This window comes from Cydia fagiglandana, chromosome 13 (genome assembly GCF_963556715.1).
Source record: "Cydia fagiglandana chromosome 13, ilCydFagi1.1, whole genome shotgun sequence".
Classification (NCBI taxonomy): Eukaryota; Metazoa; Arthropoda; class Insecta; order Lepidoptera; family Tortricidae; genus Cydia; species Cydia fagiglandana.
Genome location: NC_085944.1, coordinates 1 through 233,351, shown reverse-complemented (window position 1 = coordinate 233,351; position 233,351 = coordinate 1). Strand labels below are relative to the sequence as shown.

The 233,351-nt window shown below is 38.3% G+C and overlaps 3 protein-coding genes and 4 long non-coding RNA genes across 8 annotated transcripts; 3 read left to right on the top strand and 4 right to left on the bottom strand.

Annotated features, from left to right (window-relative positions):
• Positions 1-56,470: 56,470 nt before the first annotated feature.
• Positions 56,471-58,034, top strand: LOC134669762 (uncharacterized). Its single transcript, XR_010098974.1, has 3 exons — positions 56,471-56,515; positions 56,613-56,845; positions 57,765-58,034. It is a non-coding gene; the product is annotated as an uncharacterized LOC134669762 (long non-coding RNA).
• LOC134669761 (uncharacterized) lies at positions 57,718-59,864 on the bottom strand. Its single transcript, XR_010098973.1, has 3 exons — positions 59,425-59,864; positions 58,799-58,927; positions 57,718-57,916 (listed from the first exon to the last, which is right to left on the bottom strand). It is a non-coding gene; the product is annotated as an uncharacterized LOC134669761 (long non-coding RNA).
• An 18,670-nt stretch (positions 59,865-78,534) lies between these two features.
• On the top strand, positions 78,535-205,825 carry LOC134669760 (uncharacterized). Its single transcript, XR_010098972.1, has 4 exons — positions 78,535-78,717; positions 102,689-102,716; positions 168,530-168,613; positions 205,724-205,825. It is a non-coding gene; the product is annotated as an uncharacterized LOC134669760 (long non-coding RNA).
• Positions 173,240-175,906, bottom strand: LOC134669932 (uncharacterized). The gene is made up of 2 exons (XR_010098992.1): positions 175,247-175,906; positions 173,240-175,043 (listed from the first exon to the last, which is right to left on the bottom strand). It is a non-coding gene; the product is annotated as an uncharacterized LOC134669932 (long non-coding RNA).
• A 7,509-nt stretch (positions 205,826-213,334) lies between the features above and the next one.
• Positions 213,335-218,117, top strand: LOC134669930 (calcitonin gene-related peptide type 1 receptor). 2 transcript variants are annotated; one of them, XM_063527547.1, is made up of 6 exons: positions 213,335-213,512; positions 214,000-214,110; positions 216,605-216,705; positions 216,778-216,869; positions 217,090-217,867; positions 217,940-218,117. In XM_063527547.1, the coding sequence occupies exons 1-6, from the start codon at positions 213,437-213,439 to the stop codon at positions 217,982-217,984; spliced, it is 1,203 nt and encodes a 400-aa protein (XP_063383617.1). In that variant the 5' UTR covers positions 213,335-213,436; the 3' UTR covers positions 217,985-218,117. The 2 variants fall into 2 exon arrangements, with proteins under 2 accessions (XP_063383617.1, XP_063383616.1); XM_063527546.1 differs by having other exon boundaries at positions 217,090-218,117.
• A 1,915-nt stretch (positions 218,118-220,032) lies between these two features.
• Positions 220,033-222,177, bottom strand: LOC134669929 (actin, muscle-type A2). Its single transcript, XM_063527545.1, has 2 exons — positions 222,040-222,177; positions 220,033-221,395 (listed from the first exon to the last, which is right to left on the bottom strand). The coding sequence occupies exon 2, from the start codon at positions 221,338-221,340 to the stop codon at positions 220,210-220,212; it is 1,131 nt and encodes a 376-aa protein (XP_063383615.1). The 5' UTR covers positions 221,341-221,395; positions 222,040-222,177; the 3' UTR covers positions 220,033-220,209.
• Positions 222,178-226,362: 4,185 nt separating this feature from the next.
• LOC134669928 (actin, muscle-type A2-like) lies at positions 226,363-227,594 on the bottom strand. The gene has a single exon (XM_063527544.1). The coding sequence runs from the start codon at positions 227,524-227,526 to the stop codon at positions 226,396-226,398; it is 1,131 nt and encodes a 376-aa protein (XP_063383614.1). The 5' UTR covers positions 227,527-227,594; the 3' UTR covers positions 226,363-226,395.
• Between the last annotated feature and the right edge of the window lie 5,757 nt (positions 227,595-233,351).

Sequence of the window (233,351 nt, the reverse complement as noted above, 5' to 3'; positions counted from 1 at the left end):
AGGCTTATGTTTATCGCTCTTGCAATAATATTTGAGTGACTAAAGACAATACACTATTTTCGTTGTTTGCGATATTTTCGCGAATCAATTTTTACTCGTAGATACCGAATATCACATCATCATATATTTAAGAGTATGGCGGTCCATGTTTGGCGGTCCTCTGCCTTCTCTTTGAAAGCCTGATACGACACGACGTTGATCTTTTCCTTTATTTGATTCATGTACCTATGCTCCGAATCTTACACCGGAGCTAATGGCTTGCACCGCCCGCACTACTCTGTAGGACGCGACTCACTTGAAGGGCCAAATTGAGTTATTTATCCACGAAATTCCTTCCCTTCCCCCTTCTCACTTGCCCCGGTACCCCGGTACCCTGGTTTCCCGGTACGGTAGCAATTCACGGCGGACCTAATTGACTGGGACTTGCGGCCACGTCAAATAATGCGAATTTTAATTCGTTTGTGCTGAGCGTTCCGACGGAACATCTAGCGGGCTTCACCAAGGAGGAATTTTGGCCGAAGGGTGTCAAGTTTCGGCGGTTCCGCGGCCGGCTCCCTGACACTGCGGGGTTGCGTAATGCATCGCAGCCATAATGTGTTTTGTAGTGTTTAGTTTTAAAATATATTTTTATAATATGTATGCTAGTTTTAAGGTATTTATGTATGGGCCACTAGTTGCCTGAAATAAAGATTTTCATTTTCATTTTCAAATATACGATTGAAGTTTTAATCCTCTATCTCAGTTAGCTTAAAACTACAAAAAATATTCACGGAGTGAATCAAAATAATGTCGTTCCATCTCTTCATCGCTCAAGACACTTGAAAGTCCATTACATTACATTAAGCACCACTTTAATGGCTCAAGAGGCAGACAATTACTTATTCCAGGGACTCCATTAGCCTGTTTTGCTATCGACTAAGATATTTATTCTACAGATGTCGATTGATTTGAATTACGGATTCTTTTTAAGTATTCAGTCCATCAGTCAGACATGTCACGTCCGGCGTCCATTTATGTAATAAGCTGACATTCATCATATATCATATATTGTTCTTAGCACCTTCATTACAACTACTGAAAATATTATCACCAGATATATGTAGCTAGCTACTAGCATTAGGTACTAGCCTTGTACACTGTACTAGAGTACACTCTCTCCGTATGTTCGCGACGAGAAGGTAAAACGGTAACAGAATTGTCCTCGTTGCTTTCAAAGCGAAATCCATCAAACCCATCAGCTTTGTGGGAAGTGTGTGTGTGTTTCGGTGGCAGACTGCTATAAACGGTGTGGAATGATCACACGGTTTGTCCTGTGTGCTGTGGGATACGTAGCGTAACGGGTACTCGACTGTACTGAACAATTATGCTTATTATGCTTGTAAATTTTTTATCGTTCTCGTGGAATATCTTATTTACTGTATGTTACTGTTAAATCCAACTTCTAAATTCAAAATACCTAATTGTATTTTTTTAGGAGCAAAGGAATTTTGTATTAGCTATAAGTGTAAACTGTTTTGGCTTAGGTAATATGTTCTATTATTGTCCTCCCAGACGTATCCGTCGACGGCGGATACATACATTATAATGTCTTTTACCTTTTTGTATTATTATCTGCTGTATGTTTCCCAAATAGCTAATAAACATAAATAAAATATTACTAAGCCAATGGTCTAAAATTATATTTAGACGCCTCTAAGACATTAAAATATAAAAATATATTGTTTTGGAGCGTTGGCTTGTAAAGATGTTTGCAAATCTGACTGACCGTGCATATGACATTTGCACGGTATCGCTACATTTTTTATAAACTAATAGAATATTCACTCCAGAATCTGTCTCTAGATGTTATGTTAAAATAAGTGATAAATTGAATACAAATAGAACGATAGGCGACCGGTCTAAGTCCCTCACGGACCCGGGCACGGACCGTGACTATAAGCGGTCCGTGACGTGACGAACTTTCCGTCGCTAAGTGTGGGCAAGTGCCTCGGTTATTCAATTATTTGCAAACAGAATTTTAACTATTGAGAGTGTTTCTTGTTAATGTTTCGTTTCACGACGCTTCGGGAACTTTTGCCAAAGGTATAAATAATATTGAGATAACAGTTGGGAAGGGAATACATGCCATCCCGTATAAATATGCTATTTTGCTTCGAGAGGATAATTTTGAAAGAAGTTTAATGCTTATAAATATTTACCTTAATGGCTTAATTTTTAAATACTGATCTAATTACACATAAGTGGGTAGTTTTAAGGGAAGCAACTTGCGGAAATATACCTAAGTATTTTATAACTTTTTTCTCATTTTCTTGTTCCACAATATGCTTTATAATATTGAATCTATCTTTTTTTATGAAGTTTACTGTATAAGAATCTTTTTTAATGATTCATATAATTTACACAGTATTACAGTGGACTAATAACACTGAAATTTATAATAGACAGTATTTAATACAAACAAGGTACATGACACATGACACAGTCTAGAAAGGACAAACAGAAGAAATATGAGGAAGAAAAACGAATAGAAGACGGAATTTTAATGTGTTCGCAAGTGAAAGCATTTTATTTCTGTTAAATTTTAATGTTTTTAGATGTCAGTTGTTTCTACAAACGTGTAAATGCCGAAACTGGTCGCTTTTGTACAAAGGCGCGAAATTAATGAAGCCCACAAAAAGCACAAAAGGCTCAGCGGAGGCGAGAACAAAAGATAGCACCTTGTGAAACAACATGTTACTCTTTCTTTTACACCCGTCTAAGGTTTTCTAGTTTTTGTTACGAATACCGAAATAAACTGAGGTCTATTCTAATTTATCAATTTGTTATGGTTTTGATACGACCTTATTGATGATCGTCTTGGTGATTGACGCACAGCTCACGCAGGACTTCACTTGATTTGAATGCACCAATCAATGTGAGCGATGTTAAAGATCGTATCAAAATAAAATCAGTTTATATTTTAATGTCCACAGGAAAGTGGGATATCCTTAACTCATACTAAAACAGTCGTTGACTACTTAAAAGCTGTATTTTAAGAACACGAATAAAATGTACCCATATCGTTTTACAACTATGAATACTCCTATTATCTAGAGAAATGACGTCCGTAACGTCCGTTTTCTATTTATAAAGTTGACCCTAGCAAATACCAAAGTAAATAAGCGCCAACACTTGGGTCTATCTTTGGACTCCGCGGTCAACTCCGCGCGGTCAGTTCCATTAAATATGCAAACTCGCATAATATACCTATGCATAAAAAAGTGGCCTCCTATTTGCACCCGGAGCAAAACACGGTTTACATCACAAGGGTGAAAAACGTGCTTTTTAGCTGTCCATTTGTTGGTCTTATTCAATTTGCTGGGAGTAATCAGAAGGCGGATTCCGATTTTGAAGAAATGATAGCAATTTCTGCTTAAACCTCAAACCCCCATGACGCTCGATTTTCCTAATGAAATCCAGATTCTCCTGACGGTAGGAAAAGTAGCGTCAAAAGTTAAATGCGAATCAAATGAAGGTTAAGCAGGTAATCATAAGTCAGGAAAGACTGGATATTTGGTGGAAATAAAATACAGTAGAGTCAATTGTTATGTAGTTGTAGTAGTATTGTTATGTAGTATTACAAATTATTTATAAGTGACATGCAGTTTTACCGACTCGGAAGATTATTTTGAGGGGTCTGAAATAATGTGTTTAAATATAATATTTAACTAAATAAGTGGCTACATTTCCCTCTGTAATCTAACTACCACCAAATATATCTTCCATGTGTTAGGATACTGTGTGGTTTATATAGATTTTTAGTACTTATAATACATTTTTATAGATTAAATAAGTTAAGTGACTATACTTTAAAAAGTATTTGTAATGATCGATCACGTGAATGGTCACGTGATCGATCCCTCCATCTTGAATATTGAACGATCATTCGTAGTCAGTCGTGGGGTGACGTTCGACGATGACGGTCGATCAATATTAAAAATGTTAAGGTATTTGAATTGTGAGCAGGTCAGTTCGTTTTGTTTTGTGAGAACCCGAGATAATAATTAAATTATAGTATGTGTCTGAATTGTGGTTAGTCAAGTTCAGAGAGGTTATATTCATTGTGCCAAATAAATGTATTTTGATTACACATATCGTTGTTTTAATAAAATGATTAGATCCTTATATCTCAGAAGTGAGGATGGGCGAGTATTTTTACAAATCACTCGTTTATCCCGCCTGCAAAAGTTAATTAATCGGCCTTGGCACAATGAATACAATAATGACACATACTCGTAACAATTAAATGATAATCATTGTTTTTGTTGACCACTTATTTTGACTAGTCATTTTTTTTTAAAGTGTGAGGTTCGTGCTCACACTTAAATGATGATAGCTTAATACAACTAGGGATGTAAACGAAATAATAAAATAATGTAATTTAATAACATCATAAGAGTCGTTCTGACTTCGTGATCTCAAACTTGTTTAATGTGAGAAATATACTACGAAACGAGTGCATGCATACGTTAAAACGTATGCTTGTCTGAGCTGTTTTGACAAAAATAAAAACAACAGTTACAAGTTTTATACTACAAAGGTAGGTAACTATAATTTCCAATACCTAAGGTTGAGTGTTGCTTTCTATTAAATACCTATTTACTTTATTACCTATACGATGAATTTCAACTGCGACGGTCAGATTTAATAATGTTTTGATTGGTTCGCAACTAAGTGTTTATTGTTATCTTAGTGTAGGTACTTGTAAATATATATTATATTTCCACGATTTGCCTAAAACTAGATGCGTGATGATGTGCTAATAAGGTAATGCAATACAACTTCCCGTTTTCGTTTTTCTTTTATTCTTTGAATTACATTGAGTTTGAGTTTGCTCGTGTTACATTCATGTGAACAAGTCTAAGGGCCCGATTCGGATTTTGAAATAGACATCTATTAGATATCTTTTAGACATCACCAAGATACAATAGCGATATGTCTAAGATCTAACCTGTCAAATTTGACATTTGCGCGATTCTGGAGATACTCTTGAACGATTTCCACAGGATGTGACTTGGAGATCCAATTCACATCTAATATATATCTTACGTGGTAATATATATCTCTATCTAACGTGGGAGTGACATTGGTTGCCCGAATTGCACTGCAAAAGAGAACTAGTTGTAGTATCTAAACTATAATGTATCTGGAATGGATCGAGTACGTGTTGTCGTCTCTTGTGAATATCTTGAAGTTCGAATACGGCAGTATATTCATAATCAGGTATGAATACCTGATACTGATTTATCCGGGTGTCGCCGTCGACGGATACGTCTCGACGGATACGATCATTATCATCATCATCATCATATTCATAATAGTTGTTTATTCAAATAATGACCAAATTACTAGTATAAAGAAACTAAACGATTTGGTAAATGAAGAAATAAATCCTTAAATACTTCGTAAATCATATGGTTAATGAAATTTTAATGTAACCATGATGATGGTGTTTTGTGATTTAAAAACATTTTTTTATAAAATAAATAATGAAACCGTTTAGACGCGCCCTGCGACGTTACTTCAGGCTGCTGAAAGCGACTGAAACTTGTGAAAATTTCAAATGTTTTGATATTGAGTAGAGCTTCATTAGAAACGACCTGAAACGATATTTCAGGCTACTGAAAGCAGCTGAAACATGTTATAACTTCAAATCTTTTGATATTGTGTAGAGCCTCATGAGAACCGACATGTAAAGATATTTTAGGCCCCTGACAACTCCCTGAACTTAGTGAAATTTAATAAATTGCCAGGGATGATAATATTCCGGGTTGTTAGAACCTGTTGGAAATGCTAATATTACGGGGTTAAATCGTGTAAGAACGTTAATAATAAAAACTTAACTGATTAAGATGCTATATCAGCTGTTAGAGCTCTTTTAAAATAACAACGTGTAACTATTCTAATCATATTTAACCATATAGTGAAAGGTGACGCTACAACATTCGAAATGTTTGTAAGGACGGTTAAAAATTGGAATGAGCGGCAATAATTAACCGCACAAATATAATTTTGGCTTATTATTAAACAGGAACTTTCATTTTATTTTAATAGTTTAGAGCCAATAAATTTATATTAGTCTCAAATATAACCATGATAATTATTTAAAAAAAATGGCAGCAAAATCGATCCAACAAAAAAAATATAGGGAACTCTAAGTGATAGGTTGGCGTCTAAAATAATAGCTAAAATATTGTAAAGCGATATACTTATAGTCGAAATCCCTAATCATGAAACACCTAACGTCCATTGTACCATTAGGTCTTTCAATTTTTAATTACTTATTTCAATAGTTACCACTGTATTCTGCCAGAATCAGAAAATAGGTGCGACGACGAGCGAAGCGAGGAGGAGCATGTTAGGTTGACTGTGTATCCAGTGTAAAGGTAGTAACCAAACAAAATATTTCTAACGAACTTCATTTTTGAATTAATACATAGCCATTTTCTTTTCTTTTTTAAATGTGCTACATAAATGGTCTCCAATATAGTAGTGTGCTTCACAAAATGGTCTCCAGTTGCCAAATAAATATTTGATACCTGCCTAAAAGTAAACTAAAAGCTGTAACAGCATTAAAATACAGCTCATATTAATATATTTTAAGGCCCCCTTTTGTCGCCAATGTATTAAATTTAGTACCCATTTCTATTTTTTAAACTACCCATATTCAATTAATTAGATGACCGGTTAAATACGTGCCTAAAAGTTCCAGTGATGGACGTAATCATAATCATAATCGTTTATTGTAGCCATGGTATTACAAAATGTTCTTATTTAGTCAGTACGTACATGGACAGTAAATGACGATAAGGTCAGCGATGGTGGGTGCAGAGAGAATCAACGCACAGATCTTAATGTCACAGAAGTGGACGTCAACGAATGTGAGATTCGGGAACGTCCAACGCGTAAATCATCTGCCATGCCAAGTGAGAGAGCGGAAGGGAGCCTGAAAGTAGGCAAAGCCGCAAACACTTGCTGCATGATGAAGAATATGATCGCGATTTCACGCGCACGAGAAATCTGTTAGAGATTACCACGGTGCTGGGCCGTCGAGCCACATTCCGCGCAGTAGAAGCACGTCACCAATGTCACCATATGTGGACGCACGAGCCCGACGGAAATTGCGGAGGTCGCGGAGTTCCTCTTATGAAGACAATGAGGATAATTATAAGCATCCACGACATCATGCCCTACTAAATCTTCGTACCGAGGTCTCAGCACTGTCCTCTACACGTGGTCGGAGTAGAAAGATAAACTTGTAGAATCATTCCCATGTTGTGAACTTTTAACAACTATGCTCTCCAAGAAAGCTATAAGCAATATCCATTCACTTGAGCACTATTACTATGACAAAGTTAATTTACTAAACAGATGTAGTATTCAGGGTTGGAAAGCTGTTGTTGACTGCTTGTTAGATGGTATAGATGACCGTGCTGTACAAGTAGGTGCCCAAGCTGCTGGCTTTTGTGAACCTGAAGAGATTCATACGTATTTAGAAACAGTTAAGGTGGGGTTTAACAGAGAAATAAGTGAGAAATCTGATAAGCAGGGACAAGATAGGAAATAGTTAGATGACCATACTATAAAACCACGGAAGAAAGAATGAGCGCGCCGCGCTCTTATAAAACAATCGGAGTAATCCTCTAATAAAATTGTTTGTCATAATTGTAAAAAAAAAAGACAGTGGACCTGCGGCAAGCTAGGTCACCTTCCAGTGTTCTGTAGCAGTAGAGAAGCAATTCCAAATATAACTATTATCAATATCCTGAAAAAAAAAATACATACAAATCTTTTGTGTTCTGTCAGTATGGGTATTGGGTAGTGCGTTAACTCTAAATAGAAAACCGGTGCGAATAAATTAAATTTAACTTATGACACTAGCAACCTGCCTGTAAAAGGTAGGTGTAACTGGCTGCGTAAAGCAATAATTAGGTAAGATTTTTTAAAGTTAACGTGACTGTACAGGAATAAAATAAGTTGATGTAATGATAGTAGAAGATCACGTTACAAGATATCCGTTCTGCTAGACGCTGCTAATAAGACTGACGACAAGTTAACTAAAAAAAAAAAAGATGAACCTAGACAACTGAAATTGCTCTTGACATGTTGTTCTTGAAAGTTCAAACACACGTAACAATAGCTCCTCGTGAAATTATACATGTACAGGTGATTACGGGTAATAAGTGCAGCGGCAGTTTGTGTATAGATGGGTCACTAAAGAGTTAGAAGCTTAATTAAGACAAGCCAAGATAAGATGAGGTAAAATTTATTACATTGAAAACTATTAAAAAAAATTATAACGATCTTAATACGCTTGAATAGTACTCAAACACTGTAGATAGACAAAAATGGTTAAAAAAAAAAGTTAAAATAAAACATCAAATCTTGCAAGCTAAAAATTGTAACTGGCTTTTTAATATATTTTATATCAATACCTAAACCAAGTAACTCGATACTTGTATCTTAGGTAGGTATCTCGTGTTAGTAGGTTAATGTAGTGCAAGTTCATTCATGCTCATTGAGCAAAAACAATAAAGATAACCTATAAGGGGAATAGGATCTTTATTGAAGAAATTATAATTATAAGCACTGAGGTCACACAAAAAAAAAATTAAGATTGAATACAAGGAAATTATGGATACTGTTGCTGAAATCTTACTTCAAAAAAGTGATGAAGACCCTTTTAAGCCAGTCTCGTATACTTTAGCCGAAAAACTACACCAGATAAGCAACGTTCGCATTCATTTGAACTAGAGACCCTCACGGTGATTATCTCCTTGTTATAATGAACAGCTTTACTAAATTCGTTAACATCAAGTATGTTCGAAATATAAAGACCTCAACAACGGTGAAGGTCTTCCGCGACCACATGAGCTATTTTGGAGCACCCGTTAGATTAATCACAGACCTAGTGAGCGTTAGGAGAGAAATGCCGAGTGGTGGTAAATCAAAATTGGGTAGCAAATACCAGGGACCGTATAGGATTATTAGATGCCTTCCGAACGATTAGATATCTTTGACTACTTAGCAGTCGAAGATACACCACTAACACGGAAAAGGGCAACCATCGTTATGAAAACATAATTGCGATAAATAAATTAAAATCTTGGTTGTGTTTGATAACAATCATGGTAAGTAAGTAGTTCTGAATTTGGCAGTGTCGAGACCGAAAGTCCAAATGGGTCTGAGTAATCGTCATGGCTACTTCACATGGCTGTTAGTCTATGATCTAGAATATAGTTAATTTAGATAAATTGTTAATTTTTAGTTAATATTGTACTATCGTAAGTTTGAATCTTTAATTAGGTGTACTGTACTAATAGAAATCCTAAAATGTCCTAACTATGTTGTTAGATTATTTTAAGTTATTAATAAGTGCTATTGATTAGGCTTTGATGACGTTGTTCAATGAGTTAATTAAAAATAATTAAATGAATGATAATAAATAAAGTGACCATATAAATTCGTATAGCTTAGTTAATATATACTTTAATTAGTAATATACTGTTATAAAACCAGTAAATCTAACATTTAACCGAATGGTAATTGTAGATGAGCAAAGGGACTTGCTCTAGCAGGATGGCCGAGCTGTTAGGATACTGTGTGGTTTATATAGATTTTTAGTACTTATAATACATTTTTATAGATTAAATAAGTTAAGTGACTATACTTTAAAAAGTATTTGTAATGATCGATCACGTGAATGGTCACGTGATCGATCCCTCCATCTTGAATATTGAACGATCATTCGTAGTCAGTCGTGGGGTGACGTTCGACGATGACGGTCGATCAATATTAAAAATGTTAAGGTATTTGAATTGTGAGCAGGTCAGTTCGTTTTGTTTTGTGAGAACCCGAGATAATAATTAAATTATAGTATGTGTCTGAATTGTGGTTAGTCAAGTTCAGAGAGGTTATATTCATTGTGCCAAATAAATGTATTTTGATTACACATATCGTTGTTTTAATAAAATGATTAGATCCTTATACATGAATTGATACAAGAGGGATAGAATGAAAAAAAATGTATTGTACCTATCATATTTTTAATATCGGAATACATCCATGGCTCCTAATGTTCTGAATAATGTATGACCGTTACACAGCTGGGAGTCGTTCGTTTTATGCCGAACTATCAATTTTAATACGCGCCATTTTGTGGTAGCTTGTAGTCAGCTTTTGCGTAAACATGCAATATTATGTCTTGGCAGGTTTTACTGATTTGTCATAACTATAGATTGACCACCTATTTTTGTTACCACAAATAATTGAGAAGTCTACAAAATCTAGATGTTATCTTCAGACCTAGCTTCATTGTATTTTATGTCGAATATTTTAATTCATTTCTTTCATATTGAATTTGGATTTAAGTAACTAGTAAGCATTTAAAACACAGGCTCTCTCCTGGATTGTAATTTTCATCATTTTCAACATGTTGTAACTTTGAACAGGTTTTGTCGCGCCCTTGACGAACGGCTTGGTGATTGGCGCGCATCTCACGCACGACTACTTCATTTGACATTGCACCAATCAGCAGAGCGATCAGAGTTGCATCAAAATGAGATCAAAACGGTAACAAATCGTTAAATCTGAATCAGGCTCCTCTACTCTTGCAAATTATAATAAACTAAAACACCCTAAGATTAACTTAAGAGCAGCGCCGCGGTCCAAGGCACGTGTTTTGCACTCAGTTCTTGGGCAAACTTTCTTCAGTCAACTTCTGCAGCATTATCTTTTTTAAAGGAGCCTTGATATAATTATAAGATTAATATTTGAGAATAAAGTCCCATGGCAAGTACCAATAAAGTAAAATGGGACCAATTTTCATCTTAGTGCAAAATACTCTCTCCCATTTTGACTCTCAAAAATGTTTATATATCTTACAATAAAAGGACAATAAAAAGAAAGAAGGGCAATAACAAGATAGAAGTAGGAATATTAGGAATAAAACACGGTCAGGTTCAAAATCGGATCTTGTGTATTTATGTTACCTACCTATCACTAAAAAAGCTGCAACTTAGACTCCGACCAAAGATCTATCAAGGAATTGCATTACCTATAGTAAAAAGAAATTCACATAGCCTAAGCAAATTAGAAAAATCTGCGGAAATAATTCGTGTAGTTTTGAAAATTGGTACAGGTATACCTTGTGGTGTCCAGATAAACATACTAAAAGTCCTCGAGGGTAGGGGGTGTGCTGGGGGTGTAGAGGGGGGTTGAAGGTACTTTTTTTCATATTTTTGCTCATATCTCGAATATCTGTACGAATAGCATTATAATTACTTAAGACAAAAGTTTTAACATAAAATTTACTACAAATTTGGTTATGTTTATTTTTACTCTGCGATCAATACTTTAGGGGCTACAGGCTGTTAAAGTTAAATAAGTAATAAAAAATAGACGGTTTAAGAAAACGTCGTTTTTTTGTAATTGTTCATCACAAATAAAAAAATTAGCTTAGAGTAAGCAAGCTAAGCAACCTGCTGATAAAATATAAAAAAATAGGCCATATGCATGTCGGGCCATGCTCAGTGTAGGGTTCCGTAGTTACCCGTCTGTCAAAATAGACTATTTGCCATAACTCAAAAACAGCTGTACCGATTAGGTTCGCTATATTTTTCCTTGAAAGTATTTACTAAGTTATATTTTCACGATTTTTTTTATATTTTTTGGACCCACGGTTCAAAAGTTAGGGTAACTAAGGGGTAAATCACAACTTTTTTTCTTTCAGATCGATTATTTCCGAAAATATTAAGTTGATCAAAAAATGGTACTTGAAGACCCTTATTCGTTTTAAAAGACCTATCCAACGACACCCCACACTATAGGGTGGAAGTGAAAAAAAATTTCATCCCCACTTTAATGTAGGGCAACCACTATAAAAAATTTTTTTTCTAGTTTTCATGTTTAAATTTGACACGAATATATAAATCAGTTACGCTGACAAAGTTGTAAAATATAAATTAGAAAAAATATTTTTTTAGGGTGGCTGCCGTACATTAAAAAGGGGATGAAATTTTTTTTCGCTTCCACCCTATAATGTGGGGTGTCGTTGGATAGGTCTTTTAAAACGAATACAGGTCTTCGAGAACCATTTTTTGATCTGCTTAATATTTTCGGAAATAATCGATCTGAAAGAAAAAAAGTTGTGTTTTCTACTTTAGTTCCCCTAACATTTGAACCATGGGTCCAAAAAATATGAAAAAAATCGTGGAAGTAAAGCTTAGTAAAGACTTTCAGAGAAAAATATAGCGAACCTAATCGATTAAGCAGTTTTTGAGTTTTTGCAAATAGTCTATTTTGACGGACGGGTAACTACGGAACCCTACACTGAGCATGACCCGACATGCTCTTGGCCGGTTTTTTTATATTTTATCAGCAGGTCATTTAGCTTGCTTATTCTCAATTAAAATTTTTATTTATGATGAACAATTATGAAAATACGACGTTTTTTTAAACCGTCTATTTTTTATCTCTTATTTAACTTTAACAGCCTGTAGCTCCTAAAGTATTGATCGCAAAGTAAAAATAAACATAACCAAATTTGTAGTAAATTTTATGTTAAAACTTTGGTCCGAAGTAATTATAATGCAATTCGTACACATTTTCGAGATATGAGCAAAAATATGAAAAAAGGTACCTTCAACCCCCCTCTACACCCCCAGCACACCCCCTACCCTCGAGGACTTTTAGTATGTTTATCTAGACACCACAAGGTATGCCTGTACCAATTTTCAAAACTACACGAATTATTTCCGCAGCTTGCCCAAATTCGGCTTAATTTGACGTGGCTAACATTCTTATTCTTATTCTAAGGTTAAAAAAAGAATGAAGATCCGTCTTTTACGCCTACTAAATATCAAAATACGCAAAGAGATACAGATTTTCTGGCTCGTTTTTTCAGCATCCTTGTATTAAAAATACAGGGTGCATTCTATACGCTCGAAAATCATGATGAACTAAAACACCCTAAGATTAACTTAAGAGCAGCCCCTCGGTCCAAGGCACGTCTTGTTCTTCAGCAAACTTTGTTCAGTCAACTTCTGAAGCGTTATCTTTTTTAATGGCCCTGCACTCGGGCTTTGATTAATAAGATTAATATTCGCGAAAGTATTTGACGAATAAAATAGACACTGCGAAGCTTGAAACTTGACTGCACGTTATACCAATTTAATTTTCATCTTGATGAATTTCCATAATTCTTTTAAAGCCCCGTAAAGCCTTTCGTTATTCTTTAAAAACTGATGAAAAAGTTGCATTTGATCCACAAGAGGGGCAGAGTAATTTGAAAGAAATTTGAATTGTATCCTTATTTTGGCTTGTGAAATTGACTTGTGATATTGAATAATACATTTTAGGTGATAGCGTTCATTTGGATTACATTTGTACAATGTTTTACAGTACCAAAGTATTTACCATGTACCATAGTACCATGTTCAATCGCGATGGTGTGGCAAAAAAAAAATTGTGTTATTGCCTGTATCCTTATGATCCTTGAAACTAAATACAATAGTAAACTTAATAGACAAGAATAGTACATTATTGTCGAGGCTCGGAAGTAGCTACTTGCAGGCTGAGGATTCGTTTTAAACGGACGACCTTGGGAGTCCGTTTAATTGAATCCGAAGCCAGCAAGTAGCCTTCCAGCCGAGTCATATATAGTGCTTTTCTCAAAAATGGCGCTAGAAACATAAATATCATAGAAACATTTTACAAAAGCAACGTTCTTACGTATATATTTTCACAGAGAAAAGCCCTTGCCGCCTTTTTATTTTTTTAATAAAAAAATAGAAGTGTATTTTTCTGCCGAAAATACGCCAACCTATTTGAGACAACTAAATAGTCGCGGTACTAATCATCTGTTTGGCTGTTTAATGGGCCTGTGCCTTCATTTGATATGGCCATTTGAACTTTTAAAAAGTTTGGAACTCGACAAATAATGGAATTTGTATGCAACATTGCAATCCCAAAATCGAGACTGCAATGTTTTTAACTTTTTAATTTTTGACTGACCATAAACTCCGCGCTTCGCGACCTATTTTTTAGACGGCAAAGTCGACTTTGCCGTCCATTTTTGAGAAAAATCCTATTTCCTACTCATCGAACCTGCTCACAAAATTCTACGAGAAGCGGTTGCGAATTGCGACCTGTAGAGGAGAACATCCGGACATACGAAAGCATTATTGCCTTAAGCTGAAACGGAGACCTATGCTAACGCTCGGTCAAATATACCTCATTTAACCTGAAAGCTATTATCATCTCTATTTTGAAAGTATTATCACCCGTTTTTAAACAGAAGACTGCAGAACAGATTTTATTGACTAAAGGTATATTGATTGGCGTGAATAGGGTCAGATTACAGTAGTTATAATATACATAAAGTATCTCCTAATTCAACGGATACGATACGAGAGTATTGGAACTGGAGCCGCGTTTTCGGATGAACCGGACGTGTCGAACAGCGTCGACGCCCCGCTTTTCGTTGAACGTGGACGCCCCGGGGTGTCCGTGTCGCTCGAGTCTGGCTGTTTCGTAAACAAGCTCAATAGCGACACAATCTTGGCAGCAAATTCACCGCGACATAGCAATAATATTTATCGCCAAAATACCATCCCTAAAGAGTAATTTTTACCAGACGTTGGAACAAAGTACTGAATATAAACCTAAAACACCAGCGTAGTAATCATATGAGGATTTAGGTAATGGATGAGTTTAAAAGACCCGGGAAAGTGTCGTCATAAAAAGAGGCCTCCTGCGTAACATCCAGCAATACGTGATGCATATAGATAGACTCAGAAATAGATTGCATCCCCCAGATTCTTCTTCATGGTCACCAGCGCTACACTCTACATCAGAATAGTGGTCTAAAAAATATATAATTATTTTTATGTATTATAAAGTCATACAAACAAAAACATTGAAAAAACAAAACATTAAATTTCTTCACTTGAACCTACCTCCATATTATGTATTACGATACCTTGAAGATGTTTCGCGCACGTAAACTTTGTGTAAGTTGTGAGGAGTCACTCAGGAGGAGGTGTGTGCTTACCCGGACGCGTAAGCGTAAGTGGGAAAACGGAATACCTGTACCTATTTCCGCAAATTTATGTGTAAATATAAATATGTGATGACCACGATTGGTCATTGTCATTGCACCATCCAGTGGGTGCGATTATACTCCTGCCGTCATACATATTTAACCCGGCAACGGGAATAAATCAAAATCTCTAGCAGAGTGAGGCTTAAAGCTGGGATTTATTTTCCTCATGCCCTCTCAAGATAACCAGTGTAAATAAGACCCTGATATCTGAATATTTTCAATAGTTAGTTCATATAAAGTCTAGCCACCGAACTAGAACGATTTTTTCTGCCTACGATTGCGTAAAACAAGTACTTCCATAGGTACATTTGCATTTATAATATTAGTAGAGATTTAAAAAAAACAGGAGCCCGATACTAATTAAACAACTTGTCATGATTTTTGAAATGGTTTTGATACGACCTTGCCGATCGTCTTGATGATTGTCGCGCATCTCACGCACGACTTCACTTCATTTCGCATACACCAATCAGCGTAAGCGATCTTCAAGATCATGATCATGTCAAAAAGGGATCAAAACCGTAACAAGTTCGTAAACCTGAGTCGAGCTCCTATATACTGAAATAAATTATAGTTAATTAAAATGTATTGATCAACAGTCAAGTTGAAATGTTAAAGCTCGAATGTGCCTCCCAGGGCACGTGTACATGTGTGTGTATCTCCGGGATTACTCTGTTATGATGAACGCTGTTACGCTTGAGATCTTTTGAACATTTTAAATGAGTGTGGTTTGCCTTTTTAGGAGAATATGGAATTAATTGAGCAAATACTGTTTTACTGCTGGCTGTAAAAGAGAAAGGAGAGTTCAGAAGTTATAAATGTCTGTTTATATTTTTATATATCGCTAGGCTTTTAATGCTTAGGAATAAAATAAATATATAGAATTCGGTTTCAAGTTTTAATATGATTTTTTTTATGGTATCCTGTTATCCCTCATCAGGGGAATATATATAAATTTTAAGTATTAATATGTCGTTTTATTTTGTTAATGCAATCTGTCGCTATTAGAATTGATTTACATTCGATTTTAATCTATTTTATAACAATTTATGTAACTTTCTCAACAAAACTCAAGCGAAAAAAATTATTAAAATAAGGCTATAAGTCTTATTTTACAAAAGTACTTCGATAATTTAGTATCCAGATTTTCTAGAAAAGTTCTTTGAATAAATCCAGTTCCCGTTCAGCTTCGCTTGGCGAAGCTATTAAAAACTCTTTAAAACTTACACAATCTTCTTAACAATTTAAAATTGCGTCTCTGTTTCTGAGAGCGGGTAACATCGATTAGAGGTAAAAGAAAAAGATTGTTAAAGTCTTATTATGGTGCATGGAGGTTATTCTGTAAACGGGATAATTATGTCATTCTTACTATAATGTTATACATGCGAAAATAACTCTGTTTGTCTGTTAGTCTGTATTTTACCTCTTCACGCTTGAACCGAACTTGAACCACTTAAACAAAATTTTGTATGCAGATATTTTGTGGCCCGGGGAAGGACATGATAGTTTTATCAATCATCATCATACCACGCATACAAAGTTGCATGAATAAGCAAGTTTAGCAAAGGTACTGAGGCCTGTACCTGCCTGTAGTAGTAAAGACTGTGTCAGGTGCTGTTTTTTTATATTTATTGTCCCAAGTTATATCAGATTATTCCGGTTATAAAAAAAAACAAATTCAAGTTCTTAACCTAAAATATATTGTAAGGTCAGTAATTTAATATTCTTTCTTCTTTCATACATGAATTTAGAAATTTTGAAAAACCTTTTGAAATAACCCCAACACCTCATATCTCAGATTCTATGGCCGTCGCAACTATTACGATATTATGGCTCTTAGCTCCTTCACATTAAATTTACGACTCCTTAAAGACCATTTTATGTTGAAACGCGGACAAATTATATGGTTTATCACATGAAAAGTTACCATAAGACAGCTACATAAAGCACGTTTTTGCGTGGAAAGCCAAATATAAGATCTATAAGCGACTAAGTGTCCTTTTACATGACTTTCGCGAGAAAATTGAATGTAGGTATTTGCTCACGAGGATTCGATTTAAGCTCACTCACCTTTTACAAGATATAGCGTTTGTTGACCTGGACACAGATTACAGTGTACCTACCTACACATAGGCAGATGTGCCATGTCTAATAACCGTCAGCCCAGATTACTAAGGAATAGTTCTTTTTTTCTTGATTTGTGTTTTTAAAATTAAATAATCACATTACTATATTATATAAATTATAAACCAATTACCTACCATCGGCTCGAAAGCCTAATTTTCTTGTGGGTACTTTTAGGCAAGTGCCAACCTTTTCTACTTCCTAAAAACTGCATGAGTGCAAGCCTCAGTAAAATCCTTAAGTTTTAAGTGTTTTAACCTTCGGTACCCACAAGGAGGAGGTTCTGTATTCGGCTGTAGCTATGTTTTATAAATTTTTAAACGAATTGAGTATTTCAGTTTTAAGTTTTTCTAAGCGTTTTCGAGCCACTTAGTAGGTAGTATTAATTGTGGCTTATCTGATAGTATATAATCTGCAGCAGGTGGCACCCGGGCTGAGAACAAAGTAATATCCCAGTAATATTGTACTGCATTAACTGCAAAGGCCAGAGTTCACAGAGACATCGTCCCGGCTATACTTAGTAGCTACCTTATAAAGCCGCTTTGTATGAAACTGTAATTTAATGCAACGCCGCTAGCGACGGCCGAGAAATAAAATTTGAATTTTAAATAAAATTCGTGGATATTTCCTATATAAGTATAATTAGGTAAGTTGGAATAGAATGTAATTTTTTACCTCAAAAAGAAAACTTAGTATTATGAATATTATAATACCTTAGTGCCTTATTATGAATTACTGATATCGGTTTAATGTCAGTGCACGTTCGAATTGGCCTAACACACCAATAACCAAGACGATCGCCAAGATCGTATCAAAACCAATTTAAAACCGTAATAAGTTGTTCAATCCCAATCGGATTCCGTTAATTTTGTTTTTGCGATTTCAGATTCAGGTATGCGCCTAAGGACAATAATTTAAAAGTTGTTCAATTATAATTGATCCAGATTCCATTGGGCTAAATATTAAAATAACAACTTGTATAACAACTAAATTACTTACAATAACTAGGTTGTTGTTTACCAAAACAGATTGAAACTGTTTTCTCGATACAAGTACCTAGTAAAGTTTTCGTTTCATCAGACATCACACAAAACTGTCACGTCCTGTTTATCGATAAATCAGTGGAAAACTTTCCCGAACTCTCACAGATTCGAGCAAAACACCCGCAGTTCCCATTTATAGCAACGGGACTTTTGAGTATGATTCACACGCCTGCCCTATAAACTTACAAATATCGTATTTTATTAAGATGTTCAAAGCACATACGACTTTTTAGAACTAAGGGTTTAGAACTTGGTCCTATAAACGTAAAACGAAGCCTTTGAAAACTCCTGTAGCCGATAAAGTGTATGCATTATAATTTAATTTCAACCGTAAAAGTATTAGACAAAGGTTTAAATTTGCATAACACGGAATACAGATCTCTGAAAACTCCTATGGCCGCGAAGAATGCCCAAGTCCTTATTTAATTTCGACCATAAAACTATCAGGCAAAGGTTTGAATTAGTTTGACACGCATATTAAAATCAAGTTGCTCACTAAATTTGAGCTGAAAGATAATGGGAGTAAGGTTGATTGTTGTATGGTATAGTGAAGAGGGATAGTATAACAGTTACTGTAATGATTGCACTGAAGAGCACTCTCAGCCTCTAAGGCCAGTTCCAGCGAGGAATTCTTACCGCTTAACAAACCGTAGACGTACCTATAAGTGGGGTTTGAACTTTAAACTCAATTGGCATAGAGCTATAATGAGGGAAGCTAGAAAAAAAAAGATAAAAATCGGCACCGAGATAGTACAGGCTTTCCTGCATTTTTAAATAGACAGAGAGTGATATTTGCCGCCGCAAAACTGTTATATTTCGAATGTTCAATCCGTCACTCATAGTCATCAGGGAAAATTTTATTTTGTTTAAATTACATAAGATTAGAAGTTGACAGCAGTGATAGCGTCCGCAGCAGTAGGTAATGTTGAAACAGTAATGTAAAATTGATATCCGACATAAGAGACCCCCACACTGGCCTTTTTGTGCCGTCCACGTTAAATTAGCGCTATGGAGAATGGTGTCGCTGCGCAGTTGCGCCAAAGTTGCGCCGAGCAGCAGCCACAGACAGTTGACTAGACACCGACGTTCGGGAGACACTAGTGTAGGGCCTCGTTTCTCTTGAACTGGGTTCGCCCTCCCTCGCTCATTAATGGGAACATACGGGAGTTATTACGGAGCATCATGCACTTTTAATGAGACACAGCGCGTTTGCCACGAGCACCTTTTTTACCTGACTTTATGCAAAGTACCGCCTAAAGGTTATTTGTTTTGAAGAACTGTTTTATGTAGATTACGCATTATTGTAATAGGTATCATTTTGGGGATACAATAACTGAAATTTGAATATTAGGGCAGCAAATTACCGCTGTCTAAGCCAACTTTACATCGACTCTGGATAGAACATAGTTATGCATATTTAAACCTATCAATAATGATATTTTAACACTGCACATAGAGCGGATACAAAAATAAAAATAAATAGTGTCAAAAGATTGCAAAGTAAGTACAAATTGTATTATTCGCGTGATTCGATATGGGACGGACAGACGGATAGACCGACATGATGAAACTATATGGGTAACTTTTTTGCCATTGGCTACTGAACCCTGAAAAATACAAATAGATACCTGCCTGAAACTGTTTTGTCAGTCGTAAAAGAAGGATTTATTACTTTACATTTTCGGAAGGTAAGTTGTTGTACTCTTTACTATGTGGGGCTCGTCTCCTGGGCCCTAATTCAATTGCGTTACCTCAGTGCAGCTCCGTAGAGTGGGAAAACGGCACTAAACGGGGGACGTGCCCAGGGAACTAATTGTGGGGACAAATGCTGGGGAAATGCCGAGCAATGACACCTAGGTTAGTAATAAACACTTTATTGCACAAAACAAGATAATTACAACTTAATTATATCAATAAAGTACAAAGGCAAACACGCATAACTTTTCCTCATGCAGCTTAGTTTTATATGAACTACCAGTCTATTACTAACTATAACTACATCTTAGTTCCCTAATTTCGAGTTAAACTACAACTTGTAGTAAATATTCCATCAGCACTAGTTTCCAGCTCCAAGTTCTACATTAATTATGATAATCCAACGTTATGCGAGTTTAATCTTGGATAACTAAGAGTAGTATTCAGATTATACAATTTGCTAAAGTTTTAATATTGTTTCGATGCGATCATGATTCAGATTTTATAAACTGGTTGAAGTTGCACCAGGAGCCGTATTCTGAATTAACATTAAATAATGGTTTCGCTCTTGTTATGATACGATTTATTTGATATATTAGAGCGAGTCTCTCACGCTTTTTCATCAAAAATTGCATCACATTTCGCTTTAAAACGAAAGCACGCGTTGGCGGATGTCTGCGACGACGGCCCGATTTAAAATGTTTCTCTCTTGGGAGTTTTGTTAAGATTCGACCTTACAACCATATTTTTATGCATATGAAGCACTGTGAATCGTATTATTACGCTTGCATTTATTGGTGCTCGTTTCGTGCACTGCGAGTTGTGTCAACTTGTGTCGTTGAGAACAAGATTGAAATTACAATTGTTAAACCAGAATCGGTCTCGTGCTCGAGCGATTGTATTATACCTATTTATATCACAACCATAACAGTTTTAAATCAGAATACCGCTTTAAGTTTCAACTCGCTTGAAAGCGCCTAATTGTATGAATTGTATCCGTCTCAGCGCGGACCCATTTCTTGCATTTAAATTCCTTGGCGTAGGTGGATGAATATTCATAGTGATATTATGATGCAGATGGGTGAAAGAGTAAAGAGTTGGATGGACAAAGGTATAGATCACTTACTAGACTCCGACATTAAAATGTAAATGGAACAATATCGCTCACTCAGTTAAATTCATAAATAGTGTGACATCTCATGAAAGCGATATAAAATAATTCGAAGCTGAAGTCTTTATCAGTTAAAGAAAGATTAATATAGCAAAATGTTATCAAAAACTTAACACTTACAAATTAACTGATCTTTTTAAACGCAAGAGTTACCTATGTTTTAATTAAATAAGGTAACAAAAAACTTCTCAATGAATAATTTTAACGCAAAGTTTACGTTTACCTAAGTCTACTTAAGTGCTTAATTTTGAGTAATGGTTTATAATTAATGTCTTTAACTTGATTGGATTATAATAATCTAATGACTGTAAAACTACATTGTTTTATGCTGTAAACACTCGCTGCGAAAGAGCATTGTCATTTTCCTACCTTCCGCTGGTCGCATGCGTTCAACGCTGCGTTTATCGCATAAAACAACTGCGCGCTTAAAACGGAGTCTATATGAAGAGATCTACGGACGAAGGTGACTGCGTGCGTCACGGACGGCAACTAAGAGTAGTGGCGCGTGGATAAGGCGAAGAAAATGAGAAAGTAATCGTCTGTGGATTGATGCAGCTTAACCGGTGTTGACCAGCGAGATCCAACTCAAAAATAAAGCAAACTTCTAGGTACCGTTCAAATTCAGACCACACCAGCATCACCGCTGCAGTACTGTAGGTCAAAAAGCCGGTAAGCAACATCAATTTTTTTTTCTATTTATTGACTTGGCTTTGCCATCAGGTATTTTGTTAAGATACGACCTATGACCGACCGACCAGAAACTATGTATTTATTTATTGCAAATAATAATTAAAATACTTTCGTTCAAGCTACGAATATAATTCATTTGTTTTTAGACGTCATTCTTATTTTCTCTTACTTGTAAGTTTACTAAAGGCGAAGTTTATTCACACGCCTAATATTTAAAAAAAATCTTTAATGTCTGACTAAATCTTTAAACTTATTAAATTATCAATCATCTGTACTATGATGGGCGACGACAAGTAGGCAACTGTCACACTACCATCGCCCAATCAGCATGTGCGAGTCAATTACTCAAACTTATTGTTTAAGATGTCCAAAGGTCATTCGCTAATCATGTCCCATTACCCATACCCATTTAACAATTTATTCTGAATTAGAACTGGTTTAGATACGATCTTGACGATCGTCTTGGTGATTGGCGCGCCTCTCACACGACATTCACTTTATTCACCGCTGCGTCCACGCCGCAGCAGTAACGCCGCCACACATGGTAACATTCCATTTCTAACCGCAGCTGCTCTACCGGTACTGAACGCGTCGCTGTCATTGTCAATTTCCATAGTAAAATTAACAGTAATGCAGCTATCGTTGGAAATGGACTGTCACGTTTACACAGCTGCAGCTACAATATGAATGTCACCTTAATAGCAATTACTCTTTAAAGATCTGTGAAAGATAAAATCTTTCTAATAATTGCTTGCCCTCTAATGCATGGCAACTCAACTGTATTCAGCACTTGTGTTAAATTTATTAGCACGCAGTTATATATCTTGGGTTTGGCGCTAGTTAATGGAACGTAAATATAGTAAACTGCTGAAGTGGCGTCTGGAATGTGATGTCGAAAAAATATTACGTGAATAAATCAACCACTTGATAAAATATTACATTCGTAACGCACTGGTTAAAATTCTTCATATATCATAAAAAGTACAGGCTGTATTTATATGCCACTAACCGACAGCTTATATATCATGTTTTTTGGTAGGTACTTAAAGGAGGAGGAGGTACTTTATATAAAAGCAGGAATCAACTCTACAAAGAACCAAAAGCCTGGTTAAGAACAAACCCACGACGTTTCGCGCCATTGTGGAGTTGGTCAGAACTAACTTCATTTGTACTCACTTAGTGGAGAATCCCGAAGGACTCAAACTGCTTCCACCTTTCCGACCACCATGGCGTATGTGTGGTCTTGCAACAAATAGGGTACATGCGAGCGAGCGTCCCCTTAGGGGTTCCCAAATCAAATGTGCATGTCATATTGGAATGACGTCCTCATACGTGGAAGGCCTAAACAAAGGTAGGGTGGCAATCACCTGATGACACAATTCCTTCGAAAATCTGACTGATTTATTTAAACAACTCACTCTTGAGCCTAAGAAATATATTTTTATCATCAAATCTAAAATGTTTCATACCAGAGCCCCTTTAGAAGTATGTAATTCATATGTTTTGTTTTATCTAAATTCTCTTTTACCTAAAAATCAATACCTAAATCATCCAAAGTTGTCCTGGAGTGATAACATAAATATATGTAGTTTTAATTATTTTTATTTATATGACAACCCGGATACGGATAAGCATCAAAAAGTGCATTGGAATGCAACAGATTATGCACAGAAGTACACCCAATAGAGTTTGTTTAGGTTGTTAAAATAATTGAAATAAGAAAAAGGTATTTTAAGTTTAACTGTGAATTATCCGAAAATATATAATTAAAATTTAAGAAACTGTACTACGTTACATTATCATCACAAAACATTATACATATACAATTACTTCTACTGAAAACGTTATTTAATATTTCGGGTATTGTCAGCGTATCAAACTGTCGGAAGCTCATCAGAACCTTCAATAGTGGATGACGAGGGCTTTCAATGAAATACGATATTCAACTCACAGTGTTTATTGGACAACACTGCACAACATACAACACACAAGACATAACTATATGTCGGAGAACGGCTGAATGGAGATTGAAAGTTTGAATGGTTATTTATCTCATCCGTCTGTAGACTGAATAGTCGGAATTCTTGAAAGGAAAATGTTTACTTATTCGTTTTGAAAAGCATTTGAGCCGAGGTCTAACCTTTTATGTACCTAATAGTGGCTACTCTTTTTCGGAATCATAAATAATGTTAAATACGAGTTTAAGGTATTAAAATTAATTAATTTTACATATTTATTTGATAATGGAGACCCTATCAAAGTTTACCTTATTTTGTTATTGTTGTGACGACCTTGATACCTTATACGATATAATTACCTTATTATGTAATTGAAATTTATCTCTAATAAAAAATATACGACTTGCAGTATAATGTACATCTCGCGCGCGCTTAGTGAGATGGCATGTGACATGAACCCAGCCACCCTAATCAATCAAATTTACTCTCTCATTTTAAAACGACATGCCGATATGAATTTAATGTTATATCGGAATTTCTTTTTAAAATGAGAGCGTAATTTCGTTTGTATGGAAGCGACTTTTTGGTTCGCGTGACTCTTATGAGCCTTATGATATGACTTGCAGAGTTGCAGTGCACTTCGCGCGCACCTATAAAGGTGATCTTAGTAGATCAATATCAAAACGGTAAGTATTAGTTTTGAATACTGCTCATTTTCTAATATTACCTACTCTCAGTGCACCTTCTCGGTTTTATATCAAATCAATACCAAATTTAAATGAAATTGTAAAATGTCTGTGCAGTCTGTGCTACCGCCGACGAGGCGCGCATTTTAAGCGGCTTTCAGCATCTGCAGAGGGGAATAATCGCGTCTCCAGATAATAACCGTATGTGTATGCCTAATAGTTTCTTTTTCATAATAATCATAATTCTGCACAAATGCGCCCCAAAATGACTATACCTATTATAAATATTAACGGTTTTTCAACGACTTCGATGTGCACTTAAGAAAAAATTACATGTACTTTCATTATAAACTTATACAAGGTACAAGATCGTCAAATATCTCATTTGTGTCTTATCAAATGTGTCTCTTTTTAGCCCAGCAGTTAAGTGACAGATACCTTAACGCTGTTATCTAGCCTTACATTTGTACTTTGTGCAATAAGGTTTAAATAAATTAAGTCCGCTGCATCCGCGGACGTGGTATTGTGTTAACTTGTTAAGGTACCTATATACCGTTTCAATTCAGGCCAGCATTACGAGTACCTACTACAGCGCTGGTTGAATCGCGATCCTATTATAGCGTCCAATTTTATGTCTGTATGCCTTTCTTTTTTTCATGTAGGTACTGAAATAAGAAAAAGAGGCGAAGAAGAAATACCACCAGACCACGTTACGCCAACGCCAGAACACGTTAAAATAAATGTATTTCTTTTTCTTCTTCTATATTACCTATTGTCAAAAGCAATAGCTGCCACAACCCGTTGCCGAATGGTGCCTTTCAGACCCAGATCATGTTACATTAAATACGAGTATGTTAATTAACGCCATACAACTGCGTTATAATCAGCGGCCGCAAGCCTTACAACATTACTTAGGCATGAGTAATCTATTTTGCTCACATCGCTGGTTTTGCTTCCTTTGAGGTGAAATCGCGCAACAAATCAAAATGTTTGCATGCGAGCTCGAGCAAAACACGGCGCGCTTTAATTTCAATGTTTTTTTTTTCTGTGCCGGAATTTTTCGGATTGCAGCGAACGAATATTAGTTTTTACAGGACTCGCAAAAAAGGAGTGTATTGTTTCCTGTGTATGTTTGTATGTATGTGGGTTTAGTTTTATTTTTGTATCAGTATCGAGAAGGCTGTCTATGTCTGGGTACTAGAAGACCAACTTGCAGCATGCAAGTTGCCTTTGTGTATGTACTGTAGGAGCAAATATTTCATCCAATATCCAAGTTGACAAAGCAAACTATTCTGGCTTTGTGGTGCAGCTCAGCCTCTCGTAACTTGTATTAGTCATAGACAGGCAACAGCAGGCAAACTATTGTTTACTGCTAGTGGCAACTGAGTATTATGCTATTATGCCTATTCCTACTGAGATGACTCTATCAATATCGAAATGTTGTCATGTTCTTATCAATTGCGTATGCATTTCCTTCGTGGCTTCTTCTGGTAATAAAATGTGCGTTTGAATATTCTCAATGGTTTTAAATCTAAATGAGATAGTGAGAGAAGAATTGAACCTACATTACCTATTAAGTAAGTATATAGAACAATACAATTCAAAATTACATCATAGACCATATACAACTAAACCTATTACAAATTAAAACTTATACCTAAACATGATATATGATTATTTTTCACTTAAAAAAAAAAGTATCTATTTTATATTATTAAAATAATGGACAAAAACAAAACCTCCGCTTTTAAAACGGCATGTCTAAAACCACTGTTGTTTACCTCGAGATGCATACGAATAAGTAATCAATTAATCAGTCAATTTGGTTTGTTGACAAGTTTGTATCTTTTCACAGTTTAATATGAAACCCGCTAGGCACCTCAAAACATTATCAACTGTGATAAGGTGCTTAGGGGCCCAGAAAACAAGTTGTTTGATTACCTATGCACCAACCTGAAAGCGACGAATGTGGTAAATAAGTACGTGGCCTAGCTATTTTATTTATTCTATTGCTCATCTATCACACGGCCCATTAAATGTCTCCCGTATCTCCCAGGCGGGCCCCCATACATGTCACTCACATGCCTAAATATCTTTATATATTTTTAATGTTTCTCAACATTCAAAATATTCTTTATTCAATCAGGCCTAGCAACAAGCGCTTTTGAACAATATTACAAATATATCATTTTAAGCTAATAAAGGCAGTTTATTGGTGTTCGCGTATAGGTTAGTAGGTAAGCCATTCAATTGGAAGTAGGATGCATCCCACTGCCAGTTGCCACCACACGTCTATCCGGATTACTGTCTAGTTGACTTGGAAACTACGTCCGTGCCGTGCATAGCAAACGCATTGCCATGCATTATTCATGACTCGATTTGATTTTACACGTTTGGTGAAGAATTTCCAGGTCGGTAATTTGAGATATTCTTTTTCATACAAGTTTTTTTTTTAAGTTCAGCCTAAATGCAAGGTGATATTCACTTTTACATACCATTCTACAAAACAACTTTAAGTATGGGAACGACATCGAAGTCACGGTAATGTAGAATAACTGACAAATATACGGGCACTATGGGCATGGTCTGAATTAAATAAATTGATTGATTGATTGAGATATAAAATTTGCTCAATGCTTTAATTAAAAGTCTTGATGGGTGTGTCAACAGTATATCCATATATTGTCCATAAAATATTTACGTTGTGAAGTCGAAGCTATGGCGAAATAAAATCAACCCGTGTACAGCTACAGATAACCTCTCATGTTTACCGTCCGGTGTCCTCACTGGTGACGCGTGAAATTGCAGATGAGTGGCCGAGCGTTGGGTCAGGCGGGAATTCTTCTACTCGACGCGAACGAACGCGAACGCAGCGAGTTCTTGAGACCCGTAACAAATAAGTGTGAGAACACTCTTGCCTATGTACCTAAATATTTACCTAGAAATATCTATGCGTCATAACAATTTGTTACTGTGATTAGAACTGCTAACTACTGCAAGCAAGGCAGGAGATCGACGGACATCGTGGAACACGATTCCAGCAAACTGTCGGCAAGCGGGATCAGGATAGCGACTTACTGGTTTTGAAAAGGCGTATGGTCAGCCAGGACAATGCAATTATGGATAAAATGCATCTACTGTAAAAAGAAGGAAGTCTAGACTTAGAGCCATTTATATCATGGAGGAACTCTATGACTGGTGAAAGTTTGCCTTGAACTCAAGTTTTTCAAGCACTAGACTGCTTGTATTTTTAGAGGGGTTGCATTTGCCCCATAGTTGCAAATGCCCTATTGGCCTTACTCGAACTTAACTTTTGTTGGGTAGTACTGTGTATTTATAACCCACTCACTGCCGTCGATCATACGTATAACTGTGGCAGGAGTATATATGTAAGCTAGAAGCAAATGTGTAGGTACCGGGATGGAAGCTGGTTTGCTCGTGCGATCGACTCAGCATTCGCTAAGCTAGTGATTGTGAATTAAGAGTAGGCGAGTACGGATAACGTCCTTCGCGCTTCGTCCGTTAGGGCGATGTGACAACAGCGCAGTTATTGTTTACTCTTCATGAAACACCATGAAACATCACCCTAAAAACCATCAATCGTTTGCATGCGTTAATCTCAACGTGTAGTTTTGCTTCGATTACAATTTCTTTATTCTAAGTTCGAGAATCAATCCTCAATCTCATAAAAAAATTACGTAAAATACAACGTTAAAACACCACAATCGTGTTTATTTTCATGTCATTATTGACGTCGTTTACCGGTCAGGTAACGTGATTTGGGTCAAGCGGCAGTCGATGGCGTTGCCGACCCAATTTGTGAGTGTTCGGACACTTCTGCTCGTAAAATATTTTACTGGCCGAGAGACAACATGTCCATTAACTCATACGAGTAAGTAAAAATAATACGATTCCATAATTATGTAGGTTGTTAGTTTATAAAAATTTCAATTATGGTTCCAATCGAATACATTCGTGAAAAACAAGTCGAGTGAATATTCTACTCCTCCTGCTATTGTGCTCGATATGCGTTTTCACTTTTAAATGTTAGGTTTGCTACGAAATTTACGATCACATTTATCATTACCCTTCCTTCAAGATACCCGTTCAATTAAATATTGTTAGCAGTTCCCAACTGAAACAATAAATTATTTATTTGAAGGTTAAAAATATAATACTGCTCGTACTTGAGCTAGAAAAATATTTCTTGAGAGTTTTGACGTAGACCACACACATTGTAATACAATGTTTTATAGCTATAGCTAGCTTTACGAAATATGTAAAGTTATTTATAAACTAATGTTAAAGTATTTAAAAATACATCATAACTAAGTAATATTAATGCGTTTTGTATGCTCCAAATAATATCAAGAAAACTAAAACGGGGTTTCAAAAAGAGATTAACTTTTTTTAAACGCACCTGCACTACGTTTACATCTAAATAATTAAATTAATTACAAGCAAATTACACAATAAATAAAACGAAAGTTTGTTTTATTGCCGTGCTTGTGTGCGTTGAGTCATAAGATTACTCTAAATCCGGTCATAGGTGCTCTGAAGAAATTCGTGTATGTTATAATTGGTTTATATTTTAAGGGATTACTCGATGCCGAGAAAAGCTTACATCTTCTCCGAAACTAAATTGCTCGGTAAACAAGATCTTATATATCTTTTTCAATCAATCTTTTTTTTTTATACCTGTATCAAGAGTTGAAGCAAACGATGTCCCGGAATTAATGCTATCCTGACGTCTGTCCAATAAACTTAGCCGATCGGTCCCCTGGCGTGGTCCTCCGTTATATGTTCCACAAAAAGGACAAATCCAATTATTTTATTGTGACATAGTGGTCTTAAGAGGGTATTGGGTTTTCTAAACGTTGGGTGTCTTGTGTTTCGGAGAAAGGTGGCTTTTCACTGCGGTGCGAGATAATTGCGAGAAATTTTAAAATAAAAAGCTTTTATGTAACTTCCAATGGATGTAAGTAACCATGTAGGTACGTAAATAGGCACCTACATTTGAGTTGTCTTTATAAAATGTAAACCATCTTAACTACTTAACCCTTTGCTTGTCAGATTTAGCTAAAATACCTACAATCGGCGCAAATAACATACCACAGTTATAGGGCGGTTGAACCGTTAATTCAGTGTCAAATTGTACTGGTAACCATGGTAACTCCGGGTTTGACTAGTTAACCCGGGTCAGTGGGATGGTGCAAGTGGCCCTAGAGTAGCAACGTGTCAAAGACAATTTTCAAAAATTGCAGTGTCCATGAAATGTTCTCTGTATCTAATTGGGGTTACAAAGTACTCTTTATTATTAAATATATGTTTAACACTTTGCCACACTTTGCCGTGTGGTGGCCGGCTTTAGAATAGCGCCAACCTTTACATAGGATAGGGTGTCGTACGAGGCGACTAAGTCCACAAACGAAGTAAAAAGCTATTTCGTCACAGGGGAGATGGTCCTCTTAGCATTGTTTTGCAATCCATCTAGGAGAAGGATACTCCAAAATAAAACCCGGAATGGAGTTTCCGTAAGGCGCGAGTAGGGTCCAACCTGAAATATGCGGCAAATTCCTGCAGCTGACCTGTCTCCACACGTATTGGCTCGCCTTTCCTGTGGCATAAGACAGTGAAGCCGAGAGGGTAATGCAGGTGCTGGGCATCCCTGCGTTTCCTTAATTCCGTCCCAGGCGGTGTAATGTACGTTACACCATAAATCGTCTGCAATAGAGGTAAAGGCCAATGATGTTTAACACTACTAATTTAATAATTTGAAATTAGTCGTCATCCGAATTTTAACCGTAATTGTGGTTGGCCAGTGCCTACAAGCTGGAAAACTGTTTTGGGTACTACGTCGGTGGACAGTGTGGACGAACCATTAGCGAATGACGTAGTGAGTGTTGTGTGCAACCCGTCATTTGACAATAATGCCATAAACGAGGGTAGTTTCTCGCTCCCCCTGCCGCCACCGGCGCCTGCGCCGAGTCATCGGGCGCGGAGAGCTGCGGCCCGCAGTCTGCGCCGGTCCGTCACCGTAAACGCAAGCTCCTGATGACACTCCTCGGTACGGAGTGAAACATGACGAGCGTTTTTCGACTTAAAATACGTGAGTGACCCGTTCTTAATATATTTAATATGTCTGTGTCTCACGGAAGTTTTGTTATTAAAATTACTCTTTATTTTCTTTATTTATCTTTTTTCTTAGGCTAGGTCATTTATAATATGAATATAAAAGTAAAATATGAAAACACTTACAAAACAATAAAAAATACATATAAACACATTATAAAAAACCTAACCTATTATTTTTATCTTTATTTATCTTTCTTCTTAGCCTAGGTCATTTATAATATGAATATAAAAATAAAATATAAAAACACTTACAAAACAATAAAAAATACATATAAACACATTATAAAAAACCTAACCTAGGGTGCCGCCGGCAGCGGGGCAGGGCCCAAGCTGCCGGTGGTCAGGGCCGCAGAGTGAGGAACCGACGTACTATACGCGCCGTGTCCAAAATTACCGCCTTCTGCATCTGACCCTTGATCCAGCCACCCAGCGAGAGTCTCTCTAGGTGTTGGTCGAGACTCTTCGCTATGAGACCGTTCGCTGACACGACTATCGGAACAATGATCGTCGAGTCAACATCCCACATGGCGGTAATCTCGTGAGCTAAGTCTAGGTACTTGCTGGACTTGTCCTTCTCGGCCTTCACGAGATTCTCATCATGGGGGATGGTGACGTCGGCGAGCACGGCCCGCGATCGGTCTATTATCAGCACGATGTCAGGCTTATTGGCAACAATAGTCCTGTCAGTGATAGATCGATCCCAATAGAGCGTGGCACGACCATTTTTGAGAACTGGCGCAGGTGTGTACTTGTAGTACGGCACTTCGCGGTCCACCTCTTTATTATATTTATCTGTCTTTCCATATCTCAGGACCATGGTGTCCCGGACCTTTGGGAGGCGTACGTGGGGCCGAAGCCAACAGCGCAGAGGTCTTTTAAGACAAAATAATCTAAAAGCAAGGGATACACGTGGCGGATACCATCTCCGAATGTATCACATTGTGCGTTCGGGGATGGTATCCGCCACGTGTATCCCTTGCTTGCCTCCACGTGCAAAGACTATTGCAGTGCAGCACTTTTGTGCTGTGATGGGAACTAAGGTCATAGGCTATAGATTTGAATGTTGGATGGACTAGACTGGCCGCCTTCCGAGCTACATCGATGATTTGGGTCTTGGAGCGTAGCATGGACAGAGCATGGTGTTCCGGACTCGATCCACCAATTTGACGCCTAATATGCTACGCTCCATGGCTCGGTGTGCAATGGAATTAAGCCGTTTTAAACAGTTTACAGTCACTATTCTGATGTCAGTGTACGTTCGAATTGATCAGTGTATGTTTAAATACGTGTGTTCTGTAATATTTGCACCCAAGGAAACAAAAAAAAATTGAGGGTTCTTTAACTTGTTTGTCGCTAATGTCCATTTCTGTTCAGCAAGCCTTTTTTACATTTCACCATTTCACACATGTCTCGAATATCCTTTTTTAGCTCGTGCGGAAAAACCCCCTAAACCCAACCAGCAATTCAAAAAATCCACTTGAAAACCAAATTGGTTTCTATTGAGAACCGTCTAAAAGGAAAGCCGTGTAAATTTTATTGGGTGGACGGTACGCAAATAAAGTCCGTCGCACGATCGGTTCAGAAAATGGAGTTTACCTTAAAATGTTCGATTTAGAGAGCCTCAAGCTTACAACTGAACCAAACATTCTGGTATAATATTTTTCACCTATTGGTATCATCAGTCAATAATTGACCGAGGCGTTAACGAAGATTTCATTTTCAGTTCGGCCAAAAATGCTTTCATTTGCCTGGACACAGATCACAATAAAATTCTCAACCGATTCTTGTGAAATTTTGTGATGATTAAATAATTTTTTTGTCGATTCAGTTTCTGAATATCTGATATTTTAAGCGAACTAAAACTTGGCACCCATATAGATCTCATTTCTTTTTCCGGTGATGTCAACAATTACGACGCATTTTCTTAATATTGAACGTGGCTCACATTTTTGTTTTTGATGGGATATTAAACCGGGCTATAAGGAACATCAATCACATCAATATTCCTAGCATGTGAGAAAGGGTAGGTATATAAATTTCACGATCAAAATTAATTTCAAACTTATATCGTATTTTTATCGGGTATTTTCCTGTAAAAGTTGCCCTTCGACCGTTACCTGTTCAATTATTGGTCCGGCGAGGGGTGGAAGATACAATATTTGTGTTAATTGATAATATTTGTCTTTCGAATCGGTTCTTCCAACATATTCCTACACCCTTTCAAGGTCGGGGTGACGTGAAATACCCAGTTCGTCCTTGTTTTTTATTGTCTCTACAGCTCCGAATTTCGGGTAGCAATCTGTGGGATTTAGATTGAGATCCGAGTAATCCCATATTTGTTGGATACCTACGGGTTTCAAACATTAACCACCACTCTTAGGAAACCAATCAAATCCACTGGCCACTCCGGCCTTATCTACCTTATTAGGCCGGAGTGGTGTTAATAATCCAGATCGAATTCATATACTATAATTATACGACTTCATATCCGTATTGGAATTGGTTAGTGCGATGTGAGTGGTAAATTTCCGATCCTGCTTGTCGCAAAGGGCGCTAGGGTCATTAACCCGTTATCAGGGAAGCGATGACGTTACTTACAGAAACAAATGGCTATCATTCACCACTCCGCCATTTAAGACATCCCTGTGGGGTTAAGGGTTAGGTAAGCACATTTAGTGGTTTTTCGCGAGGGATAACTTACCTTTACTGCCGAACCCATTATTATGAGAATAAATACAACACAAAATTATTTCTTATAATAACAGTTATAATAAACTTTGCAATGTATGTGTTAACGTCCTTACTACGCACATAGGTATACTCATAATCCACATTGTCCTCATAATGTTTTACGCGTCATATATATATATATATATATATATATATATATATATATATATATATATATATATATATATATATATATATATATAGGTATAACATTATGTAACACATATAACACCCGAGTAAAATACCCAAGTATGCCGTCATAGTACAGAGCTCTGATTCTTCATGGGTCAAGAATGTAGTTATTAGCTTTATGAGCAGTAAGCTGGTAACACCGCTATTTATGGTTTATTGCGGTCACGTTCTAACGCATAGCTACGTCTCATGTGCCAAAGGTGTACCAATCTATGCGACGTAGCTATGGTGGGCTTAATGGTGGTACGGTGATAATACTCGTAATATTGGTCGGCTCACACCAATCCACGTTTAGGCGTCTGGCTCACATTGGCTACATGATTACAAAAATACAACGAACTGAATCGATCCCGCGCCGAACTAGATGTAGAACTATGTACTACTGTTGGCCAACCAAACCAGTCTAATTGTGTTCATATAGATAGACATTTTTATTTTTCTAAAGCTTTTAGAGAATTGTAGTACGAGTATGTACATAAGTGTATACTGTTCCGCTCAGCCTGACGCGCTGCTTTTGATTTCGTACAATCAGTTTCACCACACAGAGTTTGGGCACAGGGTTGGAAAAAAAACGCTTGTAAAATTCTCACTGTATAATGCATTAAACTACTCGCCCTACATTCGCGCCCCGATTCGAACTTTAAGATACGTTAGTTAATAGATCTAGAAATTATATGGATTAGATATGTCATTGTCAAATGTGACGTTTCTTCAAACTAAACCGCCACACTGACACGTCTAATCCATATCGTTTCTAGATCCATTAATTGACGTATCTTAAAGTTCGAATCGGGCACACAGTGTTCCGTCTAGAACAAGCTAGGTGGACAAAATTCATTATCAAATTTCCACTAATGGGTAATTGGATTAGATAAATAACATTCTTAAACCCCCAAACCCATCAATAGATCATGCCTAACTTTCTAATTTTATGAGTTATAGGGCGCCGAAGTCAGCTAACGAGGAAAGTGCAATCGCACTATTAAATCAGTTGCAATTTTGTGATGCGTTCAACAACATCTCTTTCAATTAAAACATTATATTGTGGAAAGTTGTAGTAATGGATCTTATAGCTGAAGGTAAGCACTTTATATTTTTCATTTAAACATATTCATATCTCTCGTAATAGTGCAATATATGTATCATTAAAAATGTACTTTAAAAAGGTTGAATTTTTTCTTAGTTTTCGAACTTTGATAGACTGGCAAACACTTGACAACACTTGACAACAGTCTAGATTTTACATATAATGTACTTCCATTATCCTTCTTTATGATGGTGTAAATTTCATTTTTCACAAATTTTCACAACATTTTTTTTTCTTTTTTTTTGCAGAACACGTTTTCTCTATTTCAAGGAAGGGGTTTTTGAAGAATGTACAAATAAGGGGAAAAAAGACGGAAATTCCCACCTTTATCACTTTTATCAGTTTATATTGGTAAAATATGAGTTACGAGATTTCACGAAAGAGTCTGAGAGACGGTTGAAAAATATTTAAACCAGTTATTCATCAAAACTCAATACCAAGTGGAATAGTGCGTTAAGATTAAAGAAGCAATTTGTGGAAAAGTTTAAAAGGGGTCTGGATGGCCAAAATATAGAATTACGAGTGTGCACAACTAGATCAAGTACATCAACGTCGTCTGAAAATGTTAATCCTGCAGGAAGACCCAAATTAAACTTTAAAATTTCCTCTTTCAAAACGAAAAAACGCTGAATTAAAGATCTGGTACAATTACGTAGTGTTTTAACTGCTGCTTAAATCCCGATTGATTCGTGATCGGCAGGAAATAAAACACGGCAAAAATGTTAAAAAAATATTAGAGAAAAGCCAACGTAGTCTTGTTCTTACGACAACAGTAGGAACTTCAATGAATTCTAGGCAGCTAAGTGTTAATGAGGCATTAGCATATTATATTGAGTCAAAATCGAAATATACAAACTTACAAGCAGACCTAAAAAGTGGTCAATGAAGGCTGATCATCATAAGTATCCATTATATCATTATTTGCCCAATGCAATAGGTACATGCGTGTTATATCCTTCAGAAGAACTTCAAAAAACTTACGCAAAACAAGGAAAACAATTATTATTTTGATATAATACATGAGTTAGAACAGATTATTAGGTTATTAATCATTAACAGATTTAAAATAATTTATTATTAATAATAAGTTAAGTTTTAATTAATTTTTTATATATTTTTTGAATTTTTTGTATATTTTTAAGTAAATAATTTAAAAAATAATGTATCTAATGAACTGTAAAATTTTGTTTATTATTGGGTTAATCAATTATTTGTAAAAATATATATAATTAATTTAAATATATATTTTATTTTAATTTTTTTACTTTTTTTCATGGTATTTTAGAAAATGTAATAAATTATATTTAATTGAATAATATTAACCATAATACTACCCAAAAACATAAAATAGTACATTGTGTATTAAGGGCGGGAAATAAGAAATTACGAACGAGTGTCAATTTTAAGCCCGACGCGAAGCGAGGGCTTAAAATGTTCACGAGTTCGGAATTTCTTTACCGCCCGTGGCACACACAATGTTTTTCATCACACTTGTAAGGAAAAAAAGGAGAATTAATAAAAACAAACTTCTGTATAAAACACTTTTCCGCCCTAGGGCGAAAATTTCAATTTCCCGCCCGCAAGCCCTACGTGTAAATAAGTGTTTTTCATCACACTTGCTCGGAAAAGATTTTTTCCGCCCTAGGGCGAAAATTTCAATTTCCCGCCCGCAAGCCCTACGTGTAAATACATCTTTTCCGAGCAAGTGTGATGAAAAAATAATTTTGTCCACCTAGCTTGTTCTAGACGAAACACTGTGGGGCAGTCGGTGATTTCGGACACGCGTCGTTCGTGTAATCTCGAGTATCACGGCCGCGTTCGTTCGCGTCGAGGCAGTTACCGCTGTCGTTACGAGTATTGGAATTTCGCGGTGGATTATAAGGGCGCACTTATCACTTCGACGTGCCGACACGCGATTCGAACCGCGCAGTAAGCTCTTAAAATTTTATTGTCTGTTCGTAAGTTAGAGTTAGACCAAGAAAAGTATCTACAGTGATTTTGATAGCCCACGCAGAGCAAGTGTTATTTTAAAGGTCAAACTTCTATGAAATGACGTATAAATAACACTTGCACTGCGTGAGCTATCAAAATCGCTGCAAACTTTTTTGGTCTAACTCTATTTCATTTCTCATTCATACAGTAGGTCTGTTATGTGATAGTATTAAAATGAATTTTTTGCACAAACCTCTCAACTTCAAACTTCACCCGAAGGCTGCAAAAAGTCCCCCCTCAGAGAAATCGCTCTGTCCATTTCCCAAACATTTTGATGTAAACTGCAATAAAACTTTTAGCTAGAGTTTTTTCGTCCGCTTTGGATTTCTTTTTCTCATTACATTGCGCTTGACGCTGTCAGCATGAGTGGCTTGCAAAGGTCTATTATGTATATCATATTATAAATGCGAATGTGCGGAAGAGGCGTGAAGGCGCTTAAACCGTTGAACTGATTTAGATGGGTATGGAGATAGTTTGAGTCCCGAGAAAGGACATAAGGGCAGTTTACATCAATCATCATTCCACGTAGACGAAGTGTCGGGAAGATGATAGTTCACTATAAGCATTTTTAAGCAGTTTTTGGATTAAGTGTCGAGCGAATTTGCTCAGAACGTTTATCGCGGCTTTCTGTTAGTCTGATTTATGGCGAGTGGATGACGTCACTCGGTCATACACGTGTGTTAACGCGTTGACAAGTATGCGCAAACCTTCGAAGTAAAACTTTTATAGAACACCGTCACAATCACAATGAAACACGAGAGCTGTGAAGTCTGAATGGAGCTGAGATGTCGTTAGAGCTTGAATTGCAAATGCTGTTGTTATCCTCCCTTTGGAATACGAGTACAAAGCTATGTATTTGATTATTAGCATGCTCTGGATCTTGACTATTTTATTGTCAAACAGCAAACTTTACGAGTAAAGGTAGAATATAGATTGCATTGATAACTAGTCTGAATTTTTATGCTGAACTAGCTGTGCCCGCGGCTCCGCCCGCGTGGAATTCGGTCTGTGTTAATAAGCGGCTTATTTCTAAGCCTAATTTCTCTCCCTCTCCCCTGAAGATGGAACTTGAAGTTGACAGATGGATATGCTAGAGGACTGTAGTCCAGATAAAATATTTTACAATTAGGTACCACTAAATAAAACTACACTCCAAAATCAATTTTTTTTTCGCCCTTATTAAAATTTTACACGTAATTTAAACGACAGAGTAGTAGATGTATCTATATCAGACGATACAGTAAGGTATATGCGCACGAGCGAAAGCGAAGCGGCCTGCCTGGCTAGAGCGCCACCCACTCACCGTGGTCTTCTTCAGACTCCTGAGGAAGATCACGTGCCCCTTGTAGGTAACCTCAATGCGTTGCGAGACTTTCGCGAATGATTCGATTTTTTTCGGGAAGGCATGGTAATGCGTATAAAATGCGAGTCCCAAATCGTTTCACTCCGCAGACGACCAGTGCCGGATTAAGATATTTTGATGCCCTAAGCATTTCTAGACTATGGTGCCTTCTCTCCCTAGGGTCATCGAGATTACATTGAGTTTTTCTGGTAAGTTGAGTGACGTTCATTGCCGCATTACAGCTGAGAATGGAAAGCAGTCACATAATTTTATCACGAAAATTGACAGTGCTGCAGCAGTAACGTTGCAACAGAGTAATGCTGCTGCAGTCGTTATATCGTAGAAAGTAATAAATAACGCCAGCGAAGCGAGCGCGAAATTTTTTTTGATATAAAAACGCAATTTGATAGACAGTTGTACATTTTTACTTTTAGTATGAAAATCAGTCAAATAATTTTATCACGAAAATTGACAGTGCTGCAGCAGTAACTTTGCAACAGATTAATGCTACTGCAGTCGTCATATCTTATAAAGTTATTGAAAACGCGAGCGAAGCGAGCGCGAAAATTGTTCGATATAATAACGCAATTTGATAGACTGTTGTACATTTTTACTTGGGTCCATATTGGCTGATATACAATTTATTATTCGAATATTTCTAATAATACCGCTTTGTAGTCATAATCATCGTTTCTCCGAAAATTGTTACTCATATATTTTTTTTATAGTTTTTTGTGCTACTACACCTACATTATTTATAACAATACATATTCCGTTTTTTTTTACTCATAATATTGTCACTGAGAATGTATCTGTGCCCATAATGTTATTTGTAAGTATTTCTCGAAGACTAAGGCGGGAGCATTTGCTCTCGCTACGCTCGCTCACTGTGAGGGTCACAGGATTTCGGTTCTGTGAGGTTCGCAGTTCTAACCTAACCTAACCCACCATTCTGGCAGCATTTCGGTTCTGTGAGGGTCGCAGTTCTAACCTAACCTAACCCACCTTTCTGGCAGCATTTCGGTTCTGTGAGGGTCGCAGTTCTAACCTAACCTAACCCACCATTCTGGCAGCGTTTCGGTTCTGTGAGGGTCGCAGTTCTAACCTAACCTAACCCACCTTTCTGGCAGCATTTCGGTTCTGTGAGGGTCGCAGTTCTAACCTAACCTAACCCACCATTCTGGCAGCATTTCGGTTCTGTGAGAGTCGCAGTTCTAACCTAACCCACCTGTCTGGCAGCATTTCGGTTCTGTGAGGGTCACAGTTCTAACCTAACCTAACCCACCTTTCTGGCAGCATTTCGGTTCTGTGAAGGTCGCAGTTCTAACCTAACCTAACCCACCTGTCTGGCAGCATTTCGGTTCTGTGAGGGTTACAGTTCTAACCTAATCTAACCCACCTTTCTGGCAGCATTTCGGTTCTGTGGGGGTCGCAGTTCTAACCTAACCTAACCCACCTTTCTGGCAGCATTTCGATTCTGTGAGGGTCGCAGTTCTAACCTAACCTAACCCACCATTCTGGCAGCATTTCGGTTCTGTGAGGGTCGCAGTTCTAACCTAACCTAACCCACCTTTCTGGCAGCATTTCGGTTCTGTGAGGGTCGCAGTTCTAACCTAACCTAACCCACCATTCTGGCAGCGTTTCGGTTCTGTGAGGGTCGCAGTTCTAACCTAACCTAACCCACCATTCTGGCAGCGTTTCGGTTCTGTGAGGGTCGCAGTTCTAACCTAACCTAACCCACCTTTCTGGCAGCATTTCGGTTCTGTGAGGGTCGCAGTTCTAACCTAACCTAACCCACCATTCTGGCAGCATTTCGGTTCTGTGAGAGTCGCAGTTCTCACCTAACCCACCTGTCTGGCAGCATTTCGGTTCTGTGAGGGTCACAGTTCTAACCTAACCTAACCCACCTTTCTGGCAGCATTTCGGTTCTGTGAAGGTCGCAGTTCTAACCTAACCTAACCCACCTGTCTGGCAGCATTTCGGTTCTGTGAGGGTTACAGTTCTAACCTAACCTAACCCACCTTTCTGGCAGCATTTCGGTTCTGTGGGGGTCGCAGTTCTAACCTAACCTAACCCACCTTTCTGGCAGCATTTCGATTCTGTGAGGCTCGCAGTTCTAACCTAACGTAACCCACCTTTCTGGGAGCATTTCGGTTCTGTGAGGGTCGCAGTTCTAACCTAACCCACCTTTCTGGTAGGATTTTAACCTGACTTGACCTACAGGTGCATGCCGTTATAAATAAAATCAAATATGTCGAAATCGATATGTCGAGTAATAATAACTAACCACTAGACTAACTATTTTGGCTCAGCGATCCAAAGAGAATCTTGGCCTCCGAAACGAGAGCGTGCCACCTGTCCCGATCCTGTGCAACTTCCTGCCAGTTACTGACGCGAAGCTGAAGCAGTAATAATATATGAATAAATTTTAGTAATAGAGATATTTATATAGAATGTCATTATGAATATAATAAATTCGAAGTTCCAATGAGTATTCTTTAAAATGAAAATGTACAATGATCATTAGGATGTAAAATTATATGAGATACATTTTCGGAGTTTCAATAATCGAATTTGCAATTTTATATGAACTTTGGCGCACCCTTTTTACTTTTACTATGGAAATTAGTTACATAATTTTATCACGAAAATTGACAGTGCTGCAGCAGTAACGTTGTAGATGTAGATGTAGTGTAAGGACGCCCGGCCGGAAGCAGGCGGGCTATCGATCGCTTGTCGCGTTCATTTAGCCCGGTTCCCTGGAGTTGGAGCTGCAGGTTACTGTCCCGGCGGCATTCCCACACTATTCTCCTCAAATCTTCTTGTTTTCCTGCAGAACAGAAGGACATCTTTGAGTTCGACGTCCTTTAGTTCGTTTTCTTCTAGTGTGTCTCTACCGAATGTATTATATCGCGGTGCCGCGTACATAGTACATTCTGCTAGTAAATGTAAGCTGGTCTCCTCCTTACCACAATGTGGACAGGAGGCGTCTCTACTAATTTCCATTATCTTAAGGTGTCTATTGAGAGTATTGTGACCTGTAATGATACCTGTCAGTAGTCTCAGACTGCTCTTACCTAGTTTCAAAAGATACCTGGTTCTCCTGTGGTCTATACCTTTGATCATCATCTTCGACTGTCTGCATCCAGTCTCTTCTTCCCATTCTCTCTGTGCTTCCATCTCTTTTACCTTCTCTATGACTCCCTTCGTGACATCAGCTGACATAGGCAGAGCCGGTTCCGGACCTATGTATTCCGTCTCTGCCCCTATCCTCGCCAGCTCGTCTGCTTTCTCGTTTCCCGTTACTCCCTGGTGTCCTGGTACCCATGCCACCGTGACACTTCTTTGCTTGCCTATCAAGTTGAGCTCCTCTCGGCATTCTCTCACGAGCGAGGAGGTAACTGATATTTTCTTTAGTGCCTTTAGTGCTGCCTGGCTGTCTGTGTATATTACAACAGCTCCCTCTTGTTTTACGCTCTTTTTGATTATGCTTGCGCAGCGTGTTATAGCACATACCTCGGCTTGGAACACGCTTGCATATCTACCTAGTGGTACTGATACTTTCTCTCCCAGTTTGGGGATCACTATGCCCATCTGTTGTAGCAGTAACGTTACAACAGAGTAAAGCTGCTGCAGTCGCCACCCGAATGTCGCCTTTATTGTATCTTATAACGTAATTGTAAACGCAATTGTAATTGTAAAAATTTTTCGATATATAAAACGCAGTTTGATAGACAGTTGTACATTTTTACTTTTAGTCGCAACCAGGCGCGAATCCAGGATTTCATACAGAGAAGGGATGGGACAGTTTTCTATCAGCCTAGCTTCGCATGGGGCTCGATATTTAAGGGTCAAAGCGAGGTTGTTTTCATACAGAAAAAATGCAAGAAAGCCGAGCTTGGAATTGACCAAGTGAATGTGAAGTGTGAGCAAGGCAGAAAGAGGAAAGCTTGGATTTGAATCCACGCCCAAGTGTAAATAAGGCAGAAGATCAACTTTGTCATAAGGCAGAAGACCTCGCATAAGACCTTACGCCGAACTGCAAAAGAGTGGCTTGAAATCGAATCTATGCATGTAATCACGACTCTTCTACTGCTCGCTCTTTGGCTTCTCTCGAAAGCGCTACTTGATAGGATGCTTTTAGTTTTCGGCTTTCACGGGGCCCCTTATAACACTTTGACAGTTAGGTCTCAGGATCGCGGCTAAGGAGTAACTCGGCTTTGCCGACAAATCTGGCGTGCAAGAGAGCAAAATTCGCTATAAAATCGAAATAATCCTATGTAGAAAAAATCGGCTGGCCGCAAGCCCGAAAGCAAGATTTTTTTCCATGACTATAAGGGCCTCCGCGTAAGGTCAAATCGAAAGCCTACGTTGGAGATGTTCTTACGTACCCTCACTCTCTTACTTGATCCCTACGACCCTTCGTTATTAGATGGGTACTTGTACACGTATAAAAGTTTCATGTAGGTACCCACTTCACGACGACTGCAATGCTGATGCAGCCTGCGCGTTTTTTTGCCTATGATGGTTGGTTTTGGTGCCCCCTAGACGTGGTGCCCTTGCAAGTGCTTATTTTGCTTAAAAGGGTTAATCTGGCACTGCAAATGACAGAGGTCAATGGTTTTTTTTTCAAAGTACCCACCTTCGTGGCCATTATTGAGTGCGAGGCGATACCTCCGTATGAATATGGATTTGATATGGGTGCGATATAATTACGATTAGGTATAATTCATGATGGAGAAAAATTATAATTTTAAATAATTATGCAATTATACGCGTGTTGATATGTGTGTTTATTTTACCACTACGTAACTATGTAAACTCATTTTTAATTTTCTTGATTACTTAATGTTTACTCAGTTCCCCAAAAGATGTCACTGTACAATGAGGGGCAATTAATTTACTGTCGTTTAATTTTGTTGTATTATTAATTTATTAAATCAACATAATTATTCAATTATTTTTGTTGATATCCGTAACCCCTCTTCTAAACTTAGAGTTAAATTGGCAAAATCTTTTCTCGGTGGCTTATCCATGTCAAAACGTATTCAATTCAGCGCCATCTGTTAGTTTACCAGGGTACTCAATAGTGGTAGCACATATTTGAAAAAAGTTTGCCCCTCCTTCCTAAGTAGCGCCATAAGATTCAGGGGCAAACTTAAGTCAATCGAGTGTTGTGGCTACCCCCCCTTTTAGGGGTTGAATTTTTATAGCCTATAACCTGGCCGGGAATTTTCTCGACAGATCAGTAAAGTTTTTATCAAAATCTGTTCAGCCGTTTTCACGTGATGCGCGTTCAAATAAACAGACAAACAGATAAACAGACAAAAATTCTAAAAACTTTTGGAACGTGTTCTGTTATCGATTCTAAGTATCCCCAGCCAACTTTTTTTCAAATATCTTCCATGTACAGACTTTCGACCGTCTTCAGCTTTATTATATGTATAGATAGATAGATAAGCCGGTACATAACCGCATGGTTTGGAATATTGTTGAATGGATCTTCTAAGAGTATTATTGTAAACCATTTTACTCAAGTCAGATCAGGCATTTAGTTTAGGACTGTTTTACCTACTTATTTCGTAGAATTATATCAAAATCTGTCTGCCCTGAAAGTTTCAAAAGAAACGCGCTTTTATACGTTAAATATTTTCTTTTGGATATTTGAGTAAATTATACCTATTTTTATTGTTAAGTATTTAAAACAAAATGTAAAAGGTCGTCGAAAAATTTAAAACAAAATGTAAAAGGTCGTCGAAAAATTGCATACTTAGCTCATACCGCATACATACGTGAATAAGTATGTGTAAGTGAGCCCACGAAATGCGCTTAATTGACATGTAGTAACAATTTGCGACGGTAACTCTGTCTATCTATCATTGTGGTTGCGTTTTGGACAAATTGAAATTTCCAAGTCGCCTTTTGAAAGAAAATTTGATAAAACTAATATATTTAAACAAGTTTGTAATTTGGAAATCGCTCACCTGCAGTGCTGAGAAGCGGACAGCACACAGCACCACACCTAGCGAGAAAGGCTGCCATTCAACAGACGGAGATAACTGGATATGAGAGGAATCAACAAATAGCATTGGTTGTAATCCAGCAGAGTGGAGCGGACATTAGCGCAGCCGCTCGTCTCTACATCAGTGGAAAGGCAGCCTTAATTATTAGGGAATTATTACGTACCTATTCGACCGTTCAAGTAGTCCTACTACACATACTATGAAATAAAGTAAGACCAAGAAAAGTCACATAATTTCACAGAAGTTTGACGTTTAAAATAACACATGCACTGCGTGGGCTATCAAATCCGCTGCAGACTTTTCATGGACTGACTCTAATAAAATTGATGATTATCGTATCATACTTCAAATATATTGTGACTAGTTAGTTTCCGGTCAAGCTGCGCCGGAAGTAGCACATAACTCGTCTCTTTGAAGTCGGATTACGGCTCATCATTGTTTACGTTTTCCAACTTTTCTGCTTTAAAGATTGTTTATAGTTAACTACATTAGAAATCTTCTGGATGCTGGCTGCGCAGACGTATTTATTAATAGATAACGCATGTGTTCATGTGTTCAGTTCAGCCTATCTAATTTTGAAATATTTGCTTTTTTCGGAACACTAAGGTAGGACCGTTTATATTACCTACCTAACTAACTTATTTAAAGAACAGACGAGTGATCCTATAAGGTTTCTCTATTATATTTATTTTTACGGAACCCTTAAAGTAGTAAAAAGAGGCCACAAGAAAGATGATTGCTGGTAAGAAACGTGTTATATAGAGACTATTCGACTTGAATATTTTCTAGCCTCTAGCAGTAACAAGAGCTGAGCAATATCTTGAGCTTCGAGACATCAAACGCGATCTGAGCGATATCCCTCCGAAGCCGCCGCTAGCCGTGTGATCCCTCTGTCTCGCCGTGTCTAATGTCGTTCAGGGCTGATTGTGCACACAACACTCGTACACTTGATACGACCAACAATCTACGACGTAATGCCAGACAGACACAGACATGTAGGTGGCTTTATTATAAAATCACCAGCAATACGTTTGCGTGGTAGTATAATTTTAGAGGAGGGCAACGCAAAATTGTATGTATTATATTTATTTTTTACCCGTTTAAATCATAAATTTTTGACGGTCCGCAATATATCTCAAATCGCATGCGAGTTTGCGCGCAGTCTAAATCAGCCCTTGAATAAGGCCCTTTTTTAGCCTCTTAATTCTAGATTTTTGTTAATTGATAGTAATCTATTGATTGTAAATGTGGTAAAGAAGTACAGGGGCACTTCATTGGTTATTGCGCTAAAGGTACACAATAACATTTACAAACGAAACAAATTCTTTCCTAGCCCGACGGCTCGTATATTTCTCGTAGCGTAGCGTTAAGGCAGCATTCGAGCTCTTAGAATCTAAACTTGTTTCGATATTCCTTTAACTACCTACCGACTGCATTGCTGCTGCAAATATCGAAATTGATGATGTTGCCCGAATAGTTGACATTTGCGGTAGCAATGGTGCAGTCGGAGGTAATGACATAATTATTGTAGTCTGAATCCAAACTTTTAGGCGTAGCATTTTATAAATAAAATTGCTCCTGTGTTGTTGCCCTTTTGACTTGCTAAACATTTCATGATGTCGGTTTAGTCTGTAGTTATGTCAAATCAATATCAATTCTATTTGATATATTTAAAGCACAAATGCGGTATCTATAACTATATAACTTCGTATAAACCAGACATTTGCTCCGATTCCTTTGTGGTGAGCAAGAGGCTTAGCGGATCAACTAATGTTCCACGGAGATTTACTTGCAATGAAAGAGGTATATAGTAAATAAATAAGGTAAATAAGGCTTCTTACATTAAGAAATAAGACAAAAAGCCGACTCCGCGGTCTATTGTTACCGATATTATTTCGTAGTTTCGTACGTATCTTCCCAATGAATACCCCTGTGTCGTGTTATAATACAATATACCTACTCTAAGATATTACATGTAATGTATTCTCCTTAGCAACCGCGTGAGTAACAGATACTCCTTTAATTCCGCAAACCTACTGATTGAGGTAAAACGATTGTTTTTAGATACTTTTTAAAAAATGTTAAAGAACACGATACGGGGAGGGGGAGTATCTACACGCAGTCAATCTTCTTAAATGGGAAACGTGTGGCCCAGCGAGTCGACCGGATTATGAAAGGAGTAGGTAAGAGTTTGTCACTGAAAGTGAGCGTGGATTGGCTCGACTTGTTATGATACAATAAGGCTTGTGATATTGCGATCATTCAGAACACTGAAAGAAATGCTTACATAAATTTGGGCATTGGGAAATAGTTACAACAACAAAATATGTTTTGGGATATTGATCAAAATTTGTTTAGTTCCTATGGCCAGCTTCTATGTCCATTGTTAGATCAGCTCGATGGTACCATAATAATATATGTATTGTATGTATTGTCACGCTACTTACATATGTAGGTAGGTATGTGAAGTTTCAGTTCGATCAAATAATGGCATGTGCGTCAGCTTGTAAGGTTTAACCCTCTAACCTGAACATATAAACATAATAAATCAATAAATATAAGTATGACACCATATATTTAAGTGCTTTGTGTAAAGTGTAATAAAAAAAAAATAACACAAACTCACCAATATACTTTTAATACCACATACGAAAGCGAGTGGATTGTGATGTTAATACGCCAGGAAATACATTGTCGGAGCTCAGATCCACTCAACCCACTTGAAGGGTTTTGTTACAGAAGAATTTCCCGATAATTTGTGGTGAATGGGGCTTTAGTGAGTAATGAGTGCCTTCTCGTATTACTACAATAGAACAAAGAGCATCCACATTGTACAAACGCTACCAATAGTGTAAGATAGATGGATATAGACATTAACAATTAGTGTTTTACATCAATTTGCCTTCTAATATTGTCTTCGGAATGTAATCCATTTTACTCAAAACTCAAAGTCGCTCAACGAGCTATGGAGAGGGCTATGCTCAGAGTTTCTCTACGTGATCGAATCAGAATTGAGGAGATCCGTAGACGAACTAAAGTCACCGACATAGCCCACCGGATTAGCAAGCTGAAGTGGGAATGGACAGGCCACATTGCACGCAGAGAAGATGGCCGATGGGGTCGAAAAGTGCTCGAGTGGAGAACACGAACTAGCAAGCGCTGCGTAGGACGTCCACCCACAAGATGGACAGACGACCTTGTTAAGGTCGCCGGAAGACGCTGGATGCGGGTCGCTTCCAACCGGCACGTATGGAGATCCAAGGGGGAGGCCTATGTTCAGCAGTGGGCGTCTTATGGCTGAGATGATGATGATGAATCCATTTTAATAGTTTTATTTCAATTCACCTTCTATTGTACAATTGTTGAGGTAGCGAGTCAGCATGAAGTAGAGAATCAAAGCAATATTTAGTACTCATTCTAAGCTGCTTCTCATTTGAATTTCATTTCAATTTCTTCGACAAAAATGGGGTTAATATATTAATGTTTAACAAACCGAAGTCACCGAAAGCCAGAAACCACATTACAAAATTAGTCTGCTGTTTGAGGGAAGCTATTATGCGGGGGTGTCGGCGTGAATTATGCTTCGGTGGGCTCGTCTTAAGACGACACGGAGGGTTAATTCATACTTTACAATTTATTTTCGATCATGAGTTTGACCTTGACGATTCGTGAATTATGAGAAAAGTTGAGAGTCCGCGTGAGAAAAATTGAGAGTTTAATCAAGGTCGATTACGATAAGATTCAAAATTTGTCAAAAATCGATGAAAACCTCGGGTAGCCCCTTAACAAACTGTAAAATAAAGTTGATATTAGAATGTCACCTGCAGCTGCATTACTGTTGGACGCGCGACGGCGTTGTTTGATCTCAATTGGATTAGGCACATTTTGACATCAATCGTAATAAGAATACATAATCAAATTGTTTCAAAGAAAATTGGTGGCAAACTAGCTAGCTAGCCTTATGATACTTATATATGGACGACTGCAAGTCTACTTTAAAACCTCAACGCCTTTTGTGAAAAACAGTACCCCTATGACATGATATTCACAGTGGTAAGTTAAGCTCATCTGACCTCATCTGAGCTCGTCTGACTTTCACTTAATTTCGCATGCATAAATGAGCTCGAGCGGTGTTCAATGTCGTATCAATATAAGATCACAACCGTAACAAGTTGTTAAATTTGAATGAGGCTCCAGTATTGGAACAAGAGGTGACAAGCAGAAGTTACTTTGGTAGTTTTCAATTAAGGCTTGTTTGGAGAGTAGGTATTTGTTTCGTTTTATTTTATTTTGGCTCAGAGTCGATCTAAGGCATATGTATTTAAGTTTTAAAATTAATTCTAAAAACTGTAACAAGCAAAATTCAGTAATTCTATCATTGATTATTGTTATTAAATGCTCATTGGCAAGACAAATTATACCTCAATTTATAATATTTATATTATACTCTATAGTGCTTAAAGATTTAATGACATAAGGAAAATGTAAGTAGGTAATGATAGGTAGATCATAACCCAGAGCACGATTCAGATTTAACGGTTTTGATTTTATTTGACCTTGAAGCTCGCTAACTCTGATTGGTGCGTGGAGTGAATGTCGTGCGTGAGATGCACGCCCATTACCATGACGATCGTCAGGTCGTATTGAAACGAGTTCAAAGCGGTAATGAGTTGTAAAATCTGAATCGAGAGTCAGTTAATACAATCAGAATACACCTCTAGTTCGAGGTTCGTAGCGACGGCGCGGCCGCATCGTAGCTCGTAGCCGCGAGTCCTCTACGACTGTGCTACGGTCAATTGTAGAAACCCTCTTCTCAAGGAGGCTTTTTTGAGAATAACAACTTAATGACTGCCTTTTTGAGTTATAACTGGTTGTGAATTTGATCTGGACTTGTTATGAAACTTATGAATATAATCTGTCGGCTCTCAACAGTGACATTAATTTTGCCAGAAATAATTTTATTAGGGGACGAACGTAATAACCCGATGTCTTATGGTACGGTAACATTCCATTTCTAATCGCAACTGCCCTACCGGTACTGAACGCGTCGCTGTCATTGTCAATTTCTATAATAAAATTGACAGTAATGCAGCTGCGGTTAGAAATGGCATGTTACCATTATCCTCACGGATGATGATAGTACGAAAAAATTGAAAGGTAAAATTGAAATGAATTTTGATAATGAAATGGATAGAGTTTTTGGATAAGATTGTATACAATTTTTAAAGGTTCGGCAACGCGCATGTGGCACCCAGACGGGCCATATGGTTGTTTTGTATATGTATTAAAAACGTTAATGATGATACCAAGATTTAGATAGCTACTCTGGGGTACATATTTATAGGACCCAATCGTAAAGCAATAAACCATTTTCTATTCTGACGTAGGTTCCACACCGTGCACACAAATAATCCTTATCTGGCGGGGAGCACACAATAATACGAGTGGCCCGCCACATTAGCATTTAGACACATTATTGGGCTGCAGGCGGTATTCCGTATTAATATCGATGGCTCCTGACATGGGCAGCCTTTAGATAACATCATTATTACCTACTTAATGTTAGAGGATTATCACACTGGCGATTAGCGAGAGAGTTGAAAGCGAGGCGAGCGTGCAGCGAGAACGCAGCAGCAGGCGCGCCATAGTTTTGAATTTGCTTATATCACGCGTATTCGGGAAACGAGATAATCACAAGATCTAGAAACGATATAGAGATCAACTAGATTTACATTAGATATCGACTAGATGTGACTTGGATATCTAAGTCATAACTTGTCGAAATCGTTCAAGAGGGCCTCCAGAATCGCGGAAACGTCAAATTTTACATATCTATCTTACAAATATCTTTAAATTATCCATATCGTAACTTGTTGAGGTCTAGTAGAGATCAAATATATTTTCAGAATCGAGCCGTATTTTTTCGAAATTGCTAGTGCGCAGTGAATTTGTTGCGCGCTCGCCACTAGATCATTAATGCGCTCGCGGCGAACACGCAGCACAATCGCCTCGCTTTCAACTCTCCCGTAAATCGTTAGTGTGATACTGCTTGAATATTATGCAAACTGGCCTGTAAAGTCGTATTTATGTTTTTTAGGGAAAAAATATGTAAGACTGCGTTTATACCTAAAAATAAAAATACGGTAAGTAACAATTTAAAAAAATTGATCGTATTATTTAAGAATAATACGATCAAATTGTTTAACGGTAAGCAGTTAGTATTATATCAATATCAAAACCTTGACAGATTTTGAAAATATTTTTCTTTCTTAAAAATGCATTTGTGATATCCTTATTGAATTTATGTGATAGACTTAGGTAATCGGTAATTAAATAAGTAGGTGAGATGATATAGCCAGATAAAGTTGCAGTTAATATTGCCGTGATATCACAATATTATAAAATAAAGCAATATGTCATGAAGCCAACTCGAATACCGCCCTTTTATATTGCTTGCACAATATGAGCATTTAAATTACGAGAGAGATGTACGGCGCCGGGGACATCATTGACAATAAATATTTGATTTTCTCGAGTTTTGCTCATAAAACGCGTGTTCTATCGTATTTTTATATTCGTGGATTATTGCCAGATCAATCGCAATGTCGACTGGGACAGAAACGGGTGTAGGTATGTACTTGTTCAGCATCGGTAACGGCTGAGGTTCTTCTTCCTCGCGTTATCCCGGCATTTCGCCACGGCTCATGAGAGCCTGGGGTCCGCTTGACAACTAATCCCATGATTTGACGTAAGCACTAGTTTTTACGAATGCAACTGCCATCTGACCTTCCAACCCAGAGGGTAAACTAGGCCTTGTTGGGATTAGTCCGGTTTCCTCACGATGTCTCCTTCACCGAAAAGCGACTGGTCAATATCAAATGATATTTCGTACATAAGTTCCGAAAAACTCTTTGGTACGAGCCGGGGTTTGAACCCGCGACCTCCAGATTGCAAGATGCACGCTCTCACCGCTAGGCCACCAGCGCTTTCGGTAACGGTACGGTAACGGCTGAGGTTAATAACTGTGTATGATTTACTACTAAGTCAAGTTTGGTATCATTTTCAATTTCATCTCAATCGGTTCAGGGGTTACTGATTCCCCATAGAAACTCCACCCTCCTTTTTAACCCGGCATCCTCGATTTATACGACTCGCTTTTGACACTGACAGTGATAGATCAAAACCATAACTACTAACTCACATTTATAGACGGGTCTAACGCAAATTTTATTCAATTACTTACCTTTATTTACCGTCGTGGTCGCGGCTGACTGATGTCCCAGCAAAACCTGTGTCGAAACCTCGGTAAATAAAGGTAATTGAATAAAATTCGCATTAGACCCGTCTATAAATGTGAGTTAGGTATGTGTTCAAAACGCGGAAGTTTTAAATATCATATCTAATCCAGATCTAATTGTTAACCTAACAATAAAATATATCTGATAGTCATACTCACAGCCAATAAGTTAAACACTGTATCAAACTCCGGCGCTGAAACAATTTCAAGTTATAACGTACAGTTTCCTAAACACATCTAAACATGGCACTTCATTTGAACTTTACTCTTTGATCTCAATTTGTTCTCGCTTGCATTAAAATGTGCCAGCTCTAGGCAATGCCACTGATTGGTTGCAGAGAGCCAGTTCCCCTAATTGGGATACTAGTTATTAAATTATCAGACAGGGGCTAATTCGAACGTACACTGACATCAGAATGATATTTCAATAATTTTATTTAGTTATCGTGCGTCTCGCTCGCGCCAATACGTGTACTAATAAGTACGAGCGAAATGTACAATAACTGAATGTCGTCAGTTATATATAAGTATGTCATAACAGTGTACGTTCGAATTGGTCTGAGAGTCTAAATTAGATTTGTGCGGTTAAGTCGGCTAGTCGAATCAAAATGGGAAGTGGTTTCACTGAATTTCAAATGAACCATAAAAGCCATACGTCGAAAGCTTGTTTGATATAATTTAATTGGCTTTGATTGAGATTTTATGAAATAAATAAGCCTATTTATACCTCCTATAAGTCGTTCTGAAATCCGAAGCTCTTATTTTTAATTCAATACATTAAAGGAATTGAAATTTTGTTGGTACGTTGGTGGAATTAACGCTAATTAAGATTCCTTTCAGCTATTTATTTAATCGTATGGCGCATATACATAAACATTTCATAACTATAATTATAAGTCCACATTCAGGGACCCGATCCACGAGATTGCGTCGGATGTTAACTTGAACAGATCTTCCGGAGAGCCAGAGAAAGAGTGTAGAGGGCAACGCCGAATGATGTGCTCTATAGTCTGAGCTTCCTGACCGCAGTCACAGAGAGCAGAGTCTCGCCATCCCCACTTGTGTCGAAAGTAATAGCAGCGTCCATGGCCTGTCCTAAGTCTGTTGAGGCGACACCAGAGTTTTCGTGGGAGACTGAAACCGTCAGGTTTGGCTGTAGGATCTATGGCTTGCAGGACGGTGCCAGCAGTTAGTGTGTTCCACTCATCCTTCCAGCACTGATGGACCTCAAATTGAGACAGTGTTTGGGCCGTAACGCATGCGGGGCGGCGAGACTTGAGACGTTGGGGTGGGGGATTGCAGAAGGACTGGTGACAAGGTAGATACTGTTGCGATTTTATCTTCACTGCTTCTCTCCTCAGCGCTTGCAGTCTGCGCAGGTGTGGTGGAGCAATATTACTAAGGACTGGGAGCCACTGAAGCGGCGTTGACCTAATAGTGCCCGACACACATCTCATTGCTTCATGCAACTTAGTGTCCACTTTTTGAGTGTGTGCGCTACCTAGCCACACTGGGGCACAGTATTCGGCCGCCGAGAAAACCAATGCGGTAGCCGACGTGCGCAGGCAGTCAGCGGATGCACCCCATGTAGTGCCACAAAGTTTGTGAAGGATGTTATTTCGCGAGGCAACCTTCAAAACCACCTTTTGGAGATGTTCCTTGTAAGTCAACGTCCTGTCCAATGTCACTCCGAGGTACTTAGGGAACGGGTTGTGCTTTAGCAATTCTCCTTTGAGGAAGACGGTTGGTTGGTAGTTGGCAAGTCGGTTGTTAAGATGAAAACTTGCCACTTCCGTCTTGCTTGCGCTGGGTATTAGGCGCCACGCGTCGAAGTATTTATTGAGCACCACAAGGTCTGATGACAAAACTTCCTCACTCGACTTGAAATCTTTGCTTTGGTACACGAGGGCTATATCATCGGCGTATATGAATTTAGTAGACTGGGTAGATGGTAAATCATGAATATAAAGGTTAAATAAGCTTGGAGCAATGACAGAACCCTGTGGTAGGCCGTTGTTCAGTCGTCTCTTGCGGCTTTTGGCACCTCCCAAGTAGACCTCAAAATCTCTATCGCTAAGCATATTCATGATAATGTCTGCTATTTCTCTGCTTGGGATAGCTTTAAGGATCTTACACATCAGTCCTTGTTTCCAGACGGTATCATAAGCTGCAGTTAGGTCTACAAAGACCGCAGTAGACTTCAACTGTCTCTGGAAACCAGCTTCGATGTGATTGGTCAATGCCAGTACTTGGTCCGTGCAACTCCTTCCTCTTCTAAAACCAGCTTGCTCTGGTGGAATGACGGTCTCTATGTGCGGAGTAATTCTGGAGAGAATTAGGCATTCCAGTAGCTTGTAGGTTCAGCTATGATACTAACAAATATGTGCTGTTGTTTAAACAGCATAAATTAAACTATCCTAGAACTGATCCTTACCCGTGCGGTTGCCGACGGTCTCCGTTAAAAATGCTGCAATAAATTCTCATAACATCTAACCGCCTGTTCCTATATTTCCTTTTCCTACCATTTCAGTTATATTTTGACAAATCCAATCAAAATTGCATTTGTCTTGGCAAGTTTTGAGCTGTGGGCGGCTCGAGACTTATGTTATGTAACTCTGTTGTTGCTACTAAAGCGGCCCCCCGTCACGGCCCCCGGCGGATTCTGTCGACAAATTCTGCAATATAGTAGTCATAAATATGACTATTTTGAGCCCTCTAAAGTGAACCCAATCCCCGGGGGCTCCAGAAGGCCTCTGTTATCCAAACGCTCTGTTAAATGTGACCGCAAATGTAGCAACACAGCAATAACAAGAAACATTTATCAGACAAATTGCCACGCAGACCCGCGGAACCTCCTATAACCCTAAGGTAGGTACCGACATGCTAATAATAATATCGTAAATTTAATATGAAAGTCAATGTATTTTAAAGTACTTTGTATAAAAAGGACTAAGGCCCATTTCTCAAGCGATTTTAGACTTATGGGTCAAACAGATCACTGTGTTACGTTCTTTCCTGTGGACATACACAAAGTTAAGGGCTATAAAGGTTAATTTTCTTATTTAACCCTAACCCACGTAAAAAGGTCCTCCTTTTATTTACAGAACTATGATAAAATCATTACTTACATGCCCACAAGCTGTTAACTGTTGCCCACAGGAGAGAAAAATGTACAGCCGGCCTAGCCAAGGTTACAATCGCTATCGCTTCGACAACGAAAACCATTATGTCTCTCTATCACACTTCCATATTAGAGCGACAGTGACAGTTGCGTTTCGATCGCTACGGAGCGTAAGCGATCGGCATCTTGGCTACGCGGCCTGTTCGCGCAAACACGCTAGTTTTCTCTCCTGTGGGCAATAGTTAACAGCTTGTGGGCATGTAAGTAATGATTTTATCATAGTTCTGTAAATAAAAGGAGGACCTTTTTACGTGGATAAGGGTTAAATAAGAAAATTAATCTTTATAGCCCTTAACTTTGTGTATGTCCACAGGAAAGAACGTAACACAGTGATCTGTTTGACCCTTATAATAAAATTAGTCCCCAGTCTCTCACTTGGCATAGGTTACCATGATAATAAAATACAAACGGCGCAATTCGGGAAATGAATTTATATATTAATTGTAATTAGTAATTGAAATTAGATATGATATAGTAAAAATATATCTTTACTATATCGTATTTAGTTAATATCTAATTCATTTCCCGAATCGAGCCGAAAGTCTAATACCATTTAAGAAACAGGCCCCTGACTATACCGAATATGACCAGAGAAAGAGAATAGGGTATTTGGGGCGTAGGCATTTAATTTATAAAATTGAATCATTTTAATTTAATTCAATGTTAGTTATTAACTAAATACGCACATTTTAGGTTAACTAAATACGCATAACGCATTTCAAAAATAAATAACATATAATAAATTATGGATCTGCCATCTGTTCTTTCGTTGTTGAATTTTCATTTTCATACTATCACCGAAAAGTATTTAGGTACCTGAATTTTCTCCACTTGTAAAGTAACTATTTAGACACAAACAATATAAATCCAAATACATGTTTTACACTGCTTCATGTTAAATGCTTGTAGTTTTATATAATAAACAATAAAATTTATTTTATAGATAAGTTAGTTTATTTCTTTTATTATCTTAAAAATAAACATTTTCATTAATAAGATGTTGTTTTCGTAAAGGTTGCCTCTTTACGAAAACAACTAAAACCCGACCAAAAACAAGCGAGGTCATCATCAGTTCACGTCGCCCGCGGTGACGTTTCATTCATTGTCTTCTAAAATATTGTACATAGATAGGAAAAGGTAAACTAGGAAGTTTTTTTGTATATTGTGCTCATCTATTCTTCCATTTTTAAGAGTTGCTGTTGAGCAGTTGTTAATTGGAATAAGCAAGTCCATTACTTGAATCATTGGTCTCTCCCTGATAAACTTAAATTCTCGATTTTTGCTAATAATTAGACTAGTTTTAACTTAAAGGTGGTATAACAATGCAGCGCAACATTGCCGCTCTGCTGTAAACCGTAACGTCAAGATAAATAATTAAACAGTAATTGAACTCGCGGCGCGATTCGGGAAATGAATTAGAGATTTACTAGATATGAAATAGTAAAGATATGTGACGTTCCACGGAAAAAGTTACCATTACCCCGGCTGAATACTGGAGCGCCGTTAACAATAGCGTAAGCGCCAGCCGCCATAAGGTACCTTTTGCCGTGGAACGTCACACATCTTTACTATTTCATATCTAGTGAATCTCTAAGTCATTTCCCGAATCGCGCCGTCAACAGAAATAAATCGTGACCACACGCGAGCAGCGTGCAGGTAAGTAATGTCAACTTTAACAGCCGTATTCATAAAAAATCCTTAAATGAGGAATGATCAGCTTATTAGCTAATCCGCTGTTTAGGCTTAATAAGCCGTTGATAAGAACCATGATTTATAAACGTTTATTAGGGGCTTCTTAACTAATAAGCAGATTAGACGCGTTATGTTGGCATCTTGGCGCATCATAGACTAAAATATGGCTGAACATTAAATTAAAAAAAAAGTTTGACAGCAGCACTAGCGGCCAATCGTAATATCATGAAGAAGTTGATTTACTATTTTGACTAATTTTCGGAATTATCTCTTATTGAAATAGCTTCTGTAAATAATTAAAGATTGCTGCATGGCCGGAAATTTTATAAAACTTGGTGAGTAACTACGTTTACAGACAAGTATCTTATACAGCAACAAGTAATAATATGAGTTCACTGTAATGTTGATATACCTATATCTTATTGCTTTTAGTTTCAATATTATGTGGAATGGAGTCGAAAGAAGTGGGGTTCTTTCAAACTAACCGAGAAGTGCATAATTAGCGAAGAGAAGAAGTCGAAGCCAGATACCGTACCAGACCCCACTCGCCTCCGCAAGAAGAACCATTGAATAATGGTTCATGAGTTCACACTAATTTATTCTGGTTGCGGCAGAAATTCACAACGGGTCAACAAAACGAAGTCCATTCAGACTCACTAAATCAGGTATGAACAATGTCCTATACTTTCTTGTTTACCTTACATACCTGCAGTGTTTAGAGTTAGACAAAGAAAAGTCTGCAGCGATTTTGATGATAACTCTAGGTACAGTTCAAATTTTGGGCATGACCATCTATTTATAATATATTATAGACATAGGTACGTAACATAAACTGTAGTATCTGAACATGTTAAGATTGACACTTGCATTGACGGCTTTGACATTATTTAAAGGTTATAACACTTATAAATTTGGTAAATTTATCCGTGCTTTGTGGAGCTTGGTGTATTTGTTTAAAATTATGCATAGGTACCTACCTATTATAGGTATTATATTTCTTAACCATACAATGGAACCAAATGATAATTATATGTACAAGTGATGTTTTATTGTAACAAGCCGTTGTGTCGCGAGTTTACTTCTTGTCATCGTGTCATTAGTAATAATTTTGTAATGGTATTTATTTTATGCATGGAACAATGCGATGGTTATTATACTCGATCACCTAGCCAACCTACTTACTACGAGGAAGGATGGTTCACAAATTAGGCAGTATTTAAATACCAGTGTACAGGTGTGTGTATAGATACTGTGTACCTGCTGATTAAAAATAAGATGTTTTCTGCGTACAGTTGGTTATAATTAAGTTGGCTAATCTATATCTCATCAGACAGTTTGGACATCTATTCCAGAGAGTTTGCAAGGTCAATGTACAATGATATCATATTATAGTACCTAATAGGTAATGAATAATAAATGAAGTCATATTGATCTCTGTCTATAGCTTAAAATGATACTTAGTTACCATAACTATATTGAATCATGTGACCCTAACTTAAGTACATCCATTATATCATAAGCTAAAAATTAAAGAAAATTGTTGAATACAAAAATACTTTTATTCAAATTATTGCATCTTTTCAGATCCTGAAAGTACCATCATTAGCCACTGTTATTGTTGAATAACTCCAGGCTTTGGAAGAAAAGCTGTGGCCTGTGAACAGCTGTGAATATTGGTCAGAGAAGTGTAACTGACTCCGTACACTGCAAGTCCCAGCAGGAAATCAGCAAGAAACCTAAAAGAAAAAAAACATCAAAATGAAAACCTAGCTTGATTTAGGTTGAAGTAATAAAATTGTTCTAATTTAATTGGTGTTTTATTTTACTAATTAAATATATTTTTTGACTTGTTAAGGTTTGTACAATTTTTATTAATGATGTACAGTCACCTGCAATAATATGTTACACAACAAAGGCCCATAAGAGCATTGCACATTTTTGCAGCCTTCGAAGAGTAACATATTATTGCAGGCGACTGTACCCATATTGAAATACTCAAAATTCCATTTTTCTAATTACAATGCAATAAAATCTTAAATGTATCTAGCAGTCTAATAGGGATGTTTCCTGTACTTAAAATAAATTATGTCACACCATACCATGTATAAAATAAAGCACCAGATTATTATTAGAAAATAAATTTTCATATAAATACCATAATAGCAAATCATTTTGAGAGTTCTAAAAAGGAAAGTAGGACCCTATTTTGCACATATTTATGATATTCATGTGTTTGCAATATTGTTCTGATGAAAGTGTACAATTTATATAAAGTAAAGTAGATATTCATAGGTAAGTTCATGCTATGTACCTAGTTCAAAGAAGTTCAAAAATAATATTGGTAATTAATGGTTCTTATGTAGAATAAAATTAAAAGGTATTTTTGAATACCAGACAATGACAAGGACAAGTTTAGTGCTGCCCATCTGATATTAAGCACTGCAGCCTACAGGCAACTAGCGGAGTTACAAATAGCCGACAGTGCATTTTTGGGAGCACTGGAAACCTTAGCGTCAAGAACAGGTAGGTATAGAATCCAACCTGGATGACTATACTGAATAATTAGTTGACATAAATGAAACTTTCATTCTATAAAGTTCAGCTTGCAATATTTTTACCTGGAGGCCAAATTGTTATGCTCAAAGCCAATATTGAGCAAACTGCCTATGCAATGACTGCATATACCCGTGACTTTTTCAGATTTTTCATCACTTTACCAGACTGACAAGAGTGCACACTTCTTTTACCTGTAAATAAGTTGATACTTTTAAGTAGTGCCTACTTACCTGTGATATTTTTTATTAAACACAGTCGGTTAAATATGTCTATAAAACAAGTTAACTTATGGTAAATATTATAATCTCATTAGGTATAATGGTTAGTTATTCAATTGCAAACTATGAACGAGATTGATGTACTCTTACAGGGTCTATAATATTATATAGGTAGGTATAATGTGCGCAAGAAATGCAATTAAATTTAAGTTTGCGAAATGCGAACACCCTGATCTTAAATTAAAAACAACGTTTCTGGCAAGTGGTAATAATGAATAACTAAAGGGTTTACGCACAAATATAAGTAAGTCCTCGCCGTGTCCGACGATGGCGACTCCTCCAAATATTTTTAATTAGGAACATGGAACGCTCTAATATTACTTGCCAAGCCAAACTTGGTTTCGAAAATGCGATTGTATGGCGAGCAATGAAGCTGGCCCGCATAGATTTAAGTGAATCTGGCGGTTTACCTATTTCTCCAAACGCCTAATAGCTGTGAGGGAGGAACTCGCTCCGTTTATGATGCATTTTTCCGACTACGCGATCATAGAATTCTGTTGCCTTCTTCGATATTTTGGTTAAACGAAAATCACCATACACAAAATCACATAAACAACTTATAAAAAGCGGGATATTTAGGTTTCGCGCCATTTTCGCACTATATCCAGGTATGTAATACGTAATTGCACATATTAAAGTTGTTTTCCATTCACATTTGGGATTTTAACCAAAACGTACTATTTGCTCTTGCTCTTGTCACTCTTGCCAAAATCAGCTGTTTCGTGACCGCCATCTTGTAAAATAGCAGATAATAAACAGATAAAGAAGGGTCCTCGGCTCCGTAACTTTCCGAGGATTTAATAAAGAGATGATCAACTGTTTAGCGCTAAAAAGTGTTTATGAATCACGTTTTGTGACATCCGGTCATCAGCAACTGATGATCAATGCTCTAACTGTTTATGAATACGGCTGTAAGGCGATATGATTCGACTCATCAACGAATCTGAGGGGGTGAGGTGCGCGGCAAACCGTGAAGCCCCGCCCGCGCGTCCCGAACCGCTCGACGAGCACGTGAGCGCGCGCTGTGCGCGGCGGCGATAGCAAACGGGTCACAGTATAAGGATCTTATGATAGCAGTATTTTAACCATACCGTGCAAGGGTCACGTTTTTATAGTTTTTATTGTATATGTATATATTTTTTGCATTACGTGTTTCTGATCATTATATTTAGAATTATTATTTTTACAGAGCCATGTGTACTTATTATTTAGTGACCGGTAACAACGTTTTAATTTAATGGCAGCGTAGTAGAATTAAAGTACCGAAAGGAAATAAACATTTTAAGGTGACGGTCAATTAAGGTAAGGTATTGTTCATATAAAGATAAGGTATAGGTAGGTAGGTAGGTAAGGTAGGTAGGTAAGGTAGGTAGGTAAGGTAGGTAGGTAGGTAGGTAGGTAGGTAGGTAGGTAGGTAGGTAAGGTAGGTAGGTAGGTAGGTAGGTAGGTAGGTAGGTAGGTAGGTAGGTAGGTAGGTAGGTAGGTAGGTAGGTAGGTAGGTAGGTAGGTAAGTAGGTAGGTAGGTAAGGTAGGTAGGTAAGTAGGTAGGTAGGTAAGTAGGTAGGTAGGTAAGGTAGGTAGGTAGGTAGGTAGGTAGGTAAGTAGGTAGGTAGGTAGGTAAGGTAGGTAGGTAGGTAAGGTAGGTAGGTAGGTAAGGTAGGTAGGTAGGTAAGGTAGGTAGGTAGGTAAGGTAGGTAGGTAGGTAGGTAAGGTAGGTAGGTAGGTAGGTAGGTAGGTAGGTAAGGTAGGTAGGTAGGTAGGTAGGTAAGGTAGGTAGGTAGGTAGGTAGGTAAGGTAGGTAGGTAGGTAGGTAAGGTAGGTAGGTAGGTAGGTAGGTAGGTAGGTAGGTAAGGTAGGTAGGTAGGTAGAACCTTAATCAATCGGGGTGAGAGATTAGCATTTTACTCTTAAATACGACAACCTGATAAGAAAACGCAAACATAATCGAAGAGTTTGTATACTACATTGTAAAACACCGGTTGAGTAGAGAGTAATTTTTTTTTATCTACGCACATATCATTACTGCTCTAAAATGCATTCAGAAACCGTAGGAAATGACCAGCATTATCACAACCAATTTTACTATGAGAACTTTCTTATCTGTGGTAGTAGGTAAAATTTGTACTTTAAAGTTATAACTTTACAGATTTTTGTAAGGTTATGAGTTTTAAATTTGGAACAGCTGTCAAAACTCAAGTGGGTGTCTATTCTAGTATCCATAGATATTAAAACAATTATCGATACGAAACGTCAATTCGGTATATTTTTTTAATATAAACCGTACGACATTTGATCTCGAGTGGCATGAGAATAGGGACTTCATTCTTTTGTCTATGAATTAAAAAAAACTACGGATGCGTGACATTTGTGAAAAAAAGTTTTCATTTACCGCCATTTGACTTACAGTTTCATCTTTTAATTAGTTTTAGGTTATAAAATTGATTTGATAGTTGTTTTTAAACAAACTTTAAGCAAAAGTATCGTGTAAAATGAGTGATAAAAAGATATTTAGGAGCCGCCACCTCTCAAATCTGCGAGTTAAGTCAGACAGCAACGATGGATGTCGGTTGAAATATGAGGTTGGTGAATATATAATAGAAGGTAATAGTGTGTAGATAAAGTAGTGTATGTAACTGTACATAATTAGGCATTAAAACACTCGTGTGATCCTTTTAAGAAACTCACTTCGTTCGTTTCTTAAACCCACACTCGTATTTTAATGCCTTTCATTATGTAGCAGTCACATAAACTACTATTATATGACAAATGGTATTCGGTTTTTGAGTATCAAGGCATACCTAAATAAAGAACACTATTCAATAAATTTCAGCAAATCGCTTGAATACATCCCGAAAAACAATACATTAAAGAAAAATAATAATAAAATCATAAGTCAAAAACTGTCACTAGTAGGATGTTGATACTCAGCAAAAATATCCTTCATTATAAGAGGTACTCACAAAAAAAATAATTTAATTTTTTTTTTATCGGGCTTAGGGAAAACTCAGTTAAAGGTCAGATGGAGGAGCGGATGATGGAATTGAATTGATTGGCAGAGCTAGACAAAGATAAGTCTGCAACGATTTTGATTTGGTCTAACTTTTAACTTTTTTCATATTATGAGAAAGCCACATAGTGCTTTCGGTGGGGGGTGTTTAGTATTAATCCTTAATACCTACTGCCATACTGATTTACTTGAGGTAGCGAGGCTACTGGCCGGCGACACACAAGCAATGGTCTAAAAAGTAATAACTAACGGTGTCAGTGTCACCAAAACATCGCGACAGAAAGGATATCTGAATTCGCAAAATATACCATAAAACAGTGCCTTGAAATAACGAGGAAGCCAGCAGCGAGCAATCCACCCGCCGAGGCCTCTGCCAGCTGCAGACCACAAAATCCCGGTAAGCCCTTCTACAATCTGGTAAAGCAGTATAGTGTAGCGAAGGAACTAACTTAAAAAACTACAGTCCACTGGCTTTACGCCACACGTACATACCGTAATGTAACAAATTATTTTCAATATTATGTTTTGTTTCTTCCAAATATCTATTAAATAATTAACTGATTGTTGTTGAAAACCTGTTCAAGGACGCCGAATTAATATCTACTATTCCACGTCCTTGAACAGGTTTAAAACATCAATCATTTTCTTTTTCTACCAGATATGGTTCAGTCAAATTAATTTCTTCTACCTTTCTTAGCTAAACTCTAGTTCTACCTAAATTAGCCAGACTCTAAAACCAGTACAGGCAGCAGCAGATATAGATAAGCAGAATAACATGTTCAAAATGATCGACACAGACCTTAATTATCTTGACATTTCCGTGTCATCATTTTGATTACTAGGCCCCGTAGCTATTTCTGCTGCTGACTGTACAATCCAGTAAATTTTAGTGAAACTTTTATATTTTTATTCAGTCTAGCGTATGCTTTATGTTTATTTATTACTATCGACCCGCCCCGGCCTCGCGCGGGTTAACAAATCGCTTAATAATCCTATAAACTTTTGTATAGGATTTTGCTTTGTTCGTCATTCTCGCAGCTCGACTTTCGGCCTCGCCCAAAATTACTGGGGGTGGAGCATGCTTGGACATTCGAGATAAAGCTCCGGGCCTGACGACCCTCCGCGGGGTCGGCCTTCAGCCTCCTTCGGGCTCGCCTAACCTACTTGGAAATTTGAATTTGGCCTGTGTCCGCCGCCATTTTGGATTTTTCCAATTTTTTTTTTCACATAGTAATCTTGGGCCTCCAAGCTCGCCGCATGCCAAATCTCAGCGCACTCGGACCAACATGAAAAAAATTAAAAAAAAAAGTCGCCCTGTGTGATTTTTTTTAAATGCAGTTTGTTTTGTCTTGGGGCCCTCTATGACATTTGGTCGAGCACCCCCCACCCATCTTGCACCGTTTAAAAGTTGCCATACAAAATTAAAATGACCATTATTTCCGCCATCTTGGATTTTTTCCAAAAAAATTTTTTCATAGGAATTTAGGGGCCTCTATCTTCCGCCATGCCAAATCTCAGCGCGCTCGGACCAACTTGAAAAAAAAAAAAAAAAGTCGGCCATTTTGAAAAAATTTAAATGTATTTTGTTTTGTCTTGGGGCCCTCTATGACATTTGGTCGAGCACCCCCCACCCATCTCGCACCGTAATATGAATACTTTTTGAGATATTGGGGAAATTAAAGATCTCTACTTTCCCCCCTTTTTTTGCTTATAACTTTTGATATTTTGTGTGTGCTACTACACGCTTCGAATACATTTTTCTAGGCATTATGACGAATCTAATGAGGTATCACACGTATTTTTAGGAGTATTATCTATCTCTATTTTTCACCGTGTTCAGTTTCTCGAACAAGACTAATACAACCAAGCACAAGATGAACTGCCTGTAGGCACTTGGAACTCTCAATTATATTTAATTCATGTCGACCGTGGTCAAATATTAAAATTAGTGATATGTATTTAGTTCTTAAATAATTGTATTGCGATATGCTTATTATGGTAATTTTTTCAATTAATTCAATTTGACATTTTATATTTATATAAATTTATGATTATGATGATGAATTTGCACGCTTGACGGGCCTGGCACGTTGCATGCGATCCAAAGCCGGGCGCCTTCGGCATCCTCATACTAAAAGCGTAACACTATACATATATTGTAACATCCCCATACTGTGTCAATCCAAATAAATAATTTCTGATTTTCAAAGGAGTCAAAGAGCACGAAGGAATATAATCATTTTGCAGATCGGACGTAGGTATATCAGTAAAGGTGAAATACTGTAAATATATCATACTTACATACTCACAATTATATTATCTAGGAATATAATATTATTTACCTACATTGAAATTGGTTGCTGACCTAGTGAAAATACTGAAATATTTTAACTGTTGATGTAGTAAAGCTAGGCGCTTTCAACCACCTCGTAAAGTATTAGATGCTTCTGTTATCAGAAAGTGTGTTTTATAGCACTTAGTGACTTTTTCTTACGTTTCATATGCTTTGTTTCCCATTGTTTGTAAATGGTAAAATCACGTGACCGCGCGGAACACACTGACACAGGTCCGTCCTCTACAAGCGCTGCCGCGCGACTGAAGAGGGCGTAAGTGCGTTCGCGAGTGATTGCGCTTGCGGATTTAGTAGGTATTGAAACATAGAAATTATTTTAATGATGTTACCGAGACAAAGTGATCCAAAACGTCTAGATTATCTTATTACCTATACATTTGTGTAAAAAACAAGTCTAAAAAGTTTGTATTGTAGATATGGTTTGGATTTATTGTTAAAAAAAGGCGTAACTTTGGAATTTTTTTCTATCGAGCAAAGTTTATCTAATCATGTTTTTGAGATCCAAAACGTATCTGCCAGATCCTTAAGTATAAGATATATTTTTTTCACAATTTTAAAACATTGTTTCTTATATTTCTAATGGATTCAAAAAACTGGTTCGCTTAGCTCCTACGGAAAAAGCACGCCTTAACTGAACGCTTTCGATGGCACTTCGCAAAGTGCAGCGCGCCGTCTCCAGCCGCGCTGCAGAGAAACCCGCATTTTGACACTTTTATTATGATAATATGACGAAAATATGGATGCTTTATATTTTATTTATTTATCTATAAATATGAAATATTGTAAGGATTTATTTTGGTCCCTCGCAAGTTCTTGGCTTTTGTCCAGTTACAGTAGTGACACACACAAACAGGACACACATAAAAACATAAGTATTGGATTTTGTTATTATTATGGAGGCATTTACTAAGTAGAACTTTTCTTGAACCCCCCAGCAGGTACGTACATATTTTTGAGCAACTATTTAAGATCCAAATTCAAAAACACCTGCTTCGAAGTCTAAGCCTAAGTTGACAGTAACTTTTTTCTAAAAAAAATAGGTAGGTATATAGTATATTTATATCTTACACAAATCAACCTAGTCCCACAGTAAGCTCAGTAAGCTTAATATTATATACTATAACTATATACCATAATTAATATTCATTAAAAACAATATGATATTTTATTTAATAAAAATATAAAACTACTTTCACCAAATTTTTAATTAGGATATCCACAACGCAGCCTTCGTCAGGTGGCTACAAATGCAAATCCGCAACATGCTTCGTCCAAAACAAACAAATGATGATATCCGCAACAGGCTTCGTCATTTTTTTTTTATATATATAATATTATATACTATAACTATATACCATAATTAATATTCATTTATTTATATTTCACTATCAATTTAAATACTTCCAAGTTTTACTGCCAGGTGGCAGCGCTGACCGGTGTGTCGCATAAAAGCCGGCTTTTAATCCCGGCGGCCGTAAAAGCCGAGGTTTACGGCCGCCGCCGTGACACTGAGAGTGCCGCCACCATAACCTCGGAATTAATACCTCGACAACTGACGTGGTCCAATCATTTATTTGAATACTCATTCATAATAATTAGAAATGCAGTGCATCCGTCACTAACAAGTCGTAAGAGTGTGTGGTTGCCATCCGAACGTCACCTCAAGATACAATTCTGATTGCGACTGATTGAATTCATGTACTGCTGCAGTCACAATCAAAATGAAATCATAATTCACAATGGCAGTAAAAAGCTGAGGTATACGGCGTCCGCCATAACCATATCAGTGGAAAGCAAACAAGCAGTAAATGCGCAGGGAACGGTGTTGTGTGTGTGATTGGAAAATGTCCCCGCGGGCGACGTCGCCATTCAAACGGTTTGTTTTGATTTGTGATGTCAAACATGACGTTATTATGTTTTAACCTACTTCTAACAAGTTGTTATGTTACAATCTGGTGGTAAAATGATTAAAATGTACATTCGTTGCTTAAGAAATTGTATCTTTGTACATTGTAGATTGTAGAAAATATAGAAATTGACCTTACAAAATGATGCATTATTACACCATTAAACTTACCATTATGAACCTTTAGTGCCTAGTTTCTGCATACCTATCTTGGTCGACATAGTGGCTATCCTGTTTCCGAGCCCATTTCAGATTTAGCAGCAAGGCCGTTTCGCGACTACAGCGGAAACAACAAGCGATAAATGTCGATAAACACCGCAAGTGCTCGCTCTACACCCGGTCAAGAGCAATTAAAGTGGGTCATTTTGAACAGAAATGTGTATAGTATGAGAGAGCCGCAATATATCCACTTCAAATCTGAGTTAATAATACATATTATATTTATTAAAATTCACAGCACATATGTATAACTTTTCAAATTGTTTTAATTAAACTCATTAAAACTATCTATTCCTAATACTTAGTAATAAAGATGCATGAGGATAGCAAGTTGTCAGAATTGTTAACAAGGGTAAGAGTGTATTTAGACGTTGACTCTTAATAGTTTTCTACTTTTATGTCCTTACCTAACTTGTTCGAGCCGTCCACACATAAATACATCTCTTTTTACGCCCTTCCCCACGACATAACTCGTTACCTCCACACTCGATTGACGTAGGTACACAAGACAAGTCAGCTACATTTTTATACAAATTCTACGCTGTACTGACTTTTAGACTTTTAGAATCCGATAAAGGGTCCCAACCCGCGACAGTTATTAAAACTTTCCCAAAGTCAAGGGATTAATGAAAGGATAAACTGGGGATTCGGGATAATCACTGAAACAGGCTTCAAGTAAAGTTGTTCAACAAAATTAGAGATTATTATCTGTTGGAAGGCATCCAGGACGAAACACGTATTCATTTAATAATAACGGAATTAAGAGTGATTTCGTCAAAAGCTACACCGTATGTCCCCTAAATCTTTGCCATTGGTTATGGTGCGACTCTAACCTCTTACAGCTATACTTAGTGTAGAAGAACAAAACAAGAATACAATACAATACATTAATATTATTGAATGATTTTCCTCTAAAATTATCCATTAATTTTAAACCTTATTTGACAGTCTGCAACGTAATTAGATTTCATAAAACGTTCCACGTAAATTAAAATCTAATAATAACTACTAAAGTGAGAGGGAAGGTTTTAGTTACGGTAGGTAAGTATAGCGTGAAATTAAAATACTAAAAGCACTCCAACTCATGCTTATGCCTACTTTTGTAGAGATACCTAGCCTGGAACAGACAGAAATAAAGAGATTAAATAGATAATTGCTACAGATTAGACGACAAAACGATTCCCATGCTAATGTGGCTAATGAACATGCAAATAATAAGATGATAAGGGAAAATAATCCCAATAGTTTGGCATTTAAGGAAAACTGCCTACACGTACACTACACCTACAGCCCCATATGACGGAAGTGTGGGAGGACTTCTAACAGTATTATCATTTAAAGTGTTGTTGTAATTGGAGCTAATAATATCCCTTCTGTTTTTTTTATTGTTTGTTTTTATATTTTCCTAACATCGATAATACCTATTTAAATACAAAGCGAATGTTAAATATATATGTATAAGTATACTTTGCCTTGGACGGACTAATCCCAATAAGGCCTTAATAGTTTCCCCTCTGGGTTAGAAGGTCAGATAGCAGTCGCTTTCGTAAAAACAATCAATCCATTCTTAGGATTATTTGTCAAGCGGAATCCAGGCTCCATAAATGCGGGGATAACGCGAGGAAGAAGAAGAAGATTACATTTGACGGTATCAACTTGCACGCAGTACCTAAAAACATAGTTATAGTTGAGTCCCTCGCCGTACAGTCACCATCATATATATCGGAGCGGCCAAGGTGCTCACAAATATCTGAACGCGCCTCTATTGTCAAGGCGTTAGAGTGCGTGTTCAGATATTGTGAACACCTTGGCCGCTCCGATATATCTGATGGCGACTGTACATACAATTCTCGTGAGATCACTTTTGAGCTCTAGTGAAACATCTATTGAGTTATTCTCTGATAGTTGGTGGATGTAAAACATCTTTGACCATTGTGTTAATTTCAAAGCCATAAGAGTATTGTGGCGGTTTCCGTAAACTTGACGAAGAGGATTGTCTATGGATAAGAGGCAAAGTTGCCCGGGTGTGCGGTAACGAGCCTCCACAAATTGTGCCGATAAATTGTAAAGCTTTATGTGTCGCCCTCGGGCCGCTACACATACAAATTACGGAAAGGTATCTGCCCCAGTAATAGACGTATATTTGTGTAGAACACGTAAGCTCATTTATTTTATAACCGAAAATGAACATGTTTTCATTATTAATGCAAGCTAGCAAATATAAAGGTGGCTTAAGCAAGCAAGTAACATACGCTTGATCACTTAAGCGTAGCTTAAAAGCATAAAGGTAATATACGCTTGATCACTTAAGCGTTCTTGGTGCTAAAATCACTGTAGCTCACTACTTATGGTTTTTTTAAATAAATTATGGATTTACGGGATTTTAAATGCTCTAATTATTAATTTCCATAGGAATTATATTTTGTTATTAAAATCTAAAACTAACAATACATTAATTTACCGGTAATACGAAGGTCTCCGAGAACTTTCTGTGTTTGAAATAAAGACCTTAAAGGGGCCCAGGCCCACTGATTAGCAGTCCGCCGGACGATATCGGCCTGTCAGGGCTGTCAGTTAAACGCAAAATACTTTTCCTGGTGCATTCTTAAGAATCCATCACAGGTCATTTGCTAACCTATCCTTACCTATGGTAAGGTTTTGGTTGGTGCGGTGCAAGTGAAGTCTATGCAGCTACATGTCTGTGCTTCCACCGTATTAATACCGAGCGAACGCTCCGTTCTCGGTCGACAAACAATAGGAATCTTATTCCCGAGAATAAGATATGCTCTATTCCTTTTGGTTGAAAAAGCGTGGGCTAAATCTTGACTAAAGTGACCTTGAGACACTTAACAACTTAGCGTTATTGGAGCGCCTTCTTAAAGCCTAGGTGTTAAATTAATTTTGTATTAAAAAGAAATGTGAAACGTCTGCAAACGATGCCTTAAAGCTTAGAAATAAATTAAAAGTGTAAAAATTGACTGTCTCGAGCGGGGCTCGAACTGGCGATTCGGGATCACGGCGAGCCCATCTACCGAGACTTCACCCGAGGACTGCATATAAGTTCTTAGTATTCCTATAGCATCCTATTGCACCGGAGGGCCATGTGTCAGTCCCGTTCGATGTGAACACACCATATCGGCACTTCGGTACCACCAGGTGAGATTGTGGTCAAATGCTTACCTTTATCCAATAAAAAAGCTTGTTTATAATGTTTTTATTTTTCAAATAAAATATACTAGTTTAACCCGAGCCCACAACTCGTCAGTGGTGGAAAATCAATTGTAATAACACCTTCTTCGGGCATTACGCACGGTTCCTGCGCTTACACAAGAAAGGTGAGAATATTGTTTTGAATACAGGATTCAATTTCGCATTTTAATGTATTTTTAGTGCTCATAATCTGAAATTGCAATACATTACTCGTATTTATCTTTAAAGCAGGCTGAAAGTGAACTTAAAATCTTATAAGGGTACTTTCAATTATAATTGATAGTACCCCCCAAAATACTATAAAGGTTTGTCGGTTTATACAATATTTGGAAATATTGCGGCAGCAATGCAGCCGACAGTTATGTCATTCTGCAGCGGTTTCATGGTTGCATTTTTAGCACCTGTCATGACATGTGTCATTTTCGCACTTACATATTTGTTAGAACGTGGCAGGCATCGTGACAAGAGCTGACCATATTATTAGTCCTACTGATAAGAGTGTATGTTCCTATTGGCCTGAAAATAATTTGTACCTAGTTAGGTAACAGGCGTGACGTGACGTTATCACTTCTGTAGGTATGTATTAATTATAATAAGTAAGTTTGTTAACAGATTGGGTAATTTCCGGGTCAAACCACGAAGTGTGCTTATAACTAGTTGGAAACTTATGTTGTGTTCACGGATAGAATATTTGAAGAACAGAGTTGCCACAGCCACGAGTATCAACAAGTCTTGATTGATTGGTACACCGATTTGAAAATTCAACTCTGAACTTGTGCAGACTTAAGGATGATTCACGTTAGACCGGGCCGTGTCCGGGCCGGAACTTCTGGCGCATCGTTTTCTATGCGCCGAAAAACATCATTGCCTGTCATGTCAGAAAAGTAAGGCCCATTCACGGCCCGGTCTAACGTTAGTCATCCTTTAGACTGTCTCGTCAGAAACACCTCACCGCAATAAACTCCTCGTGCCCGAGAGCCGTGTGTGACGCCTTCGAGTAAACAATGGAGACGTGTTTTTATGTAATTGTCGTGTCCGCCCAATTATTTCACAATTGACAAAAATTCCACGATTTAGAAACAATCATGTGGCTATTGTAAATGTCTATTCACAGCATTCGCATACTAACAACGTGATTCACAATTTCATCAGATAATAGACGAGCGAACGAATCGCCTGATGGTAGGCAACGGTCTCGTAGTATGTACTAGAGGGGTTGCAATTGCGTTACCGGACTTTAAGATTCCCATCTTAGAGTAGGTTAGGTATGCTCTTTTCTTGAAGGTTTGGTGGAGATTTTTCTTTTAATGCAAATAATGGTATTGCAGGGTGTCCTTAGACGACGGTGTCAGGCTCGTTTGCTTCCAAATATTTTTTTTTGGTACTTATTTCCCTTCGAATGTGTTTCAAATAAATAAATAGATTAGTTTGTGTTTTATTAAACGCGCTCAAAAATAGGGGCAAATAATTAAGGAACTTTTAAGATAATACCTACTTCATTTCATTAATACGAATACGATGAGCCCCGGGATGACGGCAGTTATATAGAAATTCTCCAAATCGCAGAGTCAAATGAAGTAAAGTTGTGAAACTTGCGAAGTATTCTGTGGGTGGCTAATTGCATAATAGATCACCGCTCTCCAGATCCCGCCGAATAAAACATATATTCGTATACGGATCGTTCACCATCTTCGTACTTATATATTTATGTAAATAAAACAACCAAACCTTAACTCCGTTTTTTTGTTAAGTAACGGTTTAATTCTCTACAATTATGTTGACCCGCGTTGCACGCTTAATTAATATGGATAAGTATTATGAAGCAAAATAAACAGACACAATAGAGTGAGATAGAACTCTTTTTGTCATGGATAAAGCAAGGTTATATAAAGTGTTCTAATTTTAGGGTGACCATGCATGTCTTAAAATAGGTAATAATTATAAAACTTTTTTTTTATACTGAAAAAGAAAATAACATTAATCTCAAATACTGACACGAGACAATAGCTTATCATTTACTGAATGCCTAGGGTTGATCGTGCTCACGTCTCATGAATCAGTAAATCACGCGGTATTTTCTTCTGAATAGGGGATCTGTTGGGAGGTAATCTGCCTCGCACGCATCCACCTGTTGATGCTAAACTCCTCTTTATTGCTTTTCAACATTCATTACGGAGCTTCCGTGGGTGACTATATATTGCTCTCATAATTGTTATTGCCATTATATTACCTTTGAGGAAGATTGAACTTAATTAAGGATGTTTATTAGGGAAAATGATCCAACTCACAAAAATCTGTCAATATATTTTTGAAGTGAAAACTTCTTTAGCTGCGCTGGACACTTTTTGAGGTGGGGAAAAAATTATAAACCCGAGACAGCGATCACGTGACCGTAACGTTTAGATGGCCACTCATTTAGATGGCATTTAAATCAATAAAGAAAAACTCAATGACATTACATGAAAAAGGCTCTAATCTTGTACGGGTTGAAATAGGAGGATCTCACAGTTACATTCTAACTTTATATCACTCAAATATAATGCAATAAAGGTACATCTTGATGAAATCGCTAATAAAAGTGAACTCTAGTACTGGTGGATAAAACTCGAATTATATTTAGATGCGAGGTCTGGAAGGTAACTTTACAATTTCCATTCGAATTTTAAAGCAATTTCGGAACTAAAGTTTTTCAATAGAAAGAGGATGGGCCAATTGTACATAGTGCTGCAGACATTTTGGACTAGTCATTGAGTTTTTTACTTCTGTCGGCACTCCCGGAGTGCAACCCGTTGTTTTTTTTTTATTTTCTGTAAGGACGAACAAAAGTCTTTATTGTCGATCGTACCTATTTAAGCAAGCTAGATTCGACCCATTTCTTATTATTCCTAATAGCACATACAACATACATCGAGCTGATCTGATGATGGACATAGGAGGTGGCCATAGCAACGTGATAAAACAATGCAATCTAATTGTGTTAGGGTTTGTTAGAATGACTCTATGAGTATTAGTTGCCTGTTGAAAGAAGAAACAGCCATAATAGCTTGTATAACAAGTGAACAAAAAATAACCAAATCAGTTTACCCGTTTAACAGCTACTTAAAGTGTCACAGATCTCGAAAAACCACTTTTTCGGCGTCACGGGTTATATATAAGTACTTGCTAAAGTACCTAATTCTGCTGTAGGTACCTACTATTGTCTTCGTGTATCACCTTCACCTATGCCATATTTGTCTTTCACGTCACGTCGATTTGATACACGCTCCGCGGCGCAGCTAGACGTGGTAATAAAGCATTTTATTACTAATATAGTCAGCAGAGCTATAAAAAAATGTAATTAAGGAGCTGCAAAAAAACCTTAATAGAAGCGAGAATAATGGAAGCTGAAAATGAGGAATTTCCGTGGGTATTTTATAACGAGTTACCTTTATAGGTAACAGGTTCTGTTTTTGCCTGCGATTTCGTCTGCTTGGGACTCGCAATTAAGTAGGTACCTACGAGTACCTACTAATTACGACGAGTAATTAAGTATACCTTTGTAATGTGCCAAATGAAAATGTACCTCTTTGTTTGTGTTAAGTCATAAGTTATTTATTTGCGAAATATAGTGTATACATAGGATGTTACATTTCATAGTTAAGTGAGCCAAGCTACCTTGTCACACTGTGACAATGTTAATTGTATGCCTAATACTAAACATGTCATTGCGCATTGTCAGTTGCCATTTTATATATTGTATATATGCAAGTATAAAATATATATTATGTATATTGTATATTTATTTGTGTATTAGGTTTTGTTGTAATAGTTATATAAGTAGTATGTAATATGTGTGTTTGTGTTTAATAGTCTCCATATTTCACTCCGTGCACTACCTGTTGACTTTTGTTTGAGTTATACATTTCCTGCTACCCAAAGGTTGTCTGGAAGAGATCGCTTTTTAGCGATAAGACCGCCTGTTGTTACCGGGTTCTATTGTTCCACTAAAATTTCTTTGTAATTTTACATGTATGTAAGATGTATGATTATTGGTGCAATAAAGAATATTTACTTAGTTACTTAAACATGCACTTCGATAATATCTAAAATTAATTCATATTTAAGTACATAACAATAATACATACTAACATACAAAATAACAAAGTTCAAAACTGATTATTTGGTATAATACGAATTAATTGAGATATCACAGATTTTTAGGTAAATATATCAATGTTTTTATATAAATTGCTCTCTCTTACAATGTTTCAACAAACAGCCCCAATTTGACTCACTATTCTCATATTTTTTTTTAATTATTTTAATACAGGTACAGATCTAAAATAATATATATTATGTAATTTATACTTATAATTTTAATTGAACGTCTTATTGCTTATTACTCAAAGTAAAGTAAATAAGGATATCCTTTTTCGTCGCTATAAAAAAAAAAACAGATATTCATAATTTATGGACGTACTCGACTGTGTATTTCTTTAACAATCTAGCTTCTTGTGAAAAAATGTACAAAGCGAAAAACTTCCTAAAAACTTTTCCCACCGGCTTTTAAGAGAACACAAGAAATATCTAATCTTCCAAGTTTCTGAAAACGTTTTATGAATGTAAACTACTTTTTTATGGTGGTTTATGCTCTTTAAGCCCTTTTAGGTACCTATGGGTATTTACACAAACTTTAGTCGACAGTTTACTTCGCAATTTTTCGATTCAATTTAATTCAATGCATTTATTTCATGTAACCAAGACACATTTTATTAGTAACACTTACAAACTAAGGGGTTAGTAAGTAGACATTGAACTTTTGTCAATCGTTTTCCCTACTAAAATTTCCAACAATTACTTGAATAAGAAAAGTACTTATGTTATAAAAGAATTGTTTATTTAAAGCTCCATATATCCTTCATTCAGTTGAGGTGATCCTGTGAGGATGTGCATTGGAGTAACGAGTGAAATCAGGTTACAAAGAGTATCTGCCGTTCCCCTGGCTGCAGTTAGGAAGCCACCCTGCTAGTTGTTACGACTAGTTTCTCACCGTATGTTATTCGTTACTAAATACATGCAGTACAAAAGCGATGAAACTATTAAACTATAAAGTTAAAGGAAGGCGGAAAATGCCGGTGGTCAATTTCACTGTGATAGCGGGACAATAATTAAATTATGCGCGTGCGATAGAGATAGGAAATGAGGGTCAATGTATGAAATTCTTTGTGTTTTTACTTTAGAAACAGGATTTTAAGAAGCGTAGGTACAATTTCTCCATAAAACAACGCCAACTAGTTTTGTGTGGGTTCGTTACAATTATTTTGTATGTGTAAAGAAAAGTACAATCAGTGGTAAAATTTTGTACCAATAATGAATTTTGTGCCAAAAACTTGAGGTTTTTTCCAAATAGCTACATTCTCCGGCGCTGTTCAAGCAAACCGAATGAAACTTCGAGCTACCGACGGAAACACGATACGTAACGCGGAACGTGTTCCGATTGTACGCGCCTCCGGGCTTTGACTCACTGGCAACCAAGGCTCTCCTATCTACTTCAATCGCATCAAATCTTTTAAATGTTTTTGTTTATTTTTTAAAGTAACCTAAGGAGCAAAACACAATATTATGAAATAAGAAAAACGTAATATAAGTTTTTTGAACTTTCTCAGCGATTTATTTCCAAAATATCACCTTCTAAGCGCCAGTTGCACCACTTGCACCAACCACACTGATCAACATCACTCAACAGACAACTGTTAAAATTCCCATACATAAATTTTATTTAGCGAACGCTTTAACAGTGACATACGGTTTGGTGTAACCGACCCTAAGTAAGTAGATTATAATTAGAGCTTTCAGATAAGGAAACTTTCTATGGAAACTTCACCAAAATACTAGTCTGGTTATTGAGGAGTGCTAGTCGTAGTTGAAGTGGCTGGAGTGCATGAAGTCCTACTTATTCAGCAAGTCTCTCCCTGGAAACTAAACACTGACGTCTTATCGTACTCGGACCTAGTCGATAAGTTTGCCTTCGTAAAGCAAACACCGGCGCGTTGAGAGTTACCTCTCGTAACTATGTATTGTGTACGTAACGTAACTATCTCAAGATAGGAAAAGGCCAATTCGAACGTACACTATCATCAAATTGAGATCTAAATGAAGAAGTTATTTAGGTATCAGCCGCGAGTGCATTTCACTCGTAAGTACTTATCGTAGACATTATTTCGATGTTTATACATATGTGCGTGTTTCCTATATTGAAAGATATGAGAAATAATAAATTAACTTTTTTTTTATACCACTTATTGAATGAAACAGCTCCAAAGCGAAGCGGAATCATGCGACTACCTGCTAAATTAAATGTCAGTCAACATCCGGGTGTCTGACAGCCGTTCCGGAAAGTGAGTCGATGGCCTTCGCCATATGTTCTCATTCCCAGAAAAACAATCGGCGACAAACTTTTTAAAATGACGTGTATTAAACCAACGAAATGCGGCTAATATTTTAACTACGAGGCGATATTGTTCGACCACGTGTAATACATAGTACAATTTTTATACAGATCAAAATCTTATGTTGTGGATACAGACGACTACCCATGGATACACAATATTAGTATTTTTGCGCATTCAATTCGGCCCTGTTATAATTATTTAATCCGTATGAAAATTAACAGTGCCGACTTAATCCGTATGAAAATTAACAGTGCCGAGTACCCGGTGCCGCAATATGCTACATCAGTCGCAATCAGAAAGTAACCTTAAGGAAAGTTTTCATGGCATTAACTTGACAACACTACGATAGCACAACATTGACTTGCTTGTAGGTACTTTATTGGCAATACAAACTCCGGAGCCGTGGTGATTGCGGACACGGCCGTTAACCTAACTTATGGCGACACCGAGGAGCTTCGCGAAGACCAATATCGAAGCTTGAGGCTTAACTGCGAATCAAACTTGCTGTTTATATTTATTACGCCCTATGTAGGGTCCATGCTGTACTCAAGTAAACTTAAACACTTTTGTAAAATACCACGGATTCATTCAATAAATGATTATGATTAAGGTCATGTGGGGTTAGAGAAACAATAGTTCGTTTTGCTCGGGACTCGGGACACTTAGGGCCCGATTTCGATTTTGAAATAGACATCAATTAGATATCTTTTAGACATCACCAAGCTACGATAATGATATGTTTAAGATCTAACCTGTCAAATGCGCGTTGAAACTTGACATTTGCGCGATTCTGGAGATACTCTTGAACGATTTCCACAGGATATGACTTAGATCTCCAATTCACATCTAATAAATATCTTACTCTATCTACGTAAAAGTGACATTGGTTGCCCGAATTGCGCTGCAAAAGAGAACTAGTTGATATCTAAACTATAACGTATCTAGAATGGATCTATTACATGTCGTCTGTTGTGAATATCTTGAAGTTCGAATACGGCAGTTAATTTAATAGTGTACACAACCATCGACGCTATATATGTATACCTAATGGCCGAAACTAATTACAGCCAACTAATTTGTAATATTAAGCCTTAATTAAGTGATAATTGATCAGACAAAATAATTTGCGCCCAACGAAAAATCTCTGCCAAAATGATCGGCATTAATTGGGTCTCGATCCAATAATGGCCTCCAGCGGAGTCGCTATTCAGAAAGCCATCCGCTTTGTACACCCACTCGTACTTGATCAGATTCCAGAATCAATTTGACCAACGATAACAGGAATTAAAAAAAAGCTCGCGCTTCTGGATGCAGTCCTTGTATCGTACGAGTATAAGTACCTATCGAATGACACGGTGGTGTAATGTACACGGTGATTATACTTTAAAAAAATCTATTTTAGTTAAAGGTGTAGAGTGCGCCCTATAATTCCTAAAAATATATTTTTATACATTCTAACTTCTACACTAGCTTCGGAGAAAAATCGCCGTGATATTTCTGAATCCGTTTCCAGTAACAGGAACACCAGGAATAGTTCCGAAGTCCCGGTGTTGGTGTATATCCGGAGTAACGGCAAATGAACGCTACATTTTACTCTCGCAGGATTTGCCCGTAAGAGAATTACAACAATGCATAAAATCAGGATTTAATTACGGAAACCACAGTAAAGGGGAAATTACAGTAACATCTCATTTTTTATTCATCCGCTTTAGGAATGCCGGGAGCCAAATTCTGATGCAATAATTTGTTACGTTTTTGATATTATTTTGATACGCACTTGGTGATCGCTGGTGCTGGTTGTTGAAAGTCGTGAGTGAAATGTGCACCAATCATTAAGACGATCGACAAGGACGTATCAAAACTAGTTTAACAAACAACAAACAAACACCCCAATAACAAATTGTGAAATTTCTCTAATAGGGAGCTCTCTAGGATTTCAGGTGAATTTCATCCGCGGGCGCTCCGGGTTAAAATAAACTCTGCTGCGGTTTTCAGATGACCTTACTTACTTCAAAAAAGGAGCGATCAGGATTTTAAAAGGTCGGCAACGCGCTATCTGACAGACAATAAAAGCGCGACCTTATGCCAACTGACTGTGTCTTAATCATGTATACCTAAACTAATTACCTATTATCATCAAGTACTACCAGATTTTTTTGCGTTGCTTTAGGTAATTCTAGATAGTAACTATTAAGTTAAACTACTTTATACAAATCGACTCTGGTCAAACGGAGCTCCGCGCACAACGCGTAACCGCGTAACTCGCAAATTACCTACTATTCCCGGATTTTCAAAGATTCCGCTTCGGGCGCTGAATTCATAAGCAAATTAAATTATATTTAAACTTTTATACACCCACGTCTAGTAATAATGTTAGTTGGTGGTAATCGTCCTAGGAAGGCCGGTGCAGCGGCAGTACTCGCCGGGGCTTCGCGCGCGCCGCACGACCCACACGGAACGCGACAACTTTCCGTTTTAATATTTAAATTTTCACGAAAACTTCGTAACTATTTTAATTTGTGAGTGAAGAAGGCGATTAATTTGATTTGGAATTTTTGACGAGTTCTCGAGAAATTTGTAAGTTTTTGGGTTTTTAAAGGAAATGTTTTGCAGTTTGTTTTGATTGTGAGTTACTCATGAGATTTTTACGGTTTTATAATGAACCGTGAATAGATAAGGCACGTGATTCAGGTATTTTCAGGTAACTCGTCGTAACTGGAGCGATTGCCATACATTTTAAGCGATTAGCATTGTGTAGGTATAGTGTGAATTATTTATTAAACCTAGGTTCTCAAACAATTAAATGTCTATTTTTATTATAAATCCGAAACATATTTTACAAAATCTGCCCCTTTTAAAAATTACAATAATACTTAATTTAAGAATTTAAACAATTAAATATTCAAAAAAAAACGACAACTAATAAAAATCGGTCCGTAAAAATTTCCCGTAAAAATAGGTGACATAGACGGAAAAAAATATTTTACATACAGCGCCCCCTGCCGTGTGCGCGTATTCCCGTAGATAGGTATTCCTGAAACTTGTCAATTAAGCAAAGTTTGTTTGTGTCCCGCGGGCCGTGAATTATAGTCGCAAGTTCGACGTCCAATCAATGCCTTTTGTGTTCTGACGGTTCGGTCTCGTGAGTGTCATGTAAGGGGGAACTTTTGAAGGGAAAAGGGAAAAACTATACGTTTCAGTGGGACAATGTGTTGGGCAAAGGGACACAAGACACAACACGTTGAAACGTATTGCTTGTCAGACTATTTGCGAAGCGAAATTGGTTTGCTTTGACATTTTACATGCTTTAAAATTACTAACGTTGTCACCGTTGTAACGTTGTTACCAAGGTTGTCTGGAAGAGATCGCTTACAGCGATAAGACCGCCTGTTGCTACCATTATTTACACTGTAAATCTGTTATTTTATTTTTCTTTGTGGTGCAATAAAGAGTATTTACTTACTTACTTACTTAACGTAATAAAAACTTATAAACTAAAATTATACTAAATTAATAAAAATATAACGTAATTACAATTTTTTTTTATTTATATAATTTCATACCGTTTTTTTTGGCTTATTTTATTCAGTATATTAAAATTATTAATAACTTATTTAGTATATTAAAATAAACCCACAATCCCTCGTAGTTCTTTGACTTTGGCAATAATAGTACTTAGTATGTTTAATTTTTGTAACAACGGGTGTTTGTTTTCCTCATGAAGTAGTAAACCAAAGCCAAATCCGAAAACTTAACTGTACATTACCAGTTCGCCGGACGATATTGGCCTGTTAGTTAATCGCAAACTTCAGGCTTCGAATATCATCTGAAATGAAAATCACCATCATGTCTTACAGTAAGTCTTAGGTACCTAATATACGGCTATATCATTGACTATTACACGCTGACGGTCAAAATACGTGCTCCATATGAATATAACAATGACATATGCTATAATTATGAAGGGATGACGGCCGTCGAACCAAACCGACAATCATCGGCCAATCGGCGCTGCCCTGTCATTACATAGATGTCACTAGTGATGGGGCTACACGCGACTAATTACTAAATTTTGAGCAGCAAAACTCCCGTAAACTTACTCGATATTTTTGCCCTCATTTCATCTTAAGGCCCTAGTGCCGTCAGCTGAAATCATTCGTACACATAAAACCTGTTTACATTTGAAAATCTAACTTGTATATTATTCGTCGAACTAAATTTAGTAATACATACTTACAAAAGTCAATTAAAATGATCTAACAAAAGTTACTGATTCTAAAATCCATAGGTACTAAATTTCTTAAATGGTCACTAAATTAGATACTTAGCCATATCCAGTATTCCCTTGCTTAAAAATCTTGCAGAAATATATCGTGGCAGGCACAGTGTTACATCCTGACACGGAGAGACGGTGAATGAACGACGAATTTCTAAAATTCATTCGGAAATGGATTGACAGTTCCAATTTATGTATATTATTAGCCCCTGATTCTTTTGAAGCGCCTTTATTAGGCGCGGTTTCCTTATTTTTATGCTGGTATAAGCGTGGTATATCGGTGGACCTTATGCCTTTTGTAATAAGGTCCACCAACGTACAGTTAAGACTGTTGCTGTTTTTACTTCGTATTTTTAGGATTGTAAAAATCACTGTTGGTTTTTTCTGATATTTCATTATTTAATATGTCAGCCATTGGGCGAAACAATCAAAATAAGTTTACTGGTTTTGGTTATTAGCTACAGAAGCTATTAGATAACCTTACAAATCGAAGTAAATTATGGAATCTAGTATGTCAATACAGTGGAAACTGGATAAGTGGAACCTGGGTTAGTGGAAAACCTCTTTAAGTGGACCGAAGTTCTCGGTTCCAGTCCCTTGGCAACGAATTACCTCTATAAATGGAATTTTGGGACCTCTATAAGCGGAATCCATTTTTTCGAAAATTTCTTATTTTTACCTCTGTAACTGGAAGCAGCCGTCTTAGAAACCTCTATGAGTGGAATAGCTCTGTATTTTTAATAAACCGTCACACGGAGGGTAGTTTGTTTCGTTAACATTATGGTTCGTGTTTTAACTACGTATTTTGTATGAGTAGGTACATACTGGTTGCTCTTGCATAAATAAATATTAGGAGTGATTTTGTTTCTGAAATTTTGAAAATTGTATACGAGTACTGTGGATTATTTACAATATTGCTTTTTTTATGTCAGGATTACATACCTATTTTTTGTTAATACACATATGTATATCTACATACATATTTAATAAAAGATGATTATTTAAGTCTAGATCTTTTATTTGACCATACTATACGTGACCTCTATAAGCGACATTACTAGTATCCAGAACCTCTATTAGCGAGAGCCTCTGTAAGTGAGAAAACGTTTTATTTAAACCTGGTTAAGTGGAAAACTGGATAAATGGAAAACCTGGATAAGCGGAACTAAACAGCCGGTCCCTTGCGATTCCACTTATCCAGTTTCCACTGTATATTGAATATTATCATATTTTTATCATCATTAATAGGTACATGTCATTAAAACCGAACACTTTCAAGCCATTCAATTAGGAGTACAAACGGTTGTACATATCTACATAACATGACCGATGTGTTGTTAACCTGGTGATCGTAGTTAAACGCTTACAAGGAATATTCTCAGAACGGGAATATCGGGAATAGTCAAGCACATCACTACGCGACAGACGATCGGAACCGGACATTGGAAGCTCTTTCATATTGTAGCGATATTGTAGGTTTTGTTGGTGTCATGTTGCATACAAACAACTGGTTACATATAACCAGACGTTTTGGACAATTTCCGTCTTTAAGTTTACTTACATTGGTTATTCCATGATGTCCTCTTTGTTTTTATCCGCTATTTTACACCACTAAATTAAATTTCACATTTTGTTTAATAATAGCCTTTCTGGTTTCTGCCAATAGACAAAAGGGAAAAAGTAATCAGTACCTACTAAATGCGACCAACTAACTATTCTGGTTCAGTGATCCAAAAAGAATCTATCCTCAGAAACGAGAGCGCTCCTTCACCTGTCCCGATACTGCGCAACTTCCTGCCAGTAACTGACGTGACCAAATAATACATAATTACCATTGATCTTCTTCTTTTCCTTTCCCTTTTCCATTTATTCAAGGTCGGCCCAGTCATCAAAAAGTGGGTCAACAACATAATTATCACTCATGTCGATAAAAAGGGAAAAGGAAATACTCTAACTTTCAACCGTTTAGCCTATATCAGTCTTTACTGCTAGGAAAAGGTACATATTAGTTAATGGTAGGTACATCTATTAGAAAATATACTTCACGCCACTCCTATAAATACTATAACGTTGTATTATAAATATCTAAGTCGTAAAATGAGTAAAAGTACTTAAAATCTTGTGATTCAACGTTACTTCACTATTATGTAAGCAGTGCCGGCATGTCGAATCACATTCGATAAGACTGACATACCTACATACCTTACTGATACACACGTTTTCTTTAGAACAATATCATTATTTGATTATACAAGTTTGTTGTTGAAAATGGTAGGACACAAGCGTAATTCTCGTCTGGTAGTAGGTAACCGCGTTTTTAGTAGGTATGAGTTAACACATTCACTGCCCCCGACGCACATGTGCGTTCACCGCCATACAAGTTTGTTCCTAGGCCACGCCTCCTGGCAGTGAATGCGTTAGTTAAGGTTATGCGTCTTTCCTGTAGATATCCTTATTAATGCGAAAGTTATTCTGCCTGTCTGTCTGTCTGTTACTTTTTCATGCTTAACATGTTGAATCGATTTATGGAGACAATTTAAGACCCGGGAAATGACATAGGATAGTTATTAACATACATCAATTCATCATTATTGCCCACACAAACGAAATTGTGGGTGGTTGGACTTTGTGATGTCTAATTGTCTACCTACCCCTAAGTATTTCATAGATTTACCTGAAGTAGTTGAATAGATTCAGTTCAGTTGTTCCCGAATATGACCACTGAACCTTGTGTCAAAACGTTGAATTAACCCTCTGACCGGCGCCACAGACACGCACGGCTACAGATTAATATCAACCTCATTCCAAGAAAGTTCACGAATGCGCGTCAAAAGTAGTAGCGTTAAAAGGGTTAACGGTTAATAAATTATATCGCGGCGCCCTTACATTTTTTATAGTGTATTTGAAACGCGAAAGACGCGAAAGTTTAATATTTTAGAGCCAATTCCACTAAAGGTACAACGATACGGTAACCATTTCCTTCGGGACCGTCCTCACGCAAGGCGAGTGTTTGGACATCGTTACGTTGCGAGCACAAAAGGGGTAGTTCCGAAAGCCACGTCCATGGTTACACTAGCTTCACCAGTATTACGTGGCCCTTCGATGACATACGTGTGTTCGTGTCCTAGGGTTCTTATTTATCATGTGTATTAGCTCTCAGATGGTTACGAACTACTTACTTAAGTGCTTTGTTAAAGGTGTCAGGGCAGCAAAGAAGCGCGTCACGAAACTCCCTTAAATAGGTACCCTGTATAAATATAGCATAGTGCATTAGTAATTAAGCTACCTACATTTAGGCGGTTTAAGAACTTGCATGCAATATTCGATTAATACTAACTTCAGCGTAAAAAGTGTAAGGACAAGTGAAACTGAATATTAGTCGTTGTCGATTTTATGACGTACTACAGTAGCGTGATGATTTTTAAAAATTATTACTTAAATAAAAAAAGAACACAAGAAATAATCAGTGATAGTCAGAATAACTTGCGTCAATATTTACAGTTGCAATAAGAATAAATCAAAGAATAATGAATACTGTTAACTACAAAGGATTTACTTACTTCCATTTGTTATTTTGATTTAGAATTTGCTTACTATCGATATCAATAATGCTTGAGTCGATGCTTAATTAATCGCTAGCACTTGTACGTTTTTGTGACGAATAACAACGAAGAACTGCGGGACAATGCCTTCCTCGAAACGTCGGAGGTAATCTTAAAACTTTATTATAAGCGATTTAGTAGGTACCTTTTTAGTTAAGTAATAGTTAATAAGATAGTGAGCGCACTGATGTTAAGTAGTGTCATGAACAAGCGGTTAAAGTTGGCCACTTTGGCCAGGTTGTTTAGCCTATTCTGTATATAAAGACAAGTTTCCTCACATGGTTGTTAAGATCTGGGTTCCGTACTTCCATATAACACGAGCTGTCAAATAAGTTGAAACATTACTATAACGGGGCAACAAAAGACGCCTCACGAAATTTCCTGAAATAGGCACACGTCCTACCTACTACTACTATCCACCTTATGCCATGGCGTTTAGGTCGAAGTTCCCTTAAATTACTAAACGTCTTATCGATACCTACAATCAAGCCTAATAAATGACGTCACTTTAGATTTGGTCATTATTTGAGCTTCAACATTTAACTTAGGAAAGGACATAATTTTACTTCCTTATTAGGTACAGACCACGTAGACGAACTAAATGCTTTATATTATAGAAGTACCTACCTTAATATACAGGGTGTTTGGTACATCGTTTGCCAAATTAAAACGGTGAATAGGTTGAGTCATTTGCTATCTTTTCAGGCCTAGAAATTTTTAATTTGACATAAGCTTATTTTTCACTTCTATGACAGTTTTTTATAAATTCCAAATTTTTACTTGCTAGTAAAAAAAAACCATGGCCAATTTTTGTTTTCTAGGCATGAGAAGATAGCAAATGACTCAACCTATCTGCCGTTTTAATTTGGCAAACGATGTACCAAACAACCTGTATAAAGCTAAAATAGGTACTACTAATGCCGTTGTGCACGTAATATGCTATTATAAGTAAGTGTATGACGCGCAGAAATGTGCAATGCTAAATAAGGTGCAAGTGCACGGGTCAAGGCGGGCGTGCGGGTCGGGTTCATACCGCGCCGCATGCTATAGACAAAACAGTACGATCTCTAACGACAATCTGTTTGCAATGGCTTCGTGAGCAACAGAACCACGTCCAATATAACACAACTTCCATAGTTAAGATCACATTTCCCGCTAAGCTACTTCTGCTACCTAATACGACTGTACGATAAAACATGAGTCTTATGACGTTGGAAACATTTTTTTCCACTCTGACAGTGATGTTTCTCGTAAATAAGTTCACGGCTGTGCTCCGCACAATTACAGCACAATGGATGACATTGACAGGTGACTTGTGACAGCACATCGTTACATGAAATTGATGAAATTAAATAAAGTCTCAGCTCGGTGCTCCGCTACTCTTGCATTACAATAACTATAAAACTACGATATACGTTTAAGAAAAAAAAATACAAATCATTAATTTTTAGATCTTAATCGTTTATTGGAACCATGGTATTACAAGATGTTCTTTTTTTCAGTCAGTACATACATGGACCCTACTAGGGCGTGGCAACATTTTAAAACCACATTTTATCTAAAACTATCTTAGAGAGTAATAGAAATGATGTTACTAATGTTACGTGAAGTGCGTCACTATCAACCTGTATTTGGCGTACAAATGTACAGTACAGTACACTTTTCCCGAAAAAAGCCGTGTTACGAATCGGATAACTTACCTAGATTAAAACCATGATTGTTGGACGCAGACCTAAGATTAGCTGACATTATTTTGTACTTATCTAAATGCTACTCTCAGCTGTTTCCACTCTGACAGTGATGTTTCTCATTAAATAAGATCACGGTAGTAGGTACAACACCGTACAATTACGGCACAATGGGTGGCATTGACAACGAACATAGTTAGGTACATCAAATTAAGTGAAGGATCAAACTCGGTATTGCACTACACCATCGATATTTGCACAAAAACAAAAAAAAAATTCACACTCTATTTATTAATGTCCAGATTATAAACATATATCGATTTAATGCTCAGTAAAAGGGGTTTAGCACTCAAACCACTGCTTCCAGTAAAATTTCTTTTATTACATCGATATACAGCATTAATTATAATATTACAAAAGATCAAATCGGACATAACCTCGGGGCAAAGACCTGCCGCCAAATCTGACAGTTCTCTAGATTCGCTACGAGACAGTTCGCTAGATGACATCATAGCAAAAACCTCTGGGATACCAAATCATTCTCGTTTCTTTGTTATCTCTTAACATATATAGGTAAATATTATATCCACATGCATCATTAAAAAAAACTTTCAGTGGCATTAGTCCATCCAAAAATAACAATAGTAAACAATTAACTTACAAAATGTCATTAAACAACTCAGTGTTAATAACTATTAGCTTCACTGAGCATCTGCATTGCACCTGAATACTGCACGATGACATCTTTACCACCTTCCCTTTCTTCATAACCATGTAACAGGCTCTTAATGATGTATCACCATGAAGCTGATGGTTGCGTATGTTTCATTTTCGTCGAGATCTACTCTCATTGTATTCCAACGTCTCTTCTCACAGTAGATGAAAGTAAATTACATCCAATCTTTATGTGGGCATTTGAATTCATAATCCCACTTCTGAGATATAAACATATATCGATTTAATGCTCAGTAAAGGGGTTTAGCACTCAAACCACTGCTTCCAGTAACATTTCTTTTATTACATCGATATACAGGATTAATTATAATATTACAAAAGATCAAATCGGACATAACCTCGGGGCAAAGACCTGCCGCCAAATCTGACAGTTCTCTAGATTCGCTACGAGACAGTTCGCTAGATGACATCATAGCAAAAACCTATGGGATACCAAATCATTCTCGTTTCTTTGTTATCTCTTAACATTTTTTTTTTTTTTTAATTTATTTAGGCAACAAACAGTCTTGTACAAAAACTTATATAATAATATTATATGTGTTAATAGACCTTGAGTGCCCTATCTTAATAAAACAATTTTTAATCTAAGTAACATATATAGGTAAATATTATATCCACATGCATCATTAAAAAAAACTTTCAGTGGATACTCATTACTGTGATGCTTACAAGATAAAGACAAATACCTACAGATTATATATTTTTGTAGATCTATTTAACAATTTTTTTTTTGTTTTTATTTTTTTTTTTTTTATTTAAAATTAAGATATTGTTACCCAGTCCTGTGAAATTTTTATAAAACGTATTGACTAAACAATATTGACAGAACACATCACATGTCGAAACTGAATTGCATAAATTCACGGATCAGTTACAACGAATAATTGCTAGAATAAATAACTAAACGAATAAGTTAGTGCGCGGACGTGACAACAGCCATAATCCCGTTAATTATTTTTTTAAACCCCGCCCCGCCCTATTCCTAACGCTCGCCGTCCGCTAGCGAGCATTCGAGTCACACTAACCAGATATAAATGGCTAAGATATCCATAACGACTATATTAAGATAACACTTGTGTATGGAATGTCCTGAAAGTGTACCATTTACTTTTTCTTTTATTTCTACTCAGAAAAAGACATGTAAAAAAAGGTGACCGAAAAATGTAGGTATGATAATTCACATGATTATATATTGTATGAATCATAACAAAACTGACTTCCAAATTTTCTTTTAATAAATAGATTTTGAGTCGGAATAATACAAAAGTAAATGGTATAGGTACTTTTTACTCTTACACCGGTTTTCCAGTTCGCTTGTGCATGTAAAGCTATTTCAATAACGTATGTACGTCAGCAGCTGGGCCTTTGAAGATAATTATTTTATAATTCCCTCCGAAACTCGCAGCTACAAAAGCTTACAACTACTGTATTTTTAGCAGGCTTTTAGGTGAAGGCTTAACGACTGATCCAGATTAAAGTCCGGAGTAAAAGCCGCGTGCTTTGCGAGTTTAAAGGTTTCGGTGTAGGGAAATGTACCTCGACCGCTGTTTTGTCATGTTTTAGGGCTGCCGTCGTCAGTTTCCCCGGATTTGTCCTAGTTTGAGGGCCGTCCGTGGGGGTTTTCAAAGGGTGTCCGGGGAAAATCCGGACACATTTCGTGTGAGGAAACAACTTATTGAATTTCATTATTTACCGGAATTAATGTGTACAAAGTAGGTAAAAACCGTATAAATACACGTCCGGGGAAAAAATGCGATTTACACCAAATGTCCGGGTTTTTTTAAGACTTTGTCTGGGTTCGGCGAATTTAGAGATGGCAGCATATGTCGGCGGCCGATCGTAAGATCAGGCAGATTGTAATGGTCCTGTGTATTGTTTTGAGGATAGTCACATTAAACCATTATATATGTTCGTTAGGTTGCTTCAGATGTCCGATAGGGCAAACTGCCCAGAAATAGGAGCCCCGCGTAGCGGGGCTCCGTCGACTCAGGGAACGAGTCAAAGATTTTCACGTTTCACAATATGCCTAGGAATTTCACGATATGCCTGATCTTACGATCGGCCGCCGACATAGGTATATACTCGCACAGTCAGTCAGTACTTATTCGGTAAGATTTTTATAGGCCATAGCATGCGGTGAAAAATTGCGGTTATATCAGGATCAGGTATACTATTATCTTAGCAACTTTGCATACTTACAAACTTCTATGCAGGGCAGCTGCTGTAACTTTTCTCCACAGCTGACCCTAACAAAAAAATGGACAACAAAATAAACATTACCGCTTTTAGCGCATACCACTGTAGCAGTAGGTATGAAGGGAACGTTCGTATTTCGGTAAAAGACAAGTTTGTCCCTTCAATCCCGGAATTCCACAACTGCTGTCTGTGACGTGCCGCGAATTTTAAAATAACATCCGTGATTCGCGTGCTTCACAAAATTCTTAAAAACTCCCGATTATTCCATTATACAAACGGAACGTTAAAAGCTTTCGTCGCTTTTAGCTATTTCCGGCTCCGCATTTCATATTTCTGTTTGATCGAATTTGAATTCTAAATAGTGTGCGCGCCTCGTCCCCTTGTGTAAATTAATATTTAGTCTTTGTGTAGCGTGACGTACCCACCTATAGATAACCCCAAAACTATCGTCACATCTTATAATCTCATGAGTTATTCTCTCATCAGTCACACGATCCCACTAAAAAGCCGTTACCATACAATCGAAATTACGCTCATGAAAAATTGGCATAAATATTTACGTAAAATATGTCTAAATACATAAATATATGTATGTGTAGTACAAAACGTTGTAGAAAGTTGTTATACTCGTAGAAAAGTAGGTTTATACCTAAACAAGTATTTTTAGCATTTTCATTTTTGAGCAGGGTAAGTATTTAGTGAAATATAGCGAGGTAATGGCTTCTAAATCAATGCTCTCGGTTCTCCTAACTTAACAGACAAAATCCATAAAAAAGCTGATAATGCTGGTAAAATGAGGTATTTTAGTGTCATGCAAGGAAAGCACCTGCAACCTATTTTAAAATACTTGTCTGAAAGCTTCCCTATTATAATCTGACCCCTCATTTCAGGACGACCATGGGTAATCATAGTTCAACATTATTTTGTCATATTTGAGCGCTGTGAAACACAGGTAGTGCGCGGGCGAGATAGCGCGGAGGTGTCCGCTGCAGGTTCTCAATGCGAACGCTTACCGAGCATTCATCGCAAGAAAACCAGACTAACAGAGATGTATTTTTACTTATAGGTGTATAATTGTCAGTGGAAAAAGAATCTTACAAGCTAACTTCAGAAACTAAGCTCAGCATTATAAAACTACACTTTTCCAAATCTTTTAGAAAATCAATGCCTAAAGATTTTAAAGCATAACAACAGGAGTAGTGGAAATTAAGGGGAGAGGCCTTTGCCCAGCAGTGGGATAACATATGCCAGTAAAGATAATCCAGGCTATTGGTCCCCGCCGGACACAGATTACAATAAGCGCTTCGTATAAATCATCATCATACTGCGCCTTATGCATGGTAGCGGTAACGTGGAGCGGGAGCAAATGGGAATACACCCGCCACTTGGCCACCGACGATCCAAGAAGACTTGAATCAATCAAGCAATGAACCCATATAAATATCCCTCAAAATCACCCGAAATGGAGATAACGGACAAATGAAAATGAAAAATGAAAATGAAAATGAAAAAATATTTATTCAGTTTACGAAGTACTTATACAATTGTAAGTGTTGGCGCCTCTTTTTAAGTAATAAATACCTGTGTTAAGAGGCACCGCTCTTCCTTGTTATGTATATATTTTAAAATTAACATAGATATATATAACATAGTGTGTGTGTGTGTGTGTGTGTGTGTGTGTGTGTGTCTGTGCCTGTGTGTCTGTCTGTGTGTGTGTGTCTGTGTGTGTCTGTGTGTGTGTGTGTGTGTGTGTGTGTGTGTGTGTGTGTGTGTGTGTGTGTGTGTGTGTGTGTGTGTGTGTGTGTGTGTGTGTGTGTGTGTTTTTATAATCCAAAAACATTTTGGATTAAGTTTTCTGTATCATAATTCATAATAAGTCTTACATTTAAGCCAGTCTGTTATTTTTTTTAATTCATAAAATGGTAAGTGATATATATTTAAGTGCTTAAGTATGACATTGTATAGGACAAGGATACCAGCTCCCCATTATACGATGGGAAATGAAATGGCGCAGGCAGATGATGAATTCTTACACTGGATTGATACAGACTTTTGCGTGGGTGATGCGAATACGTCCTGGCGTCCTCTCCGCTCGCTTTCCCAATTTCACGCTCCACGGACCACGGTGATAGCATTAATTTCGCTCACAAAAGAGCAGTGCACTTTAATAAAAATATTAGCAATACCTACTCGTATAGTACATACTTATATTGTTGCGTGATCGTAAAGGAAACGGTATTAGACGATAAATCATGAGTTTCATAGACCCACTGGTGACACAGTCAACAGCAGCGACTCTAACAACACTTTATCATCCCTCTTTTCACTGATGATAATTTCCAGGAATCAAACTACTACGCGCACACGATATATGCGTTGAATTTTAAAAGAACTGTCATAACGAATACGTCATAACGAAGGTGTTTAAGAGTTTGCAGCTTATTATCTCTCATTCCGAGGTGAAACCCTTAATTTAACTGATCTAATATCCATACCACTCAAGTTGATAAACAGGACCAAGTGCGGGTAGTTCGAAAGACTCGCGCGGCCAGAAGATGTTGAGGTCGACTTTAGCCAATCTTCTCCGGGACCACGGCGATAACGCAGTCCTCGTAACGTCGGAGGTTAATTTAAAAACTTAATTCATACGCGACTAAGTCCCGTTATGCTAAATAATAATGAGTAAAAATCGTCAAAGCTTAAATCAGTGTGTCTCCATTCCATCATTTGGTTCAGCATATTAGACAGTCGTTTGGCATACGACAGATGTGTCCGGCCCAGTCCCATTTAAGCTTAGCGGCTGTCAAGGCTACGTCGGCTACTTTACTTTGGTTTTGGAGCGCAAGATGGAATTTCTGATTCTGTCAGTCTGTACTGCGCTCCATCGTAGACATGAATATAAAATGGAAATATGGGTGAAAATATGTCACGTTCATTCGCATTTCTTCCGGCGCACAGTTAGGCCAGTATTAGGTTAGGTTAATCTCATTATCTAAGTTAGATGATACATATCTTTCCAGTATCAGCAATTTGAATTTAGTGCGTGAGATTACGGTAAACAGCTGAATGTTTTCTCCTAGGCCAAATGGGCCTGATTTATGGTAGGTATGTACATATTAGTTGACAACAAACTCTATGTCTGTGTGTTAAATTGCGTAGTAACAAGACTGATCACGCATAAAAATAATGAGGAAGCTTACTAAATCAATGTTTACATTATATTTATTCATCATTCCCGGCAGTAAGCTCCCAAATATAATTATTGTTTAGCTTTGATCATTTTTATATTCCCCTGAGGTTAGGTAAGCTTCCTAAATTTCACGTAGGCATTATTAAGCTTTTAATTGGCTTTCTATCGCACAATGAAAGTAGAATATATGTATTAAAAGCAGGTATTCTGTAAATTAATTACGACACATAAAATTTGGAGGGTCGAGGATTGATAGTAAGATAAAACGGCGGACGAGATTGGCAATTTACTATTTACGAAGGATTACTGCCTGCTTGGACACAGCAAACCAATGTAGAGTGGCCTTTGTATTTTGTAGCTTTGTGTTTTGTAGAAAGCAAACGAACAGAGGAATCGCCTAGTAAGCGATTACCGTCGCCCAATAAAACAAATTACCGGGTTGCAAATGCAATGTGTGTTGCCGTCCATAAAGATGGGAGTAGGTACGGTCTTTTCTTGAGGTCCAGAAATACCGCAAGCCATAGTTGATTCCACTGGTTATCAAATAACATATCATTTATTTATGGTTATGTTATGTGACATTTGGATGGCAAGGCGTTACTGTTAATACTGCAGAGATGATGCGGGTGATGTCCACTGATCTTTGGTGATGTCAAGATAACCTTAATTCTTGATAAAACTGTTACCGGATTTTCAATCTTGATATGGAGTCTAATTGCTATAACAATGCGGCAACGACAGCAAAGCAAGCTATCAAGAAGGTGGAACCATTTTAATGAATTTTGATATGTTAGTCTATATTCGTAGTAGTAGCAAAATACGTTTTTTGAACAACTATTGAAAAGGTGAGAGCACGGTGGTCGCAAGGGTCAGTAGACGTCGGTTGCCCAAAATTGATACGAGTTCATATGAATAGTACGTTACTATAGAAAGGTTGGAAATTGTAGCGATGCTACGTATTTGCCTAGGGTAAATACATGCTTTTCCATACAAGATAACCGGTACAACATGAATGTCGCATTTCCAACAAAATAACATACACCAGAGTATGACACTTAGGTAAAACTATAATGTACCTTCTCAGCTGTAGGTTGGTTGGCATATCCTGCCTCCTGGTTAGCTGGTTTCGAAGAAACAAGTCTAAAGAGTGTGCCACTTGAACGGAACTTGTCACCCAAATTGCGCGGAGGTTATCGAACCAAACCTGGCTTCATGCATATCAAAATGATCCCCCTGGTCTACCCCAACTGCTCAAATAGGTCACTTCCTAATTTAATTAGTATTTTAGAATCATTTTCGGAATTTTTATGAAACATAAATAGTGAATATGAAGGTGTGAAAAGGTTGAAATTTTGACAGGAGAACTGTCAGAGAGTAGACTATGCGTTTAGTTACCGCATCGGAAAGAAGGTATTCTGAATGAAACAAGGTAGGAAACGTACGATAGAAATATAATTATTAGTAATTATTATTAACCACTTAAAATATTACAAGTATTAATGAGCATTGATATTTTTTCGAGAGTCATATGATTTGGAAAAGGTTTAAGTTGGTTTGACGTTTGATGCGTCGATATGGATCGAAACGGAGGGCTGGGAATTTTGCGAGAATCGACAATGGATGGAGGGTTGGTACTGGGGCACGCTAGCATTTATACGGTTCCTAATTGAATATCGAAATAAACCGCCTCGCCCCCTTCCGCCGCCCGCCCTGGCCGGTGGAAGATTGGGATATATGTAAAGTGCGCCGTGTGTGTATGTGTTGTGCGCGAAAAGGGCGTAGCCCACCGAGTGCTTTCCGTGCCGCCGGCGAGAGCAAGCATGGCCGACGGTCGCGTTGCTCCGAGCGCCGTTGCGCGCTCCCTGATGTGCTGAGCGTCGTGGGGACGCTGGTTTTCACCGCAGGGCGCAGTTTCCAAGGCCTGTGGACTGCGTGCCGCCTGGCGATCCCGAGGTGCTTCACACAGGCCTCCCCTTCACTTGCGTGGCCTATCGGCTCCGAGGCGCATCACGTTGGCGCCACCATCAAGCCGTGGGGCACGGCCTTGACCCGCGAGCCGTGTGTCGGACAGCCTTGCCGCGGTCCGACGACCCCAAGGTCTCATCGCGCGGGTCCTTCTTGTGGAACTCCTGAGCGCCGCGGGTTGTTCTCGCCCGGGCTTGCCAAAGCCGGAGCTTGAGGAACGCCCGTCGCCCACCGTCAGCGATCCGCCTGCTGCGTTAAATACCAGCGGGCCTGTGGATGATAGCTACGTTCGGTACCCGTGAGTGCACTAGACTTTTATCCCAGGTTTTGGCCAAGACCCCGCGTCTCGTTCATCTCGCGATCGTAGATTAAGGTTTACTATAGTGTCACCCCATAACCGCCGACAGTTTAGAGAAACCGATTGTATTCTGAGCAGCGCCCGCCCTAGAGCGGAGTGCATTGTAGTAGTTAGCGAATTGTATTAAATTGCATGTCATATATTTGGTCTTATCTTTTCAATATCCTATCAAGTTCCCATTAACCAGGTTAGAGTAACAAGAGGACCCTTGCACTCCAATAGTCCAATGTTTCACTGCGGATCTTATCCGAGGCACTATTTCCATTAATTATTTAAACATTTTAAAAACCTTATTATTTCTCATACAACTACATTATTTTTTTTATATACGACAATGGCGCCCGAAAAAAAGTTTTAAATATCAACCTGGTTGCTGTGAGCTTGGGAGAGCGATAAGATAAATGTATAAAATTAGTATCAGTTAAAAATTAATTAAAATGCAATTATTGGTCTTAAAAAATACAATATCATTTAATTTGTAACTTTACTTGTGACAGAGTAGCAAATTTATTATTTATTGTAATTATTATTAGGCTACACTATGAATAGTTAGCATAGTGCTTAGCCACAAATTATTTTTTCTACCACGCTCCAGTCGAGAGCATAGTGGTAGTTTACTTCAATACTTCATATATCTGCCGAAGTGTTGTTGGCTTATAATACTTAGGTGCACACCCTGACACAAGTAAAGCAGCAATCTTACCGACATGTCGGAGGAGGAAGGGGACGAATTCCATGACACAGGTGCGAGGGAAGTCAAACCCCCCACCACTACTCGCGAATTAACAGGATTCAATCCTTCGTATGTCAATACACGACCGCGGGGTGCTGCTGCGGACGCCCACCCACCCGGCCCATCCACGCCAAAACCACTAGAGTCTATTTTACCATATTTGGGGGCTCCGGGCCTTGTCCGTCAAACCAACTCAACCTTAACAGGGGCAGTCACTACAACCCCTACGACGGGGACTACAGGCAGTACAGAACGCATCGTGCATGTATTGCGCGAGGACCATTTGCGGTCGTGGAATTTGAAATTTTCAGGTGACTCAGATGTCACCGACTTCTTCCTTAGGATTGATGACTACAGACGTAGCCGAGGCACTCCGGAGCACAAAGTGCTTAAATGTTTTGCAGATTTACTAAGCGGTAAAGCCTTAGATTACTATAGGCACATACGCGACGGAGTCTCCTCGTTGTCGGAATTGCAAGATCTTTTCAGATCGTTTTTTACATCGATAGACAATGATTATACTTTAGAAAAAACTATTCGAGAACACCGACAATCACCAGGCCAGTCATTACATTTTTACATATTGGAGATGCAAACTATGAATGCGCGGCTCACAACAAAATTATCAGAAACAACCTTACTGCAGATAATTAAACATAACATTTTGCCATCATATGGGCACCTGTTGGCTGTCGACGACTCGAATAGCATCCAAAATCTTATTGCTATAGGCAAACGTTTTGAAGCTTATTCAGGCTTACCTGGGTCTACAAATAATTCCAAAACAACAAAACAAATAAAACAAATTAACGAAATTAAAACTTATAATCAGAGAAATTTCAAGAGCAATAATACACAAAGACAGGTAAATAATAAAAACAACCAACTTACTTGTAAAAAATGTAAAAAATCGGGACATTCATACCAACAATGCCGCACTATTCCAGGCATTGTTTGCTTTCAGTGCGGTCAGAAAAATGTGCTTACAAGCACTTGCCACAAATGTAATCCTGCCAAGGGCAGACCAGCGCCGGAAGCAGACAATGTCCAAAAAAACTAGATAGACCAGGAGCCATCAAAACAATATCAAACACACTATATTTAGGTGCGGTGACTCCTGGTGTAAAGGCGGTTGAAGGAGATAACCGAATTTACATTGATTTTGAGGTACGAGAACGAATATATACAGGTCTAATGGACTCAGGAGCAAATTTAAGTATAATAGGGAACAATTACCATAAACATTTCTTAAACTTAGGATTTAATTTAATAAATTACACTACAACTGCGACTTGTGCAAACCGTTCTGTCGTTGAGGTCATAGGTAAAATCCTATTACCAATCAATTTCAGAGGGATGCTTTATAATATCATGTTTATGGTAATCCCAGAAGTATCTGATGACTTCATTTTTGGCATGGATTCTATATTAACACTAGAATTAATAGATCTTTTTAAATTAAAAGATATTCACCTTCTAAAAAGGAAAACATCACTTAGGCCGGAGTCACTAAAAACATTATGTGCCATAGTGCCAAAACATGATCTCTCCCCTCTCGAATCAATTCAACTGGACAAAGTAATAAATGAATTTAAGTCAATCAGTACAGAGGAGCGAGGTCTGGGTAAAACATCTCTAGTAGAGCACAAGATCACAACAACGGGGCCACCAATAAAACAACGATATTATCCGCTTTCACCGGTTAAACTGAAGGCTTTAAATGACGAAGTAGACCGGATGCTTCAGCTGGGCGTGATAGCACCATCTAAATCACCATGGTCTAACCCCGTTGTTATGACCCCAAAAAAAGACGGTTCCTGGAGATTTTGTTTAGACGCCAGGAAACTTAACGACGTCACAGTCAAGGACTCATATCCTGTACCATACATTAATTCAATTTTAGATAATTTACGTGGCACACGTTATTTAAGCTCAATCGACTTGTCGGCGGCTTACTGGCAAATTTCTTTATGTGACTCCGACAACGTCGACGGCTCCGGCACGTCATGTCAAAAATGTGCATTTGTGGTACCAAACCGCGGACTATTTGAATTTAAACGCGTCCCGTTCGGTATCTCGAACGCGGGCTGTGAATTACAACGTTTGGTTGATTCTCTTTTTCACCATAAATACGGCGAGAAGATATTTGCATATTGTGACGACCTTCTCATAGCCACCAATTCGTTTGAAGAGCATATCGTTATTTTAAATGACGTTTTTCAAGCTTTAAGCAAGGCAGGTCTAACTATAAATTTTAGTAAGTGCGAATTTTGTAAATCAGAGCTTAGGTACCTTGGATACATAGTCGGTTCACAAGGTCTACTAACAGATCCACAAAAGCTAGATAGCATTAAAAACTTCCCGCGCCCAACAACCGCTAAACAACTACGCGCATTTATAGGGCTCTGTTCTTATTACCGACGATTCGTGGCAAATTTTTCAACTATCATAGCCCCGATGACAGCTTTAATTGGCAAGAAGAAGGGTAGAGACACCGTAGACTGGACAGTGGAAGCAGAGAGGTCATTCCTAGCGCTTAAAGAAGCCCTCACCCAGGCTCCGGTGCTCGCCTGCCCTGATTTTTCCAAACCATTCCAGATCCATTCAGATGCATCAAGCGTCGGCATCGGGAGCGTACTTATTCAGGAATTGAGCGGTATAGAACACCCTGTAGCTTTTTATTCTAGGTTGCTTACGAAAACCGAACGAAATTACAGCACAACCGAACGTGAACTCCTAGCATTAGTGGACTCAATAAATCATTTTAGACCGTACATAGAAGGTAGCCGCTTTGTGGTGGTCACCGACCATATGTCGCTAAAATGGCTCACAACGCTAAACAACCCTTCAGGTCGTTTGGCGCGATGGGCAATGCAGTTATCTAGTTTTGACTTTGAAATTAGACATAAAAAAGGCTCCATGCACGTAGTACCAGACGTTTTGTCACGTATTGAGGCAGTAATATTCGAAGGAGGTTGCAGTTCTAAAGATGATTGGTATAATAAATTATTTAAAAATGTAGAAACAAACCCAGTATTTCATAAAAACTATCAAATAAAAAATAAAGTACTATTTAGATATTCAAAACCAATATCAAATTTACAAACCGAAAATAATTGGAAAATAGTTTTGCCTAGAGAATTAATACCAGAATGCATTAAAGAAAATCATGAAAAATTAACAGTCCATCCTGGCACATTTAAAACTTTATCAAAAATTAAAGAAAACTATTTTTGGAAAGGCATGTATGCAGACGTGAAAAATTATGTGGCCACGTGTGAGAAGTGTAAAGCATACAAACACTCAAATCAGCCTCCACATGGGCACATGACAAACCAGAAAAAGGTTAATAAACCTATACACACTCTATCTATCGACCTAATAGGTCCTTTAGTACAATCATATTCTGGTCACGTCTACATACTATCTATAGTTGATGTATTTACAAAATATTGTTGGATTCACCCACTTAGAACTGCAACAACTAAAACAGTAACTACATTTATAGAATCAGAAATTTTAAATAAAGAGGGAATCCCATGTGTTTTAATCTGCGACAACGCAACAATATTCCAAAGTAAACAATTTAAAGATTTTTGTGCCACACACTCAATACCAAGGATATTTTATAACGCATATTACGCACCTCAATCTAATACAGTAGAACGCTTTAATCAAACTATTGAGACTTGCCTAGCTATTTTAGTAGGACAAGACCAAAGGAACTGGTCCAAGTACCTACCGCAAATCCAGCTATCTTTGAATAGCACTATTAATATTGTAACGGGGCATACACCATTCTTGTTGGCAAAGGGGCGAGAGATGATGACGGATGGCATGCTGCATTCCATTAGGGGCGGTATTCCAAATTCGTTAGACGACCTCCAAATTTCCAACCGGTCCGACAGAGCAACTGCTCTCAACGAGATGGCAGATATTTTCCAGCGCGTCACTGATGCTTTGACCAAAGCGTACAAACAAAACGCGGTACGATATAACCTGCGCCGTAAGGAACTGCGGCTAAGCGTAGGCGATATCGTATGGAGGCGTAATTTTGTACAGTCAAATGCAGCACACTTTTTCTCCGCAAAATTGGCACCGCGCTTCCTGAAATGCAAAGTCATTAAGAAGCATTCGGATGTCGTATATGATCTTCAGGAGATAGACACGGGTAAAATTGGAAAATATCATGTCAAGGACATAATTAAAGTCCCACAAGGTGTATGTCACACGTAACAATTAATTTTATATTATTAGGGCATACTAAGATTTAGCCCATTCTTTTTTTTCAAGCATACATGCTTCTTTGACCCAACTGGTCAACATTTGTTCCAAGCATTTCCTAGGAAATCAAATTTTATAAGTAACTACATACCCTAAGGGCCCAGGGTGACTCAATTATGGTGGATATAATACACTAAGTAGGACATGGAAAAGAAAACCAAGTTTTTTCTTTTTCAATTAATGCAAGCCCATTGGCTGCATATTGGAGTTTGATTTAAGTGCGGGTTACAAGTAACTTCCACTATTGCTAGTATAAGTAATAAATAAAAACTACCAACTAGTAACCACATTATATTAGGGTACTAGTGGCTTTGTATTTGTAGGAATATAGGCATAGCAGAGCATGCTATAGTAAAACATAACTATTAGTATATCAATAGGTAGCATTACATTAGGAATAGAAATACATGTAATATACTAATTAATTAGAATAAATTAGCCTAATCAAAGATAACTAATATTTTTGTTAGCATTAAAAGATATCAATTAGCCTCAAAATGAGAGTTAGCTCATTATTAACTATAGCGACTACATTATACAACTTAAGACTATTTCAAAGGAAATCTAGGTTATACTTTTTAGTTGAGTAGCAGAAACCACAGTGTGGTGGCCACACGCTGTGATTTCTAATGTGAAACACGTGATAGTCATGATCTGACCACAGCATAGTGTTAAGAGGTATACGTCTACGTTATAGTTCTAGAACATAATATAGGTAAATTAAAGATAAATATTAAGTAGCATACTAAATAAATAAATAAATATAGGTTTAGTGTCAAACGATAATAAATATGGAGCACATGTATATGTCCGCATGTATAGTTAACGTCCTACTGGACCAGATGATTTTTTGGGAAAAGATTTTTTTTTCTCCGGTTACCCCGGCTGCCTCGGTTAAGCGGCGCTTAACCTCTTTGCCGAGAGAGGGGATATTGTAGCGATGCTACGTATTTGCCTAGGGTAAATACATGCTTTTCCATACAAGATAACCGGTACAACATGAATGTCGCATTTCCAACAAAATAACATACACCAGAGTATGACACTTAGGTAAAACTATAATGTACCTTCTCAGCTGTAGGTTGGTTGGCATATCCTGCCTCCTGGTTAGCTGGTTTCGAAGAAACAAGTCTAAAGAGTGTGCCACTTGAACGGAACTTGTCACCCAAATTGCGCGGAGGTTATCGAACCAAACCTGGCTTCATGCATATCAAAATGATCCCCCTGGTCTACCCCAACTGCTCAAATAGGTCACTTCCTAATTTAATTAGTATTTTAGAATCATTTTCGGAATTTTTATGAAACATAAATAGTGAATATGAAGGTGTGAAAAGGTTGAAATTTTGACAGGAGAACTGTCAGAGAGTAGACTATGCGTTTAGTTACCGCATCGGAAAGAAGGTATTCTGAATGAAACAAGGTAGGAAACGTACGATAGAAATATAATTATTAGTAATTATTATTAACCACTTAAAATATTACAAGTATTAATGAGCATTGATATTTTTTCGAGAGTCATATGATTTGGAAAAGGTTTAAGTTGGTTTGACGTTTGATGCGTCGATATGGATCGAAACGGAGGGCTGGGAATTTTGCGAGAATCGACAATGGATGGAGGGTTGGTACTGGGGCACGCTAGCATTTATACGGTTCCTAATTGAATATCGAAATAAACCGCCTCGCCCCCTTCCGCCGCCCGCCCTGGCCGGTGGAAGATTGGGATATATGTAAAGTGCGCCGTGTGTGTATGTGTTGTGCGCGAAAAGGGCGTAGCCCACCGAGTGCTTTCCGTGCCGCCGGCGAGAGCAAGCATGGCCGACGGTCGCGTTGCTCCGAGCGCCGTTGCGCGCTCCCTGATGTGCTGAGCGTCGTGGGGACGCTGGTTTTCACCGCAGGGCGCAGTTTCCAAGGCCTGTGGACTGCGTGCCGCCTGGCGATCCCGAGGTGCTTCACACAGGCCTCCCCTTCACTTGCGTGGCCTATCGGCTCCGAGGCGCATCACGTTGGCGCCACCATCAAGCCGTGGGGCACGGCCTTGACCCGCGAGCCGTGTGTCGGACAGCCTTGCCGCGGTCCGACGACCCCAAGGTCTCATCGCGCGGGTCCTTCTTGTGGAACTCCTGAGCGCCGCGGGTTGTTCTCGCCCGGGCTTGCCAAAGCCGGAGCTTGAGGAACGCCCGTCGCCCACCGTCAGCGATCCGCCTGCTGCGTTAAATACCAGCGGGCCTGTGGATGATAGCTACGTTCGGTACCCGTGAGTGCACTAGACTTTTATCCCAGGTTTTGGCCAAGACCCCGCGTCTCGTTCATCTCGCGATCGTAGATTAAGGTTTACTATAGTGTCACCCCATAACCGCCGACAGTTTAGAGAAACCGATTGTATTCTGAGCAGCGCCCGCCCTAGAGCGGAGTGCATTGTAGTAGTTAGCGAATTGTATTAAATTGCATGTCATATATTTGGTCTTATCTTTTCAATATCCTATCAAGTTCCCATTAACCAGGTTAGAGTAACAAGAGGACCCTTGCACTCCAATAGTCCAATGTTTCACTGCGGATCTTATCCGAGGCACTATTTCCATTAATTATTTAAACATTTTAAAAACCTTATTATTTCTCATACAACTACATTATTTTTTTTATATACGACAAAATAGGGAAAGGTTGACCGAGTGTGATATACGGGCGAGCAAAGATCGCTTCAATAACATCAGGCTGACAACGCGTGTTCCGGCCAAGGAATTTATATTGGTTTTCGTCATTCCACCATAAAACTAATAGCAACCTTAAAGTTCAATATCGAATATCGATAAAAACATCGAAATATAATTTCAAAATTATTTGCAAGTTATTTATTAATTAGGCAGCGATAAACATATTGGTCCTTCGATGATGATTTTGGGAGATTTTTAGGGTCAAGACTGTCAAGAGTCAAATAAAGCGTCGAAAGAGTCCAGACTCTGACAACCTTTCTCATATTAATAATTTTAATAAATCACTGTTGAGCAAAGGCTGTTCGAGTTCGCCACTTGTCCCTAATATCTCTAGCTAACCTTATTGAGACGCAGTGTCAGAGTATCGTCAAAACAAGTTAAGCGTTTAAAATTCCGAAACTTTACTAATATTATAGGCAGTACTACCTACCAGTAGGTAGTGTTTGTGTGGTGGCAGCAGGCGAGTTTACGAGCAGAATTAATTAAACGTAAATCGGACATAAAGCCGGAGTCCTCGCATCAAAAGCCCATCTCGTGGCCGCCGTTATTGAGCAACAACCTTTCTTCGAGGGCCGATGGGTGCGGACTAATATTTGGTCATATAATGTGTCTACACTAGTCTAAAACGTTATTTGTAGTCCTTGTTAAAGTCCTATTTTACACGACTTTCCAAAAAAGGAGTTAATGTTTTCAGGGTTCATATAAATATGAACCCTGATAACATTAAAATGTATAACGACTGAAAAACTGATTTTATTAATTAAGTAAAGAATTAATTCCTGGCAATTTATAATTAATCTTTTATTGCAGGTAGCAGACAGGCGAAAAGGCAGTTAAGGTAAGACCTTTACTCGCTTATAAATATAATAATAATAAATTCAGCCTTTATACGTCCCACTGCTGGGCACAGGCCTCCTCTCATGCGCGAGAGGGCTTGGGCTATAGTCCCCACGCTAGCCCAATGCGGATTGGGGACTTCACATACACCTTTGAATTTCTTCGCAAATATCAAATGATATTTGATATTTTGTACGATCAAATGATAAAAGCATTTGTACGAGCCAGGATTTGAACCCGCGACCTCCGGATTGAAAGTCGGGCGTCATATCCACTCGGCCACCACCGCTTCCTTCCTCGCTTAGTTTTGCAAAATAATTATTATTCCAAGTGTCTGTACGGACTTAAAATCTTTGAGAAACTTGTTCCCGAGTGTCGCCCTTGCATTCATATTAATAGGCGCATTGTCGCCGTCGTCGCATTGTTAGCTTCTCTTCTCGTTCATGCACCGGTACTCCGGCTGTATGCTCGTGTCTATACATTTTTAACTGGATTTGAAATATTTAAATATATTTTAATAGTATGTAATAATAAAAAAACTGTAAATTAAGGCTTCGATATTAAAGTGTGTTGGTAAAGATTGTAAAAACGGTGTACTTACCATGTACCTTCAAAACAGTATCAGTGTATCCAAACCAACCATGCATTCCACGTATTTTGCCCTATTAGTGGCCATTGATCCTCTGAACAATATGCCCAGCCGTCTGAATCGTATTAGAATGTAGCCTCGTACCCATTGCTCGTTCATATATTACAGACCTAGTTTCCTGTCGGCGACAAAGCTACACTCTAAAAAAAATTTGTTTGGCCCTATCAATATCTTGATGGTCGTAATCAAGCATCTTGATTCCATACGAGCCTAACAAGAACTTAAACACATCAAACAAGGTAATTCTGATTGCTATTACTATTGTTAGGTAACTGAACCAATTAAGATCTTGTTCAATATTTACACGAAAAATAATTATGCTAACTAATTGATCCTAGTAAGATCAACTAAAGGGCTTGATAATTAAAACAAACAAGTTAGTTTAACTAAGATGTAAATCAATGTTAACATGAAGAATTACTGTTTTAACTATTTGACCCAAATAAGTTCAACTAAGAACATGATTACACCGACTTATGCATCTTATTAGCCTGAACTAATATATTGGTCAATTTGAATCTTAATTGTTTAATCATTTCAACTAAGATGTAAATCAATGTTAACATGAAGAATTACTGTATTAACTATTTGACCCAAATAAGTTCAACTAATAACATGATCACACCGACTTATGCATCTTATTAGCCTGAACTAAGATATTGTTCAATTTGAATCTTAATTGTTTAATCATTTCAACTATGAAGCTTGTTTAGTACAATACCATTCTTGTTCAATTGTATTATGACTTACTTTGTCGCATTTACTAAAACATTTCTTTCAGATCTCTAGCTTTTATACGCGCCGTGCTGAATAATGCTGGTGGTCCTCGTTATTATTCTCAAGGCATTAGTCTTAAATACTAAAATATACATTATACATTTATTTCAGATCTTTTTGGCGATCGGCTTAGACCGATCCTCAATAAGATCTGAAATAAATCTGTAATCTGTATTACTTACTTAGTATTTAAGACTAATGCCTTGAGTATAATGCGAGTACGAGGACCAGCATTTATTCAGCACGGCGCATATAAAAACTAGCACAAAGGAAATTTATCAAATTTAAACGAAATAGTGAATAAAATATAACAACAAAGAAAGGGATAAAACATAATTAAACTAAATCAAGCCCGTAGAGTTTTATAAAAAGGGGGTAAATGAATAAAACAAAAAAAATATTATAATAAGATGTTATTTATTCATTTAATCGTTTTGAAAGTAAACGTTTTGCATTTAAATTCACACGCTCGGATCCGTGTCTAAGCATACGAGGGGTTAACACTCGTTGATCCAATCACGTTCACACTTGTTGGTCTATCCAAGCACATTACACTCACAGTGTCACTACGCGAGTTTGATTCGGATGTCACTGGTTGTTTTTTAGTCAAACAAATCACAAGATTCCACACATTTGCCAGTTTAAAAACCCATCTTCACGATTAAAATTGTTGTATTTGTGAATTAAGGCTTCTCTTACCAATCTTGGTATATAGTGGCGTGCTGTCGAAATGACCTTGGGACTATGCAGCTCGATCCAGTGATTTATACCCGACTCAAGGTGACACTGAGCAATAGCTGCGAGCATCATTGTTCTTGACCGCAGCGATGTGGTCTTTACTCTGCAGGCAATAGTGCGTTTGGTATGCCCACTGTACGAACTACCACAACTGCAATCAACTTTGCACACACCAGGTTTTCCAGAGGAACAAGTAAATGAATGAGCTTAACGCAACTGCATGCTACCGAGACTGACTGCTCGGTCGCACGCGCCACGAGAGGGGCGCGGGCGGGGCGGAGAGCGGGTGTACAGGCGATCCCCCTACTTATCTCTTGATTGATCGGATTAACCGATTATTTAATTTAATTATTAAGAAAATCGATTTAACAAATAATTCTTAGTAGAATTGAATATTAGTTTCGTAATCAATACAATAACTTGATCATAATGGGATTGAGTGTTTTATCTTCGTTGTTCTAAATATTATATGTTTAGTTGATTCAACTAGCAAATCTTATGTAAATCAACAAAGACACAATAATCAAATAAACTATTAAAATGTTCATAACTATTAACATATTTATCTGTTTTAATTAAATTGTTAAGGATTGAATTAACCTACGTTACATAATTATGCCAACAAGTAAATAATAGATGCAAAGTATACAATTGTTAGGATTAATAACATACCTACTTTATTAGTTCAATCACAGATACACTTATTGTTTTAAGTAATCAGCTTTCTTTGATTTATATAAGATCGTTATTGTTGTAATTAACTTAACGTCAACTAAGAGAAAACTGCTCTTAGTTGGTCTTCATTTTTTAGAGTGTATGAATTGTACTCATCTCACCGAGTTACAATAGCAAAGATCCGATTTCCACCACTTACCAGCCTTTAAATATGAGGGAATAAAACCAGCAGGCATTTTACCTAACTTCAAATGTAAGTACACCACGCACCACGCCAAATGTTGATAAAAGCAAGATGTTTTTCAACGTCTAACCATATCTTATGAGTTGAACAATGTAGGTCACGACACGAGTAACAATTTTTACTACTTATAACAATCCACCTAAAATCACAAAAGTGGCAGTTTGTTTAGCTGATAGATGTCGATGTTAATCTTTACCTTTTTTTATAAGTTTGGAGTTGACGGAATATTCAATAGAATTTGTTAAATTACTCACATAAGTAACAATACATCTAACAGAATATGGCTTAACTTTGAAAACATACCCTAATATTAACTGAGTTAGGGTAGGTTTTTTAATTTTGTGGAAAGGTCAAAGCTTCAAGTAATATTCAAAATCCCAAATAAGCAACAAATAAACAAGAGAAACATTATTATTAAATTCAACATCATAATCCCAACAATCGGTCAACATTAGTATTTTATTTGACACTTAAGTAATAAAGGGGCTTTCAATAACAGCTACGAACCGTCGGCCCGTTCCTTGTGATCTCTTGCGTTCAAATTAATAAAGTGGTTGGTGTGAAGTTCGGGTTATATGTCATTCTGAAAGCTTACCGAGCTCAGGCCTAGAAGGATCAAGTGAACCGCGAACCGATTTCATAAAGTTATCATCCTTCTCGTTGTGTCAATTGAAAGCGTCCATTGCTTCGCAAAAGCCTTCTCCAAGGATTTCTAGAACGGCTGGTCTTATGCTGCGCTGATCTTGCTGTTCCCAACGATCTTAATCACATCGGTTAACTTGTTGGAGGCTTGCTCCGGCGGCGCCCTCTGGTTAGTGGTATCTTCCTAACATTTTTGCACCAGTACTTTACCTGCCACAACACAAGTGTGCTCGTAGAATAACCTCTCCTCTAATATTGATCTACTCTTTACTTAAACTATATTAGCTGTACCCTACAGGGTGTCATGTTGTATATTAGGTACCATTCTATGTAATAGGTTAAAATACAATGTGATATTAAATAAAGATTATGAACATGAGTACGGATAGTTGTTATCCTCAAGGTCACATTGTTTGAAGCTTTGCCCTGGTTCGCTCACGCAGTGGGAATACTCGACCAGGAAATTAGGTTGGTACCTACAGAGTAAACAGACGCTGTTTTATGTTTGAAGCAACAAGTGTCCTGTCTGTGTGTCTTTACGGTGGCGCTCTCCAAGGTGGAACTCTGCTCCCAGTACAGCTTCTATGCATGGCGGGAATAACGTTAAATTACTGCGAGGAATTTGTAATTTTTTAACAATTTTATATTAATAAACTTGAAAATACCACTGTGATTGCTTTTGTAAACCTCTGATACTGGGAGTTTATGAAAATCTTCTTGCAAGAGACAAGTCTAATAGTATAGTTAATTAGTAATATAATTAAATATCTTCTTTTAGTGAGTTAAACGTAGAAAATATTACTGACGTATAAACAAACACTACAGAAAATTGGTCAATCCCTATTGGAGATAAATCGAAACGTTTGTTGCGTACCAACCAAGTGTATTCTCTGCTCACTCACTAATATTTCACTTTAAAAGCAAATATCATCTCCAACTCATTGTGGGTTAGCAATTTGTACAAATGATTCTTGTTTATGTGACATAATATGCTGTTGTTTTGACAATCCGCTGAATCTATAGTTATAGGTACATACTCGTTTTTTACATACATTCAACTTTATTCTAAAATCCAAACCAATTATACATACAAGATGAAAATACAAAATTTTCCTTAAGCAAAACCGTGTCACTTTGTCAATTATAAGGTAAACGTACTGGTCGACACGCTAATGCCCAATAGATGACACGTGTATGACCGTGTGGAGCACCAGTACGTTTACCTTATACAATGATGAACATTTAATGAAGTGTAAGCAAGTAAGTTGTATAAAGGAGGCCGAATATATGGCAGGGAAGGGTATTGGAATTCCAATTAATATGCGAGTGCAGCCAGCGAGCGAGCCCGGAGCGGAGCGTGCCGGCCGGGAGCTCGGAATGTTGGCGGAACGTTCTTGCCCTTGCTGCGGTGAGATTAAGTGTCGAGAGGGGATTCGGGTTTATATTAGGCGATATACTTGTAACTTAGCAATGTAATTTTAATTCGAAAGTCTTTGAGGTCGATCCAAAACATTTGCAACAATCAATAGACTTCAATGTTTTGATTTAATTTTCACTTTTGGACAAACGTGAAATTTAAATCAATTTTTTTTAATATTTATGTGTCGCTCAATTAAGGGTCATTTTGGTTAATCAGGCGACTAGATGGCTCATCGTAATTTCAACATTCCTATTTATGGTAATCATAAATAAGCATTTACTAAAGTATAATCTGGAATCAGATTAGCCATAAATAAATTATATGTAGGGTTTATAAATTTTCTAAGTAATACTTATTTTATACCTAACGATAAATTATATGTTCCAAGTATACTTTTTAGTTATTAAAATAATTATGTTTTAATTATACCTACCTAACATAATACGTTCAAGCTCTGATTTTGCCGTAAACATGATATCAAAGGTGGCATCGTGTGGCGCTTTAAATACGGGCACGACGTAAAATACTTGTATGCTTAATTTTTTGTACTTTATTCCGTGGTAATAAGACAAAAACGTGTAGAATATATTCTTGATGTGTAGTAAGAGAGCAAAGGGCGACGGTCTTCAAAGAGACTGCGTGAGTGGCGTCGTGTTACGGCATTAGCAATTTAAATTTTCCTAGAAAATGGAAAAATCGGTATAACGAGTATGTCGACGTGCGTTGCGGTGACACGTATTAAATTGAAGTGTTTTACGAATGGCAAGCTTTATACTTTAATTTTATTAATTATTACATAGCAGCAGAACTAGTCAGCGGGACTCGGGGGAGATGATCAAAATATTTTGGATGATACTTCCGTAACACTAAAATTGTACTACTACGAAGTCGTAGCCAAAAGACCAATCCTTATCGAAAAACACCAATAAAAACGTAAGAATGCATACAGAAAATCACGTTAATATTAGGTAACTTATCCTTTTATTTACTTATTGTCGCACAGTGTTCTTTCACAGCTGACTAACTGCTGTGGATGCACCTTAAGCAATTGCCGCTGTTTACTGTAAAGCTGAGAAATTTGAGTTTTAGGCGATTTTCTTTTCAATCGCGCTTTGAAGGTGACTCACAGAATGCTGCTGTCTGTATTGTCCTAGGCATTAGCTCTAACTGCCTCCCCTATCTCTCCACCCTACTAATAACTTTATTTACTTACCCCTGTACTCTCGCAACTATTAATCACATTAATTTCCCTAAAACAACATCATGCGACAATCGAATTTGAACTGCCTGAGTCATACTAACATTAAATTATTTAATGTTTTGACTCAACTATTTATTACTCACTCATGTTGAACAAAATGGCCTAGGCTATTCCAAGCGGATACGTGGGTTTAATATATAATAAAATTGGCCGTAAAATTAAATTAAACCCTTCAGATTTAAGAACCGTTTTGATCTTATTTTGTTACGACCTTGATGGCTCCTCTACACGATGGGCCAGCGCCGGCCACTCCAAGGGACGCAGCCATGCGGTAGAATGAAATAGCAATATCACTTGCTCCCTCTAACGCATAAATGCGTCCCTTGGAGTAACCGGTGTTGGCCCATCGTGTATAGGAGCCATAAGTAAAGTTCACGTTGGTAGTGCATGTAAAATGAAGTGACAAGCATGAGATTCGCGCCAATCACCTCTAGATGATCTACATTGTCGTATTAAAACAATAACTACAATATAATCCACCTCAAATTGTTAAATTAGAATCCACTTCCACAAAGTCATGCCTTTACAGCGACCACTACTATCCCATTTGTCATCACATTTATATGGAACCCTTTAATTTGTATTCCAATAAACATAGACCTCATTTATGTAATATAAGTATAGAAATGTGAATGTTAAAATAATGTTTATCTTGGAAAGGACGATGTCACTTGGTCAAATATTATTTCGGGCCGTTCTGCCGGCGGCGCTCTGCCCTTGGTCGAGGGGTGATGAGAAACTATCACTTTCTAACTCTTTCTAAGGATTGTTACTAAACTATTACAGTTCTAACTGTTCTAAGGGCTACAATTTTGCAAGTCCTTGAAACTTGGCCTTATGGAGCTAAAATTTAACATAACGCTAAAGTACCTACCTACTTAAACTTATTCACGTCAGGTATGAAAATGGTCATATATAGGAACTCTCTTTGGAGTAAGGACGTAATTTTATCGAGTATGGTCTTGTCAGATTTTATCAATATGTAGTAAATAGGTAGGTAAGTAATCATTTATTGTCAGATAGTGCACGCTCTTTCGATTCTAATAGGAGAAAAAACGTGTAAAAAAAGTATAGCGTACAACTTTAAATAAATTGATGGATCTGATATTTTCCAAATAAGTAATCGTTTTATTACTTTCACATTCTGGTAAAATCTTATTTCTACTTCCACGGTACGTTTATATTATATATGAAAGTTTAGTTTAGGCAGTTGCTATGCTAACTTCATTAAATGCGGCACCAAATGTGTTGTGCGTTAATAGCCATTGGCAGTTTATCTAACGTTTTCATAATCTTTCAGATCTACATAAATATGATATATGTATCGTCTGTTACTATGCTAAGCTGTTATCAGTTTAAACTTTAATGTAGGTACGCACGAACGTTTACGTTTCCCGACGAGCGAAACGAAAACAGTAATAGCTATTTCTGTAGCGGCATACGTCAGCTAGTTTACTTTGCGCTCATACGTGGATCTACAGATTTCAGCCATTTCAGCACAGTATTAATTACCCTTACCAAGAGTTTCACTCCTTCCAATATTGTACGAGCGATATTGTGAATGAAATTAAATATGTAGTCGCTAGAGTCCATCTAAGAGCGTTTTTCACCGATTTAAATGGAATAAACTGAGAGAGTGTCATTAAACACATAAAATTTTTCCTAGAAATTCGATTTGAAAAATGAAATGATTATGCTTTGTCAATGAAGATGCCATACAGACTTAGATCGATATAACTCTGACGAATACGACCGCAGTAAACAATGGTATGGGAAAATGATTGCACGTTTTCAATACAACGCATGGAGGTGTCAAACGTCGTCATAAGTGTCATAACACATCATAAGATGCCAAAACCATTAGATAGATTCACTTATTCGAATAAAGAATTACTGAATACGTCGAATTATGAAGGCTAAGACAGAATAATCTATCTTTATCTATATCTATACATATAATAAAGCTGAAGAGGGTCGAAAGTCTGTACATGGAAGATATTTGAAAAAAAGTTGGCTGGGGATACTTAGAATCTATACATATAATAAAGCTGAAGAGGGTCGAAAGTCTGTACATGGAAGATATTTGAAAAAAAGTTGGCTGGGGATACTTAGAATCGATAACAGAACACGTTCCAACAGTTTTTAGAATTTTTGTCTGTTTGTCTGTTTGTCTGTTTATCTGTTTATCTGTTTGTCTGTTTATTTGAACGCGCATCACGTGAAAACGGCTGAACGGATTTTGATGCAAACTTTACTAATCTGTCGAGAAAATCTCCGGCCAGGTTATAGGCTATAAAAATTCAACCCCTAAAAGGGGGGGGTAGCCACAACCCTCGCTTGATTTAAGTTTGCCCCTGAATCTTATGGCGCTACTTATGAAGGAGGGGCAAACTTTTTTCAAATATGTGCTACCACTATTGAGTACCCTGGTAAACTAACAGATGGCGCTGAATTTAATACTTAGTGACATGAATAGCCACCGAGGAAGGTTTTTGCCAAATTAACTCTAAGTTTAGATGAGGGGGTACGGATATCAACAAATTTAATTGAATAATTATGTCGAATTATATTGTCCCTGGCGCTAGGCCGGGAAAACGCTAGGTCGAAGAAGAATTATGTCGAATTAATAATATACAACAAAATTAAACGACAGTAAATTAATTACCCCTCATTGCACAGTGCCATCTTTTTCACGACTACCCAGAAAAAAGAGAGAGAGAGTGTATTGTGTTTTCAGCGTTCGTGTTTGTATGTAGGTATATATTTATTTATCTGAGTTTCTTTATTACACCTTAACTTCTGAATGCCTTAACCTTAGCCCGCCCGACGTACGTGACACGCTGTACGCTTACCAAAGCCGGGCGCCGAAGGCGCCCTCATAGTAAAACCTTCTGACCAGTGCCGGATTAACCAATAAGCAAAACAAGCACGTGCTTAGGGCATCACGTTCAGGGGGGGCACCAAAATGCCAGGTTGAAAAAGTAGAACAAATTTTAAAATTAGGGACAGTCACATCGTTTTTAGCAAGCTTTCCTCTTTCGCAGCTGGGCCTACTGCCTTGCTCACACTTCGCCAATTCAATTCACTTGGTCAATTCCAAGCTCTGCTTTCTTGCATCTTTAATGCATGAAAACAACCTCGCTGAGACCCTTAAATATCGAGCCCTATGCGAAGCTAGGCTGATAGAAAACTGTCCCATCCCTTCTTTGTATGAAATCCTGGATTCGCGCCTGGTTGGGACTAAAAGTAAAATTGCGTTATTTATATTATTTTCGCGCTCGCTTCGCTCGCGTTTTTAATAACTTTCGAAGGTATGATAAAGGTAACATTCGGGTGGCGACTGCAGCAGCATTACTCTGTTGCAACGTTACTGCTGCGGTACTATCAATTTTCGTCATAAAATGATATGGCTGATTTCCATAATAAAAGTAAAAATGTACAACTGTCTGTCATATTGCGTTTTTATATCGAAAAATTTTCGCGCTCGCTTCGCTCGCGTTTTCAATTACATTCTAACCTAACATATGATAAAGGTGACATTCGGGTGGCGACTGCAGCAGCATTAGGTACTCTGTTGCAACATTACTGCTGCGGCGCTGTCATTTTTCGTGATAAAATGATGTGACTGATTTCCATTCTCAGCTGTAATGCGGCAATGAACTTCACTCAATTTACCAAAAAACATAATGTACTCTTAATGACCCTAGGGAGAGGCGGCAGCATGGTCTAGAAATGCTTAGGGCATCAAAATATCTTAATCCGGCACTGCTTCGGACTTAACCCGTCGTACGTGTCGCGCCGTACGCGTTCCAAAGCCAGGCGCCTTCGGCGCCCTCATACTAAAAGGATCTGGCGTAGCCCGACAACTTGGCGCGCTGCACGCGGTTCAAAGCCAGGCGACTTCGACTTTCTTATACTAAAAGAGACGTACGGTCGTACGTGACACGCTGTACGCATTCTAAAGCCGGGTGCCTCCGGTGCCCTCATACTCAGAGCGTCGGGCGTAACGTACGCGTTTCAAAGCTGGGCGTCTTCTGCGCTCTCATACTAAAAGTGTCGGGCGTAGACCGACGTACGTGACACGCTGTAGGCTTGCCAAAATTGGGCGCCGAAGGCACCCTCATACTCAATGCGTCGGGCTACGCCCGACGCACGTGGCACGCTGTACACGTGCCAAAGCCGGGCGCCTTCGGCGCCCTCATACTAAAAGTGTCGGGCGTAGACCGACGAACGTGATACGCTGTACGCGTTCCAAAGTCGGGCGCCTCCCTCATACTCAAAGCGTCGGGCGTAACGTACGCGTTTCAAAGCTGAGCGTCTAAAAGAGTCGGGCGTAGACCGACGTACGTGACACGCTGTACGCTTGCCAAAGTTAGGCGCCGAAGGAACCCTCATACGCTGTACGCGTTCCAAAGCCGGGCGCCTTCGGCGCCCTCATACTAAAAGTGTCGGGCGTAGACCGACGTACGTGATACGCTGTACGCGTTACAAAGCCGGGCGCCTCCCTCATACCTACTCAAAGCGTCGGACGTAACCCGACGTACGTGACACGCTGTACGCTTGCCGAAGGCACCCTCATACTAAAAGAGTCGGGAATTGCCCGACGTATGTGGCGCACTGCACGCGGTCCAAAGCTAGGCGACTTCGACTTTCTCATACTAAAAGAGTCGGGCGTAGTCGGACTACTACAAATCGCGCTCTAAAAAGTATGAAACAATAAGATAGAATTATTTTAAGAAATTATCATGCAGGAAATTATAAATATTATAATTTTTTTAATAAAAAAATACAGCGTAATGTAATTTACTATTTTTTATATACAGTATGTAAACTTACTAAAACCGTTTACTCAACACCGTTAATGAATAGGTCACACTGAGCAACTTTTACTATGGCACCATCCCCGAAATCGCGAAAAAAAAATTGACTCTCCCACAGAACATTTTAATGCTAGACCAGCAAAATGTATGAAACAACCAAATGTTTTTTCGCGATTTCGGGGTCGGTGCCCTAATAAAAGTTGCTCAGTGTGATCTACACATTAACGGGTTTGAGTAAATGGTTTTAGTAAGTTTACATACTGTATTTAGCAGCTTACTGACACAAACCGAATTCCACGCGGGCGGAGCCGCGGGCACAGCTAGTAAATGAATAAATGAAATGAATAAACGAACACGGGAATATTATTTATGCATTAAAATGGCGCTGATAATACCTTATATATTTGATCCTTCTGCTTCGTTACCTAAGGAACTCGCTAGATCACTACCGACGTAGCGACTACGCTTGAAGCAGTCAAAAAAACTTAAATAATTTGCAATTTAGAATGTTTTGCTGAGTCTAGACAGATTTTGTGCGCTACAAAGATATCCCTTATATTGCTAAATTCAATTTACACACCTCTGCTCTGCGTGCCTTTGAATAACGATCTTCTAAATATATTTTTCAGGCCCCGTCATGTGTATTTATTTTTCCCTTTTCTATTTTTCGTATTTAATAATTGGATTCTGAATCACTTGAAAACTAAATATATTTGACGTGATATCAAAGAGACGACAGACATATAAAAGAAAAGACAGGTATCTTACGAAGAATAGCTTGAATATTTTCCTAATAAAAATTGTTTGTAATAAAAATAACGACGTTTCGGCGTTTTTCCACTTGACAACCCTTTCTGCGATCAAGCAATAAATGTAGGCATGAAAGCAATTCAGCCAAGTATAAGCAGGAGCCCAATGCAAATATTTTTTTCCCGTAAATGGCTTATATTCCTCACTACAAGCATGGTTGACTCTGCCAATGTAGAGTATAGACTTTTGTTAGAGGAGAATTTTGGGAACTTAAAACAAACAACTGCCACTAAATAAATACATAGGTATCTCACAAGCTTTTATACAACGGCTCCTTAGACTCTTGCTTCGAGGGTAGGTATCGATGAATTATAATACATGTTACTCCACCGACTTTTAATTTTATATTCTGATTTGTTTAATAACCACACCAAGTTTGATAGTTCTGTATTAGTTAATGTAAAATTTCGGTTACGGTACCGAAATACAATTTTTTAAATTGGATCGACGAACGAATATACAGTAATAAGGTCCCGTTTGCACCTTTTATACATGAAATGCTGAAAACGGCGTAAATTATGGTAATCCGATTGAATCTGGTTGGAGCTGATTCGCATTCATAGAGCGACATAATCTCATTAATATCGATATATCGAAAACGTGTTGCCGCGTCTATCGGGAGTTGCCGCTGGAATCAAGGCCTTGTCAATAGTGACATTTCAATACGTCCATTTTCGTTTAAATATTTTAGGAACGACGCTCATAAGATATTTGAAATAGCTATAACTCTAAGATAATGTAGGTACTTACTTAAAAAAGAGCTTACTAGAATCTTAATTTCGACACATACAAACATTATAATTATAAAAATAAAATGCTGAAAAGTAAATAGGGTGGTACTGGTACACTAAATTTAGACGTTTTCAGTGGTAGGTAGGTACCTAATGCAGTCGGCTGCATTAAATACAACAGCATTATTGCAGCGTGACATTAGGTATTGCCGACTGTATTGCTGCCGCAAATATCAAAATCGATGTTACTGTGCGTATTTATGACTTTTGCGGCAGCAATGCAGACTTCATAAGCTTTAGCTTCATAAGCAAGATTAGCATAAGTTTTACACGAAGAAACTCACTGCTCGTTCGAAATAGTCTACAGAAATGAAATAGGTACCATACAAAAGAACCCTTGCCCAGTGATTGACAAGTTTAGGAGCTCATTTGAAGCGACACGACGTGCCGGTGATCAATCACCGGTCGTCGACACCTGGACCCTATTATCGTCTCGCGAGTCCTACTCAAGCGAACCAAGTATTCCGAGACCTCGACATCATAATAAACAAAATAGCTCAAATATTTATTCTACAAATTTATGGGCTATAAGGGCACTTTTACATTTCAAGTAGTTTTAATTCAATTTAATTCTCAAAAACTATAAAATGCAATTACAAATATCAATTAAATTAAATATTAGATATTTTTTTGTGATGTGTATGTACAACAAAAATCTCTTAATATCAGAACTAAAATAAAAAGTCTAATATACCTAATATATTATCCATAGAGAAGTGGTCTCTAAGACTTGAATAACTGTGTATAATCAGAGCGAGCTTATACTGGTCTTCTAAGAGTTCGACTCTTCAGTGATTGGAATAGTAAAATGGCTACGTGTTGAAGCGGCGGCCATCGCAAACCGCCGAATAATTGCCCGTCATCTACTCGTATTCCTCACACTTACAACGCGCGAGCGTTCGCTTTAAAAACCAGCATAGCCTGTATCCATGACATTAGTCTTCTTCTTCTTCCTCTTCTGTTCCCATTATTTGGGGTCGGGTCTCCTCACTGTCCTGCGCCAAGTCCAACGATCTTGTTTTGTCTGTTGGGGCACCTGTTCTTTCTTGAGGTCTCTTTCCATGTATCCATGACATTAGTAACAACTAAAGTAAGCCAACAAAAAGATATAAAGAGTGACCAGTGCGGACGAGATGCATACAAAGATTACAAAGTAAGTTTGTTTACATTCTATAATTACGTCACATGTCCTTACATTTCATGTAATCGAAAACCACACGTATACTGGTTCCAACAGCGAACGCTCGCTTTCAAAAAAATTGGTACAAATACAGGGCCTGCAGCCCTGCACACATTGCCTCTAATCGCCATCACCTGCCATTTTCCCACGTGTCATTATTGCTTGGATGGCAGCTTGCACCCTAATCGCCACTAACTGCCTTATATCTACTCTTGTAAGGGCGGTTATTGCGTGGTCAGGCTTGATGTTTGCCGAACCCGGGCCACTCTCCGTAATGGTGCAAACACGTCAATTAAACAATACGCTCGATTGCTTCCTTTCCTTTGTTATACAAATTTGCGGTCGGTAATACCGTGCGAGTTATTACACGATTCACATCACGCAATTTGGACCATGGTTTAATAATATACTCGGCCTGGTACTCTCTTCCCGTCTTTTCGTGGTCACGTGACTGACACAAGCCTACGTCATCATGCGACAGCGCTTTATGATAATATACGATAGCGCTATATATAGCGGCCATGTTATTGTGACGTAGGCTTGTGTCACTCTGGGAAGAGAAGACCATGTTTTATTAAACTATGATTTGTACCATAACTCACTTATATTAATGAAAAAAATCTTCAATAATCGATCAAAGTTACGTATTGTACCTAAATATTGCCGCAAGTCAAATAAGAAGTCCTATTTGAATATTTTGAATTTACAGAAGTATTTAATTAGGTAGACAATACTTGGTAATATCTATTTGATCATATTTAACATCACTGCGGTACGAGCGAGATGCACACTAGCCTGTCAAGAACAATCACTCAATAACAATACCTACAATAATACTTCCCTAAAAATAAAAGAATTAAAAAAAAAATCAGCGGCTACCAACTTGTGTTTTAAAATAAAGCGGTATGTTTAATCGAAACGTTTCTAATAGGTAATATTTTATTTAACTTGCTCGGTAACAGGGCTCGGAACCGGTATTTTTGAAAAACACAGAAATAACCCAGTATTTTGAATTATTTTATGCTCTTTACATAGGACTGAATCATGTATTTAGGTAACAACTTTGTATTATTAGGTTGTTGCATTAAAAATTAAATAATAAACCAAAGAACAAAAAAGAACGTAATAATACCGGTATTTTTGTATGGAGCAAATACCGGTTTCCGACCCCTGCTCGGTAATTTGAATCAAAGACTTCGAGCAACACGGAAGGGAGGCGGCATTCGCACTATTTCCCCTCTGCCGAGGTACAAGATTCGCGCGTCAATTTAATCTAGCGCGGGTAATAAAACTAGTTGCACTTGGATTTTTCCTAGACCGAGTCCAGACGCGCGCGTGAACACTGCTGCACAAAAATGCCTGTTTGCTCGGTTTTTTGCTATAAAAAGAGGTCGGGGACATCAAATTTACAAAAAGAAAGTGTTACATTTCACATGTAATATTTTTTTTTACATATCATACGTTTAATTACATTTAAATACAATTATTATAGTTTAGTCTCAAGTATTTGTTGGATTTATCGATTTTGCTCGCTCAGTACAAATTGCGGATCGGTCGAGCGACAAATCCGACTTCTCATCTCTCAGAATACAATGACAATGCTTCAACAAAAATGTGTTAGTGTGCGTGTTGTGACACTAGTCACTCGTCCGTACACAAAAAGAGAACGAGGTTTGCAAGATTTGTCTTTGACGTGTGTCATTTTCTATGTATTTGTGTCGTCATTACAGAGGGCCTACCGCGAACCACGTTTGACGTGTTGCCTCCCTGTTACACTTACGTATGAATTTACAAGTGCCATAGAGAGGCAACACGTCGAACGTGGTTCGCGGTAGGGCCTCTGATTGGATTTTGTATGTAAGTGTGTGAGAAGTGCGACTGTGTGCACCTTCCCCCCGCGAAAAATGGCAGAAAGATTTGTACGGTGAGATATCGCTTGGGCCCCTCCCTTCCGAGTCTTCCGACGTGTCGGAAGCCGGTGTTGCTCGAAGATCAAAGACGTTGCGTCATTTCTTGAAAAACGTTAGAGTTATTAAAATGTAAAGTTACAAAAGGTTATCGTCTGAAGGATGATGTTTATAACGTCACGTACTGCTGTCAAGTCGCCTGATGAGACGACGTGACTGCCACGCACAAGAAATATCGTCTCGTAACGCCCTCATATATTATTTTATGTATTTGTCTAAAGTGTCATTCTATAGAACTTGCTATGTAAATAAAAGTCACTAGTAATTCATCATTAAGAGACAATTTCAATGTGGCGGTTTGTTTACATAGTTAGCAAGTTCCATAGAATGACACTTTACAATACACTTCTCTTAAATCGAGTAGTTTTGTGCATGTCATCTAGACACGCGGCAGCGTGTCAAGCCAAGTTCAAGCAAAGGAACTGGCTAGTCAGCGCCGAGTGTAATATTACACGAACCACTTGGTGCCACTTTTGACCCTTCTATAACTCAAAACATCTTTGACGTAAACACATAAAACTACGTGTGTTTAATTATATCCATAAGGATATCTAGAAGCCCAAATTTCATGAAGCTAGCTCAAACGGTTATAAAGGTATGAAGGTCAAAAAGTCGTAAATTTTAAGACTGACTTATGACTTATAGTACCTAAACCTAACCTACTTCCAGATGACCTAGAAGGATGAAATTTGGAATCCAGCTTGGTTATTGTGTGTAACCGTAGGAAAAAATCTAAAAATAAAATAAAGTTAAAAAATAGGGGGGGTCCCCATACAAAAAAACCACTTTTTATTGGGACTGACATATAAGTACCTAAACCTAACCTACTTCCAGATGACCTAGAAGGATGAAATTTGGAATCCAGCTCGGTTATTGTGTGTAACCGTAGGAAAAAATCTAAAAATAAAATAAAGTTTAAAAATAGGGGGGGTCCCCATACAAAAATCCATTTTTTATTGGGACTGATATAAGTACCTAAACCTAACCTACTTCCAGATGACCTAGAAGGATGAAATTTGGAATCCAGCTTGGTTATTGTGTGTAACCGTAGGAAAAAATCTAAAAATAAAATAAAGTTAAAAAATAGGGGGGGTCCCCATACAAAAAAACCACTTTTTATTGGGACTGACATATAAGTACCTAAACCTAACCTACTTCCAGATGACCTAGAAGGATGAAATTTGGAATCCAACTCGGTTATTGTGTGTAACCGTAGGAAAAAATCTAAAAATAAAATAAAGTTTAAAAATAGGGGGGGTCCCCATACAAAAATCCATTTTTTATTGGGACTGATATAAGTACCTAAACCTAACCTACTTCCAGATGACCTAGAAGGATGAAATTTGGAATCCAGCTCGGTTATTGTGTGTAACCGTAGGAAAAAATCTAAAAATAAAATAAAGTTTAAAAATAGGGGGGGTCCCCATACAAAAATCCATTTTTATTGGGACTGATATAAGTACCTAAACCTAACCTACTTCCAGATGACCTAGAAGGATGAAATTTGGAATCCAGCTCGGTTATTGTGTGTAAGCGTAGGTAAAAATCTAAAAATAAAAAAAGTTAAAAAATAGGGGGGGTCCCCATACAAAAAAATATTTTTTTATTGTAGCGTTGGAACCGTTACAAGCAGATATTTGAAACTACCCCAATATATGTATTATTATATTTGCTATATTAAAATAAAGTTTAGTCAAAAAATAAGTGGTGCCCCATACAAAAAACTTTTAATACGCTCTAAACAACCGGCCAACGGTGTGTCGTCGGCGGCGCGCGGTACCACATAATTATACAAAGAACAGAAGTAAAAACCATACAGCGGAAACACAAGAAAAAACATTAAATCTCAATACCTGCCTAGTTTTCTTTACAAAAAGTATTGATATCCCACCAAAAACATAAATGTAAAAAAGGAGAGCCAAGTTCAATACAAAAATTATGCTTGGCTGTGGGGCTCGCCTCAAAAAGAATGGAGATCTAAATGACTGCCACTGACAAGTTCTATGCAAAATCCAAATATGTATTTATAGGAACAAAATAACATTATAAACAAGTATTAAACTCTATTTCTTTGCTTTATTGGATACCTATAACAATTGCTGTTATTTAAAAAAATGTGAGATCTTAAAGTAGGTTAGATTTGGCTTGGCCAGGTTTTATCAGAATTACAATATATATAAAATGATTGATATAATGAAAACTGGCCAAGTCAAATCTAACCTACTTTAAGATCTCACATTTTTTTAAATAACAGCAATTGTTATAGGTATCCAATAAAGCAAAGAAATAGAGTTTAATACTTGTTTATAATGTTATTTTGTTCCTATAAATACATATTTGGATTTTGCATAGAACTTGGCAGTGGCAGTCATTTAGATCTCCATTCTTTTTGAGGCGAGCCCCACAGCCAAGCATAATTTTTGTATTGAACTTGGCTCTCCTTTTTTACATTTATGTTTTTGGTGGTTTAAATTACACCAACATTATAACTGCATACGTTTTTAAGATAGTTGCCGCTGAATCCCCCAAAATTAATTGAGTTTCGTATGACCTATTGACTGCCCATTGACATAGAGTTAGTCCAAGAAAAGTCTGCAACGATTTTAATAGAATACGCAGTGCAAGTATTATTTATACGTCATAATTTTATAGAAGTTTGCCGTTTAAAATAACACTTGCGCTGCGTGTGCTATCAAAATCGTTGCAGACTTACCTATCTTGAACCTATACCTGTCAGAAGTACCTATTTACTTCGTAAAAACTGGGTCATGTGACACCAACGCGCCTTTATCCGGTTTTTTATTTACTTATACGAAGAAAGTTACAGTCGAATTGATCTGACGGCCCTATCTTTACTATTAAAACCATTGTGTATGAGCCTTTGTCTCAACGAAATTTCACATACATTTATTCTCCACTCTACGAGTACTTACATCTGAAGCTATGAAATGGCAGCATTGGCAACAATTGACCTAGGGCAATAAATGTAGTTGTAAAAGTGAATGCGTCGCAGCTCAGTTTACGATTGCAGGAATAGCTGGCCTTCCGTCTTCAACAATACCTACCTAGGTGACCTAGGACATAAGTACTTTATGCTTACACTGTTGCAGAATGCTGACTATACATGTAGATTATGTTTGGTTTAAAAAAAGATAAACCGACTTCAAAAAGGATACATGTTTATAACTTTTATATGCGCTAGAAGTCGGTGCCTAACCAAATCTTAGTAACGCATTGTGAACTGTCTACTTACTGATGTTGCGCCACAACCCGAATCTTGTTTCTTTGTCTTGGGTCTTTCTGCTATAGGTACAAATAAATCTGTGTTTTATTGTCAATTCTTACTACAAATTGGCAGCCAAATTAACTTCATTGGTCTAGAAATGTACAATATTGTCCACATCTGATTGGAAGGGCAACAATTGACCCAGGTCAATAAACGCAGCAGTAAAAGCGAAGTCAGCGTCGACACGGCGCCTTTACGACGGCAGGAATAGCCTTCCACAATACCTAGCTTTACACACTGGTGCAGATTGAAACCACTGATTATACATACTAGGGCATTCGGAGTACCTAGATCGCTGAAAATTGTATCGCTGTAAGTAGCTGGGACATTTTAATTGAAGAAAATAAGTGCGCGATTACGAATTATACTTGGTTACAAAACTGGTTTATGATTTGATTTACATATCTGCCGCACTTTGTGTAATCTAACTGAAGCATTGAAATGCGGCTCCGCGCCCCTGCCGCCCCGGCCGCACCTAACCTAAAATGGCCGCACACTCCGGGACAATCACCAATTACTTTTGTTTCCTTTCATCGCCCGCTAAATAATTGAGTGTTTTTGTTCGCCCCAAATGACTACCTTTTAGCTTTAATTACCAAAGTGCGCTAACAATATTGTTTTCGTTTCACCTGCGGAATTCGTTCCTCAATTGTTTGGAGAAACTCGATATGCAGCCCGGGGCTCGGGCTCAACCCGAGCTCTTCAATTTGCCAGTTAATAAACGCACCGGTGTCAGTTCACCCAATCTTTTTAGGCGTATTTGAAGTGCAAATTCAATTTAGCGCTGATATCGCAAAAATATGAGACAACTTTGCTTTCACAGTACCTACTAAAATAGTACATTTCGATGCTAGTGCGGAAGGTATGTCATTACTTCACGAGTACCGAGAGACTCGGGACGAGTGAAGAATGACATTTCCGCACGTGTATCGAACGACGTTTTTTAATACAGTTGCGAAAAAATAAGAAAAACATTGTTAATCGTACACTAAACAAAAGTGGTAACAGTGACAGCTCGGTTAGACGTCGTCTTTAAGTATATTATATCTATGGGCGTTTGGCAGCTATTCCGTTCCATTCAGTCAACTTATTAAGAACGGAATTTTCAATATTGAATATTAAAAAATAAACGTGTTATAATGATGAAGACGTAAGTAATTAAATATGAAATATGTAATATTTTTCGTATTCTTACATTAACGGTAGGTTTTTATGCTGATTACGACGTTTAAAGGAAACTAATATTAACACTCATCAATAAGTAGTCGTGAATTGGTACAAGTATAAATTTAAAAAAATTGGAAATGTAAAAAGCACTAGTTCGAGATAACCAACTTTCCGCACGCTAAACAGCTACGTAAAGTAGCACTTAATGTTAATGTAAGAATACGAAAAATATTTCATATTTAATTACTTACCTCTTAATTATAACACGTTTATTTTTTAATATTCAATATTGAAAATTCCGTTCTTAATAAGTTGACTGAATGGAACGGAATAGCTGCCAAACGCCCATAGATATAATATACTTAAAGACGACGTCTAACCGAGCTGTCACTGTTACCACTTTTGTTTAGTGTACGATTAACAATGTTTTTCTTATTTTTTCGCAACTGTATTAAAAAACGTCGTTCGATACACGTGCGGAAATGTCATTCTTAGTAATGACATACCTTCCGCACTAGCATCGAAATGTACTATTTTGTATTAGACAGAAGGCTTCCTTAGGTATCGGTACCATTGTATTTTTGACTGATGTTTGTGTTTCAAATAATTACTTATACTTACATAAAATCTTTAAAATAAGTAGGTACCTAACACGTAGTTCTTCCAAAATACAGTTTTTTTTAATAACGCAAGTTAATATAAATCTACTATAGTTTCCTAGATCTGGTGTTACGATGCTTTTTGACAAAACAAAATATCTTGAAGCGTTTCTGCGAAGAAATTCACGGATGTACCTAGGATACGTGAAGTTTCCAACCAAATCCAAGCTAAGACGTAGGTCAGTGTGAGTATCATTAGCCCAATTTCCCTAAGCGACGCGGTTAAACCGTTAACCCAGTGTCAAATTGTACTATAGTAACACTGGGGTATTGAATGGTAACTCTAAAGGAAGCTTGATGTAATCATTTAGACATGTATAAATAGGTGTAATTTTTTTTAAATATTAATGTTTTCCTTTCCCAGCTCCATTTCATTTCAAAAGCCTGTTAACTTTCTTGTTACCGAAGTATATACATGAAAAGGCAGAGTTCAGATTCCGAAGGAGGAAAACACTGCCCCTGCCCTCACGCCCGGCTGCCTCGCCATTACCTTTGAACAACTAATCCGAGTGGTGACTGATACTTCCTCAACAGGGAGGTTGAGGAAGCATCAGTCACCACTCACGCCCGCAGTCACCACTCACGCCTCACGCCCGGCTGCCTCGCCATTACCTTTGAACAACTAATCCGACTGGTGACTGATACTTCGTCAACCTTATTATCATAGGCATAACGTTATTCGACGGTCAGTGAAGATTGTTGCTGTTGGTAAAAGAATAAATCCGTCAGGTAACAATACACACAACCCTCAAACGGCCTCTGTGTAAGTTTACGGGATTTATCCAAAAATAAGTACGTTGACGAATATTTTTTAGGAATATTTTTATTTTACCTTCACATCTTTTACGAAATTTCATTAAAATTCAAACTAAAATCGTTTAACTAAAACAAAATGTGATATATCTCCAAAATATAATCCTTTAGCTATGGTACGTAAACTCAAATTTTTGTTTAATATTTTAAATACAGGTATGCCGTATACCTAGTAAAGGGTCAATTTTCAAACAGGCATTTTTTGCTGTCCCACGGCTAAAACTCGAAGTCCATAGGACTAAAAGACTGGGTATGCATATATTTTCATTCAGTGTATTATAAGCTTTAAAAATCATACACAACTGTACCAAAAATATTATTTGGTCCTGACAAAATCGCATTTGAAGTTCCAAAAACGGCGAAATTTGCCGTTTTTCGCGTGTCCCAGTGGCGGCATCGCGCAATAAAAAAAATCATAACTTTGGATGTAGGCAACGTATTATAAACAACTTTGTATTTCTATAAAGAGCATTTTCTAGAGAATTGATTTAATCATATTGATAAATTAATGCGTTATTTAATAAAACCAGGGAAGCCTTTTTATCGCTGTCCCGCGCGGCACCTGTTTTGTTATGACTTAAATATACCCCCTATAATCTTCTTTGTCTATTGAATAACGGTTAGATTAAATTTACAACGCAATAGTGCGGTTAGTTGGGCATCGATTGACATCAAATGTAAACCCGGAAACAGTTTAATTTATTTAAAAACAGATAAAAATCTCTTTCGATATATTTTGGTACGACTACAACGACATTTGTATGGACGCTGAATACTGTGGTACCTAGTTGGAATAAAAATGTTTCATTTATAATAATAGTTGCAAATATAGTTTTAAAATATATAGTAAAATAAATAAGTGAATCTGTTGTATTGTGTAGGAAATATCGCTAAAAAATATTATTGGCGACATGTCGCGACATTTGTATGGCGACATTTGTATGGCGACATTTATACGGCTATTTTGACCGTATAAATGTCGATTGTGGCATACAAATGTCGACATAGTGCCATACAGATGTCGAGAAGGTGTTATACATATGTCGTCAGGGTCTTATAAATGCATCAAAAATAATAAATAGTACCATATACATGTTGATACTGCCATATAATGTCGAAAAAATGCCGTATACATGTCAAAAACGCCTTACAAATGGCTAAATAGTGTCATACAAATGTCGATCATTAAACGTCCATATCTAGCTAACTATAAAAAGTACAGAGGTGCCTCCTACAGTATATTTTTTGTTGTTAAGAACCCTTTCTAAAACGAAGATTATAAATCTGATTTTTTAAAAATAAAAAATTGCCATACAAATGTCGAAAAAACACCCTCTTCAAAAATTGACCCTAAAAAAATAAACGTATTTTTGAGCCACATTTCTAACGTTTCTCAATTTTCACGCGTGACTTATAGCGTCCCTCTTTCACTTGTTGGCGAGGATTATCTACCATAATGAATACCTCTTTTAATAACTTGTTTTGTATGTATGGTATGAAACTAAGTTCAACGAATTTGCCGAGGCAAGTTTTGTGAAAAAGTATCGAAATAACAATATATAACTTGTTAAAATTTTCGTGTGAAATTTATCTTCGGATAATTTATTTGGTCGAGTGCGTTGTGGTTACAATAATCAGATTAAAAAATCTTATATCGAATGGCTTATTTCTGAAGACAGGTTTTTTTATGCAGGGATCGGAAATTCGGATGCTTTTATGCCTAAACTTCGGCCTCAGTACCTACACCGCTGATGTTGAGTAGTATAGAGGCGGACTCAATTTAATTTTGCTGATAAATTTACCGGGATTGCTCGGAATACCGGCAATTAGGATACATATACACATACGAATTAAAGTATTTAAATAACATATTTCAGCTGTTTCTTTTTACAAAATATGTATATGCGGTAATTTTTTGTTACACCCTGTTTGTAGTTAAAACTGTTTACCAACGTGTAGGTATGTTAACAAAATTGCTGAAAATAGTCATAAACTAAATATTTTGACAGTTCTCACTATTTCGTGATGTTTTATACAATCCCGGAATCCCGGAACTTAAATAATTAAAATAATATTTTTAAGAAGCCGACTCTATACTTGCTGAGCTTTTTCTGGGAATTTGCTAAGTTTAGGTATAAAAGCATCCGAATTTCCGATCCCTGCAAATATGACATGCCACTGGCTTAATATGTGTTTATTTTCCTTATTTTACTCTGAGCAGCCATGCTGCTACAGCTGTCACATGGGCGAGTCATAATCGGTCCCCTGAGCCTCCGCCGCCCACTGTTTCTTTGTTTACATGCCTAGTTTTAAATGTAAATTAACCTAGAAAAGTATGAATGAAGATTTATGGTTTATTGAATCACAGCGTCGACAGTTCGACACCTCGAAGATGGATCGCCCGAGCATCCCCAAGTGTCTCGTATCCGCTCTCAATCTATTAAGTTATAGAAAGTGTCGCTTCCGAACTACGGGAAAAGTTGAAATAAGATAACAGCTGAAGTGACGGTTGTGATAGATTTAAACTCCTAAGATACTAGGTATATACATTTTAACAATGTTTAAAATCAGGCAGTCACATAATTTAAGTTGATTATCGCCCGACATGTTTCGCTCCGATTAAAAAAAAAGTGCCTTACCAGGTACCTTGAATAATCATAATAATATGTGGTTTCACCGTATGATTTTCCCATGAAGTCTCAGGTTGCCAAATGAGCTCATGTGCCGTAGTTTTTACCAAGAATTCATTCAGAAAAGCGTGTACAGTACAAGGTTCTTAAAGAGTCGACAAAGCACCACATTGTTGGAAAAGTTCACATTAAATAATAGATAGCCTATGGCAAACGCTTGTTACCTTGATCGCTAGCTTATTATAAAGAGAACACAGATAGATTGTACCCCAAAATCGTGTCGCGCCTTTCCATGTTCCAACATGTTGATGCAATTTGCCATTTCGAGTGCTCCAATTGGCTAGCAATTGAGGTGTAATGCGACACGGAATCTTATTACCGACTACCGACTTGACTCGTGGCACAATTGGAGAACCTTTTCCATGCACCTATCTATAAAACGACGTTTGTCGTTTGTCCTATTTTTTCGACTATAAATTCATTACTAATATGATTTCACTTTTAAATTCGTGACTGCTACACTTAGGCCGTAATGCCTACACTACACTAGACCACTACCACTAACCAGATACATACACGGCCAGAGTTTTCATATTTATACGTAGTCTCAGATCAGATCTCACTAAACTAGTGTTTTATGCGGAGAGGTTAGCAATCTTTGTGAGTAACACAGGTCCGTAGAATTTCACTATAAAATGTCCATCACAGTGTAATGGGAGCCCACTGTTAATTGAAGTACGCGACAGACCGCGGCCGCCCCCGCCCACTACACGTGGTTGTTATTGCTCTTATACTAATTTATACATAGTACAGCTTGTATGTTTCTAGTAGTTCGCCCCTAACAGGAATTTTGCTACAGACAGGCATAAATACTTCCTAAACGTTCGTACTTAATTAAACGTTTTAGTTAGGTATCTATGTGAAATTGTCTCTGAAGTATATTTCTGGGAAATTTATTGATCAGCAATTAATATCAAAATCGAGTAAAAAAAACATGAAAGTGCACATTAAACACGAAGGCCTCGCTCCGCTCTGAATAAAGGATGACTCACGCTAGAATTGTCCGAGGTGCTAGTACCTAAATATTTTTCAAACTGTAAGAGTACGATGATTTCATTTCATTTCATTTCATTTATTGCAGAACCATGGTTACATTAAGGTATTACAATTGTATTAAGTTCATGCATGGTTACCCTGTCAGGGCATAGCAACATAAATATTCTAAGACTAATTACTAAATATACATAATTACATAGTCAAACATAAAGGTCATAAAGTAGCATTCAAGTACCTAAACAATAGGAATTCATTACAATTAAAATAAAGTAATAATACAGAAGATACAGATACAGATTCAAGTAAAAAATTTAAGACGTAATCATAGTTGTTTGAAATAAAATAAAAATAAAAGTAACATAAAATAGTACATTTAAATTGAAATTCATTTATGGTTAAATTGATAAAATTCATAAAACAGTCCAAATTCATAAGTACGTTATCCACATCTTATTATAATACATTTACAAGTAATTAGCACATTAATTAATAAACAAACAAAGTAATTCCTAGGTCAAATCATAAATTTGTATCTGTCATAATCTGTGATGGATGTCATCTCCATACAATTTATAACCTACAATACCAAATGTCGCAAAATTGTATTGAATTGACATCTATCATCGTACCCTTCCAGTTTGATAAATATTATAAAGACGTCCGACACTTCAACTTTTTATAGAAATCATCACGCGATCACCGACATCCCGATTACCTTCAAACGAGCAATACTTGTTTATGTATTTATTTCTTTATATGTATATATATTTCGGGGATCTCGGAAACGGCTCTAACAATTTCGATGATATATTTTGCTATATGGGGGTTTTCGGGGGCGACAACTCAATCTAGCTAGACCTTATCTCTGGGGAAACGCACATTTTTTACAGTTTTTATATATATTATGTTTCCCGAGCAAAGCTATCGGTCTCCCAGACATTTTTCTATAAGGACCAAAATTTCATATAAAACAACCAGAGCTCATATAACGTGAACTCGGATTCGGGTCGCCCTAATTAGTATCCCAACTGGATATTAATAACTGGCTACCCTCCCCCCCCCCCTCCCCACCAGTTCCGGACAACACGCTAATTAATTTCATAACTCACTTTGTCAACTTCCAAGTTGGCGTTCTGTTTTGGGCGGAAATTGGCGAAGACCCTCCAAGTTAATTTATTCAGTTTAATTGTTGTTTGTTTGATAACACACTCATCTCGTTGTATTGAAGTTCTTAAATGACCAATTAACTGTGTCAACGAGAGTACATTATACATGTGGTGTGCTCGCTGCAGGTGGTCCGACCGAGGAGCAGGCATGATCACTCCAATTGTGTGCTCTGGGCTATAACCGCGAAAGAAACTACCTAGTGTGAAGAAGATTTTGATAACATGATAAGGTAAAAACTTATCTTAATGGACATTATCTTACATTATTTGATATGTTTACAAAGCTTCTTGTAATATTTGCTAGCCCATTTCATCGTTGCAACCTGATGTTATAATAAATTATTCGTGGACGTGATGTGAACGGTTATACATATACCTAAGTACTTTCCTAATCTCAGGAATCATTATTCCAAGCAAACATCAGCAGATCCGTGGAACTGCCGACTCATACCCCATCCTCCCCGTTAGTAGCCCCGTACTTTCGACCCCTATTTAAAGGACCCTTTTAGGGGATGCATTGTGCGGTTAATCATATACGAGTAAGTGACATGTCACTTTCCTGGTTATAAAAGATTTGTGTGCCAAATATAAAGTTATGAACAAATATCTGAACATAGCAGCTACTAGTATACAGTACGTATGTAACATTCAGAATATTATTAATAGGATACCTTATATAAAATATAACCAAGAACACTGGTCTTTATTGGCATTAATACGAGTAGATATTTGATATTCCAAATTCAGTATTAAATGCGCAATATCTGTAATATTATTATGTACTTTCTTACCACTCACCGAAAACCTATCATACGTACCTACCCATTACAATTACATTACCTACGAGTAAACGTAATTGTGATACCTACCGACGTTTGATCGCAACATCAAAAAACCGGGCAAGTGCGAGTCGGACTCGCGCACGAAGGGTTCCGTACCATAATGCAAAAAAAAACGAAAAACAAAGCAAAAAAAAAACGGTCACCCATCCAAGTACTGACCACTCCCGACGTTGCTTAATTTTGGTCAAAAATCACGTTTGTTGTATGGGAGCCCCATTTAAATCTTTATTTTATTCTGTTTTTAGTATTTGTTGTTGTAGCGGCAACAGAAATACATCTGTGAAAAATTCAACTGTCTAGCTATCTCGGTTCGTGAGATACTGCCTGGTGACAGACAGACGGACGGACGGACGGACGGACGGACGGACGGACGGACGGACGGACGGACAGCGAAGTCTTAGTAATAGGGTCCCGTTTTACCCTTTGGGTACGGAACCCTAATAGAGGCAACACGCCGATATATTTACACAACGATACTCTGGCAGCTCGATCGTCTCTAGTATAATTTGATGTGTATTTTTTTCTACTCCCGTACTTGTATTTGTCATTTAAAGGGTCGTGCACACACCTTTAAAACCCTACCTTATAGTTGTCAAGACAAGTCTTTAGTCTATTCCCCAAAAAATAATTTGTGCATACACGCAGTATCTTTTTGGCGATTTTACGATACTTCGTTAATGACCACTTAAAAAATATTGAATGAAATACAGTGTTGCTAACCTTATTTTAAATTTTTTATTTATTTATTTATTTAAACTTTATTGCACGATAACAAAATGTACAAATGGCGGACTTAATGCCTTAAGGCATTCTCTACCAGTCAACCATTGGGTCAATCAGAAAACTTGTACTTAGTGCAGGATTGTAGACAACGAGAAGAATTATGAATCACAAATCAGGTTATTCTAAACAATATTCTAATTATAAACTACACATATAAAGATAATAGCAATAGACACCTACATATATACAAACATGCATACATACATACATATATAAATAAATATGTTATATTCTGTTATGTACCCAAGAATATAAGTAAAATGCGGATCATTTATCTTTAAGCGAGTTAGAGAGGTGTTTACGTAACTTGCTTTTAAAAGAAAATTTGCTCTGTGCTTGCCTTAAGGGAAGGGGGAGATCATTCCAAAGACGAGCAGCCTGAAGGGCGAAAGAGTTGGAAATAAAGCCAGTGCGGTGATATGGAATAGTCAGTTTAAGACTTCGAGATGTACGCAACTCGCAACCGGGACGCGGTGCTACAAAATTAAATTTAGATTTAAGGTAATTGGGAGCGGCTGGATCAAATAATATAGAATAAAGTGTGCAAAGAGTTCTTAGTGACCTACGTTCACGGATGGGAAGCCAGTTCAGTTTGCGGCGGAAGGCCGATACGTGATCGTATTTACGAAGCCCATATATAAACCTAATACAGCTATTCAGTAGCCTGTCTAGTTTGTTGAGTAACTCCTGGCTAATATTGGAATAACACACATCTGCATAGTCAATCACGGGCAACACCAATGCCTGAATAATAAGTTTTTTTGTGCTAATGGGGAGAAAGTGCTTGAATCTATAAAGAGATCTCAGCATGTTGGTAACTTTGCGACAAACATCAGACACCTGGGGGGTCCAAGTCAAACCACTGTCTACGATTAGACCAAGGTTTTTCACATCAGACTGAAACGGGACTACATTATTTTCGAATTTAATCGGATCTATAAGCGTGATGTCAAGTAAGGACAGCAGACGTGGGCTACCCAGTATAATGGCCTGACACTTGTTGGGGTTGACAGAAATCCCAAAATTGCGAGACCACGCAGATATGCTTTCTAGATCATCATTTATTCTCTGGATCGCTTTATCCAAGTTACTTGGACTTGCTTGGGCATAAAGTTGCAGATCGTCAGCGTATAGGTGATATGAGCATTTAATTCGATCTGTGATTAAGTTTATAAATACAGAGAACAAAAGAGGAGACAAAATACCACCCTGAGGAACGCCGGAAGAAAGCTCACACCAATCGGAGATGGTACTATCAGCTCGAATAGCCTGTTGACGACACTGCAGATAAGAAGCGAACCAATCAGCCACTGATGACGAGATATTCAGGTGTTTCAAGGTGGTAAGTAAGAGCTCGTGGTCGACAGCATTAAACGCGTTTGAAAAGTCCACCAGAACAAGCACAGTTAATTGAGAAGACTCCATACCTTGCCTCACATCCTCAATAACCTTCAGTAATGCAGTAGTCGTGCTATGGCCACAACGAAAACCGGATTGTACTGGTGAGAGAAGACTGTTATTAAAGATGTGTGAAGACAGTTTCTTATGCACAATCGCTTCCAAGACTTTTGACAGAAATGGCAGTATGGAGATAGGGCGAAAATCTTTCAGTGCGGTAGGATTAGAGACTTTCGGTAGTGGAATGACGTGAGCATTTCGCCATAAACCAGGAAATACACCAGAGCGCATGGACAAGTTGACAATATGCGTGACAACAGGTAAGATACACTCTAAGATGTGGACAATCATCACTCTGCTAATTTTGTCATTACCAACCGCATTTGATTTTATTGACATGATTGCCTTACTAACCTCGTCTTCAGTGGCAGAAGAAAAAGACAATTGAAATTTGGAAGGACAGGGCAGGGCATTAATGGAAGAAATACTTTGAGTTTTAGTTGTGTGGTCCAAAGAAGAAGACTTGGCGAAGTGGGAATTGAGATCATCCAACGAGACAGACAATAGAGAATTTGGTTTGTTGCAAGAATTCCCAATTCCCAGCGTTTTTAGAAATTTCCAGGTGTTAGCCGGAGATGAAGAGGCAATATTATCAAATACGTGTTTACGCTTGGAAGCTCTCACTATTTGATTACAGCGGTTCCTCGCAATTTTAAACGACGCCCAGTGCTCCTCACATCTCTGTCATCTCTGACAAATAAGTGAACCATAGACATGTTTTTTTTTATTTCATTCATTCATTCTTTTCCCGCCCGTACCCTCCATTTTTGCTGCTTCTTGAATTAAAAAGATTTCTTAAATTTTCAATTTTATTTCAAAGTAAGTGCTTGGTCGTAGAAAAAGTATTGTATGCAACGGTGTTTAACCGAGTCAAAAAATACTCGTGGCGTCTTTATTAACAATTTTCGGCTTCGCCTCAAATTGTTACTCACGCCACTCGCGTTTTTTGACCTCTCTTAAACAACGGTTGCATAAAATACTATATCGTATAAACTATTATCGTGAATCGAACAACAAGACTATACTCGAGACCTATTCGGACTAAACTTTATAAATTGTTTTTGTTAGTCGACGTCCGCTTTCCGCGTATTTTCCGCCTGCCGTATACGCCTTCGTTTATACATATAGAAATTAGAATTACTATTAAAAGCTTTCGGCCCAAGCTTCAGCCCTTGGAATTGAATTAAAAGAAATCTTTTTTTCAGTGCAGCTCTATAATTTTTAAATAAGAAGTCCTACTACCAAAACTTTATTAGTTTGTGCGTTGTATATTATGTCAGTATTAGTGTTATTATATATAGGTAAGTACGCGCTGGACAAGAGATCAATTTCTAAAGCCGGAATTGATCCTTGAGTGCTGAAACGCTGGCCACGTGGCGCGGGCGGGGCAACAGGTGGCCTTCCGGGCCAGCCTGAAATGAACCCTTCTTCCCCGAGTTAAGGCTGAGAATAGCTTGGACATATAGACAGCATTACATACAAGTGATCATGCGAGGCGATTCGTGTTCATTACTTAGATTGCATACGTAAGGTGATAAAATGCTGGTTGGGATTTGGGCGGTGACGAGACGAAAACCATATGTACCTATATGGAGACGACGGGTTTTATTGCAAATCTTCAGTAACGATAATACAACAGGCTCTCGTACCGATTTAGAAATTATTTTATTGCTTGATTGACATGACATTTAAATGTCAGCAAGTTGAGATCTGCCGATGGGATCTTGGAGAAAGCGTGGGACCTCTTCAAATATTTTAAGCACACTGATAGTCATAAATGATAAAAAATATGCAAAACATTATATCAAAGCTCCACAATCCGAAACCCGAAAACACACAAACCACAATCCGAAAACGCTATGTACAACTTTGAATAAAATGATCCAATTGGGTATTTTAGTTAGTATAACTAATATACTTTAAAAACACTAGTGATATCAGTGACAGTAAGTATTCGTTTCTGTTTGATACAAAATGAATTTATTATAATGTACTTATTGTGTTATTTTTAATACAGTGAAACCTGGTTAATTGGCACCTGGATAAATGGAAAACCTCAATAATTGCAACCAAAAGTCCGGTCCCGGCCCCTTGAGACCAAAAGGCCTCTATAATTGAAATTTTGGAACCTCTATAATTGCAATTTAGATTTTAGTGCTTTTCGTAATTTTGCCTCTGTAATTGACCACATCGCAACTTAAGACCTCTATAATTGACACTGTGCTAAATAAATCCCTTATTATTCTCTTGTTTTTACCTCTATTATTGAAACGAGTCTTACTTATTACCTCTGTAATTGAAATAGTGTAGTTGTAGACAGCAGAAACAATGTTTTAATAGCAATGACCATTTTATTTATATCTTCATCCAGAATTTAATTTATTTATTGGGTATCTATCACAGCCAGTAGGTGAAATAGTTTTGATCAATAAAAAACAAAGTATGCTTTTTAAATTCTAATAAAACTTTCTTCTACAATTCAAGGGAATTTTTAAACCCAAATGATAAGAAAATAAAGTGGTAATTAATATAGTGTAAAAGTGAAAGTACTTATAGACAGAAGCAATATATAGACCAGAAACCCAGAACGTAAGCGTGTAAATCTACTTTACATGGTTATTTGCACCTGCATAAAAGAAATTTGTCAGAACGCAACCTCTATTAATGAAAACCTCTATAATTGACACAACGATTTTTTGAACCTCGTTAATTGACACGACCTGCTTAAATGAAAAACCTGGTTAATTGACAAAAATTGGCCGGTCCCTTGAGATTGCAATTATCCAGGTTCCACTGTATACGCTTTATATTCTGAACGCATAATATGTTCATGAAATTAACATTTTAATATTACTATTCGCTAAACCAATAAAGTTTGGCATGGTTGTATTGATTTATGCTTAATTTGCTTTACATTGATTTTAAATATGAAATATGTAGGTAAGTAGAATCTTTACATTGTAAAAGTTTTCTCTCGTGCTGTGCCGGCTGTTTTCCTGTTGTGTAGGTATATGAATCGATCAAGCTCGACAGGTTGCATAAACACGCTATTCGGAGTCAAAGCGCGCCATCCATCTTGCGCACGCGCTTAATGTGTAGACTTCTATTAATATACGTGCACTAGCCAATCATAACCACTGCATAACATTACGTTAGTTCATAGAACGATTAGGACTAACGCAAGAAACCAGATGATCTTTAAAACCATAGCATAGATTAAAATACCAGTGTGTACAGAAAGTCTAGAAAGTGTCGAGCTAAATTTGATCTTAATTAGGTAAGAAACGGGTTTTTATTTTGGTTCCATTCATATAATACGAGCGTTGTGTACTTTTCGTGCATACAGACAGCACCGTGCATCATCCCCAAGTCCTACAAATATTACAAATGAATGTCATATTTATCTCATTTTTTCAGCACCTGCAGTGCGTCTCACTCGCGCACCAATATTAAATTTACAGTTCGCCAAACTAAATTATTTCCGATCGAAAAATACCATTTTCTTGAATTTGACTCCGACTCAGTTGATCTTCCAAAACACCGTCCTCACAACATAACAGGTACCTACCTACTGTAAGTGCATTAGAAAACTTATTCCATATATAACTGTATTTTCGCGCAATGAATTCCAAATTCTGACTAGTTTTCCAATGCCGCTGACAGTTGCTATATGGTTGAATAGAACTTTGCTCTCTGATTAAGATTATATTAACGGCACCAATTGAAACATTTAAGAGAATATTTGGAGTGTTTTTGATATCTCGCTGAGATCTATAAAATTTCTACCAATTTGTGCGTTAAAAGTTGATTGACCTATTCGTCTTTCATGTTTTCAACGTGTTTAGTTATTTAATGAAAGATACTGCATTCAATTTCAACATACTCGCATAATTAACAAATTCAAACATTTTTTTTGTCTCCAATCAAGACAGTTTCCCGCCATTTGTTTTAAAACAGACTGAAATTAACGTCAAACTTAAAACAGCTCTATGGTTCTTGTTTATGTTAAAATGTATGCCACTGCTTAAAAACATATAAAATACTCACTGATTACTGGTGATTACTTAATATATACCTACATAAAAGTGGTTAATTTCCTAGTTTGTTCCCATTCACGGGTATCGCGATACAAAGTATGATATTGCGAACCGTCTGCAGTTGAAGCACGTCTTCCGATCTCATAACACCTTAATCTATAATCTACGTGCTTATCGTTCACATTATATCCTACGGTTCTTAAACTGCGGTAGGTATAGTACCTACTTAAATAGAACTCGTCTGTGATTTGGTTTAAGTACCAAAGTACTTAATCTTAATACACATTACAATTTACGCACAAGAAGTGTTCGTTTTCCAGTAGGTAATGATAATCATGTGTGAATAAATAATCCAGTGTGGTGTTTACATTTACTTCAATCCCAAAGCTCCACAGTAAAGCCAACGTTGCGTATCACAGGCCCATTAAAACATATTTAGTTAACAGGAATAGTCGCAGATCAAGATTACAAAATAGTAAAGTTACTTACAAATTTAACACCTCTAGATTCCGGAAAATTATGCTCCGGTTTTAAAACACATAGAGCACACAGTGTACCTACTTACTTTAATTTTTATCTAAGAATAACATTTATTGAATCTAAATAAAATTTATTGAGAATACATAACTATTAAGTATACAGTAGGTAGCATGCAAGAAAGGGTGTCCGGTAAATCCCAAACTAGACTGAGCCTATATCCATGTAAAAAGAATTTACGGTTTTTACTCTGATACCATGTCTGACGAGAAACATATGGCGCGCGTTAGCGCCATAAAAAAATGGCGTCAGGGCCGCGGCAATCTCAAAACATTTATACAACGCTGCGCTGTAAAACGACTAGTGTACCTATACTACTCGTACGTGTTTCTGACCTCCGAGTACGCATCTGTCTTGAACCCTTGAGGTTTATGTTGTACGAGTACGTTACGCTAGTGAGTAATTGAGTATTAGCTGTTTTGCGACTAGGTAGACTTATCACCATCGAGTAGGTTAGCAAAAAGTTTTGTTCAACTCAACATATAACCATCCGTAAACACAGATTAAATTTATTAATTGCTATTGCTAAACTCTGCATAATGTACATACAGTGCACCTGTAAATATTTAATTAATAACAGCCGATGGAATTAAACGGCACTAAAGGTCAGTCTTCAAAAGACAGGGTTGAGTGGAGGAAGCGAGGGGAGGCCTTTGCCCAGCAGTGGGACACTTATCCAGACTAACCAAAAAAAAAAAAAGGTCAGTCAGTCAAAGGACAGTCTTCCCATTTCTTGACCAGCGTGGGCAACCAGGCGAACCCTGATTAAGGTGACATTGCTGTGGCGGCGTCCTAGTTGCCGGCGCTGTATCTATCAATTTCCTTGATACAATGAGTGACGGAATGAATGTTATAATCGCGGCAGTAATCGACGGCGAATGTCATACACTTTATCAAGGAAATTGACAGATATAGCGGCGGTCACTACGACACCGCTGCAGTACCTAAGTAGCTGGATTTCACATCCGAATGTCACCTTTAACATAAACTATTAACAAGTTTGCGTCTTTGGAGTGGGTATTTACCTACCTACATTGGTCCACCTGAGTCCTTTACGCTCTTTTCGAAATCAGTATAACATTCCTGAGCGCGTGCTATATAACCTACTAACAGAGACACCCTTAACTGAACATAGATAGACCTTATGTGTTCGCAATAAGGTTGGCATAGTGTCAACGACCAGCGTGGGTGGCCCGCGGTAAGAACAATAGCGTTATTTTCCTTGAACGGTTGCCACATGTGGTGCAGATTGATCGTGCGTTAACGGAACTAATCGCTTGCGAATCTCGCCACATTTTGTTACTAACCAGATTTTTTGTAGTACATTCAGCAGTTGAAGATGTTAGTGGGCCCAGGCAAATTAAGCCCGAATAAGGTATAGAAACCTTGATATCCTAGAAAAATCTATTTTTATGACTTTTGATCTTAAATAACTTCCGACGCGCACAAGAGCTTTGGTGACTTTTAAGAAAATCATTAGAACGCCATAATGTGGGTGTATTTTTACAAGTTTACAATATGAATACACCCACATACGAGCTTATTATCTCTCATTCCGAAATGAGACCCTTAGATTTCCTGGCCCATTATTTATTAGCATAGGTAGTATTTCATAAGGAACAATCAGGTGACATGACTTCTTCTTTTTCTCTTCTTCTTCTTCTTATTCGTCGTTCCCTCATGACTGAGGATCGTGACCAACAACTATGTCCTTCCATTTATCGCGAACAAGGGCTTTGTGGGCTGCCCTCTGCATGGAACCACATGCTTGTTTTATGGAATCCGACCATCTTGCAGGTGCTCTTCCTCTAGCGCGCTTGCCTTCAACTTGCCCCAGTAGGATGTCACGTTCGAGGCTGTGGTGTGGTGACCGCATTATGTGCCCAAAGAATCTGAGAGCCCTGTCCTGGCCCTGGAGCCCTGTTCTCTCGGAATGGACATTACACCTATTTAGTAAATATTTTGTCTACTACCTATTCTACCAATCAAATATTCTCTTTTACGAATATTAGATTTTGATACTCTCGGATAATAATGGCACATTTTCACTATTAAGTAGTAGAATTGAAACATTAATATCCAAAATGAATTCCATTACTTCTTTCTTGTAAAATTTTCAAGATTTTTCCGAAAAGTTTTTCAACTTTTTAGAAACTTGCATATCTGTAACTCCATCGAATTTCCCCTTAATTGGTAAATGGTTTGAGGACTCGTGGCCTCAAACTCGACTCGAGGGAAAACGCGATCACAATACGTTTTATTGTGTATCAATTCCACCTCGAAAATACGTAGGTACGCATTATGGTCGTCAGCGGTTGCGTTTCAACGCCTTTGTGTGATTATTCCGAAGGGGAATAACGTGGAAACCTCTTTGATAGGTACTTACTGTAAATGTATTTAGGACTTGAATACAAATTAAAATACGCACGCGGCCTGATTTTTTACTGTGAATCTAAATTAATTTCCGAATGTATTATTTATTTATTCTGTAAACGTTATTAAAGATAGATTTTAAAATTTTATTAAAGATATACGAACCAACAACTCGGTGTCATGATTACAATCTCCTGGGTCACTCTTCAAAACAGGCATTTAATTTCACGAACACGGTTCTAATGGTAATTATAAGCTTTTCTGTAAAGGGCCATATACCAATATGCATGTTATTAGAACGTGGTACCTACCTATGGAAGTTCTTCTGATAAACTGTATTACAATTATCCAGCCAGGACTTGTCAGTCGGACAGAATAACAACAAAACAAAGGCCCCACTCTTCTTATTTATTTCTATTTCCATTATTTCATTCCGAAAGTTGTTAGGATTGTTTCGCTTTATAACCAGGAGTTATATCGGGGGTTGTTTGCGTTGACTATCCGACTCATAATATGTATGTTTAATATATTATTCCACATGCCTTATATATTTTATCGGAGTCTCATCGGTATTTAAAATGTTATAAACATTGCTTTAATATTAAAATAGCATAAGTATTTCTACTTCAAACTATAAACTCATGTTAACTAACCACAACTTTTTGCTTTAGTTCATCCAGATTTACATTACAAGTTTCACTTTGTAGAAACTCTAGGGCGAGTAATTATCTTTTTGAGTTAATTAGGCGCGAGGCGTTATGGCTAGCTAAATAACTAGCTTAAAAATTATAGAGGACGCTTTTAAAAAACTGTTAATTTAGTTAAACTCATTTCGTGAGCAATTTTCGTAAGTGGCAATTACGAACTAGTTGCTGAAAATTAGTTAAAAATACTTTGCTTTTCGTTGAGTTTTATAATATTATTAAAACCGTCCACGAGCTAGGCCGACTGAAAACCATAACATTTTTTCAATATATACAACCATTTTATGTTTTCCGGCCCTTGCTATGTACATCTAGAGCCCGATTCATATTTAACTACCTCATACGACCTTGAAGAATGAAGTGGTGTAATGCTAATCACCAATAAGGTGATCGTCTAGATCGAGTCAAAATCAGTTTAATATTTTAACAAATTGTTTATTTCGAATCGACATCGACATCGAAGAATAAGGAGATATTATTATACGTAATTATATAAACCATGTACATAGGTAGGCCGTGTGCCGTGCTGTATGGTCTAACCAAAATGTGCATACAAATCACCAAAAATAAATAATTAAATTAATCATAACTAACTTCATAAAATCGTCTCTTCAGTGTTTTTATGTCTCTGTAATGAACTTTAGATGGTCATCGCATCACCGACGCAGCAGCCTCAAAAACAACTTAAGTGCATTGTATGGAGCACGTCACACCGGCGTTTTGACTTGTGCAGCGACTATCAGCCTCATCTGCATACTAATGGCGTTGACGGCATTATGAAGCGATTTCAAGCCACATTGTACCCTTGGCATTCTTTTTATGTAAAGTTTCTTAGAATATTTTGAAGATGACAAGTGAATCATTTGGGGTATTGTCTTCAATATTTTTATTTTTGTCCCCGTGGTCTCGGAGAAAGACAGCTTGTGTTTATATATACGGAAATAAATAATAATAGGTACGTGAAAATCGTGAAACTTTAAGTCAGTGTAAAACTACCTATTCCTAATTTCCTACTTAATATTAGTTTGGAACTATAAAAAAAATATACTGCTCGCTATACAATGTTCCTTTAGAAACAGCTCATCGATATTCAAGTTAGGTACCGTCCCGGATAGAAATGTGTTGAAAAGAAGCAGTGTGACGGACTCCATATTCAATGTGAGTTGGTTAGAGACGGCAAGCTCGCGGCAATCAACTGTAGGGTTTGTCGTTTGCATTGCAAATGCAGCGGCACCTGCAGCCGGCTTACGATGCTAATGGGCCATCTAGCGGAGGAATCAATGGACACCTTGAAATCAATTTTGGTGAGGTGGTACCGTGAAATCGTGAATACGTAATGTCTTCAAGAGCAATGTAAAGTAAGTAAAAGTTTTGTCATCGGATTGAAATACCTTACCTTAAATTTTGTGTTTACCTGACGAAGCCTGCGTTGCGGATATAAAAGTTTGGTCTCTGAATAAAGGTGGAATAATTGTAACATGAAAAAAAAATTGAAATACTGAAGTCGCGTGTTCGAGGCAGGTCGCGATACTCTTTTCTTACCAACATTGTTGTTCTTAAAACATATAAATATTATATTGTGGTAAAAGAATGAGGAAGCGTTCAGCGCATCCGCTGACGCACAACGATCTCAACAATATTCATTCGCGTCAGACGCTAATTTGTTTTTATAATACACATAGTACACATGTATTAGAATTATGGAAATGAAAAACATTTAAAATGACAAACACCAGTGTCTTGCCTATCTATACTTAGATACCTACACCACATATTAACTTAATTTTATTCCGTTCCTGTACAATTTCCTTTAAAAATTTACTGTGGTCGCCGCATTGCTGTCGCTATTGAGACCTAAGCTTATAACAAACTGTACATATTTCGGCACTGTTGCTTATGCCATCTTCGCTAAGTATTATCTATAACTGAAATGTTACCATGAGTTTTAGTCGTGGTCGACCGACAGATCATCTTAGCTATCGACCTTCTTTCAATCTCAATACACTCTAAAAAATTAAGACCAACTAAGAGCAGTTTTCTCTTAGTTGGCGTTAAGTTAATTACAACAATAACGATCTTATATAAATCAAAGAAAGCTGATTACTTAAAACAATAAGTGTATCTGTGATTGAACTAATAAAGTAGGTATGTTATTAATCCTAACAATTGTATACTTTGCATCTACTATTAACTTGTTGGCATAATTATGTAACGTAGGTTAATTCAATCCTTAACAATTTAATTAAAACAGATAAATATGTTAATAGTTATGAACATTTTAATAGTTTATTTGATTTTTTTGTCTTTGTTGATTTACATAAGATTTGGTAGTTGAATCAACTAAACATATAATATTTAGAACAACGAAGATAAAACACTCAATCCCATTATGATCAAGTTATTGTATTGATTACGAAACTAATATTCCATTCTACGAAGAAATATTTGTTAAATCGATTTTCTTAATAATTAAATTAAATAATCGGTTAATCCGATCAATCAAGAGATAAGTAGGGGGATCGCCTGTACACCCGCTCTCCGCCCCGCCCGCGCCCCTCTCGTGGCGCGTGCGACCGAGCAGTCAGTCTCTGTAGCACACAGTTGCGTTAAGCTCATTCAATTACTTATTCCTCTGGAAAAACCTGGTGTGTACAAAGTTGATTGCAGTTGTGGTAGTTCGTACAGTGGGCATACCAAACGCACTATTGCCTGCAGAATTAAAGACCACATCGCTGCGGTCAAGAACAACGACGCTCGCAAGTCAGCTATTGCTCAGTGTCACCTTGAGTCGGGTATAAGTCACTGGATCGAGCTGCATAGTCCCAAGGTCATTTCGAAAGCACGCCACTATATACCAAGATTGGTAAGAGAAGCCTTAATTCACAAATAGAACAATTTTAATCGTGAAGATGGGTTTTTAAACTGTCAAATGTGTGGAATCTTGTGATTTGTTTGACTAAAAAACAACCAGTGACATCCGAATCAAACTCGCGTAGTGACACTGTGAGTGTAGTGTGCTTGGATAGACCAACAAGTGTGAACGTGATTGGACCAACGAGTGTTAACCCCTCGTATGCTTAGACACGGATCCGTGCGTGTGAATTTAAATGAAAACGTTTACTTTCAAAATGATTAAATGAATAAATAACATCTTATTATAATATTTTTTTGTTTTATTCTTTTACCCCCTTTTTATAAAACTCTACGGGCTTGATTTAGTTTAATTATGTTTTATCCCTTTCTTTGTTGTTATATTTTATTCACTACTTATTCGTTTAAATTTTATAAATTTCCTTTGTGCTAGTTTTTATACGCGCTGTGCTGAATAATTGCTGGTCCTCGTACTCGCATTATACTCAAGGCATTAGTCTTAAATACTAAGTAAATATATAGTCTTAAATAATGTATATTTTAGTATTTAAGACTAATTCCTTGAGAATAATAACGAGGACCACCAGCATTATTCAGCACGGCGCGTATAAAAACTAGAGATCTGAAAGAAATGTTTTAGTAAATGCGACAAAGTTAGTCATAGTACAATTGAACAAGAATGGTATTGTACTAAACAAGCTTCATAGTTGAAATGATTAAACAATTAAGATTCAAATTGAACTATATTTTAGTTCAGGCTAATAAGATGCATAAGTCGATGTAATCATGTTCTTAGTTTAACATATTTAGGTCAAATAGTTAATACAGTAATTTTTCATGTTAACATTGATTTACATCTTAGTTGAAATGATTAAACAATTAAGATTCAAATTGACCAATATCTTACTTCAGGCTAATACGCCATAAGTCGGTGTAATCATGTTCTTAGTTGAACTTATTTGGGTCAAATAGTTAATACAGTAATTCTTCATGTTAACATTGATTTACATCTTAGTTGAACTAACTTGTTTGTTTTCATTATCAAGCCCTTAATTGATCTTACTAAGATCAATTAGTTAGCATAATTATTTTTCGTGTAAATATTGAACAAGATCTTAATTGGTTCAGTTACCTAACAATAGTAATAGCAATCAGAATTACCTTGTTTGATGTGTTTAAGTTCTTGTTAGGCTCGTATGGAATCAAGATGCTTGATTACGACCATCAAGATATTGATAGGGCCAACCAAATTTTTTTTAGAGTGTAAAACCAATATACGTACAGCCAGCATCAAATAGATAGTGACAGCCAAAGCAGCCAAGTATAATGACACGCCTTTCTTATCGTACTTATATCGCAACACAAATTGTGTTTTGTACCTACATATCACTGGCCGGTACCATGTATTAAATGCTGAGCGTACCTACATGACAAACAACCTAACTAAAATACTCAGATTTGACTAATAATTGTAGTTATATTAAAACTAGCTGTTGCCCGCGACTTCGTCCGCGTGGAATCTTATCTTTCTTCAACATTTTACATCTTTAGTACCTATAATTTTCATATCCAAGCAATGTTGAAATTAAGTACTTTTCTTTTTTAGCAAGTCGTATGAAGTTTTAAGTCAAGTGGATTTTGATGTTGGTTGCTGAAATTACTTTTCTTGTATTCTCAGAATAGGTACCTATGCCCTTATACAAAGATTCAAGTTCCGCTCTCACAAAATATTATCTGATCTCCATACAAACTTTCAACCCCTTTTTCACCAGCTTGGGGGATGATTTTGAAAAATGCTTGAATTAGTTTCATGTTTTTTAATTTAATACATTTTTTTTGCAAGAAGTTCAAGTTCCTGTCTTAAAATTAAATTTACACCCCAAGACGAACTTTCATCCCCTTTTTAACCCCCTTAAGGGTTGAATTTCCAAAAACGTTGCATATACTTTTTCTTCTAATCGGCTATTATGTCTTTCTAAGAAGTTTCAAAGCATTTGTAATGGATTCAAACTTTGAACCCCATTTTAACCCTGTTAGGGGATGAATTTTACAAATCGCTGAAATCACTTTTGTGGTCTTCTAATAATATCCCCAAATACAAAGATTCAAATCCCGCGCTCGAAAAACATTTTGATATCCATACAAACTTTCAACCCCGTTTTCACCACCATAGGGGATGAATATTCAAAAACGCTGAAATTAGTTTTCTTGTATTTTTATAATATATATTTTACCGAAGTTATAAATTCCTAGCTCAAAAGAAAACTGAAACCCCATACAAATTTTCATCCCCTTTCTAACCCTGTTAGGGGATGAATTTGACAAAACGCTGAAATCACTTTTATTGTTTTCTAATAATATCCCCAAATACAAAGATTCAAGTCCCGCGCTCGAAAAATTTTTTGATATCCATATAATCTTTCAACCCCTTTTTCACCACCTTGGGGGATGAATTATCTAAAACGCTGAAATTACTTTTCTTTTATTTTAATAATATAAATGTTACCAAAGTTTCAAATTCCTAGCTCAAAAGAAAACTTAAACCCCATACAAATTTTCATCCCCTTTTTAACCCTGTTAGGGGATGAATTTTACAAAACGCTGAAATTACTTTTGTTGTTTTCTAATAATATCCCCAATTACAAAGATTCAAGTCCCGCGCTCGAAAAACATTTTGATATCCATACAAACTTTCAACCCCTTTTTCACCACTTTTGGGGATGAATTTTCTAAAACTCTGAAATTACTTTTCTTGTATTTTAATAATATATATTTTACCAAAGTTTCAATTTCATAGCTCAAAAGAAAACTTAAACCCCATACAAATTTTCATCCCCTTTTTAACCCTGTTAGGGGATGAATTTTACAAAACGCTGAAATTACTTTTGTTGTTTTCTAATAATATCCTCAAATACAAAGATTCAAGTCCTGCGCTCGAAAAATTTTTGATATCCATATAAACTTTCAACCCCTTTTTCACCACCTTGGGGGATGAATTTTCTAAAACGCTGAAATTAGTTTTCTTGTATTTAAATTTGATACATTTTTACAAAGTTTCAAGTTCCTAGCTTAAAATAAAATTTGCACCCGAAGACGAACTTTCATTTATATAAATACCATTTTTGTTCTGCAGAAGAGGGCTATTCGAGCAATATACAAAATGAACCATAGAGACTCACTTAGAGATAAATTTAAGGAAATTGACATAATGACAGTGCACTGTCAATACATTTATGAGAATATTCTGTATGTAGGTACATAAAAATATTGTAAATTTTAGGAAAAATTGTGAAATCCATAATATTAATACATATAATTAATACTATAATAAACTTCCAAACCATATTACTGAATTATCTATTAATAAATTTAAGAATTATGTAAAGCGTAAACTTATTTCCAAAGCTTATTATACCACACAGGACTACATGAATGATAATACAACGTGGGATTAATTGTTATTCGAAATGATTATTTATTTATTAAGTATATTTGATTATTGATGAGGAAATGGATATTCCGATGTAATACTATCTACTTGTTTGTTACTTATGCTTTTTTTTGACATTTAGATTTTATTCTAGAAATTCTAGACTAGTATTTTTTTTATATACAATTTTGTTTTTTAATGTTTGACGATCCTTTTGTGAAATTCTTAGTGTTAAATTTGACATGTATAATAATCCAATTTTATTATGGAATAATATTAACATCAATAAATTGCTCTGATAATTAGATTAAGATTAATTACGATTCATAAGAGCTTGTTGCTAGGCCTACATGAATAAAGTATATTTTGATTTGATTTGATTTGACATCCCCTTTTTAACCCCCTTAGGGGTTGAATTTCCAAAAACGTTTCAATCACTTTTTTTTGTAATCGGGTATAATGTAATTTTTTTGTAATACTTCAATCCCAAAGCTCCACAGTAAAGCCAACGTTGCGTATCACAGGCCCATTAAAACATATTTAGTTAACAGGAATAGTCGCAGATCAAGATTACAAAATAGTAAAGTTACTTACAAATTTAACACCTCTAGATTCCGGAAAATTATGCTCCGGTTTTAAAACACATAGAGCACACAGTGTACCTACTTACTTTAATTTTTATCTAAGAATAACATTTATTGAATCTAAATAAAATTTATTGAGAATACATAACTATTAAGTATACAGTAGGTAGCATGCAAGAAAGGGTGTCCGGTAAATCCCAAACTAGACTGAGCCTATATCCATGTAAAAAGAATTTACGGTTTTTACTCTGATACCATGTCTGACGAGAAACATATGGCGCGCGTTAGCGCCATAAAAAAATGGCGTCAGGGCCGCGGCAATCTCAAAACATTTATACAACGCTGCGCTGTAAAACGACTAGTGTACCTATACTACTCGTACGTGTTTCTGACCTCCGAGTACGCATCTGTCTTGAACCCTTGAGGTTTATGTTGTACGAGTACGTTACGCTAGTGAGTAATTGAGTATTAGCTGTTTTGCGACTAGGTAGACTTATCACCATCGAGTAGGTTAGCAAAAAGTTTTGTTCAACTCAACATATAACCATCCGTAAACACAGATTAAATTTATTAATTGCTATTGCTAAACTCTGCATAATGTACATACAGTGCACCTGTAAATATTTAATTAATAACAGCCGATGGAATTAAACGGCACTAAAGGTCAGTCTTCAAAAGACAGGGTTGAGTGGAGGAAGCGAGGGGAGGCCTTTGCCCAGCAGTGGGACACTTATCCAGACTAACCAAAAAAAAAAAAGGTCAGTCAGTCAAAGGACAGTCTTCCCATTTCTTGACCAGCGTGGGCAACCAGGCGAACCCTGATTAAGGTGACATTGCTGTGGCGGCGTCCTAGTTGCCGGCGCTGTATCTATCAATTTCCTTGATACAATGAGTGACGGAATGAATGTTATAATCGCGGCAGTAATCGACGGCGAATGTCATACACTTTATCAAGGAAATTGACAGATATAGCGGCGGTCACTACGACACCGCTGCAGTACCTAAGTAGCTGGATTTCACATCCGAATGTCACCTTTAACATAAACTATTAACAAGTTTGCGTCTTTGGAGTGGGTATTTACCTACCTACATTGGTCCACCTGAGTCCTTTACGCTCTTTTCGAAATCAGTATAACATTCCTGAGCGCGTGCTATATAACCTACTAACAGAGACACCCTTAACTGAACATAGATAGACCTTATGTGTTCGCAATAAGGTTGGCATAGTGTCAACGACCAGCGTGGGTGGCCCGCGGTAAGAACAATAGCGTTATTTTCCTTGAACGGTTGCCACATGTGGTGCAGATTGATCGTGCGTTAACGGAACTAATCGCTTGCGAATCTCGCCACATTTTGTTACTAACCAGATTTTTTGTAGTACATTCAGCAGTTGAAGATGTTAGTGGGCCCAGGCAAATTAAGCCCGAATAAGGTATAGAAACCTTGATATCCTAGAAAAATCTATTTTTATGACTTTTGATCTTAAATAACTTCCGACGCGCACAAGAGCTTTGGTGACTTTTAAGAAAATCATTAGAACGCCATAATGTGGGTGTATTTTTACAAGTTTACAATATGAATACACCCACATACGAGCTTATTATCTCTCATTCCGAAATGAGACCCTTAGATTTCCTGGCCCATTATTTATTAGCATAGGTAGTATTTCATAAGGAACAATCAGGTGACATGACTTCTTCTTTTTCTCTTCTTCTTCTTCTTATTCGTCGTTCCCTCATGACTGAGGATCGTGACCAACAACTATGTCCTTCCATTTATCGCGAACATGGGCTTTGTGGGCTGCCCTCTGCATGGAACCACATGCTTGTTTTATGGAATCCGACCATCTTGCAGGTGCTCTTCCTCTAGCGCGCTTGCCTTCAACTTGCCCCAGTAGGATGTCACGTTCGAGGCTGTGGTGTGGTGACCGCATTATGTGCCCAAAGAATCTGAGAGCCCTGTCCTGGCCCTGGAGCCCTGTTCTCTCGGAATGGACATTACACCTATTTAGTAAATATTTTGTCTACTACCTATTCTACCAATCAAATATTCTCTTTTACGAATATTAGATTTTGATACTCTCGGATAATAATGGCACATTTTCACTATTAAGTAGTAGAATTGAAACATTAATATCCAAAATGAATTCCATTACTTCTTTCTTGTAAAATTTTCAAGATTTTTCCGAAAAGTTTTTCAACTTTTTAGAAACTTGCATATCTGTAACTCCATCGAATTTCCCCTTAATTGGTAAATGGTTTGAGGACTCGTGGCCTCAAACTCGACTCGAGGGAAAACGCGATCACAATACGTTTTATTGTGTATCAATTCCACCTCGAAAATACGTAGGTACGCATTATGGTCGTCAGCGGTTGCGTTTCAACGCCTTTGTGTGATTATTCCGAAGGGGAATAACGTGGAAACCTCTTTGATAGGTACTTACTGTAAATGTATTTAGGACTTGAATACAAATTAAAATACGCACGCGGCCTGATTTTTTACTGTGAATCTAAATTAATTTCCGAATGTATTATTTATTTATTCTGTAAACGTTATTAAAGATAGATTTTAAAATTTTATTAAAGATATACGAACCAACAACTCGGTGTCATGATTACAATCTCCTGGGTCACTCTTCAAAACAGGCATTTAATTTCACGAACACGGTTCTAATGGTAATTATAAGCTTTTCTGTAAAGGGCCATATACCAATATGCATGTTATTAGAACGTGGTACCTACCTATGGAAGTTCTTCTGATAAACTGTATTACAATTATCCAGCCAGGACTTGTCAGTCGGACAGAATAACAACAAAACAAAGGCCCCACTCTTCTTATTTATTTCTATTTCCATTATTTCATTCCGAAAGTTGTTAGGATTGTTTCGCTTTATAACCAGGAGTTATATCGGGGGTTGTTTGCGTTGACTATCCGACTCATAATATGTATGTTTAATATATTATTCCACATGCCTTATATATTTTATCGGAGTCTCATCGGTATTTAAAATGTTATAAACATTGCTTTAATATTAAAATAGCATAAGTATTTCTACTTCAAACTATAAACTCATGTTAACTAACCACAACTTTTTGCTTTAGTTCATCCAGATTTACATTACAAGTTTCACTTTGTAGAAACTCTAGGGCGAGTAATTATCTTTTTGAGTTAATTAGGCGCGAGGCGTTATGGCTAGCTAAATAACTAGCTTAAAAATTATAGAGGACGCTTTTAAAAAACTGTTAATTTAGTTAAACTCATTTCGTGAGCAATTTTCGTAAGTGGCAATTACGAACTAGTTGCTGAAAATTAGTTAAAAATACTTTGCTTTTCGTTGAGTTTTATAATATTATTAAAACCGTCCACGAGCTAGGCCGACTGAAAACCATAACATTTTTTCAATATATACAACCATTTTATGTTTTCCGGCCCTTGCTATGTACATCTAGAGCCCGATTCATATTTAACTACCTCATACGACCTTGAAGAATGAAGTGGTGTAATGCTAATCACCAATAAGGTGATCGTCTAGATCGAGTCAAAATCAGTTTAATATTTTAACAAATTGTTTATTTCGAATCGACATCGACATCGAAGAATAAGGAGATATTATTATACGTAATTATATAAACCATGTACATAGGTAGGCCGTGTGCCGTGCTGTATGGTCTAACCAAAATGTGCATACAAATCACCAAAAATAAATAATTAAATTAATCATAACTAACTTCATAAAATCGTCTCTTCAGTGTTTTTATGTCTCTGTAATGAACTTTAGATGGTCATCGCATCACCGACGCAGCAGCCTCAAAAACAACTTAAGTGCATTGTATGGAGCACGTCACACCGGCGTTTTGACTTGTGCAGCGACTATCAGCCTCATCTGCATACTAATGGCGTTGACGGCATTATGAAGCGATTTCAAGCCACATTGTACCCTTGGCATTCTTTTTATGTAAAGTTTCTTAGAATATTTTGAAGATGACAAGTGAATCATTTGGGGTATTGTCTTCAATATTTTTATTTTTGTCCCCGTGGTCTCGGAGAAAGACAGCTTGTGTTTATATATACGGAAATAAATAATAATAGGTACGTGAAAATCGTGAAACTTTAAGTCAGTGTAAAACTACCTATTCCTAATTTCCTACTTAATATTAGTTTGGAACTATAAAAAAAATATACTGCTCGCTATACAATGTTCCTTTAGAAACAGCTCATCGATATTCAAGTTAGGTACCGTCCCGGATAGAAATGTGTTGAAAAGAAGCAGTGTGACGGACTCCATATTCAATGTGAGTTGGTTAGAGACGGCAAGCTCGCGGCAATCAACTGTAGGGTTTGTCGTTTGCATTGCAAATGCAGCGGCACCTGCAGCCGGCTTACGATGCTAATGGGCCATCTAGCGGAGGAATCAATGGACACCTTGAAATCAATTTTGGTGAGGTGGTACCGTGAAATCGTGAATACGTAATGTCTTCAAGAGCAATGTAAAGTAAGTAAAAGTTTTGTCATCGGATTGAAATACCTTACCTTAAATTTTGTGTTTACCTGACGAAGCCTGCGTTGCGGATATAAAAGTTTGGTCTCTGAATAAAGGTGGAATAATTGTAACATGAAAAAAAAATTGAAATACTGAAGTCGCGTGTTCGAGGCAGGTCGCGATACTCTTTTCTTACCAACATTGTTGTTCTTAAAACATATAAATATTATATTGTGGTAAAAGAATGAGGAAGCGTTCAGCGCATCCGCTGACGCACAACGATCTCAACAATATTCATTCGCGTCAGACGCTAATTTGTTTTTATAATACACATAGTACACATGTATTAGAATTATGGAAATGAAAAACATTTAAAATGACAAACACCAGTGTCTTGCCTATCTATACTTAGATACCTACACCACATATTAACTTAATTTTATTCCGTTCCTGTACAATTTCCTTTAAAAATTTACTGTGGTCGCCGCATTGCTGTCGCTATTGAGACCTAAGCTTATAACAAACTGTACATATTTCGGCACTGTTGCTTATGCCATCTTCGCTAAGTATTATCTATAACTGAAATGTTACCATGAGTTTTAGTCGTGGTCGACCGACAGATCATCTTAGCTATCGACCTTCTTTCAATCTCAATACACTCTAAAAAATTAAGACCAACTAAGAGCAGTTTTCTCTTAGTTGGCGTTAAGTTAATTACAACAATAACGATCTTATATAAATCAAAGAAAGCTGATTACTTAAAACAATAAGTGTATCTGTGATTGAACTAATAAAGTAGGTATGTTATTAATCCTAACAATTGTATACTTTGCATCTACTATTAACTTGTTGGCATAATTATGTAACGTAGGTTAATTCAATCCTTAACAATTTAATTAAAACAGATAAATATGTTAATAGTTATGAACATTTTAATAGTTTATTTGATTTTTTTGTCTTTGTTGATTTACATAAGATTTGGTAGTTGAATCAACTAAACATATAATATTTAGAACAACGAAGATAAAACACTCAATCCCATTATGATCAAGTTATTGTATTGATTACGAAACTAATATTCCATTCTACGAAGAAATATTTGTTAAATCGATTTTCTTAATAATTAAATTAAATAATCGGTTAATCCGATCAATCAAGAGATAAGTAGGGGGATCGCCTGTACACCCGCTCTCCGCCCCGCCCGCGCCCCTCTCGTGGCGCGTGCGACCGAGCAGTCAGTCTCTGTAGCACACAGTTGCGTTAAGCTCATTCAATTACTTATTCCTCTGGAAAAACCTGGTGTGTACAAAGTTGATTGCAGTTGTGGTAGTTCGTACAGTGGGCATACCAAACGCACTATTGCCTGCAGAATTAAAGACCACATCGCTGCGGTCAAGAACAACGACGCTCGCAAGTCAGCTATTGCTCAGTGTCACCTTGAGTCGGGTATAAGTCACTGGATCGAGCTGCATAGTCCCAAGGTCATTTCGAAAGCACGCCACTATATACCAAGATTGGTAAGAGAAGCCTTAATTCACAAATAGAACAATTTTAATCGTGAAGATGGGTTTTTAAACTGTCAAATGTGTGGAATCTTGTGATTTGTTTGACTAAAAAACAACCAGTGACATCCGAATCAAACTCGCGTAGTGACACTGTGAGTGTAGTGTGCTTGGATAGACCAACAAGTGTGAACGTGATTGGACCAACGAGTGTTAACCCCTCGTATGCTTAGACACGGATCCGTGCGTGTGAATTTAAATGAAAACGTTTACTTTCAAAATGATTAAATGAATAAATAACATCTTATTATAATATTTTTTTGTTTTATTCTTTTACCCCCTTTTTATAAAACTCTACGGGCTTGATTTAGTTTAATTATGTTTTATCCCTTTCTTTGTTGTTATATTTTATTCACTACTTATTCGTTTAAATTTTATAAATTTCCTTTGTGCTAGTTTTTATACGCGCTGTGCTGAATAATTGCTGGTCCTCGTACTCGCATTATACTCAAGGCATTAGTCTTAAATACTAAGTAAATATATAGTCTTAAATAATGTATATTTTAGTATTTAAGACTAATTCCTTGAGAATAATAACGAGGACCACCAGCATTATTCAGCACGGCGCGTATAAAAACTAGAGATCTGAAAGAAATGTTTTAGTAAATGCGACAAAGTTAGTCATAGTACAATTGAACAAGAATGGTATTGTACTAAACAAGCTTCATAGTTGAAATGATTAAACAATTAAGATTCAAATTGAACTATATTTTAGTTCAGGCTAATAAGATGCATAAGTCGATGTAATCATGTTCTTAGTTTAACATATTTAGGTCAAATAGTTAATACAGTAATTTTTCATGTTAACATTGATTTACATCTTAGTTGAAATGATTAAACAATTAAGATTCAAATTGACCAATATCTTACTTCAGGCTAATACGCCATAAGTCGGTGTAATCATGTTCTTAGTTGAACTTATTTGGGTCAAATAGTTAATACAGTAATTCTTCATGTTAACATTGATTTACATCTTAGTTGAACTAACTTGTTTGTTTTCATTATCAAGCCCTTAATTGATCTTACTAAGATCAATTAGTTAGCATAATTATTTTTCGTGTAAATATTGAACAAGATCTTAATTGGTTCAGTTACCTAACAATAGTAATAGCAATCAGAATTACCTTGTTTGATGTGTTTAAGTTCTTGTTAGGCTCGTATGGAATCAAGATGCTTGATTACGACCATCAAGATATTGATAGGGCCAACCAAATTTTTTTTAGAGTGTAAAACCAATATACGTACAGCCAGCATCAAATAGATAGTGACAGCCAAAGCAGCCAAGTATAATGACACGCCTTTCTTATCGTACTTATATCGCAACACAAATTGTGTTTTGTACCTACATATCACTGGCCGGTACCATGTATTAAATGCTGAGCGTACCTACATGACAAACAACCTAACTAAAATACTCAGATTTGACTAATAATTGTAGTTATATTAAAACTAGCTGTTGCCCGCGACTTCGTCCGCGTGGAATCTTATCTTTCTTCAACATTTTACATCTTTAGTACCTATAATTTTCATATCCAAGCAATGTTGAAATTAAGTACTTTTCTTTTTTAGCAAGTCGTATGAAGTTTTAAGTCAAGTGGATTTTGATGTTGGTTGCTGAAATTACTTTTCTTGTATTCTCAGAATAGGTACCTATGCCCTTATACAAAGATTCAAGTTCCGCTCTCACAAAATATTATCTGATCTCCATACAAACTTTCAACCCCTTTTTCACCAGCTTGGGGGATGATTTTGAAAAATGCTTGAATTAGTTTCATGTTTTTTAATTTAATACATTTTTTTTGCAAGAAGTTCAAGTTCCTGTCTTAAAATTAAATTTACACCCCAAGACGAACTTTCATCCCCTTTTTAACCCCCTTAAGGGTTGAATTTCCAAAAACGTTGCATATACTTTTTCTTCTAATCGGCTATTATGTCTTTCTAAGAAGTTTCAAAGCATTTGTAATGGATTCAAACTTTGAACCCCATTTTAACCCTGTTAGGGGATGAATTTTACAAATCGCTGAAATCACTTTTGTGGTCTTCTAATAATATCCCCAAATACAAAGATTCAAATCCCGCGCTCGAAAAACATTTTGATATCCATACAAACTTTCAACCCCGTTTTCACCACCATAGGGGATGAATATTCAAAAACGCTGAAATTAGTTTTCTTGTATTTTTATAATATATATTTTACCGAAGTTATAAATTCCTAGCTCAAAAGAAAACTGAAACCCCATACAAATTTTCATCCCCTTTCTAACCCTGTTAGGGGATGAATTTGACAAAACGCTGAAATCACTTTTATTGTTTTCTAATAATATCCCCAAATACAAAGATTCAAGTCCCGCGCTCGAAAAATTTTTTGATATCCATATAATCTTTCAACCCCTTTTTCACCACCTTGGGGGATGAATTATCTAAAACGCTGAAATTACTTTTCTTTTATTTTAATAATATAAATGTTACCAAAGTTTCAAATTCCTAGCTCAAAAGAAAACTTAAACCCCATACAAATTTTCATCCCCTTTTTAACCCTGTTAGGGGATGAATTTTACAAAACGCTGAAATTACTTTTGTTGTTTTCTAATAATATCCCCAATTACAAAGATTCAAGTCCCGCGCTCGAAAAACATTTTGATATCCATACAAACTTTCAACCCCTTTTTCACCACTTTTGGGGATGAATTTTCTAAAACTCTGAAATTACTTTTCTTGTATTTTAATAATATATATTTTACCAAAGTTTCAATTTCATAGCTCAAAAGAAAACTTAAACCCCATACAAATTTTCATCCCCTTTTTAACCCTGTTAGGGGATGAATTTTACAAAACGCTGAAATTACTTTTGTTGTTTTCTAATAATATCCTCAAATACAAAGATTCAAGTCCTGCGCTCGAAAAATTTTTGATATCCATATAAACTTTCAACCCCTTTTTCACCACCTTGGGGGATGAATTTTCTAAAACGCTGAAATTAGTTTTCTTGTATTTAAATTTGATACATTTTTACAAAGTTTCAAGTTCCTAGCTTAAAATAAAATTTGCACCCGAAGACGAACTTTCATTTATATAAATACCATTTTTGTTCTGCAGAAGAGGGCTATTCGAGCAATATACAAAATGAACCAAAGAGACTCACTTAGAGATAAATTTAAGGAAATTGACATAATGACAGTGCACTGTCAATACATTTATGAGAATATTCTGTATGTAGGTACATAAAAATATTGTAAATTTTAGGAAAAATTGTGAAATCCATAATATTAATACATATAATTAATACTATAATAAACTTCCAAACCATATTACTGAATTATCTATTAATAAATTTAAGAATTATGTAAAGCGTAAACTTATTTCCAAAGCTTATTATACCACACAGGACTACATGAATGATAATACAACGTGGGATTAATTGTTATTCGAAATGATTATTTATTTATTAAGTATATTTGATTATTGATGAGGAAATGGATATTCCGATGTAATACTATCTACTTGTTTGTTACTTATGCTTTTTTTTGACATTTAGATTTTATTCTAGAAATTCTAGACTAGTATTTTTTTTATATACAATTTTGTTTTTTAATGTTTGACGATCCTTTTGTGAAATTCTTAGTGTTAAATTTGACATGTATAATAATCCAATTTTATTATGGAATAATATTAACATCAATAAATTGCTCTGATAATTAGATTAAGATTAATTACGATTCATAAGAGCTTGTTGCTAGGCCTACATGAATAAAGTATATTTTGATTTGATTTGATTTGACATCCCCTTTTTAACCCCCTTAGGGGTTGAATTTCCAAAAACGTTTCAATCACTTTTTTTTGTAATCGGGTATTATGCCTTTCTAAGAAGTTTCAAATCATTTGTAATGGATTAAAATTTTCAATCCCTTTTTAACCCTGATAACCCTTCGGGTGGCAGCACCTCCGGTTGAACGGCAGGAGAAATGGCGCGGCCATTTTTTAAATATGCCTCTGCGTGGCAGAGGCCGCGAGAAGGTTCGGTCATAACAAGCCCGTAATTGGCAGAGACCGTCTCGCGGCATCTGTGCGACGCTGCATTTCGCGCCTAAAATAAAACCGTTAAAACTATGCCTTGCTTGCTCACTCTTGCAAGATGCATTCGTCAATAAACAAGGATAGTATTCCCTAACGGTCGATTTCCCGCGTAAAACAAAGTGACGCGCCAAATTCGCGATGATCACCCATTGAGGCCCCGCCACTTGACGTATATTTTTCCAAAATGGCTGCGCCACTCAACGGGCTTGTTATGTCTGTCCTCCTCGCGGCCACCGCCACTTACCGTAGAGACCTCGAGGAGGACAATGCCACTCGAAGGGTTAGGGGATAAATTGTACAAAACGCTGAAATTACTTTTCCTGTCTTCTAATAATATTTTTTTTTTTTTTTTATGAATGGGCTTACTCATGGCCACAGACTAGCCGAGGCGTAGACGTGGCCTACGATGGAGCGAGCTTGCCCAGAAGGTGCCTGTTCACTCTTGATTTGAAGGTTGCCGGGTTATAAGAACACGGAAATATAGACGCCGGCAGGGAATTCCATTCCTTGGCAGTTCGCATAAGGAAAGTAGAAGCAAAGCGCTTCGTGCGAATTGGTGGAATATCTACCATGTAAGGATGGAAACCGGCCGTGCGTCTAAAAGTCCGATGGTAGAATGGGGACGGTGGTATAAGCTCGTGTAGCTCTTGGGCACACTCCCCGAAGTGCAGCCTGTAGAATACCGACAGGCTGGCGACTTTCCGCCGATGGGCCAAAGACTGAAGCTTAGCCGTTAGCTTCTTGTCGCCAATCATCCTCCTGGCTCTGCGCTCCACTGAGTCCAAAGCGGCGAGTTGGTATTTAGCTGAGCCATCCCACAGGTGGCTGCAATACTCCATACACGACCGGACTTGAGCTTTGTAAAGTGTTAGAAGCTGTCCAGGTGTGAAGTATCGCTTCACCTTATTTAGGACGCCCAGCTTTCTGGCCGCAGTTTGAGCTTTAGACTCAATGAAGCTGCCGAAGCTGAGGACTGAACTCAGCTCCATGCCGAGGAGTTCCAGACTGTCGGCAATAGGTACAGATGCACCCCGGAAAGAAGGAGTCAGGTCGAATGGACTCCGTTTTGCGGAAAATAGACACGTCTGCGTTTTGGAGGCATTGAACGCGACCAGATTGTCATCACCCCACTGGGAAACGAGACTAAGGGTCAAGTTCATTCGCTCAACCATGGCCTCTCTCTGTGAACGTATATCCTCCCTGCTGTCCCCTGCACTAGCCAAATATCTTTCAACAACCGTACTGTCATCTGCATAACCTACAATGCTGGGTTGCAGCATGTCGTTAATGTGGAGCAGGAAAAGGGTTGCGGAGAGAACAGACCCCTGAGGAACACCAGCGTCAATGGCCATGAGGTCCGAAGAGCAGCCATCAATAACTACTCTGATCGACCGTTCACTCAAGAAATCAGATAGCCAGCTACAAAAGTCAGCAGGGATGCCGTATGCAGGAAGCTTGCTAAGGAGACTTGCGTGCCAAACCCTGTCAAAGGCCTTCGAGATGTCCAGTGAAACAGCAAGCGCTTCACCGTTCCTCTCGATGGCCTCGCCGCAGCAGTGCGTGACATACGCTAAAAGACGCTACGCTAGAATATCCCTAAATACAAAGATTCAAGTCCACCACTCGAAAAAAATTTTGATATCCATACAAACTTTCAACCCCTTTTTCACCACCTTAGGGGATGAATTTTCATAATCGCTGAAATTACTTTTCTTGTATTTTAATAATATATCTTTTTTACGAAGTTTCAAATTCCAAGCTTAAAAGAAAACTTTAACCCCATACAAACTTCCATCCCCTTTTTAACCCCCTTAGGGGTTGAATTTCTCAAAATCGCTTCTTATCTCTTGTATACTTTATAAATGCAATCTGGTGTGCAAATTTCAACTTTCTAGCTTTTGTAGTTTCGGCTCTGCGTTGATGAATCAGTCAGTCAGTCAGGACACTTGCATTTATATATATAGATAGATGAACACCCGAATTGAAATTGGGGTATTTTCCCGTCCATTTGATGAACATGTCGCGAGGGGGAAGGGGGGTATGTTGTCCCAAATTATGTCGAACGCGAGCGGCTTTTAACGCTCCGCCGAACATCACATTTCGGGATATCAATACAAGCTGATTGGTTATTAACGCGAAACGTACTAGGTAGGAAACAAAAGAAATATTGTAATAAAAATATTCAAACTTTCAATTTATTTATTAAATTAAGGTTTACCAACAATTATTTACACCAATACTATACAGTGTGGAAAGATAAGTCGGGCCCTGGAGGTAAAGTACCTTAAATCCTTAGCTGACTCATTTTACTTAAAAGAGACATTCCTTTATTTTTAAAAAGAAACAAAAGTGCATTCGAAAGATAAGCCGGGCCCTGCAGGGAAACTTCCTTCCAGGGCCCGACTTATCTTTCCACACTGTATGCTAGTTTCAATTCTTTGACTTTTCTAGAACCGTGGGTTTCCTAATTTAGCGTGTTGTATCTTTTCTTCGCGTCATATTGCGCCAGCTCTGCAATAAGTGTACTTCCGCCCTATGCCAATAAAGTCGTGCGTGTCTACAAGTTGTATACAAGCGTATAGTTTTTTGGCTCAAGTTGCAGCAATAAAACAGCACCCGCAATAAGCGTTACGTTACCGACGCTTCCAGTACTCGTCCACGTTCAAGAAACCAAGGACAGGCTACGAATAGTTTTTACTTCGACTAGTTTTACCCACACCCATACATAGGTCGCAATACCAGAGGTCGGAGACCAAAACCCGGCTCATACCAATGAGTTTCTCGGAACTTTATGGTCGAAGAAAACATCTCGAAGAAGCCAACATATATTGCAAAGAAATTTAAAGGTTCCAATTCATGCTTGCGCCCAACGGATGGATAGACATTATCTGATTGTACGCTTGGCAAGCTTTATATAATAATATGTATAACATCTGTGCAATAAGGGACGCCACACAACTCGCAATTTCCTCGCGTTTGCGGACAATAACCGGAGATGTCCTCCAACTGCTCACCGACCACTGGCAAATGAATCGCTTGGGAGAAGCAGTGCAAAATCTCTTCGACAACTAAATGATCTTTAGATCAACACAGACGCAATTTTTTTCACTTCTGACAATGCTAACGGTTGGCCACGGCATTGCACGACTGGCTAAAGCTAAGGCGAAAACCATAGGTGGGAACGAAAGGTCCGATGGCTGCGTCTCACTCTCAACCTATAGACGTCGCCTTAGCCGAAGCCAGTCGCGCAATGTTGTAGCCAGGCCGCCGATATCTGTCATGAAAATCTTTGATGGTTTAAATTCAACTGTATATACTTAATACAGATTGAATGCCCAAATGACCTTTTGTGGAATGCCCTAGGGTCACTATTAGGCCAGGAGGCCGGCCAACAATGGTTAGTCGAAATCTGGACGCTTGCAGTTAATCAGAATACAGCCACAACTAGCTATTGCGAACACACGTTTGAGAAGATTGTAAGATTTGCTATTTGCTCGCTTGCTGCAATATTCTGTGGCATTGCGGCTCAATATGTTGCCGCGAAACCGGCGTCACAATAAACAGAAGACTAATAGGACATCGCGACACGGGAGTGGAATATATAAAGTTGGATGCGATTCGCCTCTGGCAAAGATAAGTGGGTCAAACCTATATAAGAAAAAGGTAACTTCTGTGAACAATACTATGAAAGTTAACGATCTGGGTACATATATTAAAATCACGTTTTCTTATTTGAGTCTCAAGTACTAAAAATATGTAGCCTGATTCCCCCTTGTGGGTGCAGCGGAAAAATTACCTTTTGATTCTCTTAACATTGTGATGTCTACAAGAAAGACGCAACAGTTAAGAATACAGTAGAATACGTAGGTACGAACTAAGTAAAAAAATTGCAGCTCAATAATAATCCATATTCCTGATCCTTAGTCTCTCTAAAGCGCAGATGCAAATTTCTAAATCTCGCTGTGAGGCTGTGACCGACAATCTAGTTTGCTAAACCACAACTTTTTTCCAAAGCTCACCCTACAAGTTGGCACTTAAAGTTAGATTCTGATTGCAACTTCATAGCAGTATTGCAGCAGCGGGAAACAGGCGATGTCTCTAACATAATGAACTATTACTTTTATTAATAAAGATCATCATTCGCTTGCCCTTATCATTATCATTTGGGGTCAGCGGGTCCGCGTAGCATGTCTTTTTCTTCCATATTAAGTACCTATCTCTCGCCCGTCATCTCATCATTCACTTGCGTTCGTTTCATATCATCTCTCACACAGTTCATCCACCTTTTCCTCGGTTTTCCTCTCCCATTACTTCCCTTCACGTTCATTCATAATATCTTTTTACTTATATTAATAAACAGCGACCCAATTATGTGACATGTAGCACAGCTAGTAACAAGTAGCACTATAATGCTACTGTAGATGCAATTCAAATTATTCGAAATAAAGTTATTCGAACATAGTTTACGATTTTCCTCACATCTTTTTAATCATTAGTCGCAACATATTTGTCGATTTTCATTTGCACTCTCAGAGCCTAAAATACCTACTCCATTCTCGGAAATAAACTAAAAATATGCGACTAGACCATAAATAATTATATTGTTAATATTATGCCTCATGGTAGTTAAAATTCGATGATACTAGGTACCTACCCCCAACATTCGGAGAGTAAGGTAAGTACTAGATTTCCTACAACACTTTTGTTAAACACTGCAAGGGCTGAAAGGGCAAACTTTACCACACAAACACGAGTTGCGCTACTGAATATGTATGCGGGATGTCGCGTGAGTAATGTGTCCCGTCGCCGTACGTAAATTGTACGAGCATACGGCATTGTTCGACATTATTTTTGATAGCTTGTGACCTTTACCACTATGTGAGCAGTCCTTATATATCGCATACCTCAATAAAAAAAGCAACAAATACTAATTTCCAAAACAAGAAGAATTTAACACTATTACAAAGTTTTCTCTTCAGACTATCACCTCTGCAAGGATATTGCCCATATAACTTCTTGCAGGTTTACTATAACTCTCTATCCAGTTCTATGCAACTTGAAGCAACGGTAACATCTATAATGCCATCCAAAATGAGCATCATTACGGGCATATCATGAGCTACCGTTAAAACAGTTAAACAAGACCCAAGGACACTCATTTGTCTGTCGCCTCGGCCACCGCTCGACAAATGTATTCATAATTACCCTCAGAATGATACATGACGACGAGTTTCTACACTCGACAGATCATTAATCTACGCTTGGAAATTATTTACAAGCTATACAAAACATTCGTATGTTTATTAATCTTGACTACTTTACACTCTTTAATACAGGTATCTTGAAGAATTAAAAAGAGGCACAAGCATGGATACTGAAATGTTACTTTATGTTACTGGATAAACTTTATTTTTATTTTCCTTTTAATTTTTTTTTTCAGCATCTATGCAATAAGTATTTACATGCCTAAGTATGAGGGATATTAAAAGGTTCATTGGATTTTAGAAATACCACAGATCAGAAATATGCACCTTTTTGTATTGAAACCATCAGGAGATATAGGGAAGTAGGTACTACACATAGATGGGAAAACGTTATTTGGAAACAATACCTAAGAAAATAGCAATAAATACCTAGGTACCTAATATACCCATTTGAATTTTTAACGGAAGAAATTAACCTTTTTTTTTTTGACGGAGTGGGAATGCATTTACGCACAGTGTGTGGGACTCGCCGCTCCTTATCCCTCTCTTAGCGAGAGAGGGGGGGAGAATTTGGCCCTACCCACTAAACCCACTCCGGCGTTTCACCCTCTTTGCCGTTCGTGAGGGCGCACTGGGATCGAGGTCATTCTACCACGGCGCCCTCCGGCAGCCCCGGCTTATCGCCAGGGCACCCTCACAATGCAGGGGGGGATCAGAAACGCTTGATCCCCACCCCTACGACGTGTGTGGGGCCGATGCGATGCGATGCGGGTTCGGTACCCACTGGCCCCACTAGAGCTCGAGGCGAGCATACGCTCCTCGCCTTCGACCCTGGCGCCTGCGTCGAAGAGGAAGCGCGTCAGCAGCCGCTTCTCGCTCCCTCTCCGCATCCTCCTTCTGCGACATGACTTCTTCGCAGAAGGAGGCCACCGCTTCCCATTTCCTCTCGCTACCCAGCATCGCCGCTATTATGCTGTGTAACGAGAGGTCCGCCACCCCCGTCGCTGCCCTGAGGGAAGCTCTTTCCACGGCCCAGCGATTACACTCTTCCAGAGTGTGCTGAGCCGTATCGTCCGCCGCGCCACATTCGTGGCACTGAGGCCCCGGCTCCCTCTGTATTTTGTGCAGGTAGTGTCCGAAACAGCCGTGTCCGGACACCACCTGCGTCACCCTAAAGGTCAGGGCCCCCCTGCCCCGAACCACCCACTCGTCCATTACCGGGAGAATAGCCCCTATGGTTCGGGTTCCATAGTGGCTATCCTCCAAGGCCTCCCGCCACCTCTCTCGTAGGCGCTCCGCGGCTCCCCGCATCACCCTCTCGGCCTCCTCCGCGTCTGGGAGCTCCCCACGCCCCCTGGCTTCCGCCCTCAGCCGGTACCTGTCCGCCAGCACCCCCGCGTCCAGCTCCCAAGGCGGGGATGAAATTAACCTATAATAAAACTATACCTACATCCAAAACATGTTAAATATCGAACAACACGTACATTGTAACTAACTACCTCCTTTTGTATGTAACAGTAATAATCAGTTCGTTGTTTATACGAAAATGATTACACCATTCAGCCGGCGGGTGTTAGTAAATATTCCCAAACCCGTTATTGGCACATGCATGATAAATCTATCAATTTATCTGCAAGTTGGCTTCTCTCCAGCGTCTAGCTGTAATATGGACCGTTTGCGCGGAGATTTGTTGCCTATTTATTAGCAGGTAAACACATCGGAACACATTACGCTTTGGAATCATCCGTGTAATATTGCTGCCATATTAGATACCACATGTTAGATGTTTATCGTACAACATTTGTGTAAATGTAAATACCTTTACCATTTATTTTAAGCATACTATCTATCCACCTTATGGCAAAGTAACTATGTAAAATAATACTACTTCATTCACATGGATTAAGATGATGCAAGGGGCAAATTCAATCAAATCGGCGGTATTTACCTAGGTATCTACTATTTAAAAATTTTGTGAGGATACGCAGTGTTGGCAGCAGAAGGGCTCAAGGGACATTTGCATTGATCTAAAATTCTGGAAACCTTAATCGCCACTCAGGATACAAGATACCTAAGAATAAACACTAAAAGGAGAATAAAAATACGATTTTTCATGAAGAATTTTTCCTTATTGCGGGGCGGTTGTGGCAATGATCTTGCATTTTTATCTCATGCCACACCGGGGGATTTCAAAAGCTTAAAATCGTTTATCACAATCGTTTAGCATGAGACGATTATTTCTTTATTCAGCGTGACTAAATGTAATTCCTTGTGGTTCCTCTTATGACAAGGGAGGAAAATAAGTTGAAATAAACCGAAATTGAACACAGAATCATTTTGTCTGTATCGCACGGGATGATCGTTTGCTCCGAGACTGAGCGCAACCGCGATAACGAGGAGACAATCCCATTACTGCGAATGGTCGGCGACAGATTGCTGGTACTCGCGCAAATTGCCCGCAATAGTTGCTGCGACAGACGGGTTTAACAACACGACAGACACCCGCGGCAAATTGCCGGCAATAGTTGTCGCTACGGGTTAACAACAGATTGTGAGTGTGGAAAGAATTCTTGTCATTGGCTATAAAAACCACACGGCACTTATAGAACTTATGGGGTCGCTGGTTCGTTGCACTTGCACCCACCCCAATGGGATGGAGTTCAATTTACTTGTTTGTGCTGTTTGACTAGAAAAAGTTTAAGTAAAATATCGTTAAATGTTAAAAGCCTGTTGAAATACTGATTAGTTGCTTTGGTGATGGTCTTGTGATGTTGTCGCGTTTAGAACGGATCAAACGAGGACCGCAAATCAAACGAAATCAGAGAAATAATAATGGTCAAAATTTGAAAAATAACCATCGAAGTTAGATTCCACACATTGATAACCAGCCAAACTATTTTCAGGAAAGTAGATACTTAGTCCCTTGGCCATAATTTTGTAAGGATGCCCTGATGTTCGACTTACATTTGTAGCAATCAAGTTACAAAAGTTAGACACAGTCGGGCCAAGTTAACTCTGCATGGTATTTGTAATAACAAAGTGTGGAAATGTCATCATAAACTTGACGTTTATTTTTAAGAAAATTTGTCGTTTATAAACTGACTCTATATAATAATTTTTTTACAAGAACGCAAACTCGAAATTCGCCACAAGTTCGTTCATTCTGAGCCGATTAAGTAAAACGCTTCGACCGTTTTTAACAGTCTGGCCCTCGAGTCAGTCGACCTAAGTGTGACTATGAGATGTGCTCGGGCGTTCGACGTTTAATAGTGTGGCCTTCGTGTTACTCGACCTACGAGTACCTATATGTGAGGGTATGCTCGAGCGCCCCACATCTTGCGCCTTACGTCCGCCCCGACTGAGCATCCACACTTCGCACCCTCTCACCTCGCTAATGCATCCGGGAATGCACTCAAGCTGCAGAGCTGTTAGCTCTAAATTAGTTTAGGGCGTTAGTCCTTGCTTTCTGAACCCAGAGCTATTTACAAAGCAAACTAACCACTCGCACTCGCGAAGTAAATACATAGATTAGATAGAATTCGTCGGTGCGAATAAAAAAATCGCTATGTGTTTTTTTACGATTTTTTTATTTTGGCATATTTGAATTCCTTTTTAAATTTCCCGTCGACCCACATAAATATTTTTATTATATCTTTATTAGTTTTGAAAATAAAAATTCCGCTATGTGAACACAGAACAACATTTGTCCAAAAAAATAATAGAACAGAAACAAAAAATACGCCTACGCCTCGGCTAGTCTGTGGCCATGAGTAAGCCCATTCATAATAATAAAAAAAAAAAATAGCTATGTGATTTTTTAGCACATAACGATATTAATTTCCTTGTTTTCCGTCGAGGGTGATGGCGATAATGTTGCACATGGCGATTTATTGTAGAATGGATTACCCGACATAGACCCTAAAATCCGCTATGTGTCATCTATTGTAGAATGGATTACCCGACATAGACCCTAAAATCCGCTATGTATCATCTCTCGTACTATGTTACTTTGGCAACAAATCGCTATGTGTACAAACTTCACACATGACGTTTTTAATGAACCAAATTTAAGTCGCTATGTAGCAAAATTTGGTTAAAATAACCACCAAAAACATAAATGTAAAAAAGGAGAGCCAAGTTCAATACAAAAATTATGCTTGGCTGTGGGGCTCGCCGCAAAAAATATGGAGATCTAAATGACTGCCACTGCCAAGTTCTATGCAAAATCCAAATATGTATTTATAGGAACAAAATAACATTATAAACAAGTATTAAACTCTATTTCTTTGCTTTATTGGATACCTATAACAATTGCTGTTATTTAAAAAAATGTGAGATCTTAAAGTAGGTTAGATTTGGCTTGGCCAGGTTTTATCAGAATTACAATATAAATAAAATGATTGATATAATGAAAACTGGCCAAGCCAAATCTAACCTACTTTAAGATCTCACATTTTTTTAAATAACAGCAATTGTTATAGGTATCCAATAAAGCAAAGAAATAGAGTTTAATACTTGTTTATAATGTTATTTTGTTCCTATAAATACATATTTGGATTTTGCATAGAACTTGGCAGTGGCAGTCATTTAGATCTCCATATTTTTTGCGGCGAGCCCCACAGCCAAGCATAATTTTTGTATTGAACTTGGCTCTCCTTTTTTACATTTATGTTTTTGGTGGGATATCAATACTTTTTGTAAAGAAAACTAGGCAGGTATTGAGATTTAATGTTTTTTCTTGTGTTTCCGCTGTATGGTTTTTACTTCTGTTCTTTGTATAATTATGTGGTACCGCGCGCCGCCGACGACACACCGTTGGCCGGTTGTTTAGAGCGTATTAAAAGTTTTTTGTATGGGGCACCACTTATTTTTTGACTAAACTTTATTTTAATATAGCAAATATAATAATACATATATTGGGGTAGTTTCAAATATCTGCTTGTAACGGTTCCAACGCTACAATAAAAAAATATTTTTTTGTATGGGGACCCCCCCTATTTTTTAACTTTTTTTTATTTTTAGATTTTTTCCTACGGTTACACACAATAACCGAGCTGGATTCCAAATTTCATCCTTCTAGGTCATCTGGAAGTAGGTTAGGTTTAGGTACTTATATCAGTCCCAATAAAAAATGGATTTTTGTATGGGGACCCCCCCTATTTTTAAACTTTATTTTATTTTTAGATTTTTTCCTACGGTTACACACAATAACCGAGCTGGATTCCAAATTTCATCCTTCTAGGTCATCTGGAAGTAGGTTAGGTTTAGGTACTTATATCAGTCCCAATAAAAAATGGATTTTTGTATGGGGACCCCCCCTATTTTTAAACTTTATTTTATTTTTAGATTTTTTCCTACGGTTACACACAATAACCGAGCTGGATTCCAAATTTCATCCTTCTAGGTCATCTGGAAGTAGGTTAGGTTTAGGTACTTATATGTCAGTCCCAATAAAAAGTGGTTTTTTTGTATGGGGACCCCCCCTATTTTTTAACTTTATTTTATTTTTAGATTTTTTCCTACGGTTACACACAATAACCAAGCTGGATTCCAAATTTCATCCTTCTAGGTCATCTGGAAGTAGGTTAGGTTTAGGTACTATAAGTCATAAGTCAGTCTTAAAATTTACGACTTTTTGACCTTCATACCTTTATAACCGTTTGAGCTAGCTTCATGAAATTTGGGCTTCTAGATATCCTTATGGATATAATTAAACACACGTAGTTTTATGTGTTTACGTCAAAGATGTTTTGAGTTATAGAAGGGTCAAAAGTGGAACCAAGTGGTTCGTGTAATATTACACTCGGCGCTGGCTAGCCAGTTCCTTTGCTTGAACTTGGCTTGACACGCTGCCGCGTGTCTAGATAATATTGTAAAAAATTACATATAAATCTGCTTATTTTCTTCATGAGTATCATGTAAAAATCATTGATCTTTCAGAAAAAAAATACAGGCGCAACAAATATATAACAAACAGGAGGATAAACAGTTATTTTTGTCTCCTGAAAAGTAGCTTAAAAATACATGGCGATTTTTTTATTCGCACCGACGAAGTGACACTAAAAACCTATTAAAATATTATTAGATTTCACAAAATGTGCTAAATTTAACTGTTTGTTTACAGGTGACATCGAAATCCAACAAATAGTGCCTATATCAGCACAGATCATCGGAGCAGATCGCATCGAAGCAACTTGTACAGCAGCAGGTAAATATGATCATAGTAATAATAAATTCTTAATGTATTTGATAAGCTATTTAATTCAAATAATTAACATCCAGTCTCAGCGCACTTTTAAGGTAAGGGCACCTGACAAGCCACCTTATTATTACAGGAAGTGCCCAATTCGGCCCCGATCACCGTAGCATTGTAACATATTTAGTACGCATTTTATAAGCAAGCGGATCGAATCCCTAAGAAATATAATTATTTAACACGAACGAAGCATCAATATTTGGTTGACCTGAGTGCTAGTATGAAACAAAAAAGCTCGCAATTCACAGTTTCAAGCACTGGTAAATTCAAGTTATGACCATTGGCTTCAACTAATATTTGCGTTATGTCAACACAGGATAAATCCGCATTATAGGTCAAGACGCGAATCGAGTGACATCGTTCATATGTGCCTCTATACCGTACCGATCGACACTCGTAAAACGATATCCTTGTTCCCGGGTATTTGTTCAACATAGAACCGTGGAAACTGTGCCAACAAACGTTAAATAGTAATGAAAAGGTAACGTTGAGGTCGTCGGACTCGTCGGGATATGAGTTCTATCTGGTTCTATGGAGACAATCTCGGTCGCGTTAATTGCGAGGGAGCGAAGGCGGCGCTTCCAATCACAATCCGTCCTTTAAAAGTCATTCACCTCGCAAGAATAGAGTCTAAAATATGTACAGTTTGGTTCTTTTAACGTAAATAATACAAACTTAATACCTACGTAAGTGCCTTATAAAATAATATACCTAACTAAAACTAAACCTAACAAAAAAATAAAAATTTCTAAAACCTACCTTACCTTTAAAGCCAAGGCCCCTCGGCGAAGTGCCCATAGCGCCGACAGACAAAAAAGCATTTTTATCCAAGCTGAAATAAAGACGCTTCGCTCGCTTGGTCAATAAAGTCAAATTAATTGTTAAATACTGAAGATTTTTCCCACATTTGTATCGGAATTTGTGAATTAATAACCACTAGCAGCTCCGAGGAAGTCGAGAAAGTCAGGAGTGCGGAAGCATGCAGTCTTGGGCGGTGCAGTGAAATTTATGACATGCCCGTAAAAGCTATATGCACGGTAAAAGTTTTCTAGCACGTTTTAACGAACTTATCAAGCTCCCACTAGTGGACACGGGGCAGGATAATATATCGGAACTATCAAACTCTCGTAGATAAACCACCTGTGACCTAAAGTTGCATCGGCTAGAGGTGATTTAAGTAAGTTAGAAGTGCAGTTTATCTTTATACGTCTGATATAGCTCCTATCGCCATTTTGACAAAATATTGAAGTATAGATGACTCGACACACAATTACACTGCTAAGGAACCAATTCGGTCCAAAGTTCCAAACTTGGCGTGGTCGGAGTCTCACATTTATAATTTATGTACTACCTACGGTACGAACCTCCAATATGTTTTTTTTATATTATTTCAAAGAATATTTACCTATAAGTAAAATGTCATCTAAACATGAGATATATGTACTAGTTTTTTCCTACACTCTTTGTTTTCACCAAGCTAAAGCAACCCGATCCTCCATTGTATCGCCAATCTCGCAATTTTCTCATTTTTCCTTTCTCCATTAAGAAAGGAGTGTCAAGTTGATACGTTTTAATAAAGAGCGTGCGCGGCGGCGGCGGGCCGGCGCCGCGGGACGTGACGTCACACCTTCCCACATGTAGCATACTCACGGAGGGCGGCCTTATGAACCCGATAAGGCCAGTGACACATGATCGGCGTCTAATCCAACAGTTTGATTGTGTCTGTGACATTATATAATTCCCTGCAGGGGCGAATTTCATATGGCATTCGGCCATTATAATAGATGAATAATTGTGTGGCGGTACACTTTCTGAGTAAATCTAAGGTTCTTAAGGTAAAAAAAAATCGTTTAACATGTATTGCCAGTTCCCAGTTCTATTAGCCATACTGGATAAGTTTATTAGATTTATTGAATAGATTGCAAAAGTGCCATGACAGTTACATTTTGTAGGTTTAATCTCATAATTTACACACCATAATCTCCTTAAAAATACCAAAAATCCCCGTAACCTATATTCATGATGACCTTCTTTTTCATTATACATCTCGACAATTTGGGCAGAAATTACTAGTACACAATATTGTCGATTTCGGCAGCAAAATTAGATAATATCGTCCCAAACGACCGGCGAAAGTGTTGGAAAATCCCCATGCTAGTGACAGAAGCGTCAAAGACCACCCTCATTCTTGCTGCACTGATTGCAGGCCAACTCTGTACGCGTCACGACATACGAGTATATTACATGTATGTACTACTAAGTTTTGAATTAAACTATACTTTTGAACTAACCATACGAGCGAATAGCGAGTGCGCCGGGAACTGTGTCGTGAACAAACAGCCTAATATTCACGTTAAATTAAAATACTGACCCCACCGTTCACAATGATGATACGATGTACTTTAATACATTAACCTCTTTAACCAACTGTTGATTCGCTAGGTATAATAAACAGTTTTGTTATTTTAACACTCCGGGCAGTATTCTTGACGTTTTAATGACAACTTGTCAGGGCAACCATATGGCTGGTTTTCTTATATTTCCATCATGAATAGATAAATTAACTAGTTTCAAAGCGGTCATAAAATCAAAATGGAAAACACAGATAAAATGATGAGACATGTTTTAGCAATTTCGCTTCATTGTGACGTTTACTGTCTCTGTTTTTATGTACAATACCTATACGTCGTTTTGTACAGTCACCTGCAATAATATGTTACACAACGAAGGCCGCAAACCGACACTGACACGATCTTATTTGTATAGCCATAGGAACGTGTCACATATTTTTGCGGCCTTCGAAGTGTAACATATTATTGCAGGAGATTGTTATACTCGTATAGGTAATAATTATGTTTATAGGGAAAATTAAAAACATTTTCTCATTTGATACAAAAGGATTCACTAAGTCACATTATTGGGACAAAAAACGAGACAACGAAAATAATTTCAACCCTACAACTTAGGGAACAAACTTTATAGAGTAAACCTTGCGCGCCCTTAGAGTTGTTCCAAGACGAATACGAGTAGGTAGACTTTCAAAGATGTACTCGAGAAATAGGGATCAATGGCGACGTGGCCGGTTAGTCCAGAGGTGCAACGCATTTACCGCGTAACCTTAAGATGCCAGTTCATTTCCTGCTTTAGCCTCTGAAGGGCTTTACTTCTTCTAAGGGCTTCACTTTATTACTTTTATTTCAGTTTATAATTTCAACCCCTTTAACATAATTTCCCTATGCAATTACTACCCACAGTCTATAGCTTGCATCAAGGTCGTGAAAGCACATTAAGTAATATTAGTTTCTGCAATATTGCGGCTCATAAAACTTGAGTAACTCCTAGTTGCAGGCAAATAACCGAACAACTGTAGTTAGCGGGATGTGGTCTGCATCGCGCGACGATGTCACAGCGACGAGCGACGTCGTAACGGGTAACGACTAGCTAATACCGTGCACCCGCGTCGCGTCGCGCCGCGGCTTAACACGATCATATTAACATGTTTTTTTAGGTAATGTCCATAGGGCAAAGTGTGGCTGCGGGGTAGGTGTGGCTGGCCTTCACATATATTTAATCTCATAATATGAAATTACATTATAAATTATGCTAGACTGATCTATGTACATGAATTTATATTATGTTCGTCATTAATATATTAAAAAATGATCTGATGATTTCTGCTAGTTCATACATTTACGTACATACATCTGAATTGGGCTCTATATTGTAGGTATGTAGTTAGTTAGCTACCACGCCACGCCGGGTTTAGACACATTTCCCCGCCGTTTAGCCTGCGCCCTGAAACTCACAATTTATATTAATTATGATCCGCCGATATCGGATTACTGCCGTTAATTATGGTACGCCTCTCCTGAGACCGCGATATTATATAACAAGCTACCTAAATCCGAACAGCGGTGTCTAAACATATTCAGGCCTAAAAAATTTGATACTTAACCATTTAGTTGCAGAATAAAAACCTTCACCATAATCATTTGTATTTATTTAATAAGACACCATTAGCTCATTGACTAGTTATGAACATTTAATTCTGTTGGGTGACTTCAATATTAATTTGTTAACTGCATATGATATTAAAACAACAAAGTTTAACCATTTCCTTTCCAGTTTTAATTTAGCACAAATTGTGACAGGGCCAACGCACTTTACAAATACAAGCCAAACACTTATTGATGTGGTTTGCACCGATTTAATTGCCAAAAAAATTAATATTGAGCATGTAGGGTCACTCCTTGGGCACTGTATTGTTATGTGCGAGTTCGCGATTAAGCGGGACAAACCAAAGCCCTACACTATATTGCACAGGCCTATTAATAACATCAATTCTATTCTTTTTGACAATGATTTGCGTAGTGTGTTGTGGGATCAGATGTCTGCGCTGCCGAACGTTAATGACGAGGTGGAAGCACTGAGTAGGCATATAGTCAATATATTTGACATGCATGCACCCATGAAAACATCTATAATAAAGGGACCCTCACATCCTTGGATCACAGACACAGTGAAACTGATGATGCGTATACGTGATCAAGCTGCCGCAGATTATCATAAGACAGGGACTGAGAGTAAAAGACTTTATTATAAGGACCTAAAGTCAACAGTAAATAAGGCCATATACAATGAAAAACTAGCTTTCTTTAACTACAACATAAATAATAAAATTAAGGAGCCGAAATCTCTGTGGAAAAATCTAAAATCTACCATTCTGCCTAAAAATAATTTAGAACTGCCATCTACTTTCAGCGACCCTGATATAATAAATAAACATTTTTTAAACATACCAATTGCGTCACATGTCACAATTTCTCAATTAACTTACTTTGAGTTCAACAGCTACAACAAGTCGAAATTTCATATTGAACCAGTTAGCTCAGATAAGTTGCTAAAAATTGTATCCAAACTCAAATCAAATGCAGAAGGGCATGACCTAATTAATTTAAAAATGCTGCTTATGACTTTTCCTTATACTATAGGCTTACTGACTGATGTGATAAACACCTCTATTTTAACATCCACTTTTCCTGACAGTTGGAAGGTGGCCATCGTGCGCCCACTTCCTAAAACCTCTAACCCCTCCGAATTAAAGGACCTTAGGCCTATCAGCATTCTACCATGTATGTCTAAGATACTGGAAAAGATTGTGTGTGAACAACTAAATAACTACATTGAGAGTAACGGTATCTTACCAGATGTGCAGTCGGGTTTCAGGAAGGGGCGCAGCACTGTGACGGCCTTGCTAGATGTCACAGACAACATACTTTGGTCACAAGATAAGGGCATGTGCACACTACTTGTACTGCTTGATTTTTCTAGGGCATTTGATTGCATTCATACAGACCTGCTGCTGTCTAAGCTAAGTTATTATGGCTTTGATAACAGTGCACTGCGTTGGTTTCATAGTTATCTCAGTGAGCGGCAGCAGTATGTTAAACTGAGCTTAAGTGATGGATCAGCTAAAGTCTCAGGTAAAATGGCCCTTTCCAGAGGTGTACCACAGGGATCGATACTCGGCCCAATCCTGTTCATTTTATATACAGCAGACATCGGGACTCATATTACACACTGCAAATATCATATTTATGCAGATGACATACAGATATACATTTCCTGTAAACCATCTGAAATTGACAGTGCTATACAAAAACTTAATATAGATCTTGCAAACATAGCATCTTGGGCACTAGACAATAGTCTTATGCTCAACCCATCTAAGACAAAATATCTGATATTCGGCACCAAAATTCAGTTGAGCAACATAGGACCTGCTAGAGATGTAATGTTATCGGGTGAACCCATTGAAAGAGTGTATGAGGCTAGAAATTTAGGCTTAACTGTAGATAGTGAACTCAGATTTGAAAAGCATGTTGCGGAAACTGTGAGAAACTGTTTCTACAGGCTTAAACTTTTATATAACATACGACCGTTCATTAATGAAACATTGCGCATTCAGTTGATTGAAACACTTGTTCTGTCTAAATTAAACTATATGGATTTGGTTTATGGTCCACGTCTTCTGGCAAAAACAAAGCGACTTATTCAGCGGGTACAAAATGCTTGTGCTCGTTTCTGCTTCAACATTCCACCAAGAGCCCACGTGACTCCTTTTCTAAATAAGCACAGTATTCTCAAAATGCTACACCGTCGCAAGCTTCATCTGGCTTATCTTTTATTTGGCGTAGTAAAACACAAGTCCCCATCGTATCTCTTCGAGAAGTTATCATGGATGTCCACCCGTAGGTCACTTGGGGCGCGTAATTGCAGTGTGCAGTTGGTGACACCTCAACATGCTTCGGCAGCTTTTCGTGGGAGCTTTAGGTACACGGCAAGCCGCTGCTGGAACAACATTCCTCCACCCCTCAGGAACCTACAAAGCATAATAAGTTTTAAAGCCAAGCTTAAACTATGTACACTACAACACCAGCGGCAACAGGAGACTTTAAGACATGATACTAGCTTCTTTTAGTGTAATTTCTTATTCCTATAATTATGTGGTTGTTAATTGTTTTACTTTTACTTTTTTTTTATATATACTTGTGGGCAAATCAATAATATTGTAATATAGGTTACCTGTCTTTTCTGTCCTATCCTCACTTTCACTCAATGCGTCTGAAAACTGTTGTTCTTTCTCATTTCTTCTTGCATCACTATTGTGCGTTATATTTATATTTAAGTAATAATTCATCTTCTTCATGTAAAAAACTCGTAAAAACGAAAAGTCAAGCTTTATTTTATTCCATTGTCAGTCTTTTTTTTGTTTTTTGTATTTGTAAACCTTAATCACCTATAGGTAGTATTCTTTGTTTTTTGTTGTAAGATTGTACTTTTCTTTTAATTCATCATGTAATCACGATTATTTTCTTTAGTGTTATGCACTGATACTAGTGTTTTAGTCGTTTTAGAAGATAATAATAAAATGAATGGACTTGTTATTGAACAGCACGTGTTGTACGACATGGCCTTATGTCATCTTGACATCTCACCGGCAGATGGCGCTGATTGCCCGTCCGCCCATCCACTCTCCGCCGCCAAGTCGCGTTCTGTTTTATGATGGGGCCGTGTCGTACAGCTGCGTTCGTGACCCACAAATGGTCTCACCGGAAGATCAGCGCTGACTTTTGGGTTAGCATTTTATGCTGAGGCGGGACCATTTCGTGGTAAACTATTTATTTATTTTATGTTTAACTTTCTTTGTTGTTATTTACTTGTGTATGTTATAGTTTATCACGAATAAATGAGATGATTTGATTTGATTTGAAACAGAAAATGTAATACCAATTTAATATCATTACCTGTCTCTGCATTATTGAGCTCCTGTAAACGTACACTCAAGTTCAGTATAATGAAAACGAGTCACATTATATGAACATTTCCATACTTAACAGTCAACAACGGATGTAGTGTCTAAAGTTATCCTAACACGACTTTATAGGGAACTCAGCGAGTTGTGTTTATCCATATTGAACACTTTGCCCGATCAGCCACTTCCACTGTTGACTATACAAAGAGACCCGTTTTCTTTGGCCTTGAGTGTATGTAATCGTGAGGCACTTAAGTATGTTCGCTTCTTTATCTCTGTGAGACTGTCTATAGAGATACCTATAAATCTTTCACTTAGCTAAATGGGAATCTAATTTATTTTCTATTCAGATAAAATAACTTTTGGATTTCATTCGCTTTATATTTATTAGTACCTAGAATTTAAGTTATCGTACTTACGTCAACAGAATTGCTGATATCGACTATGTTTTATTAAGTGAAGGTATTTCAAGCAAAATCAAACTTATTTTCTGAAGCCATTCGACCTCATTCGTGTTTTTGGAACACAATTAGAATTAGAAAGTAAAATACATATACAAATAATATGTATTATTTTATCGAAATTATTATATATTATAATTACCCACCTAATGTGGCACAAATTTTGTCACTAGGTACTTAAGTATGAAAGTCGATAGTATAGAAAATTAAAAAATATTACAGGATACTCGCTTGAAGTAACTTTAGACTCATATTTTCAAAACCACTACAAAAGACTTGAGTGGACGTAGTAAAATAGTACAGTCACGATCCGCAATTGTTGAGCCATTTAGGATTCTAGCTAAATTGGACATTCCAGAGCGTAAGTATCCAACAACTAATTTAGCTATGACCCTAAATGGTTCAACAATCAGGGAGCGTGACCGTACATTACTTAGGTACATTAATAGTAACCACTAACCGTGTAAAGTTATCGAACACCTGACGCGATTGGTATGCTGAAACCAACAATCGCTATATGAGAGCACTGAGCGATGCTTCTCACGCCTATCAGCCGATGAAGTACGGACCAATTAAGTTTTAATCTGCGCGTTAATATAAACTCAGAGCTTGTGTCCAAACGCTCACCGGACGTACTCGTAGTAGAGTCGGCAAATCGAGCCAAACTGTATGAATACGCATACTTGTGACGAAACTTTGCCTATGTTTACACTGGCGCTAGAGAACTCGACTCGGGTTCTTTTGAGGTAAATAGGAATAAGCTCCAGCAATTATGCGCCGAGCCGACCCGCGGGACGCAGCGCGAGGCCGCTCGAGAAGCGGATACTCATATCCCATGTGCAACGTTTCGACGGGGCCCAAATTGCATATATATATTGAGTGGCTTTCAACGAGAGATTTTGGCAACGAAATTAATTTTGTGTCGTTTATGATGCCTTTTGGTTACAGATAGAAAGTGTTAGAGCAGTGTTTGTTATGATCAGCGATCGTACATTTTCCAGCATTTTTGGTGCATAAGGAGTGGTATTAACGGAATTGGTATAAATAATTTCAACCCTAATAATTAATTAGCGTTAATTACGTTAATATTAACCTTAATTTACCATTTCAGTTGAAATTATCTACCTATTACCAATTCCATTAACACCACTATGCTGCACCAAAGATACTGGAAAATGTACGATCATTGGTTATGATGCTACTTGGCTACAGTATAGACGAAATGGCATATTGTAAAAAAAACCGGGCAAGTGCGAGTCGGACTCGCGCACGAAGGGTTCCGTACCATAATGCAAAAAAAGGCAAAAAAAAACGGTCACCCATCCAAGTACTGACCCCGCCCGACGTTGCTTACTTCGGTCAAAAATTTTGTTGTATGGGAGCCCCACTTAAATCTTTATTTTATTCTGTTTTTAGTATTTGTTGTTATAGCGGCAACAGAAATAAATCATCCGTGAAAATTTCAACTGTCTGGCTTTCACGGTTCGTGAGATACAGCCTGGTGACAGACAGACGGACGGACAGCAGAGTCTTAGTAATAGGGTCCCGTTTTACCCTTTGGGTACGGAACCCTAAAAACTGTTCCAAGTTTAAACGACTAATGAGAATAATGAGATGAGAGAGATTAACCCTATCTATCCACAAGGATGAATGATGATTATAAACACTAAACTTCTTCACCCAATAGGGCTGTAAATAGTGTAGGTAGGTAAAAAACGGTTCGTGAGATACAGCCTGGTGACAGACGGACGGACGGACGGACGGACGGACGGACGGACGGACGGACGGACGGACGGACGGACAGCGAAGTCTTAGTAATAGGGTCCCGTTTTACCCTTTGGGTACGGAACCCTAAAAACGTCTGTCTGTATGAAGTCTAAAGGAACATTTTTAGGGTTCCGTACCCAAAGGGTAAAACGGGACCCTATTACTAAGACTTCGCTGTCCGTCCGTCCGTCCGTCCGTCCGTCCGTCCGTCCGTCCGTCCGTCCGTCCGTCCGTCTGTCACCAGGCTGTATCTCACGAACCGTGATAGCTAGACAGTTGAAATTTTCACAGACGATGTATTTCTGTTGCCGCTATAACAACAAATACTAAAAACAGAATAAAATAAAGATTTAAATGGGGCTCCCATACAACAAACGTGATTTTTGACCAAAGTTAAGCAACGTCGGGAGTGGTTAGTACTTGGATGGGTGACCGTTTTTTTTTTGCTTTTTTTTTTGTTTTTTTTTTTGCATTATGGTACGGAACCCTTCGTGCGCGAGTCCGACTCGCACTTGCCCGGTTTTTAATTAAATAAGTACCTACTGATGGTGATGACCTACGGAATCATTTACTAATCAAATGTTATGTTCACATTAACGTTACACTCACGAGCCCGAAACACCTCGACGATAGATATTAACCTATTTAAAACACATATAATTATGAAGATTTGAAGGCTATTTTCAGTCTTGCTCATAGGTAAAGTAAGATTAAAAAAAATTAAAGAAATATTTGACTCTCATTATTTTTATGGTCATATCGCCCGCATTGCACAATGTATCATCGGCGTCAAAATATAATGGTCAGAATGGTCAAATATATTGCAACACACCTTTGTTACCGTAGAAATTTCAACGTGTTAACTATAATCCCCATTTCCATAAATTATTTAACCTTTATTTGGCGTTTTATATCAACGATTGTCATCTTGGCTAGGCCCCCTGGTCTCTCAGTAAAGTTGTATGGTGAACCGGAGTAAATAATATGTTGTAAACTATACAATCTTGGTTTATTATTATGAACACAGCTCCGACAGTAGGGTTGCTGGCTAAACCAACACTGGAAAGCCAGCTTAACCCGCGCAGACCAGAGCTTAGCGTAATGTTATGCATACGCAATAAGCAGAACCAAGACTCTTATTAAACACTTCCTTTGTGTGAGGGTGGTTGTTTGCATGTGTGAGTTAAAGATGTTGAAGGGATTTGTACTTTCAAATATTTCGTAAACTATAGTCACTATCTTTCTTTGTTTATTATTATGAATACAACTAAGACAGGATTGCCGACAATCCCGACCGAACCAACATTAGAAAGCCGGCTTAACCCGCGCAGACCAGAGCTTAGCGTACCAAATGTTATGCATACGCAATAAACAGAGCCAAGACTCATTATTGTGTTTGTTAACGACGTTTGGAGTTTAATTGGTGCTTTAAAAATCTTTGACAATTTTGATGACATAATTCGCAGTGCATCTCATTTGTAATAAGATAGGAGAAATAAAAAAGGATGTGAACTCAAATACAATTCAAGTTTAGATTTTTATACTTCAAATGCCGCTCTAGGAAATTATTCATGCCCCGTACTAGTACCTAACTTATTTAGTGATGGAGACAGGCAAACTCAAATCTAATTCATTATCGATAAAATATGTATCATGTTTACGTTACCCATAATAAGGAAAACCATCACGTGGGTTTTCTTTCTTTAATATGTGGAAACCGTACCATTTTGTTCTACTAATTTATTAATATGTAATGAGACTGACCCATTTCCTTTGTAGGTGGGTACCACTGCCCATACTGTTAACTGTCTATCGGTAAGCCTTATAACAAAAGACAATTGTTGATGTATTATTTTTTTTTCTTTTGCTTGTATGTAAATTCAATGTTGATGTGTATAAAAGTGCCCTTGTGGCCTAATTGCTGAATAAATGTTGATGTTTGAAGTTTGCGTAAGATCCACCGATGGACAGTTAAGAGTTGCTGTTTGTACATTTAACTGATTTAAGTATAAAATGAAAATATGACCACGAGTCGAGTACTATCGAGATGAGTACGATCATTCGATCAACTAGCAATCCCTATAAAATCTCGTCTTTCTCAGTTATCGCCTTCGTCCTCCTAAGTTGCAGCGTGTGACGATACAACTCCGCAGTTTTGCCAGACTTGACATTCAAGCCTTACAGAGGGACGCACGCGCGGTAGATTGGTCGTCGACGCTGACAGCTTCGTCGGTTGATGAAGCGGTGGCGGCCCTTAACTCGTCTGTTCTTAAGCTTTTCGACATTCATGCGCCTATACGCACAGTACGGTTGAAGAGGCCTCCGGCGCCGTGGTTCACGCGAGAGGTACGTATCGCGATGACACGACGAGATCGGGCTTTTTGCAAATTTAAGCGCGACCGTTGCGAGGAGAATTGGTGCCTTTTTAAGGCTGCCAGAAATAAATGCAACCAGATGGTAAGAGCAGCAAAACGTAAATTCATTCACCACAACATCGCCATGTCTTCACCAGCTGAGACGTGGAAATTTCTCAAATCGATTGGCGTAGTTAAATCTGCTAACAAGTTAACTTCTTCTCTTTTTTCGGCAAACGATCTAAATTCCCACTTTGCAAAACCTTCTTCCTTAGACCCTGTTACGAAAGTTCTTAGTATTGCTGAAATCAGTGCCCTGCCTTGTTTTACTACAAACGCTTTCTCTCTTACCCCAGCCACAGATGAGGAGATTAGAAAAACAATAATGTCTGTGAAATCGAATGCTGTTGGCCATGACGAGTTAAGTAGAACTATGATTACTTCCATTTTAGAATGTATTCTCCCTGTTATTACGCATGTTATTAATTTCTCTATGTCTTCTGGGGTTTTTCCTTCGTTATGGCGTCACGCCTATGTCATTCCTCTGCCTTAAGTTTCCAACCCTAGTGCACTTAAAGATTTTAGACCAATTTCTATTCTCCCCTTTCTTTCAAAAATTTTAGAAGCTATTGTCCATTAAACAACTGTCCACTTACATTTATTCCAATCAATTACTTTCTTCATTTCAGTCTGGTTTTCGTCGTGGCCACAGTACTTCCACCGCTTTGCTCAAAGTGGTCGATGACGTGAGGCTCGGCATGGACTCCTCATTGTTGACAGTGTTGGTCCTTATCGATTTCTCCAATGCTTTTAACGCTGTTAACCATGATCTGTTACTGGCCACTCTTAGGCATCTGAATATACTTATCTTCATCTGCGGCTGGTTGGTTCTCTTCGTATCTTCAGGACCGTCGTCAGGCGGTTCGTTCTGATCGTACGTTTTCTGACTGGTGCACTCTCACTTCTGGAGTTCCACAGGGCGGAATTCTCTCACCTCTTCTTTTCTCGATTTTTATTAACCTTATTACTTCTAAAATTAAATGCTCTTACCATCTGTATGCTGATGACTTGCAGCTTTATACCCAAGCGAGAGCTAAGGATCTGGACCAGGCAATCGCTGAAATAAACTTAGACCTTAACCATATCTCCACTTGGTCACATTGCTTTGGTATCACAGTCAACCCAGCTAAATGCCAGGCCATATTACTTGGCAGCACCCGCTTACTCTCTTTGGTAAACACTGTGGAATTGGCGCCAGTTCTCTTTGAAACTGAAGTTATTCCGCTTTCATCGCAAGTGAAGAACCTGGGGCTAACAATTGACAGTGGGCTCACATGGGAACCACAGGTGTCCGACGTTAGTCGTAGAGTAATTAACACGTTAAGAGCACTCTATCGCCATAAACATTTTCTTCCGGTCAGCACAAAACCTCTCCTTGTCCAAGCTCTTGTTCTGCCTGTCCTTGATTATGCTGATGTTTGTTACACTAATCTCACTCAAGATTCTTTAAATAAATTTGACCGGCTACTTAATAGCTGCATTCGGTTCGTGTTTGGACTTCGTAAGTATGACCATATCTCTGCTTTTCATAGAAAACTTAATTGGCTCCCTATACGAGATCGTAGGTCCCTTCGTATTCTGTGTACTCTCTACTCAATCTTGTTTGATCCGTCCGCCCCAGAGTATCTCCGCTCGAAATTTAAATTTGTTACCCCACGTCCAGGCACAGATCTCCGCTCTTCCCGTAGCCTTAAGCTCATTGTCCCCCAACATCGAACGGGTTTCATGTCCAATTCTTTCACTGTCCAGGCTATCAGGCTTTGGAACGGTCTCCCACTCTCTATCAGACAAGCGCAGACCAAATTCACATTCAAGCGCATGCTGCGCAAACATTTCCTTGACAAACTTTCTTCTTCGTCAACTTAATGATTCACACAAGGTATATAATTATGTATATTATGTATGTAAGTCTATTTGTATTAAGTATATGTGTAAGTTTATCACCATAGTTTATATTCATATAGAGTCTTGTTTACAAACTCATTTACTTTAAAGACACTGCACCTACTTAATCTTTCTGGTTTGACCCATTGGTTGACTGGTAGAGAATGCCTTAAGGCATTAAGTCCGCCATTTGTACCTTCATGTATTGTGCAATAAAGATTAAAATAAATACATAAATAAAAGAAGGTACACAGGATGATAAAATAATCAGTGGGTCATCCATGCAATCATGATGATTCATGAAATTAGTAAGTTATATAACATCACTTAAACGGGCGTAGCTTAAACCACTACCATCAGTTTTGACATTGACAGATACGGTCGCGTCTAAGTAACTTACTTTCATGCATCTCACTCGTCCTCACATATTAGTGCAAGCGAGATGTATAGAAAGTAATTTAAGTAGACGCGAGCGTATCTGTCAATGTCGAAACTGGTGGTAGCCGTACTAGAGTCCTATTTTGTAAAAATAATTAATTGATTAGTATGTATGTTTGTATCATCTGATTGATGGAGTCGAAATGTGGTAGACCACTTTCTTGGCTGACCGTGACCGTACATCGACGGTAAAACTTTACGCTATAAATTATTCACTCTGCACATAATTACCGAGCACAACTACATTTACGTTTATCACGAAGTTCAAACATACGACAAATGGTTCTTTCTAGCGGAATGGAAATTAAAACATAAAATAATTACATATTCTGCGTAACGCCCACGTCGGCTCCATGTCTCGCATTTCCCAGATAATTAACCCATTTTGTCAAAAGATTATCTATTTGCATACAGATGAAAATAATTTGACTTTTGACGGATTTCTCCGCGGCTTGATATTTCTTCTGTCAAAACAAATTCAACAGCTGTCAGGCAGGCAATTTTGATTTTATTTAAAACTGAGCTGTGTGGGCGACAGTGGCTTCACCTAGCGGTAATGCCGACATTTTGGTTATTGTTGACGTATATTAAACGGTAAGAGAATTAGGGCAGTTAATTTTTTTTGCTATGTCAAGCTGGATCATTAATCATAGTTTCCTCGTCACCACACACTCCATATATAGCCGATACGGTCTCTATTTTATCCTGTGTATTCGTTGAAAACGATGACAAACCTCATTCTCGGCTTACGCTCATAATGCGAGCTAAAAAGCGCGTTATTAAACGCGGTCCTTTTAATTACTTATGAAATACTGCCGGTCTAGGTATTACTAGGGCTTTTACTGGAGTAGGGGAGACCGAGATAGGTCAAAACAATGGTAAGTTAAAGAAGCATCTGTAAACGTAAATATGTGTCCACCTTCGAACATTATTTTCCATTCCCACCAAAAGCCGATAATTTACCTATTTTACGGGCCACAACAGGTCACAACGCCAGATGGCAAGATAATTATGAACTTTGCTCTGCGTCAAATTTATTTTAGTTCCCTAACGCGCCTCGATTCCCTTTCAATATAGAAAGAACACATTTTACTATGTAAAGATACACTTTACGAGTAGTGTCTGGATACGCTCTTGCACGTCTCGTGCTGGTATCTGTAACAACCAGTATCTTCGCAATAAACTTAACGTTCATAATAATATTAAAGTATTCCCGACATCCCCGTATCTCAGCGCGTAATAATGTAGAGCGCGGGTCGTGACTTGACTGTGGGTGTACAGAATGCGACTCCTTTCGCCTCCGACCTCTTGCAACGTGTGCTCCAACATAATACTCGTTGTATCACAGTAAATAAACGATACATGTAGAGTAGACCCCCAGTTCACGGTCTCGCAATGTCATGTTTAAAGTCCTAGCTTCGTTCTTACTTGTTGACCGGGGTGTTTAAATAAACTGGACACAACTTCAAATGTTATTCAAGTAATGAGAATGTGCATGACATTTTGAATACCTCATATTAGCTAATGCTGATACTGACCGTACAATACTTATCTTCACTTACGGTGTCATTGAGCGTATCTCCACTAGTTTGCCCTGCTCATCACGCATAAATACGCCGTAATTGAAAATGGCAATGGGAAAACACTGTTTCATGAAAACGAATAAAAATATAACCTAATTAAATTTAAATGTTAAACATATTTATGAATGTTTATATTATAAATAATGGGCAGTATATATTTTATATATATCTACCCTTCCCTGAGCAATTTGCCTGCTGCTGCATGGTACAATAAAATTATCTATTCTACACCTGCTGATATTATTCACCTCGACATCTCAGCTTCCTGATTAGTTTATAATATTGATGAAACTTCCGGCGCTGGCATCTCCCAGCATTAAGCCTCCAGTAAATTGGCTGTGCATGCGAGCAGTGTCTAGCTTAGACGGCAGGCAACCTAATTGCTAGTTAGTACCTACCTACCGACGCGTAACGCAAGTGACAGATGTCTTAAGCAGTTTGAAACACGCTTTGTTCAGCTTTGATGCAGAAGTTGTACACAAATACTGCATCAAAGATATACCTAAGCTTGGTAAAATTTTCTAAAAAACCCTCTTTCCTTTTCAACCCTCGGGCCCCTTGGCTCTTTCCAAAAACTTTTATAATAAGTTATGAAAGTTTCCAACACAGAGTTTTAATTTTATTATGGGGTTTCTTTTATCAGACTCCATAAGTTAATAATTTAAATAGATAGTAAGCAGTTTAAGCGGGCCCCAGGCTCCCACAAGCCGTGGCAAAATGCCGGGATAACTCGAGGAAGAAGAAGTAAGCAGTTTAAACAAGTGATAATGCCTGTATTCAGTGGCCTCTTCACATGTTATTATTGTTATTAATACAAGTATAAAAAACGAATCGTCTCACTGCATTATTATAAGATAAGATACAAAGCAACTAGGTACTAAAATACTCGTACCTTTGGGTCTCTAGGTTTGATGGCATGCATTTGAAACGTATAGAATAAAAGACCCTCAGAGCCATATCATGCCAATACCTATATGTATTGTATAATTATTTGTGTTATACCTACTTAGCTATTATTATGGACTGAAAACGAATCCTAAGCAATTAAAGCATGATTCATTATTGGTGCCTGTATACACACACAGGTCGCTCGTGAGCTCAAGAACGGTCAAAACTAATACCATCATTGTCAGCACAGTTAACTCGCTGCTCGTATACTATTCCTCAATACTATCATCAGTCTCGATCCGCGACTCTGTCTTTACAAGTTGTTGAAATGATTAATGACAATCCATATTCAGAAGACTTATAATTATTGTTCTTCTTTGTCCAGCCCATTTCCGAGTTCGAGTCGGACCTCCTCGTACATACGTGGGCGCCAGGACGATTAATCCTGGGTTATCTGTGTTGTCAGGTTTTGAGTCCTCATCTCCTTAAAACGCATAAAAGCATGAAACCGGACGCTTGCCTTTTTATTATTTAAGACATATTTATACTGGTTCTAAACATTCGAAACCCGTTAGTAATTGCAATGCCACCCCTGGACTGGAGAGACAATGCCGCCTTTCCAACAGCTTCATTAAAACTGTACGGGCTCATTAATCTCATTATTCATGAAAGGCGAACGCGGTCGAACGACGAATTACGCGCAATTAGGAGAGAGGGGCAATGTGCAGTGAGCGGAGGTCCGGAGTAAACAAAACGAGGCTAGCCAGAGAAACACGAGCTGCGGGTGCATAATACGAAATAGGTTAATGAGAGGAAATTCGAAAATAAAAGATAAGCATTTATAAGTAGGTACATTTGTTATGTATAAAATTAGATATGGTACGAAATAATTTATTAATTTTTTCGGTTTATGGGGATCGACTCAGCTTGCAGCCGCAGCTGGCAGAGCTGGTTTACGTGAGATAGGTACGACCTTCAAATCTGCAATAGCGTACTCCCATCTTATATGCCGGCAAGGACCTTGCAACCCGCACTGGTATTGCAGGTGTCCGTGTGCGACGGTAATTGCTGTCTAATCATAAAACTAAAAATATAATAGTACCTAGTTAAACATAGGCTTTAATATGTTGTGCTATCGCCTAATGACGCCTAATCGCCTAGTGCTACAATTAGTTACTATCGGTATTGACTAATGTAATTGCAGTAGGTAGTAAGTATTTATTATCATTCGCAGGTAGGTAGTTAACATGGAACTTCATTCCGTTAGGAAATTCCGCGAGATGGAATGCGGTCAAATAGCGTACAATATGTAATTAGATACGAGCCACCATCAAGATCACGTGATAGACGAAAGCTGCATCCCCATGTCATCTGCTTGTCACTCGATCATGATAAAGTGGACAATTCAAATACATACTTGTGTAGATGTAATAGGCTACCCGCTTGAAAACATTATTTACTCCCAGGCCGTAACTTAAAGCCTTCAATTTTATATCCATTCCCAATAGCCCATTACTATAAATAATCAATAAGCATTGGAATCCCTTTTAAGGAAAGTAGAGGCAGTGATTTAATCGACGTTTTGTAACTAACCGATACTACGTTATTTAGGCGGAATCCTAAGTAAAAAGGTTGATGAGATTTCGGATCACCGCGGCCGGCCGCGCCCCGCGCCGCGCGGCGCCATCGCGCGATGTAGGTACTTACTACTTAGGTAGGTGGAGTAGGTACCAAAAATTTAATTGCGTCCGATTCCAACTTTAAGATACGTCAGTTAATAGATCTAGAAAAGATATGGATTAGATATGTCAGTGTCAAACAAGTGTCAAAATTGACGTTTCTTCAAACTAATACGTCACTTTTGACACTTGTTTGACACTGACATATCTAATCCATATCGTTTCAATATCTAGTATTTTACTTATCTCATTGTTCGAATACTTACGGGGGTCGTTGTTTTATTTTTGCAACGTTTTCAACTCGATCCAAATGTGAGGACGACCCGAAGTTTTCAAACAAAACTTTTGTCGTACCAGGAATTAGTATGCACATCATTATAAGTACAATCAATGAATTTCGCTTGAAATTAACTAAATACCAGCTAGTCGGTAAGATTTCATCATATTTTTCAGTGAATAATACAATATATTTTTAAACAACTGAAAGCAACAACCCGTCGATATATTCTAATGAAGTTAGTAGGTACCTAGGCAACCAAGTCCTAAAAAAGCCCTGTAAAATAAAGAAAACATTTCTTCTCCGTAAATGCTGTTACGCTTTTATGAAACTCATACATCGATAACCTAGCTTTCCCCATCTCGCCGTAATCTGAATTATCTTGTAAAAGTAGTGAAACCATTAATGTACCTATTCATCACCAGAGCAACAGAAAATAGAATCCAACAACGGTATTCTGATTTTACATTGTGTTAAAGTTTTCATACTCTTGTGTTAAGCCCTTGGAACTAAGAGAGCGAGACACGACTCGTAGTGCACTTTGCGTGCACCATGATCAGCTCGAATAAGCGTAGCAGATTTTGAATTCAGAATACTGCTAAACCAGCGATCAATTACATTACAGTGGTACGAATAAATCCGATAATTGAGTTTCATGTTTATGCTGTTCAAACACTTTAATTAATGGAACGAGCTAGTTATGTCCAATTGTCCATGCTAATAGAATATTTGGTCCGCACAAGGCTTTGTTCAGTTCAATATTTAGTTGTGGAGTTCCGATGCAGCCGATGCAGGTAACATATAGAACTGAGTTAGAAAACTCGGCCTTCCCTCTGTTGACGCTAGATCCAATCCAGTTACAAGTTCAGACTCAATTCAGACGTTGCTGCATCATAAAAATGTATCTAATTAAGTAATAGGGATAGTAAATTGTGTCGAAATCATAATTATTACCACGAGGTTTTAAATTTGAAAAAATCATTACATATTTTGGCGTTACATCTCTAAATTCAGGTTGGCAGGTAGTTATAGTTGTGTTTGCGCTCAAATAACCCATCTCAAACCACCTGCTGATGGTATCGTGGAGACCGGAAGCCGGCTCCGGTCCGGGGCCGGAAACAGCAACAATTTACAAAACGCTACGCCGCAGGCGGACCTCTTACGCTGACCTCCGATTACGTGTAGTTGTCACGAACCTAAGGGTGAGAGTATGGTTGCGCCGGGGATTTGTATTGTTTCACCTCCACTATACTATATAAATATTCGAAACTCGTAACAGTCGTAACACCTACGCATTATCGGGGACATCAGGAAACATTTTTGTTAATTTCACAAATATTACCATTTTATTTTCTTTCTGGACTATAACATTCGAACATCTGAATATAACCTCTATAACATTCCTTTTTTCAAGTACTTGGATTCTTAAAGCAAAAGTATACCTATTCTTAAACACATTAAAATACAAAACCAGAAACAAATAAAACGTGCTCGTCCGCACTATTTTGGTAACTGCACTGTATACCGGTACCGACTGCCGTATTCGAATCTCAAAATATTCACAAGAGACGACACGTACTAGATCCATTCTAGATACGTTATATGTAGTTTAGATATTAACTAGTTCTCTTTTGCAGCGCAATTCGGGCAACCAATGTCACTTTTACGTTAGATAGCGTTAGATATCTATTATAGATGTGAATTAGATCTCTAAGTCATATCCTGTGGAAATCGTTCAATAGTATCTCCAGAATCGCGCAAATGTCAAATTTGACAGGTTAGATCTTAAGCATATCGTTATCGTAGGATCTTGGTGATGTCTAAAAGATATTTAATAGATGTCTATTTCAAAATCCGAATCGGGCCCATAGTCGCGGACGGTCTAGAACCCGACCGATGAAAGGAGCCAAATATACTAGAGATGAACAAATGAGCTTGTAGACAGACGTCCCGCGGGTATAACGACTCGTCCTGGACGGTACGGGACGCCCATTCATAATGTACAGGTTGTAAAACATGAGCCAACTCTAAATATTGTGGGTTATCGCCTTTCAAGCGGTCGCTCACTGTGGCCATTGTGATTCGGTCTGTAATTTATGATCATCCAAATGTTTTGAATCCTTCAACATTATAGGGATTTATCGCAAATTCCCAATAACAAAGTGTCGTAATAGACTATTAATTAAATAACAAAACACAATGTACAAATTATAGTTGTATGGGCACTTAAATATTTATTTTATTTTATTCTGTTTTTAGTATTTGTTGCTATAGCGGCAACAGAATTACATCATCTGTGAAAATTTCAACTGTATACGAGTAGTTATCTCGGTTCATGAGATATAGCCGGGCGGACAGACGGACGGCGGAGTCTTAGTAATAGGATCCCGTATTTACCCTTTGTATACGGAACCCTAATGAAATAAAAATATTATTCAAATAATGATATCCTTACAAATGGTTAAAATTGTTTACGTTACCAGATGTTATCATTAGGTAGGTAGGTATAGTAAATGATAGAGTGGAAAGGAGCAGCGAGTCCCACACACCGTGCGTAAACGCATTCCCACTTCGTTACCATAGTTACAATACCGTGTGCTAAGCTAAAAAAAGTTAACTTACTACTTGATGCACATTAAAATCTTGTAAAACACCTGCGTCAAAACAAAAATTGTTAGCGTTTCCTCGTCGGGAGCGCTCGTTCTACCTGTGCAAAGCCAGAGCTCCATTTCAAAGGAACACAAGCAATATGTCTTCCTAGTTTTAATTTATTCTCACATCTCAAGACAACTAATAACAGAGCCCCTCCTCCCCGCCCCTCGCCGTGCTCTTAACAGATTTAAATGCGAAAACTTGATCCTGCAAAGTTACGGCAGAAAAACGAGCAAGTTCGCAACAACCCGCCTTCTTCGAGTTTCTTCATATTAAAGTTAAACAGACTCAACACAGCCGGATAAACAGCGCGTCAACTATTAGATGTCTTTAAACAGAGTAAAGTCTATTTGCATGTAACTGTAAATTTTTTAACAAATTGTCAGTTTCTAAGTTTTTTTTTCTATAAACTGTTTTCGTTTTATATGTTATAATATCGCTAACCTTAGCTACATCACATATCCTATGCTCAAGATATCGTAAAGATGTGTTTACCTAGTCCTATTCTTACGAAATAGCAAAGATATGTTTACTTACTGATAAAACGTGAATCCACATTTTAGTGTCCATCCATGCGTGATAGAGCGCGCTCTGCGAATATATATCATTTGAGCAATAACCCGCCCGCACGTTGATGTCCGCGATGAAATACGGCCGACGTCTGTCTGCCGTGCCGTGGCCCTGCCGCCGCCAGATGTTGCGCGGGAGCGGGAGATTGCGCGCGCGCACTGTATGTAGGTATAGGTATACCTACTCTAAGCATACGTACCTATCTTCAGATTTTGAAAAAAAAAACAATAATTTTGTATTTCACATTACTTACTCCTGATGGCACAGACACGGTAACATATATGTACTACTTACATACATAGTAAGGAGAACTTTTGTTTCTGTTTGTTTGTGTATAAAATAATATGTTCCCATTTTGCTCCGAAAGTGCTTGGCCGATAATGCGTTAAAAATAATATAATAATTTCTTATCTACCTATTTTACGACTGTTATGCGTGGTGTGGCGTGTGGCTATTCGATATGCTAAAAAGGGCAAGGGAGAGCCTTAATATTGATGCTACACGTAATTCCATTTAAAAGGACGTTATTATAGGACTGTAGTATACCTACTACGACTAGTGTACCTACCTATGGTACGAGTGCTGCGATATATTTCATAACATTTAATAGCTTTCAATTCGAAAATTGGCCGCCATATACCTACTTAAGTTTAAGAGCTTTTCGATTACGTAATAACGTTCCCGACGTCGATCCTCAATAGGCATTTATTGACCACCTATTTATATTTCACCTGCCAAATGGAACTCACTAAAATGAAATCGCATTTCGGCCTTTCAACCATTCAGTGGGCCAAAAACAATAAATTACTGGAAGAAGCGGCCGCGGCGCGGAGAGGGGGAGGTTCGCCCTACTTTAATGATACGTATAAATTTAATTCCGTAAGTTACTCGCAAAGTTTTAGGATCACTGGAAACTGGCATTAAAGAAAATTGCTGAAATCGTTTTTAATGAAACAGATGACGAATGTTTCGTAAAGCTACCTACTCCAGTTGATTGAAAGTGGATATTACACTTTTTATAGACAATTAGTATTCGAACAGATTTTTTTTTTTTTGCTGTTGACAGACAGCATCGTTGTATTAACTGGGACAAACAATAAATTGACGGGCTGTCGACTCAATGCAAAATTGTCTAAGAATCTCTCTTCCAGCGCAGTTTTGCATTTTACGTCATTAAAACTGGTGTATAAACGTGTGAATTTTCATAATAATATTTATGATGTGCTCCGAGATACAAGACTGGGTATATGAAACAGTGCCGCACTTTGCGGGGATCCCACCTTAAAAAGCGTGATCTTGTGATGCGTTATATGCGAGTAAAGACGACATATGAATGTCAATTACAGCTACATTACTGTCGCAACAATACTGCGGCAGCGTTGATATCGCAACTGTATCTGACAACTTCTTTGATAACATGAGTGACGTTCACTGCCGCGATTATGACGACCATCCATCAATCATTATATCAGGGTAATCGACAGATACAGCAGCAGCTACAGAGCCGCCGCGCCGCCCACCGTCATCTGGCGCGATCTGTATCAAGTTCATTCGGGTCAGTGAATCGCAGTTGGAGATTTGGATCCGGCCCGGATATATGTAACTCCAATTATAAGTCAATCACAAGATCACTTGGATCAGATTAGACCCATTATCACGATTCTAATCTGATTATTATGCCGTCACGCTCCTAATTGCCAGGGATAAGTATACGTACAGATATGTCTGTTCCATCTGTCAGACAGATATGTTTGGCGAATAATGGCGAAAATAGGTCAATGTATACCGGAAGTTAAACACATATCTTTCTACAAAAAGATCTTTTTGGCGAACAAGGTAGCAAATAACGTATACTTAGTCGACGTCAAAAAGTATTATGAGAAGTATTATGAACGTTCCGTACGGTCAGCCAAGGTATACAACTTTTCGACTCCATCAATCAGATGCTAGAGTCAAAAGTGGTAGACCACTGTCTTGGCTGACTATACCTCAAACTGAAAAACGGATACCTTTTGTCGTGGAACGTCACATAAATTTACTATTTCATATCTAGTGAATCTCTAATTAATTTCTCGAATCGCGGCGCCAGCCGCCATAAGGTTTCTATGGCGTGGAACGTCACATATCTTTACTATTTCATATTTAGTGCATCTCTTATTCATTTCCCGAATCGAGCCGTATGAGGCAAGTAATATACTCTTACCTACAGTACAAACAGTAGGGAAAAATCTGAATAACAGTAAAAAAATAGTTTTAGTAGTAAGGAACCCTCACTACCCTTAGTTAGCGAGTCCGACCGGTTTTTTGTGGTAAGGAGAAAAAATTTACTTGCCCTGTACTTAATTGAAAAACTAAGCGCACACTTGTAAGACAATTGAATAAAACTTTCAGGTGCTAGCTACCGAGGTGCGTGGACGGTGGTACAATCTATACAGTGTCACGACCACGACTGCGCGCCCCCCGGTGCTCGCCCCTACCCACTGTCCCCTCCTCGCAATTTCATACTAAATTATGTAAGAAAGAATAATACTTATGTAAAGCACGTCCGCTCCAAGAAAAAAATTAATGAGGAGCTGCGCGGATTAAAGAATGTTATCTATTACATTTTATATCACTGAATTATTAACAGCGTTGACCAGCGAGAACATTCCATTCCACATTTTTTTACTAGATGTTTTATCGCTATAATATTTATCCAATTGGTCGCCTGTAGTTTACCTCTTCTCTCCTCTCCTCTACGTATATTATTTTCTTCCAATGCGGTGTGAAATAGATAATATTAAGTAGTATATGTACTGTCACAGTACTACTGTGTTGTTATACTGACAAACATAAAACAATATGATTTGGGCCCTACTATACCTAGTTACAAGATGGTCTCGTATGTATGTAGGTACGCTCCGAGACAGTCTGTCTGTGCGGGCACGCCACGTTATTGACTCGAGAAAGTTATTTAATTGGGGCAGGAACCAATCATAAGTTCCTGATTGATTGTGTGCCCCTTTGGCGATGGATCACGCGCCGAGGGACGAGACGAGGCCACACTTATTGTTATTAACCCACTTTAAAAAGAGAATAATAAATAAATAATAATAAATATTTGAGAACAATCTTCAATGTATGTACAATTCGTCAAAATGTTTAGTTTTTTCTCCAGTTTTGAATCAGCAAGACCGATTTCAATAATGATTTGTTATTACGTAGGATTTGTTAATTAGATAGATCCTCGAGAAATCAAAGAAATTATTCACATATTATATGAATAATAATCAGGGTGCGTATTTTAGGACAGGGTGGCTATCCTTGATCGGTGACAGCCTGCATTCTGAATAATTAATAAAACTTTATAAAAAGTCGACTCGCGACGTCACTAACTGACAGTTATTAAGCATGGGTGCTTCGTAATTGGATACGAAGTTTTGTGATGAAAATTCTGAAATGAAATTAACACCAAAAGTTTTTGACAAATGATTGGCTTATAAATCTTCGAGCAGACTTGTACCCTGCGACATAGAGGGCGCTAATAACTGCGGTTGCGTTGCTCATAACAATTTAAGCGAGTAAAATTTATAATTTGGCCTAAAACGTGGATAAAGGTAACAGGGCAAATAATATTTCTTGCAATGTAGGTAGTAGGTACACTTTTTATTTTCTCTGCTAAAGACAATGTTTTTATGTCATAATGATTGTTATTTCTAAAAGTTCTCGTAAGTCGTAACTCAATCTCGACTCCTCGGTTTATTGTTTCCCCTCACTGCCCCTTTGAACGATTCGCCCTCATGCATAGAATAGAGGCAATGTTATCTTGCCTGACAAAAATTAAATTCTCCTAATACTTTCGTATTTTCTAGTCCTCTAACCTTACATTCGAATATTGAAGCCGGCCGCTAGCGGAAGCTATCAAGTCCAAAAATAGTCGCGTTTTTCATTTGTAGTCCTCTTTCGCACTCATTAAATGTTAATATTCGTGATCTGGGGGCTCACTTTGTAGCATGACAGATTAATTATTCCTATTGACACGTCAGAGCCCACGGCTAGTTGAAACGTTACGTTATTACCTGGATGAGGCGTCGTGGGACCTCGGTCGCTGTAATTGGACCATTTGGGGCCGATCACCAATAATTGAGTTTGTGGGTCCGCGTTAGCAGATTATAGCAAATCGGAGCCGATTTACGGATAGTTAGGAAAAGTAATTGATTGTGTATGGTCTTGAAGGGTCGTCTTTGTAGCTTGTCAGAAATGTATAGATTAAAGGAGTAAGATATAGGTAACATAGGTAGTCCCATTGAAGTTAATAGTTTTTTATTTCTAGATAAACAGTTTACTGGCTATGTCCGAATATTTCTTTGCGTGGTTTCTTAATTTCTTATATATAATATTTATGTGTCTCAAGAACAAGTCCGTCTAACTAAATCCTAAAATGATTTTTTTTCTCATAGATTGCTGATTGTGTTTATTGAATAGTGTTTTGTCATTTTTATCAAGTTTACTAATTCATACTAACAAAAACAAAGACAGATAAATACAGGCAAAGATTAATGTAGCGGAATGTACAGTCAGCATTGATAGTAGTGAAAGAGACAACGCGACTAAAGTATCTGCCGCGCAGGAATACGGTTCCGAATAGACATTCTGCCGTATTCGAACTTCAAGATATTCACAAGAGACGACTCGTACTAGATCCATTCTAGATACGTTATAGTTTAAATATCAACTAGTTCTCTTTTGCAGCGCAATTCGGGCAACCAATGTCACTTTTCTAGTAGAGTAAGATATCTATTAGATGTGAATTGGCTCTCTAAGTCATATCCAGTGGAAATCGTTCAAGAGTATCTCCAGAATCGCGCAAATGTCAAATTTGACAGGTTAGATCTTAAACATATCGTTATCTTATCTTGGTGATGTCTATAAGATATCTAATAGATGTCTATTTCAAAATCCGAATCGGGCCCATTATATCGCTATCGTTCGCGTTCAAAAGTATTTCTCACAGTCTATTGGTTCTACATACATACAAAGACATGTATATTTTTGTTAATTTATCAGAGAATGGTAGATACTATTACGCGTAATGTGTTACGCACTACACTTGGTGGTGACGGTGGTAGAGATGCGGTGATATCAAGCAGCATGCAGGATGCGTTCCGGTTCCGCTTGCGAGAGTAAAATAAACAATTTGGGTTTATTCCAGAAAACAACAATAGGGAACAATATATAAAAATAAATGTGTCAATAATGTATTTGCTTAATCCACGCTCGGTCGCCTAAGTACATACAGGATAATATGTATGTGTATGCAAAAACATAAACATCGCCACAACAAATACCTACAATTACGAAATATGTACTATTTTACCACTATAAATGTCATCAAAGTACTAAAATTAAGTGTAGGTATAACACTAAACAATCCTCGCGACGTAGGTCGACCCCGACCTACGTCGCGTGTGGCCCCCGCGGCGAGGGAATAAGTAGTACGACCCTTACCAACTAATAAACCTACACCCATAATACAAGCTAATTAGTTTAATATGACTACTCTTTTATTCACGCTAAGATACCTACTCTATCCGAGAACAAAACATGTTTGTACACCCGTAATTTCCATTATATATCGTTTTTTTATTTTTATTGAGTTTTCAGAAAAAACGTGAGTAACGGCGCGATTCGAACTTTAAGATATTGCGCCGTTAGACATTCACTAGATATGAAATAGTAAAGATATGTGACGTTCCACTGCAAAAGGTACCTTATGGCAGCTGGCGCTTACGCTTATTATTAACGCCGCTCCAATATTCAGTCGGAGTAATGGTACCTTTCGCCATGGAGCGTCACATATCTTTACTATATCTTATCTAGTGCATCTCTAATTCATTTCCCGAATCGCGCCGTAAGTATATACATTTCAAAATCGTCTCCAGAAGCTCTACTATGAGTTCCGTGAATGACAGTGAGAAGTGAAGATAGTGAGAAAGTTAAGGAAAATGTATGGAGTAATTGTACAGTGCCTCTACCGGTCACGTAAAGAACTAAAAATTTCAATTTGTACCATGAGTTACAAACGTTTTTACGCGAGTTTTCCATACTTGCCTAACTTCACACCTAAAACGCTCCCTTTCTAATTATATAATGAAAACTGAGCCAGAATTATTCTGCGTAAATACTTTACGCGAGTAAACGTGACAGATGTTATCGAAAAATACGTGCGTTTCCAACGTGACATTTCTGTCAACTTGTAAACACAACAAATACGCAGATTTTTCACGAGTAAGTATTAATGCAATTTTCAACGTAATATGTATAAATTTATAACAGTACGTGAACTTCAAGCAAAACTTTAAGGGGTAAATCAATTAATAACTCGATAAAAGGCTGATTTAGTACAAAGGTAATGAGATATACTTGACATCATATTTTCCTGTTTCTACTGCTACATTTGCGAAGATCACATTGCTTACGAGCAGTTTTTGGTTTTAGGCAAGAACCAACATTTCCATGAAAATCCGGATGGCATCATGTATGCAGCGTATGCATGTATGCAATAAGAATTAAGGCTCATTACAAGGAGCGGTACGATATGCTGCTGCTTTTGTTGCTGGGTGCACACTGCACATAACACATATAAGAATACCGCAAGACCTATTATAATATGTACGCAAGAATTCCTACGTATTTTATTAAGTATTATCATCTTACATAAAATAAAACATACAAATGTTCTATGAGTTTATTTATTTTTCTTTAATAAGTAAGTATAGTTTATTTTCCGATGTTCAAATTCTTGTGTTTGATACCTAGGTAATCGTTTTTCATGTCAATTTGGTAACAGGAAATATAAAACTTTCTTCAAAAACTTTTCGTGGTGGTTTAGAATCTGAAAATTTAAATAAGGTTTAAACACATTTATTGCCAAAAACCCGCTGCGCTGCGTGGGTTCATTTTGTATTGGAAATGGGGCGCTTGGCACTGAAATATACTCGAGATCATTTACTATAAAATTAAGATCGCTATTAAGGTCAGGGTCTGTGCGGAAAGAGAAGAGTCGTAGGTATAATGTATGGGCTCCCCTACATTTCACAACTCTTCTCTTTCCGCACACTCTATTTGATAATGGTACTTAGCAGTATAGGAGACGGCCGTTGTTATGATGCGGACTGAAGCGGACCATAATATAATATATACCTATTTTAGTATTTTAAGATTTCTTCTCATGTGTGTACTATTTTCATCATAGGTAATAAATATGTAGCCAAAAGTAGCCTGTATAATCGCGCCATATACTTTGCTTCCTATTTTTTATTAACACGCAAAGTTATAATTTTAACTCGTTAATTAATGATGTTTACGTAATTATCATATTTTGCAATTTTTTTCTTGAATACAATATATTTTATTTTATACATTGTTTACTAATATTGATGTGTTTATTATTTTCGTAACTATGGCAACGTCAAATCTTAAAAAAATTTAGAATGAAGGTTGAGTCAGTAACAAAGTGACAAAATTGGTCTTAGAGCATTTAATAACTGGAGTGGTCATTGAGTGCTTACTGTTAGGATTAGGGTTCCAAGCAGGAAAAAAAAGCTTGTTTTAACACCAAATAATGTTTCTTAATCTCAAGCAAGACTACATAGTAATGGCGTCTCATACAAGAAGAAAGAACAACTACATTTGTTTTATATTGACAACCGAATAAATCAAATATCATAGGGCCCGATTCGGATTTTGAAATAGATATCTATTAGATATCTTTTAGACATCACCATCAAGATACTCGTAGGATAACGATATGTTTAAGATCTAACCTGTCAAATTTGACATTGGCGTGATTCTGGAGATACTCTTGAACGACTTCCTCGGGATTTGACTTAGAGATCCAATTCACATCTAATAGATATCTTACGCTATCTAACGTAAAAGTGACATTGGTTGCCCGATTGCGCTGCAAAAGAGAACTAGTTGATATCTAAACTATAACGTATCTAGAATGGATCTAGTACGTGTCGTCTCTTGTGAATATCTTGAAGTTCGAATACGGCAGATACCTAGTCTATATTCTTTTTTTTTTGTTGACAATATTACTCACCCCTGTGCCGAAAAACTTGCACAATTGTGCAAACTTTTGTATGGACTGACATGGCTATTTGTACGTTACGTACAAATCATGTAGAAATAGCAATACATTTGACGTCCCCGCGTTTTGTAAAGAAAATGACAGCGATGACATCTCCTTTCTAAATGCTCTAAGTGGCGGGTAGAGGTAAAGGAATACAATCTCCATGTAATTAATTAATGAAAAAGTCTCCGTCAAAAACCTTAAGAGGGAAGTATACTATAGTAGTACCAATAAAAGTCTGCAGCGGATTTGATAGCCCACGCAGCTTAAGTGTTATTAATTTCATAGAAGTTTGACGTTTAAAATGACACTTGCACTGCGTGGGCTATCAAAATCGCTGCAGACTTTTTACGGTCTGACTATACGTCGTAATCGTCCATACAAAAAGAGAAAACGTTTTTCCACTTCTAAATACGAGAAACTTCCATTCTCCATGATTTTTAGTATGGTATTGATACAATGAAAAACTAGGTTTATGGGTTTTCTTTTTTCGCTACTCTGGAGAGATTTAGAAAAATTATAATAGCTGACAGCGTGCCCAGTTTTTGCAAATATTCTCCCATAAAGGAGTTTTCTCATAAAGTCATAAAGGATTCTCTTTACCTCTACCCTCCATATTCACGGCTACCATCAGTATATGTATCATTACTTTCTGTGCATCTCACTTGCACTAATATGCGAGAGCGAGATGCATAGATAGTAAATTACGTAGACGTGAGAAAATGTGTCAATTTTCTTATTTAGTTCTTTAAGTGAGTCCTAGAGGCGCTGTATAAAACTCCGATATAACTCTTGCTCTGTTTTTTAGTATACTTAGAAAGGGACAGCATCGTTTGGAGTGGAGTGAAGTTAGGTACATACGAGTAAGACCGTAAAGAAACGTAAAACGTGACACACGGCACGTTTATTCACCGAGTGTAAGTGAAAAATACTCTGCCAACTGATGGTAGAGGCACAGTTTCGTGCAACACCTCTGCGTGACAGCCTCTGCTACGCGTGCGTGCTACGGTACGAGCTACGCGGCTACGAGCGCGAAGTGCTCTACGCCAACATCGCTATGCCTCTATACGCTCACATTATTCATATTTATCAAGATGACCCTTAGGCCACACAACAAGTATTTTCTAAAATCAAATTAGATACTGATCTAATTATTGGTAAGAACTGTCTTACGTAATTTAAATAAAAGGATAAATATTTTGAATACACAAATATTTAGTTTCTCTGTATAACGACATTATTATTAAAAAATATGATACTCGTATATATATACAGTATGATATTAATGTCACATAACGGATGTCACTGTTACATTACATGGTCAAAAAATAATTGTATGGATCCAGCAACGCTATTAAAAATATTTATTATAATTATGGTTTAAATTCCTCCGTGGGAGGGCAGCCTAACTGTTTTTAGTAAATTGCGATAGAATACCTACGGTAAACAATTGAATAAAATTTCATACAGGCACTCATTTCAACTTGCGGTCTATTGTACAATAGGTTTTATAAATTTCACATCAGAAAATTCTCTATTAGAACTGTTCCTTCCAACCACAGCGGTAAACATAGTTAAGTAAACAATTCCTGTTTTCCTGGAATAGCAGCCATCAATTGGCGGTGGGTGTCGGCGTCGGGTAATTGATAAATAAATCATCGCGATACGAATACTCGTAGGAACGGCGGCGGCTCCATTCATCACACGCAATCACAATACAGTTCGCGCGGAGGTTGCTCCTTCCTATTCGCGAAGCCGCAGTGTACCTACATACGACTGTGAACGCTATAGTCCCTAATCCTTAGTCTCGTAATACTCAGTTCTAGTAACTTTCATAATTTTTATAATTATAATATGAAATTAATAAATATAAATATTAATTAATTCGAATATACTGGTAATTTAATTACCCACGTCATCTTTAGAGGTTTCTATCGTGTACTTCTAAAACATAAGATAAAACAATACTGTCAGCCCAGGTTTCACTGGTCGTGGTCGAAACGTCGAAAATAACGTTGTCGTCATTGGTCTGAAATAAATATAATTATATTGATTTGATTGGTTGATGGAAAATTATGAAGGAAGCAAATTAATAATTCGATAGACCCGGTTTAAATAAGTTGTAATATGAATACTCTGAGTAAATTCGGGAAATCACAGAGATAGGTAGAAGGGTGTGTAGTTTGCGAGCCTCAGAGCCCGCCACAGACCAACCCCTATAGACCGAGCTTATAGGACGACTCGCGGTCACCGCACGTATGGTGTATAGGTCAAATATAAGATTGCTCGCGCGCCGCTCCGATCAGTTGCGCCCAAGGTTACGACCTGTTAGCAGTGTGCACGAGTCTAAGAAAATAAATCGTAAACTATTGAATTCATTGAGAAATCATAGGATATTGCAGCTTAAAATAATGCGGCAAGTCATCTAAGACTTCTACTTACGAAACAGATGGAATAACCTCCCACAGGAAAGTCAAATTAATTATTTCATTGAATAATGTTTCTTGTCCGCGGGGTTCATTTTATACTGGTCAGTAAGCAGAGGCGAAGTATGTCCGTCCCTTTTCGTCAACTTGAAAATTCAATGCGCTATCCCTCGACTAGTGATGTGACGATGATGGTTTCGTCAGTTGCGGAAACTTCGTGCTTCGTCATACCGTATTGTACCATTTTAGACATAATATATAGGTAATATGTTGTGTAAGTTTTTTTAGAATCCTCTAGGCCAGCGGAGCAGTTAGGCCGCATGTTATAAGATTGACCTGATGATGAACTTCAAAGACGTGCGAGGGAACTCGGTGTTGGTTTGTGATAGACATATATTATATGGGCTTTTTAGAATCCTCTAGGTGAGCAGTTGGGTCTCATATCACGAGATTGACCTGATGATGAACTTCAAAGAAGTGCGAAGGAACTCGGTGTTGGTTTGTGAATTTTGTGATAGACATTTGTTGTATGGGTTTTTTAGAATCCTCTAGGTCAGCCATTCTCAAAGTGTGTTCCGCGGAACCCTAGGGTTCCGCAAAGCCTCTGTTGGGGTTCCGCGAAAATACTTGTAATAATAAGAAAAAAACAATAGGTATATCTGGTCGACAGTGACGAACGAAAATATTTAATTTGGGGTCCGTCAAATATTTCGCTTTCCAAAAGGGTTCCGTCACCAAAAACGTTCGAGAACCGCTGCTCTAGGTGAGCAGTTAGGTCTCATGTCACGAGATTGACCTGATGATGAACTTCAAAGAAAGAAAATTGTATGATATTTTGGCGACTATTTTTCTCGTATCGAAAGAGATTGCGATTCTGAGTACATATAATATAAAATTTCTAAATTTTAAAATTCGAGTTCTGGGTAATTTAAACAGAAATGCCCTAATATGTTAAGTTAAATTTTCAGGTACATTGTTAAATTACTTAATGAAATATTAAATTATTCAATATAATTATTAACTCTAAGTACACTAAATTGGTAACAATTTTACCACAATAAATTTCGGTATAACCGGTAGCAGTACCCACTACCTGTAATGAACATATCCCATCCCTACGCTTACACGTGTCAGCGCGCCATGTTTGGAACGACCAATCGCAACGCCGTGAGCACCCCTCCCGCGCCTCACAGTTTGGTGATTTGCGTCGGGAACAATATGGTCAATATTAGGTTTCTAGAGGCGGTGTTCTGTGGAGCCCGCAGACGGCGGTGATGGATGGACCCGCGCCTGTCCGCGGCGGGACGGAGGCCAGGGAGTTGCTCAGAAACGCTCTTAGCTAATATATTGTACGGGCCCGTTGCTGACCTAATGTAGCTATTATAATTATATACACTCAAGTTCTGAATATAGGTACATATTATAGGCTAGGTTTTGGGCAAATGTGATGTTTATTTACCGACTGGCCCTGGCCCAAGAAATTGCGCTGTCCATGAAAACGTCCATTAAGTCCGCAATTAATAGTACCTCTTATTGATGTGCAATAACATTTAAAATAAATAATAAAATAAAACGTGGAGGAACTTAACACAACTTATCACGTCTGTTAAAAATTACTGCTATTATTTATTATAATTATAATTTCATCTGCCTGAATGCTTATTGTGATCTTTTAACTTATACGCAGTTACGCCCACGTTATACGTAAGTAAGTAAAATAATAAGTTACTTAAGGTTATAATCTACTATATAAATATGATTTAAAATGTTTAGCAAACACTAAAGAAAGCAATGAGTTGTTTGTGCGGCCGGGGCGGGCCGGGCCGGTCGCGGCGCCCGGGGCCGGCACGCCGGACTGTTTTATGATAAACCGTAACATTTCACTAGATTACTCCACGCTAATTTAAAGACAGCTAAGCTGGGACTGTTTTGAGTGTACTTGTGCCTAAATATTATCTCGCGTCATCGGCACATTTGGTAAACAAAACAAATGGCAAATTAAAGAGGGGTTGATGTGAAAAGGCACTAAATAATCACAACTACTTACCAATACATTAGTTTGCTACTCAAACATAGATTATCTTCCGTTGGATCCCGTGTTATGATAAATAATAAAATTACACGACAACGCCCCCTTACTCCCCCTTACCATATTATGTTCTGATGCTCGTAAGTTTAAGACGCGAAAAAAATATCATACAAAGATTGTGATGCAACATTGATTTGCTATCGTAGCATACAATCTTAATATTATCTGATCTGCAAACATCGCTCGCGCATTAAATTGCGGATGAATTCTGCCAGCTCCAGTGGTTTACGATGAATTGAGCACTTTTTTCTACCACCCTTACCTACAGAAACAGTAAGAGCCACTTGTACCATCCAGGGATAGTCACTAACTCGAAGTTAACTGTTAACACAGGGTTAAATTTAAATGAATAAATAGATAAATAAATAAATATTATATAAATAAATAAATAAATTGTACTGGTAACTCCGGTTTTAACCGGTTAACCCCGAGTTAGTGGCTAAGCCTGGATGATGCAAGTGGCCCTAAGCCAAACTAGCTCTTTCCATATTATGTAGTTCCTCCATCTAGTGTATAAACCGTGTTTTTACTGTAGTGCGCGATGTCAGGTCAGGAGTCATTATCGCGGAGGGCCACAATATATAACTAGTGATGCGAGCGCCATTACCATCAGCGGTGTTGAAGCGGCTGACGACCGCGGGGGTCCCGGGGGGAGGGTACGGGGGGGTAGAAGGGAAACGAGCGACATTGTGATGCGTTCCTAATAATTATGTCAAAACGGAAGCTTGGGTAAAATGGGTACCTAATTATTTATATCGTGAAATGTTCCAATTAGAAAAAATAATATATGTAACTATTTTGATATACATAAGTATTATACGAGTAACATTAATTAATAACGATATTGCTCCAGGAAGCATATTCGGATCGGAATAACAGGTCATGAATTTGATCTGAATTTGTTAAAGGTGACCGATTAGTATCAAAAGTGACGTAACCGATTGTAGAAAAGATAGATCATAATATATAGTAAATCCTAGGTACCACACAAATACTACTATGTATCACGCGTAACAACCGTCAAAACACTCAATTGTTAATCGAATTCTTATGCAATAAATCGGAAGTTAAAACTGGTTTCCCAATATCACTTACAGATGCTAAGTAATATATATGGTAGGGGTGGTAGGACAGCATAGCGGCCGACTCTTAAACAAACTTCAAGGAAACTTGATTTGCTTCGAGATGTGACATCATTTTGCCTTAGTAAGGATGAACTTTAACTGGAGGAGACACCGACTCCAAACTGAACGTAGCCATCTTATCTGACTTGCAAAAAGTGCAAACTTTCGCCAACTTTGCTAAACTTTCTATATTAAAACTTAAAGATCATTCATCGTTGGTGAATCTTGAGTTTGGGGACAGATTTGCTACTTTTGTAGGTCTACATTCAATTCGTTGGAAAACAAAGCAATTTATGTCTTGACCTCAATTCTAATATCAGTCGAGATGACGTTTTATTACAGCTTAATCGAATAATGAGAGTCTTAATTTCCTAAGTCAAATAAAAGTATGTAAGTAAGTTGTAATGTCAGAATGTCGCGGAGGCCGCGCCGCCACCGGCCTCACGTCAACTACTCGCGACATGACAATTTCCGTTCACGTCACGCGGCGGTGTTCGGTCGCGCTTTTTGACGTCATTAATATTGCCAGATCTAAATGACTTTAAAAAAATATTGCATTCAGTTACTCGTGGCTGGCAGCAAAAACGTCGTTACTATAAAACGTTAAACGAATCGAACGTTATCGAATTAAACGTTCTGTTTATCGTTACAAGTGTTAGGTGACCCAAACCCAAACACACAACCGTAAAATAATTCAATGTCGTTACGAAACACAATCTAAAGCCGCCAACCTCCAAGACGTTCGTTTCACCCTAAAAACATTCTAGATGTCATATTCCAATAGCGGACTGAGAGCATGACCTAACTATCCCAATAAGAAATTTACTAATAATAATAAATACCTAAATATTCTGTTAGATATATTCAACAAGCACCCACTGTTAGCAATCGAAGCAGAAAAATAAATCCGAATGTGATCGCCGTCTCCGTAATCCGGCGTTTCGGAGATATCCGCGGAGCCGCTGCCACTCCGATCATACTCGTACATATTTATTTATCGTACACAATTACTTGTCTTGCCCGCCGCGGCGATGCACGATGAGCGAATCATTTGCGCTATGAATAACAACCTTTATTAGAGGTCGCGTCCTTAAATATTACAATTTTGTTAATATATACTTTGTATATAGAATAGTTTGATTAAGGTACTTAAGCGGTAATTTATATTAATGCCTCTCTATTTAATGAAACAAGTTGAATGTCAGCCCACGTAACTGTGTAATAAGTTCACAATTCACAAAATAGTCTATTGATAACTTCACCAAAATATGCATGTGCTTTAATCATGCTTCAACCTGCCCTCTAGGTATTAGCCGCTATTTGACACTGTATGTTTTTTTTTTGAGTAAGGAAGTTAATTTCATTATCATTTGCTCCAGGTTGCATGCGGTGAGGGCGCGGCGCCGGCGGGCGGCGCAACTTCCAGCGGACAACCACGTCCGCTCATCACAAGTAATAACTTTAGGCCTTTCGAAGGGTAAATAAAAAGCGATTTGTAGACCTCGTGAACCCCCAATAGCTCCTCGTTTTGACATAATCCAAGAATTTCATGAGCAAAAAAAAGATTCCTATAATTATCGAACACCGAAAATTTTACTAAAAAAGCGGCCAAGTGCGAGTCGGACTCGCCCATGAAGGGTTCCGTAGCAGCAAGTAACATAATAAAAATTGCGGTTTACGATTTATGACGAATTAAAAAAAAACTACTTACTAGATCTCGTTCAAACCAATTTTCGGTGGAATTTTGCATAGTAATGTACATCATATATTTTTTTTTATTTTATCATTTTCTTATTTTAGAAGTTACAGGGGGTGGAGTGGTGACACACATTTTACCACTTTGGAAGTGTCTCTCGCGCAAACTATTCTGTTTAGAAAAAAATGATATTAGAAAAAACTAAATAATATTGAGTTTTTTCTAATATTATAATTTTTGAAGACCTACCCATAGATAACCCACACGTAAGGGTTTGATGAATAATTTTTTTTTTTAGTTTCAGTTCTAATGTACGGGAACCCTTAAAATCTATTGTTGTTTTTTCTATTTTTGTGTGAAAATCTTAATGCGGTTCACAGAATACATCTACTTACCAAGGGTCAACAGTATAGTTATTATAGTTTCGGAAAAAAAGTGGCTGTGACATACGGACAGACAGACAGACAGACATGAGGAATCCATAAGGGTTCCGTTTTTTGCCATTTGGCTACGGAACTCTAAAAATACGACCTGTAGAAAAACAAGTGCGAGTCGGACTCGCGCACGAAGGGTTCCGTACCATAATGCAAAAAAAAAGCAAAAAAAAAACGGTCACCCATCCAAGTACTGACCACTCCCGACGTTGCTTAACTTTGGTCAAAAATCACGTTTGTTGTATGGGAGCCCCATTTAAATCTTTAATTTATTCTGTTTTTAGTATTTGTTGTTATAGCGGCAACAGAAATACATCATCTGTGAAAATTTCAACTGTCTAGCTATCAGCCTGGTGACAGACGGACGGACGGACGGACGGACGGACGGACAGCGAAGTCTTAGTAATAGGGTCCCGTTTTACGCTTTGGATACGGAACCCTAAAAAGTATACTAGAAACCGGCTTATAATGCTCTGCGTAGGTACTAAGGTGAGCTGCGAATGTGCGGGCTAGAGTCCTAGTAGATAACATCGAAATTCATAGATACTAGTGGATGGCGCTGAAGCTAATATACGGCGTTGCATGAACAAGAGATTTCCTTTGGCAGGATTGGTCCTTAGGACCCAGGGATGGATTCAAGAAGTGGAGCCACCGAGATTTATGATGTAAATTTTTAGGGGGGGGCTCTCAACTTGATCTTGATATCTGTATCATTTAAGCTACTAGGTCAAGTTTGGTTTCGTTTCCGTATAAATTGGGGGTGCCGAATTCATTTCTGATATCATAATGACACCATTCCGAAGTAAAAACACATAAAATATGAAAAAAATACTTTTTTTTAATTCCTCTTCACGCTTAAACTGCAGAACCAATTTAGTTAAAATTTGGTACAGAGATAGTTTGAGTCCCAGGGAATAACATAGCATACTTTTAATCTCAAAAATCATCTCTTAAGGGTGTGAAAAGGGAGGAGGTGTATGGGGATTCAATAACCGCTGAACCGATTTAGATAAAATTTGGTATAGAGATAGTTTGTGTAGTAACAATAAATACTCTTTGTATGAGTAGGATTAGCCTATGGCCTTTTGTGACAGTTGTGAATGTTTGAAGTGTTTCAGTTAGTTTTATGTTTCTTGCGAAATAAAAGTTCTTGTATTTTTCATGATGGAGTATTAATTAATTACCCATCCACAAAAGTACAAATACAACAATCTGGCGACGAGTCGACTACGAACAACGTGTGATAACATAAATAATAGTTAAAAGTGATTGTGTTGAATTTCGAGTGTGGAGTTTTCAGGTTATGAAAAAAACAAACGACAAAAGGTAATAGGAGAAATTATAAAATCCAGAATAAAGCCTAGATCCAAACAAAAAAGAAAGAGGAATATCGATATTGCACTGCAGAAAAACACGCAAATTATAAGATGTACTTGATTTCGAACTTGGAAGTTTTTACCGGAGGCAACTGGAATGCATACAAAGAACAACTGGAGTGTTTCTTCATTTTAAATGACATTGATGCCAGTAGGAAAGCACCACTACTTATCACAAAGCTTGGAGCGAGTGTCTACGAGCTTCTTACAATCATATGCACTCCAGATTCACCAGTGACTCTCACATATGAGCAAATTTGTGAAAAATTAAAGAAACATTACCACCCTGTTAAAAATTATGCACTGGAGCAAGCTGAATTCAGAAAGAGAAACCAGAAAAAAGGCGAAAATTTAGATAAATACATACTTGAACTAAAGAAGTTGTCCAAAAATTGTAATTTTAAAAATCTCAATGAAGAGCTCAAAGAACGGCTTGTAAACGCCTTAATAGAGGAGCTGAGCAGCACCCGTGTCGGCTGTCATATAGATGGGGTGTGCGTCAATAACTTAAGCTACGCCGACGACATGGTGCTGCTCAGCGCTTCAGCTTGTGGGCTTGCCAAACTAATCTCAATTTGTGAACGATACGCGGCTAGCCATGGGTTGGTTTACAACGTCAGCAAGAGCGAATGCGTTATTTTTAAGGTCAAGGGTAAATGCCCGCCGGGGTTTCCACCAGTTAAATTAAATGGTCAACCTCTAAACGTCGTTGACCAATTTAAATATTTAGGACATCTGGTGAATGCTGACCTTAAAGATGATGCCGATATTGAGCGTGAGCGCAGAGCGTTGTCCGTTAGAGCGAATATGATAGCCCGCAGGTTTGCTCACTGCTCTAAAGAAGTCAAAGTCAGTTTGTTCAGAGCCTACTGTACTAGTTTCTACACAAGTAGCCTGTGGGCAGACTATACGCATAAACGGTACAACGCTCTGCGCGTTCAGTATAACAACGCGTACAGGGTGCTGATGGGGTTGCCCAGATTCTGTAGCGCGTCAGGGATGTTCGCGGAAGCGCGGGTAGACTGCTTCTACACCACGATGCGCAAACGAGCCACATCCCTGGTGCGCAGAGTACGGGCCAGCTCCAACAGCATCCTGACCATGATTGCGGACAGGGTTGATGGCCTGTATATAAATAACTGCTGCATGATTCATGTGCGCAGGAATAAGTAGGTGGGCGGATTTTCTCTAAACTGGTTTTTTGAGAAAATCTGCTTACATATTTAGTTATTTATTAGAAATAAATGATATTGTAGTAGTTAATTAGATAGTAAGTAAATAATTGTGTATATTATAGACTAACATTAGCCTTAAGATAAAATTGTCACTAACACTATTGATCCAAGTTGGTCATGAATAAATGAATTTATTATTATAAATGGCACTTTGTATGAAGCAGTGAAGTTTGAATTGCTTAAACAGGCAGACCTACCATTGGAAAACTTATTGGAAATTGGAAAAACTGTAGAGACCGCATATAATTTAACCTACAAGAGTCAAGAAAAAGAGACCCAATCACAAATGTTCAAGGTAGAAAGGGACGGAGGCTATGGTCCGCGACATGAGGAGATCAAATTTAAACCACAGGCAAGAGAAAGCGCTGGAGTTTGTTTTTGTTGCGGAAAACAGGGGCACATGAGAGCTGAATACACTTTGCGAGGGAAATTCTGTAGCGAATGTCGTATGAAGGGTCACATTTTCAAAATGTGTAACGGAAATAAAGGTAATTGGAGGATGAAAACCTTAAATATGGCTGATGAGGTAACGACTTATAATTCAACTGTTTATGAGGAAAAGTGTGACCAGAAAAATGACACTCCAGGACCAGAGCTCTATGACATGTATTGTATTAGTGAACAAGAGAAGATTCCATCGGCAAAGTTATGTATGCAAGTGAGTGGCAATTCGTTGGAGTTTGAAGTTGATACCGGACCAGATGAAAGCACCATTACATGTTCTAATAAGGAGCAATATTTCCCAAATTTAGAAATAAAGCAACCAAATGTAAGTTCTATAAAATTTGACCAATCAACCTCAACGCCATTGCGTGTTTTGGAAGAGTTGAGTTTTTCGTATGAAACGATAAATGTAGAAAAACAAATATTTTATATGGTAAAGGATGGATTACCAAGAATTATGGGAAAAAAATGGCTCTCTGTACTTAAACTTTTTCTTTACTATATCATATTGTGTAACATCATTCAATTCTGTAGAGATGTATGGCCTGATAGGAATAATTTAAGACGAGAATATGAGTGTTATTTTTCTAGAAAAAACGAAATTACCACGGACCAGGAACCTGAAGAAATAATGAAATATAGTAATGATAGTGAACTATTTCTATACGGGGAGAAGGTTATGGCAAGGGTCTACCTCAAAAATAAAAAGAAGTGGTTGCTCGGTGTCATCACAAATGTTATTGTACCCGGTGTGACTTATGAGGTCGAAGTGGAGGGGCAAAGTTGGAAAAACGGCGTACCAATCGGCTACTAAAATGTAGTCAGCTTTTAGAACAGTTATATTTACTTAAACATTTATTAACTATGTGGGGAAGAGTGTAGTAACAATAAATACTCTTTGTATGAGTAGGATTAGCCTATGGCCTTTTGTGACAGTTGTCAATGTTTGAAGTGTTTCAGTTAGTTTTATGTTTCTTGCGAAATAAAAGTTCTTGTATTTTTCATGATGGAGTATTAATTAATTACCCATCCACAAAAGTACAAATACAACAGTTTGAGTGCCGGGGAAGAACATAGGATAGTTTTTATTCCAAAAATAAACCTTAAAAATGAAAGGTAAGGTGTAGGATTGTATGGGAAATCAATAAACGCTGAACCGATTTCGATGAAATCTATGTCTACATCTTTGATTTAGTTGAAAATGATTCTAAACTTGACTTAGAACCTAAACTTAATAAAATATGAACCTCAAACGACGCAGACGCTTAAACCCCCCCCCTCCCCGCCCACCCCCCCACCTGCGCCAAAAATCTGGTTGGCTCCACTTCTTAAATCCATCCTTGGGTCCTAAGGACCAATCCTGCTAAAGGAAATCTCTTGTTCATGCAACGCCGTGGTTGACCTTTTTTTGCTCTGAGCAAACACAACTATACCTACATCTTACTTGAATAACAGTACTAGTAAAAACAGGGAACTGAATATTCGGCATTTCATGTCAAACATTGGGACCTCATAATAACGCTTTTAGAGTGCTGTTTGGGAGGCCGCGTTACTGCTGAGGTGCTGACAGCTGCAGCAGCTGGCAGTATCGATGCCATACTTAGTAAGAAATACAAATACGCGTTACTGCTGAATCGTCATTGCGACAGCTCAAACTATTATATATAAACTTGGTGGCACGCGCCACCTGTTGCCACACTTTGACGCTTTCGAATCGATTCCCGTCAAATCTGTAAAATATAAAAAGATGTAATAAGTATAACACAACACAAATAAAACTAATAAAATAAAACAATTAATAAGTGTAACACTCAATAAAACTAAACGACCTTTCAAAGTTGCGGGTCCGAGCTCTAATATAACCCTTCCCACTAATGCTAATATTGGTCGAGCGCTCACGCAGAAGATCGAACCTAGTCGTGGCGGCGTCGAGTGTTCCAGGGATTACCGCTGATTATCCCGCCTCTCACTCCTGTCCCTTTTTCCTCAGGACGATGCTTATTTTAAAGTGCCGCGAGGAAAATCTGCTTCCGGCATTCCGTTCACTTTAACACTTCAGAGAACCCATTATCCGAATTTTTTGGCCGTTTAAATAAAATAAGGTTATATTCGAAGCAGAGATTTCAACACAAAAAAAATCTGAGCAATATTCCTAATTGGTCCTGCGAGTACGGCGCAGGAAAAATGTTCAGATGCTCGTGGCTCTTACTTTGCGGAATTAAGAAACCCCTACAACTCATCTAAACCACACTCTGCATAATGGATTTTCAGAAAGTAACTGCGGAGACCATAAACCATCTCATTTTAATTTAACACCTGATGTTTACCCGTGCGTAAATGCTGCGTGTGCCATTTCCGGTTACCTTCCGGTTTTCAGAGTTGCAGACTTTTTGACGAGCAAATTACTCAGGCTTGCAGTCAGACTTTTGTTAACGTCTTCAGTCCACCTATACACTAACTCAAACGAGGGCAGGGATGACGTGCAAGCTCGCACGTGACTTAAGTACTTCCGATAGTCGAGTGAGCAAGGTTACGTTAAGAATGGCGTTAGTTCGTGTGCGCTCGCCATTACTTGCCATGAATAACTGATCGATGGAGATCTCATTAACTCGTTATTTAAATGAAATGGTAGGTACTCAATGCGTATTATAATTTTACATTCATTTGTAATGTCGAAGGAGTCTTTATAGTTTTATGTTCTTGGTAGCAGAAAACTAGCTATCGACATCTTCTATTAGCTGCGCGGTATTTTCTGACTACCCGCAGTAGGTCATCGTCATCATCATCAATCCGATTTTATAACGGCCGTGATAATGGGTGAAAATCTAAATGAGGCAGATCTCCAAATTTTAAAGTCGATTAATCTTTCCAGTTCTGTGCATTCATTACTCATTCCGTAGTGAATTAATTTACGATGACGGTGCTATTGTTGGACGATTGAAAGTCATCTGACCGGCGGCTTCTGTTTGCAACATCATCAGCGGAATTAAAATAACAATGCCGTTTTTCTTCGCCCTCACTTCCCGGCAAATGAAAGGAGATCCTTCTCAATTAATTGTCATTAATGCTGACTAACCCTGTTTAGTTCGTTTTAGTTCATGTTTACCTACCTTTTCTCTTCGGCGCCGGTAGAATTTATAGCTCCTAGTATCCAGTTATACAGGGTGATTCAGGAGACATGAGCAGGACTAACACTGCGCATTTCGTAAATTATAAGCTACTGTTTCGTATCAGTATTAGTGAGGTCAACGTTAATTTTGTAGTCGTGTTGAAAAAAGAAGTTATTAATTTATTAACGACATGCATGGTCACCCTACAATTAGAATACTAAACTACCGATATTCTGTGTTTGACAGTTTATTTTCTTCGTAATCAAAATGCTGTCATTACGATTAAAGAGGTTTTATGTTTATTAATTAGGTCTTGTATGGTGACCATGATTGTAAAGAATTAAATTTGCCCTAGCCAAAAAGTTACAAAATAGGAAAAAGTGGGGTTGTTTCACCTAAATACGACGGTGATCGATCAATTATCAGTTATTGAGTGTGCAGGATTAGTCCTGCTCAAGTCTCATGAATCACCCTGTATATTAGGTATATGTATTGTGTGGTGTAGGTACTAAAGTTGTAAATAGAAGGTTTTGATTACCTCATAATTTTTTAAATATAGGTAGTTAATACACGCGGATCCTTCCATTGCCAACATAATTTAGCTAGCTTAAGCTGCCTTAAGCTTATGTGATGTAAGTGATGTTTGTTTTTGATACAACCTCATTGATAAAAAAGTCAGATTATTTATTCACTTCATTAAATTTCAGATTGTGCCACGATGAGCCGCTAGTCGAAAGGAAGCATCGGCTCGGCACGCCGCGCGTGGCTCTCGGCACTCGGCGTGACGCGCGACCGCCATGAACGACCCGGAGCGCGAGCAGCGCGACAATGCCACCTGCGCGCAGCTGCTCAACGACACCGTGCCGCCTCCCGGTCAGCTCACACCTGAACACTGTGGCGCCTCGACCCATTGTGGTTCTAGGCTTTCCACACCACAGACCGCCAGGCTGTCAAACGCTGTTTCTGTCCAATCGAATAAGACCTAAGCGAACTAGGTGCAAAACACGACACTGTCCCACACCCACCTTAGTTAATGCTCCGTCAGACCAGATAGACCCATTAATTTACCGAAAAAAAGCATCAATATCGTTGAAATAGCGCCAATGGCTCTACCTTAAACCGTTATCCTATATTCCTATCTATTCTTTCGTTATTCCTATATTTTCCTATACAGATCCATTGATGGCGCCACATAATATATATCTCGCTTGCTCGTGATATAATTACGAAGCTGACACCACGCAGTTTACAATTTGATATTTTCTGCCAGAGCAGCCGCCTGTTGTTGGCTGATAGAAGTACGCGAATGAATGACTCTTCTTTGAATATGTATAACTGCTAATCGTTTGTAATGTTCCAGGGCTGTACTGCCCGGGCACGTTCGACACGTGGGCGTGCTGGCCGCCGACGCGCGCGGGCGCCGTGGCGCGCGTGCCCTGCCCCGGCTTCGTGCCCGGCTTCAGCACCGACCGTGAGTTGCTCGCTCTACTCCATGCATCAATCAAACACTACACGCACTTCCATTTTCCGTATACATACTAAGAGATGATGACCTACCACACGCTCCAGCCAGACAACTGAACGTAAGAGCGTTTTTACATTTTCCGATATCGCGCGATGAGGGCGTAAAATATTAGAAATATGTGTATCTCTCTATTTATTTATACATTATTATTAAAAAACGCTACCGATAATATTTGTTTGTGTGCATAATATATGTGTATAGGCATACTGTTTATTGCGGTGTGCGTGACCGCTTAAGACGGCGCCCGGGTTGCTGCTTGACTACTTTTTTTTTTTTTTTTTATTATGCATGGGTTTACTCATGGCCACAGACTAGCCGAGGCGTAGACGTGGCCTACGATGGAGCGAGCTCGCCCAGAAGGTGCCTGTTCACTCTTGATTTGAAGGTTGCCGGGTTATAAGAGCACGGAAATATAGACGCCGGCAAGGAATTCCATTCCTTGGCAGTGCGCATAAGGAAAGTAGAAGCAAAGCGCTTAGTGCGAATTGGCGGAATATCTACCAAGTAAGGATGGAAACCGGCCGTGCGTCTAAAAGTCCGATGGTAGAATGGGGACGGTGGAATGAGCTCGTGTAGCTCTTGGGCACACTCCCCGAAGTGCAACCTGTAGAATACCGACAGGCTGGCGACTTTCCGCCGATGGGCCAAAGTCTGAAGCTTAGCCGTTAGCTTCTTGTCGCCAATCATCCTCCTGGCTCTGCGCTCCACTGAGTCCAAAGCGGCGAGTTGGTATTTAGCTGAGCCATCCCACAGGTGGCTGCAATACTCCATACACGACCGGACTTGAGCTTTGTAAAGTGTTAGAAGCTGTCCAGGTGTGAAGTATCGCTTCACCTTATTTAGGACGCCCAGCTTTCTGGCCGCAGTTTGTGCTTTAGACTCAATGAAGCTGCCGAAGCCGAGGACTGAACTCAGCTCCATGCCGAGGAGTTCCAGGCTGTCGGTAATAGGTACAGATGCACCCCGGAAAGAAGGAGTCAGGTCGAATGGACTCCGTTTTGCGGAAAATAGACACGCCTGCGTTTTGGAGGCATTGAACGTGACCAGATTGTCATCACCCCACTGGGAAACGAGACTAAGGGTCAAGTTCATTCGCTCAACCATGGCCTCTCTCTGTGAACGTATATCCTCCCTGCTGTCCCCTGCACTAGCCAAATATCTCTCAACAACCGTACTGTCATCTGCATAACCTACAATGCTGGGTTGCAGCATGTCGTTAATGTGGAGCAGGAAAAGGGTTGCGGAGAGAACAGACCCCTGAGGAACACCGGCGTCAATGGCCATGAGGTCCGAAGAGCAGCCATCAATAACTACTCTGATCGACCGCTCACTCAAGAAATCAGATAGCCAGCTACAAAAATCAGCAGGGATGCCGTAAGCAGGAAGCTTGCTAAGGAGACTTGCGTGCCAAACCCTGTCAAAGGCCTTCGAGATGTCCAGTGAAACAGCAAGCGCTTCACCGTTCCTCTCGATGGCCTCGCCGCAGCAGTGCGTGACATACGCTAAAAGATCCCCAGTAGACCGACCTCGGCGAAAGCCATATTGACGGTCACTGAGCAGATCATTTGCTTCGAGGTATGCCAGCAGTTTGCCGTTAAGTACCCTTTCCATGACTTTACAGAGCATGGAGGTAATGGCGATTGGTCGGTAATTGCAGGAATCAGCACGACTACCCTTCTTGGGTACTGGCTGCACGTTTGCAAGCTTCCAGGATTTCGGCACCGTTCTTGTTTGGAGAGAGAGGCGGTACAGGCGTGTCAGTACAGGAGACAACTCAGGCGCACAGTGCTTTAGTACACTACGGAGATGTACGATCCTACATCCGATATTGGATCGGACAATGTGAAAACGTTATAACTGAAGTAGTTTCGGTAGTTCCTATTTTATTCTTTAAATATTTTTTCTTAAAAATATCATATTATCAGATGCATATATATCATTCTATAAAATGTATCTAGGATAATACATATATGTCTTTGTTAGGTGTAAAAGTACATAGAAGTAAGGCGTCTTAGGCCCACTTGCACCATTCTACTAACCCGAGATTAAGCGGTTAAACCGTTAACGTAGTGTCAAATGGTACTGGCCGCGTAGCCAAGATGCCAATCGCTAACGCTCCGTAGCGATCGAAACGCAACTGTCACTGTCACACTAATGGGGAAGAGTGATAGAGATAAATAATGCTTTTCGTTGTCGAAGCGATAGCGATTGTAACCTTGGCTAGGGGGCCTGGTAACCATGGTAACGCCAAGTTTAACCGGTGAACCCCGGGTTAGTGGAATGGTGCAAGTGGGCCTTAGGCGTCTTCGTTTTAGATATATGAATACGACCAGTTTACTATTTTAAGTACTTTGTTGTACAAGTGAGACATTAAGCTTGCAAAGACAAATTGAACAGTGATGAGGAGCAGCATAGGTACGTAAGTTTGTTATTGTTGCAGTGTTGGCGCACAAGCAGTGCACGAGCAACGGCACGTGGTGGCGGCACCCCAACACCGGCAAGCCCTGGTCCAACTACACCACCTGCATCAAGCCCGAGGATGTTCGTTACTCGTAACTCTCGTATCGCTGTCTTCTCTCTCGCTCGCTCGCCCACTCATGTGTTTCTGCGCAGGACATGAGCGACATCATCGCGGTCTACGAGGCCGGGTACTCCGTCTCGCTCGTCGCGCTGCTCCTCTCGCTCGCCATCCTCGCCTACTTCAGGTAATCAAAAGAGTGGTTAATGTTGTACCCACGTAATAGTAAAGATTGTGCTTTTTATGTCTGCCGTGAGCTGGTTTCCTTTGATTCTAATTTACAAAAAAGTAAAAAGATAATAACTACCTAATTAAGAAATAAATAAACTGATTTGCATAATTGTTTATGTTTATCCTTACCCGGGATAATAATATCGTATCTCACTTTTATTTGCGGTTGTTTGCAGGAGCCTGCGGTGCGCGCGCATCACGGTGCACATGAACCTGTTCGCGTCGTTTGCGCTCAACAACGTGCTGTGGCTGCTGTGGTACGAGCTGGTGGTGGGCGCGCCCGCCACGCTGGCCGCGTCGCCGGCCTGGTGTCGCGCGCTCAACGCCGCGCTGCAGTACGCGCTGCTGACCAACTACACTTGGATGCTGTGCGAGGGGCTCTACTTGCACACAGTGCTGGTTGCGGCCTTCGTGTCTGAGCGCCGCCTGCTGCGCGCGCTGCTGGCGCTCGGCTGGTTGCTGCCGCTGCCCTCCGCTATCATCTACGCAGCGCGCCGCGCCGCCGCTGACGACCCCATGTGCTGGTCGGACGATGGCGCACCGCCACTCGAGCTGGCCGTGCTCGTTTGCGTGGCCGTGCTCCTCAACCTCGGCTTTCTGTGCAACATCGTGCGCGTGCTGTGCACAAAGCTGCGCGCGGGCGGCGGTGCGGGCGGCGCGGCGGCGGGTGCGGCGCAACCCACGGCCACGGCACTCCACGCGCTGCGCGCCACGTGCCTGCTGGCGCCGTTACTGGGCCTACAGTATCTGCTGATGCCGTACAAGCCAGATCCGAGCGCCAGCTGGTGGCGCCTGTACGAGTACGTGTCCGCGCTGAGCTCCTCGCTGCAGGGGCTGTGCGTGGCCGTGCTGTACTGCTTCTGCAACGGCGAGGTGTTGGCGCAGCTGCGGCGGCGCTGGCGCGTGCTGACGTTCCGTCCGCGCGCCAACTCCACCACCAACACCACAGTCAGCGTGAGTACCCCGAAGCGCGCACGTCTGCTCCGCGCCGCCCGCCCCGAGGCTGACCGTGTGCGTGTGTTGCAGTTCGTGCGGTCGACGGCGCCGGGCGCCGGCGAGGACAAGGTGTGACTGGCGGCGCGCGGCGCGGCGGGCGCCGCCGACGCCGCCGAGGACGCCGACGCCGACGCCGAGCGCCGCCGCGCCGACTCGCGCCACATCCGCTTCGAGTGCGTGGACAGCGACGACGACGCGCCGCCGCACACGCGCCTACTGTAGGCCTCCGCCTCCGCTCCCGCGCCCGCGCCCTCTTCTGCATGACATTGAGTGCTCTGTGTGGTGTGATGACCGATCCTAACTCTCTTCTTGCATGTTGTGTAGTGGCCTAATATAAACCGAGTTGTGAGAACTCTGTTACATGTTGTATAACATTGTATGAGGTTAAACGATTACGATACAACGCATTTAGTAAGGTCGTCGATGTCGTGGTAGTGTAAATAAGGTTGTAAATAGCAAAGGGAAAAGGAAACGCTAAAGGCCCGCGACTCGCGTCCGGGTCGGTGTACAGTCACTAACGTACGTGTACACGCGTACATCTTTTGTAAGTTTAATATTATGAATATGATTATATATACAGTGTTACGCGATTCGTTGTTTCACTTTCCTGTCATCTTCCAAACATTTAATTACCTAAGTAGGTAGTCGTCTAGAACTTGCGATAATATACGTATTAGAGACTTCTAAACATGTATTTAACCAAGACGCTTTAATACTAACAATTCTACACAGTGTATTAGGTATCGTGTATCTTTACAAAACTCGACGCATATTTAACAACCATATAGTTTGTTTTTTTTAGCATTAGAAAGAACTTCGCAGAAGTAAGCTTGTGGTTCCAAATCCGACACTTATAGCGGTAATAATTTGAAGTAAATTATATGTATTGACCGTGCTACATTAGATAATTCAATAATTATTAACAATTAAAGAGCCTGATAAAAACTGCACGCTTGCTTCTGTGGAGTTCTTTCTAATGCTAAAAAAAACGAACTATACGTGAAATTCGTAACTTATTCAATTATTGACTATATTCTCGCATATTAAAATCTAAATTCAACTGATTTCCAGTGTCACTTCCGGTTGATATGCGTAGGTATTAGGGCAGCTAGAAATATGCAGAGACGCTGCCCTCTGCATCCTATTAGATATTATATATATTGATATTATTGCACGTGACTGAACGGTGACCCTCTACATCTATTTGCTACACCGACAGTAGATAGAATTTCTAGTAGGAATGGAAATAAATTGAGCCACCTCACGGAGCTAGTTCCTGTTTGCCTGGGCTGCCACGCTCTAGTTAAGGCAACCTGAGCTGGTGCCGCGGCGGCGCGTAAACTGTCGCGTGTCGCGTGCCCCTGCCCTGGCTCGGCTCGCGTGACACCACGGCACAATGATCGCGTCTTATAGCTAAGTATTCCATAAACACGAAGGGTTTTTAACAGTTCATTGATTATGATTATGAATACTCAGGTATTTATTTAGGTTGGCACTACAAGGGGTTGACAACAAATATGCCTGATATAGTCGGAAGAAAGTAATTTATTTGGGTAAGTGGGAAATTTTGAGTTTCCTCAAGTAAGATTCTATTTATGCAGAGGCTATCCCAATGCAGGCTTTTTTTTATCGCTTTGGGGCTTAGAAGAAGCACCGGCAGAGTCGACCGGCTGCGGTTATTTTTGGCCTGATGTCAGTCGATCATTGGCAGCGCATCGATGTGCCGCTAATTTAAACCACTTCGATTCACGTTCTCCGTTTGATTTATTAATACCTGCGCTTAGTGCACCTTGTTCAGAACTCATCCGCGTTCTAGCTAAAAATAAAGTGCTTAGGTAATAGTGCACATTCAGCTATAGCTTGGGTAAGCACCGTGTTTAGCGACAAAGCTTGAGCTGCCAATTGTGTGGCTGTGTGAGTGCGGTGTAGCGAAAGAAAGTGAGAAATTTGCGTCGATGCGATTCAAAATCACCTATTTCACCATGATTCTGACCACTTTAACATTATCTAGTTTTCATATACTTAACTCGTATTATCATGTGCATGGATTTAGGTAAGTTTGAATAGCTTGTACACAAGTTAAAGTAAGAGGGCATTCTGAAGTCGGTTAATCAATTAGGCAGTCAGTAACAAAAGTTATATTAAACAACGTAAACTTAAATTAACCCACTTACACGATAACGCAAGAGCGTGCAGTCTCCGACAGCGAATACAAAATAAATACATTAACGCCGAAGCGAGTATAAAGTTTGAGTAAAAGCGAAGTTGACGGCGGGGAAGGCGCTGAGTGCAGGCGGCGTCTAGAAGCACTTGCGGTGCACGATGCCGGGGCCCGACTCGTCGTACTCCTGCTTCGAGATCCACATCGCCTGGAACGTGGACAGCGACGCCAGGATGGACCCGCCGATCCAGACGGAGTACTTTCTCTCGGGGGGAGCGATGATCTTGATCTTGATGGTGGAGGGAGCCAGCGCGGTGATCTCTTTCTGCATCCTGTCAGCGATACCGGGATACATGGTGGTGCCACCGGAGAGTACGGTGTTGGCGTACAGGTCCTTACGGATGTCGACATCGCACTTCATGATAGAGCTGTACACAGTCTCGTGAACGCCACACGACTCCATGCCCAAGAAGGAAGGCTGGAACAGCGCCTCGGGGCAGCGGAACCTCTCGTTACCGATGGTGATGACTTGACCGTCGGGAAGTTCGTAGGACTTCTCCAGCGACGTCGATGCCGCCGCGGTTTGCATCTCCTGCTCGAAGTCTAGCGCCACATAACAGAGCTTCTCCTTGATGTCGCGCACGATTTCTCGCTCGGCCGTGGTGGTGAAGGAGTAGCCGCGCTCGGTGAGGATCTTCATGAGGTAGTCGGTCAAGTCGCGACCGGCCAAGTCCAGGCGGAGGATAGCGTGAGGAAGAGCGAAACCTTCATAGATGGGGACGGTGTGGGACACACCATCTCCGGAGTCCAGCACGATACCGGTGGTACGACCGGAGGCGTACAGGGAGAGCACGGCCTGGATGGCGACGTACATCGCGGGGCAGTTGAAGGTCTCGAACATGATCTGAGTCATCTTCTCCCTGTTGGCCTTGGGGTTTAACGGGGCTTCTGTCAGCAGGATAGGGTGCTCCTCGGGCGCCACGCGCAGCTCGTTGTAGAAAGTGTGGTGCCAGATCTTCTCCATGTCGTCCCAGTTGGTGATGATGCCGTGCTCGATGGGGTACTTGAGGGTGAGGATACCTCTCTTGCTCTGGGCCTCGTCTCCCACGTAGGAGTCCTTCTGCCCCATGCCCACCATGACGCCCTGGTGGCGCGGGCGGCCCACGATGGAGGGGAATACGGCGCGCGGCGCGTCGTCGCCGGCGAACCCGGCCTTGCACATGCCGGACCCGTTGTCCACTACGAGGGCGCCCGCATCATCGTCGCACATGTTGACTGTCGCTCACGAACTCGCTTTTACTGGACAATATACCGCGCTCTGCGTCCTGAAACAGATAAACACTCTTCTTAATTCTGCTGCCTGATTATTCGCGCTCTCTGCATGAAAAAGATTTGTCCTACTTGGACAAACCCTTTTGAGGTGTTGTCTCCGGATTAAAAAAGTCTCCCGTCAAAAACCTTACATAACTACTATACGAAAGAATGAAGGAATGAAAAATGTTGTATTTGCCAACACACAAAAACAAAAACAATAAGGTATAAAATAAAACAATAAAATATTATCTAAGTGTGCTAGCAAAAAGGCTCAAGCCCAGCATAGTGCTTAGGCTGTAGCGCTGATTTTCAGCTTGCTTCTTGTGGGTGATGATGTTAATCAGTCCCCAAAACTTTTATTTTATATTCTTTATCATAAAGGATTTAAAAGCATACAAAAATCTGGCATCCAAAATTAGACCTGTACAGCTAATTTTCATTTTGACACAGTTAAAAAAAGCGATACGTTTTTAAAGAAAAATCCATTTAAGTACGAGTATAATAAATCCAGTGAAAAGGCACGTCACAAATGTAACAGGCAGAAACTCCACTTAGGCACTTTACAGTAATTGCAATTGATGTTTAATTGCATCATAAGATTAATTTTCACTACTGATTCACCACAAGTTACAATAAGGAAGGAGGTGACACTCACGGTGGGGGTGTCGGTCGGCGCGGCGGCAGTAGGCGGCGGCGGGCGGCGCGGCGCTATATACCTGCGCCGGCGCGGCCGCCTCCTCCCTCCCCCACCCCGGCGCGCGCGAGGGCTCCGCGCGCCCTACAAGGCGCTGCCGCCGCGGCCGCCGCGCGCGCCGATTGCCATTTACATCCCGCGCTGCACCCATTGTTTATTTCGGGTGCATTGTCGACCGCACTTGCGCTGATTGTAAGCTCATTTAGATTACGTCGCCGGGGACACGCGGAAATGAAGCGGCGGACGCTATCTACAGACGGCTGATGGTCACTGATTTGCATGTACATACTTATACTCGTATGTTTTAACTTAACGTGTATGTTATTTAAAATCATGAATAAGTATTAAGGTAAGTCATGTCTAAGCAAGGTTATTTGACCGAGTGAAAGCGAAGGTTGCCCTTTCAGCTTAAGCAAAGATACTATCGTATATGTCCGGCTGTCCTCCACTACTTATTACTAAGACACCACTGTCTGTCTGTCACCGGCTGTGGGCGTGATTCGGGAAATGAATTAGAGATGCACTAGATATGAAATAGTAAAGATATGTGACGTTCCACGGCAAAAGGTACCATTGCCCCGGCTGAATATTGGAGCGGCGTTAATAATAATAATAGCGTAATCGCCAGCTGCTATAAGGTACCCTCGGTGGGCGAGTCCTACTCGCACTTGTCCTGTTTTTGGAAAAATGTCACTTTAGGGTAAATGTCACTTTAAACCATTATCACATTACAATGTGATATGCAATAAAGATTATGAGTATGAGTATGAGTATGAGTATGATTTCGCTGGAATTAGAACTCGCTGAAGTAAGTAAGTATATGTTTTTCATATGTCATGAGGCTAATTCTTTATTCACTCATTTTATCAACGATGCTTGAGCGTGATCTGTGATAAAACTGTTTTTCACTAAGTACCCAAATCTTTAATATCTGAAGGATGACAAATGCAACCCTCTATATCTCCTTTTATCCTTTTTCTGTTATCTACTTGTAGCGCGCCGCTGGCCAAGCCTCAATCTGTTATGCTATGATTTTATGGACCGATAAATCTGCCCCACACTCATTAAAACCCATAGGTAAGTCATATTGGAAAACTCATTCAATTGTTTATATCTTCGCGTATTATATTTTAAGTTCAAACGGGTTTATAACACTTCCGCTTTTTATGTGTGGTGGGTCTGGTGGGGCATATTTCATGGACCATGATAGAAATGTTACGCGCGCGACGTGTTTTTATAACTAGGTACTAAATATCATAATATTCATAATCAAACAAAACAAAATAAGTAAAAGCTAAAAGGGGCTCTCATTTAAAAAAAGTAAGGGTTTCAGATTGTTTATGTGCTTATGGTCAAGGTTAGTGACCGTAACCATTAGTACCTTCCTGGCCATTGCCAGGAAATTAGAAGGAATCAAAAGATATGGCTTCAAGACATTTGTCTTTGATTAATAAATCTAAAAATTCAATATAGGTAATATAAACAATGGCGCGTTAGTTTTGGTAAGGTGCCTAATAAGTTCTTACGTACTTTATCTAAATAAAAAAAAAACTATTTCGTAGATAAGACATAAACCCGCATTTTTGATGTTGCGTAGTCGGACAGGCATTGGCTAGTTATATTTAGTTCCTTGTTGCACTAATACCGAAAAGTAGAATAGTCTACGGACAAGTTAAGTCTACCTAGATACCGAGCACGTTTAAGAACAATCACTCAGACACAAACGCCAGGCGTTTACCTACTCATACAAACCCTCGTTGTTTAACTACATACATACGGTGCCGACTATATACAGGGCTCCTCAGGCCCCCAAAGAGGTTTCATAAACAGGTATTTGAAAAAAAATATTATTATTAAAAATATCATCTGCACTAAAACACAACAACAAACTACTTTCTGGTTTTCTTTCAGTCGTTCACTTGTTTTACAAGCAACATAAGTTTTATTTAATAATTAACTCGATAATTTTTCATCTAGTTAACCCCTCTCTGCTTCCAGAGAGGGGTAATAGTACCTTCGTAAATAGATTGTTATTTCTTAATGAATTATAATTTATATGGCTATTGTTTAGTTACTGGTACCTACTTAATATTATCAGTGTCATATCATACATGAAAGCTAAATATGCTAGACTTAGTGATTTATTCCACCAATGCTGATGAAGAACGGGGTTTTCATTTCTTGACTCTACCTCAATGTTATGAAAATCGAGCGTTTTTTTCTTAATCTGTAATCTGAACCTACCTAGTAGCACTAGTAGGTACCTACATTACTTACATGGAATAGAATACCCAAACATTATGCGCGATGGACTGAACACAATGATAGCGTTCAACACCTAGCTATAATGTCATAACTAGGTACATTAAATATTATACGACCACTGTACGACCGCTAGGGACGCCTATTCGAACGACGTTTTGATATCTAAATGATATATTTTTTTCATTATTCGTCCTTGCGTCTCGCTCGTGCCAATAAATCTAAAGTATCGTCAAATAGTTAGAACTATTACTGACCTCAGGGTTTAGCACGAGCAATAGGTACCTACATTTCAATTTTTTGTCATTTTTATTCTAAACGAATTAAATCGATTCGGTAATTAGTACCTACCGAATCGATTTGATGCTGCCAATTCACTTTGTGATTTGCTACCGCAGTTTTCCTAAATATTCCTGTGTGGTAATACCATCGCATCGGAAACCAAACGAATTTTCAGATTAATTGCCTAACTATACCGTCTATACCTACAAATGTGTAGATCGACAAAATAAAGTAAGGACCGTGGAAAGAACTTTGTGAACCTTGTGGTACTGTCAGAGGCAGAGGTAGTTAGTTGACTTCAGTAATATAAATAATTGTAGAATACCTAATTTAAGCAATACCTACAGGATCACGCTGCACCAGGAACAGCCATAGGTAAACCCGTTTGAATACCTAATATGGAAAACAGATACACATATTTACACGGTGTTCTCGCGTAATGACAAGCGCGAGAATACAGCCAATGTACTGTGTATGAGTTATTTTTTCATGGTTGGTACGGCGTCTAATGTGTATTGCAGAAGAATAGATGTAAGTATATTGTGTAAGTATTTTTGATTGACGAAGGTCAAAGAGAAGAAGTCAGCATGACTGACAGATTCAATTGAAATCCCAACAGTTCAACGTACTTACCTACCTACCTATAGCTTAATGTCCCTTAATCACCCCTTTGTCACCCTACATCACATCAACAGTTGTGAAATTATTGTTAAAGATATATAACCATTATTATTAAACCTCTTAGAACTTTAGTGGCTGTATTTACTATTTTGGCATTAATTGTCAAATAACAAGCGATGTGGCCCCTGTGGCGCGGTAGGCTGTCTATGATAAATCATCACCGACCCTGCTAGAACGCCCAGAGTACTTAAAATCATTTGAACTGTTATTGGTGTTTTTGCCAACAAATTTAATGTTACAGGAGGAAATAATCCAAGCTTTATCTGCCGTCCACTAGTTCCCCTTGCACATTTATCTGCCGTCCACTAGTTCCCCTTGCACATTTATCTGCCGTCCACTAGTTCCCCTTGCACATTTTGAGACCATGACAAGGTATTTTTAGGTATACTCAAATAATTTAATTTCCAACCCATTTCGTACCTTGTTACAGTGACAATATTATGTATGTATGGATGTAAACACTTTATTGTATATAAGACAGGTTAAATTACAATGAAACAAACTATATATGTATAATGTACAAAGGCGAACTAAATAATAAGTATCAGGTTTCTAGCAATTTTCATATTAAGTAATTGTCACTGTGACAAAGTACGAAATGGGTCAAAAATTAAATTCTGTGACTGGACATAATAGAGCTATGAGATCTAAGTTATTTATAATCTTTGCTTGTTAAATTGGCAGCAGCACCGTGTTAAATTAGAGCACTATTCGATTGCCGATTCAATCGCTTTATTAATAACTACCCCATATATGGACGAGCGCGATTTGATTTGATTATTTATTCGCAAATCTAAGTAGGTATCAAGCGTAATTTTTACCCCGGGCCGGTATTAATAATCAACAAAAAAAATCATAACAAAAGTATAATGTTTAACAAAATAAACTTAAAGTAACTTACTTATACAATAACGCAACAGCATACAGTCTCTTACGGCCGGCGAATATAAAATAAATACATTGACGCCGAAACGAGCACAAAATTTGAGTGTTAGCATGATACCTATCGCAAATTTTGTAATCGTTTTAGTCACACAAAACACTGACCCATTTATTGGGATACGAGTGGATTCCGACATGACACGAAAACTTTTAGAAGCACTTGCGGTGCACGATGCCCGGCCCAGACTCATCGTATTCCTGCTTCGAGATCCACATCTGTTGGAACGTGGATAGAGACGCCAAGATGGACCCACCGATCCAGACGGAGTACTTTCTCTCGGGGGGAGCAATGATCTTGATCTTGATGGTGGAGGGAGCCAGCGCGGTGATCTCCTTCTGCATCCTGTCAGCGATACCGGGGTACATGGTGGTGCCACCGGAGAGTACGGTGTTGGCGTACAGGTCCTTACGGATGTCGACATCGCACTTCATAATCGACGCGTACACGGTCTCGTGAATTCCGCACGACTCCATTCCCAGGAAGGAAGGCTGGAACATTGCCTCGGGACAGCGAAATCTCTCGTTACCGATGGTAATGACCTGACCATCGGGAAGCTCGTAGGACTTCTCTAGGGAGCTGGAGGCGGCGGCGGTGGCCATCTCCTGCTCGAAGTCGAGGGCGACATAGCACAGCTTCTCCTTGACGTCACGCACGATTTCCCTCTCAGCGGTGGTGGTGAAAGAGTACCCGCGCTCGGTGAGAATTTTCATGAGGTAATCAGTTAAATCGCGGCCAGCCAAGTCCAAGCGGAGGATAGCGTGGGGAAGGGCGTATCCTTCATAGATAGGGACGGTGTGGGACACACCATCTCCGGAGTCCAGCACGATACCGGTGGTGCGACCGGAGGCGTACAGGGAGAGCACGGCCTGGATGGCGACGTACATCGCGGGGCAGTTGAAGGTCTCGAACATGATCTGAGTCATCTTCTCCCTGTTGGCCTTGGGGTTTAACGGGGCTTCTGTCAGCAGGATTGGGTGCTCCTCGGGCGCCACGCGCAGCTCGTTGTAGAAAGTGTGGTGCCAGATCTTCTCCATGTCGTCCCAGTTGGTGATGATGCCGTGCTCGATGGGGTACTTGAGGGTGAGAATACCTCTCTTGCTCTGGGCCTCGTCTCCCACGTAGGAGTCCTTCTGCCCCATGCCCACCATGACGCCCTGGTGGCGCGGGCGGCCCACGATGGAGGGGAACACGGCGCGCGGCGCGTCGTCGCCGGCGAACCCGGCCTTGCACATGCCGGACCCGTTGTCCACTACGAGGGCGCCCGCATCATCGTCCATCATATTGGCTGTCGTTCACGACCTCGTACAATCACAACAAAATACCACGCCCGAGTCCTGGAACAAACAAAACAGCACTTTATACAAAACACTGCTGCTTCTTCTCCACTTAATAATTTATTAATTTTACTAGTCCTTTAGAAAGTTATAAATAAATTAAATTATAAATTGAAATCCGATTTTACACATTGTTCAGAAAATCACTGATTAAAATTGAATTGTAACGACTTGTCGCTTGCCAAACATTAATGTTAACGAGTGTGACACTCACGGTGTGTGGTGTCCGTGTGGCCTGCGCCGGTCTGTGAGGGCAGCAGCAGTGCACCGGTATTTACCTGCGGCGCTCACCCCCGCCCTGCGGCCGCCCTCACTCGCCCGCCCTACAAGGCACTTTGGGCGGCAGGCGGCGCGCGCGCCGACTGCCATTTAAGAGCATAGCCATTGCATTGTTTATTTCGGGTGCATTATCAACGCTCTTCAATTGTGATCTCATTTAGATTGCGCGTCGGCTGACACAGGAAAGTGAATCATCGGAAGTTATCTATGACGTGTTGATGGCACCCTGTCTCATGGCATTTGACTTTACAAGTAATGGCAATGTCATCGCTCACGGCTGACAACGAGGTCACCGTGTGGGTGTCGGTGGGTCAGGGGTGTGCAGACTGATGTAACGGTGGTTACGGACTAGCTAGCTGTAACGTCATATGAAAACGGCATTTACCTTTCTATATGGCTAATATTACAAACTTTTCTTTAGTTTCACCTGACCGTTGTCTGTCTGTGTGTAATCAAATCTTGCAAGTTAAATGTGATCCACTTTCCGGTTTCCGATTGAGCTGAAATTTTGCATACATAGGTACGTAAGTCGGCTGACAATGCAATATTATGGTGTCATCGAGCTGATCTGATGATGGAGACCGGAGGTGGCCATAGGAACTATGTTATAAAACAACGAAACCTAATTGTATTTGGGGTTTTTAGAATTGCCTCGATGAGCATTAGTTGCCTGTGAAAAGAAAAGTACCTACTGTCAGCGATAAAAGCTTGTACCAAAAATGACATTTTTGCCAAAAACTTATTTACAACATACGGAGGTAATTAGTGTAGACGTCTAGACGTTAGACCTAAAAATTATGGCAATTATTGTAGTTTTTTGTACTTAGTTTTAACTCAACTTCTAAAACCTACTTATTTTTAACTAAATTTTTCTATTTGGTTGCAGTTAATAAATTAACCTATAATAAATATGTATTACAGTATTTCACACACGTTCATATTTACGTCGTGAATCCAAACCACAATTTTCAGTTACCTAAGCTTTTTTCAAAATTCTAAAAAGCACAATAAATCTCAATTTAGTCATAAAATTCATGGAAACCCGGCTGGGACATGTCGCTTGCTGACGGACATTGACGATCAATAGTGTATAACCAAAGTGTTAATCCAAGACGTTGTATATATAATGTGTGATGTTATGTGTTTATTTCTTTGTCCATTTTATTACCTAGGTAGGTACGCGCAAAACGTGACGTGTGGTGACTTGGAATTTTAAGCAAAACAACAGAACTAAAACATACCTAACATATTTTCTCATCATCATACCTATCAGGGGAAACACGTCAAGTACGAGACAAATAAACGGGCAGCCTCCTCAAAAAGGTATACGAGTAATATATAAATTTCCCCGTATCTGTTGAAGTCTGTTGAATCTAAGGTCGTACGTGTATTGAAGCGAAACATTTCCTTTGCAGCTCGGTGGGTGGGTGACAGTACTGACAGTGAGTGCACGACCGCTAATGCCATATATGGACGATCACGGCGGCGGCGCGCGGCGCGAATGCTGCGCTATAATTAACGTTGCAAATAAATCACAGCCGTCGATGTGGAGACGACCTCATTATTTATATAAGTGGCTCGCACGACTCGACGAGATCAGTTAGCGGTATGAAATATTATTAATACTCGCAGGCCGCCGCGCCGGCGCCAACTAACGAGAGGACGCTCCACCTGTGCAAATACTTAGTCGGATACTTACCTGCCTGCCGGCGCGGCGGCCCGCGCCATCGCCAGCTCCCTGCCGCGCTGGCTGTCTATACAATACATATGTACATGATACCACCCTGGAGTCCAAGTTTCAAGTTCGCCAATGTTTGTCCACGAGGGCATTACCCCGCCGCCGGGAGCGGCATGGAGCGGCGGGGGAGGGGGGGAAGCGTGATTGATTAAGCGATTGCTGCCAAAGCGTATTGTCGTGGATTTATTTCGGTCGCCGCCGCGCGGTGCACTAACTGTACGCGGCGGAGAGAGTCCGGCGTGCGCTTGTTTGTGCAGAAACGACGAGAGGTCGCCTGTACAGTCTGTGTAAAAATATTACAGCATTATTTGCATGTTATCATATTTTTACATTTCCTTGTAAGGGTCAATAAGAGTCCTCATGACGGCCGGACGGCGTATCCAACAGTAGGATATAAGACGGTTCTTAAGACTTTCAAGACCTAAGATTTAGGTATGTAATATATAGGTATACCTATTACAATATATTTATACTGTCTATATAGACAATTGAGTAAAATGCTATTTACCACGCCAGCACACAAGAACAGCGTTAACGATGCGGCCTACGGTTGCTTGACCAAGATTGGCAACATGTTGGCGTTACAGTTAGAGCTTACAAAGTTTTGATTTACAGAGTACACATCTTGCTACGGGGTCTGATAACTTTTTAGTGTAAAAACTTTATGCGCCTATAATGGCAACATTTACATGAAATGTTTTTGGTCGGATTTTGTTAAATTCCTACTGTGCATAAAACTAGAATTTAAAAGACTTACTACTTATGATACTTAAATAGCATAATTGCTATTTAGGTAATCCTTCAAGTATCAATTTGTTTTATTGTGGTACTCATTTTTAACACTGGAAAACTGTACTGGAAACTGGAAAACTGGCATTCTTCCGGAGTTTTATCAGGCCTGGCCAAATGTATAAACATTATAGGTACCTAATCATTTAATTGCTATAATAATATAGCCTATTTAACTCTGATTCTAACGATATGTGATATATACTTTCAAACATAACAAGCTCAAATTCAAGCTTAAATTGACAATTTTGTACAATTCTCTTAATCTGTGCTGACCACCCATCGGGCCCCGCCACGTGCTTTTGCTTAGGTAATCATCGGCGCCACTTGACTAAGTACTTTGTCGCTACTTGAAGGGATAAGGAATTCCTCGGTAGAACATCAACTAAAGACAAAGATCTAGCGTGTCTTTTATCCTTTTCCGCGGCTGAAGGAAAATCTTAGAAACAACAAATTTTTGAATGATAGCTAGGTAATGGCAGCTTCGAAGGCATATTTTAAGGGTTAACACAAACGTTTTTTTTAATACACAGGTTTAGAGGAACGCTATTTATCAGGGAGATTGACAGCGACGCTATTTGTCAAGGGCATTGATACTAAAAATGCTGCAGCGAATGTAGCCTTTAAGCAACACCTATAAGGCTATAAATTATTTACACACAATTTAAAAGTGAGACACATATATAAAACATACACTGCGCAGTTATTTATTACCTAGGTATACCTAAGACAAAGAAACCCGATCGAGAAAATAAATAACTATAATAATTACATAACAAGTATGTAAGTACCTAATAAGGATGCAAATTATAAGGACTCACGCTAGAATGACAGGAATCCTGGCCGAGGCAACCGACACTTCATTTTCAATCACAATTGACACCTGACCGTGATGCTTTCTACAGAAAAGAAATCCTTAAGGTCAAAAAGGGCGTAGGTACCCTACTTTCGCTTCCAAACGAAACCATTTCTTACCACACTGCCTGTACAGATTGTACCTAATGGTTACTAGCGCCATCTAGTAAAGTTTGCGCGTACTACTTTAGTTTTGCTACTCGCCCCTGGATAGCGTTAGTGACACGATAATTTACGCTCGCTATTTTCAATATTTCAGTAAAACAGTATTGAAATAAATAAAACGTTATTTATATACAATTTTACTATAATTATTAGCCTGGTAATTATAGGAGTAAAGTGAAAAAGTTAAAAATAACACTTACCAATAATATTATCAAACTACACAAGAGGACGATTCGAATGAACAAAATAGATATCAATAATTATGATTTGCGATAACGCAGCAGTAAGCATCGCAAACATAAAGATAAACCGACGAAATGTAGGTAAATAAAGGCCTAAATAATTGTAGTCATTTTGTGTCCTAGACCGTTTGCGATGTAGACTAAAAGGGATATAGGCAAAATATTACACTAGTCATTTTGTGTTCTAGACAGTCCGAGACCAACCCTTTTAATTTAAATAGGTTGAAATAACAATTAATAGTAATTATTTATCAACACTCAAAATAGCAAAGGTACGAACTACCGTATGATTATATAAATACGGCGACTACCACTGCCATCTAGTAGCAAGGAGACGCACACATCGCCCCCAAACAAATAAAACCATCAACGAGTAGAAAATTAAAAAATCGCATTAAATCGTATATTAGTAGTGTACAAAAGGAAGGATAGGTGGCATTAGGAAGAAAAAACAACTGCAGATAGATCGCGCTGTTAAGATTTTTCCGCAGATAACCCAGTCCTTTGACTGATATACTGGTTAGGTAAGGTTCGGAGTTAGGTTAGGTTTTGAGTTAGGTTAGGTTTTGAGTTAGGTTAGGTTTTGAGTTAGGTTAGGTTTTGAGTTAGGTTAGGTTTTGAGTTAGGTTAGGTTTTGAGTTAGGTTAGGTTTTGAGTTAGGTTAGGTTTTGAGTTAGGTTAGGTTTTGAGTTAGGTTAGGTTTTGAGTTAGGTTAGGTTTTGAGTTAGGTTAGGTTTTGAGTTAGGTTAGGTTTTGAGTTAGGTTAGGTTTTGAGTTAGGTTAGGTTTTGAGTTAGGTTAGGTTTTGAGTTAGGTTAGGTTTTGAGTTAGGTTAGGTTTTGAGTTAGGTTAGGTTTTGAGTTAGGTTAGGTTTTGAGTTAGGTTAGGTTTTGAGTTAGGTTAGGTTTTGAGTTAGGTTAGGTTTTGAGTTAGGTTAGGTTTTGAGTTAGGTTAGGTTTTGAGTTAGGTTAGGTTTTGAGTTAGGTTAGGTTTTGAGTTAGGTTAGGTTTTGAGTTAGGTTAGGTTTTGAGTTAGGTTAGGTTTTGAGTTAGGTTAGGTTTTGAGTTAGGTTAGGTTTTGAGTTAGGTTAGGTTTTGAGTTAGGTTAGGTTTTGAGTTAGGTTAGGTTAGGTTAGGTTAGGTTAGGTTAGGTTAGGTTAGGTTAGGTTAGGTTAGGTTAGGTTAGGTTAGGTTAGGTTAGGTTAGGTTAGGTTAGGTTAGGTTAGGTTAGGTTAGGTTAGGTTAGGTTAGGTTAGGTTAGGTTAGGTTAGGTTAGGTTAGGTTAGGTTAGGTTAGGTTAGGTTAGGTTAGGTTAGGTTAGGTTAGGTTAGGTTAGGTTAGGTTAGGTTAGGTTAGGTTAGGTTAGGTTAGGTTAGGTTAGGTTAGGTTAGGTTAGGTTAGGTTAGGTTAGGTTAGGTTAGGTTAGGTTAGGTTAGGTTAGGTTAGGTTAGGTTAGGTTAGGTTAGGTTAGGTTAGGTTAGGTTAGGTTAGGTTAGGTTAGGTTAGGTTAGGTTAGGTTAGGTTAGGTTAGGTTAGGTTAGGTTAGGTTAGGTTAGGTTAGGTTAGGTTAGGTTAGGTTAGGTTAGGTTAGGTTAGGTTAGGTTAGGTTAGGTTAGGTTAGGTTAGGTTAGGTTAGGTTAGGTTAGGTTAGGTTAGGTTAGGTTAGGTTAGGTTAGGTTAGGTTAGGTTAGGTTAGGTTAGGTTA

Coding starts and splice junctions, on each gene's coding strand:
- LOC134669930 (XM_063527546.1), top strand. CDS start 213,437: ATGAACGACCCGGAGCGCGAGCAGCGCGACAATGCCACCTGCGCGCAG. Junction 213,513..213,999: donor CGACACCGTGCCGCCTCCCG/GTCAGCTCACAC, acceptor GTAATGTTCCAG/GGCTGTACTGCCCGGGCACG. Junction 216,870..217,089: donor GCCATCCTCGCCTACTTCAG/GTAATCAAAAGA, acceptor GGTTGTTTGCAG/GAGCCTGCGGTGCGCGCGCA.
- LOC134669929 (XM_063527545.1), bottom strand. CDS start 221,340: ATGTGCGACGATGATGCGGGCGCCCTCGTAGTGGACAACGGGTCCGGC.
- LOC134669928 (XM_063527544.1), bottom strand. CDS start 227,526: ATGATGGACGATGATGCGGGCGCCCTCGTAGTGGACAACGGGTCCGGC.